This window comes from Furipterus horrens, unplaced genomic scaffold (genome assembly GCF_987537825.1).
Source record: "Furipterus horrens unplaced genomic scaffold, mFurHor1.1.pri manual_scaffold_5, whole genome shotgun sequence".
Taxonomy (NCBI): Eukaryota; Metazoa; Chordata; class Mammalia; order Chiroptera; family Furipteridae; genus Furipterus; species Furipterus horrens.
In genome coordinates this window covers 11975679-12264036 of record NW_028327175.1, presented here as the reverse complement: position 1 = coordinate 12264036, position 288358 = coordinate 11975679, and the positions used below count along the sequence as shown (strand labels likewise).

At 44.0% G+C, this 288358-nt stretch overlaps 5 protein-coding genes and 1 long non-coding RNA gene across 12 annotated transcripts; 4 read left to right on the top strand and 2 right to left on the bottom strand.

The window, feature by feature from the left end:
* Window positions 1-45169: 45169 nt before the first annotated feature.
* Window positions 45170-47275, bottom strand: LOC150008211 (uncharacterized). Its single transcript, XR_016511283.1, has 3 exons — window positions 47155-47275; window positions 46774-46820; window positions 45170-45428 (listed from the first exon to the last, which is right to left on the bottom strand). It is a non-coding gene; the product is annotated as an uncharacterized LOC150008211 (long non-coding RNA).
* Window positions 47276-56156: 8881 nt separating this feature from the next.
* RAI14 (retinoic acid induced 14) lies at window positions 56157-187291 on the top strand. Of its 6 annotated transcripts, none has more exons than XM_090276183.1 (18): window positions 56157-56402; window positions 75397-75480; window positions 131992-132122; window positions 157142-157230; window positions 165078-165142; window positions 169114-169171; window positions 169870-169940; window positions 171721-171827; window positions 172466-172644; window positions 172873-172901; window positions 173903-173989; window positions 174918-175004; window positions 177232-177289; window positions 179621-179739; window positions 180448-181986; window positions 183294-183443; window positions 184728-184793; window positions 185395-187291. In XM_090276183.1, the coding sequence occupies exons 2-18, from the start codon at window positions 75445-75447 to the stop codon at window positions 185470-185472; spliced, it is 2949 nt and encodes a 982-aa protein (XP_090132309.1). In that variant the 5' UTR covers window positions 56157-56402; window positions 75397-75444; the 3' UTR covers window positions 185473-187291. The 6 variants fall into 6 exon arrangements, with proteins under 6 accessions (XP_090132309.1, XP_090132310.1, XP_090132308.1 ...); XM_090276184.1 differs by lacking the exon at window positions 56157-56402 and adding an exon at window positions 56529-56546; XM_090276182.1 differs by lacking the exons at window positions 56157-56402; window positions 75397-75480 and adding an exon at window positions 131785-131857 and having other exon boundaries at window positions 177235-177289.
* A 3682-nt stretch (window positions 187292-190973) lies between these two features.
* On the top strand, window positions 190974-214375 carry TTC23L (tetratricopeptide repeat domain 23 like). Its single transcript, XM_090279305.1, is given in 10 exon segments — window positions 190974-191789; window positions 192472-192503; window positions 192616-192716; window positions 194107-194255; window positions 205017-205167; window positions 206448-206511; window positions 206513-206572; window positions 209311-209426; window positions 209428-209491; window positions 214259-214375. Coding segments are annotated over 10 exon segments (948 nt in total). The 5' UTR covers window positions 190974-191695.
* A 22343-nt stretch (window positions 214376-236718) lies between these two features.
* RAD1 (RAD1 checkpoint DNA exonuclease) lies at window positions 236719-242162 on the bottom strand. The gene is made up of 5 exons (XM_090278884.1): window positions 241928-242162; window positions 240977-241085; window positions 239342-239600; window positions 237465-237563; window positions 236719-237132 (listed from the first exon to the last, which is right to left on the bottom strand). The coding sequence occupies exons 1-5, from the start codon at window positions 242120-242122 to the stop codon at window positions 236949-236951; spliced, it is 846 nt and encodes a 281-aa protein (XP_090135010.1). The 5' UTR covers window positions 242123-242162; the 3' UTR covers window positions 236719-236948.
* An 85-nt stretch (window positions 242163-242247) lies between these two features.
* BRIX1 (biogenesis of ribosomes BRX1) lies at window positions 242248-251750 on the top strand. The gene is made up of 10 exons (XM_090276180.1): window positions 242248-242969; window positions 246008-246119; window positions 247217-247260; window positions 248988-249058; window positions 249324-249373; window positions 249472-249545; window positions 249695-249745; window positions 249881-249982; window positions 250974-251102; window positions 251349-251750. Exons 1-10 carry the CDS (start codon window positions 242811-242813, stop codon window positions 251616-251618), a joined length of 1062 nt encoding a protein of 353 aa, XP_090132306.1. The 5' UTR covers window positions 242248-242810; the 3' UTR covers window positions 251619-251750.
* Window positions 251751-255023: 3273 nt separating this feature from the next.
* Window positions 255024-284301, top strand: DNAJC21 (DnaJ heat shock protein family (Hsp40) member C21). Of its 2 annotated transcripts, XR_016511103.1 has the most exons (13): window positions 255024-255263; window positions 262002-262095; window positions 263608-263731; window positions 264017-264139; window positions 264509-264813; window positions 265908-266059; window positions 268045-268132; window positions 270649-270807; window positions 271789-271831; window positions 274842-275014; window positions 278222-278297; window positions 278967-279353; window positions 284226-284301. XR_016511103.1 is itself a non-coding variant. In XM_090276179.1 (12 exons), the coding sequence occupies exons 1-12, from the start codon at window positions 255167-255169 to the stop codon at window positions 279129-279131; spliced, it is 1599 nt and encodes a 532-aa protein (XP_090132305.1). In that variant the 5' UTR covers window positions 255024-255166; the 3' UTR covers window positions 279132-279479. The 2 variants fall into 2 exon arrangements, 1 of the variants encoding a protein (XP_090132305.1); XM_090276179.1 differs by lacking the exon at window positions 284226-284301 and having other exon boundaries at window positions 278967-279479.
* Window positions 284302-288358: the final 4057 nt, after the last annotated feature.

Genomic DNA, 288358 nt, shown 5'->3' with positions numbered 1-288358 from the left:
GGTGTTCCAAGAAAAATGAGCTTATTTCAGCTCCTAACTCAAATCATTGCACAAGTGCCTTTTCTCATGATAACCTGTGTGCCCAGTGTGCAGAAAAAAACACTTCACTTGCATTTCCCAGCTCATAGCACAGAATACTAACAAGATGTTTTTATGTGAAATGGACTCTTTGAAAAAACAAAAAATTGTTTGGGGATAAAAAACAGTTTTAATACTAAGCTGTACTATGTCATAAAGCCAATGCTTTCATTCATGTTGTGATACCAGCAATTAATCCACCAGTTGCTTTTGCACCATTCGGTAAAAAATGCAAATTACATCATAGTATGATTATGAAGGGAGTTTGCCCTTGCAAATCCCCTGAAAGGGTCCCAGAGCCCCTCCAGCCTTTGCTGCACTAGAGAAGTATTGAAGGGAGCCACTCTGGGCAAAGGGATGCTTAGAACTTTGACGCCTCTCTGGGATGAGCTGGAGCTGTGTGGGCCCTCGGATTCTGATCTCTCTACCCTAAGGCTTTGCTAAAAGAGAAGTGAGGGTTCTTGGCCACCTTCTCAGTCCCGCCTTTCTCTCTACCCTCCAGGTTATAATGCCAATCTAGTGGTAAAAAGAAGCACCTTAAAAATCCCCCAGAGACCTTTCCTTTCAGGTCTGCTGCAGGGTCCCCCAGACCACTTCCCTCTTCCCCCTCAGCTGTATTTGGGTCTTGCTAGGCCTTCCCAGGACAGGAAGCCCTCCCAAGAGGGGACAGCCTCCATCTGGCCTTATCTCCACCTACCTAAGGCCAGAAATATGAGCATGAGTTTTTAACTCTTTGTTCCCTCTTATCAAAAATCTTTTCCCTAAGAGCTTTGCCCATACTGTGCCCTAATCATCAGAATGTAGAAATGGGCAAGAGGACGCTGAAAGCTCTCCCCTTCAAGTCTTTGATGAGTGTCTGTCCCTCCTACCAGCAGTTTCCAGTTGTTGGATACTTGAGCGGCTTCTCATTATTCACCATTAGAAATAATACAACAAACGATTTCAAATGTTGTTGTTTTTCATCCTTGGAATTCGTCCTTAAAGTTAACCATTCTGCCTGTTGGTGTTGTGGCCATAGATCTGTCCAATTTCCACAAGAGATGTTAGTAATACAAGTGGAGTTACACAGTGAACCAATCAGTTACTAAGACAAGGAGAACCAAGGTCAAGTTGAGGGGCAGGGCCCAGACAACAGGAAAGTGTCACAAGGAGTAGAAGGTTCTGAGGTTCTATGCAAATTACACTCTGTATTTGATGAGGTAAGTGAGCGAAGATTTGAAGGTTAGGACAAGAAATGATCCTCTAGACACAGGGTCTAGTATAGCGATGAACAAATACGGGCTCAGAGTCACAAGTGTCCAGATTCAATTTCTAACCCTACAAAGTGGGAAAGTCACCTAAAGTGCCTGAAGCTTAGTTTCTTGTCATTAGAATGGAAACTGTAAATGTCACTGTATCAACAGGGCTTCTGGGTTTGGCCAACGGGAGTCCCGGCTACTGAGCAGAAAGTTGGAGGTTTCTTCCCTCCGTGCGAGGCTGTGGTGGCATCCCTGGATCAAACATCCCCGTTCTCTCCGCAGCCGGCTCCACAATGCTCCCTTTCCTTCCAAGGCCCAGACACCTCTCCACCCTTTTGTCACTTTGGTTCTAAGGATGGTCGGAGCTCTGCTGCTCCTAGCCCACGGGACCCTTGGCGCTCTCCTCTGTGGGTCCCCTCTTTCACCCACATACTTCTGTAATGAAGCCCTGGGTAAACAGCCTCTCCTCAAGTTATCCTACTTTCCCTGTGCCACGTGGTTCCGGTTGGGACCCTGCTTTTCTCTGTAACACAGGGAACTTCATTCCCCAGAGCCTCTGGATTCAGCCAGTGAGGACATTGGGGAACATTGGAAAGCGGGAGTCAGGGACTTGCCTGTGTACACCCTTCTCTACTCTCAGGGGCGGTCCCGGTGGCTCCAGCTTCTACCAGTGACCCGCCTCTGGGCCTCAGTCACACAAGCCCTTCCCTTTTGCTTCCCACTGTGCTGGTCTCTCAGGTGCCTCACCATTGCTCTCCCGGTTCTCATCCCTTCGTCACCTGCAGAACCAATTCTCTGCGTCAATTTCCTCTGTTTCAAGTACTTAGAGGGATTCTGTTGTCCTCTTTCAACCCTTACTGATACACTCCACCGAACCTCAATTTCCTCATCTGTAAAACCAAGGTAATCAACAATTCCTACCTCTGGAGGATATTGTGACAACATTGATGTATAAAAAAAATACAGTATATGAAGTAACTGCTCAGTAATAGATATTAGTCATTGCTTGTCTCCTCGAAGTTTCTGGCAGCCCTTAGAAGGTTCCTCCTCTATAATGTGACTTCCTTTCTAGCCTCATCTCTTCCTCTGTCTGTCTCATACAGATACTACAGCCTTAAAGAACTGTCAGTTTTTCAAAGTCTTTGATTAGCCCCTGTACTACTCCTGGCATAACAGCTATTTTATTTCATCATAATTATTTTCTTTGTCCATCTACTCTAAAGCTGTGGGCTCCCCAGCACTTGTTCACATCTAGGACATACTAAATGTTAAATAAGTACATACATGGAAAAAAAGAAAGGAAAAACGAATGAAGGGAAGGAGGGAGGAAAGGAGAAGAGGGGCAGGTAGGCAACTACTCATAGGAAGCCCACTGTCTCAGAGGTCCTGCCAGAATGGGAGGTCATGAATCCAAGCTGGTCATAAAAGCTACCAGCTGTTAGGGAGCAATGGGTCTGAAATCTGAATGGCAACAGGGCAAGGCCCAACAAATGAAGAAACCATAGGGTGAGCAGGAAGCTGAGATGAGTTTCCAGTCCCGTTAGAAGCTCTTTATTCACTTCCTGCTGGAAGAGGAAGCGGCTTCACCACCCATGAAGCCAAGTAAGAAAGGCAAATGTGACGTCTAGTTGAAAACACGTGAAGGGGCGTCTCAGGTGGCTAATGTGGACAGAGGGGTCATAGAGCACGGGGTACACTCCCTGAGTCCGAAATGATTCCGGTGGAATCCAAAAGCCCTATTACCTGAGGAAAATCCATGGGCCTCTCGTTTACTTCTCCTTCACTGTGGAGCTGGGTCTCCTGACCAGGCTCCCTACTCCATGAAGCCAACCAGACACCTAAGCTCCTTCTCATCCTGGTGCCAGACCCTGTCTCAGCCCAGATGAACGTAACAGGATAACATACAGCTGGAGGCCAACATGCCCCTCTGCTGGGTGGGAATGTCTCATGCTCCACTGTGAAATGCAACATACAAACAGGGTGTGATTCATGTCTGTAGACACAAAGCGTTACGGACAGCTAATCAGGAAATGACTTTTAATGTCTGGTCTTGGAAGCCTCTTCACAAGGATGATAGAGGCTAGATGGGAGCAATCATTTTAAAGTGAGCTCGTGTTATCTCTTCAAGGGCTGACACCACACATCTGCCACCATCGAGTTCCGAGAAGACCTTACATCACCCCTCCTATTCCTCTGCTCCACTCTGGCTCTCCCACCCCTTCTTCCAAAATACACACACACACAAACACACACACGTACACATACATACACACAAACAAAAGTTCTTTGGAAGAAAGGTTGCACAACATGATGCACGCTTTAAACCTAAAGTATGCTCTTTGTTTTCAAGGCAGAATAATAGTCTCCCTTAATTAATATGCATAGATACAAATATCTAAAAGACTCATAAGAACAAATAAGTTCAGCTCTTATCTGGTGCTCAATAAATGGGAAAGAGGAGAACAAACAGGGAGAAGAGTCATCTATAAATCATGTGCGTTTAACCATTTGAAATGTGGCCCCAAAAGGAGAAGAAAGCTGACCCATTGATTAGAGAATCAAAGTTTAATTTGTTTTAATAAGTTAATTAATTTTTCAAGGAGGCACCTACAAAATGGGCTAGTGGTGTGGCTCACTTGGTTGGGTATCATCCTGCAAACTGAAAAGTCACGGGTTCAATTCCCAGTCAGGGTGCATGTCTGGGATTTGGGTTCGGTCCCAGGTCAGTCATGTACAAGAGGTAACTGACTGATGTTTCTCTCTCACATTGATGTTCCTCTCCCTTTCTTTCTCCTTCCCTTCCCTTCTCTCTAGAATCAATAAAATTAAAAATTAAAAAATTAAAAATAAAATGGACTAGATGTCAAGGAAATACAAAATCTTCATGGAAAGATTATAGAGTTCACAAGTTACTGGTGGGAACAGTTTATTGAAAATAATTCCCTGGACATGATCACGGAAATGAAAGTGTGTATTTTAATGAAGGCAGACCAAGGAAAGCTATGAGTATAAAATCTTTACAAGGTCAAAGAAGATTAGGACTTTTGTTCAATGAGTAAATAATACTTGACTGGTTGATTAACTAGGATGTATTTTGAATTCCTTGAGATTTAACAAGCTAACAAATTGGACTTGTTTAGATTTCTCTTTTGGATCATTGAGAACACTCTGAGACACTTCCCCGCCCTGGAAGAAGGGGGACCCTCCATCTGCCCATTCTTAAACTCCTGAACCCTCTACCAAAAAGTTACACCCAGCCCAGGACAGAGGGGACCTCTAAGTGGAAAGGCATTTATTTATTCAAAGCTTTCTCAAAACTATCAGAAGGGAGGATTTTTGTAAAACTAGATACCCTCTATTCTCAACCCCCAAAAAAGAACCCTCTCCAAAAAAACCCGGTTAATTTTGTTTCTCTGATCAGAGGGGCAGTTTTTGTTTCCTTTTGGAAGAGCCTCCAATTAAGTTGTTTAAATGAACTGGACTTACTCCCTTCCTTAGCTGTTCCCCATCCCCTTTATGGAATACAATGGGAAAAAATGGAGTCATCCTTTGTCTCAGCTGATCTACTTAGTCATCAAGTGTGACCAGTTCTTCTTCCAAAGAATGGCTCCAACTGTCTCCCATCTCTTTCCTCTTGGTCCCTTCCTTTACTCCTGAAGTCTTAAGCTTCCTGACACTGCTTTCATTTGCCACTGCCCCTACACATCTATCACGGGTTCCTCTGCTTCCTTGTTGAGTCTTCTTCTTCCAAAGAATGGCTCCAACCGTCTCCCATCTCTTTCCCCTTGGTCCCTTCCTTTACTCCTGAAGTCTTAAGCTTCCTGACACTGCTTTCATTTGCCACTGCCCCTACACATCTATCACGGGTTCCCCTGCTTCCTTGTTGAGTCTACGTTCCTCTTCCGAGCCGACAAGGATTTTCTTATTCTTCCTTCTTATGCGCTACTCTCTGCTCCTCCTCTTCAGTTAGGTCAGTTTTTTCTTCCACTGGCTGGGCTTGTTTCTGTCTTCCTTTGTTTTCTCTATTGATTTGCCCTCCGGCAACCATGTCTTCCCTCTCCCCGCAGACCACGCCTGGTCATCGCAGCCTGGCTTCTCCATTACTTCCCACAGTCTGCCTTTTCTTCAGGCTCCCCCACCATGCAGAGTTTGTGGGTGCTCAGTTTAGCACCTGATTCGACAACATTATGAGTCCTTTTCAAACAGCTTCATGTCTGTAAATCTTGTCTTCCACCAAAATCATAAGCTTTTCAAGGACAGGAAGTACCTTTCCTCCACTTACATGTATTCTGTGACTGTAGAAGAGTTTAAATGAGAATGTGCTATTTGAGTTGAATCCATGGGCATCATTATATAATGAAAAAGCCTTTGGAGTCAGCAAACTAATCTTGACACTGACACCTCTTCACTGTTTAGGTGAAACTCCTGAATCTCAGTTTCCTCACTTGTCAAACAGGGACACTAAAATTTGGCAGAGTCACTGTAAGTATTAAATATAAAGTATGTAAAGCTTCTTACGTACTATTTGGTCCGCAGTTAAATATCCAATCAACGGTAGCAATTTCTGTTCTTGCTGAACCCTGGAAGAAGTAGGTGGCAGGATTCAATTCTGGAAGTGAGTGGGACTCAGCATACGAGACCCTTGACCATCGGTCCCTAACTGAGAGGGAGAAAGGAAGCAAGTACAGGTTTACTCTCTGCTCGGCCCAGATGGAGTGGACTTGTGTGAACTGTCTGGAGGATGTTGACTTTACAAGGTGCGAAGGAGAGGCCGTCCAGACGAGACCACATACCAGAGGCTCATTCCCTGAGCCCAATTCAAAAGCTCTTTGCCTCAGAGATAATGCAGGGCCAGCTGCAGAGGTCAACATTGCCGTGGAAGAGCAAATCCCAGGGATGAGAGGCAGACATTTGGCTTTGGCAGAGAGATTCTCCAGGTGGCAGGAACTAGGCTGGACACGTAAGGAAAGCTCCTTCAGTCCTGCAGGGACCTGGATGCTGAATGTCACAGAGAAATATGAGGGACATAAGGACCATGCTGGATTATACAGCGTTCACCACGTGCCTGTGTTGCTCTAAGAAATTCCCAAATAGCAGCTTATTTAATCCCCACAACAACTCTCTAATATTGAGCTGGATAGTCTCTGCTACCCTTCTGGGCACATTCTCTGCCGTTCTGTGCTCTGCTCTGTACCCGGGAGGCTGGCTTTGGGGGCTGGCCTCAGCCTGGCTCCCTTGTCATCTGGATTCCAGTTAGGTCCAGCCACTGGGGCTCCAGCAGGAGGCACCAATATCCAGGAATGGGAATAATAACATCAGGGCTGAGTGATGGCAGGGCAGTGTCCTCCACCGAAAGCCACAGCTCTCTCCCACAGAGTCCCCTGCCCCACCCCCTAAGCAAATCCTAATCTACTCACCTTGGTCACTCTCCATGACCTAGGGACAGCGCTGGCTCCCTGATATTGCCAGCTCAGGAGCACTTCCCTGCCGCTTGTTGGTTTCCCCCGATCTTGCCCACTTTGGTAAGTATTCTCTTTATTAAAATCCTCTCAATTTGAGCACACATCTGTTTCCTGCTGGACCCGAACTGATAAAATTAGTGTCCTTTTCGTATAGACAATGGTACTAAATCCCAGAGAAGTTAGGTAATACTAACTAAGTAGTACAGCCGGGACTCAAACCAGGCACCCAGGCCACCTGGTCCCAGAGTTGGGCTCCACGTTTTATTGCCAACGTGGTGTATGGAGTTAACCAACATGTGACCCAGAGAAAGACCCACGATCGTAGCTTTGTATTTTCACACCCTGCCAGGCTACCTCCACAAGTCAGTCTGGCCAGTTCTTGTTACTCCAGGCCCGTAGGCTCAGATCCTGGGGGTAGTAACTCCCTGCCAATCGCCTCCCTCTCTAAGAAAGATGCAAACCCTTTCCCAGGCCATTGTCTATTCAGAGTGGTTTTTGGTTCCTCCAATTCCAACTCCAAATTAGACGGCAAGGCTTTGGAAGGAGGTGGACAGGGGACAGAGGGTGGGCAGAGCGGGAGAATGCTGCAGCCTTCCCAGGCCTATTGTAGGGATAGGCATGTGACCCTGTCCTGCTCCTTCGTAATCTATTTTCCTCCCTCTGGGGATGAGGAGAATTCCCAAATATCCTAATGAAGCTTGGCACGTGGAGGAACAAGACTTTTGTTCTGAGATGGGCAGCAACATTTCACTTGGTAGGTAGAAACAACTAAAACCTATACACAATTTTGTTTCCTGTGCCTGTCATATTTATTGTTTTGAGAAACAGAGGTCTCGTCTGAGCACCATGCAATTGCATTTTTCTCAGATATGAAAAAAAAAATGAACAAAATGTTAAATGGATAGATTTGCATCTTACTGGGAAAGAAGAGAAAAGAGATGTGGAGACTAACTCCCCCACAGAGACCGATACCCAATGAAGTACAACTGTAAAAAATTAACACTTGGCTGTAAGTGTTTGTGAAGTTGGAATAATTTGTTTTTGAGACTTCCTTTGAAGATATTTGGATCCTTTCCCACCTCATTGGCATCCTTTGTATTAATGGGATAATTCTTTAATTCACATGTAGTGGTTAAAGGCACGGGCTCTGGAGCCAAACTAGCTGGACTTGTAGTCTGATCTGAGTGTGGGTTTGCCTAGTAGCTGACCTGAGATAAGGATTTGGGTGCACGTGGCTTAATTACGAGTCAATGCCAAGAAGCATCAGTAAGTGAGTGGGGAAGTGATGCAGGAGAGGAAGAAAGACATCACAGTGTGCACTAAGGAGCAGGCCAGTAAATATCTGGGGTTCTATTCTGCAGGCATTCTTTGGGAATCTGTAGAGAATATGCTTCAGAGACATTCTACGCAGTGGGCCAGGAAGCTAGTAATTATCTACCAATCCCCATCCTTCTTTAGTTGAGGGCTACCCACTACATCCTGGCGTTTTGGGCCTGTCCGCATGGAAGCCAAGCTTGCGCCTATGGCCAGAAAATCCCATGGGCAAGCGTGGGGACCTGCTTGCCTGACTGGGACCAGGGAGAGCCAAAAAGATGGGAGTAGAGGACCAACAGCATCTGCTTCCCCCACCCCAACCCGCTCCTGCATCCGTCCTGTCACTGAGTTTTCGAGGTGGCTGGTCATCATTTCCAATGGAGAAAGAAAGGACTGACAGCAGGCATATTAATAAGACAAACTAAAGTCCCTTCTGTTACAGTCAGTCCTAAGGCTCTCATTCTGGTCTTCATCATCTGGCTTCTCTAGCCCAATTCCATATTCTCCTGATCCTCAGCCAGACCTTCTGCGTGTGTTGGCTGTGTGCCGGGTGTGTAAGCTGGACCTTCAACTCCAAATAGGTCTGAACTCCAGGTTTGCATGTCCTTGTCAGGCTGTGGTGGCTACAATTGCCCACTCAGAGTAGAGAAGCATCAAGAGGGACCCAGGATGTCCCTTGAGTTCCAGATATGCTTCTTCCTTTACTCACTAGGTAGAAGGAAACCCAGCTCCTAAGGATGATCAGGGTCAATTATTCTTGCCAGCATAGAACTTGTTTTCTTTTGTTTGCTGGACTACTAGTCCAAGGAGTTTAAAATTTCTGAGTAAGAGAAATAACTTTAGTTATAGTGAAATCCTATATTCTTTTGTATAGACATTCCTTCTACCCTACCCCTCACTCACTTCAGGAGCCAGGATAGTCTAGTGGAAGCACAAACTGCAGAAACAAGAAGCACAGGTTTCCCAAATAGGTTTCTAGGAACGAGGGTTGAGAAGGCCACTTCCTACTTTTGCTTCCTGGATCTTCTATTCTACCTACCAGGGACACAAACACCAGATAATGACTTAATGCATAGCCTGAATCTTGAAAACCAGCATCCAACCCCATGCTGTAGCATACCCAGCTGGCATCTTAGCTAAGCCTCCATGAGGCCCTTCCAAACTTCTACCAAGCCAGCAGCTTCCGGATGATGTAGTGTGTGTTAAGGTCAGTAGCTATTGCAGTGGCACAACCGTTGTCTCAATTCACAGCGAAGTGGCTCCGTTGGCCTCAGGTGACAATATATGGATTCCCATGTTGGTAAACCAGACACTCTGTGAGTCCTTAGATAAAGGTGCTGGCAGAGGCACTAGGGACAGGGAAGGTAAACCCATGGTTAGTAACCATCAGCCTCTGTCTCCATCTGCGTGGAAGGGGTCCAACATAATCAACTCTTTGCCAAGTGGTGGGTTGACTCTGAGGGACGGTACAAAACCAAGAGCTCAGCATCAGCCTATTGTTAATAGGTCAGGCATTTTGATGCAGCAGTGGCTACATCAGTCTTGAGAAGAGGGATCCCGTGCTGTTGGCTCCTCCCCTGTCATTCTTACAATCAACACATAGGCCTGGTTTCCAATGGTCTGCCCACCAGCTGCAGAAGATGTGTCTCTTTATGTGCTAGCCTTGAGGACACTTTACCTTCTCATTGTTCACAGGCATGAACCTGTAATTTTCTTTCTTCAGAGTTATTACTACATTTAACAACAGACAGCCAACCAGTTTCTCAATCATTGTAGTTACCATGGCCCCACATCTCTCAAGTGCTAGAGCCATTGCACAAGCCAGGGCAACCCTTTTTATCTGGACTCCATCCCGATTCCCTGGTAAGAGTCTTAGTTACTATAATGTGGCTGCACCAGGTGTTTGCACCTCCTCACTTACCTCCAGCAAAGGATCCTTGTTACCTCTGACCACTAAACTACAGAGACCCAAAGCCCACTTGTGGATCTGTTTCTAGGACCTCTTCTAGTTCTTCCAACTCTCTTTGGTTTGAGCCTCAAGGAACAGACCCTGAGACAAGGATTTGGGTGAAAATATTTTATTGGGGAAATAACAACAGGAAACCTCAGTTAGAGAGTGATAGATGGAATGGAAGACAGCAAATATAATGTGTGTTAAGAAGCATTTTAACCTTGTGGGAAACTGAGGTTCAGTCTCAACTAGGACCCCTGGGAGGCTGTATAGAGCATGTTACAGAAATGTCCTCATCAAGAGGAAAGGTTGCTCAGGTATTCACCAGTTTCATTGGCTGAGGTCTGTCCCCAGGGACATCAGTTCCCTGGAATTTCCAACCTTCCCCGTGCTTTGACGAAGCATGCTCCTTTGGCCAGAGAAAGTCCTCTGGTGGAGAGTCCCAGGAGCTTCCAGTAGGAAGCTACTGTTAGATATGTGGACTATGAGTCTAAGGGTGGGGCAGTAATGACCTGTCTGACTCTGGTCAAGTTACCTCTGATCCAAGTTACCTCTGATTCAGTTCCCTTATCCAAGAATAATAATAGCGATGACTACATAAGGTCATACTGAAGACTAAATGGGAGGTTCTAAAGTGTGTCAGGTAGCACCCGCCATGATGAGCGATCAGCAAATGATAGCTGTCATTGTTGCTGATGTTGGTGACTACTGTCCTGTAGGATCGACATTCAGACCATAAAAACTAGTATGAGACTTCACATAATGAAGCCAGGTGAAGGCAACTCTCAGCAGTTTTCAAGTTCAACTAGGTTGAATGCTTCAAGTTAAGGACCAAAGCCATGAGGTTGTCTTCCTTTGTAATGAAGGTAGCTGCCTCCCAGGAAAGAAGAGATGCAGATGGGATTAAGAGGATCTTCAAAGAATATGAATGCATTTGGCATGAACAAGAACAGGCTGCAAGGAGCAGGGCAGAGGACAGTCACCAGAACAGGGTGGCATCTTGGCAGACACACCTCAAAAAGTAGTCCCTTCATTAAAATCTCTTCAGTTAACACTTCAGGCTATGCTTTCTGCGTCCTGCCGCATCTGACCAAAGCAGCTTAAATGCACTACTAGGCATTAAATGAGTGAATACATATAATCAACTAGAACATTGCCTGACCTGTTGCAAGTTCTCAGTCCACATTAATCATTATTGCCTACATGACTACGTGAGCAAAATGATACAAGGCTGCCTATATGAAAATACATCGCTCAGAACTGACATACATTCTCTCTATTGGAATGTATACAGTTGTTGGTGTATGATATTGAGCAAATTAAGAAATCTCCCAGGGAGACCCATATGGTTGCTGTGAGAATGATAGAAGACAATATATCTGACAAAGCCAGGCACAGCACCTGTGAAATTGTCGCCACTCACATGTTAATCAAATGGGGGGTCAGGGCTGGCTCCACAGGTGTACAATCTGTACTTTGAAGGGAAGGGACCCCACACATTTTAATGCTCTGCAGTCACTATTTTTAAATTTTTAATAATTTTTGAAGCAGCAGTTCTACATTTTTATTTTGTATTGGGCTTCATGTGTTATGTGGCCAGTCTGGAAGAAAGGGTTCACGTTATTTTTCAAATCTTTGATGTTACTGCATAATTGATCATTTCTTTTTGTACCAAACATGGATTTATCAACGTTAAGCTAAAGGAAATGAGACACTTAACAGATAGCATCTGGTGGTAAGACTGCATAAATCAATTAACAAATATCTGCCCAAAAGCGGGTATGTGTTAGGCATTGTGCCAACACCTCTTGGAACTTAAAATTTCCTGCTCTGCAATTCCAGGCCCATTTGATCACCATGTGACGTGGTTGGAACTGACCTTACTGTGAACCTTTCAGGCAAATCTGTGGTGTCTGCGTCTTGGAAAAAAATTAGTTTCTTATTTCATCACAGAATTGTGACTTGAATTTGGACAGTGACTCATATAAATTCAATTAGATGAACTGGCAGCTAAAATCCTTTAATTAAAGGATTTTAAAGTCCAAGAACATCCTACCAAATTTGGTATGGCTTGAGGAATGATGCTTAACTTTTCTAGGCTCCCAAGTCTATGAAATTGAAAAGACAAAGAAGCACCCAGCACTATTGTCTCCTCAAGTTAAGAGTTTGCACCCAGTAAGTGTGCTGTGGCCTTGATAGAGGATGGAGTAAAAACAGAACATAGATTCTTTGAAGGAACAAAATGACTCTGTCAAGCATCAGAAAAGACAGGACTGCTTCCAACACATACTGACGGCGGCCTACTAAGATGTGCCACCCTGGGAAATGCTCCTTGCTCCTTCTACAAGTAGAGGTACATTTTGAACAAAAGATAACCTCCCAAACAACAGCCATCAGTCAGCCCATGCTAATTTCTCAGGTGAGCAAAGAAAGGCTAAGAAGTGGGTCTTCTATGTTTGACTAGAATCTAAAAGAATTAAATGCGGCAGAATCTAGCAGCATAGTTCCATGGGAAGGGACGGGCTTTACTTTCTCAAAAGTGAGCCATTAAATTAGAGCACTTCTCTCTTGCTTACATATTCACACACACACACACACACACACACAGCACCAATATGCCCACCTTTACAATACTAGTTAATACCATCTCTAAAATACAATGAAGAGAATTAGGGCAAATATGGGGGGTGGGGACGGAAAAGAGGGAGCTGATAAAGAAGATAGCTCTTTATCCTGTAGTTCCAAAGATAAAGAGGTTAGTATTTGATTATACAATTTATAAGTTCTCCAGGTTGTTTTCCCACTAAGCTGTGGGTTACTCAAGGTCAATGCTTGGTACAGAGCTGGTCTCCATATGGGACGATACTGGATGAAGGAACAAATGAAATGTAGTGATCTCTTCAACACCCCGTGAATGGGGCTGAAACCAGCACATAACATCTTCTCCCCTCACATTGCCTTTGATATTTTGATAGAACTGAACAAAAATTTTGAAAGAGAGGAAATAGACACAAAGCGTGATATGTTCTGGGCCTCAAACTCTCTCAAGTACTGTCTCTAGATGTCAGCCAGGGGACATGCCTAAGCAGGCTCATGTTATTAGTTATTTTAACTTTTGGGAGCAGGTATAAGAGAAGAAAGAACCCAAGCCCAGCCTGCAGCATCGGCCTTGGAAAACCCCAGAGGCAGACAGGGGTGGGGAAGTTCTCTCAGACGAACAAAAGGTGAACAGTGAGTCAATGAGACAGCCTCATCAACAAGTGACGTTTATTTGTAGAATTATCAGAGGTTGGTTGTCAGTTTCTTTAGTATAAAATGAACGGGGGGTGTGACTACTTCCTATATTAATGAATCATCTGATAACAGAATATGTAAAAAATATTTTGTTGAGTGAATGTTGTACCGTAGAATGAGCAGGGCTATAAGGATTCACATGTTCATTATTCAAAAGACTAATTTTTTACTACAGGTTAATTCTTGTCATTAAGATGGGAATATCCCCACTGTGGGTTAGAGGCTAGGGATTCTAATTTACCTTGCCTGGGAGAAGTTTTTTTCTTTTCCTGGTCATCCTACTGTTTTGTTTTGTTTTTTAAATTTATTTACTTCCTCCTCAACACTCTTCTTCCTATCCCTTTTCCTCCCTGAAAGAGGAGATGGTGTCAGAGTCAAGGCTAAAGTTGATTTTACCTGAAAAAGAGGAGAAGGAAGAAGGACCCACCACTGCTTCTTCATCTCTTTTTCATCCTCTCTGTCCTTCAACTCCTATTCCTACAATCTGCATCTTCTCCAACAGGGCATATCCATCTTCTCTTTTGCACCCTCTTCTTTTTCCATCTCTCTCACCTCTCCCCTCATTGTGTTATCATACTCAACATGGGTGTTATTGATTGCACTACACAATAAAAGTCATGTGAATATGCACATTTCATGTTTTCCAACAGATTGGATATTATTTTTACTAATAGTAATACTTAAATATATTTTTGCAACCACCCTCTTATTCTCACATCCTAAAAAGCTTTCCTTGGTCTCATATTATTTACAAATTCTTAGGATTAGAGTTTCTGTCATGAAGGTGTTTCTCTGAAACCAGCCTATTTTTCTTCACTAGCGTAAGCTATTATTACATTAAAACAATGGTTAACAGAAACCACAAGCACTATAGAAGTTTAAGAGCAGGAGAAATTGTTATGGGCTGGGAAGCTTGTAGAAGACTTTACATAGAAGATCAAACTTCAGTGACCTCTAAAAATGTGCAGAGTTCAAGTCAGCCAAGAAGAGGAAGAAAAGTATTTTAATTAAAGGAAATGATATGAAACAAGGAATGAGTCAGAAGTGTATATTGTGTGAGAGGAGGAAAGAAAATGGATGGATATGAATGAAGCTCCATGTAGGATAGCAGAGGAGAAGAAACATGAAAACAGTATATAGTGGCTAAACTGGGTGTGGTGTTGAATATCAAGGCAAGGGTCTGAACTTCACCTTTGCCTTGGCCCAGGTGGTTTTGAATACAAATAACAGAAAACCACTCAAGGTAATATAAGCCAAAGAGAGTGAGAAGACTTAAAAACAAAGGGATCTGGGGGACTTCAGCCAAGATGGAGGCGTAGACAGACACACTGCATCTCCCTCCACAACTAAGAAGGAATACAGCTACCTCAGAACTAGAGACAACCAGAAGTTCCAGAAAATCCAGCTGCATGGAAGTCCCACAAACAAAGATATAAAGAAGAAATACTCATCCAGACAGGTAGAAGGGGCATAGCCAGGGCGGAGAGGATGCGGTGTAGTGGTGGCAGCAGCAGGCTAGTGGAAAGCACAGTCACATGTTTTAAAAAGTCAGGAGGGACACCTGGGGAGTGCTCCCAGCACCAGACCAGACCACACATCTCACAGCCCCAGTGCCAGGAAAAATCAAGCCTCATTGCTTCTGACTGTGCAGGCCAGTGGGGGTTGGGGTGGAGGCAGAAACTGCCAGTCTCTAAGCAGAGTCTGCTTGTTTAAAGGGCCCCCATGGTCCTAGAACATTCACAGACCCACGCACTCTGGGAACGATGGCCAGGAAAACAGCTAGAGAGGTGCCGGTCCCATATGGAAGTGGGAGAAGTGCCTGGAAAAGGGGTGAGTGCTGGGCAAGCAGCATTGTTTCCTATCAGACCCCTCCCCCACATACAGTGCCACAACATGGTGAAATGGGTCACCCTGTACTGATGAATCCCTAAGGCTCTGCCCCTTACAATGTTAACAGGAGTGACAGCTCTACGTAAAACACAGAGGCAAACAAACACAGGAGCCTGTCAAGATGAGGAGACAGAGAAGTATGGCCCAAAAGAGGGGACAAATTAAGGTTCAAATGGGAGATCTAAGTGATGAGGAGATAGCCAGCCTAACAGATGAGGAGAAGGTGAACCTAACAGACACAGAGTTCAAACACTGGTGATAAAGATACTCACAGGCTTGACAGATATGCTTGAGTATGGCAAACACATAAAGGAAGAAGTGAAGCCTATGCTAAATGAAACGAAGGAAAATCCACACTAAACAATGGTGAAGGGAAGGAAACCGGGGTTCAAATCAATGATTTAAAACATAAGGAAGAAAATAACAGTCAACCAGTACAGAATGAGAAAATAAGAATTGAAAAAATGAGGAGAGGCTTAGGAACCTCTGGCACAACTTTAAACATACCAACATCTGAATCATAGGGGTGCCAGAAGGAGAAGAGGAAGAGCAAGAAATTGCAAACTTATGTGAAAAAATAATGGAGGAAAACTTCCCAAATTTGGCAAAGGAAATAGACATACAAGTCCAGGAAGCTCAGAGAGTCTCAAACAAGCTAGTCCCAAACAAGCTAGACCCAAGGAAGACCACACCAAGACATATCATAATTAAAATGCCCAAGTTTCAAGATAAAGAGAGAATCTTAAAAGCAGCAAGAGAAAAAGTAGAGCGTTACCTACAAAGGGGTGCCTATAAGAGTATCAGCTGATTTCTAAAAAAAACTGTACAGGCAAGAAGAGACTGGCAAGAAGTATTCAATGTGATGGAAAGCAAGGACCTACAACCAAGATTACTGTATCTAGTGAAGCTTTCATTAAGAATGGAAGGGCAGATGAAGTGCTTCCCAGACAAGGTAAAGCTAAAGGAGCTCATCATCACAAGCCATTATTATATAAAATGTCAAAGGGACTTACTTAAGAAAAAGAAGATAAAATTTATTAACAGTAAAATGACATTGAACTCACAACTATCAACAACTGAATCTAAAAAATAAAAACAAAATCCAACTAAGCAAACCAGAATAGGAACAGAATTATAAGTATGAGGATCATTTGGAGGGTTATCAGCTGGAAGGGGGAAGGGGGAGAAATGGGGAAATGCTGCAGGGACTAAGAAGCATAATCGGTTGGTACAAAATAGACAGGGGGAAGTTAAAAATAATATAGGAAAGAGTGAAGCCAAAAGAACTTATATGCACAACCCATGGACATGAACAAAGGGGGTGGGATTGCTAGAGAGAAGGGAGGTACTGGGTGGAGGGGAGCAAAGGAAAAAAATTGGGACTACTGTAACAATGTAATCAATAAAATATACTTTAAAACAAGGGGGGATTTGGAAGAACTCAAGGACAGAATGGGCAGCTGAGTCTCCCCAAGGCCTGGAACTAGGAATGAAAAGCCATCAGGAGCTAGTGCTGCAAGTTTCCTGGTCTTGACCCCTCAACTCCACCCTAGTCATGTACTTTCACACCTCAGCTTCTCTGAGTATCTTCCTCAACCTTTCCTCTCTGCACAGTAGAGTTTTCTGTTCCCCATAAATGTGATATAAAACAATCAACTCCACAACTCACACATTTACCTTTCAGTTTGAATGACCAAAAGAGCCTACCAGCATCTTTACTTCCAATACCAAATTTCTGCAAAAGAGAATCTGAGTGTCTATTCCAATGACAATAATAGAAGTGATGTCATGTTGAATAAGCATGGTTTCTGGGGCCACCTTCCAAGACAATGCACCTCTTAGAGCAGGAAGACAGGACTGCAGCCTGCACAGATGAGATAAAGGGTGTCTCCGATAGTTTTAGAACCAAATAAATGTTTTGGAGGTGGGGGGAGAAATAATGAAAGATAGCTTAGAAAGTTTCCCCAGAGAGCAGAATGAGTTAGAAGAAACGATTCTGGAGGAAGGAAAACCAAAGAGGAACTCTTTGAATCTAAGCATTAAAAGCTTGAAATAATGTGACTGTGGTCAACATGACCACTACACCCTTGAAAATATACTTGCTTCAGCAAATATAACTTTGTAGGTAGTCATGAGAAGAACATTTCTTATTTCATAGCTCAGAGCCAAACCTGAGCTTTTGGATAATATATATGTTAATTACACATTGGCAATTGATCTCTCTTTATCTAGAATTTTATCTAGTGGTTGCCAACTTCTTGCTTTGAAGTTATAACTTGGGTTAACCTAAATCAGTAGGGGGAACCCATGAAATGAGGTAGGTTTTTACTCTAACTACTATATAGGACATTATAAATTCTCATTCTTTAAAGCTGGTCAAAATTTGTTTTTCATCTGTTGCTAGTTGATGGGCTAGCTGAGGTCATAGTTGTTGGTCTAAGTCTGGACATGGGACAGTAAGCTTCACTCTGTCCCTAGGCCACAAACCATATCCTCATGAGGCTCCATCCTCAGGTCCAAGGTTAGCAGAGCAGAGACCAAAGCCCTACCCTGGCATATGGGAAAAAATTAAAATGCAACCACTCCTCCAACATCTTCAGCTTCCTCTGGGTCATGAGATGGGCTGCTCCTCTTTGTGTTTATAACAGTGTAACTCAGGATAATCCTCTAAGGTGTCTGGCCTCCAGTGATACATGTTCTCTTTACATCTCCTATCCTCAGACTTGTTGCCACATGTAATAGAATCATATTGCTACAATATATTTTTTTGTGTTTTTAACAACTCAGAACAGAAAACACCACTCAGGTGACTTAAACAAGGAAACAAACAAAAAACTGTATGGCTTTATGTATCAAGAAGGCCAAACATAGAGTCAACATACAAAATACCATGAACTGAGGGGCTTAAACAACCAAAATTTATTTTCACACAGGCCTGGAGGCTGAAAGTCTAGGATCAATCTGTGGGGGCTCAGCATCTACTGAGGCCTCTCTCCTTGGCTTGCGGATGGCCGCCTTCTATTTGCACCTGCATCCTTGGTGTCTCTCTCTGTATGTCCCGATCTTCACATCTTATCTAGACACTGTTCAGATTGGAAAACAGATGTTTTAGGGCCCACCCTATGAATTCATTTAACCTTACTTATTTCTTTAAAGGCCCTATTTTAAGGTACTGGGAGTTAAGACTTCAACATGAATTTTGGAGAGAGAATTCAGTCCATAACAGGCAGCTCTGTGGTTGGTTAATTATGTGTTTCAGGTATAGCATCAGCCTCTAGGACTGCCATCCTTGGCTGAGTCATCTTCAATATCTGGGCCTTATTCTCAAGCTAGCTCCCCTCATGTTGTAAAACAATGGCATCACATCCAGATGTGTTTTGCTTAGTAGAATAATAAACTCTCTCTTCCGTTTCAAAAGAACCCAGCATAGACCTCTCTTTTCTCACGGGCCAGATTTTCATGAGCACCTGCTTAAACTAATCACCGGCAAGAGAGACTGCCATGATTCGCTTGGGCTAATAGCAGTTTATCTCCTGAGGCCGAGGCCAGCCTCCCTGGGAGCACAGTGTGGCTTTAAAGGGAAAGGGAGATATTACTAGTCTAGGAGCCACCGGTAAAACCAATCTTTGCACCTTCAATAAAGAGTTCTATTATGAAACTTCAGCTCCCCTGGGCTGATTTACCTGGAATGAGCTGTCTCCTCCAGCTTGTGTCTTCCCTTGCCCCGAACCCACCCCAAGTTTAGCTGCATCTTTTGACACAACCAGCATCTTCTACTCAACTAGCCATCCAGGTCTCACTTGCTCTACAGAGAATGTAACAACCCTTTCCCTAGGTAGCCACTTGGCAAACATTTATCATTGAGAACAAAATGATCTGGATAGTAGAATAGGGATCACTTGGTGCAGATGCATCAGCAATAAAAACTATGTCATACAGATAGCAGATTACTAGTTTGGAAATCTTTTCATGGGTTGGTTAACACTAGGCATGTATCATTATCATGTCAAAATTATTCTTTTACTGCCAATAGCTTAATTACAATTAGAAGGGCTTTCTGCTTTCTTGTTGAATTTATTCTTATGTCCCTGTATCAAGAAAGAAAAATCAGATTTTTCTGCTCTGTTTTCCCCAAGACCATCCAAAAATAACTTAAAAATCTAACACGTGCAATGAGTAAAACCATGGTCTATTTTTAATCTTCCACCAGTCTCTTATTCTCTTAAAATTCAATGTATTCAAGTTAGCAATGACTTTTCTTCCAAGAAATAAAGGTTATTTTATTTTGCTTTTTGATGAGCAAACAGCAATGTGTAAATAAATAATATGGAAAAGAAGCTTGCTTTCTTCTATAATTTCTATTTAATATTATCAAAGTCTTTCTAAATATGAGTTTGCTGTGTCCCTAATCACTTATTTAAAGTCAATTTCCCTACGCCAGCTCTCCTTTGATAAATGAATATGCTACCCTGGGTTTAATTTTTTTTGTGTTTCCCTATATATTTTTCACCCCATTGAACAATCACAACTTTACCTTCTGCCTTGGGCATTTGCCTTTGATAAGATCAGAGGAATGAAAGGCGCCTTTCTTTGGAATGAATAGAGACAGAAGGTGTCAAAGAGAGCAGACCACAAGAAGCACTGGTCACTGCCCTGGTGGCTGGTGAGTTGCGTGGCTAGTCGGAGGACAGGGACCAGAATGGTCAGGGATTTGTAATCCAAGTGATGGGTTTAAGCAATTAGGGAAACTAGCCTTGAGAACAGATGGAAAACTTGATAACAACCTTGAAGTGTTTTTCGTGAAAAAAAAAAATAAAGACAATAATAATAGCTAAAATCTTGCTGAGAGCTTATTCAGATGAAGGCTCCCAAGAAGTAAATTATGCCTACTCATGAAAAGCAAACAGCTATCTGATATTAGAACTGCTCCCTACTAAACTACTGTCTCTGGAGTATTCAAATGCAAGCCATCTGCTCCTCTGTCAATAATGCCCTAGGGGAGGGATCTTGGGCTAGATGATTTCTAATTTTCCTCCATGCTGATTTGATGATCCCTTAAAAGCCAAGAAAGCTATTTGACTCATGGCATTGTCTGAGAAAACATTTATTCCAAGCTGTCCCACAGCATAGAGACACACTCTGTGGCATCTGTGGATGCTCTGCCTCCTAGATTCACGATGCCCAACATGAGTCTCTTCTCACATTCATTCATTCCCTCTACATAGATGTAATGGGGTCCTACTGTGTGCTAGGTTCTGTGCTAGGCACAGCAGCCCCCAACATGAATAAAGACACCAGTTTATCCTCAGAGGTCTCATAATCCATTACAAGAAGCAGACAAATAAGTCAAATAAATAATTAAATTTTATCACTTTGGGTAAGGAAAACAATAGAAGCATACACTTGGTAAAGAGAGTTATGGACTCCATGTCTGAAGTCAGGGGAAGTTTCCTGAGGGGGAAAAAAAAGCTAAATTGAATTTTATAAAACAAATTTAAATATTCCAGGTATACAAGGATTTAGGGTATTCCAGAGAGAGGGAATAGAATGGTCAGGGAGTTAGGAATAAAACAAACACTGAGATTGAGTGGAACCTTAGGGCCCGGCTAAGAGATTTGGAGATCACCTTGTAGAGGATGGCAAGCCACAGTCAAACCCACCTTCCTAGAACCAATGCCCCCTTGAAGTTACTGCACTCTCTACTCTGTTCAACCCACCTAACCAGGTGCCCTTTCTCATCTGCTTCTAGTCTTCCAACGCACGCCGTTGAGAGCTCGGAGAGAGATGAGGCCCAGTGGGCAGTCCTCTCCCCCAGACACACAGACCAATCTCCTCTACCCCAAGCGCCACACCTGGACAAATTCCATCCTGTGGCAAACACTGCCACTCCACTGCCTGGACATCAACAAGATTAGACTTCAAGAACGACCTCCTTAACTGACCTATAGGTTTTCCTGGGTTTTATGGACTGGCTTCCAATCTGCTATTTCTTTGAAACATAAATGCTTCTTCATCTCAGGAGAGGCTTCTTAGTGATATTTTCTGTAGTTTTGCAGCTAGTTAGAATAGAAATTTGCCAAGTAAATAACCAGAGCTGTTGCATGTCTGATGATTATAAAACTAAATTGACAGAGTAATAAAAAAGACTTTTACTCTGGCCCAGAATGTGTTGGGATGACTTCATGGGTTATTTTACTTCTAATTTCTAGATTGCACTATAATTTCAATCAAGATGATTCTGGGCAATTACTGAGTCAGCGGCACATTGAGTTACTGCCTTTATGACTTTTGCAATGGAGTGGAAAGGTGAGTCACATTTTATTACAGAGCACTTGTGTCTGATAGAGCTTTAATCCATCACACCACAAAGTCAAGCACAAAGAAAAAAACATCCCGGGAAGCCACAGTAGAGGGGAAATGTTAGAATATCACCTTTATCTCCAAGCAAATATACATCTCCCAATGGTTATTTTTAACCTATAAGGTTTTTCTGAACCTGCCTATGAATGTTTCAGAAGGCACGATGAGTTCAAAGTGTAAAACATATTTTCAGCCTAATTTAATGGAATATAATAAGGTGTTTTTTCTCTTTTTTAAAACTGGCATCTTGTGTTGCTTAAATCTTATGTTAGATCTCTCAGTCGTGAGCAAATGAATAAAAATAGCTTTTCATTCTGCAGTTGGGTCTAAGCCAATTAATAAAAATAAGGAAATGACTCAGTGGAGAGTCTGAGATATTCTACATTTAAAAATTCATATTATTCCCTCCCAACACACACACTCATTTAGGAATGACTTGAGCAAGAACTCAAGAAATTGGGGACTTCCGGCCAAGATGGAGGCTTAGACGGACACGCTAGGTCTCCCTCTACAACTATAGAGGAATACAACTACTTCAAAACAAAGGATAACTAGAAATTCCAGAAAATAAAACTACACGGAAGCCCAACATATGAAGTTATAAACCAGCGGTGCCATTTGGGCAGGTAAGAGTTAAAGAGGGCAGTGCTGTTTGCGGTCGCACCCAGAGCGGCTGGCGGCGAGGAACCCCGGCTGCGCAAGCCCCTGGCGGTGCGCGACCCCGGCGAGGAGTCCCGGCTACGCAAGCCCCTGGCGGTGCGCGACCCCGGCGCTGGGGAGAGCGGCCTCCGCATCGCCTTGAACAGTGAGGCCCAGGGGGGCGGGAGGACAGATCCCGGTCTCCTAGCGGAATAACTGTGTGAATCCATCTTGGACCCCCGCCCCCACAGAAAGCACCACAGGGCTGCGAAATAGGTCACGGACAGGCAGGTGCCGGTCGCTAATTTGTGACGCGTACACAGGCACTGCCCCCGACAGCCGGCCCAAGAAAACAAAACGCATCTGTCAAAATGAGGCAGGCAACTATAGAGATCCCGGTGGCACAACTCACCAGACAGCAGATAGAGAACCTGACAGATGAACAGATAAGAAACCTGTCAGAGGCTCAGTTCTGGGCCATTGTTATCAGGTGGCTTACAGAATTCACAAAAGAGCAGGAAAAAGATATGAAAGAAGCGAAAAACTTTCATAACGAAAGGAACAAAACCGTATACGAGACAGAAGGAAAGGAAATAAAATCCAGAGTTCATTTCAACAAACTGGAATATGGAGAAGGAACAAGCAGTCAACCAATGCAGCGAGAGGAAATGGGAAGCAACAATGAAAGGATCAGAAACCTCTGGGACAGCTATAAAAGGCCCAACATAAGAATCATTGGTTTGCCAGAGAATGAGGAAGATGAACTAGAACTTGAAAAATTGAGTGAAAATATAATAAAGGAGAACTTCCCAGACTTGGGGAAGGGAATAGACCTGCAGGTCCAGGAAGCAAGGAGAGTTCCCAAGAGACTGGACCCAGGGAGAACCACTCCAAGACACATTATAATCAAAATGTCAAAAATTAAAGATAAAGAGAGAATCTTAAAAGCAGCAAGAGAGAAGAAAAGAATTATGTACAAAGGGGTCCCAATTAGACTATCAGCTGACTTCTCAAGGGAAACCCTACAGGCAAGAAGAGACTGGCAAGAAATATTCAAAGTAATGAAAATCCAAAACCTACAACCACGAATACTCTATCCAGCGAAATTGTCATTCAGAATAGAAGGACAGAGAAAGTGTTTCCAGGACAAAATAAAACTGAAAGAGTTCATTAGATCCAAACCACTGTTATATGAGATGTTAAAGGGACTGGTTTAAAAAAAAACAGAAGCTAGGGAGATGAAACAAAGGCAAACTAAATAGGCAACGAGAGTGGAAGAGGAACTGTGGGTACGGGAAGCATATTGGGGGGAGGTCAACAGGGAGGGGGAATGGGGAAAGGGAGGGAGATGATATAGGAATTGGGGATCAAGGTAGGAGGGAATGGAATAGACGGAGAGAGGTTGGGAGGAACTGTATGCACAACTAATGGACATAATCTAAAAGGGGGGGACAACTGGAGGGAGGGGGGCCACCGGGTGGAGGGGAGCAGAGGGAAGGGAAATTGGCACAAATGTAATAATTTAATCAATGAAACACATTAAATCTGAAAAAAAAAAAATAAAGAACTCAAGAAATTGTTTGCTGTTCCCCTCGTCTGGATATGTATGTTCCAGAGAGTCTCCATAAGAGAGAAATATATCTAGTGATAAAGACTCACAGGCAGAGTGAATTGTTCCTTATGCAAAACAAATCTCATAACTACTGTTCCAGAACTTTCAATGTTCTTTCAGGTTCTTCTCATGCCACAAATGAGAGCGCCTGTTAGGGTGATAACGTGAGTCTAACACCTCTCTTAAAACATCTCTCGGGTTCTGATTAGTGAGCTTAAGGGTACCCATTTTTCCTCTGACAAGAAGGATGGATTCCAGTTCAGAGCACCCATAAATAGCAGAAGCACGGAGAGAGAGAAGGGGGTGAGGCTCTCATAAGGCTGGTCTGTAATGTTTAAGGAAGCACCACTGGAAAATTCAGAACAACAGATCTTGACCCTCCATGTTCCTGGTGGATCCCATACAGAGCACAAAGCTGTTATTCTTTGAGTTTATGAAAGAAGGAGCTGGGGATCCTATTCAAGAGGGGCAGTAACCTCGGAGAAGCTGAAGCTATATAAGGGCCGTTTTCTTTTGGAGCGTGAAAAGAAAAGACTTTCTTCATCTTAATCCTGCAGCAAACCTCACTTAAAAGTGACAGGCATGGAGACAAAATTAGACCACTGGGAGAAAAGTGGAAATACATGAGGTTTGATGGGGAAAAACGAGGGAGAAAAGCTAAGCAGAAGTCACAGTTATAATAGGAAATGTGTTGTTTTTATACAAGAAACTAAGAAGAGACATGTGCGTACATTCTAAAAGCAAAGAAAATTGATGTCGTCAAGGAGCTGGAAACAGAAAACCAGAACATGTGGAAGAGAAAGAAAGAAGAGATGGAGCAAGAAAAGAATGTATACTATAATTAGCGGGAAATGGCTAATTCACATTTAATGCATTTTTAAAAGAATGGGCCCTTGTGCCACGGGAATTCTAAGACTGCCCATTGCAGAGGTTATATAATCCACTGCATTTTTGTGCAGGAAAATAAACAAACCACAGACCCAAACAGATTGCGCTGAAAGTGATTACCAGCATGTTGGCGGGCAACGGTTCTTCCGAACATTAGCATGCATTTCTGGAGCACTACCCATAACCCACAGGGGAGATTTACCTTCCGAGGGTGTTGTACATCACAACCCAGTTACTGCAGGCTCTGTGTGACCTATAATAATTTTAAGAATTCTGATTTTATCCTATGTCTGCCACCATGATAGTATAAAATACAATTTTTGTTTATTTAAAATAATAATAACTGGGAAGCCTCCCTCGCTTGAGCCTCCAAATCACAGTGCACTTCCAGTAGAGTTACTCATGTTTCCCTCTCACTGATTTTCCCCAGAAGCCCAGAGGCAGGTCTGCTTTGTGGAGCAGGATTATGTATGGATTCCCCGAAGAGAAATCTGATACGAAAAGGGACTTGGGGATTATGAAGTTCAATATTTACAGACATGAAAGATGTGAGCTGAAATTTTCATTCACAAAGGAAGCTGAAGATTTAAGGGATTCACTTTTGAATGGTCAGGCATAGTGTATGACCTCTGCTTCTTCAGGTGATCAAAAATAAATAAAATAAAATAGCAACAACAACACTGAGCTAAAAGAGGAGAGAGGCAGGGAATCCACACAACCCCCAAAATTTCTAATGATTGAAGAAGGAGCAAAAGAAAAAAAGAAAGAAGTCTCACTTTATTATATTTTTTTCAAATTACACAACACTAGTTTAGTGTAATTTTTGTAAATCCTTGATTCAGCACCATGTGATTACATATAATAGAAGGTAAATTATAGGTAAATAGAATGTTTGGGAAACCTCTTGGCAGTGACGTCTTTATGATAATTTTCGCCCCACACTCGTTGCCTAGACTATAAATCACAAAAACTACCACCACTTACAACCCTGTCCTGTTGACCCTTGGTAGTTCTAGAAATCCCATGAGCGTCTGGAAGGAGTCTCTCCTAGGTGTGAGTCACAAACTCCCACCCGTGGAACTATAAGGACACGTCACAAACTCAAATACACTGCTGATAGGTTTGGACACTGGTACAGACAGCAGTCCTGCAGCGCAATTGGATGTCTATCTCTCAGAAAACTCAGTTCTAGAAAATTGTGCTCAAGCAGTAGTCACAGAGGACTGTGGAAATTTTGCTACGTGTCTGTTCATCACAGCACTGTTTAAAATAGTAAGAAAGAGACTCAATCTAGATATCAAAGCATAGAGGTTAGTTCAATAAACTATAAAGGTGATCAAAATCATGGTGGGTTAAAGGTGATGAAGTAGCAGAATATATAATGACATGGGACCATGGTCTCAAAATATTAAATGCAAAAAAAGCAATTATGATTCCATATACAGTATAATCCCATTATGGTTTTTAAAATCTTTGTATGTACACATGTGCATTAAAGCATTAATGATGGTCATCACGAGGGAGTGGGACTGTGGGTGATGTTTTTCTGCTCACTGTTAATGAAATGTTGTGTTTGTTAATGAATATTAATTTGTAATAAGTAAAAAGTTTAAAAATTTTTTTAAGTTAAGTAGGTATGTGGGAAAAGGTCCCTAAACAAAAGACAAGTATTATTTTGGGGGACACTCCATACCTTCTTGGCATTTGGGGTGAGGCACCAGGCTTCCGCCTCACTGGCTTTAGTGGAACCTTCCGTGAACTGAGTCCTCTGTCTTGCTGAGCACTGGGGGCTCTGTGGCCCCCATGAAGTCCTGACCCCACCCTCTTCGAAATCCATCAGTGTGTTGGCCTATCCCCAAGCTTTCTTGGGACACCTAAAATCTTGGCAACACTCTGACCTGTCTGGATGACTGTTTCTGAGACTGATATCCTGCAACACCTAGCAGGAATAGCTGCATAATTTGTGGGACTCAATGCAAAATAAAAATGCAGAGGCCCCTGGTCAAAACTTATTACAGATCTGAAGATGGCAAGAACAGAGCAGTACCCAAGAGCAGGTCCTGCAGTGCGCAGGGACCCTGTGCAACTGCACAGGTCACATGTTCATGGAGTCACCCTGGCAGCAGCCTCCTTATTTCTGAATCAAGTTTCTTCAGCTGTAGAGTGTGGGCAAGTTAGTTTGTTCCTGGCCCTGAAAATGTGACCCCAGAAAGAGAGGCAGTTTAAACAGGGCCACAGCTAACATGATTTATCCTCTAACACCCGAGGACCTAATTCTGTATCATCTTGTTGTAACAAAGGCCATGTGGTCTCAAAGCCTGTCTGTGCCCAAATGGAAGGAGGGTAGGACCAAGGAGAACCTGGAAACTATCAAACCACTTCCTTTTCTCCCCTAGAATGGACAAGCATGTACATCACACAACCTTGACGTGACATAAAAGCAACTAACTTCCAATGATTTAAAAACTTATTATTGAATAGGAGGATTATCTGGACCAATTCATTAACAAGTGAAATTAGAAATCAGTTCCCAGGAATTTTGTGGGGCTCAAAAGTGATATTATATGATTAGCACTTTCTCTTTCTTCAACTGGAATGTTTAGGAAAACTCTACCCAAAGGATCCCACAAAGGGATCCTTTTCTACATCCATAGGTTGTTTGTAGTTCTGACGTACATGAGCAGTTACACAAAGAGGGCCCGACCCCACGGGGACAGCCCCAGCTGCTGCCAGTGCAAGGCAGTGGTGGGAAGCGCGGGGTGTGGGCTCTGAAAGTCCGTGTGGTTCTTCTGCTCCTGATGCGCTGGGTGGTCTGGGACAAGCCACTCAACTGCCCTGCTTCTTGGTCTCCCTGATTGTAAGCAAAGATAATACAGCGTTGTTGGGAAAATAAAATAGTACAAAGAATGTCTTAAACTGCTTTTTTTCTTTTTGAAAGCCTATGCTATATCATAATTATGAGTAACTCATTACCCTAAGTAATAGTCACTGGAATATACAACAAAGGAAAAATGATCAGGTGCTAAATATATATCCTGTTTTCTTTTAGAAGGAAGTGGTTTGCTGTCCTGTATCTAGCTTCATAGTGTATAGCTGGACAAAATGTTTCTTTAAAAAGGAAGTGATTATCCCTTGTGCCTTTCAGTCAAAATTATGGGACCATCTTTTGTTCTAGAAATTGGACAAGCCTCATGACACCTCCACTTAAAATATCATTAGAATTAATGTGGAGTACAAAAAAGATTGCCTACCCAGAGTTGCCGCTCATTTATTTCAAGTGTTTTATACTTCAAACTGCATTGCAGCAGGAGGCTTTGGACAGGCCTTCACATATGACTTAACTTACAGTCAACCTGATTTTCACAGATACCTTTCCCAGGTAGAGACTTAGACATCACACACTCAGACCCTACACACAGTGACCTCTGGGTCATTGAGGCTCCTCAGAGGTGATGTTAAGGGAGGAGGGGACCCTGTGCTATTGTAAGCATTTAAAAACCCATGGGGGAAACAACTAAATTGGCCCAGGATGAGGCTACACAGGTGAAGTGAAACATGAAGATCCATTACGTTTGAATGGGCTCCGCATAAAAATGCTAGCTATCTAAGGAGGAGCAAAAACAGGACTCCACAATGGGGAAAAAAAAATGAAAGGGACTCTGTGAGGAAAACCTCAGAAACCACTGTTCTAGATGCAAAGACGTTGGTGCTTCAGCAGTTTGTGAACTGTCCTCATACACATGTAACTCAATTTAATCAGCCCTCTTGATGATCACGTTTGAAAGGGCTACTCGGTTTCACCATGGAAACCACACTTTGGCAGTGATGGAGCTTCAGCCCCAAAGACCTGAGGCTGGTCAGGTGGGACACAGTTTGGGACCCCCCCAACCTTTCTGAGCTGGTTTCTCCCTCAGCAACATGGGGGTCATTTCTTCTTTGACACAACGCCACAGGTTGTGACAATTATATGAGGTCAGTAATTCAAATGCGTTTTTTAAACTGTAAGTATAAGTCTGTAGAGCAGATAAGGAAGGAAATGAGTCTCCTCTCTGATGACAGAGAAACGTCACGGGAGTAAAAGCAATTTAAATTCCTCTGAAGGTAAACTGTAGTTCTGGAACTTAGTGTTTCTAGTAATAAATATTCTAGTAATAAATATTTTGGAATGCGAAGTTTATGTAATATCCTGTCTTGAGAACCAGAAGAGAAGCCAGAGGAAGAGCCGTGAATTTGAGCCACACTTGGCGTCAGTTACCTAAAAGAGCAAACCAACAAAAACGATGAAGAGAGATCCAAAGCGTGTCTTGCCGCTGGTGACTTGGCTGAACAGTACACGTGGATCAGCCACTGGCCTGGCCGAAAGGCAGCCTTCCACCACAGAGAGATTGCCACTGTTTCCCGCTCATCATCGGACACGTGCGGGTTCTCGTAAGGGACACATCAGGCCCCGTTTGGAACACGCTCCTCTCAAGGAAGCTGGTACGAGTGTACACAATGGGGCTGGGCGACGGAGGCCTTCTGGCGGGCATGGAGGTAGCGTCAGGCCCTGAAGGAGAGGGAATGAGCTTTCTTAAGTCCTGAATGACAAAGGGCCATTTAACTTATGGAACTCAGTCACCCAGCAAATATTTAGTGACTTCCCACTCTGTGCCAGTACCAGGCCAAGGACACTGCACCGGTTAAAATCAAAGCCCCGTCTTTATGACCTTACATTCTGTTAGGGAAGATGAAGCAATAAACCAGGAAAAACAAACAAACAAAGAAGCGAGTCAATAAGTAAATGGGAGGCTTGGGAATATGATGGAGGGGGATGAGGGCGGTGGCCTGGGAGGGGCTACCTGAGGACAGCGCAGACCTGAAGGATAGACACAGTGAAGACCTAGGGAATCCTAGCCCAGGCAGAGCTAGCAGCACGGGCAGAGCGCTGCACGCTCATGGAGGAGAGAGAAGGTAACTCTGGCTGGGGCTCTGTGAACGAGGCAGGCACTGGTGAGCTGGGGTGGAGGGGCGGTAAATGCACACAGCCAGCTGCGCCTTGTAGGCCGAAGGAGGGTGTTGGTTTGATTGTGAGCGTGATGAGAAGCCATCGAAGTGTTGGAAGCAGGAAATAGTTGATGGTGTTGGAAGATAGTTTATGGTGGTTTGGCAGGGGAGGTGAGCGCAGGGAAGAGGGGAAGCTAAGAGACTGGTGGGAAGCGAGGACCGTGGCGGAAGTGAGAATGGAAATGGAGGGGAGAATTCCTCAGGAGCTGGCCACAGGCTGCTGCCCTCTGCCCTGCCCTGAAGCCACTGGCCTGTCTGAGTCTACGGTGCGCTCTCTAAGGACTACCCTGTCTGGAAGAGCCAAGTCTTTCCTGACAAGTTCCTGGAGATGGTGTCATGTTGGCAATGTGTTTCTGGAAGAGGATGGCTAGCAATTGCTGAGAGAAGCCATTCATGGGGATAATGGGTAAGCGACTATGTTTTGAGCACCTCTCCAGGCTGGAAAGTTCTAGAAGCCTAAGGGGTCAAGGAGTGAAGCGTGTAGGTTAGAGTCACCCTGAGGGGTCACTGCACGGTGTTCTGAGCTGGGGAGTTTGTGGTAGTCAGGGGTGGACAAGGGCAAGATCTACAGAGATAGGTTATTGAACCAACCAATTCCTTCTAGTGGTTTGCAGACTCTCCAGAGACGACAGTAAGATTTGCCTGATAAAATTCTAAAATTCTCATTCCTTTCTGTATTTCGAATACACCTTTCTAAAGCCTCATTCCAACTCCGACTGACCAGTTTCCCTGGCAGGATGGCATAAAGGAAAGCATGGAGTCGGAGAAGCATTTGTTCAAAACCTGGCTCAGCCAGGGCCTAGCGCTACTGCCTTGGTCAAGTTATTGGAATTCCCTTAGTCTCAGTTTCCACATCTGTGTAACGGGGGTTGTACGGATTATGAATAGTAAGAGTTGTAAAGTGTCTGGCCCCAGCTAAACATGTGATAAATATCAGTATTTTAATGACTAGGCCAAGAACACAGATTTCTTATATAAGCAAGATAGCTTATTTGAAAAAGAAGACATAAACCTCTTTTCTATATCCGACGGTTGTTTCTAGTTGTGACACACACAGGCAGTTACACAAAGAGGGTCTCGGGTGAGAGTGGGCGTGGGCACAGTTCCTTCCTTGTGTCCTTGTCATTAGCATGACTCCACGCTGACAAGGCTCGGCAACCACACCCTCATCCCACCCACTGGTAAGTTCTTACCTCCCTTTCTGAGGTTTTGGATGGAAACTATTAGAGTGGGGGAAATGACTGAAATAGTTTTCCCCAGTCATGGAATTCTGTCTGTACAAAAGCTCCAAGAACACTCAGTGGCCTTGAAGCTCAGCAGGGTGGTGAGCCTGAACCTATTTGCTTTTAAAACATACACGAGGATAGTGCTTGAAATTGAACTTCTCGCTGCGCTGAGAAATGAAAAATTCCAGCTTGTCACTGGTCACTTGTGAAATTGGAAGAAGCTGCCCCCTTTTGCAGGAGGGATTCACACCACACAGCCCAACTTGGCCCTCCTTCCTTTGTTTGTGCCACGTTTGGTTATAATTAAGTGCTTCATTCTTGAGGTTTCTTATCCTCAGAGCCTTTCCATAGAAGAAGAGTTTACCAAAGACTCATTTCTTCCTTTGCAAAGCAGGGGAGAGGTCCCCCCACCCACCACTGCTTGAAAATTAAATCACAGGCACTAGAAGTTAGACTGGGCCTCTCTTTCCAATCCTCTGATATTCCTTCCAATGTCTCAGTGTGTGAGACTCCAAAACCAGGAAAACTGTATTGTCATTTTCTGAAATGCTGCAGTTTATTTCATTGATGCCTATAGCTAATATTTCCTTCTTCAACTTTTCTAGTGTAGAGGTCCAGAATGAGCCACCCCCAGATGTGCCTTTGGTATGCAGATTGTTTTGAGCTAAAAGCAACTGTAGCCACAGGCTCAAGAGAAATTTCTGCCCCCCACTTGAAACTACCTTGAAGAATTTGAATTAGAGACCTTGCCCATAAAAGATGGTCAGAGATAACTTCTTTCGACTTATCTATAGGGCAGGGCAAAGTTTTATTTACTAAAAGTTTGCTCTTCTTATCATTCTGCAATGAATATTTGAAGGCACCTTACCCGTCCTTAGCTCAGGACCACTTTCTATCTCCGGCCCTCTCCTGCATGTGGGGTCTGACTCTCTCATGTATATGGGGTTCCCATACATATGTGTGTATTAAATTTAATTATTTTTCTTGATAATCTGTCTCATGTCGATTTGATTATTAAACCAGCCAGAAGAACCTCGAGGGTAGAAGAAATGTGTTCCTCCCGAACACTAGTTTAAGTTAGACCTTGAAAGGTAAAGCAATAGGTGGAGAGCATAGTATCATTTAAACATACTAGAAATTACTTTTATTTTGGGCAGTTTTGAAAATAATTAGAGGAGGGAAATGAGGGACTCATGAAGGACAGCAAGAATTAAGATCTGGAGAGACTAAGTATTTTCCTCACTTAAGGAATCAGAGCATCATAATGACTGGAGTTGGGTCTTAGGACTCTTGCCTGTAAGATCATAAAACAAAGCTGAGTTGGTTCAGAGCAGGTGGGTCATGGTGCTCAGAGGAGAACACTTGGCTTCCTCTCCTGGCTTCCCTTTCAGGTTGGGGTAGATCACCCATGCTTGCTGGAGTGCTGGTACCTTGCCCAGTCCAATCCCATCAAAATGAAAGAAAGAGTCCCAAAGGGGGAGATTAGAATCCAAAGATAATATAAGCTTTTCTCACAAATTAAACTGGTTTACCATGGCCCCAAATTAGTGTCCAAAGCGAGCTCAGGCAACTACTTAAGTGGTACGATTTTAGGGACTTTTAAAAGCAGCTTGGCTCAAAAATGTCCTCACATCAGCCTTCAGTTCTTATCAGGACTCTCGTGGGTGAGTTAGCTAATTTCAACTTCCTGACAAAAAGTCAGGAGGTATCTGGGATGAGTAAACTGGATGTCATCATCACCCAACAGAATACAGCTATTTTTCATTGGACAAGTGAACACCGTTCTATATTTTCTCACAAAATAACAAGTGTTTTACTAGACTCAAGAAAACAAGATACCCACAAGTGGGTGAAGCCACATGACATGTTGTTACTAAGATACCAGCTAAAGGCAGGATACATTACTAAACGCAGAGGAATAGACACAAGGAAGTCTCAAAGGAGCAGAGGCTGGTGGAACTGATTCATGCACGTCACCAGACTGTGCTTCAAGCATCCAATGTACTTTCAAAAGCAGTCTCTTTTTTTCTTTACTGATGATAAATAAACTAGCCAGTCAATGGTATCTTAATTTGATATAATACGGTATTTGGTTTCAAAGAATAGAAATCCACTCACCCTAGTTTAAGTCCAAATCATTAGTGAGCTAGAGTCAATTCACACAAACTCATGAAAGGTAAATACACATGCATGCCTCCCCCAACTCTGCATTCAGTGACATTGTGATAGCTTGAAATAGGCCATGGCAGGAGTGTTTACACCTTAGAAAGTGGCAAATGCTATGACTCAGGGCTTTGTGTTTGTTTTTTTAAGAGCTGGTTGGGTAGAACACCATAGTCAGAGGGGGAATTTGTGGATTAGGCAGGAATATCTCATGGAAGCCTCACTGCAGTTTGAAACCAGGTTGTGTAGAGTTATAAAGAACAAAGCTAATAACTTCTTTAATGTTTTCCTCGGCCTCTCCAGGACCATGTGGCCTATTTCTCCTTCGGTCTATACATCCTAGCATTCTTTCTAGATTTCAGGATCACCTCTAATACAGTCAGGTTCAGGTAAAGTCATGCCGTGTGTAGACCCAACTTTTCTAGACCTATGACTAGGATAGCTTCCCAAGAAGGGGATATAGAGACAGGATCAAAATGATGAGCATCTCAGGATTAAAGGAAATTGGTTAAGGTAAAAAAAGTGAGATGGAAGGACGTTCCAAGCAGATGTAACTGTGTTCAGAGTTGCTAGCACAAAAAGCAGGAAGTGGGCATGTAGGAGAGGAGATCGAAGAGATCGGCAAAGACCAGACTGGAGGGCCTCACAGATAAAGTTGAGGAGCTTGATTTTGTTCTGCACATGGCAAGGTTTTTCAGTCTGAAAGTATCAAGCCTGAGAGAACTGAAGCCTAGATGGTTTCCGTGGGTATGCCATATGCTGGGAGGCACCCAGCTGCAGTGGAAAGGACAATGACAAGGCAGTCGGAAGCTTGACTTTAGATGCGGCCATTGACTGAATTCTTCCATAGCTTGGGGACATCACTTATCCTCCGCAAGTCTCAGCTTCTTTATCTTCAAAGTGAAGATGAATAATAACCTACCCTCTAACTGCGTCAAAGCGTTGTTGGGAAGGCGAATGAATGATACAATCTATTTGAAAACCCTTTTAGGACTATAAAGCATGGTTCAAGCATAAGGCATTTACTCATCTGTAAAATGAGAGGGTTGGCCTAGATGAGATCTAATGTTTTTGTTCTAAAGTTCTACAACTCTATTATTATCCTTATTATCTGATGATCAGGCTGAAATTATGGGTTTTATGGACCTGAAACACCCTCTTCTCATTTTGCCAAGAAAATATAATATGAAGCTCTTAGCCTGGGAAACACACTTCCTAGGTGGTTGTTAACACAGAAACACCAATAACCCTCAAGTTATGCAGGGATGTGAACTATTGAATAGGAAGAGGAAATTGATTTATAAACCAGGAATAGAACCAAACCCCTAAAAACGGAATAGAGTTTCTTTCTGTACATTACAAGTAAATATGTAACTGAATCCTACATTTGGTAACCTCTCGGCTTTTTTAAAATATTGCATATTATGCTACAGCCAAAATGCCAACGGATTTCAAAGCAGTTTTAGAAAACTGTGGCTAAAACTTAGAGGTTTAGAATGATGAGGTCTAGAGATTTTTTTCATTCCTAAATTGCCCTTCAGCCACAGTGTTTAGTGTTCAACAACTCTCTTGTGTTTTAGAAAAGGAAGAGGAAGCATAATCATTTTCCTAGAAATAGATTTGTCACGAGGTGTGTGATGTCCAGTAATAGATTAGAACCACCTCTGATGCTCACAAAGGGCTTGCTGTGTGTCAGGCACTGGGCTGGGTGCTCTACTTGCTTCTTCTCATTTTATCCTCACGACATCCCCAGTGAGGCAGACACTCGTCGTGGTCCCACTGCACAGATGAGAGGCTGAGGCCCAGGGAGGCTAACTGACCTGCTCAGGGTCTCATGCCCAGCAAGTGGTGGCACTGGGACCCAAAGCCACAGAGCCTGGCTCCACACTTCATCCTTGTTACCTGTGCTAGCTTGCCTCCAGCTACTTACCATGACTTTTTAAAAACGGCTTTTTCAAGACAAAGGATAATCTCATGACATGTATTGAGGGGTGGTTGGGAAAGGATCTCATGAGAAATAGGGGCTCTGTGATGCTCCATTTGCAACAGTTAAGAATGAGCAGCAGGTTCAATATCCTTCTCCACACGTAACAACGGTCCATGTTTTCAAAAATGGCCAACATAAAACATCAGAGTTCTCATGTCTCAGGAAAGGCTCAGGCTTTCAAAATGCCTCTTGTCCCACAAATAAATGGTAGGCCTCCTCATCCCAGCCAGCAAGGATTTGGAGAGAAGACAGGAATTCTATCCAAAACTTGGTCTCTCCTTAGCGGTTGACCGAAGCATCAATTGCAGCTCTTCCTTCCTGTAGTTCGGAGTGGTAAAACTTGTGGAAAGTGAATGAGTCCTTGTGGGAAAGATTCTCTCCCTATTTTCCAAGCAAAACCCTTCAATCAAATATCTCTTTCACATGCATTTAAACAGACTTAAAAAATACATTTAGAGAAAAACAAAAATTATATTAGGTTCTCCTTTTCTTTTTCTTTTTTTTTTTTTTTTGGTTAACCATAAATGTTTGTGAGGCACAAAAGCCCATGGTAGGGAAGGAAATAACCATGCAGCTCAGTAATAGACTTCTATTTCTGGAACATAATTACCAAGGAGAGCAATTACTGGCATGGATTTATTGAGCATTTACTAAGTGCCTAGCTACACAGATAGACAATAAGGGTAGTAAGATCTTAATTAATATATTCCTAGGAACTAAACATTGTAAAAAACATAGAATGGAACAAAAATTCTACATAAACTATGTTAGCAAATCTGCCCGAGGGTAGTAAATAACATTAAGGGGATAGAGAATGGTCCTTTTCTCCCCAGGGCCCAAATATCCTCTCTCAAACTCTCTTCACTTTCTATTTCACTCAACAGACTGTGATGGCTCCCGCATGCCTGGCGAGGAGCAGGGAATGCAAAGGGAAACTGGATCGCATCGATGGCTATGACCTAGCCAGGATTGACCTAAGTCCTATCACCCTCTAGTTCCCACCCCTCATCAAAATAGAATGTGATAAGAGTCATTCACACTGAGGGGTGGATGGACCAATGACAGTTCAAACAACACTTATTCACACTAAAACATGACCTCCGCAATGCTTTTGCATTTTAAGTCTGTTTCTTCTGATTGTGGCTAAGGAGTTTCAGATACCACTAAGCAGGTTTTACGCAGATGGGGAGCCTAGAATCACACCAGTCCTGCTTTTCTAGCTGGCCCTGAAAGTCTCAGCTCAAATGTCACCTCTTCGGAGGGTCCTTCTATAACAGGAGATTTAATGTTTGTCCCTTATTACATCATGCTTTTTTCTTTTATTCATAGCACGTATTATCATAAATTATCTTGTTTGTTTCTTTATTGTGTGTTTCCCTGCTTTTTTCTCTAAGCACTGTGAGAGCAGAAATCTTGTCAGATTTGTTTTCTACTCTGTGCCCAGGGCCTAAGACACTGGCTAGAACATAGAAGGTTTACCATCGTGTCATGGTGGCATGAATGAATGAGTGAATGTATATATTTGACCCCCTGATTTAGCTCCTTATGTGAGTTTGATAGGACAGGTACAGTCAACTAATTAATATTTGACAAGGGAGCCAAGAATACTCCATGGGGAAAGGATAGTCTCTTTCATTAAATGGATCCAGGGAAAACTGGATAACTGCATGCAGAATAATAAAGTTGGGCCCCTATCTTACACCACTCACAAAAATGAACTCAAAATGGACTCAAGCCTTGAATGTAAGACCCAGAACTGAAAAACACCCAGGAGAAAACAGGGAAAAGCTTCCTTGACATTGGTCTTGGCAACAATTTTTTTGATATGACACCAAAAGCATAAGCAAAAGTCGAAAGCAAAAATCAATAGGTTGGACTACAATGAAGTAAAAAGCTTCTGCACAGCAAAAGAAACAATAAAATTAAAAGACAATCTGCCAGATGGGAGAAGATATTTACGAACCACATACCTGATAAGGAATAATATCCAAAATATATAAAGAACTCATAAATGCAAGAGAAAAAAATCCTATTAAAAATGGACAGGGGAACTGAATAGACATGGTCCAAAGAAGATGTACAGTATACAAATATTGAATCATTATATTGTACACTTGAAGTTAGCATAAATGTCATACATCAATTACACCACAATAAAAGAGAAAACATACAAATAGAAAAGAGCTATATAAAAAAAGTAACATCACTAATTATCAGGGAAATGCAAATCAAAACCATACTGGTATATCACCTCGCACCTGTTAGAATGGCATGGATCAAAAAGACAAGCGATAAGAAGAGATAAGGGTTAGCAAAGATGTAGAGAATATAGAGAACTCTTGTGCTCTGTTGGTGGGAATGTAAAGTTGTGCAGCCACTATGGAAAAACGTATGGAGGCCCTTCAAAAAATTAAAAATAGAACTACCATATGATCCAGCAATTCCACTTTTGGGTGTATATCCAAAGGAAATATAAACAGAATCTTGAAAAGACATATGCACCCTCATGTTCATTGCAGCATAATTCACAATAGCCAAGATATGGAAACAACCTAAGTGTCCATCAACAGATGAATGTGAATGCCCTGTCTGGGTGACTCAGTTGGCTGGAGCATCATTCTATACAAAAAAAAGGCTGTGGGTTCGATCTCCAGTCAGGATGCATAAGGGAGGCAACCAATTGATATTTCTCTCTCATATCAATGCCCCACCACCACCACCCTCTCTCTCTAAAATCAATAAAACATATCCCTTGGGCGAGGTTAAAAAAAAAAGACTAATGCATGGATAAAAAGGTGAGGTGTATATATACATAGAATGAAATATTATTCAGCCATAACAAAGAAGGAAGTCCTGCTATTTGTGACAATATGGCTGAATATTGAGGGTGAAATGTGTCAAAGACAAATACTGTATGATATCACTTACTTGTGGAATCCAAAAACGTCAAACTCCTAGACCCAGAGAACGGAATGGTGGTTAGCACAGGCTGAAGTATGAAGGAAATGGGGAGATGTTGATCAAAGGGTATAAGTTATTAGATAAATAAGTTCTGGGGATCTAATGTATAACATGGTGATTATAGTTAATAACACTATATTACATACCTGAAAGTTGCTGTGTGTAGATCTTAAGTGGTCTTACCACAAAAGAAATAGTAATTATATGTGTGTGATAGAGACGTTAGCGAATGCTGTGGTAATCATTTTGCCATGTGTAAGTGTATCCAGTCAACATGTTGTATACCTTAAACTGAACGGAATGTTATATCTCAGTTATATCTCAGTACAGTTGGGGTGGGAGAGAGGGTGAAAAGGAGTGACTGGCAGGGGTTTGGAGATTCAGAAAGGTCACATATTTGTCTCTTTGCCTAGACCAAGGGTAGGTAAACTATGGGCTAGAAGCATGTTTCAATAAAGCTTTACTGAAACACAGCCACACCCAGTACTTCACTCACTGTGGTGAGTGCACTCTAGTGCAGACTTGAGTAGCAGCAACGGAGACCTTAGAGTCTGCAATCTAAAAATATTTACAATCTGGCTTTTGAAGAAAGAGTTTTCTGACCCCACCTGAACTTGCTCATGGGAATTGAACTGAGACTGTTAGATGCCGGATTTGTGAACTGTTGGGGATAAAAGAGTTAGTGTCTCTTCCTTATTAGTAAATGTTTGTCCCCCTTTGCTACTATGCACTATCTTTCAGAGTACAAGTTTAAATAAAAAACTCTTTTTACTTAATTTTTTTTAAAGTTTAATGACCTAGAGATGATCTACTTATTGTATTAGTCATGATAGGTTAGGATAGGCTAGGTTGTGCTGCACTTAACAAACAATCTGGAAATCTTAAGAGTTTAAAACAGGTTCATCTCTCACTCCCATTGTATTTCCCATGTGGGTTGGCAAGGGCTCCTCACACTGTAGTCACTCAAGACCCCAAGGGTGATGGAGGCCCATCTCCACCCTACTTCCACAATTTCCAAAAACTAGGAGCAGAATACCATAGTGAATCACACACGGGATATTCAAGTTTCTACCTGGAAGTGACACATGCTACTTCCATTCACATTTTACTGCCAAAGCAAGACTTGTAGCCACGTCTATATTTATCAGGGTGAAAACATATAATCCTCCCACTGGAGTGGGCACTGAATATTTGTGGGAACTTTATAATGATCTCTAAGAATTGAGTTAGGAGGACAAGTAGTGGATTAGGACCAAGACCATGAACTCTAATCCCAGGTAGAATTGGACCCATGGGCATTAAAGCAAAAAATGAGGGCCCCTTTCCTAGGTGGCACTCCCTGAAGTGTCTTGAGAAACCACAGGCTTCAAGTGCCATTGTTTAAACACACACACACACACACACACACACGCACACACGAATGCACACACGTGCACACATACAAACAAAACACTGGAATTAGAGATAGGCTGCTATATACCATTAGATATGTTGTTAACTTGAACATTTAAGCCTCTGTTGAGACCAAAATAGCCTAGCAAATAATATCAAACAATACTCAGTAACTCAAAATTTTTAAAATTGCTCTGAATATATGTATACCTCTCAAGGCAACGAAAGCTCCCCACACATCTGGCTGCAGTGGGGGTGCTCTGCATTCCTTCACACAGCGCAGCATGCCTCTGGTGCACAGCCTAAGAAATGTTTGCCTTCCAAAGTCTCCATATCTGGGGTGGGGAACTGTCTGGCCTGGGTTTTCAATGTCTTATTCCTCTCATTCCTAGAAATCAATGGAAGCCCTAGAGCCAAAAACCATGGGCATCTGGGGTATGGATTCTGCAAGGAGCAGAGGTCACGGCCTAGCTGGGGAAAATCCATCTTCTGCTCCTGGTGAGAAAAGGAGCACAAGGAGGAATTTTATGGGAAGAACCATGGAAAATCTTTAATCATCTCACTCAGGCCCAGGACTGAACTTGGTTATGGTCAGGCAGCCAACGCGATTGGCCAGCTGCTGGTGCAAAGCCCCATATAGTCATGTAGAGGTCAGAAGAATGTACATTAGTCTGTTGAGGCCATTTTATCCACTTATCCAGAAGATTAATTTTGACCTGGAAAAATGAAAGCTTCATATCCAATAACAAAATGCAGACTCTTTGGATGAGTATTGCCAGTGGAAGGGAGGTGTCTCCTGAAAGGAGAAAAATGAGCTCTCTTGGTTTAGTAGGGCTGCCATGATTGAGTGGCTTGAACAATAGAGATTTATCTTACAATTCTGGAGGCCGGAAGTCCAAGATCAAGATGGTGGCAGGACTGGCTTCCTGATGCCCTCTCTCCTTAGCACACAGACAGTCACTGACTTCCTGTGTCTTCATACGGTCGTCCCAGTATGTGCGCACTCCTGGTCATCTCCTGTATGCGCGAACTCCTGGTGTCTCTCTTGCATCCTAATCTTTTCTTCTTATAAGAACACCAGTCTGATTGAACGAGAGCTCACCCTGATGGGCTCATTTTAACTTAATTACCTCTTTAAAGTCCCTCTCTTAAAAAGCAGTCATGTTTGAGGTCCTGGGGATTAAGGCTTCAACATATGAATTCAGGGGAGACACAATTCAGCCCACAACATGGACTTTTAACACATATTTAAAACACTTGAGACTCTTCAGCCTGCCCAAATCAACAAAGGATATCAAGTGTGACTGCCCTGAACTTCCTGCCCTTCACAAAATCTCCTGGGACTCCAATTAGCTATATTTTGAACAACTATTTTTTCCTTCATGTCTCTTAGCCTCAATTTCATGGATGCCACGTCCTTATCTCCCTGAGCAACACTATAAGGTGATTCTTAATCCTTTTCTTCCAGTTCACTAAATCTCTCTTTAACTCCAATTTATATGTCATTTGAAATCTGTTACTATGTTTTACATTTCTAGAAATCCTATGTGGTTCTTTTCAAAACTTCCTACTTATTCTTGATGGTCTTTTGTTTATTTCTTATATTTACGGTTCCCTCTGTTTTCGTCACAAATATTTCAAGCACACTTATCTTTTACATTCTGTATTAGATGATACTATGACCAAAGTTTTGGGGGTCTAATTTTGTCCTCCATTTTTTCTGCTGAGCCCAATATGTGATGGCTTATTTCTCTCTCTCTCTCTCTCTCTCTCTCTCTCTCTCTCTCTCTCTCTCTCTCTCTCTCTCTTTTCTGGATTCATTTAAGGCTCATTTTAAATGCAGAAATTCTTAAGAGTCTGGGTTGAAGGTACATCCTTCCATATACCTGGTGGCTTGTAGTATTAAGAACTAGAATATTTTAAAAATACTTTTTTTCCCTGAAGTTTCCTGGACCTTTCAAGTAAACGCTAAACTGCATGAGGACAGGGATGGGATTATAAATTCTCAGGATTATTCTTTTATATTTTTGTTTTTCACCTGTTTGACCAAGACCTGAGACCAGCAAACACCTTTCCCTGTTGGATTCCTTCTGCCAGAGGATGGGATTGTTTTTTTTCTAACCCAACTTTTTACTTGTGAGTATATAATTTTGGGGGGAGTGTAGATGTTTGAGAACCTTAGCTTTTTTTTTCCAAGAACTCAATTCACATCCCCATAGGCCTTTACTCAACTTTCCCAGCTCTCAGTGTTACTGTAGGTAGTTAGCTAATTATCAGTAAGAAAGGGGAACAAAGAAACTTAGACATTGGGCTCAATAAATTGGGGAGCATAGGCCTGTTCGCTTTACCAGAAAGCTACAGCTTCACACTTCAGGGAATCACAGCATTGTTTCAGCAAGGGGATCAATAGTCCTTCCTTCCCCCTCCAATACCAGATTGTTGAGGAGTTCAGAGGGAGGTGCTTGACCAAAGAGATGTGTCAGTCTAATGAGAAGATGCACTCATCAAAAAGCCAGCGAAAGCTGGGGAAGTTCATTGGTTACTTCGAAAAAGCACCTAGTCCCTCCCAAACCCACATAGAAACTCTCTCTCTCTCACTCTCTCTCTGCAACCCATACTTGCCCCATTTGTTCACGCGCTCCCTCACCTGGGAGCATATGACCACGAGGGTCTAGCAGCTACTGGGACTGCAGAGGACTTTGCGGGCTCCAACAGATTAAGCTATAATATTGTAAGAAACAAGGACATAGTGACTCCCAAACCAGTAGAAAATCATTAGTAACAAAGGGCAAATGTAATTAGAGGGTCTTAAGGGACATCCCGAAGGGGGAAAGATAGTCATCACCAGACAAAGGGAAAATGGGAGAAGGGAGTTGACAATAGTAACATATTGTCACAAATCACAAAAGGGGCATTTAGATAATCGCATTAGATTGTAACTCTGAAGTAACCAGTAATGGAGAAACGGGGGAGAAGGAGAGGGGAGGGGGAGCTAATCGCATTACTATAAAACTAGTTTTCTTTGTCTATTTGGGGCACACATTCTCCTGACTGAGGGTGCGCCCGGCTCTGCAGACTCGTGACTAAACGCCTCACTTTGCTGCTGAAGTCCTGTGTCCCGGTTTTTATTGTGAGCGTTTCTCACAATATGAAGCAGAAACTCTGGACGCTGGCTTTTGTTTGGCCTTGCTGAAGACACGGTTGGACTTTTTCTATGGCAGGACAGATGCAGAGGGAATGAAGGGGCTGCCTTCCTCCCTAATAAGCCATCTTGCCATACCACAGTACATGGGTCCTTGAAATGCTTTCTTCACGATCCCATGGAAGAGCCTGGTTTCCACCAACACCACCAGGACCAGCAGATTCCCCAAAGCAGCCCTAGGCTTCAGAGTTTGCTGACCACTCTGGTTTCAACATTTTTTTTTCTTGCCCCCGTGAATCTGTTTCTTATAAATTTAGCTGTGCTTTTAACCAAATGTTTGGTGTATATTATGCCATGTTTCATGTATGTGTAAGGGAAATTTTTCAGAATTTCGCATCAGCTATGTTGCTAGAGACAGAAGTCTATTCCCAGGCTCTGTAGGCTGGTGCTTCTGCATCCACCCCGACTTTCTTCAGTTATGTCTGAAACAACCATGCTCTTGCTTCAGTTTCAGGACACAGTGCGCATCCTTTTCTTCGTGTGTCTGTGTGTGAGATCCTAATACTCCGTGGGAATATTGTATTGTAGCAAACAGATCTGGGGTTATAGTTTAGACTCTGCCCCTTAGACAAATCTTTAAAACTCTGCATAACTTAGTTTTTTAATCTGTGAAATAGGATAGTGATGCCTGACTTATGTTTTTATAATTGGGAGGGTTAAAATGTGACAAGTGGGTGTACAAGTCTTTTGTTAGCACTAAGCTGATCTGTAACTGAATGATAGTATCAAGCTCACCTTCTCAAGGAAGATACACTACACTCTGATGAATCTGCTCCTGGGGTGGCTTCTGCCTAATCAAGGTATTCAGATTCGTTTGCAAGGATTAAAAATAATTTTTTTAGCGAACTAGCACACAATGTATACTCCTTGTATCTTCCTTCCACATATAAACAGCACAATAATACCATAGTAAAAAGGAAAACAAACTCTTCAATACAAGTTGTATATTCCTGCACCTCAGGAGTTTGACCTATCTAAATATTTGTGTTCACTCAGTTCTATTTATTTTGCTCTCTCTCACTCTTTTTTTCTTCAAGCTCTTTTCGTATTGTTAAAAAACAAAATCCAAGCGAGTAAAGTCAAAGATCTAATTAGCTTTATTAAGCAATTCATGAATCAGCAGCATCGCACCCAGCAACTAGAAGGGCCCTCGGAGAAATTGTACAAAATGGACGGCTTTTATAGGGAGAAGGCAAGGGCAAGAGAGAGATTAACAAAAGAAAAGAAAGACTTATTCTTGGGCCTGGCCATCTTTTCTTTGGGAGAAGAGAATTGGAAGGGTTTTTATTACAGATGGCCTCTTCTTTCTAGAGGGTGGTGTGTGGGGGCGGGGGTGGTGAAGAGAGCCTATGCCAGAGATTATCTTACTGGTGCTTGACCAGAAAATTCCAGACTAGTTGACTAAGATTATGTTTCTGGGAGAGGCTGAAACTGAGATTAGATCAGGTATTAAATCTAGATTTGGTATCATGGGTTTTGGCATAAGAGATGCTATTTGGGGCCTGTCATTTTCTGTTTAACAGCAGCATCTGAGCTCCTCAGGCCAGATGCCTTAGAAAAAACACCTTCATCACTGCCCATCTACAGCACCTTGGCCAGGGGAGCCCACTCTTTGTCATTCAGCAGTAGCCTGCCCTTGGGAAAGGGCGGGGACCTTCTGTCTTCTTGGTGGATGGTGGCAGGCCACCCACTTTTTTATGTCTGCCTCTGGTTTTTAAAACCTAAAGGGTTGGTTTTATTCCTCCAGCATTTTATTTTATTTTATTTAAATATTTATTTACTTTTTAACAAGGTTATTCTTATTTTATTTATCTGTTTTTAGAGAGCGGGGAATGGAGAGAGGGAGAGAAACAGCAATGTGCAGTTGAGTCCCTCTCACACGCCCCCAACTGGGGGTCTGATGTGCAACCTAGTCATGTGCCCTGACTGGGAATTGAACCGACACTTGGTTCGCAGGCCAATGCTCAATCCACTGAGCCACAGCAGCCAGGGCTCCTCCAGCATTTTAAAGCTTGGTTACTCAGTGTGACTCCTCAGAGCAGCCATGTTACTGGGGACCTGTTAGAAAAGCAGACTTTCTAGCCTTTTTCAGACCCACTAATTCAGAATCTGCTCTTGAAAGAGATCTCTGGGGATTGGTAGGCAACTACAGTTTGAAAAGCACTGTTTTCGAAATCATCACACTAAAAGAACATCTTTAAACCAATAACTTGCAAATGTATTGTATATAAGAGTCACTTAGACACGCAGATTTTATGACCCACCCACCGGAGGGCCCCGTCAGGATTTCAGCAGACTGACTAATCCATAGACCACACTTCGAGAAACACACTTCTAAGGAGTACAGGGCCTTCACTGGGCTTCTTCGTGTAAGCTGAAGGTGTTTTCAGCAAGTTAGGGAGATTCACTTTTGACACACTTCTCTGGGTTTAAGTTCAGTAAGCTTTACTATTTTTTTTTCCCCCTTTCAAATACTCCCTCAAAGGATTCCTTAAACAAGGCTTCTAGGGGTTCACACTTAATCTTCAGGTTTTCCCATAGGCAAATAGAGCCATCCTAACTTTAACGGCCTAATGTGTGTCTTAACCTCTGGGTGTGCACACTTAATGACGAGGGTCATGGACTGAATTAGCACACCCGGTAAGGAAGCAAGCGAGCGCCCTCTCCACCCCGAACTTCAGCCTTGACCCTGATGGGCACAGACATCACACCTTTCTCTCTGTACCTGCTGAACAAGGGGAGGGAAGAAAATTGTATTAAAAACATGACGAAATTTAAAAAATGGCTATTTTATTAGATCTCTATCATTTAATTATCTCCCATCTCCCTGAAAGCAGAATGTGCTCACAAACCCCTGTCCAAGCTGAGTATTCAGTTTGGGTTCAAGTTCTAACCCTGGTGTTATCTTCCTATGTGACCTTGGGCAAGCTTTCTAGTCTTTCCTAATCTATTTCCTCAACTCCAACTAGAAATAATAAGAATATTGAGGGGAAGCAGAGTTTGTCAGATGAAAATACAGCCTAAAATATGATTATTTTAAGCTGGTTATTTTCAAGAAAAAAAAGACTCAGGAAAAAGCTTTGACCTTCCCCCAAAATGCCTGTAAGAATTTAAATAGACCTTCCCACTCCAGGAAGGGAGATAACATCACAGATAACTGTAGTGTAATATCGGCAGCCGTCCGTCTCGAGAGACGATGGTGTAGCTTCTTAAGAGTCTATCTGCACCGCCGAGAATGGCTGTGCAGTCCGACTCGGGAGTGACACGGTATCTGTCTCCTCCCATGTTGAATCGACATCTTGCGATGACGCTGGAGTGTCCTCTCCAGTGAAGCTGAAGCTACAGAGCCTGGGCAGGGTGATATGGAGGGTCTGCTGTTGCCCATGCAGCAGACCCCCCCTCTCTTCGCAGCTGAAGGATCCAAGGGAAAGACGGAGTCAATACAGCTTGGCTTCAGGTGCGCCGCAGGAGTTGCCGGTGTTGACTACAACGTCAAACCGCCTTAGGGACTCCGGCTCCGGATTTTCTGTCGGGGTTCACTCCCTTAGCCTTTCCCCTGAAGAGGTATGCCGCAAGGCAGCGGAGGTTTTTTGGAATCAGAGTTTTCCTTCTCTGATGTGCCCTGACTGGAAGATCGAACCAGCAACACTTAGCTCGCAGGCCGACGCTCAATCCACTGAGCCAAACCAGCCAGGGTTTGTAGTGTAATATAAACTAGTGTGATTGACAGAGGTTTGACCAAAGTCCTCTCCATTGTTAAAGACCATCCAGCAAGCATCTATTTACCAAACACTTGCTTTCTCTTCTCCATGTGAAGTGCCTTCCTGCCCTTTGATGTCCCAAACCACAACCCCCCCTTCACCCCCGACCCTTCTCCTTCGCTCAGGATGGTATATAAGTTCAACTGCCTGACCTGTGCTGGGGTCTCAGAGTCTTATGGAACCCCTGTATGAACATATATAATAAATTTAGCCATTTTCTCCTGTTAGTCTGTCTTACAGTTAGATTATTACTCCAGCCAGAAGAATTTAGAAAAGAGGAAAATTTGATTTTCCCTCCCCCACAATATCTACCTCATAATGTTGTTGTATCTGGGAGGTAATGCTTGCCAAGTATTCAGCTGAAAAACAAGAATTGATACATTTTAACCTGTTATCAAAAAAAGCTTTGGCAGAGGTGGCTAGATGGCTACGTACAGTGGACTGGGACTTTGGTGGTCCCCAATGGACAGTGCTTCCCTGCACGCTTGCCTCTGTGCAATCCCTTCCCACTTTGACTCTGGACTTGGCCATGTGCTTAGCTTTGGCCAGCGGGACCATGACATACATGATGTAAGTGGGGGCTCGATAAGCATGTGCACATTGGGGCTCATTTTCTTGGAATTCTTCTTGGAACCCAGCCACCAGGAAGCCCAAGAAACCATGTGAAGGAGAACTGAGATCTCAGCCAACAACCTCTAGCTGAGCTCCAGGCAGGGATCAACACCACTCCTGCTGGCTCTAGGAGTGAGGCCGTTTCAGATCATCTGGCCGTTCAGTACCCCAGCATGTACAATATGAAGCATCATCATCTGGTCAACCTACAGAATCATGAAAAATAACAAATGATATTACACTGCTGTTTCAAGCCTTTAGGTTTTGCATCTCTTTGTTTTACAACAACAGATGAACCCAATATTCTTCCCTTTTTCCCATTAGCAGAACCCCTATTTTATTCAGTGTGCAATGTACCCAACTAAAAATCTATACTTCCTTCTCTTCCTTTCAGATGGGAGTGACCATGTGACATGGTCTGGGCCAATAACATTAATATATGAAGTGGAGCTTTCAGAAAATCTCCCTTAAGAGGGGCAGACTGCACTGGTCTATCCACCGTCCCCCTTCTTCCCATCTGGAACACAGGTGTGATGCTGGAGGTCGAGGAGCTGTTTTCTAACAATGAGGGAAAATTCTGGAGAATCACAAACGCCTCAGACCGACATTCTGAAGACACCAATTCAAAGCAAGTAACCTTTCAAAATATAAAGAAAACAAGCCTCTTTTTGTGAAAGCCATTGTAACAGGCATTGTTATCACTGTAACAGGCAGTGGATCCCAACACCCACGTTTCAATTGCAACATTATGTACCAGCACGGAAGCTGCATAGTGTCATCGTTCTTAACACAGGCTGCACATCACATTAGGAATCTCTATCGGTGGGGATAAATTCACTTATAGTTTGGTTTCCACAGCACATGGCTTCATAAGATTTTAGCAGCATTGTATGCCTCCCATTTTCAAGAGCAAACTTGCCAGGCAACGTGGCTTTGTGAAGCCGCAGAATAGTGCTGAAGAACTAGAAAGCAACGTGAAGTCATCTGCTATCTCCTTTTGGTGATTCTTTGTCCGTGCATGTCTATAGGCCATCCCTCAGAACAGTTTGGAAACTTTTTCAAGGTCAAGAACATTTCATATTTATTAGCTCTCTGTGTGTTCAGTGCTGTACCTTGTATATTAGTTGATGAAGTTTCCATATAAGACTTAGCAAATAGTACCCTAGAAATGTTTAAACTACACGCCATGACATTTTAAATAACAATTGAATTGGTTTTGCTATATACCACAATTTTATTTCACCCCTGATTCTATGTATCTCTTATGCTTCTCCATATTAGTAATACTTATCATTATTATTTCTTTACCTATTACTCTGTGCCAGGCACTATTGTACATGTTTCATATGTATTAATTATTTAATCTCCAAAATAACCCAAGAGTCAGGTACTAATATTAGTCCCACTTTGCAGATGAAGAAACCGAGGCCAAGAAAGATTAAGTGGTCTGCCCAAAGCTGTACAATGAGTAAGTGGATAAGTCAGGGTTCAAACATACTACCTGAGAGTTTTGTTTCCTTCCTCCCTCCCTCTTCCCTTCCCTCCCTCCCTCCTGTCCTTCCTTCCTTCCTTTCTTTCCTAAAATTCTTTCATTTCCCATCTTTTTTCCATGTTTAAAAACAAAGAGAAAATAAAAGAGAGTTAATCATAATTGCTGCCCAGTAGCCAACAACTGCTTCGGACTGGAGAAGCTGCTCTTTAGGCCATGCTGGGAGAACTGCTCCCCAGATAATCGCTTCTCTGTTTGCTGATCCTCTGCAGAACTGGCCTCATACACACTATTCTAGACTTTCTCCAAAATACCCATCATTTTCCATCCCTCTGAATGGAACATGTGAATAAGAATGCCCAGACTTGGAACAGAAGGCAGTATGGTCAGGGAGCAAGAATCAGGATGAGAAAGAACACACTTAATGTTCTCATAATTTGTATTTCTTAATATGAGTGTGTGGTGTTGGATGTGAATGGAGAGTCCTCTTAAGGCACACAGTTTAAATTAAAATGTTTTTAAAATACTTCCCAGATGTCCACAAAACAAATATGAGGCCACTCAGCTCTCCACCTCCCTTCCATTGTCCCTGGCCCCTGGGTCTTTTGGTGGCAAATGTCCCAGACCAACTCAGTGCCAAGTTAGTCTTCCTGTTCCCTCAAAGGGCTTCCAAAATTCCCTTGTCTGATACATAATTTGACAGGACAAGTGCCCCTTTGGCTGGCCAATAGTGACCTTGTATACTTAACACCAGAACCCTGGCCCCTTCCTCTTATCTGTCTATTATTGTGAAACCAATTTGCCTTCTTGGCACTTGGGTTTCAAGGGTTCTAGGAATCCATGAGAGGAAGCCACCACGGTCTCCTTTTGTGCTTCTGCAGGCCTTCCTCATCCACAGAATATTTCCACAGTTATCTTTCTGGCTTCCCCAACTTATTCCTCCTCTCTTCTGCATGTCACAGGACAGTCAGAAACACATTCACTCTCTGAATCTCCTTCTTCTGAAACTCTAACAGGAAGTCTAGAACAATAAATTACAGGACTGTCTTTGAAAGAAAAGGCAATAGAAGAATCATAACTTTACCTTAGAAGAACCTTCGTGGGAAACCTGCTTAAGGCACATATTTGGATACTTGAGGAATTTGTATTAAGGCAAAACAAACAGAGGACTTGTGGAATTTCGTTAAATATCTTCACAGTGCAGTCATATATCTTAAGCATTAACAGTCTGCTGTGGAAAATGTCTCTTAAAAATGTGTTCACTCACACAGCCAGAAGACCAGTTTTGAAAACAACAAGCAATCTACTTCATGCGGTCTACCAATGACTTTAAAAAGAGCGACAAAAATGGAAAAGTGGAAATGAATAACAGAAGCTAAATGGCTACAAAACCTTTGAAAAACATAAACAAGAAGTCGTAACAGCTGCTAAATAACCCATCAGCAAAAATACTACATTCACAAGTTTATTATGGGTGCACTATTTGGATAGGGGAAAAACACAAATTAAAATATCTCACAGGCAGAAGCGACCTCAGTGAAGAAGACAAAAAAACTCAGAACTCAGGTTTAACGCTATAACCAAAAACAAGGGGACCAGGCCAACAAAAACAGCAGCTTCGTTTAGAATCGCTCTGTCAGGAAATCATTCTGGAGCAATCACTTTTGCGAGGGCCTTTGCAAGAACCACCCCACCCTATTTGCCCAGCCTCACTTCGCTAAATCAAGAACCAGATGTTCCAGGCATGGCAGGGAGAGAGCACAAAATGTTGATGCTTGGGCCCCACACCAGACCACTTTAATCAGTATTTAAGGGATGGAGCCCAGACAATTGGTGACGTTTAAAGGCAGGTGACTTTCATGCATGGCCAAGGTCATAACCCACTGCAGAGGATGAAAGAAAGGCTGTGCCTGCCACACTCGTGGTTCTGCATGCCAGGCTATTGCTTCTGACTGTGGAGCTTTGTGAAAACCTCTTCTCTCAGCCCGTTGGTGACATCTAACCACCTTCTGGGCCTTTATGTGCTGCTCACAGCGCCCTCCTCCTCCACCTCAATGGGAGAATATTTCCTGGAATTTCTGACATGGATAGCGGAACCACCAACTTGGCAGCACAATGGCTATTTGGATTATCTTAAAAATGTTTCTTTTGCAAAAGGGAAGGCCACCTAGATCTACCTTTCAGTGTTCGTTGTCTGTCCCACGGTGACGACACCCGGGTTCTACTCCTCTCCTGCCCAGTTTTTCACTAGAAGTGGGAGGGTAAGGGAATCTCTATGAGCGTGCTGTATAAACACAGGTGGGCTCCCGGCAACACAGGGAGCTGGGGAGAGAGACCACTCTGGAGCGGGCATCCCACGCTTTGATTCTTGGCCCCACTCTTTCTGTCTCTGTGATTTGGGCCGTTGCTAGATCTGTTCAAAACACAGTTTCGGCATCTATAAAAACAGGCTAATACTCCATCCAAGTTGCTGTGAGGAATAAGACAAACGACACCTTCTAAACCCTCGATCCATACTAGCTCTTACAGAGACAGGACTGCAGGTGAGCATGAAGGCTCTAATGCCGCACTGCCCTCCTTAGAACCCCAACGCTTCCAACACTTCCTCGCTGTGTCTTTGGGCAAGTTACTTAACCTCGCTGGGCCCAGTTCCTTCACGTACACAAAGGGTAACGGTACTTACAGGGTTCATATAAGGGTTAAGTGACCTAACATTAGTGTGGCCTGACATCTCAGTTTGCTCAGGACAGGTCTAGTTTATGCCAGTTTAGAATCTGCCTGCCCCAATTTACTCTCAAAAGTGTAACAGGTGCACAACAGTGTCCCAGACTGGATAATTAAGTATAGGGCCACTGTAGTTTATGTACGTATCACTTAGAAACATGTCTGGTATGGAGCAGATGCTAAATGTGTGTTAGATGCTATATCAGCTTCTAGAGCAGTGCCATCCAATAGAAATATAATGCAAGCCAGATACTATTTTTTAAGTTTTTAATTAACCACCTTTTAAAAAGGAAAAAGGATAACTGAAATCAGTGTCAATAATGTATTTAATCTAATATATTCAAAATATTATAGCATCTCAATATGTAATCTGTATAAAAATCAGTGAGACATTTTTCTTTTTTAAAAATGGATAAAAGAGTTAAACATAAACCATGACACCATAAAAGTCCTAGAGGAAAACATAGGCAGAAATTTTCAGATATCCCACGTAGCAGTATTTTTGCCAATACATTCTCTAGGGCAAGGAAAATAAAAGAAAGAATAAATAAATGGGACTACATCAAATTAAAAAGCTTCTACATGGCTAAAGAAAATATCACCAAAATGAAAAGGGAATCAATCATATGGGAAAACACATTTGCCAATGATATTTTAGAAAAGGGTTTGATCTCCAAAATGTATAAAGAACTCATATGACTGAACACCAGAAAGAGAAACAATCCAATTAAAAAATGGGCAAAGGACCTGAATAGACACTTCTCCAAGGAGGACATACAGATGCCCCATAGACATATGAAAGGATGCTCAACATCACTAGCCATCAGAGAGATGCAAATTAAAACCACAGTGAGATACCACTTTACACCAGTCAGAAAGGTCATCATTAACAAATCAACAAATAAGTGCTGGTGAGGATGTGCAGAAAAGGGAATCCTAGTGCACTGTTGATGGGAATGCAGACTGGTGCAGCCACTGTGGAAAGCGGTATGGGATTTCCTCAAAAAACTAAAAATGCAACTGCCCTTTGATCCAGCAATTCCATTGCTGGGATTATATTCTAAGAATCCTGAAACATCAATTCAATAGAACCTATGCACCCCTATTTTCATATTAGCGCTATTTACAAATAGACAAGTGCCAGAAACAGCCTAAGTGCCTATCAGTAAATGAGTAGATTAAAAAAACTGGTACACTTACACAATGGAATACTATGTAGCAGAAAGAAAGAACTCCTACCTTTTGCAACGGCATGAATGGAACTGGAGAGTATTATGCTAAGTGAAATAAACCAGGCAGTGGAAGACAAATACCATATGATCTTACCTGTAAGTGAAATTTAATGAACAAAACAAACAAATGAGCAAAACAGAACCAGAGGCATGGAAACAAGGAACAGACTGACAGTGATAAAAGGGGAGTGGGGAGGGGGAGAAGGTGGGAAAGAAGGGGAAAAGTCTATCCAAGGAACATGTATAAATGACCCATGGACATGGACAACAGGGTGGGGACTGACTGCGGGAATGGGGGTTGGGCAGGGCAGGGAAGAGCAATGGAGAAAATTGGGACACCTGTAAAAGAACAATAAAAAAGTTAAAAAAGAATCTGGTGTATATTTTGCACTTACTGCACATCTCAATTTGGACTGGTGACATTTCAAGTGTTCAGTAGCCTAGTGGACTAGTGAGTGACATTTCAGGTGCTGACATGTGGCTAGTGGCTACCATACTGGATAGCACAGTTCTGCAGACTTGATCTCCTCAAGTCTGTAATGTCAGGGCTGAGATGTGTAGCTTCTCTGCCATACTCATCCAAGCAGGGCTCTGATGCAGAGCTTTGGGGTGTATTGCTGCCAAGCATCTTAGCCTTACATCCTGGACAGATGTCCAAGGTCACTAAGAAGGAAAGTAGAGTAACCTGCCCTTGGAAAAAATCTCTTCTGGCTTCCTGGCAAATGGAAAGCCATGGGCCAATCAGTGTTTGCAGGCTACTTTATTACTATGATCTTATTAAATTATGAAAAGCAAGGCTGAAGTTACTTTATTAATCTCTCCCATGTCACAGTTTCCTCCTATGTGAAAACATTCCCAAGAAAAAAAAATTTTTTAAGTGGTTTTTCTGTAACTATTTGGGCTTTTCCCTGCAGATTACCTGTCTCCCCCTTCTGATTACAATTCTCTGGATTGGCGCAACGTGGCCCCGTTCCTCTAAGTCATGCTGCCTCGAAGCAGACCCGGAAGCGCAGTCAGACCCTGATCAAACACCAAATAGAGTGGTGGGTTACTTTTGGGTTTTTGTGTGATACCTATCTGTATTTCCTCCTTTAGGGACAGTTTCTTGTCACCCCAACAAGTCTTAGCTTTGGTTACCCGGAAGTTGAGATTCTAGGAAGATTGATGAGAGATAGCGCAAGAAAGAAGGAATGTAATATTATTTCATTTCAAAAGGGAAAACTTGGCCCTAACAACCAAGGAATTTCATGTATAGATCCTGTTAAGTCTTGAAGGGCAGCGCTCTTTGGAGTTTCTGATCTTACTGGTAGGGCGAGACTGACCAGCTAGAACCATCAGAGAACAACGCATTGTAAGATGGATGGAAGGATGACATTGCTTGTGAAGGCTCTTGAAGCTAACAGACTGGGCTTAGGATGTTAGAGCTGGAAAAAAAAAAAACTCTCAGAAGCCATGCAATTCAATGTTCTCTTTAACCGATTAGGCAAGTGGATTCAGGAAAGGTTCAAACACGTAGTGAAGTTCAAATGGCGAGTTAATAAAAGAGAGGGGTCGGGAAACCTGGTCCCCTGGCTCGTGCTACTCATAGTACTAGACATCACACCACAGTTACCTTGATTTGGGGGTAATTCCTCTCTTAACAGACAACATGCTTTTCCTCCCAAAAAAGTTTTTACCAACTTTACGCAAGTTAGTTTATCTTTGTTTCCTTCTCTCACATACTTTTACTTGGGCCTGGTCTCCATCCAAGGGTGTTGTTCAATGTATTCTGAATCCAATTAGCATTTCTAAAAGGTCTTGGGGGGGGTGGTACACACAAACAAACAAACAAACAAACAAAAGAAACCAAAAACTATGAGAAGAGCGGCAATCCCTACTTGACTACCAGTCCCCCTGCAGGTGGCTGAACTTCAGCTGTGGTCTGAGTTTCAGGGGAGGCAGGATCTGGAAAAGGGTCTTGGCCCATCACGCTAACTATAAGAGTCCTTTCTTCCTTAACAATCCTTCACCCAAAGTTGGGCTTGCTGATGTTAGATGGTGGGATTATAAATTAAGGAGAATAAATACACAAGCCACCTAGGGAGCCCAGGGCTGACATAGGCAGGTAGGCTTATACAGGCAGATGGCTGGGACAGGCTGCCGCAACGTGAAAGAGAAAAAGAGAGAGACAGCTCTTCTATGACTAAAAGGATGACGACCTTGCCTTACACAACAATTGTTGAATGTCTCATGTTTTAACTCCTTCAACTACACAATATACACATGTTAATTTTCCAAGGCCGCATGGCATATAGCCTCTACCATGCTTCATATCCCACCGTCTCAGTTGCCCCTGTTTGAATGAAGAGATTGACAAGCTAAAAGCAGAACGGAAAACTCCCAAATGGTATTGTCCACCCACCCCGCCCCAGTACCCTACAGTGCACCAATAATATGAACCACAATGAAAAACCATGCTATAGAAATTGCCAGCATTAAACCAGAATAAAAGCCTGCCAGTTCACATTTCCTTTAGGGGGTGACTTCACTTGAAAAAGATAAAGGACAGGAAGAGGAGTACACATTGTGTTTTAAACTAGCTGTTCATCACTTCCCTCAAGAACCTCTGATGTGTAGGAATTAGGAAGTGAAGACCATGCAGCTAGTTACACAGCTTTTGCTCCCTATTCGATAATTTGATATGTCACCAGTTAAAGCTGAGGCAGATTGTTTCCTTGGCTGCTGGGGGGTTCTGGGGTGGGGGTATCGGGGATAGATGAAAGTCCGACCTGCAGATAAGATTTGGCCAAGACATATCAATAAGTTGACCTATGTTAAGGCGAACTTTCCTTTTGTTGTAATTTTTTTTTAAAGTTCAATTGAGTTAGAGGGGTTCCCTCCAAAAAAGGCTCATATACCCTATTTATTCCAGAAAGATTCCTGCCCTACACAAAGAATACAGAACTAACCTGAAGAAAGGCGGGACTTTGGTGAATAAAGACTTTTTATGCCAAAAGCTAGTTAGCATGACTAGATTGAACCGAGAAGCCGTCCCAAATTAAAGAAGCAGGTGGAGAGCTTTGCAATCCTTGGAATGAAAGGAGTCCACCGCGCTCAAACACTGGCCTCAGTCCACTGGGGGAGGGAGAGAGGCTGTAGGGGTCCTGGAAGGAAGGCCGTACCCCCTTGGCTTCCCTATGCTTTGAGGGCTCCCCATTTGGGCCTCAGCTCAGACAACCCTGAACGCCACTGTTCTCTACAGTCACCTGATGAGTGTAGGTAACAGTCACTCCAATCGATTAGTTCAGTCCGGAGACTGTGAGCACATTAATCAGTAACACCCCCACGACTAGAAACGACTTGGGAAATGGATACTACTCGGAAACTCATCCGTCCCAAGTCTTGGGGCCGCGGTACCGGTCCTTTCCACTAACTTCAGGTGATGATGATGATGATGAAACACATCTGCGGGGAAGGGTCCCACGATCCACGCAAAACTAAGCGCGGACCGCCGCCGCCCAGGGCTCGCTGCCGGGTCCGGGAACCTCCCGCAGGTCGGGACCGGAGAGCCGGGCCAGGTCACCTGACTCGCGGAATTTAGGGCCGCGCGGGGTGGAAGGGGAGGGGAATGGTTAGCACCTCCCTTCCCGCTCCCGCGGGATCCGGGTCGGCAGGGCCGGCGCCGGGCGGCCACGTGGTGGTGCTGCCGCTGCCCCCGCCCCGCCAGCCCAGCCCCGGAGCCGCGGCGCCCACTGACCCCCGCAGCGGAGGAGGAGGAGGAGGAGGGACCCAGGCGCAGGAAGACGGGCAGGAAGCGAGCCCGGCGGCCGCGTTTTCCTGGGGAAGCGGCGGGCGGGGTGGCGCAGGCAGCGGGGCCCGGGAGCCGCCGCGATCGCCTGGATGGGGTGAGTGCGCAGCGCCGAGAGTTGGGAGGCTCCCCGGAGCGCAGTCCCCGGCTCCCGTCCCCTGTCCCCGCCTTTGTGTCTGGGGCTCCGGCGGCGACGGGAGCCTGGGACTGCGCGCCGGGCGGAGCGGCTTAACCGGTGGACGTGAGCGTCCCGCTACCACTCCCTTGTTCCTCGCCGGGGGAAGAGCAGGAAGGCTGGGGTCCGAGTAGAGAGGGAGGACCGGGCCAAGTTAGGAGAGGGGTTTTCTTCGCGAAGGCGGGCCGGGGCAGGGCGCGGGGCCGCGGAGGAGCGAGCGCGGGTGGCAATGAATGGCCGGCCCCCGGGGGGGCGTGCTGGGTGCGCCCTCCAGCTGCACCCTGTCCCACCTGCCTGGCCCGCCCGGCGCCCGGCTCCTCCTGGATCTCCGCGACCCCAGCTCGACCCGCCTGCGCGCTAAACTTGGAGGAGCTGAGGAGGAAGGCGGGAGCGGGCGGCTCTGATGGCTCCGGCGAGCGAGGGTCCGCTATTGTTCCATTTCTGACTCCAGGAGCCCTTCGGCTGGCCCCCGGGTGCAGGCGGGGCCCCCCCGGGTCTGCGACCGCCTCCCGCTGCCCGCTCCCGGCCCTCCTTGTCCTTTTCCCGCCGCAGCTCCGAGGACGGCCGGGAAGGAGGGATCCTGGAGTTCGGGCAGACTCGGAGCCGCTGGGACTTCGGGAGGAGGGAGGGTGTGAAGGCGCAAGCGGGGCGCGGGCCGCCATCTACCCCATCTTCTGCCCGGGAGGCTGGGTACCCTCCCTGAACCCACCTTCCCGTCGCTGCCGGCTCTGCAGGTTTGGGTCCGCGGGTTAATTTCTGCACTTTGCAGGGCTCATCAGCCAACAACCCCTGGCTCACGCTCTCCTTTGCATTTGGACCTCGCACCCCCCCCCCCCTTTTGTGGAGTGGCGGGGAGTAGGGGGCTCAGAACACGGGCAGGCAGCTGACGGGCAGACGGGTGAAGTGGAGGAGTTACTGGAGACCTCCGACGGGCCGGGGCTGTGTATCCCGGCTCCCGCTCCTTTAAGGAGCCCAGCTCAGCGCAACTTGATTTCCAAAGGTGTTTGGGTTAGACCTGCGCATTCCAGGCCGCTCACCTGGACCAGCGGCTTCCCTTGGCCTCAAGCTCACACGTCATTTGGATGGATCTGCGTTTTCCTTAGGGGAGAGGAGAATTCCAGGCTCCCTGGGATAAGGAAACATTGTCCAGTTGGCTGGAGAATGGGATCTCCAGACTCGAAGGGTCTGGCAGAGAGGGAGGAGCTGTTTTTTCGGCTCAGGACTCAGCAGAAGCTCCTCTTACCGAGGAGAGCCTCACCTGCTTGAGGTTCGAACAAAGTCGCGGAAGACGTGTGCATCCCTGGGAGGCTGGATTTTGATTGCTCTGCCCCCAGTCCGCAGGTCCCTGTTTACAGGTGTGGCTGGGCGTTTTATTATCAGTGTGTGTAATCTGATCATCGTTTCTTAATGATGCCTAACCAGTGGCATATTTTTTTTTTCCTTGGGCTTGTAAGATAGATTTCATGTGAGGAAATTTATCCAGTTCTTATCATTTTTAAACAGTGCTTGCATAACATGGGTTGGGAAGGGCGGCCCCATGCTGGGCCGTCGTTGGAGGGTCTTTCAAATTTCCATTCATTGAGATGTTTCATTAATGAATTTATTGTATCATTTACACTCCTTAGATTTGTTTTATGACTTTGGGGGGAGGTAGGTGATTACAGCCCCATTGAAAAATCTTATTACTGTGAAATTGAATAAAAAGAATGGGTGCCAGGCCCTGGATACTCAGTGGGGGCATGAGAGTGTCCCTGCTCCTTAGGAGTGTACCTGACAAGGAAGTTCTGTCTCTGAATTGCTACTTCTCAAAGCATCTTTGAGACAGGTACACTTAGTATCACTCATGTTATAAAGGTGAAGAAACTGAGGTTTGCAGGTTAAAGAAACGACCTTGGAATTAATAGAATGTGATGGATTTTTGTCTCTTTCTCACCCTTCCTTCCAAAATAAAAGTGATTATGAAATATTGCCAGTATACATCAAAAGAGAATATATAGTAAGGCTTCCATTTCCCCCTACTACCTACCTCTGTTTAAGAATCGCTGATCTTCCCGTATTTGCTTTATTTCCCCTCATAAAAATAAACTGCAATCGAAATATTTTATCCACCCCCCTCCTCTGCCTTCCTTCTCAGGTACCTCACTTGTGTGTAGCTCACATATAAAGTTTCCAAACATGTTTCGGTACCTCTGGATATTACCTATTCACAAACTATCTGTGAACTTGTGTGTTTAACATTTTACATACATGGTATAATTCTCTACATACACCACAGGCATTTTTTAACTTGTCACTGTGTTTTTGAGGTACATGTAGATCTTACTTTAGTTTCTACAGCGAATTCCATTGTATGAATTGGAGTCAAGTCAGTCCCTTGCCAAGAGAAAATGAGCATATTCCCAGCTTTTCAGTTATACCTTTTCTGTTGAGGACAGTTGGTCTGTTTCCACTTTTTTACTATAATAAATTGTGCTACAATAAACATTTGAGACATATTTCCCTGGACACAAGTTTCTTTGTTACACACTTAGGCAATTAATAGCTAGGTAGCGGAGTCTAGGTAATGCTACATTTATTATTTCTTAAACTTCTCAACAAATATTTGGGGTGTATATAGGGCAGGCTGGGTTATTTGTTGAATGAAAAAGTAAAATTAATCCATTTTTAGCTCTAAGAAGATTATGTTAGTTGACTGGATTCTTTCGCTGTTTTGTTTAAAAAAGATTTTTTTTTTTTTTTTTTAAATAAGAAAAGTACCTCAATTGTGACATTGGAGCAGGGAACCAAACTGTGGTGCTGATGCTGGGATTCTCGCGCCGAAGCTTTCCTCAGCCAGTTGCTGGTGCTGTCACCTTGGATGACTCACTCAGCCTTCTGCTCGTCCCTTCCTTGGAGAGACAAGCATTTACAGAGGGCACATTCCTGCGCCAAGAGTTTACTAAAATGTGGCCGTGTGAATGACATTTTTGCCCCTAATTGTAATCCCTCAATCTGGAAGCAGTTTAAGGCATTTAAATAACATTGGCTCCTTCGTTATTCCTTCAAATTGCCAGGCACAGTCCTGCCTCAGAGCCACTGCTTTTGCTGTTCCCTCCATCTGGAACGCTCCTCCCCTGGGTAGCTACCTGTCTGTGCCCCTTGACCCCTCGGCTCTTTACTCAGACATCCTCTTTCCTGCAGACCTTCCCTGGCCAGCCCCTTCCGGCGCACCTTGTCCTCTTTTCTGCTTTATTTTTGTCCATGATACTTAACCACCTTCCAACTTGCCATATATTTTAATGAATATTAGCAGGCTGTCTTTTCATATTAGATAAGAAACTCCATGAAAACAGGACTTTTGTCTCTTTTGTTCCTGCCATATCCCTACCACCTGGAACAGTGTGGCCGTGTGGTAGGTACTTGAATGTTTGTTGAATGAATATAATGCTTTCTGTTGTGGTTTTCTACTTAGAATTTCTCTTTTGGATATCCCCTGTGGCTGTCATTGAGTGTCCCAAGAGTCATATTTACAGGTTCCATCTGGATAAAAATTACAGTATCTTACAAAGAAAGCACTCTCCTTAATTCGTGTGCCTTATCCTTTAAAACACTTGTGTTCAGATTCTTCTCTGCCACCACTTGCCTAAACTCGAATTCAGAGGAAAGCATAAGTAACACGATGCTCAGGAGTACACCCATCTTTCCTTTTCTCTGTAACAGCTTTCCAACATTTTAAATGTGGACGGTTCGGAAAGGGATCCTGATTCTGCTGTCCACGCAGCTTCAGTATAGACAGGCCAGCAACGACCTCAAGCAATGCCAATCACATGGAATTCCTAGGACTAGAATGTGTATTTCTCTGAATTGCTGCAGGGGGAATACTCATCATTGTTGTCCTGACTTTATGCATTCATCTGGGAGGGATTTTTAGAGGGTGGTGATGGAAATGAAGACCTTGTTCTAAAGACCCAGGAGCAACCAATATGTGGTAAGATACCTAGAAATACTCTTAAGAACGGTCCTTAACTCATGGTACTGATAACATTCACCGTTGAAGCCAACTGAATTTTCTCTATCTTGTATGATGAATATAGGAGTTGACAAACAAAGCTAAATATACCGATGGCCTCCTGGGTATATTTTAAATGGCTGATGGGGAAAAGAATCTAGTGAGGAGTCCCAGGTGGGGCAAATGGCGTTGAGCAGCAACATGAAGGTCAGAGAAGGATCTGGAATCCAGGCCCTTGACATCTGCTGAGGGAGAACCGCATAAACAAATCTGTTTGTCGAGCTTTGTCCATGAGTTAACAAATTTTGGACCGAGACTCTTAGCTTGATGGGAAGGCTTATGTAATTGGACCGTGTCCTATGAAAGTTGACATACTAGTGATTGATCATTCTTCAAAGATTTAAGGGAGCCCGTAACTTGAGGTGGACAGTTATGACCCAGTCACACTGTAGCCGCGAGCAGCGACCCACGCACAGTGGCTTCTTCCCACCACCCAGAAGTTGTGGGAACTTGGACGGTGGGTTATTTTTTCTTTCTGCCTTGGGAAAGGCAGAGGAAAACACAGGCCACACCTGTGCTGGTGCCCCGGGTCCTGCCCTGAGCCGAGGCGGGAGGTCTTCACACAGGGCAGGGTGGGGTGAGGAGCCTGCCGTTCTCTCTGAGCGGACCTGATTGCAGGCCCGTTCCGCGTTCATCGTGAGTGAGAGTTGATTCAGATGCTCTCAGTATCTTCTTGGAGCTTTGTTGTTGTTTTTTTAATTATCAGATTTTTGAGGGGGCACTAAATCACTGTTCTATTTTGAGAAAAGAATGTTTCACATTTCTGTAAGTTTTAAAATTGGAAAAAAAAACTAGTCAAAATAATAAGCATAGAAACTATAACCCAATATCTGTAAGTCATCCAGGGTTTCCTAGTTGTTGTTTTTTTTTAAGGAAAACCTCATTTCTGCTACTAACGGTATGTGTATGTCCAGCCAGCAGTCTTGATCAACTTCTCATTAGTCTTTCTGTGCTACTCATTTTTATACTACGTTGGGTGTGCTCTTTGTTTACTTTTTTCTATTGCTTTCCTTCTAGTCTCTAAAAGCCAGACAGAGATTTCCTCAAAATGACTCCCATCCCAGCCTGCCTCTCGGCCAATCTGTTCACGCCCGTCTTACTGTTGGTGCCTTGTTTAACAACAAGCGTGCTTTCTTCCTCTCCTTTGAAACAACCCCAGATTATTTGAAGTGCATACCCCTTGGAACAAAGCGTATTTGATTCTCATTACATCGCAGGTGGGTGTTTATATCCATGGTGGCAAAAGAAACAGAGAACTGCACACCCTATCCTGGAGATATCTGCCTCAGGCGTGGGAGGCCACCTCCCGGGCCAGGACTGCTTCTGTGTGTGGCTTCCAGAACAAAATACAAAATCACCTGTACTCCCTGCCCCATTCCTGTCTGGCTGGGGCCTGTGTCTTAGGATTTCACTTTTATTATAATATCATTGCTTTTAATTGTCCTGAAGAATTGTAGGATTTCATTTTTTATAGCTCGGGGAGAGAGTTGTTATACAGGCTATTAGAATAATTACTTAAGGAACAGAGATGTCCTAATGAGAGGGAGGCATCTGAGTGTTTAAAGTTCTGCTTTTCCAAATCCTTGCTCAAAGCATGGAAACCTCCACACCAGTCTGTAATTTCATCAGCTCAGCTGAGTATAAACGTAGCCACCTCACTTGTCTGTAATTATATTTACATGTTTTCTGTTGTAACTTGGTTATCTTTAGCAAAGCTATATGGAAAAGGTTTAATAACTTTATTCATTAAGCTTATGCTGCACATATGAAAAGGACAAGGAAATGAAAACGCGCCCCTCCCTTGGAAGGAGGCAGGGGTGTGAGTGAGGGCCAAGGCCAGAAGGAATGCCCCTTTCAGATTGCTCCTTTCAGACTTCCCAGCGGGAGCTCGGGAGGTGCCAGCAGCAGACCAAGGACTGTCCATCATTAAAGGCAACTTCACTTTTTTAAGTAGGAAAAATGTTGGTCTGTTGGCCAGACTTTTAGAAATGGTTAGTGTTGTCTAATACACAGCCCATGGTTGTGTTTTGGGCTCAGCAGCTGAACCTGAGTTTAAACCCAGCGTCCTCCATTGATACACTGAGCCACTTGGGCCAAATACACTTTCTAGACCCGGGGAATAACAGCAGGAGCATCTAATTCCAAGATCATATGTTATGATACCTGTTTATAATAGAATAGTGGAAAAAAACTGAAATTTTGCAAAATAAGACAAAATTTAAGTAAATGATAGTTCTGGTCATTGCTGTTACATTGCTAATGTTACCATCTTCTTTATCAACCTACCTTGAAGGAACTGCTGGTTTATTAGTTAATCTGATGATTTATACCCACTATTATAATAAATAGCAATGATGAGGGGTTGCCCATTTGTCATTGCAACACATCTGTGTAGTTTGCAACTATTTTCCCTATGTTGTCACTCCTCCATTTAGTCCTTCTGTTGTCACACCACTAGGTAATACGGACGACATGGAGACATATTTCCTTTGGTCGTGACCAGTCTCATTCGAAACTGCATTAACGAGTTCCTCAGTTTCACCAGACAACTTGTTTTGATTACAATCTGGGCACAGAGCAGTACTGTCGTGGTTAAAATGAAGATGGTGGCACTTACAATGAGTGAGAGGGAAGTTGCATTTCCTACTGGGTCCTCTGGAAGAATGTCCATTAGTTGGTAGACAAAAGTATACACGTTTTCTGAACTGTATATAACAGAATAGTGCTTGAGTTTGCCCAGAAGTTTGTGAGTCTTGAGTGAAATAACATTGCCGGTTAATCATTCTTCTGGGTGTGGCAGAGTCAGTCTTTTAAACTACAACTTTTGTTATCATTAACTCTCAGTGAATTCAGATCTTCAACTAGTTTTGTGATTTTTATGATAGTAAATGAATATTAAACACGGTGAAATACATTTTGTGCTTAATTTTGTGCCCATCTTGTTAGTAATAATGGTAAGATGCTGTTATTGCCAAATGGATACTATCATCACAGTCTTCGAAGAAAAAAATCTAAGTCATCACTCACAGAACTAGAAGCAAACCAGAAATACAACACAGCGGTCATTTAAAATTTTCTAGTAGCCACACAAAAATAGAAACAAGTGAAATTAATTGTAATGACATATTTTATTTTACTGAGTAGATCTGAAGTATTATCAACATGTACTAAATATAGAACTTATTAGTGGTAGAGTTGACATTGTTTTTCCATAATACATCTTTGAAACCACTGTGTATTTTCTACTTGCCAATTTGCACTGGTCACATTTCACACGTGCCTGCTGGACAGCATCAGTTTAAGTAATGTGTCATCTTGTTGGTCTTGGCACCCCAGTGCCATCTGAAACCTAGAATACCCTCATTAGAGGCATATTTGGTTGTTTCCCTGTGTCTTTAGCCAGTTATCAGGGATTTTGCTCATGGCTTTAAGCATTTCTTTAGAGAAATACAATAGCTTCATCACAAACTGATTACATGGCATAATGGGCATTTGTGGTTCTGGTTTACAGATCTATACCTCTGCTTTTGTGCATGTAATCTATGTGGGCTTTTATATATATGACAATAGTGAGACTCATTTTTGTAGGCAGGGGTTGTGTGTGGTTCACATTTCTACATAGCCCCTAGTTGGTATTCAGAGCATAGGAGCAATTAAAACACTATAGTTTTCTTATTTGTCCTCTTAAATTGCAATTTCTTGAGTGGCCATGCTGTTTTTACTCTGTAAACCCTCGTAGCATCAGGTGGCGGGTATGCGTGGATATGTGTGGGGAATGAGGAGAACACATTAAATCTTTATTACTGTTAATGAAATATCCCCCGTCCTTCACGTTAATGCTGTTGCTTCGGACTGCTAAACACAGAGAGTGGTCCAGGCATCCAATTCCGTTAACAGGGGCTGTCTTCACTGGGCAGAGGCTCTAACAGCCCCCCATTCACCCCCTGGCCCCACACCCACGGAGCACAGGCGCAGAGCATCCTGGGACTCCTAATGGGAAAAGATCTGAAAGGCTTTTCCGTTTGCTCTGCCAGAGCCACAGTGTGACAGATGCAGGCTGACATAGCCCCTGGGGAGTGATGCCTTGTTGTTTGAGCCACGGTGTTAGGCCTCTCTTCCAGGGGTCTTACTTAGAATAAATTAGGATGAGTGACAGTGTGTTTGCGTATCATATCTTCAGGGCTATTCAAGGGTAAACTGTCCAGAGGATTATCCTTGGGCCGTGAGGACTCCTGGCGCAGCTGAGCCCAGCGCTCCACCCGCCTCACGCTCTTTGTTCCTCCTCTCCTGAGGGTTTCCCTTCTTCATCCTTCGCCTCCGCTCCGTGGAGCCGATCCGCTGGGGAGCAGATAAGGGGAGGTCCACCCTGAGTCCCTCCTGGCCCCAGCTGTTACAGTAGCTACTTATTTTGTGAGAGCGTCGCAGCAGCCTTCATGGCCAGAGCTGCAGTTGTGTTCATTGTTGGCTGGTTTCTGTAGCAGAGGCAAGGAGAACAGCGTGTCCTTTCAGAATGGAAACAGCCGGAAAGACCCACAGCGGCCGGCCAGCCAGGTCCTCTGCAGTGACTGGAACGATGGAGGTGAATCATGAATGCAGCGCTTTGGAGGCGATGCTGATGGTTCGGGGGACAGGGGCCTGAGGCCCGGGGCAGAACAGATCAAGGAGCAGCTATCAGCCACACAAATGAATGATAAAGATGCTCTCCCTCACCTGCAGGTTCAGAGGGGCACTGTAGGTCATCCTGTTCTGTTCCTGGCAGTTAGACTCCAGAGAGGGTGCATTTCACTTTGGCAGGTTCAGGAAGTGGATTTAGCTCCTGACTTGAGAGATGTGCTCAGAAGAAAAACGCAGGCTGCAAGCAGCGCTGTGGCGTTCTGGGCTCCTCTCTTACTGGGGTAGCTGAGAGGGCAGCCTGAGCCTGTCGGAGTCGGTGAGAAGGTGTCAAAGGGCTTGTCAGGACTCTTAGGTGGCAAGTGACAGAAATCCAACTTGACCTAGCTTAGGCCAGAAGGGCAGTGCCTTGGTTTATGTGACCTCAAGTTCTGTGCTAAAAGGGTGTGACTCAAGCAGAGGCCGGGATCTCCGGAGTCCGGGGCCTCCCCGGTTCCCCTCTCAAACCAGCTGTCTGCACAGCGTGTGGGCATCTGCCAGGCCCACAGTTCCCAGTTTCTCCACCAGAGAAGGTCTTTCCTTCCTCTTCCCCCTTCCCCCTTCCCCTTCTTTCTTCCAACTCCTAAAATCCCTGGGAAAGTCTCTGAATATCCTTGCGGAAGACACATTCCCATCACTCAGGGAATAGCTACAGTCAGAACATGACCTGGCTGAAGTGGGACGGGGGCAGGAACAGTTTTCTAAAAGGAGAGAAATGTAGCCCTGGCTGCTATGGCTCAGTGGACTGAGCATCGGCCTGCGAGCCAAGTGTCGCTGGTTCGATTCCCTGTCAGGGCACATGACTAGGTTGCACGTCAGGTCCCCAGTTGGGGGCGTGAGTGAGAGGCACCCACACAGTGATGTTTCTCTCCCTCTCTCCCCTCTCTTTCTCCTTTCCCCTCTCTCTAAAAATAAAATAAATAAACAAATAAATTATTAAAAAATAAAAATAAAAAAAATAAATAAAAGGAGAGAAATGCACTTATCAGAAGAAGGTCAGGCACCGAGGATCAGACCAAACACCGTAGGTCTAGTACAGCATCCGGGGTAAGAGCACGGTGAGCCCTGCTCGGAGTGAGCCGGCATCCCCTCTATTGGCCTGGAGGTGAGGCACTTGCTTTTCTGAGGACACGGTATTTGAGTGACATCTAAACATGGTAGGTAGTTGGTGCAGCAGAAAGAATGTGTGTCCTCCGCCCACTCCCTTGCTTCTTTTCTGAGGGCATCGGGGTTCACAGAATCTGTTTTAGGAGCTCGCTTATCCCGTATTCTGACACATATTTGAGACTCTGGATCATTGGGTAAAGAGAGTGAGCAGGCCAGACAGAACCATTGTGAATGTTGTAAATGACATTTCCAGCATTTCAGAATGTGGACAGTCCAAGTACTCCCCGTTTGAAACCAAGTCGAAGAGCTGATGAAGTACGCAGTGAGCAAATGTTTGGCAGTTCCGTCTTCTCGAGTAAAAACAGTAGTTAAATACGATCATAAATGGAGTATGTTCTCTCACCCTAAAGATATTTTTCACTCCCTGACAATTTTGCATATGACCTCTTTTTCTCTTTTTTGTATTTGGTCTTTTAAAAAACAGTTTCCTTGAGGTATGATTTACATTCCATACAATTAACTCACCAATTTTAGTATACAGTTTAATGAGTTTTAGAAACTCTACAGGGTTGTATAATTATCATCACAATCTAATTTTAAAATATTTCCCTCACCCCCAAAAGATCCCTCATGCCCATTTGCAATTACTCTTACCATTCCCAGCCCTAGACAACCACTAACCCACTTCCTATCTCTAGATGTGTCATACAAATGGAATCTTACAATCTGGTCTTTGTTGTCTGACCTTCACTTAGCACAGTGTGTTTGAGTTCATGCATGTTGCATGATGCACTAGCATTCCCTTCCTTGTAAGTGCTGGATAGCATCCACTGTGTGGAAATGCCACATTTGGTGTACCTAGTTCATGGATATTTCAGTAGTTGCAACTTTTTGTGCAGTTATGAAGACTGATGCTATAAACATTCATGTTCTCATTTTTGTATGGACATATGTTTTCATTTCTGTTAGCAAGATAACATAGGTGTGAAATTGCTGGCTTATGGTGAATTTATATTTACCGTATTTTTTGCACTATAAGATGCACCTGATCATATAAGACGCACCTAGGTTTAGAGAACAAGAAAAAAATATATTCTTAACCAAATGGTGTACTATAATATTTAATACAATATAACAATAATATTTCAACCATGGTAAGTGAACAGCAGTCAGCAGTGGTATTAAGAACCGTTATCACTGTCATTAACAAATGAGGAGAGACTTTAAGGTTCAAGTACTCTTCTAGTTTGCTGGGAACCCCAAGAACTCATCATTGCTAGTGTCAGAATTTATGAAGTTCAGTTGCTAACAATTACTGATATCACTTTCTTCACTGCCCTCATACTAACCAGATGCCCTGAGATTCAGAAGTAAAGTGGGACATTAAAGCATCCCCAGAGGTTTTGCATGGGCCCACTGTTTCCTCTTCTAACAGCTGTTGTCACCACTGACAGGTCAGGTAATACACATCACGGTCTGTGACACAATATTTGCTCCATAAGATGTGGACATTTCCCCCCAACTTTTTTGGGCGAAAAAAGTGCATCTTAGGGAGCGAAAAATACGGTAACTTCCTAGGCAACTGCTAATATGCTTTCCACAGTGACTTTTTGCTTTCCACATTTTACATTTTCACCAGTAATGTTTGAAGAGTGGACCTGCGTTTTTAAAATTGATTGGGTCTCTTGGGTTTCAAGATAGGTAAAAGCCAAGAAGGAATGGACTTGGAAGGGAGAAGCTAAGGCACGCAGCCCACACACCGTGCAGTTTGGGGCTGATGAGTAGGTATCTATCTGCAGGGCAGCTTTTGTTTCTTCAGGGATGAACGTGGTGATTAAATGGTGCTATTGACATTAACATCAAGTGATGTGGAAACAGAAAGAACCTTTTAGAGATCGTCTTTAAGATAACCTCAAAGTGAGGGATCATCATACCTGGTTCCTTAGTCCTAGAATGGTTTTTGTACTCCAGAGGCAGCTTGTTGTGATTAAGCCCGTGCTTTGTTACATTGGATGGATTTAGGGCAGGAGGTAACCTTGGGGCTCTGCACTGGTAGGCTATTGGAGCGTGTGAGGAGCACACCTGACAGATTGGGAAATAATGTTGCCAGAGCCTGGGCTGGTTTTTTAATAGTGCTGGTGGCTCTGACTGCTTCATGGACCAGGATCTGTCCTGGTTGATGGCTGGTCTTATTTTTTAAAGAAGAATGATTATTTGTTTCTCAAGAGAAATGTCGTCATCCCCTGGATAAAGGCAAGTTGTGAATACAGAGAGGAAGACGGATGTTCTCAAGAGAGTTTTACTACATGATTTGTAAGATGCAATATCTGAAAGACAGTTGCAGTTTAAAAAGAATGTGGTCGTTTCATTGAAAAAAAAAAATTATAGAGTGTTTTAGAAATGATTCACTGCCAAAATGAAGCTAGGGCTTATACCTTTTTTATTTTTCTTAACTTTTCCCTTCTTTATCAGCTGGGCAATCTTGAACACACCTACTCCTTAGTTAATTCATAAGAAAGATGACATATATGAAAGCGCCCAGCCCATAGTGAATGCTCAGCAGAGTTTGCTTGTTTGTTTGCTCCCTTATCCATGTGTTTCTGATATGCCGAGTCAGTAAGCCTCCTGCGATGGGATTGTAGAGCAGCTTTGCTTTGTGTCATGCTGGCTCTTTAAAATTTATTGAGTGGATCCTTTACCTCTGGATAAGAGCTATGACTTTTCTGATTAGTGTTTAGTATAAAAAAATACTATACACAATGTCAGTTGCTAAATACTTTTTAAAAATTGAGGTATAATTTAAACAACATTATATTAGTTTCAGGGGTACAGCCTAATGATTCAATATTTGTATATATTGCAGAGGAACCACTGCAAGTCTAGGTAACATCCATCACCTCACATAGGGGCAGAATATTTTTCATGGGATGAGAACTTTTAAGATCTACTCTCTTAGCAACTTTCAAATATGCAATACAGTATCATTACTGTTGTTGACTATGGTCGCCATGCTGTACATGACGTCCCCTCACTTGTTTTATAATGAGGTTTGTACCTTTTGACTCCTGGGGTGTCTATTTGATGGTCCTTGCTCTCTGTTGACTCTCACATTCCATTATTCAAAAAGGTCCGCTCCCTTGGCTCAGCTCAGCATGTGGCTGGGGAGGCGAGGAGGAGTGAGAAGCTTAGCAATGAGAGGGGGCAGAGGGCAGGCAGGAGGGGAAAGGAGGGGCAAACTGAGAAGACTTCATAGGCCAAATGAGTTGGGCTTTTATTTACTGAGTTTTAACTTGTTTTAGTGCTTTCAGATGTACATGGTAAAACCTAATCACTGTGTGGCGTTTAATCAGATCCCAGTGCTGCTAACCCCAGTGCACTTGGGACCAAAGAGAGCCTCGCTGAGGTCAAGGTGAAGTTTGAAGGCTATCAAGGGTCCTAACCCAATCTCAGTCTTACACATTTATGCATGGAACATTGGTTGATTGTGTGCCGATGGCCAGTGCCCTGGTATAAGCAAAATGAAAATCCGACCCTGAAAATCCGTCATTCCAAAGTAAGCAAGCAGTGGGAGATGCATATTTTCAAATTTTCTGAAAACTGGTAGCAGAACTCCTGAACCCCTCACTCCCATGCAGGGTCTAAAAGGGCCCAAGTGTGGGCGGATGGGGGTGGGGGGGAGCATCTTTCTTCCAAGAGCACTGCACAGTGATTCCCACCACCTCTACTCAACCTCATGACTGAAACTTCTGGGACGGCTTAAAGAGACTAGACAGTCTAAGCCGGCGTGCCCCCTGCGGTGGGAGTAGCCTGACCAGGTGCCCCTTTTCTTCTCAGTTTGCCCAAATCCTGCGTTTCCTTTCAGGCTTGCTAGACCCCTACCCCCATTGGGAAGACTTCTCTGATTTTCTCAGCCCTCAAAGATTTCTCAATGACTAGATAGTGTTGTATCATTTTCTCCTCTTATCCTTGGTAGTACTTGCCCAGAGTTCCCGTAACCTAGATGTCTGCATGTGTTTAAAATTTTCCCTGCCATCACAAGAACAGATCTGCTGTTGATAAACTGAGAGCGTTGGGGGGAGAGGCAGGACTCCGGCCTCTCCTTCCCACCCTATGTCCTTGATCCCAGAAGTAGCAATATCACCATTAGGCACAGCCCGGGAGGATGCCGGCTCCGGGGCTGTGTGCTCAGGGACCTCTTGACTGGGAAGGCTGGTCTGGAGATAACCTTTCACAGAACGTATTTGCTTTTCCAGCAAACTGAGTGTGCAGTTTGGTTAAAATGTGGTCTCTGTTGCAGAGAGATTATTATCTGGGGAAACAATCAAGTATTTAAGGGAGAAGAAAGAGGTAGGTGCTGGCCAGGAGAAAAGTGCTTTAATTTTAGTTCTTCGTGTTTGTTCAATGCCTTCATCAGGGCTTTAGGTTTTAAGCCTGATGTTCTTTTAACTTGGAAGAAAGAACCTGCAGCCCCTCTGGCGCACGTCAGTGCTCTGGTGGTGCTGAGGGTTTCGGAGACGTGGTCCCACATTCCATGATGGTGGGGGGAGTTAGTGAGAGGACAGGGTTACTTCCTCTACTCCTCCAGGGCTGCGCAGCTCACAGGGAATCCTCTGCCCTTGAATCCTGTGATATGGTGTCTTCGGTGCTAAGGGATTCTTGTGATTCAGGAAAATGCGTAGCTACCTTTTGCCTTTACCACCTAATACTCTTCCCTAGTGGTCATGGGTAACCAGCTACTTGCTCTCCTAGAATTTAGAGTGTGGAGGGTTCCCCTCCCATCCTCCCAACTCCCCGTCCCCCAATATGATGGAAGATTCAAGTATAGTCAATGCTCAAAGATGTTTGTCTATCACTGTCTCTAGATTTTTTAAAAATTTTTTATTATTTATTGATTTGAGAGAGAGAGAGGAAGAGGCAGGAGAGAGACAGACATCAATTTGTTTGTTCCACTTATTTTATGTATGCACTCATTGGTTGATTCTTCTATGTGCCCTGACCAGGGATCAAACCCACAACCTTGGCATATGGGGACGATGCTCTAACCAACTGAGCTACTCCAGTCAGGGCTCTAGATTATTTTTTAATGTAAGTGTCAACTACAGGTATGTATTATTGTGTCCAGAACAGTGTTTCCCACAATCTAGCTGAGCATGCAAATCACCCGAGGAGTTAAAACAAAAATTCCAGATTTCTGAGTCTCACCTCTGATTACAGAATCAGAATACCTGGCTGCAGGTCCAAGAGAACTCTCATGGTGGACGTCATTGGCAGCCTTGCCTTACAAAATAGTCCTTGGGTCATATGTGGGGGTGTGGGCGGCTGGGGGAAGCAGTCTGACGGTACAAGAGAGGACTTCTTCTCCTAACCACTTCAGTCAGGGTGTGGTGTGGTATAGAAATAGGTAAGTAAAGAAATACTAGAAGCAACCACAGTTTAGTGTGAAAGACCTTACTTTGTTAATCTCCGTTCCTGTGAAGTTCTTTTTCGATCAGTCCAGAGGTTCCTAACCTGGAGTTTTTCTAACTTGAGGATTGGAGAAGGTAATGGAGACTTTTAAGCTATTTAAAAGAAAAAACAAAAAAACCCAGCTTGGTTAAGATACAACTCACATCCCATTCAATTCACCTACTTGAAGTGTAGCGTTGAATGGTTTTGGGATGGTCAGAGGTTGTAGTCTCTGTAGCCGTCATGACAATAAATCTAGAACATTTTCATCACCCCAAAAGGAAAGCCTATACCCATTATGTTATTTTTAATACTCAAAGACATGTAACTTATTAGTTCATAATAAAGCTCTTTAGACTAATATCAAGGTTTTTGATTCAGTCTAGAATTATATCAGGTAAGGATACCCCCTGTTAAGCTTTGATTGAAAATTACATTATTTTTAAAGGAAATATGGATTAATAAATAAACCCTGTTTGTTGGACCTGGTCTTTTGAGAAGGGAACAAGACTGTACCTCCCTGCACTGTTATATCCTCACTAACTGATTCAATGTCACGTGTTGACTGGCGACCCATGATGGGAGCTGTGTTTCAGTGACTTATTGTGGCCTGAGCAGGAAGCAAACTACCTGATAATTCCTGTTCAGTGGGAAGACGTGCTTTATTCTGCTTGACATGGAAGAACTTACATGTAACATTTCATCCTCTTTTTGTACTGCCCAAATAAGGCTGCTGTGCAGTTCATTCATTCCCAAGGACTGCTATTAGTGGAGCCTTGCTAAATTAACGGATGTCACTATACTCAAGATAGACTGTAACCCAGTTTGGGCTTTGGAAGTTTGGATTTGGGAATTGGAGCTGCGAGATGCATGCCGACCCGAGGAAGATGAGCAAGTCCCCGATTTACCCGTGGGTCCTCTTGGGGAAGCGGCGATGCAGAGGCAGAGGGAGCCCAGCATCATTTCAGGGGCAGGTTCCGTTCCACCGGTCATGGCTTCCATGTGTTAGATTCTTTTACAAATACCAGGGGAGCAGTGATCTATCACTAACTTCAGTCACCCTCAGCCACCATTCCTATCTTGAAATTACTCTTCTGTAGGTTTCCAGAACTTCTTTACCCTTGACCTTCTATCTCAGTCATCCTGAAGTTCTACCTAGAGACCACCCAGCTATCACACACCCAGAACCGAGATTCCAGGAAGATAATTGCTTCCATAGCTAATCCCTTGCCCTGGGGGTTTTTGGAATTAGTTGCTTTATTTATTTTAATCTTCAAATAAGAGTTTGCATACTTCTTACTGGCATGCTAAAAAAGAAAAAAAATGCCATAGATAAACACACACACAAAACCAGCACACCACCTGTGAAAACCGACCATGACCTCAAGCAGAAGTCTTTCCCACCGTGACTGAAGGAACGCTTTGGGTGGATTCCGCCTCCGTGGGCTACACCAGCGGTCCCCAACCTTTTTGGCACCAGGGGACCAGTTTCGTGGAAGACGATTTTTCCACAGACCTGGGTGGGGGGCAAGGGAAGGGTGGAGACAGGAGGCGGGGCTCAGGTGGTAATGTGAAGGCGTCTATGGATGGGGAGGGGGGAGGTTGGGGACCCCTGGGCTACATGGTTTGTGAATTATTCAAGCCTTGGTCTCTCTTCTGTCCTTTCCCTGTTGCATGGATTTGGCTTCTTTCCTTGGCTATTAGCATTTCACCCAGAAGGTGGAAGGAATTAAACTCCAAGGGTGATTTCCATTTTCCAGCTACACCTGGTGGAGGACCATGAGCCAATGGCACCTTGGGAATATCCGATTATTATTACTGCCACTTGGAGTCATCGGAAGGTGCTTTGTTTGGTGATGAAAGAAAGGCTTTTTATAAATCGGTGCCACTCGGACAAGTGTATTCCCTGTTTATCTACCTCAGTTCTAGGTTCTCAAACATCAGTGTGCAAAAGATCAGACCAAATAGATTCCTGGGCCCTGCTCTCAGAGATTCAATTTCAATGGGGGTGTGGACTAGGGTTTTGCATTCAGCAACCTGTCCCCAGGTCCTTCAGATTCAGATTAGCTAGTGGCCAACTTTGAGAAACACCGTTCTGGAATTTACACTTTGCTGTTCAGGTACCAGCCCAACCTTCTCTGTGGTTAAATGCCTGGCAGTTACCAAGGTGTAATTACAGTACCTATGTTTCCAAGGCAACATGCATTTTGTCACTTGGACCTGCTGAGTTGGGTAGATTGAAGGGGACCACAGGGAGGCTGCTGCAGATTAATGTCATGAAAGGGCCTTATGATGACTGGGCTTTCATACCATTCAGCCAAGACTCTTGCGTAACAGCAGCAGCAATAACAAAAATAAACACGTGAGAAGCCAGCGAGTTGCTGGACGTGTGGTGGTCGCGAGGAGGACACGAGGACAGATGAGTACAGCCTTGTAGTGGCTCGCATTCCCCCGTCTCTTCAGATCAGTTTAGTCCCGAATGGTAAGATGGTAAAGCTGTTTCCTGGAACGGCTTTGGGAAAGGAAATGTCAGCTGTGGGTAACATTTGGCCGCTGTTTCTTGGTCCTCAGATGACTAGTACGGGTGAAGGTGACCTGTCCTCACTTTCTGTCAGTGGAGCCTTGAAGCTACATTTACAGAGCACTTACGATCACCTTGCCCATAAGGTTCCTTGCCTTTTTGACCTAAAGGCCAAGTTCTGCCCTTTGTGCGTTTTCCATGTTTACGGATGAAGAAGACAAAGCCCATCCATGTTTTAGCCCAGGACCCTGCTTTTCGGTTTTAGTTTTAGGCTGGAGGGCAGCAGGGAACACAGGCAGCTGTCCGACCGGGGGCGCCTGGTCCTGAATTCCAGCTTACACAGGCTTTGTGGCTGCAGACAGGTTTCCTGACTTCTCGGAGGCTCTGCTTCTGGAAAACGAGGGTCTCAGACTCCATCAGTCGTGTTAATGTTGGAAGAATGACAACGCCCTTGCAGAGTCAGATGAAAACTAGAAACTTTCATCCCTGAAAAAAGTACACAGCTACGTGAGGTGGTTTCTTAAGACTCTTTCAGCTCCAAGTGGTAACGAACAGCTGGGTCCCACGAGGACCTGGGAAGTCTTTCATTGTTTAAGTGGCCTCCCGAGGAATGAGGTATTTGCTGAGGGAGGTTTTGTTGCTCCTGGCATTTTTCACTAACTGCCCTGTGCGCTTCGAGGGGGGAAAACCACCCAGAGAAAAATAAACAGGGAATGCTCGGCATCTGGGGTATGAACTGCCGTCCTTATCATCCTTCACTGTGGTGACCGCTCACGAAGAAGGTGGTGGGTGGCATGACTGTCACATGAAAGATGTGGCGAGGAATTAGCTCAGCATACAGATACTGTATTGTGTATAACAACGGGTAAGTAGTTACACTTGTTGTCTTTTTAATGTTGGGGATGTTGAGGTAAAATGTAAAGGCCCGGTTCACTTGGACAGGTCAGCAGGTTCCAAGAAGTAGCATCTATCCTGAGTGGGAATAACATGTTCTCGACCACATCTTCGCTCTTAAATCAGGCCACCTGCCTGACTCAACCCCAGTCCTGCCCCTGGCCAGAGCGGGAATCCCATCGGGAGGGAATGTCTGTGGTATTGATTTGGGAACCTTGACACTTGATTTCTTTATGTCCTTCTCTGCTTAGGTGTTGAGCAGTCACCTCTAGAGCTTTGGAAGGCTGAATGGACTGAACATGAAGAGCTTGAAAGCAAAGTTCAGGAAGAGCGACGTAAGTTCCTCGTTCTTCTGGGCCCTGGCTCGGTGGCTTTTGTGAGTGGCCGGCTCTAGGCTCCTTGTTTTTTGTATGTACAGCTTTCAAAAATGACATTTTAGAATTCCTGGGGTCTGTGCTGTGTAGAGAAAAGAACGAATTACACGTCTTCAAGAAAGGAATCAGTAAAAACCTCAGCTTTCCTAACGTCCCCCAAATCTGATTTTTAGGAGATGCTGGTCTCCTGGGCGTGGTTAAAGAGTTACATCTTAGCAGGGTTCATGGTTAGCCTTAGGAAACTGTTCTTAACTTTCTATGAAGACTTTTATGGTAGAACAGTATCTATCCTGTACCTTTTCTCCCCCTGAATTCCTGGGGTTCTTACTCATTTGTTATTCATCATAAAAGGCTGGATTGGAGGAACCAGCTGTGATGTCAGCATTGTGAAACAAAGCTTCCCAGAGGAGAAAACGGAGAAGAATAGCATAGCAGCGGGGTCATACACAACGCTGTTTTAACAAGAGGTCACCTCGTAAACCCCACTGAGATTCCAGTCTCATACGAGTTGCATTCCAGATGGTTCGAGCAGAACCGTTGAATGGGAGAAATTCACGGACGGGCATTTGTTGGAATTCCAGCTACATCATCCTCATAATGGGCTTGCTTGGCTATTGTTTAACATTAGGTAATTAACGGTAACCCTGGATTTTATTGCTGTGCTGTGAACGACATGACAGCGCGGCAGAGCCACATTTTTGCAATAAATCGAGGCTGCGTCTTTTATGGCCCATGACACACACACCTCCTTTTGGCTGAAGCTTATCTCCTGAGCTTGCATCATGACATTAACTTACTGCCCTGATAAGACCCAGACCAGAGAGGATGCTTGCGGGATGATGGCGGAGTCTTGTCTGGCCGGAAGGAAGTTAGAGCTAGAAAGGTTTTTCAGGAAAAGTTGGTCTTGTCTTCTCCTTCTTCAGGTAAGCTGGCTGACGCTCGGAATGTGAACTGGCTTGGCCAGTCATCCCGCTGGCCTTTGGCTGGTGAGAGCCTCAGTCTTCTGACTTCTTCACCGCTTGCCCCTGCCACTCCCCCGAGAAACTCCCTAAAAACCTCCTCAGCTGCCGGCCATGCGGTACTAGAGCCTGTAGGTCTCATTCGGCTTTCTGCTAAGAAGAAAAAGGCAGTTAAATGGGAAGTGTTGCCCAGTTGGGCAAATATGGGTTTGAAAAATGTGTGACCAGGTTAACCAATGTCTTTTCCATTCCCAGGGAATTTGGGGAGCTTCCATTTATACAAGTTGAGATTATTTTAGCAACATTTTATCAGTCTAGAATTCCATGATACATGAACAGGGGCAGGGGGAAATGCAAGGCACATAAACTTCTGGTTTAAAAAATCACCAACTGTGGCAATAGGGCGGGTGTGGCTGGATTCTAGTTTTTAAATAAAAACTGCAGTATTTCCGTGATACATTAACACCACAGTAATAACACTATTAAAAGCTTCTAGGGTTTGGCAGCAGGAAGGTTGAGCAGTTGGCAATCTGTGCTAAGAGTAGAACTGATAGTGGAGCAAGCTTCGGGGAGGGAGCAAAGGAAAGTGGTATAATGGGGCCAGAAAATATCAGATGGCTCCCCCAATTCGTCCCACAGTGCTTCCCAGAGCCACGCCATCGAACAGCTAAGTGGAAGGGATGAAAACAAAAAAGAAAACCATTTCAAACCCCAGTTGGTTCACGAGCCACGTGATACGAGTTACCATATGTCTGGTGCTTTGCCAAGCTCTTTGGTAAAATCATTTCATCTTGCCACAACCTTAGATGGCAGGTGTTCTTGTTGGGCTCATTTTACAGATGGAGACACTGAGACCAAGGAAGGCACAGTAACTTGTGTGGCTTCTTAGAGTTCTGAGTTGTATAGCCAACCAGTTTTTGTACCAAAGTAGCCTGTTTCTGGAGCCCAGGGTTCCTGAAAGAGAAAATTTGGCTGGGGATTTGGATTTATGAGACAGGACAATATTAGCAGCAGTTTGGGAAAGTGACTTTGGACCGAGGTGTGCGGCCTTGGGAAATCTCTTACCTTTCCTGAACCTCAGGTGTGTCCCCTGAAAAGTGGAGAAAAATAGCAGCTTTACAAAGTTGTCGTGAAGGTTAAGTGTGCTCATATATACAAAACACACATCTTAGGACCTAGCAGTCAGGAGATGCTTGGTAAATATTTATTCTTTTCTTTTAATCAGAAACCTATGATAAAAAGTGGGATCTGGCCTTGGCTGGGTAGCTCAGTTAGAGTGTCATCCCGATAGGCCGACATTGTGGGTTCGATCCCGTGTCAGGGTACATACAAGAGTCAACCAATGAATGCATACATAAGTGGGACAACAAATCGATGTTTTTTCTTTCCTCCCACCCTCTCTCTTCTTTCCTTTTAAAATAAATTTTTTAAAAGTGGGATTGGAAAAGTATATACATGGTCTAGAGGGCAGAGCAATCTGGCAATAGCTGCTGCCTCTGAGGAGGGAAATGGAGAGCTGGGAGTGGAGAGAGGAAGGAGGCTTGCTTTTCAGTGTGTGCCTTTCAATTTGCATATTTACGTTACAAGAAAAATAAAATTTCAACTTTTTATAATCAGTTAAATGAGCCAAATGATATTCTTTTTTTAACCCAAAGTGAGTAGTCTCTCTCAAAGAATGAGCCTAAACCCCCAGCCATCACATTTTCCTGCTTGTCTCTGTGTGGGGCTGAATGGAGACGCTGGAAGAAAGGGCGCTTTGTGTTTCTGGGGGGTAGGAAGAAGGGACAGCAGATCATGTTCGTGCTCTCATAAAGAGGAGGCAGGTGACCCACTGGTGTGATCGCGTTTCAGCCCGCTTGTGTCTGGGAGGTCTGTCTGCAGCCTGACAGGCCTCTGGCCATTGAGAGCAAAACCCAGGAGTGAAAAAGGACACAGTTGGCCCAGAGGAGGCCCCCTGTGGATGGGCTTAAGGCCGCTCTGCTACTCCAGGACCATCATGCAGGTAGAGGTCTATCCCAGCGTCCCTTCTAGGACAGTTGGCTCAGACGGCCACCCCATCAAGGTCAGGTTTATGTGCATGCAATAGGGGACTGAACCTGACTCTGTGGACTGTGGTTAGATAATGTCATTGTCTCGTTGCTCGAATCCCTGAAATTACTTGGGATCCTGCAGATAACCCACAGAGGCTAAAGAGAGCTGTGGAGCTGAACACTTGTCCTTCTCCTGTGGATGACATTTTTCAGTTCCCTTTAATCGCTTTATTTTGGGCATCCTTAAACTTGGGTTAGATATGGGAGAGAACGCAGGGGAAATGTGAAGTATGGCTCTTGTCTTGAAGAAGCTCATAAACTGAAGTGGGAGGAAAGAAATAGCATGCAAAGAAATAACTAAGGTGAAATACAAATTGTATAGAATGATCATTATTAAAGGGAACCTTCAAGGTGATATAAGCCAGTTGTTACGTTGTGGGCTCAGCATGGCCAGTGCTGTAGATTTTCAGAGAAGGGCGAATCCCTGGAAATGGGGAAACCTAGGAGAGCTTCACACACAGAGCCTCTTCTATGTAGAGGGTGGGTAGCATCTGAAAGGGTGACTGGGAGAGGAGGGGAGGGTGATGCTGGGTGACTGTCTTAAAATACGGCCCTTGACATTATATTGTTGATACTTCCAGAGCCCAGTAGAGTGCCCATGCATGGCTCTGAGTCTTTTAATTACAACTCTATAAATATTTCTTTCTCGTTTTAAAAATGGACATACTTGACTTTTATGCTTATAAGATAAGCATGGAGTTTTAAATCATCATTATTTATATCTTTTATGACTACAGTTTGAAAGTGCCTTCTTTAACTCTTTAAATATTTGCAGCAACTAATGCGTGGTTCCCCATGGAAAAATGAGCTGTCGTCGTGAGAAATGAGGCCAGGAAGGCTGGGATTTCCCTTAGCTGATAAAATGCTCAGGCTCCTGGAATTTCTTTGTAAATGCCAATTTTTGGTGCCCTGAGTGACAGGGGTGGAGGTGGAGGGATGGGAAACGGGGTTGAAAGATCTCTGACAAATCTTGAGATATGCCTCTCAAACATGATCGAGGCCTCAGAGTCGACTTTGTGGCTGTGTGTTTAATTTTATGAAAGATTTATTTCCAATTACGTTTTCCATTGTAATAGGGAAGCGCTGGACATTCCATAAAAAAAGACTCAAAAGCAGACAGTTCAAAATGGCTGGCACCATGAGAGATTAAATTGATAGGGTTCTTTACATAGCAGTTATTACCGATGGCAGCCTTCAGCCAAAGAAATGCACACACCCCGTGAATCTTGAGGAACCAGATGCGACCTGCTCAGACAGGAGCTTGAATTTCTTGCCTGTTGAAAGAACAGCTGTCACGAAAGTCGATAATCGACATCTGCCAAGGTATTTTTTTTTCAAGGAGTTTTTAGTCATTTCTAGTAAGTTTTTTACACCTGCCCAAGCCCCTCTCCCCTATCACACACATGCAAAAGCAAAAAACCGGGAGGATGGAAAACCCGAGTCTCCCTGTTGACCAAGGAGCCTTCTTGCATGCGCTTGTAATGCTCGGCCTCTTGTTCATAGGCATGATTTAAAAATACATCAGAGGTGACCTTTTGGGGTGGAGGTATGAGACTCGTAAACTTCCGGAGAGGAATTCGGTCAGGTCTGTGTCATGCGGCATATTTTCCAGGTCTTGTCAGCCTTCCTTAAATGGGGAATCTGTTTGCTGCCTGGTTTCGCCTTGTCCCCGTTTCTTAGGGCTGCCGTAAACACCAGCGGCCGAAACAACAGGCAGGCATTGTCTCTGTTCTGGAAGCTAGCAGCCCGGCATCCAGGTGTTGGCAGGGCTGGCCTTGGGAAAGGCCGTGAAGGGGAATCTGTTGTCTGCCCCCCCTTTGCTGGCACTCTCTGGCTCATAGACGCACCAGGCGGCTCTCTGCTGTCACCTTCACGTGGTGTTCTCCGTGTGTGCCTGTCTTCAAATTTCTCTTCTTCAGAGGGACTCCACTCTTACTGGATTAGGGCCCATTTTAACTTGATTACTGTTGTAAAGATCTCATCTCCGTATCAGGTCCTATTCTGAGGTATGTAAGATTTCAACCTAGTAGTTTTTTTTTCTGGGGCAGGGGCACAATTCAACCCAAAACATAGCCCCATGCCTTCCATACTAGAACAGTTTCTCTGAAGCTCTGCCCCTCCCACCCACGGCATGCTCGCTGATTGGCTTCAGCTCCACAGCACTGTGTCTTTTGGATGTAACAGAGTGAGGCCAGAGTCTCCCAGTCGTTTAATGGGCGACACTGTCTAATACGTAGTATTAATGACAAGCATAAACATGTATTGATCCCTGACCTGCTACCCCAGAAATAAGAAGCATTCTTACAGAGGAAGATATTAAGCTCCAGGGAAGTTAAGTCATTTGGCCAAAGTGACACATGTGATCAATGGCAGAGAGATCTGAAGCCCAGATTTTCCCTGACACCAGAGCTTGCACTCGTTAACCGCTGCACAAACTTGCTGACACAGGGCATTCACCTTCCTAAATCCAAAGCATAAAACGAATTCTCCCGTGTTGTCCCGAGTGTAAAGACCCATTCAGTGATTGTACGTCATTGTGAGCGCTGTCCACCAACGCGGGTGTCCTCCCCCATGGCAGGGGAGGATCCGGGAGACTGTGGGGTGGTTTGTTCCCTGAGAGGCGAAGGCACTTCAGACTTCTTTTTTGAAGTGAGAGAGAACAACCGAGCTACTAGGATGCAGTGTGAAGATGAAGGCAGAGAGCTGGGGGATGCACCTGTAGGCCAGGGAACTCCGACGATGGCCAGCAAGGCGCGCAACAGCTGCTTCCTCGCAGGCCTCAGAAGGAACCAGCCCTTCTGACGTGCTGACCTTGGACTTCTAGACTCCGGAGGCGTGAGACAATACTTCTGTTGTTGAACCCGCCCAGTTTGTGGCCCTTTATTGTGACAGTCTAGGAAACGAATACACTCGGCCACAGGTCATTTCCACAAGGTGTCTCATCTGAGAGTTAGGTGATAAAGGGTGCCAAATGTTCGTTTTGATTACGTTTGTCCCAGAAGTGAGTGCTGGTTGCTATTTGCCCAATTCCCCAGAGTCCTATTGGCGGATGCCGATTGCAGCATGCTGTTCCAGGTGATGTTCAGTGCCTTTGCCATGTTAGAAATGGAAACTGCTCCTGAGTTACCAGCTGGGGACATCAGGTTATCACTGAGCCTTTTCCTCTTCATCCAGTAATACGTGAGGTGCGCAGTTTGGTGGGATCAACACCATTCACAGTCATCACTTTGGGATTGCTTACATGCATAGGGACCGTCATGACGTAGTCCCACACCTTCATAGGAAGGTTTGGGAATGATATATATCATATCTCCTTGATTATTGGCATCCTTGCACATGGACAGTGCTTCAGTCCTCATTCTTTGGAGTCTCATTATAGTTGGCCCATTATAGCATGTCACAGCCCTGCTTTCTTTCTTGTCCCAGTTCTGTCTCTTCTTAACTATGTATTTGATATTGGGCAAGTTACATAATCTCTCTTATCTTTGGTTTTTTCATCTCTAAACCAGGGTGGTGCCAGCCCTCTCTCACAGCATTGCCATAAAGATTAGGATAAAATCTGGCCCACAGTAACTTCTCAATAAATGGTAACTAAGGATATCTGTTGCCCAGTTGGCTTGCATGGTGCCTGGCATTAGTAGGTCTTCGTTAGTGTGTAATGATGAATGTGTAGTGGAGACACTATGATGGACAGGCATGAAACTGTTAAAGCAGTACAAGGCTTTTGTCATTCAAAACAAAGTCAGGAGTCCAGGTGAAAAAGAGGGCTTCAGAGAAAACTTGAGTTTGGGGCTGGACCTTCTTGATTGGGTAGATTAGGATTCCCAGAGGAATTCACAGTGCTGGTGAGGGAATAACAAGAGTTGGAGGTCGGGGTGAGGAGACTCATTGAAAAGGGACATGATCTTGAAGAAGTAATAGAAAGCAAAGTTAGACGGGAAGGATGGACTTCCGCACAGCATTGAAAGCTGGGGGTGGACAGGGCAGGTAAACCTGGAGAAGGGGCTCTCAAGGTGATTGGCTCTGTGGCAGTAGGTGGATTCGGGGGGTTGGGGGCGAGAAGGGCTAGGACTAGGGCCAAGGCTAGGGTGGTGGCTGCTCTGGGAGGGAAAGGACGTGCTGCTTCAAGTGGGTATGGGGTGAAGAGCAGGGAGGAAATCTAGATTCCTGTTGATACAGAGGCCACACCTGCTCTGGGCCTGCCAGGCAGTGGAAGTGCCCTTCATCTCCTGAGAAATCTGGTGTGGGCTTATGATTGCTCTTGTTTTTCACTAAGAAAATCGGTGGGAAGAGGCATTTAGGAAACCTGAGAGGGAAAAAAAAAGGGGGGGGGGAGAATCTATTTGTTTAAGAAAGAATGTTCAGAGAATTTTTTTTTTTTTAAATATTCACATGCACTCCGTGCCAGGCATTATTCTAATCAATTTAACAAATCGTGATTTCTTTATTCCTGTTAGAGAAGTGCCATTCTTATCCCCATTTTACAGAGGAGGAAACTGTGATCTCGTCCTGGCTGTGTCAGCTTGCCATCCCAGTGGTAACAAGCCATTCATAGTGTCAATGGACTGGCTTAACCAATAGAAACTTACTGTTTAACTGTACGGGAGGATGGGAGTCCCAGATCCGTTTGTCAGTGGGTCCGAGGGCTGTTGGGGACAACATGTTCCCCGCCCCTCTCCTCGCTCTGGTGCATTGCTGGAAATCTTGGGAGTTCCTTGGCTTCTAGATGCATCGCCTGATCTCTGCCCTCATCTTCACACGGTGTTCCCCTGTGTGGGTCTCTGTCCAAATTTCCCTTGTACAAGAACACCAGTCCTGTTGGATTAGGGGCCCACCTCTCTCCAGAATAACTTAATCTTAACTAATTTTATCTACGATGACCCCATTTCTGAATCAAGTCACATTCTGAAGTACCAGAGGTGAGGACTTCCCATGTGAATCGTGGAACACTTGTGCAAGTCATGAAGGTGATGTAGGAACCGGGACTTGTGCTGGGGACACTGGCTCTAGAAGTCAAACCTTCACCACAGTGACGGTGATTTCTGATACGCACAGGTGTGTGCGGGGGGGAGATGCAGAATAGGATTCCAGCCAGCCACAGAAAGGCCTGGAATTGGATTTTAAATTCTCCTTTCCAAAATTTCCAGTGGCAACTGACAGATGCTATCACTGTTCAACTTTGACCAAAACATGCTGCCGCAGAGCCTAGTAGCCAGATTCACCAAGATCAGTTTGAAGGCCTTTGGTGCCGGCGATAAGAACAGGGCGGAGAAGAGGGAAAGCAAAGCAGTTATACCTGTTTGGGGGAGAGGAGGACCTGGAATGCAAATTGGGGCCTGACACTTAAGGAATGTTTGTATTATTTTCTGTTTTTGAAATAACAAAGAGCATGACTTAGACTAGGTTGGCTGTGCTTCTGAAGGTTTGGGACACAGCTGTCCCCTGAGTGGTGGTTCTGGCGCTGTGACAGGCCTTAGGACATTGGCTGTGCCCTGTGAATAGCTGGAAGGTGGATTGTTTTGTGGACTTCGGTGAGTGTTCACCAAGCAAGTCCCACAGGCCTGGGAGTCTGGTACTGCAGATTCCTGCCCTTTCCAGTGTATTTGGGAAATGACACCTGCCCTTCCTCCACAGTGAGCCCATGGATGTAGGTGCAGGTGGCAGTCTGGGTCATGGTAGGCGGTATAAGATCATTGTCCCTGCTCTGTCTGCAGCATTCAGAAACAGGCACTGTGTTGAACGAATGACCAAGAGCAACACTAAATACTGACAGTTCACGGTCATTCCCTCATTCCTCTGCCCCCTGCTCAGTATTGACTACCGTGCTCACGTCGCAGACAGAGATAAGAGGGCAGAGCGACTTTCGAGGTGGGTTTCCTTTAGGATGGTCCCCGTGGCCACTTTTGATTGTGTTGTGTCACATTGATGAGTATTGTTGGGGGGCCTGGCTTATCATGGACAGCCCACATGTGCCCTTGTTTTACCCAGACTGTGACATTATTTTGTATCTGTAGCTCGTTAGCTCCCGTGGTTGGAGAACCATGCTAACAACCAGGCCAGTCATGAACTTAGACCTGCAGTAGGCTAATTAACTAGCCCGCGTTCCACAGGCAAAAATGACCCAAATTTAGACCCCATTTACTGATGGACACGTGTGTCTCCCTTTGTCATAAAAGAGCATGAAGAAGAAAAGGAAAAAGAAAAATGAGAGCACATGGCCAGGGTTTGGAAGGGACCCGTGCAAGGGAAGGGGCACTGAGGTTTAAGCGTCAGTGGCTTGGGGTCAAGCGGCCTCTGTCATGTGGGTCTGCATTTTTGCATATTCTAACCTGGAAGCAGGAGATAGCTACCACCTGTGGCATCTGGTGCATCCTAGATCCAGCAGGTTACCTGCTGGGCCCTCGGCTGATGGAGTTGCAGGCCCTGAAATTTGCCCGAATGGGCAAGGTTCTCAGGAGAACCTGTAGCGGTTCTTTTCTTGACCTCATTTAGGTCCCTTTCTGTTTCTTCTAGTTCAGCCAGCCTCCCAATGCGATGCCCGGGCCATCGGCATCCTAGGATCTTGTTAGAAATGCACATTCGTGGGCTCCTCCAGATTCCCCTAACCAGACCTTTTGGGAGTGGGGCTCAGTCCAGGAGATGCTAGTGCAAACTGAAGTTTGAGGTTTAATTTGTTCTGTAGTTACCAACGCTCACCATACGCCACAATGGCCTGGCTAAGCTTTTCCAACTGCTGCTAAGACCCACCCCCAGAGATTTTCTGTCCTCTTGTTACCAAACTCCAGGGCTTCTCCTCTTGGGGTGTTTTATTCAAGAATGAGACACAGTTGTCTCAAGGTAGTTTTATTTCCTTGCAGCAATTAAGGAGACAGGGAATTCATATTGAAAACTCTTTGTCTTCAAAAGGGAGGCTCAGCCATCACTTATATCCGCTACTTGGTCAATTGCATGTTGATTTCTTTGCAGTTAGCTACACTAACCAGATTGGGTTCCTGTCAGGCTTATCCTGTTTACAGCTGGTCTGCAAAATACTGTGCTACATTTTAACGTGTAGCAAGAATAGCATTTAGTAAGTGTGGCCCAGACCTTAAGGCCCTTGTCCTATCTAACACGGTGAGAGAATGTGTATCACCACTTCAAGTGAAGCATTTGTAGATACGGTGCTGCCATTAACAATGGGGAGCTGGACCCATGAACACACCCATCAGTGTGCTCTGTCTTACTGCCTTTTCTAAACTCCACAAGGGAATCGGCATCCATAATTACTTCCTTGGCTGGGCAGTGTTTTGTGCACAGATTCCAGGAACTATCCGTAAAGAGTTAAGTTCATGCATCAGTGAAGCTCAGATTCTGTGTACTCCACTTACTGTCTCTAACCTCTCTGAACCTCTATTTCTTATTCAGTAAAATGGGATTTTTAGGAAAGTCCCCCCTCCCTAGGATATTGTGAGGATGAAATATGATAAAAATGCTCTATATTCACTTCCCTTTCCCAAATACTTTCCAATTGCATTCCCAGTTCCAGACCTCCTCTATCAAGTCAGGGTTTGTTTGCTTTTTTTTAACTATTTCTTTTATTTTTGTATTTCATAAGCTGAACTTTATAAATGTTTCGGATAAGGAAGAAATGATTTTTAGCTCCCTGTGGACCGACTTCAAGGTTTCTTGCCCAATTTCTATTCCACGTGAGGTCAGGAGGAGAAACGCCTTCTGTGAGGGCAGGACAAGGAGGTGTCAGGCTCACGCTTGCTCAGTGCCACCTGCACACGCGTCTGTGGAGTACTTGAAACGTGGCTACAGCGACTGTGGCACTGAAGTTTAGATTTTATTTATTTTAATAAATTTAAATTTAAACATGGACACTCCATTCAAATATTGGATAAGTTTACATTTGAAACAACGTGAAGATGTGGATTTATTTTTCCAAATGTCAAATTTTATGCCGTCTAACTACGTATATCCTCAGAATTGAGATGTGACGGAAGTATATAGGATTTTGAACACTTGGTATGCAAGAAGAATGTAAAATATCCTGTTAGTAGCTTTCCTAGCTTTCCTGTCAACATGTAGCACAGTATTTTGCAGACCAGCTGTGAACAGGATAAGCCTGACAGGCACCCAACCTGGTTAGTGTTGCTAACTGCAAAGAAATCAACATGCAATTGACCAAGTCGCGGGTGTAAGTAATGGCTGAGCCTCCCTTTTGGAGACAAGAGCTTTCAATATGAATCCCCTATCTCCTTTATATGCTGAAATGATAAGATTTTTTTGTTGTATTGAGTTATATAAAATATTATAAGTAATTTCATCTACTTCTGTTTACCTTTTTTAAATGTGGCTGTCAGAAAAAATAAAACGTGGCTTGCAGTGTATTTCTCTTGGGTAGTGATGTCAGGCCCTACATGAAGACAGAAAAATTGTAAGAACAAAAGGGAAGGGTCACCTCAGTTGTATCTTTACATTGGCCACCAGCTCACTTAAATTCACCTGTGGCACCAATTTATAGCCACGCCCCCCTCCTCCTTTTTTAATGTATGCAAACAAGCTCAATTTGAGTAAGTGATACCTTACTGTATTTGAATACGTTTTTTGCTCTCTGAACTTAAGGGAAATGTGCTCTGTAGCTGCTGGTTTAACAACACCGATTCCAATATGGAGCATCTCAGTGAAACACCTTTTTTTAAAATGCTGTGATTTTGGCTTTTGTGAGTTTTTACTGTGTGTTCTCGTAGCATAGGAATGTAATTGTTCTGTTCCACTGTTTTTCTCTGTCCATACAAGGGAGTTACCATTCCTGGAACTCAGATTTATAACCACTTCCTTATTTGTGTAATGCACTTTATAAAAAGGGACTTGACCTCTACATAATTCATACTTTTCCTTGAAATGTTAAATCACTCACTTCAGTAGCCTTGGCTTTATATGACCCATGGAATGTGGAAAGTTACCCATTAAACTGAGAACAATGAACATTTCTTATAAGGTAAACATAAATATGTCACCTAAGGATCATTTTCTGCCTCTATATGGTTCTTCTTGTATTTGGTGGTCCCTTACTCAGAACATTTCAGGCTGAGTAATGGAACGGAGGCTGATAGTTAGACACTTAATGTGGACATTTTAAAAATGGCACTTGAGCTGTGGAGTTCTGGACTTGTGGAAGAAATTTTTCATTTCAGAAGAACCTTGCATGGGTCTCGGGCCTGTTGTACAATGATGCTCTGTCAGCAGGTACTGCAAGCCTTTTCTCCCTAATCTGTGTAGTTCGCTCTTTGTACCTGGCTCCTATTACAACTGGAGTGTTTTTCTCAGCTTGAAAGGCCAGGTTATCTGTGCCATCTTATGGGCACAGAAGTAACGCTTGTGCCCCCTCTGCACACGTGGTTCTTTGACCTTAAACTTTGTCGTGTGATTGCATTTCATGAGAAATACCCTCTTTCCACTCCAGAAAAGCTTCTCGTCTTCTTAACAGGAGGCAGTAACTCAATCACGACCTCCAGCTCTCGCTGACACCCTGTCCCCGTCAATTATAACATATTAAGAGATGATAAATATGTAAAACAGGAGGCCAGAGAGGCAAAGAGGCTGGCTCAACGTTTTATTGTTTCTTCTGGGCGGCGTCAAGACTTGGCAGGCGGTTTTGTGGACAGAACAGTGGGTGCATTCACTTAGCTCAGCTCTGCTGCTTGCGCACGTGAGACTCCTGCAAGTCAGTGCACCTCCCTGGATTTCCGCGTGGGTAAAGTAAGACCCTCTTGAAACGTTCATGAAGCTTTAAAGGGGATGTTCAGGCCTCTTTCCAACCCCTTGTGCCCCCACCCCTCTCTGCGTCCACTGGTAATTGCTTCTGTAAGAAGTTCTGAAAGCAGTACATTTATTTCACTGGGAATAGAATACACATTTTAATAGAAATGTGTTCAAGTCTCCCTCAGTACCTAGTCAGAATGTGTCCTCTTTTTCCTCTTACCCAGGAAGGTTTCTTGTAATCTGTACTGATTAAGAACAAATAGAGAGGAAAGAATGTGATCCTATTGTCTATAGTGATTATAATGACCTTCCCTTGAAATATGCAAGTCTTTTTTTCGTATTTCCTTAAGCACAAAGCAGAGCTGCAGACAGGAAATATTTAAGTCTCTGGCCTCTCCAAGGGGAAAATCAGTGCTTTGAACAAATGGTGAAAGGTGAAAGAAAATGAGATGGGGCAGGAAGAAGAAAAAAGGCCTTTTCTGCTGTATATGGCCACTATATTTATGAATTTGTATTTGTTTCTGAAGTGGCTTAAGAAAAGGTTATCTTGTCAAGAAATGAGGTAGTATAAAAGCTGAGCTTCTGCTGAGTTTGATCTACATATAATTCAAGATATAATTTAATACACATGCCTGGGTTGCAGGCCAGGTTCCCTGTTGGGGGTGTGTGAGAGGCAACCAATCAATGTTTCTCTCTCACATTGATGCTTCTCTCCCTCTTCCCTAAAAATAAAAAAAAAAAAATCAAATCTTTAAAAATATATGTACTCTTTAGAGCCATAGTTAAGCAATAAAACAGCTGAAGTAGAAAGGGGGATAAGTAAGGGAAGGGTCTAGTCAAGGAACGTGTATGAATGACTCATGGACATGAACAACAGGGAGGGATATGATTGTGGGAGAAGGGTGGGCTGGGTTGGGGGGAGCAATGGGGGGAATTTGGGACAACTGTAATTGAAAAACCAAAAAATAAAATAAAAAGAATAAAAAAATAAAAAAAAGAAACAAGTGTGTTTAAGAAGTGTGCAGAATTCTGACTATACACGTGGTCAGCTGTTAAGTACTTACCTTGCCAATTGTCAAAACAAAACTTTCCTTAAGTTTATTAAGTATTTCACAGGTGATGGATATCTGTGGATTTCGATATTTGGATATTTTGCCAAGTTGCTATGGTGGAAATACCAGTAGTTTTTGTTTTGTTTTTTAACTGATGAAATTTTACTTTCTAGTAGAACTGTGGAGGCTAGGACTGAATATAGAAGACTCTTATGCCACAGATAAAGTTAGAAGCCCTAGAGTGCCTGAGCTGTTGGCAGAGTTGAGAAGGCACCGGGTGTTAGATCTGTGGAGCCAGACAAGACCTCAGTTCAGCAATCTCGGTACTTAATTTCTGGCTAGGAAAGAATTCAGAGCCAAGACTCAAACAATAAGAGAACATTTAGTTAGAACGTCTCAGAGGCAGAAGCGAGCCTTAGAAGAAATGGGCTCAGGAAACAAGCTACAGAGGCCCGAGAAGGGCCCCTGGGGCTTAGCAGTAAGGGAGAGAGATAAACGGAATGTACCTGAGTGGAGAGAAGAGGTGGGGGAGGCAGGCCGGCTCCCGGAAGGAAGGGCAAGGGCGAGCAGGCTGGGTCCTCTGTCCCAAGGGCTTTCAACGGTGGGGATTTTACAGAAGGATCTCAGTAGAATATATATCAGCTTTCCAGGTATGTCCTTTCAGGGTCGTGGTCTCCACTGATTGGTCAGCACCAGGGATGGGGTCATTAGTGCAGCTGGTCCTGGTGTCAGCTGTGGCGTTGCTTGTCTGGTTTTGCTGCTTTTCTAGGCCTGGCCTAGATGTTATCCCTCGGGGTCAGTGCTTCAGGGCGTGGTTGTACCAGGGCCCACGTGTGAGTTGCATGAGGCAACTCCTCGGCCCCTTGTTCCTCCCCTAAGGGGGTCTACAGCACGACAATGACATGCCAGGGGAGGAAAGGTTACCCTGGGGGCGAGGGCCGGTTTTCCCAGTTTTGTCCATTGCTGGGCACCCGGGGCTTTCCACCCTGGTGACCTTCTGTTCCTGGCCGAGGGTTCCCACTCTGCGCCTAACTGCCTACCACAGAGCCACAGAGGCAAAACTTTGATTGTTAATCAAACAACGATGGAACAATTATTCACACAAATTTAATTTTTAAAAGTCAACTTTCAAAGTCAATGGTTTCTTAGTGTCAATTTCACACAGGATGGATTTTCCTAATATTTCTGAGTTTTGGAGGGTTCTTTTCCTCCTCCGTGGATTTAAAACAGAAACAGAACTTTACCCCCGTCGTGTTGGGCAGTTATTTTTAACTCCCACTGTACATTAAAATTACCTGGAATACTTCAAAAAACAAACCCGATACTGTTCCTCGATCCAGCTGCCCCCAAATCACCTGAATCAGAATTTCTGGCGAGGAGCCTGGCTGAGCATTTTTAAGGCTATCCATGGGAGACTGCCCTGAGCAAGAAGTGTTTAGAGCCATCGATCCAAGATCACAAGGGCATCATGTAGCAGGAGGCAGTTTTGTAGATAAGCCTGATCAGAGGGGCATCAGAATGAACCCCCTCCATCTTCCTTACTCCTCCACCCTCCAGATAACCAGTGGAAAAACCTGGTTTTCAAACAGTCCAGGAGAAAGCAAGTGCAGTTTGAAGCCTACGTTTAAATAATTGAAATTATTTTCAAGTGGTCATGTGCAGTTCTTAAGCCGTGCAGGCAGGCAGCTCCTGTCTTAGACTGAGGGCATTGAATTTAACATTGGTGAAGAAGGAGATCTTTACAAATCAGTTGTATTCACTGCTCGAGTTGCCATAACAAAGTACAATAAGTCCTCACTTAACATTGATAGTTTCTGCTCCTTTAAGTGAAACAAAGTGTAATGAAACCACTTCATTTTTTTTTTTTTTACCATAGGCTAATTGATATAAATAAGAGTTATGTTCTGAAGACATCAACATTCTAATGAAGGTACAAAACTGTGATGAACTAAACGTTATCCCGGTTATCCCGGGACCTTCTGTACCATAAACAGGATGGCTTTAGAACAACAGAAATTTACTGTCTCCCCGTTCTGGAGGCGAGCAGTGTGAAATCCTGTCCCTCTGAAACCTGTCTTCCTTGCTTTGGCCTTGACCCTGACAGTATGCGGCCAATCTTTAGCAGTCTTTGGTTTATAGGTGTATCACTCAGTCCTCTGTCTTCACAGCGCTGTCTTCCCTCTGTGTGTTCCGTTAGGGCAGTGGTTCTCAACCTTCCTAACTCCGCGACCCTTTAATACAGTTCCTCAAGTTGTGGTGACCCCCAACCATAAAGTTATTTTCGTTGCTACTTCCTAACTATGATTTTGCTGCTGTTATGAATCGTAATGGAAATATCTGATATGCACGATGTATTTTCGTTGTTACAAATTGAACATAACTAAAGCATAGTGATGAATCACAGAAACAATATGTCATTATATATGTGTTTTCCAATGGTCTTAGGCGACCCCTGTGAAAGGGTCGTTCTACCCCCAAAGGGGTCGCGACCCACAGGGTGTCGGTGAGGCAGGCTGTGAAAGAATTCACAAAGAGAAGAGAGTGTAGAGAGTCAAGTGAAGTTTGTATTCACTCTCCAAGAAAGGGGAGGGGTGGGGTGTGGAGAGAGATGCCAGCATTGAGGGGTGGGGGCTTTGAACTTTCATTGGATCATAATTGGATCTAAAAGGGGGGCGTGCTGTGGTGTGGCTTCTGGGCTGTTGGGGTGTTGTAACACTTGTAACTTGAGGCCGTCTGTTCCAGTGTTATCTCCTGCCTGTGGCTGTAGGGAGTGGTTAGTTCTGTTCTTGCTTTCCAATAATTTCCAGTCCTGGGGACACAGCTCAGAAGAGTGGAGTGACAGTCATGTTTAACAAGGTCACAGGCCTGCTAGGCAAATGGCACAGACTTGATCCCTTCATCTCTGTTGGTACCCAGAATTCCTCTTCTAATAAGGACAGCAGTCATAGAGATTAGGGCCTACCCTGTTGACCTCTTTACCTTGTAAAGACCCTATTTTCGAATAAGGTCACATTCTGTGGTACTGGAAATTAGGCCTTCAGTGTATCTTTTCTTTTTTTTCTTTTTTGAGAACTTAATTTAAACCACAGCACCAGTACCAGTACCAGCATCAGAAATAATGTTTATTTCATTCATTTATTCACTGTACTCAGAAGGTTTAATTCTTCAATCATAAAGAAACATCAGATTAAATAGGAGTCAGAACCATTGTGCCCCGAGGAGAGGTCATGCCAAGTATAAGCAGTTTTGAGTTTAAGTAAACCCCTCTGTTTCAGGGGGAAGTTAGGCTCTCCTGCTGGATCACGAGGAAAGCTTTTCTAGGACCCATGCCTGGGAGATTGTGGTGGGTCGTGGTAAAGAGAAGCTGCCACCTGGATTTCCAAGGTCCCATCTCCTTCCATCCGGCAGTGGAAAACGTCCAGCCTTACTCTCAGCAAGGCCAACGCAGAAGCCAGTGTCCAGAGTTTCTGCTCCATCTTACAGTCCAGTCCAGCATCCGGCTAGCTTAGTGCGTGTTCCCAGCTGCTGTCCACGGCTGTGCCATGGTATTCAGGCCTGGCGATGCACATGGCCATGGCCCATGTGGCTGCTTGGGCCACGTAACCACGGAGAGAACAGGTGTGTGCACCATGCAGGTGTGGATCATCAGGAGAGAAGAGAGAGAGAGAGAGAGAGAGCTTCTTTGTTCATCTGGGATTATATTAGTTTGGGCTGGGCACAGACCAGGCCCTTTTCCAAATGACCAGTCAACTTCCCAAGCTTTCACGGGCTGTGGATGGGTTTACAGCTCCAGTTAAGACTGACAGGCCTCTCTGGTTCAGCACCTCCCCCCGGCCCCCCAACAATCCAGTACTGGAGGGCAAAAGGGAGGAGTGTTCATCCCCTTGGTGGAGAAATGATGTGATTCTCTGGAGTGTGAAAAGCTGTAGCTGTCTGGTGGGGCAAACAGGCTCTTGCTCCCCAGTTTATTAAGCTCAATGTCTAATTCCAGTTTGCTCCCCTTTCCCATCAATGTCTAGTTAAATACCCACATCCACCTGCCACCTCACCAGATTTTCTTGGTGTTAGCCTGGGCAGACGAGCAAATGAAATCATAATCCTTCATCAGTCCTAGAGTTCATTCACTCACAAGTTTGTCCTTAGGTCGCCCTTGGTTCTAGAACTGTTCAGATGGTAGAATACAAGTAACTAACGTGGTCCGTCCCTCAATACATTTGTTTGGAGGAGAGAAATGTTGCCATGAACAGGGAAACAGGAGTAGAAAATAGTTGACTTCTAAATGTTACCAAGTACAGTACACCTTTCTTTCTGTAGCTTTGCTTTAATCCTCAAAGCAAAACCGATCCCATAGGCTGAAGGCCTTCACCCAGCTTCAGGTAACACTTGTCAAACTGATGTCCTAGTTGGTAAAGTGAGACTGAAAAAATTAGGGAACAGTCATTCTGAAGCTTTCTGTGAGGATGTGGGCTGATTTTTATCTGCTCATAGTTGTCCATGTGTTGGAAGAAGTTGGTTAAAACACCTGGTTGTTTGACTCATAATTACTTCGGCAGTTCCTTTATGTTGAGGGTCCCCTTGGTTCTTTCCAGGGGGTAGGCTCTCCCACAGAAGCCGGCCTCAGTATGAGAAAGAACTTCCACGTCTCTTGCTGCTTTAAGGGTGGACCGACTGCCTCTAAGTCCCCAGGCTCAGGAATTTGCTGAGACAGCCGAGTTGGGCAGGAGATTAGATTTTCGTGTTTCCCAAACTTGATTATTGATAAGAATCACCTAGGGGGCTTGTTAAAAACAGGGATCCCCAGATCCACTCCCTGGAGGTTCTGGGCAGGGGGTCTGGGTGGAGCCTAGGAATCTGTATTTCCATGAGGCGCTCCCCCTGCCTTGATTCCGCCACCCGTCCCATGCCCGTGATTCTTAGTCATGGACGAGCCTGAGAAACACCGCACTCAGAGACTTCTCACCAGCATTCCCATCTTCTTTCTTAGTAATAGAAATCCTTATTTAAGGGATGCAATGTAGTCAGCTGAAAGACCACATTTCCCAGCCTTCTTTGCACTGCTTTGCCTGCGTGTCCAGGTCCTGGTACATGAGAAGTGACGGGGGACTGGGAAAAAAGGCTCCATAAGGGACTTTGTCACTCTGTTGAAAGCGACACATTTTGTACCTATTCCATCTTTTTTTTTTTTTTTTTTTTTTTTTTTATGGTTAGCAATCCAGCTGCCACTGGGGGCCCTGAGTTGATCTTCAAGATGGAAGCCTTGTATTAGGTTGGTGGGACAGACACAGGGAGCCCCAGCCTCAGCTGTCCTCGGGGCTGTCCTGTCCGCTCTGGACTGACTGACTCCTCTCAGACTCTGTTTATATATAGACACATATCTTGTGTAAGCAAGCCACTGTTATCGTGGGTTTTCTTTTGTAAACACTTGAACCCATTTCTCCTGGATATACTTCTATAAATTTGGAATGGTATGGGTTTCTATTAAGCTAAAATCATTTTCCTGGTATCTCTGTGTCTTCAAGGTAGAATTTCTGGACCTATAACCAATGTTTCTTCTAAGGAAAAGGAACAATTTGGAGTTTATATTCTAAGGACCCTGTCAGTTCCAAGAGGCTGGAACATGTCCCTTGATGGAGACCTGAGTTGAGTCGCCTTGTGTCTCAAGGTGACTGAAGGGAAGGGGTTTTCAGTTGATGCCTAAAGGAAGGAATGTTGAGTGAGAAGTGGAAGGATTGGAAGAAAGCAAGACAGGTTTTCTCTTTATTATTTCCTACTTGCGAAGTTGCCTATTGAGGAAGTTCAGTTGTGATAATGTGTTGAAAGTGCTCGTAGACTGTAAAATGTCTTGTGTTGTTTGCTGAGCACTTAGTTATATATAGGATGTTGTTTCAGAGACTTTGGAAGAGTTTCCCCACTGATGGATGGCAGTAAGTGTTATAAGCAAGAAATGTTTTCTTATGTCAACTCTGTTTGGAAAAATGTCCTGTTGAGCAAAATAAATAGGTTTCTTTATTACAGGACTGCTCAGTGCCCTTAATGTGTTAATGTACATTGTAAGTAAGACAGGGAAGGTTGGATGGGGGTTAGGGGGTGCATGCCCTGTGCTAATAATTTTTTACTACCCAGCATCCTGAGGAACATAACCTTGGGGAAATGTAGCTTTATACGTATAAGTACTTAGTACTATTAGATGCGGTATTCTGGTCCATACATAAAACGGGACACATGGTCTTGTCTTTATGGAGCCTGCTGTCTTCATTGGGCATATGGGACATCCGTCTGTGGTAGAGTTAATATTCAGGATGGAAGGTAAGTGCCACATGAGTGAAATAAAGTACACGCTTTAAAGGTTTGGAGGAAAGTACAATCCCTGCAAGGTAGTTTTAAGATCAACGGAATAAGCATTTTCTGAGCGTCTTCGGGGAGTGCCTCAGAAGATGGTAGGGGGAGCAGGGCCCTGACCTTGTCTTCTGAGAGTCTACAGGGTGATGATAGTAGTGGGTCAGGACAGGGAAATGATGGCACTGCGTGAAAGTGGAGATCAAAGACATCTGTCAGGAGGCTGGAAGGAGAAAATCTTTTCACACCCAAATGAGGGGTTTAAACAGGGGAAAGAAAGCCCTGCTAAAGGAAGGCTCCTGCAAGATGGGCAAAATTCCAAGAGAAATGGGATTGAGATCTTTCTTTTTTCTTTCTTTCTTTCTTCTTCTTTTTTTTAATCCTTACCTGGGGACATTTTTTTCATTGCTTTTAGAGAGAGAGGAAGGAAGAGAAAAACTTTGACGCTAGAGAGAAATATCGATCAGTTGATTCCCATATACATCCAGACCAGGGATCACACGCTGCCAGGCCAGGGGATTGTACACACCGAGATGGGGGATCGAACCCACAGCTAGGCATGTGCCCTGACTGGGAATGGAACCTACAACCTTTTCATTATGGGATGATGCTCCAACTGAGCCACACCAGCCGGGGTGGATTGAGGTCCTTCTTGATCAAGTCAACTTTAGCCTTCTCAAAGGTGTGGAGGTGGAAAGCACAGGGTGTGCCCATGTGGTCCACTCTGTCTGTAGTTAGGTAGCCGTTTGGGAAAAGAGGGGAGAAAAGTGACTTGGTAATGTCCAGGTTCATGACTCCTGGGATAAAGTGATGGTGCTTAATCTCATAAGCACTGGGGAGTCATTAAAGGCTTTTCAGTAAGTGCCTGCCTGGGTGCTTGACTTTAGGAAATTGAATGTGGAGTGACTTTGACACTGTTAAGTCTGGCAGTGTGTAGAATGGGTTAGCAGGTAATTGTTTAGGTGAGAAGGAATAAAGGGCCCAAGGAAAAGAGGTCAAATATGGATAGAAAGGCGGGGGTAGATTCAAAAGGCATGTTGAAAGTAGACTTGGACACTCGGATGCCCACATGAGAGAGAAAGAGATAAAAGATTCCAGGAGATGGGGGCAGATGGGAAGAGGAAGAGAAAAAGTTGAGTAGGAGATGGTTTATGCCTTAAGGAGGGGACAGGGAAGCATCGCAGTTGGGACTCATGGTTAGCTGCCAGCTCTAGTAAACTTGGCTGTAAGAGCTTATGAACTCTGACAACTCCTGCTGCTACTATTTCTATTAATAGTAGTAAGAGGCTTCGCTGAATGCATTGTATTTTGCAAATAATAGGAATATGCAGATACTGCAAAGAAGTACTTTCTAATACTAGCATTAAAAAACCAAAACGTTTAAAAAGGAAGGCCTTCAGACTGACTCCTTTTGTCATTGGGAAATGGAAAATTTTAGATGTTTTCGTCTTCTGTAGGTGGAATTTCCTAAGCTAATCCTGCTATTCTGATCCATACGGCTCTGTTTGATTTTTAATTTTCTTCTTGAGTACTGCGTTATACTTCTGTTAAAACTGTTTAAATTCTTCAAACAGATTTCTGAGTTTCAACTATAAGGGCTCCGTTATAAGTTTTCTAACCGTTTTTAAGCATCCAAAATAAGTCATTTTAGATTTCTACGCAAAGGCTTCTATTCTTCAACCAGCTGTTCTTTGGAATAGCTTTTTAAAGTCACATTAAACACAAATGAGATTTACAAAATCATTTTAAGTTTTAGAGTGGCAACCATGCAGATGGGGCATTGAGTTTTTTGGGGTGGGGAAGTAGAGGGAACCACAATTAAGTATATACGACATGTATATCTTCTTTTGGGCAATCCAGCTAAGAAGACAGAGAGATTTTCTATTTAATTTTTAGGGCTCCGTGGTTTCAATCCTTGCTGGATCTAAGGTCATCCGATGATTGTGAGCATACGTTGCCGTGAGAAGTATTGGCCTAACTATAATTATTGGACAGGAAAGGAAGCAAGAATACCCAGTTTAGAATCCAGTAATGTATAATAATAATTCACTCTCTTTTATTGAGTATAAGAGCAGGAGTTTCTAATATACAATTAACAATCCTATATCCACATACCTTCCTGGCATCGCCAGACATTCTCAGCCCCAGAATTCTGTTTTTCATTGACTGTGTCTGTCCTCCTCTCTGATAAGGGGCACAGACGGTATTTGCTGATTCTGCTCAGATTAGAACTGCTACAACCCAACCTGGAAAACAACTGCCGTGCTAAAGAAATAAATGTGTAACGACAGTCAACTCCAGCCAGCAAAGAAAGGGTGGGCCAGTGAAGGGGAATTCAGCTCCATGGAAGTTCTGTTCTCCCGACAACTCTCTATGAGAATTTTTTTTTTTGGGGGGGGGGGGTCAGGCCTATTTGGGTTAACCAAAGATAAAAGAGGATTTAAAAAGAAATGTAAAAGTACTTTTCAAATAATAGACCCACGTATCATAGTAGGTGCTTATATATCGTATTTCTACCTTTGCAGTGAAGGTGGAATTATCCCCATTTTACAGAAAAGACTGAGACTCAGAGAAATTAAAACTTTTTCCCAAGGTCACATGGCTAGTAGGTGGCAGAGTTGGAGTTTGACGTCAATCCTGTCTGATTCAAATGCCCTAATTTCTGTGTCACATCAGCAAAGTATAATAGTTTTATCTGCAAAACAGGCCCACGAACTGTCTCTCATTGTGCTGACTGATGCTTCCGGGTGCAGGCAACAAGCACGTCATGCCGGCATTGGCCTTCCTGCTTCTACCTGGTGCTCCCTCCCAGCACCTAGAGGGATCCCTTTTTGTCACTCTGGTGCTCAGCATCCTCTAGTGGCTTCCCATCCCAGGCAACAGAAGCCAAGTCCTTACCAGGTGGCCTCCAGGCCTCTCACTCATAGTCCTCTTATCTGCTCTGCTCCAGGCTTGGGCTCACTGGTGCTTCCCTGAGCCCGGCCAGCCCACCCATCCTCAGGCCTCCATCTGCCGCTCCCGCTCTGGGACACTCTTCCCCAGGCCTCCGCAGGGCTCCCCTCTTTCGGGTCTCTGCTCAGATGTCGCCTAGAAAGGTCTTCCGTGATGCACCTGCCTCTGTAAAATCACACGCTCCTGTCACTCCCTAGTTCTGCCCTCACTTCCACTTTTAAAATATTCCTCTTCCTTGACACCATACCTTTTTATTTAGGATGTATTTATATTTATAGGACCTGTTTATTCTGCCTAGAGCAGCAGCTGTGTGAGGACAGAGGCTTTGGCTAGTTCCCTGCTGATGCCCAGCCTGGCACGTTAACAGGTGCTCAACAGGTCATTGAGTGACTGGACGAATGGATGAAAGAATTGCAGTTCCTTCAGTTACAAATTAGGGACATGTTACCGTCATTCTTCCCAGAATTCTTACCAGGCCAGACACTTAAAAGGACATGAGACGTTACAAAAAAATGATTTCCTGGCTGAAATTTATGTATTTGTATGCTGTTGTACTTGGGGAGCTACAGTCCAGTTGAAGAAAAACAACCAAGTTTCCTGTACTCTAGGAATCCGAAATTGCTAAAGAACTCTGACCTTGGAAAACACCAGATAATACACATCTGGAGTTGTTTGTGCTAAAAGATGTAGCAGTAGGCAAATATCCTGTGTTATAGGAAAGCCACTGATTTTAAGGATAAGTATGGGTGGGTTCACAGGCCCCCTCTTTTAAGATAAAAGGGAATGCGGATCTCATCCTCCAGATGGGTCAGAAGTTCTGCCTCCACTCGGAAAATACACCGCAGGCAGTCCAGAGGGCCCGCATCTCTTGTCGTGTGGCTGGCTGGATATGAATTTTGGGTGAATTTCTTCAGATATCTCCTTCCATTTCTTTTACCCCTCCACTTCATCCTCCTGCTTTCCAGGTCCTTTTTCTTCCACAGCTTTTAGAGACCAAAATTCAGCTGATTAAATTTGAAGAGCTGATCATCTTTATTAAAGTGTTCATGAATCAAGGCAGCACCCCGCCTTGCAACCAGAGGGCTCTGAGGGCTTGTGCAGGATGGAAGGTTTTATAGGGAGAGAGTTGAGGCAAGGGAGCAATTAACAAAAGAAAAGAACAGATTATTTTTGACCAGGACATCTTTTTTGGGGGGGGAAGGTAATGGCAAGGGTTTTAATCATAAAGATTGTCTCTTTCTACTTGGGGGGGCGGGGGGAGCGCTCATGTGACATTACCTCATTGGTGTCAACCAGAAAATTCCAGACTGGTTGGTGAAGATTATTTATTTTTCTGACAAAGGTTAAAACAGCAGTTAGGTCAGATAGTAAATCCAGGTTTGGTATCATGGGCTTTAGCACAAGTGAGGCCACTTTAGGCCTGTGGTTTTCTCTGTAACAAAAGTAAACAGAAAGCCTGGTTAGACCAGATAACTATCCATGAGCGTTGTCCTCCTCTAATGCCTTCCACCATGAGTGGGGGATTGGTGAGGTCCAAAGGGAGAATGGGGGACCTTTCAGGCTAAAGCTTTGTCCTCCCGCCTCGTGTGGTCAACCATATACTTTCTGTAGCAAATGCAACGCTTCCTCTCCATGGTGAGTAGAAATGTTCTCTAACTACAGGCAGCCGATATGCGAATCTTAAAGTTGTACATTGTGTGTGTGTTTGTGTGTGTAATGGATTTTTCTTGTGCACTTAATAAGATGAAAGACATACACTTTTCATTCATGAATTAAACAGTGGTTAATTAGTGGTTCATTTTAAGATCATGTTTATTTTAGAGTATCTTTAAATGCCTAAAGTGAATGATTTTTATAAGCACACTTATTATTTTTCTTCTTTCCTCATCTAACCACAGCTGAATAACTCACAAGTAGAAATCGTGGCTATATAGACATGTGAAGTTAAAAGAGCACCTACATGCAATTTTAATAAATTATGGTTTTACGCATTGAAATTTTGTAGTTGTTGTGACACAAACCAACTTTATTAGGTGTTGTGATCTCCCTCTTTATCTCCCCCACTTTGCGGGGAGGGGAATCCTTGTGGAATGCAGTGATTTCAGACCTTCCTGGAAGCAGGGGAGGAGCCTGGCATGGTCACATGATAGGACTTGTCTCCCGGGGCCAGGCTTTCTTAGGGCTGTGAACTCTGATAATTGCCTCTGGAGCACAGCCCTGGGAGAGAGCGTGCATCCCAGCCGCACCACCGCGTGCCCATTTGTCAGGGCTGGGGTGGTCCTGTGCATTTCACTCAGCATCCCCTGTGAGTGTGAGAGCCAGGAATCCTGGTGAAGTTGTCAGTCTTGCTGAAAGAAGGCTTTTCTAAGGGGTCTTAAGTCTCTTGAGCACAGACCTGAATGCAGCCGGCTCCCACTTCTCAGGAAGGCAGGGAACTTGGTCTGTGTTCCAGATGGGTAATGAAGTTAGTCCCGAAACTGTCTCCACCTCCAGCGAGGGAAGCGGAGTGTTTGCCCAGTTGGATCTCCTGAAGAATGGAGGTGAGGCGGGGAGAGGACAGGAAAGGCTCATTCTTACCTACCTGCTATCACTGTCACTTTTGCTGCCACGTGTGGGACGTGGAAAGGCACACAGGTCACCTTCAGCTAAACACAGAGGCGGGCCGCGCTCAGTGTGAAGAACAATTAGCAAATTAATGAATTGAATTTGCAGCCGAGGGACCGCTCCTGTCAAAGTGCACTGTTTAGGAATGATCCTGTGGTGCCACCTTTATTAAATAAACGAAACTCCTGCATTTTCTGCGGTAACACAGTTATCCGACTTAACCAAGCATGGACGCTAATAGCATTACAAGGAGGCAGATTGGTGGTGGTTCCCAATGCTTTTAAGCATGACAATCCTGTTCTCATATATGGACCTTTAACTATTCTATTATCATCTGTTGCAGTCAATACCAAGGTCATAATCAAAACCAAGATCAATAACATGTGACATGAATTTGAATTGTAATTTTTATGCAGTTTAGTACATTTGAAAACTCTGTGTATGTGTATAATTAAAACAATGACTGGTGCTTGTGATTTAATGGAATTTTCTCATTCCCCACCTGATTTAGGCCCCCTGCTCTACTCCAACATCCCAATCCAGAGCCAAAGCCCCCTGGTTAGGCTCTGTTGGGAGAATTAAAAAATTGTGATTTTGGAGTCAGGCAGATACAAGGATCAAATTTCAACTCTACCACTTCTTATATTTTCTTGCGTAAGTTACCACACTTCATCTTTAAAATGGAGATCCCATTTAAACCTCATAGGGGCTCTGGAGGAATGGGGGTTTTGATATTTTCTCATAGCTCACATGGTGCCTGGCCCAGGGTGTTTGTGTTTCCTCTTCCTGCCGCTTTTCTCACAGCTCCAAGCCAGAGCCAAGGCCAGAAGTGCACACAATCAGAATTATAGGTGCTCTTGACTTACCACAGGGTTGCATCCTGATAAACGCATCACCAGCTGAAAATGCGTTGAATAGACCTAACCTACTGAACATCATTGCTTAGCCTAGCTTGCCTTAAAAGTGCTCGGAACACTTCCATTAGCCTACAGTGGGCAAAATCACCTAACACAGTGAATACCCTGTACGTAGAGTGTAGGTTGTATACTGTCATGATTGCGTGGCCGACGGAGCCAGCTGCAGCTTGTGGTCACTGCTCAGCACCATGAGAGAGTATCGTACTGCAAGTTACTAGCCCAGGAAAAGATCAGAATTCAAAATCTGAACTCTAGTATCTACTGAATGTTTGTCACTTGTGTATCATGGTAAGGTCATATACTCAGCTAATTCTTTCTGCCCTTGGTGTAAACTTCAGCTGCAAAGGATGTTATAATTACTAGAGCTCTTTAACAAACAACTACTACATTTAGTGGCATAAAAACATTTATTACACTCACAAGTTCTCTGGATGGAGTACCACGGGGACAACTTGTTTCCGATCACTGATGTGGGATCTCTGCTGGGGACACACAAAGGCTGAGGCTTGAAATCATCCGGTGGCTCATTCACTCACTGCCTGGCACTTGAAGCTTGCTCTCACCTGAGACCTTAGCTGAAGCTTTTGGCAAAAATGCTAATGTCCCCTCTGTTGACCTGGGCTTTCTCGTGTGGGTAGCCGAGTTCCAAGCATAGCCTTCTGCTAGAGAGCCACATGGAATCTGCATTACCCTTTATGACCAAGCCCTGGAAGTTACATGTTGTCACTTTTGCCACATTCCAACAGACGATCACCAAGTCCTGCCCAGATCCAAGGGCAGGAGAAATAGATGCTATCTTCTAATGCCGGTGGCAAGGTCCTGGAAGAACCAGAAGTCTTGTGGTGCCATTTTTGGAAAATATAATCTGCCACAGTATAAGAGCAGTTTATAAGTTTATAGGCAGAGGAGCTCCCAGAATAGTCTAGTACTGGTGTTTCTGGGGTTACGGAAGAGCATGCCAGAACTTACCAGCACTTCCCAAAGGCCAAGACCTTAACATAAGGGCCTGGAGTGCAGGACTTTGAACTCTGGCCCAGGACCTGTATCACCTTCCAGCTTTGAACTAGAGCCTGGGTTTTCATCTGAAAGCCACTGAAATGGCCGGTTGTCAGTGGCGTGTTGGTAACTGAGCTCAGAGGCATAAGACACACATGGCGAGCCAGGGGCTGACTCTTTCCTTCTCCTGGTGCCATAGCCTTATTTTATTTCATGGCGGGCCAGGTTACCTGTGCCCCAGCTTGACCTCATTAATAAAAGTTCATCAGTTACCATTTTTCCTAGATTTATCTTTAACTCAGGTTGTTCTAGAAAAGCTGTAGTGTTTGGAAGGTCACCTGTGGAGGAGAAGAATCAACTTCTATTGTGGGATAAGAGTTCTTCCTTCTAGTACAATCACTCTTCTTCTTCCCAGGAAATAATCATTTTTCTATCACTTTTCTCTCAAGCTTGTTTGCAGGTGAGATAGCTTTAAAGTTGAACAAGCTAAACTCTTAGGAGTATTAAGCTAAAAAGAAATTTTGTAGACAAATCATGAACACAGAATTTTAGAAACAGAGATATAGATCACGTAGCTTGATTATGTACAAACCAGAAAGTTTGAGGGAGGAGTGATGAAGTGAAAGATAATTGTAGTTTATCATTTGTACAGAGTAGAGTTACCCTGTAAAGTGTTCGGTTGCTGCCAGACTCTGCCTCACTTTGATGATGACTTTGTCTCTGAGCTTTTTAAAATCTCTCAAAGAGAAACAATAGTCCTTCCAGGAGGACTCACTGGGCTATTAAGGGTGCACCAGGGAGGACAGCAGTGACAAGCCTTGGAAAAGTACACGTGCTCTGCACCTGTCAAGTTCTGGCACTGTTTCATCAGGCAGAGGTGGGACTCCAACCTGGTGCAATGTCACTGAGAGAGGGGGGACAGAGACCTGCCTTCCCAGGCTCTTCCTTCCCTATTTCCTCCTGTCTTTTTCCTCTTTCTTTCTTTCATCTCCTCTCTTACCACTTTTCGTTTTCTCCATCTTCCTCCTATCCTTTTTGCGTCCTCTGTCTTCTCAAAGGCCATCAGTCTTCTACTGACACCTATGGACCACGCCCTGAGCAGCTTGTGGGCAAAACTATGTCTCTAATATGTTTTTACCACCCCAGCCCCAGGTTTAAGAGGGGACTGACTTTATGAATACCATCAAGCCTGTGGCGGATGGGTGGAGCAGGAGAGGATCATTAGCCAGGCTCAAATAAGTAAGTCCTTGTTGCTTTCTACGCCTGAGCAAGACACCAAATACTGTCCATGTGACAAGTCAGTATCTGCCTTTATGCCTTGGATTTGGGGCTCATTTAAAATCCATCTCTTATTTTCTCTGCCAACCAATGTCTACGCGTATTTGCGTGTTTTTCTTGCTTGGATGTCTGACTGCTCTAGAGGAAAGCTGTCCCTTGAGTGCTTCCCTGAAAAGTGAGTGTGAGCTATGCCATGTAGCACACATATTAAGTTGGATTTTCCTAAATAGATCCTGTGTTATGGGCTGCATTGTGCATCCCCCTCATTCATATGTTGAAGTCCCAACCCCCTCTACCTCAGAAGACACTAGGGGTGCACCCGCACACGGGAGACCCCGTGTGAGGATATGGCAAGAAGGCGGCCGTCTGCTGGCCGAGGAGCGAGGCCTCAGAAGCCACCAAACCTGCTGGACCTCTGATCTCTGACTTCTCAGCCTCCGGAACTGTGAGAAAATAAATTCTGTTGTTTAGGCCACCCAGTCTATGGTATTTTGTTAGGACAGCCTTAGCAAACTCATGTGCCTTCTAATTTTAGTGAAAATCTGTCAAGTCGTGTTTGTGTAATGTGGAAACAACCAGATAAATACAAACTAATTTCGCTTTTATGGATCAGCTGTAGTGTAGGGAAGAGTTGATACTGCAGTTCCAAGTATGAAGGTAGTCTGAAGGCAGAATTCCTTTTTGTGGCATCTCAGTCTTGTCTTTTATGGCCTTCAGCTGATGGATGAGACCCATCCCCCATCATGGGAGTGATCTGCTTTATTCAAATCCTGCTGATTTAAATGTTGATAATATTTGAAAAATAAGCTTCAAAGCAGCATCTAGACTGGGGTTTGACCAAACAGTTGGATGACACATAAAATTAACCATCATGTGATGATAATGCAAAAGTGGTAGTCTGGGCTCCCTTTATAGGAGAAATGGGATTTCAGAAGCTGATTTAATAAAAGCTAACTTTCAAATGGTATTATTAATGATGATGTGCTTTTATATGTATAACTTCACTTGATCTTTTCAATTGACCTTTTAATACAGGAGTTGACCACACATTAAATCATAATGAATTCATTACCCTTAAATCTCTGTTGATGAAGTAAACATGAAGTGTGATATAGACTGTGGACTGGTATTTACACAATGCTTCATCATTTTGACACTTCTTGCTACACTTGTTTCATGGATCGCTTGATCTCCACTTTTTTGCCTTGGTGTCTTAATCAGAATATATATAGAGAAAACTAATGAGCTCTGTAGCTTAGTTTTCCTTGGAATTTTGCATTATGATCCTACTTTGCTACCGTGGGAATTCTGCTAAAAAAAAAAGGTCTAGGACTGTTGTTGAGGTAATAGTTGAGCTTTATTTTTCTTCTGTTAACTCCTACTGCTCATTCAACTGAGGCTGAGAAAACTAGCCATCTAGTCAGCTGAAACTGCCTTTCTAAGAACGTGGGCTCTGGGAGAATGGAGAGGTGGGGTCTCCAAGGTAACGGAACTTGTGCAGCATCAATGTCCTCCTTTTAAAAGGGCCTGGGTCTATATAAAATGTGTTGGTAACTGTTAAAGAAGAAACCATTAAACCCCTCCACTACCACCTTCATTGTGATGTAAATTAATCCCTACTTTTCATTCTTACATAGGACTAATTAACACCCTAATTATTTAGAGTGCTTTAAAACCAAGTGACAGGGCTCCACTTTCTCTAGAAGAGATTGGAATTTGGGGGGGGGGGCGGTGGAACAAGAAGAAATGTATTTATGGGTAGTCTGCAAAAGGATTTAAACCATTTAGAATTACACCACTATTCTGGAGCACTCTTTTCTTTCAGTATCTGTGAGTTAGGGGTCAGGGAAATAAATTCTGGGGTTTATTGAACCCAAACAGCTTTCTAAGTATGTGGGACCTCAATATCATTAAGAACATAGATTACTTAGAGAAGCTAGGGGAGCTTCAGTTGAATATTCATCATGTCTTTGAAGGAAGGAAGGCATTCTGAGCCGAGAAGCAATAGAAGGAATCTCGAAGTGCACTGAAATTAGCAAGCCCAAATTCTCTGGCTGGTAGATAGGCGGAGGGCAGCCTGCCCCACCCCACCTCCCATTTGTGGGCAAATAGTGGACTGAGGAGATCTTTGTAGCAAAAGTGGCCATCAGTCTTTATTATTGTCAGCCCACCAACTCAATGAAAAAAAGAAAACCAAACAAATGAGGGCACCAGAATATAATTCACAACCAGCATGTTCTTACCAATAATCACATCAACTACCAGAAATATCTTATAATGCAACTAAGAAAATGTGAGTACCAATCAGCTATTTGAAGATACTAAGGAATTATTCTAAAAGTTTTAGGTGTTATAATGTTTTCTTTAAAAATCGCTATCTTTTAGAGCTATACCCTGAAATATGGATGAGATTATATGGTGTCTGGGACTTGGTTCAAAGTCGTCTAGGTTGGGAAGAGAGGGCGAGTGAGTTGATATTTGTTGAGGCTGGGTGATGGGTACATGTAGATTCATTATATTCTTTTCTCTCCTTTGTTTGCATTTTAAATAATACAACATTTGAATTTTTGTAATAGAATATTAAGAATATTAAACCCAAAGGCCTTATAACTTAAAAGAGAGGGAGGCAGCCAGACATGGTAGAAGTACACAGCACCTCCAATGAAGTAGTTATATTTGTCAAAAAAAAAAAAAAAAAAAAATTAACTTGAATCTGATCAAGCCTTCAGAGCCTCTTAGAATTTAGATGTTATAAGGAGGTAGAGGGACGTGTTGAATGTCATCATGAGAAGCAGTCAGTACAAACTCTGCAGGACAATTGGCCTCATTTTGTCAACAGGTAAATTAAAAAGAGGATGGGAAGGGGGAAGCCTATAGATTAAGAAACTGAAGGGATGGAACTGCCTTTTACAATGGAAGGACCTTATTTGTGTCCTGATTCCAACAAACCAAGAAAAACTGATGGGCCAACTGGGAAGATTTGGGTACTGACTGGATATTTGCTGTATTAAGGCCTTCGTTGTAATATTTTAGTTGTGATGTGGTGTATTATGCTTGTTTTTAAAGAAATGCTCTTACCATTCAGAGACACAGACTGAAATATTTATTGAAGCTGTGCTATGTGGTCTGGGATTTACTTCAGATACCTGGTGAGGGACATCTTTAAAATGGGAATGCCACTGAAATGAGACGGGCACCAGTTTTTAATAGTCATTGAAGATGATGATAAGTTATTCTCTCTACTCTTGGGTATGTTTAAATATCTCCATAATTTAAAAAATACTAGTTTTTCCGCATTGTTAAATCATTGCAAACATTTTCTGCAGAGGTGATATATCCCGTATCCTCACACTTTGCGTCCTTCATGGAAAGCGATGTTATCCAAGATATTTTTAAAAACGTGCACAGGCAGGTTTCTGGCTGTGTTCTTTACGTCACTTTCCTGAAAAACAAACTAAATGCTGAACAATCAAGAAATGTTAATTAAATTTTGAAAAACAAATTATGGAATTATATGTATCCTATAAAATAACAACTTATTTTGCCCAATAAGTTTTCTTATATGAGTGTGAAAGAGAGCAAGACAAAAATCAGTTATGCTACAAAGGAGAAACTTAGGAAAATGGACTAAAAAAAAAATAAAAACAACTAAATATTTAACTTTGTTTTTAGCAGAGTATCAGATTATGAGTGTGGATGTTCCTCTTGTCCCTCATTTTATACTTTCTGTTACGTGGTTATATCTTGTTTTTAAAGCATTAAGGTAAACAAATAAAAATGTGTAATGTTGTAAACTGACAAAATATGTTCCCATAAATATATTTAAATTACATTGCCTATCTCCACTGAAAACAAAGATATTTTCATTTAACAAAGTAACATCTTGGGGGGATTTATTGTATCTTTTAAGCAAGTGACAATTGTTTTGGTAGTTATATGCCCTACAGAAGCTCTTCTGTAAGACATTGGTTTATTTATTTGTATAATGATCCATTTAACTTTTTTGTTTTTTAAGAAGCAAGACAAGATGGCCTTGGATTGTGGGCTTGTGGGAGGGAGGTTTTGCATTTTCTGACCTGGCGACCGAGGCTGTTGGCACAGTTGTCTTTCATGTCGCTTTTCCACTGTCCAGCCTCTTGGCGCTCAACTGCCTAAGCGCGTCCATTTTTTTAGGATCAAAAAGAGAAAAGAAAGAAAGACATAGCAAGCACCATTTTATGAATAGCTTGGTGAAAAGTTACTCAAGGAAATGATTAGTTAAATTAGTTAAGCTATTGCTGCTCTGGTAAACTTTTTTGGTTAACTTTGTCATCTTGGCTGACGTGTTGACAGAAGTCAATTAAAAGCTCGGGGATTGCCCCGACTGGGTGAAGTTCACATGCACGCAGGGTACACCAGTTGAGGGTAAACCTGAATGACGAATGGCCTGACCTTCTAGAAGTCCAGACACAGCCAGGGTAGCACGTTGTACTAAGGGACCAAAGGTGGGCAGATCGTGAAGCAAGCGCAACCCGCTCCTGCTGTCTGTTCTCCATCTCCTAAAGCTGCAGCAAACAGAGAATCGCAGTGGCGCCTGGAGGTGACTTAGACAGAAAAAGCAGAGCCACAGGTCCATTGCAGGGACAGCCAGCCTGCCAGGGATTGCCCAGGAGGCCCGAGGTCTGAGAGTTCAGTTCCCTGGGGCTGCCCCCTGCCAGGCAAGGTGGCCTTTGGGGCACGTGGGGGGTTCTTTTTCTACTCTGCAGGGAACCTGTGCTGCAGCCCGTGGACCCGTGCCCAGAAGGGGTCTTACTTTCTATAAGTAACCAACAAACATTGGCCCATGGATTTGATTGTTTATGTAGATATAGCAATAGTACTGGGAGTATTGAATTATCATTGCTGCTTTCACCAAGACAGTTCTTTGAAGTCTCTCTACCTGATAGAAGTGCTAGATTTTACAAAGTATTTACCCTGCTACATATTTAAAGTCATTCATACATAATTTTTTGTTGCTTGAAGGATTTTTCTGCCTTATCTCTAGACGCAACATAATGAGACTGATTGACATACCAGGCAAGTTTTTTGGGTTTCCCTCCCTCCGCCACTTGCCCTCAGCCTATTTGGAGAGCCTCGGGTGACTTCCCTGCATTTAGAAGCCTCCATGCAGCCTGGGCTTGCGTTTCTAAAACACAAGCTGTTCATATCAGTAGTTGTATGAAATATGTGTTGCTAAAATTAAAAAAAAAAAATACAGATTGATTATACTAAATTTCCAGGAACCTTAGAAATTAATTTGAGAAATAGGAGGATAGATTCTTTGAGGATTCTGAGGCCCAAGAAGTTAGGGACGTTCCCCAGAACCACACAGGCATCTGGAATGTGACTTCCGACAGCACAGGGCCTTTGTCGGGCTCCTTCAGAGCTCTGTCCCGTGCACAGGAGATGCCCACTCAATACCTGCTGAGTGAATGAATGAGTGAATGAATGAGCTAAGCCAGGATCTGAGCCCAGGTCTAGGTCAGTACTGTAATGCCCCCATTGAACATTGTATTCTAGATGTAGTTGATCCATTGAACTGTCTCAAGTGCCTGAGTGTCAATTTGAAAGAGTTTCTATTTCTCTACAGTCATTGCCTTCAGCCATGCCAAATTGAAGCGCCCTTCCCTGTCCCTTCTCAATATGCAACTTTCATAAATCTCCAGAGACAAATCCAGTTCCAAGAGCCAATCTCCAGCTTGATTTAAGTCTTCTCTTTCTCCAGTGCAGCTTGGCCCTGTCTCAAAGCACCTGCAGGGAGGGGAGGGACGGGGTATTCTGCCCTTTAACTCCTTCTGTCCCTTTCTTATTTGGGGTCTAGCTGCCTGGAGGTTAGGGGCAGAGAGTTACCGTGGCAGGACAGGGAAGGTGAACATCTCTATACTTAGTTGGGTGCTAGCGTTGCCCTTTTCTTGTGGGCCCACATTGTTTCTCTGGCCAACAGCTGGCTCAGAGCTTGTCCCAGGTCTCAAACCCTGACTCAGAGGCTCCTTCTGGGCCTTTTCTAGCCCCTCTTACTACCCTCGTGGTTGGGGTACCTGTGAGATGGCTCAAGTGGGCTTTGTAATAGGGTGTCCATTTGAGTCCTAGGAAACTCAACTCAGTCTTGTCTCTCCAAACCAAATGTGGAAGCTTCCCTGGTGCAGCCTCCTTCCTGTTTGTACTCTGCACCACCCCCCCACACACACACCCCCTCCTTTCTCTCTAGTTCTTTCCCCTGCTCAGGACACAGTCAGCCAATCCAATGCCTAAGTAGACGGGCTGCCGTCAAAGGGATGTTGGTCTTTCTTTCCTGTAGGCACCCCCAATCTCTCTGTGACTGTTGGTGGGGGAGAAGTGAGCGGGAGGCTGGGGGCCTGGAAGAATGGGGGGCTCATACTGCCCGCTCTGAGGACTCCTGCTCCCCCACCTCCCCTGTGTTCTAACAGACTGGGAAGCTGATCGTAACAGGACGGACTCTGTTATCTTTTAGTAGCTTCTGGAGGAAGTATAGGACCCTACTTTTTTTTTTTTTAACAAGTTGGGGCACTGAGTGGTTGTCTATTCTCAGCAGTGGGCTTTTGTCTCTAGTGCTGAGGCAATAGGAGCAATCCTACCAAGACTAAATTGGACACTTAGGTGCCAAAGATTTGAAAGCAGGAAAAGCACTTGTGTTGATTTATGTCATCAGTGATTTGAAAGGTTAAAGAAAATTGTCAACTTATGAATTAGGCCATTAACTGGCAGGTTGGGAAGAGTCCAGCAGCATTTGTGCCTTATCTCATGTATTCTTGAAATTACACTATATTCTACAGACACGAATGTTCCAAGAGACTCAGGGCAGAGCTGTTCATAATCATGAGAGCCTGACAGCAGCCTAGATGCTCATTACCATTTTAGCTATAAAACTTCTGATGGAGCTTTTTGTTGATATGGGAAAATGTTCACTACATAACACTTGGTGAAACAAGCAACTTACAGGGTAAAATATTTACTATATGCACAAAAAAATGAGGGCTAATACAAAAAATTAATAGGGTTATTCGTGAATGATAGGATTGAAAGTGTTTCTATTAATTTTATCTTTAATTCTCTACTTTTCTAACTCCTACAATGAATCTTGTTTACATATATAAAAATTTATTTTTTCATTTTACTAAATGAAAATCTAGACATATATTTACGTCAGCTCTTTTGTCTTCTGGGTGTCCCACATCTTCAATTGCTGAAGATTTTTTACATTTCTCATAATATCTGAACATGAAGGCTTTTAGTCCATTTTCTCTTACTTGGCTTAATAACTATTATTTCAATACACCATCTGGCTTATATTTCAACAACTGAATGTCCTAAACATTATTTGGCATTTATAAATGCATGTGGTAATTTGGAAAAATGCCTTTATTACAACATAAATATTCCAAGTAACTTTAAAACTTACATTGTGGGCTTCATTTTGAAGGCTGGAACATGGGAACACTCTTAACTTATAGGAGGAGCCTCCAGACGCTATTTGTCCTCTTTTGTTATTTATTGGAGTCACTGAAGTGTGTCAGGAAAATTAATTCTACGGGGCTTATTTAAATGCCTAGAGCTTAACAAAATAAGAACGGAGTTTCAGCATGCGGGAAATGATACTAGACTCTTCCAATGTATAAGTCGAGTATCAGCCTGTGGGTTAGGAACCTGGTGTGGGGCCTGATTTCCCGTGGCACCTGAGGCCTAGCACAGTGCAAGGCACACGACACAGGTGGTCATGATCACAGCAGACAATTACTCAGCACGTAATATGTGCAAGGCGTATCGCTCTGTGGTTTTCATGCATTATCTTCTTTAACCCTCGCAGCAGCTCTCTAAGGTAGGTGCTTTTTAACTATTCTAAAGGGGGGGGTGGAACAATACAGACTGGAATAATGTGTGAGGCACGCAAGTATTTTTTTTATGCCAAGCTGGCCTAAAATTCTACAGTCATGGATACACCTTGAAGGTCTTTTGATTAGGTAGACTGAAATTCAGGTCCAATTAGAGCATTTCATAAAAGCGCAGGTACACTGTGGGTTTGAGAACATTGAGGTAACAGTGAAAAAGGCCCCAAAGTTCCTTAGTGTTTTGTGGAAAACTTTTTCTGAAGAATGATCTTTTCAATGTTTGCCACATTGGACTTTATTGCCTGAAACCTATAGAATCCCTGTTAGGTTTGGAGTGCGGTATGTAGTCCTGAGGCTAAATGGAACAATTTAGAGGTAAGATAAGCTCACAGATAATCCTCATACGGGTCTGATGGACTGTTGACAAGTTAAGGAAAGTGGTACTAGCCTCAAACTTCGGAGGCAGGTTTTGAGAATGGTTTGGTTTTAAAAACTACTATGGGGAATCCTGGGGTTCTCTGAAAGAATGCCTGTCATTCATTCCATGAAGATGACCATCCTCCCACACAGTGTTCTTTTAGTAAGGAAGGCGTATTGGAGGACAACACAGTATGTTAAGGGGTGAAACTTCAGGTCTGAACGCTTAACATAGAGTGGTGGCAATCAGTATTGCGCCCCTGTTTTCAGGTTTCAAGTTTATTTGACACCGTCATTGTTTTAGGCTTGTGTTATCAACTTTCCTTCTTTTGCTACCCAACATTTGTATCAATTAGGACTAGATTTGGGGGTTCTTATTTTGATTCATTTCTCGGTCCGTTGCAAAGCTCTAAAGGAGCATGGGGTAAGAGCGTGCTCAGTCTTGTGTGTCTGAGAATGTGTTTCTGTTTCCTGCCCATCTTACCAACTGTTGGATAGCATCGCTGCACGATCCTCTCAAAACGCCATTGCCGACGGTCACTGTCTTCTGGTGTTCAGCGTTTTGGAGAAATCTGAACCAGTCTGATTTGGGACGCCTTTGAAAGTAACCTGTTTTCTATCTTGGATACCAATAGATTGTTTTCTTTATTCTTCAGACTTAAACTGTCTCTACGAAACATATCTCAAGATGCTGGTCTCTTCCCCCAGCCCACCCCCGCATTAATTCTGCTACTTGAATAGTCATTGCTTTTTTAGACAATTTTTTCTTAGTTCATGATAGTTTGCTTTTATTTCTTAATTTTGCTTAAATTTCTACATCCTAGATTATTACCTGGGTTCTTTTTTTCTTCACCTTTCACTGCCTTTCTTTTCCTTTTAGATAAGTTTGCCTTTTACTTTTAACTCCAAATTTTCTAGATTCCTCAGTTTGGTGTTCACTGTTTCCAGCACATTTAAAGTTTGGCATCTCCATATAGTTTTCTTTGATTCCAGATTCTTCTGTAGAGCAGTTTGATAGACATGTTTTTCTCCTGAATCTAGTTCAGAGCACATGTTAGAAACCCTCTCTGGTTTCTTACAGAGTAATTCTGTTTACAGGAACCAGCATGCTCTGATTTCCTAAGGAATTCCTTCTTTTGGCCCTGACTGGTGTGGCTCAGTGGATTGAGTGCCGGCCTGTGAATCAAAGTGTTGCTAGTTCGATTCCCAGTCAGGGCACGTGCCTGGCTTGCAGGCCAGGTCTCCAGTTGGGGACGTGTGAGAGGCAACCACACATTGATATTTCACTCCCTCTCTTTCTCCCTCCCTTCCCCGGTCTCTAAAAATAAATAAATTTAAAAATTAATTAATTAATTTTTAAAAGCCCCCCTCTGGGCTCCCTAGTTTTTTTTAAAAAAGGGAATCCCTTCTTTTGGACTGCTAGTGCCTTTCCTAGGACCGGCACTGTTTCTAGAGTGGAGGCTGTGCTCATGGGAATTGAAGAATGAATGGGTTCTTTCAGATGTTAGGAAATTCCTATTCTAATATTCTAGTCCAAAAAAAAAAAAAAAAAAAAGCAGTGGGACATCTAGATGTCCTTCCATACGTTACCATCTCAGGAGTCCAGCAGCCTGAAGTGAGTGCAGCAAGTGGCCCTTCCGTGCCAGGGTTCGGTGTCGCATGGGGTGGCATTCCCTGCACCGTGCCTCCTTCTTGGCTGGGCATAGCTGTCTTCCTTGGGTGCTGGCCAGCACTGTTGGCCTCCCATGTTTTTTCAGTGTCCCATTGGCATGTGGCGTACTTCATGGTGACCTACCCTCACTGTCACCCTTCATCCCTCTGAATTAGGCGTGAGGAATGGCGTTTGGGGATCTTGTCCAGGCATTTTCCTGGCAGGCAAGAGGGCTGCTTGTCATCATCACTGGTCCAATTGGCCTTTCTTAAGACTTGTCCCATCGGACCTAGAACTACAAGAAGTCCCCTTAAGTTTCTGGCTTTCCATAGTGTCATGTGCAGATCCAAGTCTTCTTTTAATTTTATATTCCGCAGTTCATTTGAAAGTGACAGTGAAAAATCGTTCGAGATATTTAAGGCACTGACAGATTTTTCCGAGGTCCAAATCACTTGAGTAACTTTCTTAGAGGATGATTGCAGCTGGAGTGTCTGCATTTGCACACGGTCTGCAGAGGATTTCATCTGTGCTGAAGCCAGTTGGTGAATCCGGGTTTGACCGTGGGAGTCCATTGTGAATGTGAACATCAGCCAGTCCTAGAAAGAAGGAACTGCATTCAAAATAACAGAGTGGGCTTTCCGTTAGGAATATGAATAGTAACCATATTAGCTAACCCCTCCCGAACGCTTACGAGGTTCAGGCACTGACCTAAATGTTTTGTAAATATCAGATTCATGTAATTCTTACTACAGCTCCATGATAGAAGTTACTTTTAATATCTTTCATCTTATAATTGAGGCACCCAGGACTCAAGAAACTTGCCCGAGGTCACAGTGAGGAAGCTGGGTTGTGAACCGAGGCAGCCTGGCTTCTGGACTCATGCTTAAAAAGCAATATATTATCCTTTGTTTCAATAAGTGGAATGAGATTGGAGATCTGATGCTGTAAAAGAGTTGAATTTGTTAGAATAGACAGAATGGATCCAGCTGATGCCCAGTAGTGGGGGAGGGGAGGCAAGCTATAAATGTCAAGATAATGACATTCAAATAGTTACATTGCAGAAGAGGAGACTTATCTTGGGGGAAATCCTGACAGTTGGCTACTTCCTCAGTAGCTTTAGTAACAACATTATGTTTAAAGAAGCCCAGTGCTTTGCTGGCATTTTTTACTCAAGGAAACAGTCATTCACTCAACAAACATTTACTCCTCACTGGCCATGTGTCAGTTCCTGTGCTAGGTGGCTGGGATACAAGTGTTGAAGTCTTAGCCCTGCCCTAGAACTCACAGTTGTGGGACACCACTAGATGAACACTGAGTGACTTAAAATAGAAATTGTCTCTAAGTCATAGGAAGTTGTGTGTAGCATGCCCTAGAAAATGGAGTGTCGGAATTATTCGCATTAAATAAATTCATTTTCAGTGTGTGTTCAAACTGCAGATTCCTGACATTTTTATTAATTGAGGTCAGAATCCATAGCCCAAGATCACACATTGCAGTTCTACTATTGCTTGACTAGAACTTTTGCCCTTCTGGGTGACTTTTGTGTGTGTGTACTTGGCACTCGGCATCTCGCTGAATCATAAACTTTTCTGAGACAAGACATATTTAGGGAATCTCTTGTGGGTTTGCATCTGGGAACCTGGATGAGTTTTCCAGTTCTTGATATCTACTAGTGTCCTTGGTTTTGGCTCTTCTGTTGCTCTTAAGAAACTTGCAGTTTCGGAGTCAGGCCTCCTGGGCTTTCCTCAGGGATCCGGGGAGGGACAGTGCAGAAGGTCCCTCGGTGCTCATGCTCGCGTGACACCTCAGAGAGACCAGACCGATGATAAACATCCCGGTCCCTCGTCTTGTGCTCTTAAAGAACACAACCCTTTGTCTCTAGACATCAGGAGGAAATGATTTCTTGGAACCACATTTTTTCCCCCGTGGGTGCATATTGGAGTTTATTTTGGATTTGCTATTATTGGAGTGTAGAAAGGCTTTCACAGATAGGCCCCTTTTTGAGAACTACAAGAGTTTGAGTATAAATAAATCAGTGGCGTCTCTTATCTCAAATATATTAAAATATCCAGACTGTGTAAAATTAACCTCTGATAACATGAGACAGTATGCTTTTATTTGTGTAGTGTTTTGATTATTTAAGTGACTTTCTGTTTTTTGAGGCTTCTAAGCCCAGTAGCACAGATAGAAATTTAAAATGGTAATTGTGAGTTGGAGCACTAGAGTATTTTCTCCAATCTGGAGAAAGTTATTTTAATGCATTGATTCATTAAAAAGCATCTAGATATCTACCAGGAAGGGCCATTATAGAAGAATGTGAAAGTTTCTGCCATCAAGTACAATCTTTCTGGGATGTCAAATGTTTTTAAATGTGCCTTTATCTTCTGTGTTACAAACGAGAAAACTGAGACATATGAAGTTAAATGACTCCTCTGGGGTCACACAACTAACAATTGGTAGAACTGGGATGTGGACCCAGGAGCCCAGAATCCAAATTCCTTAGCCCTACACGCTACCGCCTTTCTGTAAGAAGACGTGAAACGGGAGAATGATACATGAGATCTGTCCAGAAAGTATCCAGCATGCGCTATGAAAAACTAGGACATTTATTAAAGAAGATACAAGCTACAAGAAACATTGTACACAGGACAGTGATGCCTGGGTCCCCTTCAAAGTAGGCACCTTGGGACCTCACATAGTTCTCCCAGTCACCCTCAGGTGCCCCATAGTACTTTCCTAAATCTCATCAGTTGTCTGAAATCTCTTCCCTTTCACAGGTGACTTTAGTTTTGGGAAAAGCCAGAAGTCACAGGGCACCAAATCTGGGCCTCAGAGGGGTTGAGTCACCTGGATGAGTCGATGTTTCACCAGAAAACTGTAGGAGATGTGATGCCTGATCAGGCGTGTTGTCGTGATGAAGCTGCCAATCACCAGCTGCCCATAGCTGCAGTCTTCTGAATCATCCTAATAATTTCCTTGGAGAGATGTTCAAGCTTAATGCAAAATTGGGTGCCAATTCATTGTTCTACTTGCTTAGTCATTTTGAATGTGACGGCCACACAGCACACATGCTCACTCAATAGCGTCTGCCACCCCACTGACTAGTACAGTGAAGTCATCATTGTTCACACATGCGCATTCCAGTCCACTCTCCTGGGTTGCCAGGCTACATCAATGTTGCGCAAACCGTTCTCGTTATATTAACAACAGCTGGGCTTTTTTCTGACAGACCTTGTACTTTGAATGCCAATGTAAAACTTTCTTAAAATGGAAGGCAGGGGGCAACTTTATACCTTGTTGGCAGAGAGATGGCAACATAAAAATGGGAGAGGAAAAATTACTTAAGTAGTTTCAAAGTGGAAGAGGAGAGAATAACTTGGATTCTGGAACCAAGAGCTTGGCTAGAGCTCCAAGCTCCAGTGTGGGGGTGGGCGTGGGCCAGGGGGAGAGTTGGGCAGAGTGGAGTTTAAGGTTTGAAACTGGGTTAAGAAAAGCCTTCCGCCCTGACTGGTGTGGCTCAGTGGGTTGGGTGTCATCCCACAAAACAAAGGGTCACCAGTTCAATGCACAGGCCTAGGTTGCAGGTTAGGTCCCTGGCGGGGTGTATGGGAAGGAGCTGATCAACGTTTTTCTCTCATGTCAATATTTCTCTCCTCTTTCTTCTCTTTCTCCCTACCTTCTCCACTCTGTCTTCTCTCTCTGAAGAGAGAGAGAGAAGGAAAGAAAAAAATACAGAAAAAGAAAAGCTTTCAACTGTGTGTGTGGGAGAGGTGCTGAAGAGTAGGGTCCTGTTGTGTGGTTGGCCACAAATAGTCACGGATGATTTTATATTGGAAAGTGAGCCAGAACAGTAGGCAAGAATATTTAACTACCAAGGCGGTTGGCACAGAAGTAGAAAGGCCAGTGAAGAAGCTATTGAAATGTCCCAGATAAACAATGGTCAGTGTCAGAACCTCCCTGAGTCTCTTCAGTATCTATCCCTGGCAGGGAGGCCCAGGAGCTTGGCAAAGAGGACAGCCCCATCTAAAGTGTCTAGCAGGATCACTGGCAAAAGTAAGAAGCTAAAAAGGTACTTGTCGAACTGAACAGAATTAAATAAAGGCATTGGCCGTACGAATGGAAACCAGGTCAATGCAAGGGAAACCAGAGGCAGCTCCGACAGTATCGACAATCCTGGGTGAGGGGGAGAAGAGCCAGGGTCTCTGGCTTGGGTGACTGCACCACTAACTAAGGCGGGAGCTCACCTGAAGGGGGACACAGGGAGCTTGGTTCAGACTCTTTGCTCTCTGGGGGTTCATCTTGATTACCTGTTGGCGCTTATTAAGCTTCACATGTTGAAAGAGGTGAAGACTGAGTTCCGCCTCTCGTCTAGTTCAGTGCGTTAACGCATACAAATGTGGTTCACATCAGACATACTTGGCATCTTCATTGTTTTCAAAGAAAGACTAATTCAGGCTGACAATAGAAGCCTGTGGAGCATCTTTAGAGGTTAGCATCTGTATTTTTTCAGAGATTCAAGGGGCTTCTGCCGTGCATCCACAGAGCTGTGCTGTTTGAGAAACATTGGTGTTCAGCAGCTACTTTCTTAGCATAATTTTTTTTCCCTTGAATAAATCGGAAAAGTGTAGAGAAGTAAAATTTTAAAAGTGGGGCAGTCCTACCAACCCTTACATATAAATTATCCACAGCCATCTTCCCACGGGTCACCCTTTCGGTGTCTGTACCCCGATACCACTTGGTGACTCCCTGTGAACAAACAGGAAGTAAAGCAGGGTCGTCTGTGGCTCCTGCGGAAGGCTGCTGCCCACCAGCCGTCGGTGGGGGTGCAGCCATTGGCCACCCTGTGCTGGTTGAGTGGCCCTCTTTACACGCGTTGCTGTAGTCGTTTTCTGGGGCTGCTATAATCAGTTGCCTTGGGCTGGCTGGCTTAAAACAACACAATTTATTCTCTTACAACTCAGGAGGCCTGAGGTCTAAGGTCAAGGCGCAGGGAGGGTTGGTTCTTCCTGGAGGCTCTGTAGGAGAAACTGACCCGCACTCCCTCCTAACATCTGGTGGTTACCGGCACACCTTGGTATTCCTTGGCTTGTGGGCCCATCACTCTAATCTCTGCCTCAACCTTCACATCGTCTCCTTTCCCATGTCTCTGCCTTACTTCTTATAAGGATACCAGTTATTGGATGAAAGGCCCATTGGATGAAAATCCAGGGCAATTTCATCTCCAGATACTATTTTCGGTGAAGGTCACTTTCTGAGGCTCTAGGTGGACGTTGAGTGGCTGGGAGACACTTCTCACCCTCTAGTCACTAGTGACTTATACTTCGCTAGGGTTAGGAGACACCAAATATGGAGAACGGCCTTGGTCTCCTACTCTAATCCTGAGGTCTTCAAATGTTTTCTTAGTCCCAAAACAAGAAAGCGAGTCATAGGCCATTACGATACGCTCCTTCAATGAAGTCGACCACTACCCCATTGAAATTGAAGACCCCAGCTCTCATCTGTTGAACTAATGGGTTCTAGAAGGGACTGTGTGCATGTGCATGTGTGGGTGTGGGTTTGGGGGGCATGGAGGGGTGGGTGGGGCTGCAGAAAATCCAGAGCAAGCAGATCTCACACACAATTTGTAACTTCAAGGACTGTTTCCAGGGCTTGTAAATTTCTTCAGCTCTCATTTTGTCCCTTGGCAATCATTTAATGTCTATAAAGGGTGTGATGCCTAGGTATGATCAAGACAGACCGCCCTGATCCTCCACTCTGACCATTTAGACACTCAAAATGCACTTGAGCATTTGACTTAGGACTTCGTGGATGAAATCACTTCGTCTGGTTATTTCATGTGAAATCTATATTGTGCCACTTGGGTAAAGAGCAAAGCTCTAGGGTCATGGCTGTTTATTATGCTGAAATATATACATGCCAAACATACTTTTGGTGTGTGCTTGGATTATAGCCAGACATGTCTCCCAGCATCCCATCTGTGTGCAAGGACATCCTCGCTCAGACTTTGAGATATTCATTACTGCCATGTACCTCCCTTTGAGCAATGAATATTTCTTCGAGTATTTATAGAACTTACTCTTCAAGTTCTTACTATTCAAAGAGGCCTTGCTGTGAACGTGCTTGTAAAGTAAATGGTCATGCTTTAAATGTCTTTGCATGAGCACAAATTTCATCTATAATGAATTTGCTTTGGGTGTGGATCCTGCATTTCCAAGGGCCTTGGAGCTCAGAGTTTCAGTCTCAGGAGCAGCAGAGTGAGGTCTCTTTCTCTGCCCTATGTGGCTTATCGTGCTGTGCTGTGCTCTGCCTGGCCTTCCTCAGTGTGCTGGGCATACGTGGGGTTGCGCCTGTGCAGCTGGAAGGATGCCACAGTTCTGGGGTTTGAATCCCGACTCTCCCACTTTTTGGCCTTGTAACTGTGTGGGCAAGGTACTTACATTTTCTGAGCCTCCATTTCCTCATCCGTGAAATGAGGATAATAATACCTACTTTATAGGGTGACGTATTCATTTCCTAGGACTGTTGTAACCAATTACCATAAACTGGCTTTAAACAACTGTGAGATATGTATTTTCACAGAAATCTAGAGGCTAGAGGTCCAAAATCAAGGTGTCGGCAGGGCCATCTTCCCTCCGACGGGTTTAATGGTTCCTTGCCTCGTCTAGCTTCTGCTGGTTGCCAGCAGTCCTTGGCAATCTTGTGTTCATGGCAGCAAGACTCCAGTCCCCGCCTCCTTCACTGCATCCTCTTCTTCCCTGTCTCTCCTCTGTGCTTTCATCTCTCTCCTCTTGCAAGGACACCAGCCTTGGGACTTGGGGCTAACCTCGTCTTAACTTGATTACATGTGCCAAGACCCTGTTTGGAAATAAGGTTACATTCTGAATTTCAGGAAGGATATGAACTTTGCGGGAAACTGTCCATCCTAGTATGTGGCTACAGTGGCTTAGATGAAATCAATTCTTTACATCACCCATAAGGAACGAGCACAGTAGGAACTCAGGAAATCCCTAGGAGTGACGTCTTCAGGAGGATTGACCCGCTTGCTCTATGACTTCAGCCCTCCTTTCTTTGGTGATGCCGGGCCACCCCCAACCTTTTTGGGGACCTCTAGGTTGCCCCCTGATATTTCTCCAGGATTTTGACTCCCAGCTCCCATTTTCTTTTCTACCACCATCCTGGGAATGCTAACATTCATGTAAGTGACCCATCCAACAACCTGCCTTCGATAATAGGACTGTGCCCTAGACCTTATCCTTATCCATCCCGAATTCTGCGGTCAATTCAGATACCTGCTCCCTGGCACCGCCCATCCTCTTGATCCTGGAATCTCTGCTCTACCTGACTTTCCAGTCTCCAGTCAAGCAAGCCACCCCTTGCTCGCGTCCTACCCATGAAAAATCACAGGATACTGCCTAATGGTTTTTTTATGGCGTCATAATTCCTGCTCTCAGCTGGACCTTCAGGGCTCCTTGAAAACCCCTTTACTCACTTCTAGTGGGTTTCCTTTCTCGTTTACCCCAGGAACTATTAGAAACAGTAGCTCTTCAAAACACTCTTCCAGCTTCCTAGCCCACCCGTGACCCTGAGTACTTTGCCTCCTGCTTCCCGAAGGAAACAGAAGCCATAAAATGCAAACTGATTTCCCCTGTACCGCCATGTTGCCGCTCACCCTCCTCTTCCTCTTTACTCTCTCAGAGGCAGACCATGACTCTCACTTACAAAGGTCAGCCTTCCACCGCGTGGAACCCTCAATTCAGACCCCTGCCGCTTATATTTTTCATTCTGTTTCTCTCCACTGACTCCTTTGCTTGCCTCAATCTATAAGCACACTTCAATCTTACTCATCTTTAAAAAGTTCCTTCATTTTCCTTTAAACGTAAACTGCTTTAGCTTTCCCCTCGTGAGAGAGCCAACAGTACTGTATATTGAGTAACTTTACACACATTTGTTAACCTTTCTGTGCCTTCGTTTCGTCATTTATAAAATGACTAATAATAATAGCTACCTCATAGGGTTATAGTTAAGACTGAATTGTAATGTAGTGTGGTTCCTGGAACTGGACGTTTTTAGTGATATTTTAGTAGTAATAGTATCCTCTCTGGGCTTTGACAGGACCAAGTTCACAGCACTGGCCTAGCACTGGCAAATATTACTGGAAATAGGTATGGAGTGTGCTTCTGTCCTCGGAAGTCGGTGGGCTCCTTAAGGGCCAAGGAGTTTCCATTTCCATCTTTGTAACCCTGGGATTTTGCACAGCCCCTGACATACATAGATAGATGGGTAGACAGAACGTACATGCATACTAAACAAATGAGGATGCTTTGATTACATTGATTGAATGGAGCCATTTTTTTTCTCCCTGGAGGGTCAAGTTTGGCTTGACCTCTTCCCAGTCTTATCTCTGTCTCTCCCCCCCCCCCCCGCCAAGACTGCATCTACCTCACGTGATACGGTTTTTAAATAAGGAGTAATATTTTATTTTATTTTTTATTTATTTATTTATTTTTTTATTTTTTTATTTTTCTAGGAGTAATATTTTAATATTGGTCAACAGCATCAAAGAAGGGAATTGGGTAGATCCCGGAGACTCTAGAAGCCCGTTTGTAGATGGAGACAAAGGCATCAGTGGAGAAGGGGTTAATCAGTAGTGGCTCCCAAGTGGAAAGGAGGAAAACAAAGCTGTTCAATGAATAGCTCTGAACAGAGGCCCTGCCACCTGGCAGGCAGTGGGCGAGGGGCCAAGAGCTTCATGGTGAACGAGACAGATGCTGGCCTTTGGCCATGCTGAAACTCCGAGTCCAGTGGGAGGTCGACAGGCCTTTACAGATATTTTAGAAATACTGTTTAATTGTACTTGTGCCAAGTGCTGTGGAAGAGGAGCATGGGAGGGCCTGCTGACCTAGTCCTGGGGGTCAGAGGGTTGGGGGCAAAGAGGGCAATGAATAGGTAGCTAGGTGACATGGGCAGGGCAGAGGACCAGCCTGCTTCTGGAAGGCGGTGTTTATAATTATGTTATGTCTGTGACACCGCATTCAGCATTTATGGAAAAAAGGCTTCAGGGATCACTGATGGAGTCCATTCACGGGAGGGTGATGGCTTTCAGGAGAGCAGAGACGCTGTAACCTGCCCGTGTGAATAATCTGAAACAAACATGTAGGGAGAAGGGAACCTCATTTTAGATGAAGCTATCACGTATTGGTCTGAAATAGTGAACACGACTCGGAAAGCTCTTGCTGAAACTGCTGGGCTTGGTAAAACTGGGAGAATGGTCAGATGTTTATGTCATGATTTATTGGTCCTTTTCTGGGATCTCACAGACACCAAGGAGGGTAGTCTTGTAGCGCCACCTTGGATCCACTCACCATCTACTAAATGCATCTTGCATTTTTTCAATCATTGTATCTCGTCTGCTCTCCATTAACCTAAATATTACTCCTTGCAACCCCTGGCTGGTTTGGCTCAGTGGATTGAGCGTCGGCCTGCGAGCTAAGTGTCGCTGGTTCGATCTTCCAGTCAGGGCACATCAGAGAAGGAAAACTCTGACTCCAAAAAACCTCCACTGCCTTGCGGCATACCTCTTCAGGGGAAAGGCTAAGGGAGTAAACCCCGACAGAAAATCCGGAGCCGGAGTCCCTAAGGCGGTTTGACGTTGTAGTCAACACCGGCAACTCCTGCGGCGCACCTGAAGCCAAGCTGTATTGACTCCGTGTTTCCCTTGGACCCTTCAGCTGCGAAGAGAGGGGGGGGTCTGCTGCATGGGCAACAGCAGACCCTCCATATCACCCTGCCCAGGCTCTGTAGCTTCAGCTTCACTGGAGAGGACACTCCAGCATCATCACAAGATGTCGATTCAACACGGGAGGAGACAGATACCGTGTCACTCCCGAGTTGGACTGCACAACCATTCTTGGCGGTGCAGATAGACTCTTAAGAAGCTACACCATCGTCTCTCGAGATGGACGGCTGCCGCCGCCGCCGCCGCCGACTCCTTGCAAGGTCTTATTCGTTATCCAAACCAAAAAAAAACCGTCCCAGCCTGCCTAGCTCTCTTTTCTACTGTGCCAGTTCACCATTTTGCTTAGTTTACCACTTTCTAATGTTCTGTTCTGTCTTGTTGGCCTATTTCTCATATTGCTGTATTTTATCTCCACAACTCTGCGGAAAATTCACTAAAGACTATGCCATTGATTGGTATAAAAAGCACTGGGTAAGTATTTGTTGAATGAATGAGTAAACCAATGAATGTAACAGCTATAGAATTTTCTCTACTGCTTTGTGCCTCGTAGATACATATCTCATAAGTACTGGCTGGTACAGTTAATGGCGGAAAATATCCACAAGGTCTGAAGCTCGCCTGCTTCTTGTCCCCTGTCTTAAAGTATGAGGTCAGTGTGTATGTGTGCGTGTGTGTATGTGTGTGTGTGTGTGTGTGTGTTTCTGGATGGTATGAATCTGTAAGCTTCTCAGTGGAAACACTGTCTACTTTGTCTAACCTTCGCCTTAGCCTTACTGATTATATTGGCAAAACCATCTCCCCTCCGTAAACTAGAGGGAGAAATGCAGCCTTTCCAAAGATAATCTCTCGCAAACACACTCCTCCGGCTGGCTGCTCAGGCAGGTCCGAACTACCAGACCTGTGCTCATTTTAGGGTTTTAGCGTCTTCCCTAAAGAAAGTCGAAGACAGTCTGTCCTGCATTGCCCACTAACCACATGTCTGTGACCATTGAGTTTCCACTGGGTTTTCAGTTCCCAGTGATTAAACCAAAATAAAGAAGGTGATGCCGTGTCTGGCCAAGGGCAGACGTTGCCAGTTGCCAAAGCCCCAGCGTTCATCACACGCTTGACATGGTGTCTGCTGCCCTCAAAGGAGGCAGGCAACGCTTTCAAAGGCCGAGATTGACGGGAAAACTCTTAAGCAAGTGGGTGTCATTTGGAAATGATTTGATGAATAGGAGGCTCACGGGCCAGCCATTGAAAATCTCGTTTGTGATATATTAGCAGGAATGTTTGGAGCCCACATTGAAGGTAAGGTCTGCCTTTCCCACATGCTGCCCTTCATAGCTGACACATTACACATGTCTCCGGAGCATAACATATGGCTTCCTGAACTTGCAAATGTAGCCTAATGTGCTCTGTTGAAATAGCGTCTGTTTAAACAGTCTCCTGGAAAAGGAGCCATATTCAATAAAATAGTTAATTTCATGTCTGTGAATGTTTTCTCTAGAGCCCTTTAAAATGTGATTTTTTTTTTTAAAGGAACATAGTAGAAAATTTTGCAAAATTAAATGTGCCCTAAGGCATTATCTACTTCTGAAAGGGTAGTGGACCGCCAGTCCTAAATTGTAAATGTTTAAGAGATTTATAGAGCATGAATCACGAAGGAAGAGTGCAGATCTTCTAATTTAGTAATAATAATAATCACCATTTTTTTGCATACCAAGCACTTCATGTACATTACATTTAATTCTCATGATAACTTGCAAGAAAGTAGGGTGCGCCCCCACCCCCACCCACGCTTCATTTTACAGATAAGGATGTGGAGACTCTGGCGATGCCTTCAATGGGAGGTGATGGAGCTGCGCTGTGCACTCAAAAGCACCAAACTCTGAAGCTTGTTTCTTTTTCTAGACCAAGAGTTTTTAACTTGGACCTGAAGAGATGAGATGGGAGTAGGGGTTTAAGCCAGAGAACCCTCTGAAATTGTAGGCAAGCTTTTGTGTATATGTCCATTATTCTGAGGAGAGATCATAACTTTATCAGAACCTCAAAGGGTTTTGGAGGTATGCTAAGACCCAGACGGTGGGACCAGCCTGCCTTCATTTTAGAGATGAGGAAACACCAAGCGAGGATGCGAACCATGGAAAGGCACTTGGGGTGGTATTGACTTGACCAGAAAGTGAACCACAGATTTCTTTCTAAACTGTGTGTGTGTGTGTGTGTGTGTGTGTGTGTGTGAGAGAGAGAGAGAGGGAGAGAGAGAGAGAGAGAGAGAGAGAGAGAGAGAGAGAGAGATCACATATAATAAGTTTACCAAACGTAACGTGTAACAAGCGAACATCCATGGAACCACTAACCAGATTATGAAATAGAGCTCAGGACCCTAGAATGTTCCCAGGTGTCCCTTCGTGATCAAATGTCACACCCTCACCCCTAATCAGCATCCTGACTATTATGGTAACCTTAATAATATTATGGTCTTGCTTTTCTGTAGTTTATCTCTAAACAATGTGGATTCATCCTTCCTGCTCTCATCTTTATATACATGCAGCCAGACTGTTATTTCGTGTCTTGCTTCTTTCAGCAACATTGTTTTTAATATCCATCCATGTTGCATGTAAGTTGCAATTTGTTCATTTTCATTACTGCGCAGTATTCCATTGCTTGATTATATTTAATTTATTCATCTATCTTCTTTTATTGGCAATTTGATTACTTGTAAATTTTGCCTACTACAAGCAAAACTTTTAATATTCTTATGCATAGGGTTGCACATGCAACTGCTAGGGAAAACCTAATATTTATTAAGCTTTGGTGGGAGACAAAATACCTAGTTCTACAAGAAAAAAAAAGTAAAGCATTTTTCTCATGCCCCACCTTCTTCCTTAATAATACCTTGTGAAGGAAGAAAATCCTTTCAAGAAATTCTGTGGTTAGCCTTTGCATAGGTTCCAGTTGTCCCCAACTTGTCATGAGAGTCAGAGAGAAAGAGAGTGTCCTTGTTGAACCTCAAGGAGTCCAGGCCCCTCCCTGGATCCCTGGGGATCAACCCCCCCCGCCCCCCGGGATGGGGCCTGCGACTCTGCTTCCTCAGGGAGCGCCCAGGTGAGCCTGGTGACTAGGAGACCCTGGCTGCACCCGGATGCGTTGCCAGGGCTTTGGCTCCTTCGTCATGAAAAGATTCAGAGACAGTCTTGGAAAACTGGCCTTAGAAAAGTGAAGGGAGTTGGATTTATTTAGCCTATTTTTAAAAAAAAAAGAAATTTGAAACATGATGAAATAGTTGTTTGCAAAAAGAGAGAGTTTAATAAATGGAAAAAAAAACCATAAAATTTTGCTAAGTCAGGAGAGATTTAGGTAACCAAGAGGAAGAAACTCCTGCTATAATCAGCAACAGACACATTTGCTAAGCACGGGGGTGGGGTGGGGGGACAGTGGTGAGAAGTGAAGGAACATTGTCTCTGCCTTTGGGGAGCTGAAGACAGGCAAACAGAGCAGGCACACATGGAGCTCAGGAGGTGAAGCCGGGCTGCAGTATTTCATCAAGTCTAGACTGTGGGCTTCAATCAGATGAGTAGGTGGCCCTGGGGACCCGAGGGAGGAGAGAAGCAGAAGGAGGTCACCAGGAAAGGCTCGAACCCTGTAGGGCTTGAACTTGAACTAGGCTTTAGGAGAAAGACTTTCATGGGCAGATAGAATGACAGCATTCTAAAACAGAGGCGTCCAATGTTTTTTATTGTGGTTCCCCAGTAAAAAATATATATTTTGTATTACCACTCAGTGCACACATACAAAAACATTTAATCTTATTAAATATGATGCATCTGATGTTTTCTATCTTTTCTCTTAAAAAAAATGTTGGATTAACCCACTAATAGACTGAAAACAATTGTTCTGAAGGGACCAGGAGCCCAGTGTGGAGGCAGAGCTAAGGCTGCACTGTGGAGGGAGGGCCAGTTTGAGGGGGATTCCCATGGGAAGTGGGCAGAAGGGGTATTGTTGGTATGATGGTGGTCCCCGGAAGTATAGGTAACTTTGGGACGTTTTGGCAACATTTTGGACTTCACCTATCGCATGATCTGCCTCTCACTTTTACACAGAGCATCTTGTGATTAGCTATGGAATTTCGGGTATAAAATGTAGCACTGGATGGAATCGTTTTATAGGAGAAAATATAGGGAATGTCTCCATGGCCAGGTTTAGGAGAGGAAGGTGATAGCACCTTAAAACATGCTATGGTCAGGTGTGCGTGGCCCAGGACTAGAGAACTCTGTTACCGTAGCATCTGCTCCCTGCTGTTACCAGGCTAAAGGGGGTCTGTCCAGATGGCTGCATCAAAGCTCAGTCAAACCCGAACAGGAATGTGCAGCAAAAAGAGTTTCATTTGTTGAGGAAATGGCACCAAGCCCGGAGTCAAGCCCGGAGTCCCGTGTAAGCTAATGCGCAGAGAGCTGGCTCTCTGATGGCTTCCAGGGATTGTGCTATGTAGGGGAAAACTCATTAATCCTGGTGGCTTAAGGAGTTGGGGTCATGACCTCCACTGACTGGTTGGGGCCCAGGTGGGCAGTAGTTGATCAGTGTATGAGGTCCTGATGTCAGCATGGTACTGTTCTGTTTCATGAAGGTATGGACTGTAGGTTCTTCAGCTTTCCTGGGCCTGGGGCTGAAACGCAACTGATGTCAAGATGTTATCTTCAGCTTGACTGAAACTCTGTTTCTGTGTTTTTAACACACCTGAGGCTTTGTTCTTAAGACAGTTTGATACTGACCAGAATCTGATGTCCAAAGGACTTAATGTTGAAAGAAAGGTGTGGACAGACAGACACGGGAGAGGTTCTGTTAAAGAAATGGAGTTTCTAGTTGATTACACGGCTATAGTGTCATTTCACCTCGAAAGTCTTGCAGTTCAGAATCGAGATTCCTGGGATAGAGGTTTAATTGGGCCCCTTTTTGGCCTCTGCGTTTAGAGTACTTGTGAGAGCGTTAAGAATAAAACTCATGCCTTCTCTCCTTATTTCCCAACTGATGGCCTACTTTTCCCCCAGGATCTATTTCAGGTTTGCCCCTTTCTTCCCAATTTGTTCTGAACTCAGACTCCAAGGCCAACACCCGTCCTTTCCCGTCTTGCTGCTTCCTGTGCACCCACCTGCAGCACATACAGCTTGAATGGTGTTGAGAAGTGTTTATTAAATCTTTGTGTGGGGGGTAGGCTTGTTCTCTTTGTCTTGAGGGAACAGAAGCGATGAGAGGAAAGACAAGAATTTTAGATCTCAAGGGATGTGCCATTGACCTTGTCCTCCAAAGAGTAGGGCAGGGGGCATCTTTCTTGCTTTGTCCTATAGAAACTGAACTCCCTAAATATCCACATGTAACTAATTTTAGGGAACCCCTGCAGTCGGACTTTTCTCTACCCAAGAGTTGAGTGCATGGCACTGAAAAGGAAAACTCTTTCATGTGGCCTTTCTTTGCTTGAGTCCTTTCAGTCATGTCCTCTGAGATTTACCATCCTTTTGATCTTCCCAATCCAGTTTTAATTTGGTCCAGGAAGGTTTTAAAAGACAGCACTAATAATGTAGCATTGGGATAATGTAGGTAGGAACCCTGTGTTCTACATGTACTTTAAGAATCCTTGTTGGTTTTGTTTGGGCTTGTAAAAACGCAATCTGGGGAAAGTGAGCTGCAGCCTGCTTCTTGGCGTTGGCTACATTTTGTTAAGTAAAGCTTCCTATTCTACTAACAAATGCTTGTGCCTGGGGCAGTCTGTTTATTGTGTTCCCCTTCAAGAGGAATCCTGATTTATAATTGATGATAAAACCTAATGTCTTCTTTGCAAGGAAATTGATTGTTGCAGAGAGTGTGGGTGGCATTGGCCCAGACACCTTCTTACTTGTAAATATAGTATTTGGAAAGCCGCCATGTGCAGCTGCACCACAGTCAGACATCCAAGTTAAAAATTAAATTCCCCAGTTGCGCCAGCCCATTTCCAGTGATTACATGTGGCTGATGCGATCTTGATATTTGGGTCCAGATGATTGTTGGTTGGGTGGAGGGGGATGTCCTGTGCATTTGAAGGATGTTTAGCATCATCCCAGCCTCCACCTATGAGAGACAATCAGAAATGTCTGAGGAGACTGCCAGATGTCCCCAGAGGGGAAATCACCCTGGTTGAGAATCACTGCCTAGTGGCCACAGTTTTGGACAGTGCGCATACAGAATGTTTCTATTTTCACACACTACTGTTCTACAAAAATCCATAGCTGTGTTTGGTTTGGGGCATTTCGTACGTTACGTTTTTCGAGCTTTTGGAGAATCAGAGTGGTCATCTCTTCTGAGGCCTTAGGAAACTGAGACACAGAGAGGTTTTGAGTGACTTAAGGTTCATAGCATATAAGTGTCAGTGTAACCTCCGGAATTGAAATCCATGCAGCCTAGAGGACAGACTGCTCATTTTCATTCAAACCTACCTCATTTTTCCTGTGTTCTGACACACAGTAGTGGCCACAGGGGAAGAGTGAGTCCTTAGAAGTGGGAGTGGTCCAGTTCCGACACTCTCAGAGAACTCCTACCTTGAACCCTGTGTACACCTATTTTACTCCTCCATGGCCTGTGGCTTCCCCTAATGCCCTGCTTCTTGGCTGGGGTTGGAGTTGTGCTGGGACATCTGGTAGACCCACCCTTGCTCAGTGAGAGGGCAGAGTCCTGTTAGGTTTGCCAGTTCCACCAGTGCAGAGAGATTGGGAACATTCTGGGGCCATGGAAGGCTCTAGTCCTGTGAAATTCCCTCTCGTTAGCTTTTAAGTCTCCAGTATCTCTTCTCTCTGCCTCCCTAATAAACTGGTCCATGGCAAAGCCTTTTCTATGAAATGCCTGGAGGTTCTTTGGAGGCCACAAGGAAGCAGAGTGAGGAGGAATCTCTCCCAAGGTGGTTGCTTCACTAGGGGACATCTGGAAGTGTCCCAGGGCCTGCAGAGTGACCCAGGGGCTTTGATGTGTCTGTCCCAGGATCTTTTCTCCCTCATTGTCCTATACGCCTCCAGATGACTTCTTCAGTCACTGATTTCATTCTCTCATTCCCCTGCTCCAAAACCTTCAGTGGCTCACTGCTGCCCTTTCACTTCGGCAACTTCTTAGTTTTGTAGTCAAAGGCCCATTTTATACAGAGATCCTCTCTTTCCTTTGTGAGAATAAAAACTAGTTTTTGTGCCCACGAAAGCTTTGCTGTCACTGCGGTTTGTATACTTGCTCTGTTTGGGTTCGGCAGTGGAGGTTTTGCTCAGAGCGCCTTGATATTATGTAGCTTGTTCAGGAAGAGGTTTGTTTCTGGTGATAACTGGCTGACTCTTGGTTGACTCGGTAGCCTGGACAACTACTTAAAATCAGTATATTCCTCAAAAATCAGGGCTCAGTGAGTAGGCTAGAAATAGTGGCAATAAAAGCTGATAAAGAATTAGTGTATTACAAACCCTCAGATAACCGTGCGCTGTTGGCCAGTTTGGTTCTGGGACACCGTGGGCCCGATGTGCTGTGGACCAGGTCAAAGGCCAGTGTTCTGAGAGGCCAGCTGTGAGTTTAGCTAGAAATAAGCTAATGTGTAATCTGGCCTTGAGGTCTCTGTAAGTTGCCTCATCTTCCCAACTTTGGTTAAAACAAGTTAATTTTATTTCAGAGTTTGGTGACCAGCTGCTCTGTAACTGAACTGTTGATGTTTTCTTTTGGGAAGCCGACTTTCTTGAGTGCGGCCATGGTGAAGGGGAAGGTATTTTTAAAGTGCGCATTTGGGGGAGATTTTGATTTGAGCGACAGCAGGGAAGGGTGGAGACTCTGCCTGTCAGCACGGCTGTCGCCACTGTCGTCTGCTCACTGACGCTCCGTCTCCCCTTTGCTCCACAGACCAACGAGTGGAACAAGAATGATGACCGGCTGCTTCAGGCCGTGGAGAATGGAGATGCCGAGAAGGTGGCCTCGCTGCTGGGCAAGAAGGGGGCCAGTGCCACCAAACAGGACAGCGAGGGCAAGACCGCGTAAGCTATAAAGATCGCTTTCTACCTCTGTGCCAATTCTGGGTTTGCAAAGTGTTCTCCAGACTAGGGGACCTTTACCAAGTGCCTTTAAGGGACTTTGAGAAATGCTTCCCCTCTACCCCATGTTAACATGTGTACGAGGGTATTTTAATCTAGTTCCTTTTTCTTCAGGTTCCAAATTACACATTGGGCTTTACCTTGAATGGCTATATTTCTTCCCAGGTATAACCAAAGGTTTCATCAAGGAGAAGGTAGCACCAGGATTACAACCAACTGATAGGTGGGAAATGAATATCCTAGATTAGAAACAGCATAAAAGAAAGAGTACTTTTTTTTCATAACCCTCAAACCTTACTACTTGTGTTATTTCTCCTTAAACCCCTTCCTTAACATGAGTAGTATGAATTTTGCTTTATGGTTTCCTATACGTGGTAGTCTTGCTCACCATAATTAAAACTGTTTGATTAAGTGTTTATGGATATGTGTGTGTGTTTATTTGTACGCACCCTTACTCTGGTCATGTAGTAGAGAGGTCATCGACCTTGGAGACAAATAGACTTCTTATCTGGACTCTGTCACTTAGGAGTTTTGCAGTCCTTGAGTTTCAATTTGTTCACTGTAAAATAGAGATGGTAGTATTCAACCACATAGTATTTATGAGTACAAAATAAGATACTGACGATGGTTGGGCGCCCCCAGAAGCAAACTCTTAGACAAGACGCTATGAGTATAAGTAGTTTCTCTGGCCGGCGGCCCACGAAGTGCACAGTAAGGGAATGAAGCCTGTGGGGCGTGTTGTTGGCAGGACACTGCTGTGGTCAACTTGAACTCATTTTCCCTGAGCACTTCTGGGAATCTGTTTAGACTTAGAGCAGGGGTTGACCAACCATGTCCCGCTGTCTGTCTTTCTAAATAAAGTTTTATTGGAATATGGCCAGATCCATTATTGATCATTGCTTATGGCTACTTCTGCACTGCAAAGGCACGTTTGAGTAGTCAGGACAAATTCTGTGTGGCCCGCAAAGCCTAACATATTAACTCTGACTTCTGACAGAAATAGCTTGCTTACCCCAGGTTTAAAGCATACCTCAGAGTTCCCTAGCGCAGGGGGTAAAAGAAGTGGGGCATCTGTTCCTCATCTCTTGTCCCTCCAAGGTTGAGTGCTACTCTGAGGGGCAATCTGCTAGTGGCCAGAACAAGCCCAGGAAGATAATCGAGGGGCACCTATAGCTATAGATATTGTATGTGAGGAGCTGACCCAGCACCCAACCCATAGTAGGCAATTGATAACCCCCCTCCCCTTCCTTTCTTACCCTAGATGAGTGGTTCTCAAACCTGCCAGCTTTAGAATCACCAGAGGTGCTTTTGAAAAATTCTGACGTCATGCCCACCCCAGAGGTCCCGTGTCATTTGGTCTGTGGAGAAGCCCAGGAATCAATATTCTTCAGTGTCCCGGGCAGGTTCAAAGAGAGGACCATCATCTCGCAACGAGATTGTCTCGAGATTGAGGGATGGGTAGTGAGAATAAAAGGCACATTTTTCAGAAGATTGGACATCACAGTGTAGCAACTTGACCCATTAAACCCTCTTTCTGACAACCCCTGGGTCCCATAGCGTAGACACCAACCCTGCTGTTGCGGGAGCCACAAGGTAGCTTAAGGGGCTGAGCTCTGTCTAGGGCCCAGTCCGTTGTTTCACGAAGGGCAGAGAGAAGCGTGCTCTCTGGGATCAGAGTCTGGCTCTCTAGGAGCTGGGCTTGTTCCTTGCCAAAGCTCTCCCCCACCCCCACTTGGTTGGACGTCACCTGTGCAGAGGCCTGCCTCTCGGGTGTGGGGCACGGGGCTCAAACTAGTGAACTCTGACTCGGACGGCAGGACTCCTGATAGTAGGCAGGCTTTGGGTGTAGACTAATATTCCGTTGAGCCTTCTTAACCTTCTGTCATTGTTAGTGCTTATTCTTATTGCACTCTCGATTAAAACTTCCTTGATAGAAGGGACTGTAACTTTGCCATAACTCCATCCTCTAGCCCACACCTTGGCTCGTGGTAGGTACTCAGAAGGTATTTGTTGAATGAGTCGGTTAATCTTTTCCCACAAGGCCATGTGTGGAGTCACAATGGCAGAGGCCACACTCTGTCTTGAGATTTTTGGTGGTAGACGTGGTGCTTTCGGACAGCTTTCTTGGCTCTACTCCCCGCAGTCCAGCTTCGTGGGTGTCTCACAAAACCACCTTTTAGAGCTGTGCCAGAGAAAGGGGAGATAATGGTTTATGATAGTTTTCTCCAGATCAGTACCCACCGAAATGAAAATAGAAAATTTAGATGAACAGCTTAGCCATGGTTGTGATCAGTTGAATAGATTGATACCTTTTGTTAGATATTTATTACATAAAGAGTACACAGCCAGAATGTTATTTTCTGTTCTCTCTCTTTTCTTTTTATTGTGGTAAAAATATATATAACATAAAATTCACCATGGTAACCACAGTAGAGTATACATCTAACTGACATAAGTGCATTGATGGTGTTGTACAACCATGGTCATTTTCTACTTCCAGAAATTTTTCATCCTCCCAGATGAAACCCTGTACCCATGAAGCAGTGACCCTCCCTAGCCTCCCCTCCCCCTCCCTGTGGCAACCACTAATCTACATACTTTCTGCCTCTGTGAATGTGTCTATTCTGAGTGTTTCATATAAATGGAACCACAGAATATGGGACCCTTTGACTCTTTTCACTGAGCACTATGGTTTCAAGGTTCATCCTTGCAGCATGAATCACTTCTTCATGTTACTCTCTTTTAACAGTGGAAGTGCACACAGCGTTCTACAAAAGCCACCACTTCATTTACAGATGATAAAATGAAGGCCCCGTGGTACAGCTGAACTCTAGACCCAGGTAGCAGGCCTCCCTTTGCACGTGCTAGTCCACCATTATTCCCTTCGATGACACTTCTGTGGAAAGGTAGAATTATATGAATGAAGGAGAAAGAAGATAATTATTTTTTCAGTGCCAGAGTTTCCATAACTAATCATCTGTTAAGTTTTTCTGCTTGGAATATTCCTTTTGATAATTAGAGTTATTAACTAATAATGACAAGAAATTAATTTTCAAAGGTACCACAGAATTAAGTCAATCTGGCTTCATATTTTCTTTCAAATCTAAGGGTCTTAGCATGCAGAATGAGAGGGGCTGTCACTGACATTGTGTAATAACCCAAGGCCAGGGGTCCTTCCAACAGTGAGCCCCAAGCAGCGTGGGCGCCGTGGCTGGGCCTTCTGGCCTTAGCAGGTCTGCACGTCTGTGTCTGACTTAGTCTAATCCGTGCGTTCTTGCCTGACTGTATACATATCTCCCTCACACTTGACGCTTTTTTCAGGCTGTGCAGCCTCAGCTCTGTTCTTGTTCCTGTTCATCCCACCTGCGCTGGTTTGGTAGCACATGAACTGGTGACTTCCTAGGAGTGGTTCTGAATCCGTGACAGGCCAGCCGGGCATGTCCCCTCTGCAGGAGCTCTTGGCCCCTCTGCCCCCATGGGGCTGGCATGCCCAGCATTTGGGATGCATATGCGATGTTTCCATTTGTCTCCAAAGGGCAAGGCCAGGTGACACACCGGAAAGTTAGGTCCTTGGCAGTACTTGGCCTCATTCTCTGCCTGCTTGATTTGTCCACTCCCATATGAAAATCAGGCTGGAGGCCTATTTTCCAGAGTTTTTGTGATAACCCATTTTGTAGTTTGCTCAGCAGCACACAGTGTTTTCCTGTCACCTGACAACCTGGAGTCCTGATTTTGGCTTTCAAGGGTCCCTCGCTGACCCTGCCCTTACTTAGCTCAATGATCCCTCCCACTTGCCCTATGTGGGAGGCGGGGCTGCCTGCTCCCTGCCCTCCCCTCTGTAAGAACGTCCAGATGTTTGCCCAGCTTCCACGGCCAGTCCAGAATGCCTTCCTCTCTGATGTTCCCAGACCTCTTGTGACGTTTCTTCTCTTTGAACTCTTACAATCTTCATTTACTGTTTTTAAAGATTGTTTTTTATTTATTTTTAGAGATAAGGGAAGGGAGGGAGAAAGAGTGGGAGAGAAACACTGATGTGTGAGAGAAACATCAGTGGGCTGCCTTTCGCATGCCCCCAACTGGGGACCTGGTCTGCAAGCCAGGCATGTGCCCTGACCGGGAATCGAACCAGGAACCCTAACAACCTTTCTGTTTGCAGGCCGGCGCTCAGACCACTGAGTCACACCAGGCAGGGCTATAATCTTAATTAGAATTCATGTATTTTCTTAAATTGACAGGAGCAACAACAGAAAAGACTCAACAGCTTAAGAAAAACCTTTGTTTTCTGAAAAACTTGAGTTGCTTACAACACAGTAAGCTCGCTGAGGCCAAGGCTCGCGTGATTTTTGTACTTGGGCTGCCTTTTTCCACTCATCCAAGCACAGAAGAGGCATTTGGTCGGAATGTGTGGGAGAGACTTTTCAGGGTGGTTCTCATGGAGGCAGGGCTCTCTTTGCTGGCAAAAATATTATGGAAATATTCATTGAGGTGAATTAACTTGGGGTTCAAGAGGAAAAGAGCTATCCTGGTGAATGTCACAGGCAGACACTCTGCTCTCCCAGCTTCCAGTGGAATTTAAATAGAAAAATACTCCGCCTTTACTACCTCAATACCAGACGACCCAAAAGTCCCAAGAAGGAAGCGGCAGAGGCAGCCATGTCGGCAGACACTGTCCAGAAGCCTCCCAACCCAAGGTCGATAACCACATGGGTGGTTTGGTAATCCTTCATCTATTTCAGTTTCTTCCTGTACTATTTCCTTTCGGGATAGATAAGAAACCTTGTCTGACATTTCTCTCCCTCTAAAACGGATCAAAGAGGGTTTACAAAAGAAGAGTGGAAGCGATCGAATGACTGGAATTCCTTTAGGAAAGAGTAAAAGAAGGGTGGTGTTTGGGTCCTCCGAGAACAGAATCGAGCCGGGTGGAAAGTTAACGCTGCGGTCTCTGTTTATGGAGCCAGGCTTGGCTTCTCTCCGCCCGTCTGTTCTCTCTCCCCGGTGGGGATGAGGGAGTGGGAGGATGCCCTAGCCCCAGCCCGCCTGCCATGAACAGTCTAATTGTTTCAAGATGGTTTCCCCTGCATTTGGTGTGCATTTAATTAAAGTTATGTGTGTTTGTCTTAGGAACAACCAGACTAAATAAAATCACGGCCGGGACTACAGTATTTGAAGAAATCCCACCCAGGCATGTATGTATAGACAGATAGATAGATGTAGTCTGCGTACATAGCCCATGTTTCAGAAACCTGATCTTTTTGGCTTTGAAAGCAAGAACCTGGGAAAGTATTTTTAGGTGACTCTGTGGATCTTAAATATAAAATAGGAGAGGAAATCCTTGAATTCTGCAAGTCACACGATAAGGAGCTTTTCTGGCTAGGGGCTCACCGCACTTTGTCTCTTGCTATTTTCTCAGACTAGGGATATATTAGATATTTTATAGCTGCAGTTTAGTCTTGGAAATCAAATCGGTTTTGCTGCCAAATTAATTTACCCAGAACTACTACAGCCTTGATGTGTAGTTGCAACCTCCTTCCAGGCAAAACCAGCCTCTCTTTCCTAAAACCTGCTGATATTTGACAGAAGGATAAAGTGAATGATATAATTGCTGAGTTGGCATGGCCACCCTGGTTTTGTCCACAGAGATTTTTGAACGAGATAGAACCTCTGCTCCTACCTTGCCAGTGGACCCAAATGTTTGGTTAATTAATCGACTAGTTGGGAGGTATACTTCCTGCATCTGGAATGTTCCAAACTGTATTGCAAGCTCATACAAAAGAAGGAGAAAATAATGTCCCTATCTCTGAGATACATAGCATCCAGCCAAGAAGACAAAGCCGGAGGAGGCCCTGGAGAATATTTAAGTGCTAAACGATTAAATACTTAACTGTCAGGAGTTCAAGATGGGGAGGATGGTGATACACCCTCCTGCCTGCAATGCACTGTGAGGTGGCCTTGAAAGGTCAGGAGGATTTGGGTGGTCACAGGGGAAACGGAGGACAGTGTTAGTGTTGGTAACAGCGTGAGGCCATCCCCAACAGTGTTAGTGCTGGTGACACCATGGTCATTGTTTCCTTTTCTTCTTCAAGAGCTTCTCATTGCAGTTCAAGTTCAGGGCCCCACCAGATACTAACTAGGTCAGTGGTTCTCAACTCGACTCCCATTAGAGTCACCTGGATGGTTTGGAAGAATGCTGGGCATCACCCTCAGAGACACCTGTGTAACTGACCACACTGAGAACCAGTGCTCTAGACACTCCATAGTGAGACCCCAGGTTTCCCAGCCCAAAGCTTCCCAACAGGTTCTACCCCACGATGGCTACAGGTGGGCTGAGGAAGGCCAGGGGCACCTGCGTGTGTGTGTGTGTGTGTGTGTGTGTGTCTGATGCTTGTATACAAAATAAAATTAAGATGAAAGGTAAATTTGAGCTTAAAGCAAATGATGTTAAAGTAATATGATTCATGAGCTTTTTTTTATGAGCTTTTTGAAGGGGAAGTGTATGTTAAAGCTGAACAGGTCTCATTACAACATTATGCTTCAGAGGGAGGACTTGGAACCACAGAGATGGTGCAAATTGATGAGAATTGGTTGGAACTTAAGAACTACGCTGATAGCATATTGGCAGGATCACGGGATTTTTCATTTTGATACTGTTTCCAAAGCTGGATGGAGTGTATTCGGAATGAAAGGTTTTTGGACACTCGGATGGGTCACTGTTGTTTACATTCAAAGCAATCTGGCTTTCCTCCTCCCTCCGGTCGTCGGGCCATGACCTCCCCTGGCTGGACTTGCTCCCTCATGCAGAGGTCAGGAGAGCCTGGGAAATGCAGTAGTTCGCTGTGATGGTGGGCAGAGTGGGGGTGGATGGGCTTGGACCGCAGCCCATGCAGGCGGTGACCTCCCCTCAGTCCAGCCCCACGAGAGCGGGCACCTGGGGCAGGAGGTTCTCACGCTGACAGCAACCAGGCAGTTCAGGGGTTGAGCCACTTCAGGTTACTCAGCACGTGCCTGTCCTTAAGGAACACTTTCTCCTCCCCAGGGTCCCCGAGGCCCACGCCGTGACCGCCAACCATCCCCCTGCGGATCATTCAGGTCCCAGCTGCCATCTCTTTCATGAAGCCCTTTCTAATTTCCAGAGTGACTGAGCTCATTCTTGCCACTGCTTCTCCAACCACCTGGGATTTGATGGGGCCTGGTACCTATGTCCTTACCTCGTCCCTGCTGTTAGTTTCCTGGGGTTAGAGCTCAGTCTTACCCAATTAATTAGGAAAGGAATTACGGTGATGAATCATGTTAATACTGAGTGCCCCACACTGGGCTAGGAGCTTTCCTCTGTGTCGTTCAATAAATACCCTAGCTCTTGCTTTCCCCCGTTTTAAAGGCCTGCCAGTTTCCCTTTGGTATTTCTCGTCTGACGCTCTCAGTCACCGTGAGAAACTCCTGAACAAGAATGTGGATTCACAAGGTTCAGGAATTAGTACAAATTACCTGTTCTCGGCTCTAGGTACTCAAATCTGGAGGTCAACCATGACTACAAGAGACAAACCCTTTGCCCTGACGGAGATTTCCTCATACCCAAGTGCTATTTCCAGATTGCATTTATGGAACCAAACAATCCTGGAGCGCTAATGCTCGGCTTAACTGTCTTGGGTTTCTTAGATCTGAGGATGTGAACTTTCATCTCTGTCTCCTCCCTGCTGGCCCCAGGAGATCTCTGTCCCCAGAAAACGGCCCTGCTGATTTTCGGAGCCCATCGTGAGCACTTCAAGGACAGTGATCCCATTTTTGCAGCCTATACTTTCTCTTATGCCGGCCACCTTTGATGTCTGTCTGGAACATTGAGCAGGAAAAGGCCACCGATGTTCTCATTTCTCAAACGTTCTGCCACACCAGTGCCTCACAAAAGCAGTGATGGGAGTCTCTGTTGCCCCTACTTTTGAAATCGCTGAAAACCCAGCAGCCACAATGCTCCTGCGCCCGAGCTGGTAGTGTTGGTCCCCGCTGGCAGAGCAGCATTTAGCGCTCAAGGCTTTTATGACTGGAAGGTATTAGACAGTAAGGACTGCCTTCCTTACCCTCAGACTATAACCTGAGGTAGGAATCCAGATCCTTCAGGATTAAGGGTTGTCCCGCTGAATATTTGGTATGGGCTGAGCCTCATTTCAGCTCAGCTCAGTGACCTCATTCGTCGTCGTCGGCAGCCGTCCGTCTCGAGAGACGATGGTGTAGCTTCTTAAGAGTCTATCTGCACCGCCGAGAATGGTTGTGCAGTCCGACTCGGGAGTGACACGGTATCTGTCTCCTCCCGTGTTGAGTCGACATCTTGCGATGACGCTGGAGTGTCCTCTCCAGTGAAGCTGAAGCTACAGAGCCTGGGCAGGGTGATATGGAGGGTCTGCTGTTGCCCATGCAGCAGACCCCCCCTCTCTTCGCAGCTGAAGGGTCCAAGGGAAAGACGGAGTCAATACAGCTTGGCTTCAGGTGCGCCGCAGGAGTTGCCGGTGTTGACTACAACATCAAACCGCCTTAGGGACTCCGGCTCCGGATTTTCTGTCGGGGTTTACTCCCTTAGCCTTTCCCCTGAAGAGGTATGCCGCAAGGCAGCAGAGGTTTTTTTGGAGTCAGAGTTTTCCTTCTCTGATGTGCCCTGACTGGAAGATCGAACCAGTGACACTTAGCTCGCAGGCCGACGCTCAATCCACTGAGCCAAACCAGCCAGGGCTAGTGACCTCATTAGAATTTAGATATTGTACCAAATAAGTGCCATAAAACCATCAGTAGGCTGGGTTGGAAGCAGAGACTTGGAGAATTGACAAAGGCTTCAGTGATCACATGGATGGATGAGTAAACTGAGGCCCCTGAATTTGAGTGACTTTGTGCTCACATACTTGGGGGTGGCAGAGCTGAGGCCCAAACCAAAGAATTTTAGTTCACACTTTTTCCTGCTGTGTGGTCCTGGAAATTGAACTTGTATCAGAGTCACATGGGGGCTCATTGGACTGGATTGCTGGGCTCTACCCCTCATCTGGGCTGGAGCCTGAGAATTTGCATTCCTAACTGATGCTGATGCTGATGCTGCAGGTCCGGGGACCATACTTTGAGAACTACTATATGATGTTTGGAAGCAGTATCAGGCTTATAATAACATAGAGGACACAGCTTCTCTCTTAAGAACTTCTATCAAAACTTGACAAAAACATGGCTATGCCAGTTTCTGGGTGTGCTGGGATTTAAAGGAAACACAACATTTAAACTTCAGATTAAAAAAGCAAATTGAAAACGGAAGATTTGCTTTATAAAAAATATCTGCTAGGAAAATTGCACTAGGCAAGACAAATTCTCTGTCCTCATGGGACAAACAATCAGTCTAACGGCGCACACGGACAGTAAACACAGGCCCTTCTATGTAACATCAGGTACGCTGAAGACAGTGAAGGCCAGGGCCACGCTGAATGAACTTGGGAAAGGAAGGCCTCTTGAGCAGACTCCCGCACGTGAGCAGATTCCTGAGTGGAACGAGGGGCCAAGCCGTGCACTTTTCTGGTGACAGGAAGAGCAAGGAAAGGGCGCAGAGGTGGGAGAGTATTTGATGTGAACGGGGAGAGCAGGAAGGTGAGGCCAGATGGCGGCCTGCAGGCCATGGCGACTGTGGATTAAATCCTAATGCCTAGTACCTAATTTCCCTGATTGGTTTTAATATGGTTTAATATCATGCCCCCCCCGCCCCCAGAAAGCTGTCTTAACAAAAGGAATGCAATTCAAGTGTAGGCGGGTTTAGGGGGTTGGGAAATGCTGAAGCTCTTAAGGGATTATGGAAAGCTGGTTATTGGCATGAAGTATTTCAGTCTCACTGACCCTAGTGACCCCCTCTCTTGGCAAAAAAGGGCTTTTATAAAGAAGGGAAACATAGGTACATTCAGGAAAAACTGCTCTTCAGATTGGAGCAATGAATTCAAGTCCTGATCTTTCACACATATGCTGGCCTCTCTGAACCCCATCGTCTTCATCTGTGAAATGAGGATATTAGACTAGTTTATCCTTCTGGAACTTTCTGTGACTCTGGGAATCTGGGCATGGTTGGTCCTGGTGGGGTTTGGTGTATGGTTGTTTCTTGGTGTGGGTGTGGTGGCTTGCTTGATTTGGGACGTGAATCCAGTGCAGAGGCCACAGCAGGAATTGGACATGCAGTTGGGGATACCAGCCTGTTGTATGCCTGACCTCACCGCCAGGTCTTGTTGTATCAGGAGCTGGAGTACAATGAAGGAGGCAAGAAGGAGTTTGGTTTGAGTGAAATTTCTGTGAATGAATATGCCAAAAAAAAAAAAAAAAAAAAATCAAAGTCTTTTCAAAGTGGCCTTGTGAGTTTGTACTTCCTCCAGCTCTGTGTTTCAGCGGGCAATCTGAAACCAGAGAACTGTTTGTTATTTCTCTGAAAGCTAGAAGGAGCTTTCCAGGCCGTCACTCGTGGGCTTTTGAAGAGCAATAGTTCAAGTCCCCTTCGGGTTAAGAGCCTTGAGAAATATCCCAGCCTTGTCCCAGAGTATTTATTTCGGGAAGGTTTGCACAACTCGCTGAGTGGTTTGGTAGGAAATGAAACCTCTGTTGCAGGCTGTGTTTGCTTCGGCGCTTGGATTACATTCCTGTCCATTTAAGAGCCCTGGCAACCCTCATCCGCCCCGGTGAGAAGCCAGTGTTTGCTTTTTGGCCAAAGACGTTCATTTTTTTTTTTTTTTCAGTTTAAACTTTGTTTTTTAAAGAGCAGCCCAGCCAGTAAGTTGTATTATATAGCGCTTCACAGTCTGCAGAGTGATTTAACAAGCATTGCGTTTGCTCGGCATTGGGGAAAGGGCCAACTCTGCAGGCAGGGTGCCCAGGTTAGGATCCAGGCTCCCCTACTTGTTCTGGGACTTCAGACCGTTTTTAAACATCTCTGTGCCTCAGTTTCCTCCTCTCTAGAATGCGGTTGTTAACAGTGACCCCTCCCATAGGTTTGTTGGGGTTGTAGTGAGTTCAGACATAGCTAGTGCATTGTGTTCTAATAGATACGCTGCTCTTATTATTGATGGTGTTGTTATTTAATTTCCTGAACATGGTTTAGTGGGGAGGGAACCTGAGCTGCGATGGCATAACAACAAGGGAACAAGCTCAGCCCTGGTACCCGGGCCTCTGCCAGTTCCTCCACCGCCCCTCGAACGGCCACCCAGCTGCTTACTGGGAACGTCAGTGAGCTGACCTTCTCCTGGGAGTGGGAGCAGGGTGGGGAAATTGGGAGCCACACAACTCTTAAGCACAGAAAACTTGGGAACTTTCCAAGTGACAAAGGCAGAGATATTCCCGATATCAATAAGCAGCAAGGGGATCAGAGGAGCATTATGTGGATCTGCGGGCTGCTCTCCCTGTGCCTTTTAGGTCATCTCTGTTGAAGGGCCCAGCTGAGCTTTCTAAGCAGAGCTAAACATTCCCTATTCTAATGCAACTTAAAACAGCATGGATTCCTTTTTTGTGGAACAGAGCCACAAGATTGTTTTTGAGGCGAAGGGGATTATGTTTTCAAAAGAACTTTGAAACAATGGGAGGCTTGGTGAGAATGGAGGTTCTTAACTTGTCATCCGCTTGTCATCTGCGAAGAGCGGTGCTTCCGGAGCGACCCGTCCAGTGAATCAGCTGGGAAGCGTGTCAGATGCAGCTTTTGCTTATTCAGTAAATGTGGGGCGGGGACCGAGAGCCTCCATTTCTGATAAGCTCCTGGCCTGCAGACCACTCTCTGAGTAGGCAAGACTTAAGCTATGGGAGTGCTGGCACTTGAACTCTAGGAGAATCTGGAGAGCCACCCTACCCTGCTCTGTCTCTGGACAGTCACCAGTGTCCCTGTCTCTGGGCCTCCTCCACTGAATTATTGACCTGTCTGAATGCCCACAGAATCTCTCGTGAGATGTATTGCTGTTTCGGCTCTTGAATGACATTTCTTGTCTTTAAAAGGAAAGGCCACACTTTTACATTCGGAGTAAAAGTCCACATGGAAACAAACCCAGAGGTGTTCTAAATTTGTTTTCCGTTCACTCCTTTACGTTTTTCTAAGGGAACATTTCAGTTGATAACTCACCAAAATAACCTCAAAGAATTCATTAAGAAAAAGACTTGAACATTTCACCTCTGGAAAATTTAGGTTGTAATTAAAATTCTCATCCCTTCAATTAAAATCTGCCAGACAATAACGAGTCTTGGCTGCAGTGTGGAGAAATTGAAGCGCTCCTACCTTGCTGCTGGGTGTTTACTCACCAGAACTGAAAACACGCAAACGCTTGTACATCAATGTTCTAGCAGCATTATTCATAATAACCGAAAAGTACAAACAATCCAAATGGCCGTAACCAAGGAATGGATAAACAAAAGGTGGTGTATCTATACAATGGAATATTTTTAAGGAAACAGTGAAGTATGATCCATGCTGGAACATGGATGAACCTTGAAAACATGCCAAAAGAAAGAAGCTAGACACAAAAGACCATGCGTTATATGATGCCGTCTTAATGGAACGTCCAGGATAGGCAAATCCACAGACACGGAAAGTATATTAGTAATTGCCAGGGGCCGGGGTGTCATGGGAAATAGGAAGGGACTGTGGATGGGTACAGGCTTTGTATTTTACGGTGATGAAAATGTTCGGAGCTAGACGATGCGGGTAGGACAACTTTGTGAATATACTACCAATAACTGAATTGTACATTTTAAAATGGTGAATTCTATGGTACATGAATTTTGTCAATAAAGTGATAAAAATTTTCGTGTTTCTTCAGTCTTTTGTTTAATTTGTTCTAATAGAATTATATTTCAGCTTTATACATTTGTTTTTAATGGATGATCAGAGTGTCTCAACCTGGCACTATTGACGTTTTGGGCTTGATGGATAAATGTTAGTTGAAGGGAGCTGTCCTGTACATGCTCGGATGTTTGGTAGTATCTCTGGCCTTCGAACATTAAATGTTAGTAGAATGCCCCACCTCCACCCCTTGAATAATCAACAGTATCTCTCGACATTGCCAAATATGCTGGAGGGGGGCAGCAAAATCACTCCAGTTGCAAACCACGAGTTTCTCTTCCATCTTCCTACTAAAAGCCGAAGTCCACGAGGGCAGAGGGTTTGTTTTATCCATCACATGCCTCTCAGTGCTTTAGAACAGTGTCTGGCACATCAGTATCCTAGCCTCAGAGTAAATATACAAGTGAATGGGTATATTAAGCTATAGCAGTACTTACAAAAATATACAACTGTAGAAATAGCAAAACTATCCCATGCTGTGGTTCGTTTCAATACCCTAGAAATAACATTGTCAAAAATATTATCTTTGTTTTAGGGCGGGGGGCATTCATCAACCTACTGCTCTGCCTCCCCCATCTCACCCCAGTCTGCAGACTCTTATTATATAAAGGTGTGTCCTTTCCCTGGCTATCCATGACAGGCCATTTGAGGCCACCAACCATGCTCTTTATTAGTTGTTGCTGAGCTGGGACACCATCCGCCCCCTCAGCCTGAGGTAACCCCACAGGTGCCTGTCTGCCATCCAGACGGGAGTGGCCCCAACCCATCAGTCACCTGGACTGCCACCCCCAAGGGTGCTTACATTTATCAGTCACTGCTTAAGAAAGGAAACCTACTCACTGTCATCTGCATATGCAGGTTCTGTCACTGATTAACCATGTTTTTTCCACCCAACAAAACCCAACTTTCCACTTGAGTATCTTATTAAAATTTGGCTCTGCTTCCTGTTCACTTTCAGAGGCTAAATGTTAATGACTCGCAACTGCCAAGACCTGCTTTGGGGATTATCATTTGCGTGAGAGGTGCCAAAATGTTAGCACCTCAAGTGTGGACTGGAGACAAGACTTGGATGGTTTTTTGTTGTCTGCCACTGTCTACAACCTTGTTCCTGAGTTTCCCTTCAATAGCCAAGCACATGGCTTTTTTCCTTCCTCCTTCCCTTCCTTCTACCCTCTTTCCTTCCTTTCTTAAGCAGCAGTGGTTCTGATTCAGCTTCTGCTAGCCTGACTTCTGAGCACCAAGACAAAGTCCAACATGTCCCAGATTCTTGTCTTGCCTTGTGTTGGTGAGGCTGTAATAATTGGTGGCAGTTTTTTGTGTGCGTTTCTACATGCTTGACATATTTTGTTCAGAGCTTTGACATATATCTCATTCATTCCTCACAGCCCATTTTACAGACAAGAAAGATGAGAGACAGAGAGCTTTTGCCCCAGCTCACACACTGATAAGTGGCAAAGTGCAGATTCAAACCCAGATAGGCTGAACTTAAAGATTCTGTATATTGCCTCCCTGATATCACCCTTCTTGTGCTATTTTCTCAGCTAGCGTGTCTGGCCTGCCTTTAAGTTCTAATAAGCCTATAATGCTGGAAGTTTTAATTTTTTTTAAATCCTGGGTATTAGGAATATAGACCAGATTTTCTGAATATATTAAAGTGTAATATAATTTTTTAAGTTAAAACATTAAAATGGCTAGATATCCAAATTAAACATAAACAGGAAACCAACTATGTAATTTTCCCACCTTGTGCTTCTATACAGTGGCATTTCCTACACTCCTGATCAGGAGCTGCTTCTGGGCACAGGGGTGGGACAGTGAGAGACAAGGGGATGGCATGCCATCTTGCAGCAGCATTCTCTCCGAGGACGGTTAACAAAGTGACAGCTTTTTTTGTGGTGGTAGCATGCTGTTCATGTGTAAGACAACGAGACTGAATGTAGGTACGCTACTCTAATGCAAGGAGGCAGGCCATTGGGAAGGTGCAGACAGTCTGTGTGTTGTCTCCTCTGTGCCTTATTGCTTCTGCATTTTCAAACCTTTCCTTGAAAAACAAGACAAAGCTAAGAAAACAGGCAGTAAAATCTGACATTTTTTGTAGCACTTTTTTTTCTTTTTCTGATATGTCTCCCACTGCCGGGGAAACAAAAGAAAAAATACTAAACAAATGGGACTGCATCAGACTAAAAAGTTTGCACAACAAAGGAGACCACCAACAAAAAAGGAGAACATATTCACCAAGGATACATCTGATAAGGGGTTAATATCCAGAACTTATAAAAAACTTATGCAACTCAATACCAAAAAGCAAACAAGCACTCAAATTAAAAAATGGGCAAAGGACCTGAACAGACACTTCTCCAAAGAGGACATACAGATGGCTAATGAACATATGAAAAGATGCTCCACATCACTAATCATCAGAGAAATGTAAATTAAAACCACAATGAGATATCACCTCACACCTACCAGAGTTGCTATCATCAATAAAGCAACAACCAACACGTGCTGGCGAGGATGCAGAGAAAAGGGAACCCTACTGCACTGTTGGTGGGATTGCAGACTGGTGCAGCCACTGTGAAAAACAACATGGCGTTTCATCAAAAAATTAGAAACGGAACTGCCTTAGGACCCAGTGATTCCATTTCTGGGAATATATCTGAAGGCACTTGAAACACTGACTTGCAGAATATACGCACTTCATTGTAGCATTATTTACAATCGCCAAGTTATGGAAGCTGCCCACGTGCCCATCAGTGGATGAGTGGATAAAAAAGCTGTGGTACGTGTACACAATGGAATACTACGTGGCCATAAAAAAGAAGATAATCTTACCTTTTGCAACGGCATGGATAGACCCTAAGAGTACTATCCTCAGTGAAATAAGCTGGTCAGAGAAAGACAAATACCGTATGATTTCACTCGTATGAGTACTTTAATGAACAAAATAAACTAAGAAAACAAACACCCATAGATATCGAGAACAGACGGACAGCTGTCAGGGGGAGGGGAATTGGAGGGCTGGGTGAAAAGGATGAAGGGGTTAAGAAAAAAACAAACAAGCAACAAGCTCCAAGACACAGGCACAATAGTTGGTGATTACCAGAGGGAAAGGGGGGAGGGGAAAGTAGAGGCCAGTTAAGGCGGGGGGCGGTAAATGGTGATGGGAGGAGACGTGACTTGGGGTGGTGATCACACAATACAATATACAGAGGATATAGAATTGCACACCTGGAACCTGTATCATTTTATTAACTAATAAACTCAATAAAAATGTTAAAAAGAAAGAAAAATCAGCCTTAAAAGGAAAGCAAGACAAAGCTAAATCAGTATACTGACCATTTAGATTCTGTTTTAAGTGGCAATTTACTTAGCAAACTCACGCTGTAAATCCTATGTCCCAAGTTAAGTAGTAAAATGATTTTTTGACTAAAATTTTATGGCAATGATGTATTATTAGGTAAATGATAGGATGTTTTAAGGAGTTAATCAGAGTGATTCGTCGTCGTCGTTGTCGTCATCGTCGTCGGCAGCCGTCCGTCTCGAGAGACGATGGCGTAGCTTCTTGAGAGTCTATCTGCACCGCCGAGAATGGCTGTGCAGTCCGATTCGGGAGTGGCAATCCCTGCTGCACTTGGTACAGGTGAAGGCAGATGGCTGTTGTTGCTGCTGCTGACGCTGCTTCCGCCTCGATCTTTTCTGGACCGCCTCCTCGTTGCGCGCAGCCTCCGTGCGTGATGTACCTTGCCTGACCGCGAGCCTCCAGGCTAGGCGGTCGTCTGCTTGAACTTCCCATGTGTTGAGATTGATGGAGCATTGTGTCATGTCCTTTTTGCAGATGTCTTTGAACCGCAGTTTTGGGCGCCCTGTCATCCTCTTGCCTTCTGCTAGCTCGCCGTAGAGGAGGTCTTTGGGGATACGGCCTGCATCCATTCTTTTGACATGGCCGAGCCACCTGAGGCGTCTCTCGCTAAGAACTGCATGCAAACTGCTCATATTGGCTCGCTTCAGCACCTCGGTGTTGGGGACCTTATCCTGCCAGGCGACATGCAGGACGCGTCGCAGGCACCTCATGTGGAAGCTGTTGAGTTTCCTTTCGTGCCTTGCGTAGGTGGTCCACGTCTCGCTGCCATAGAGGAGAGTGCTGAGTACGCAGGCTTGGTAGATGCGCAGTCTGGTTTTCTCAGTGAGGCTGGAATTGTTCCACGCTCGCCGGTTCAGTCTGGCCATAACTGTGGCTGCCCTGGCGATTCTCCGGTTGACCTCCAAGTCGACTGACAGAGAGCTCGAGATGGTGGACCCGAGGTAAGTGAAGTCGTTGACAACCTCCAGGGTGTATCCGTCGATGGTGATGCATGGGGGAGTCCCCGTGCCTTGAGCCATAACATTCGTCTTCGTCAGGCTGATGGCTAGTCCGAACTCCTTGCATGCGTGGGAAAGGCAAGTGACTAGCTGCTGGAGTCCCTCTTCGGAGTGTGATGTCAAAGCTGCGTCGTCGGCGAAGAGCATCTCACGAATGAGCACCTCTTTGACTTTGGTCTTGGCTGGTAGACGGGCCAGGATGTAGAGCTTGCCATCGGATCTGGTGTGAATGAAGACACCCTCGCTGCAGTCCTTAAAGGCGTATTGGAGGAGCATGGAGAAGAAGATTCCGAACAGCGTAGGCGCGAGGACGCAGCCCTGCTTTACTCCGCTGCTGACTGGGAAGGCCTCAGAGGTTGCGCCGTTGTAGGACACCGTGCTGTGCATGTTGTCGTGAAAGGACATGACCACAGCAAGCAGATGGGGTGGACAGCCAATCTTCCATAGCAAGCTGAAGAGTCCGCTTCGACTGACCAGATCAAACGCCTTCGTGAGGTCAATAAAGGCGAGATAGAGTGGTTTATGCTGCTCGTGACACTTCTCCTGCAGCTGGCGTAGGGAGAAGATCATGTCCACTGTTGAGCGGCCAGCTCTGAAGCCACACTGGGACTCTGGGTAGACGCGGGAAGCAAGGGTCTGCAGGCGGGCAAGAGCGACCCGGGCGAATACTTTGCCGACGACGCTGAGGAGAGAGATGCCCCGGTAGTTGTTGCAGTCGCTGCGGTCTCCTTTGTTCTTGTACATGGTGATAATGTTGGCGTCTCTCATATCCTGGGGGATGTAACCCTCCTTCCAGCAGAGACAGAGTAGATGGTGGAGCGGCTGTAGCAGGACTGGTTTCCCGCACTTTAGGATTTCTGGAGGGATTCCGTCGCTTCCTGGTGCTTTCCCGCAAGCGAGGCGGTCGATGGCTTTGCCGAGCTCTGCCGCAGTAGGTGGGGTGTCTAGCTCCTCCATGACTGGTAGGTCTGGGATGGCGTTAAGAGCAGCGTCTGTTACGGTGTTCTTCGTTGCATACAGCTCGAGGTAGTGCTTGGTCCACCGCCGCATTTGCTGTTCCTGGTCAGTGATGACCTCACCTGTCTTGGACTTAAGGGGGGCGATCTTGGAGGGGATTGGGCCTGTTGCCTTCTTGATACCCTCATACATTCCTCGTGCGTTGCCTATATCGGCGGCTTCCTGAATGCTTCTGCACAGGTTTAGCCAACAGGTGTTGGCACAGTGGCGGGCGGTCTTCTGGACTTTGTTCCTGGCAGCCCGTAGAGCTTGAAGTGTACTGGGAGTGGGCGTGGCCTTGTAAGTCAGTAGGGCCTTCCTCTTAGCCTCGATCACGGGTTCCATTTCTTCCCAGTGAGCCTCGTACCAGTCAGCGTTCTTCCGCTCTTTCTTCCCGTAAGCAATAATGGCGGAGTTGTATATGGCGTCGCGGAGACGTGGCCAATTGGATTCGATAATGTCATCTGCCGCCACTCCCTCGCCGAGTGCATCTTCCATCTTGTTGATGAATTGCTGGGTCTTAACTGGGTTGCTGGCACAACTGGTGTTGATGCGTGGGCGACCCTTCATCTTGGAGTGGTGCAACCTCTTCGGCGTTATGCGCACCTTGCTTACCACGAGGGCATGGTCCGTGTCGCAGTCTGCACTGTGGTAGCTGCGGGTGAGGAGGGTGCTGCCAATATCCGTTCTTCTGGTGATGACGAGGTCAAGCTGGTGCCAATGACGGGAGCGGGGGTGCCTCCATGACACCTGGTGGATCTCTTTGCACTTGAAGAATGTGTTTGTCACGCACAGGCCGTGGTGACACGAAAGCTCAAGCAGTCGCTGACCATTCTCATTGATCTTTCCTCTCCCAAAGTTTCCAAGGCAGGTGGGCCAGGCCATGTGGTCGGCTCCTACTCTTGCGTTGAAGTCTCCAAGGAGATAGAGAGCGTTACTTCTGGGAATCTTGGATAACGCTTCGTCCAGTGCATGGTAGAACTGTTCTTTCTCTTCGGTGGTGGCGCAGAGGGTTGGGGCATACGCGCTAAGAATGCTGACTGGGCCGAAAGTTGTTGACAATCGGAGGGTAAGTAATCTCTCTGTGCCTCCTGTGGGTGGCTCTATGGAGTTAACAAGCGTGTTCTTCACAGCGAACCCAACACCGTGCTGTCTTGGTTGGTCCGGAGACTTCCCTTGCCAGTAGAAGGTGTAGTTGGTTTCTCTGATAGTTCCGTTGTCGGCCAACCGGGTCTCCTGTAGAGCCACAATGTCGATGTTTAGTCGTGCCAGTTCCCTATCGATGACAGCGGTTTTCCTGGCACCCTTGATCCACGGAAGGTCTGCAGTAAGTCCGGGGCACATGGTCCTGATGTTCCAGCTAGCGAGGCGAAGAGCTGGAGGCTTCTTTCTTGTTGTTTGCTTGGAATTAACTGGTGCGGGTGTTTTGTGGCCCACTTTTCGAGAGGCGCCTCTCTGATCCCCACGCACCCAGTGGGGCAGGCGAGCCATGGCGAGACGGTAGCTGTCCAGTGAGGTGCGATGACCTCTCCCACCGTCAGAGGAGACCCCTGGCGCTCGTTTCCTTCGCCAATTGGATGAGCTTATAACCGGTATCTGTCTCCTCCCGTGTTGAGTCGACATCTTGCGATGACGCTGGAGTGTCCTCTCAAGTGAAACTGAAGCTACAGAGCCTGGGCAGGGTGATATGGAGGGTCTGCTGTTGCCCATACAGCAGACACCCCCTCTCTTCGCAGCTGAAGGGTCCAAGGGAGAGACAAAGTCAATACAGCTTGGCTTCAGGTGTGCCGCAGGAGTTGCCGGTGTTGACTACAATGTCAAACCGCCTTAGGGACTCCGGCTCCGGATTTTCTGTCGGGGTTTACTCCCTTAGCCTTTCCCCTGAAGAGGTATGCCGCAAGGCAGCGGAGGTTTTTTGGGGTCAGAGTTTTCCTTCTCTGATTTTAGAGATGTCCTTCCTCTTTCCTCCTTTACAGTCTTGAGGGCAGCATTTACAGGCTAAAATAGAAAACTGGCAGTGTAACCTTCTAAGCAGATACTACCAATACCCTGCTTGGGTATACTCACCCGACAATAAACATCTCTTAAATGTCCTCCAAGTGCCATGCCTCGAATTAGTAAATGGCAGTGCAATGGCAGCCAAACATTTGGATCAGTTTCACTAAGTAAACCACCAACACAAGTAGGTTTTTAAAACAATAGAATAGTGTCTCATTTTATTAAAAATAATAACTATTTTTAAGCAACTTACCAGCAACACTGAATAAAAACCTGGCTGTGTTTCCCACTGTTTCAACTGCTCCTCAGCTGGCTTTAACACAGCAGTATCCTGACTGGTGGCCTGAGTTAAGACTTGAAGAACAACAGTGATTAGTAGATTCCAAAATAACTATGTGTCTTGATAGTTATTGATTCTTATTTTATATTTTCTCTTTCTAAACCTAGCCTGTAGGTTTTCTTATAGTGGAATATGGTGTAAAGTATTATACGTAGTATGTACTTCAGAGAGTTGTGTGTGTGTATACATTTATAGATAGAGTACAGAATGTAGTACATGGTATAAAAGATTTTACTTAAGCTTCTATTCTAAGTCGTTACTGAAGAACCCTTGTTATCCCGTGGGAAGTGCTTATAGAGCTTACAAAGAGCGTCCCAATTTAAGAACACAGTTGCAGCATATACAGTTGTGTGTACTCATCTCTGTTGTGGATGGGGTTTTGGTTATTCTTTCAAGCCCAAATTCATAGTTTAAAATCTGAATTTTAGCAGTTCTTGATCACATAGTGGGACATTCCAAACTGAGTACTATCATTTAAGTCAGTTTCTTTTTTCCTCTTATTCTTAAAGAGATGTATTCTTGAACCTTTTAAATTGGTTCCTGTTTTCTCCTAAGACTATATCAGAAAACTTTTGAAATCACTCATCATAAACCATATACTGTATGTAAAGTGATATGGTACATTCTCCCATCAAAGCATTTTAGCCAAAATGCCCAAACAGCTTAAATAATCAACTCTATTATATGTGGAGTTGACACGTTTTTTTAAAACCTAACTTTGCCTTTGTAAATATTTAATCAAATACTTTTATCTACAGGAACCCACCAGTGGGGTTGAACCAGCAAGGCTGAGCAGGCCGCCCTGGGAAAGCCCCAGCGGGAATCCCTTCCCACCTGAAGGCGCAGGGAGAGAGAGCAGTTCTGCACAAGCCCAGGGAGAGCTGGCATACACAATGTGGGCGTCACAGAGGACGCAGCCACGGCCAGCGTGGAGGGAGAGACGGGAGGGGGTCATGCCCAGAACTCTTAGCCCATCCCCCTGTCTCTTGTAAGTGTCTCCCCTTGGTGGAGCCCAACCAGAGGCCAAAGGACAAGGCAGTTCATTGGGTGCGGTGCATTAGAGAGAGGTCTGCCTCCTGGGCCACAGACCCAGGGAATGAAGGTGGAGGGCAAGATCCGGAGGGGCGGACAGCATTGGTGAAGACTCCCCAGGAGCAAACTTCAGAACCGTGTTTCTGGGCTGTGGTCCCCTTTCCTGGAAATGCACACTCAGTGGGAAAGAGTGATGATACAGAGTGGAGTTCCTCATCTGTCTGGAAAAATGAATCAGAAACTCTGGCTAAAATGACCAACTCTTCCCCTTCCTGCATTTTAGGCTTCTCCTCATGCTCGTGCGTTTTAGAAGGTAGAGCCGTGGGTTTTATATGACATAGGAATGCAACAAACACCTGGAAGTTAGAATCTGATTTGAAAAACTCCTTGAAATAATCACACCAACTAAAAGTGTTAGATTAAGGAGTGTAAAATTATAAACACGGTTATCTGTCCTTATATAATCAGCTATTTCTAATTATATTTGTTGGTATTTTGTTCATTTTATCTGTAAGAGCAGTGACTGCTGAAGTTTTGGGTAATATACGGGAGAAAATTATGAAATTGGAAGACTGTCGTTATTTTATTTTCTCAGCAGGACACAATATTCTGCAGGCGAATAGCTGGAGAGTTCCCAGAATAGAGGATAAAGTCACTTCTTGAACCAAATTCTAATGAGAGAGGCAGGACAAAACAAAATCTCTCTCTCTCTCTCTCTCTCTCTCTCTCTCTCTCTCTCTCTCTCTCTTCCCCCATCCCCCCACCTCACACACACACACTCGCGTGTGCACACATCTTTTATTAAAGCATATACAGTGAAACCTTAAGTAATAGATCCCTCTATAAAATGTGTTACAGCCATCAAAGACAGGTTGATTTATGTTGATAACAAGACTTTCAGTTCAAAAAGCAATGTCTAAGAAAGTTTGTATTGTAGGATTGGATATTGAGTCCAGCTTCCTAACACTTCACTTCTCTTGCCTCGTAATCATCATTGACCTTCCACATACTGATCCTGAAACCCTACAACTCCCAGATCACCCACAAAATACCACACCAGGCTACATTTATCAACATACAGAAACGGCCTACAATAATGCTTCATCGCCACATGTGTCCGCAGTTTTAAACCCCTATATCTAGTCTGCAATCCAGAGGTAATCTAAGAGGTCTCGGATTAGGAAAAATATAACACTTGCTTGAGGGGGTTGGTAACTAGCAGGGCACATGGAGGGGTCCTGGGTGCTAGCAGCGGATACGAGGAGGGCATTTGCATTTCCAGCCACATCTGTTTCTTGATTAGTATGAAGGTAAAGTGGGCATGCTCCATTTCAATAAAAGAAAAATAAAATTATTTAGCAGTCTATACAGTTACGATGTTTTCTTTGCACATTTTACGCTTCAATCAAAAGTTATACAAGGTAGAGCAAAAATAGGTTTACAATTGTTTGTGTGAAAAAACAAAATAATAATAATGCAAGAATAAACTGTGTTTTGAGTACTGACCACTGTAAACCTGCTTTTGCCACACCCTGTATTTCTACGTGTGTGTGTGTGTGTGTGTGTGTGTGTGTGTATTTGTGTTTGTGGGCATGCTAATCACTAATCCTGGTACTCTTGCTTATAATGTAGGATTTGACTAGATAGTTTTGAACAAGTTAGAAGCGAACATATAAACATTAAAAGAAGAAGGTAAATATTAATGAATAGTAGGGTTTAATAATCTGGAGCATTTAGATGAATAGTTTTGGTGACTTCATGTCCTCAAGAGCAATTAGATTATGTAACGTATACTGTTACTAAGGCTGGGAAATTTTAGAAACCTTTCCCCAAGATCAGTTAAACAATTTGCTGCTTAAAGGAGAACTTATTGTAAAATTGTGTTACACCAGCAATGATGAAAAACAGGTGTAATCGTACTGCCCTTTAGGGAGGTTCTTTGGGTTAGGCAGTATTTAATCAGGATTCCATTTAAATAAGTCACCACATTCCCAAGTCTTTTCATAGGATCAAAGTTCCTCTGTAACGTGAAATCATCTACAAAGTGGACTGTGACTTTAAAGGAACATTACGCATTTGTGGCTGCACAAATGCACAGGTGTGATCAGAGCCAGGCAGGCTAAAATATAGACTGTTAGAGCATCAGGGAGCATAGATATCATCTGACTCAATCCCCCACTTGACAGTGCAGGGAATTTAGCCTCAGAGAGGTTAAACTGACTTTTAGAGGTACTTTGCTAACTTATATAGTATCTCCATTTGCTGCTCTGTGTGTGTTCACTCAGCCTAGATCTCTAGAGCAGAGATGTGGGATCAAGCTAACATGGGTTTGCCGGTTTTCCTCTTGGCTTTGCTATTTGGGTGTGACCCTGGGCCCCAGTGACAGTATCCTGTGAAAAAATATTGCCTGGGTCATAATTCAGAGGTACAAACAGTAAGGTGCTGGATGGCAAGTATCCCAAGAAGGCAACTCGCTAAAACAGAGCTGAGTCAGGTAGGTAACAGGAAGGTTCATTGACCTTTCCGTGGTAGAGACCTTTCCATGGGCTTTGGTCTTCCCAGCCCCTGGGCCTGAATACTCAGTGGAATTGTGCTCTCCTGCCTGTAGGAGTGCCCTTTGCGCTTGGGACCTACAGGGATGATTGGTTTCGCATTTGGATGTTATTTCTTCTTCTAATGGCAAGTCTAAACACATCAAGCATGGTCTGTACTCCCAAATGTCATTGAGTTCTGGATCCCAATTGTGGGCTTTATTTAATGCTATTTGCATCTGCCATGTATGGGCATCGTAATAGGACTCACCTCTAAAGGCTGTTATATGAATGAAAAGAGATAATGTATTGTATAAAAGTGGGTAATGAGATGCTTAGCACACATTACAAAAGTTGTGTGCAACTGTTGTTATTTAGATACAACACAACAATGGATTTGACATTGATGTTGTCCAGGAGCCTTGACCATTGTTTGGGTTAGACAAGTTGTTGGTGGTTTTTTTTTTTTTTTTTTTAATAGAGTATATTACTTTAATGGCTTTAGTGAAAGCACTAGGCAACAGAAAAAAGCGGGTCAAGTACTTATTATTTAGGAGTTGAATCTAATTGGGACTCTTTGAGTATTGTTTTGTGAAGAGACACATATGTAGTTGAATCTTTCTTTTTTCCAAGCCTGGTCTTTGGGTTGGAAGACCTAAGACCTAGCTTCTGCTACATCACTTAAGAAAAAGTGTCAATGAGCAAATCATCAGACTGTTTGGAGCCTCAGTTTCCTCATCGTTAAAATGAGGTTGATAATAATACCTACTCACGGGGTGGTTATGGAGCTCAAGGGAGAGAAAGTAAATGTACATGAATTGGCAAACAAATGTTGTCAGAGGTGAAGTCTAAAGAGTGGAAATCTTAAGGAGATTGTTGGCCTCTTTTCCAGTTTTCATCTTGCTGCTACAAGAGGACACGTGGAATGCCTCAGGGTCATGGTGACACATGGCGTGGATGTGACAGCGCAAGATCCTGCTGGTATGTGCTCTTTATCTCTTAAGTCAACAGACAGCATGAGAGCAGGTATCACAAAGTGATTCGTTGTGGAAAAGGAGCACCTAGGTCACCTCCAGTGACTATGCTCTGACATGATTTCATCATCTGCGCCTTTACAGGTATTTGCATCGTATATGTGGTTCGTCAAGTCGACACTGTATGCGTCTTTTCTCCCATTTAGAAGACATTATTTTATAAAATTATATGTAGGGACCAAGCAGTTTCCCCTACTTTTGGTTTTTATGAGGCATGGTATGAGGTGATAAATGGAATGAGTTTTTGGGAAGCTCATTGTGTCAACTGAGATAAGCTGAGTCCAGAAGCCACAATCCTCATCTGGACTGGCTGCCCATGGTTCTCACCCTGACAGTTTTAGTGCATCCAAACCACTGGGGGACTTGGAAGGAAGGTAGAGGGGGGGAAGGAGGGGAAAGAAGGACTAAGCAGTACATGCACCCCACATATGTACCCTGCTCAAGCTGTGCCCTCTGAGACTCAAGATTCCATTGTCCTGAGGCTGCCAGCCAAGTGATATTGTCGTTAAAGCTTCCTGGGTGATTCTAATGTGGAGCCAGTGTGGACAGATGAGGAACAAAGCATATGGGGAGAAAAGGTAGTGGAGCCTTACCTTTTATGAACATTGTTCTCCTGGAAAGAGCCCCTGAGGTCTCCTGCCTGGGATTCTGCCCCTACAGACGATCAAAGCAACTACCATTGGCTTTTGTTCTCTATTATACTTGAAAATCTCTGCCTTCTAATAAGGCTTTTGTTAGTTTTTACTAGAATATAAAATCAGTCTAACTCTATAGTCTTTATTGATCCACAATGGATCCCTTTTCCTCTCCCCCTCACCACCCCCGCCCCCCCAAAAATAAATAAAAACCTTGGCCTGCTCAGAATAGTTATCTGAGGGGTGAGAGTCAGTCAGGTATTATAAGAATTATTATTCAAAATATGGTTAGAAAAGTTGAGTTTCAGAATGTTTTCAAAAAGTCTATGGCACTTCTTAAAAATGTAGATATTCTCTGTGGTTGGGCATCTTTATTCTTTCTGAGTACATTTGATTTCCTGGGACAGGCCAAGAGCTACTTGAAGTCAAGTCAGGTAAATGAGGTGCCACCAGGAAAACCATTTTTGGCCAAAATTAGGGAGTGACTGAAGTGGCAGAGTGATTTTCCTGGGCAGTGCCACAAAATACTCCCAAAATATTTTGAGAATTGGCAGTTGCCGTAGAGGAACGAATGGCGGCCTTAAGTGACTGCCTGGTGTATGTCATAGTCAAGTCATCTTTAATCCCAAGCCCAGTTACTTTGTCTTTAAAGTTCATTGTTTCCCTACAGCTAGAGCAGGGTAACTGGCTAAAGTACCTTTAATGGGATGTCTGTCCTCTTAAGTAAATAGGATTTCCCTGCAAGAAACCAGAACCTAAAAGAATTAGCTCCAAGTGAATAAAGCCGTGCTAAGTACAGTTTTGTTTCACTGCGTTTGATGTTAAGAAATAGATTGTAGACAGGAGTCTAGTTATTTCCATCATAACCAAGCATCTTCTCTGCCCCATCTTTTTATTATAAGGGAAAATATGTTTCTCTAATATGTGCTTATTGTAGAAAATTTGGGGCATGCAGAAAACTATGAAGAAGATAACCAGTGCTTCTGCTGTCAAGAAGAAACAGATCTTACTGTTTTGCTATAGTTCCTTCCAGATTTTTCCTGGCACACTTTTACAGAGCTGAAATCACATTATATAATAAACTACATCCTGCCACCCCTTTAAAAATATTTTACCAGTGTTATTTCTTGCATTTAAAGCTCTTAAGAAGCATAGTGTTTTTGTTTTTGTTTTTGTTTTTGATGGTTATGTCACACCATGTGGGTAGACTCTGTGTTTACCACCAGGGCCCTGACTCAGTTCTTAAGAGCCTGGTGAGGTGTTGGGCAGTGAGACCTGGACACCCCAGCACAGTGCGTGCCTCCTGCCCACTGAGGGGGCACTGTCCTCCAAGAAGCAGCATGGGGGAGTGGGGGCAGCCCTGCACCCCCCTCCTGCTGGATGCTTCTCTGGGCCGGTCTCTGGAACTGCCACAGTCCATGATTGTCTGCTCTGATAGAAAACGGTGGAACCACAGCCCTTGTGGTCCCAGAGCATTGTCCAGACGTTCCAGAGCAGCCGGTCACTTCCCTCTCGCCCGGCATTGTCAGCAGTGAGGGCAGCACTCTGGTCCTTGGCTTGTTGTTTTACTGAGGTCTCATTGAGGCACTGACTTCTCATGGTTTCTGGAGAGCTTGCTAAGAGAACCCGGGAACAAAAGAAGGAAGACGCTGTGCGCAAACAGTGTGTGTGCTGTGTTATCTAGATCAACACTCCTCTGTCACGGCAAAAAAGATCAGCGCGATGGCTTTTACTGCCCCTGCCTGTGTCCTTCCTGTTGGCTCTGTCACCTACCCCGATTGCTCCCTCTCAACAAAGCATATCAGAGTCCAAGGGAAGGGCAAGGACATTAGTCGCTGTGCCTTAGTGCTCATCATGGACCTGAAACATGTTTTAATTCTGGTTAAGGTGTGAATTAAATGGCTCAGCTCTCACAGGAGCAGTCTTTTCAGCAGACCTGCTGTCAGTATTGCAGTATTATTACTGAGATACAGTCATTCTGTCCCCACGCCCGTGGAAACTGCTACGAAAACGAAAATCCGTTACCATACACCATAATGCTCTGCAGAGTTTCTGCAAAAGCCTGCTTTCAAACTATTACCCTGACCCTTTTTATTCTTTTTATTCACAAAGGCGATAGGATGGTCTCAAAGGTTCCTTTCCCTACTTTTTAATCTGGTGACTGCACTGATGTTGTAGCAGCCAAGGGTCTTTAGCATCTATTTTTTAGCAACTATCCTTCCATGTGAAATGCTGGAAGTCTGGCAAGAGAATTTTCGTGGATGTCTTACAAACAATCTTCAGAGCAAAGCACAGTCAGAAAATAAGGCCTTGGGTATGGTCACGCTGCACCATCAATGATCTGATCATTTTCGATGGCCTTTGCAGCTCAGGAGAGGTGACCTGTGTGGGCACCTCAGGGTGCCCAGCACACAGCCAGCGGCACTGCTTCGGCCTCCCGCATACCCATGATCTGCCACTTCACCCAGGTCCCCTTTGTTCTCTTTTATACACGGGCTCTTGGAAAAATTTCACATCTTTACAAAAGAGAAAAAAGTATTTGACACCCGCCAAGCCAAATGCTCTCATTGTACAGATCAGAAAAAGAGAGCCCCGAGAGTTCAGAAGCACGGGACTTAGGTTTTTGGTTTGGTCTTTTTTTTCCCCTCCATTCCTTAATGACCTGTTCTCCAAAGAGCATCACAGGCATATAGCGTCGGCTGGGCAAGTCAGCTCCGAGCTCACCGCACCCTCTCTGAACTGGGCCTGCGGTCCTTGTCCAGCATCTTTCATTGCTTTGTTTGCTCCTGTTCTTCACGGATGTAAGAATTGGCATTTCGTCTGTTTTGTTAGAAAACATTTCTCCCAGACAAGAGTGGGCTTTTGGGGCGGGGGGTGCACCATGCCTGCATTTAGCACTCTGGAGTGTGAGATAAGAGGAAACAGAAGTATTACCAGAAGATTAAAGAAGACCAAAGCATCCTCTGTTCTCACCAGTGCTTCTCTGAAGCATCGGCTTGCAGACCCCCTTTATCAGCAAGAACATATACGTTTGACACAGCGTGACAGGGTAAACAAGATAGAATTTTCTCTCGTTGAAAGACCCAAGTGGTATGACAGCTCTGCCCCACGCTCCTGTTCCTACACCTGCAGGTTGTTACCGTGGTCCCAGTGGCCCAGGATGGCTCCCCTTGAGTCTGCACCCCGGCGATAAACATTAAGGAGAAAGGCAAACACAGGCACCGGGGGGCTACACTGAGAGATCTCATTGGACTGAAGTGTGATTGCGACCACGCCCGGCTTTCTGGGAAGCTGGGAAGCTCTGAGCAGCGATCGGTCCAGTGAAAATACTTTGCTGTAGAAGGAGTTAGAAGCAGAGACTGAAGGAGGACCTGGAGTTTCTGCCATTCTCCTCTATCTTAAGTTTTCTCTGATGCCTTTGCACACTTGACAGTCATAATGGGACTTCTTTCCTCACAGAGGAAGAGAGACTTAGGAGAGTGAGAGATACCATATTGCAGCCGGTCGTCAGAACCGGCAGAACTCGGGAACACTTACTCTTCCCTCGGGTCTCCACAGGCGGGCTTAGCTTTTGTTTTGATCTCTGGGTGGCCTTTTATTCCGTTACACCCCTAACCCTACGCAAATCTGATACCACGTGAATAAGAAAGGTAATATTTATCTTGAAATCTGGGCACTTTGAAGGATGGGCCATTTAAAATGAAACCGCAAATTATAGCCAAAGCATATTTCATGTTTCACTTTAGATAAAGGAAAACCAAAACCAATTACTGGTGTGTGACTTACGGTGCTTCGCTTGCTATTAATTCACATGTAGGAGGTCAGAAGGGCCAGAGAGATACAGGGATCAGCATAGCCCGGCCATGAAAATATTTCAGACAGTACATACACATGCAAAAAAAAAAAAATCTTTTGATTCTATATAAAAAAATAGATTCTATGCAAATCTGCACAGGGGAGATGAAGATAATTTTATAACCCTAATAATAAGAATAGTTATTAAAAATAAGTCTTTTATACTTTGATCTTATCTCTCTTGAGAATATAACAAGGTGGATGAACTTATGGTTCAGTAATAAACATTTGAAGTAAAGATGAAGATTTCAAAGATACTGTTATCTGAATATTTTTAAAATTGTAAATAAGAACCAAATAAATACGTACATTTATTGTTTATATTCAGCATTCTGAAACTCCAATTTTTAAGAAAATATTTTAAACTTTCTTATCCAGTTAAGTATTATTTAGTTCTTTTTATTTTTCTAAATGTTCTGTGTATTATGATCCGAAACAATCATTTCTCAAACTTTGGCTTTTTGTTACGTGTTAGTCATATCTTTGCATGCTGTGATTTCATTGGTCTTAAAATTTTTCACAAGCACTTAAAGAGGGTGTTCTCGGTCCCATCATTAATTCCTCTGTTATATTAGTTAATTCTTCTGTTTTCTCCGGTGATCTTAAAGAATGGAATAAACAGTTACTGTCTGAGGTAGTTTGGAGGAAGGTGTTCCCTGGCTAGAATGACTAAGCCATTCTTCATATAGAGTCTCTTTCAATTGTAAGATTCTTGAACCACCTGGAATAGCCCACAACTCTAGCCTTAGAAGTAACACTGGCCTTTTTCCGTACAGGCCAAGTTCTGCTGGAATGCACTTGAAGTAGGATTGCCCTGTTATTTGCCTGTGGGGAAATTGCTTCCTGATATTCCAGACAGATCCACAGCTGAATGGGGCCAGACATATGCACTGTCTCCTTACAGTGAGATTCTGTCAGTAATATAAAATACTCTTTCCAGAAAAGTTTGCATTTGGAAAGGGAATTTTGTTTTAACATGAGCAGTGAGAGGCATCTCGGTTCAGATATTGTCCAGGGAATGATGCATCCTTTGAATTTTGAGAGCATTTTAAGTGAAAAATGCTCGCATGCTCCTGGTTGGGAAAGCATATCACAGGACCCAAGAAGGAAAGAGCCTTGTTTCTCTAGCAACACAGCCATACTTCCAGGTATGACTAGAACACCTGGGGTTAAGTGAAAGCCTGTAGTTTGTATTATGACAAGCTGTTTAAATCTCCCTACCATCCTGTCTTTGGGGAGCTGTGCCTTTTTTCAGTGGGTGCAGTTCATGTGAAACGGCCTTTGTCCACGGCATGGACAGAAGCTAACACACGCATGCATGACGTAAACAGTCTTGGGCTTACCATCAGGATGGCTTCCCAAAGCTCACCTGTAAGGCACGTGTGTAAAATGCAGAACGTGCTTGTCCTTAGAAAGGAGGACTGGGAGCCAGGCTAGCAAAGCCTATTTAACACAATGTAGTTGAACTCAGCATGACGGGTGTACAGCCTGGAGGAGGCGGCCCCCTGCAGGAAGAGGAGGAGGGGGAAGGGAACATCTTTGTCTTCCTACCTCCAAGGGTCTCATTTCCCTCGTTTCCTAATCTTCTTCATTGTTACCCTTTTGGGAGGGAATGGAAGGAGTCTTGCCTCTCAGTGTCCCACCCCCTCTGCATACCCTTAGAATCTCTTAGTCCAGCTCAGGTCAGAAAAAATGGAATCTGACCTTTTGACCTTACACATGCTTTTGTGCAGCTCACTGTGGTCCTAAAGCCTTTAAGTATGGTCTTTCCTAGACCCAGGAGTCTAATAATTAGTGAGTTTCCAGTCAGAAAGGAGAAATGGAATTTGGAGACTGGACCATCATATAAAAGAAATTGTTCCTCTAAGCTGGTGATTCTCCACCTGGGGCGGTTCTGCCCTACCCTCACCCCCACAAATTGGAATATTTAGCAGTGTCTGGAGACATGTCTGATCATCCCAACTGGATAGCTAGTGGGTAGAAGCAGCGATGTTGCTTAACATCCTACAATGTGCAGGCCAACCCCCTACAGCTTAAAGAGGCAATAGTGCTGCTGAGGCTGAGGTTTTACATTGGGGGTGTCTTGGTCAAATAGTTTGGGACATGCAGGATTTAAGAGTTTATGAGGTGTATTGGGTCGGCTGGCAGTGGTGACTTTGGTCCCCTCCCCAGACATTTGTGATGAACAAAAGCAATATTTCAAATGAGCAAGTGTGTATTGAGAGCCTACTATGTGCCAGCAGTGTCATAGGCACTGGGGATACAGCAGGGAGTAACGCACATCAGCTCCTGTCATCGCAGAGTTGATGTTCTAGCAGGGAACGGAGGACAATTCACTGCGTAAGGACATATGTCTCTGTGGAGAGAAAAGGAGCAGAGGGAAGGAATGTTGGGGAGTGTTCAGTGCCACCAAGAACAGACGTGAAGCTGGGAGGCAGGATCAGCAGGGCTGCGGAGGAATTGGAATTTTAATTGGCAGGGCAGGAAAGTCCCGTTCAGAAGGCAGTGGTTCAGTGGCATCGGAGGGAGGTGAGAGAGCCGGGTGGGTGCCCTAGAGGAAGAGGATTCAGGAGAAGCAGAGAGCAGTCTCTTAAGTGCCCTGGGGAGGGGGTCTGCTAGTCTGGGACATACTGAGGCCCCTCGTCCACAGAAATTCTTCTGTAGGCCCACTGGGCCATGGGGGCACATGGGTGTATTGTTAGGACTTCCTAAAGTTCTCTGTCCACAGAAACTTCGGAGAGCCTCATATTAGGGCTGTGTCCTTGAAGGAAATGTAAAGAAATGCTGCTTTAGTGGTGTGTAGTTTTGTAACTCTTTTCCTTCCTCTACATAAGGACTTTGAACCTCTGAGAACTCCAGGTTATTTCCATTCAGGGGCTGGAGGACATTTGGAAGGGATTGAAGTGCGTGGGTGTTGGATGTGTTCTCTGCGGGCCTGCAGGCTGCCTTGATCGGTCCGCAGGCCTGTGGGATTCACAGCCTTTGACTGTGGGCGCAACTTCTAGGCTGACCTGTGTGAGCCCACTGCCAACTCTGGCCCAGAGCTTAACGGCACCCCAAGAGGACGGTGGCTGAAGCGGACCCTGAATGTTGTCCCCTGGTCGGGGTGCTCTGTGCTCTCCCAGTTCTGTCACGCTGAACCTCTAGATAAGGAATCGAGGCCTGACTCCGAAGAAGAATAACAATCCCGTCTTTGTTGGAGAACAATTTAGTTCCTCATAGTTGACTTCATTACAGAGATAAGAGAATTAAAATGTGTGGCCTTTTTTTATTTTTTCATTTTTGTTTTCTTAAATCTATTTAGGACACAGTGCTTTGCACCTCGCAGCCAAGAACAGCCACCATGAGTACATCAAGAAGCTCCTTCAGGTAAAAAAAAAAAAAAAAAAAAAAAGGGCAATAACTTAAAACTATACACGTGTCGCTTTTCATGCTTAAAATAACCTTATCTGTGGAAGAACAGATTCTCCCCCCCCGCCCCTTTATCTCTATCTTTCCCTCCTTCTCTCGCCTTTAAATGCTATCCCAGAACCTGGTTTCTTCAGAAGCTTCATTATTGAAATGCCAGCCCAGGAGAAGACCGTTTCTATAGCAGTCACCACGGGTAGGGAATTTGGAGTGTCTTCCTGGGCTCCAGTCTTTTTCTTTCCTTTCTTCAGCTTCTCTTTTTGTTTTCTGAAGGACTTAGGCCCTTTAAACAGTCCGTTAAAAAAGACACTCGGCCATAAAAGAGAAGACAGTTTTACCCGTTGCAACAGTATGGATGGACCCGGAGAACATTATGCTCAGTGACGTAAGCCAGACAGAGAAAGACACATACCATACGATTTCCTTCATGTGTGGAATCTAATGAACAAGCTGAACTGTAAGGGAAATGGGAACAGACTCAGATAGAGAGCAGGATGACAGTAGCGGGGGGTGTGTAGAGAGACTGAGCAGAAAGGAAAAAGTCCTCAGGGGCGTGGGCAACAGTGTGGCGATTGCTGGGGGGAGGGTGTAGAAGCAGAATAAACGGTTATGGAAAAAACACAATCAAGATTAAATTTTAAAAATTAAAAGTTTTTTAAAACGTTTTTTCCATGCTGTTGGAGATCCTTACAAATAGCCTCTCCTCTATCCTAGTCCGCTCTCTTCCCATCATTAGTAGAGTACAGCTCTTCTTGCAAAGCAAAATTCCAGCCATTATTTCCTTGTATGTAAGTTGTTGAGCTTTTGGCTCTCAGGTTGTACATTCTTGATTTTATTCTTCTTTATAATTTTAAGCTAACTCCCTGGTTTGATAACCTCACCAGGAACCTTATAATGACCGATTAGGGTGCCGACTTCTGTAAATCTTTATAAAGATCAATATGGAATGGAATCGCTGTAGCAGCCCTTACCATCCCATCCAGCCGTCGCCAGTCAGAATGCAAGCTGGCTGTTCTCAGGAACAGCGCAGAACAATAAAATGCGTGTCTGGAGTATTGTCTGGTCCATGGACCTGTTGTCTCTGCCTTCGGAGCACTGTTTGCAACCCAGCATCTTGCTTTCATTTGACTTTGCAGTTCTCAGGCAGAAACGTGGCCACGTCCTTCAGCTTGTCCTGCTCTGCTGTCCTCAGAGCTCTTGTCTTGCATTACATGCTGCAAGCTACCACCAGTGCCAGGATGCTCAGCCTTCACAGGTCTTTGTCACGAAATTCAAGAAAAATCAATCAACATCTGTCATGCCTATTATTTGTATGATGAGGCTTCTCCCCGAAAACAGTTCAAACAGAACTCTTACCTGCCTTCTCTGGGACGGGGTGGGCACTCTGGATGAATGAGAATTGTTGACTTGCCCAAGTAAGTGCCCTGTCTCCACACCCTCGTTAAAACTTGTATGTGTTCTCAATCTCCATTCCCCTCCTGGCTGGGCTCTCCAGACTTTGCATCTGGCTCTGATTTTAAGGAAGAATGAACTTGACAAGCTGGAAATCCTCATGGGCAAGGACCAGATATTCTAGCCTCTCGTGTAACCTTATATCTGGTTATGCAAATGGGTTGGTTTTTCTCTGGAATCTTTGAAGCCTTTAAACAGTTCCTTGTGCTATTCTAAAATTAGGCCAAAGCATGGTAAGTTGTAACTTGATCTCCATTCTTCTCACCACTGAAGGGCAGACATTTCCCTCTAAGGTTGCTTGTCTTGCCTCCTGGAACCCACAAGTTGTCTGAATGCTATTTCTGGATAGTAGTGAAAGCGCGAGGCTTTGATGCCCTCCTCACAGGTTGCTTCCCTTGGGTCCTGCGCCTCTCCAGTTTTTCACCTCCTGCCTTGGCAACCCATGCCCTCTGTGATGTGACCCCTGTTCCCCCTGCACCGTCTGTATTTCTTCCTCTTTCTCCGTTCTCTAGACCGTGGCTCTTACTACCTTTCTGCTAGGGACACTTGCCCTCTCCAGTGGCTATTATTTTAAAGGTCTTCCTCCTCAAGGCAGTGAGTACAAATAGAGCCTTGTGAAATCCTTCAAATTCCAATGAACTCTCCTTCTCCCCTGATTGCCCACTCTTCCCCTTCCCCTCTTTCTTCTAATAAGTGTTCCCTGTTGGGCACTTGTATCAAGTATCAAGCATTGAGTATATTATGTCATGAACATAGCAACCCCTGTCCTCATAGAGCTTACAATCTGCTAAACAAGTACGCAAAGACACGTTACAAATGGCAAAGCACTAAAAAGAAACTAACAGGATACTTGAGAGAGGAGTGAAGGGTAGTATTCAGGGAAGGCTTCGTGGAGGAGGCGATAATCAAGCTGATAATTCAGCAATACGAAGAGCCAAGGGGAAAGCACTCCCCCAGCAGACACAACAGCAAGTTCAAAAGGCCTAAGGTAGGAAAGGCACTAGTCAAAGAGGAAAGAAAGCCATTACGTGCACCTGAGGCAAAGCATGGGAGGAAGAGAAATAAAGGTGCAGGGTATGGGCCTTGCATGTTATGATGGGCAGACCAATTCATCTAAGTACAGTGTACGACTGGAAGAGCTTTTAGGTAAAGAGTGACCGTTTTAAAAGATCACTCTAATTGGATAGAAAGTTGGTTAAAGGGGGAAAACTCAGAACTGTTGCGACCTGCTAGGAGGGAGGCTGTCATAGCTGTCCTGGTGAGAAGGTGCTGGTTCATGGAGAGACAAGAGAGTAGACCTGGGGTATGTTCTTGGAGCAGATCTGACAGGACATGGTGGAAGGAGGAGGGGGAGAAGAAACGGAGATGATTCGGTAGTTTCTGGCTCATTGACGAGATTGATGTAATAGTGTTGACGGGTGAGGAAGCATTGGAGGATCAGGCCGGGGGAGGGGAAGCAACCAGAAGAGTCGGCTGCGCCAGGCCAGAGGTGTCCGTGAGGCAGCAGGATGGAAGTGGGGACCAGGCAGAAGGTTATCAAGCCTGGTGCTCAGAGAGGCCTGTCTTGTGAACAGAGAAGAACACAGGCTCCAGCTCACCCTGTCTAGGTTCAAATCCTGGCTCTGCTGCTTGCTGTGACCTGAACAAATTATTAACGTCTTTGTAACTTATAGCTCAGTGTCCTCATCTGAAAATGGGGCTAAGTGATAGTGTCCAACGAGGACTGTGAGGAGCCTGAGAACAATGCCTGGCCCGTCACAGCTAATATTTACATGATATTATTGTTGTTCTCGTTAGATTTCAGATGTGGATGAGAATACCGAGGAAGAGAGTTTCCAGGAACCCAAGGTTTTATGTTTGGTTACAGGAGGAGGCGTGGCCCCAGCAGGGGGAGGAACACCAGGACTGGGTGGGCCAGGCAGAGCTCTAGGAGCTGAGAGATGGAGTTCTAGAGAAGGGGGTGTGGACTGCAGGTGAGAGGTCAGACTGGGGAAGACAAAAAGGTTCCCTGTCACCGGACTCTTGAGGGAAAACACGTGACTGCGGGCTCAGGAATGAATGGCTAGTGAGGAAGCGTGGACTGTGTGTGGACAGTTCTTAAGAAAAGGTGAGTTTTGGAAAAGGGACAGAGAATTAGGGTTAGAAATCGGTGGGGGGAGGGGGATGATCATATCAAGATGAAAAATTGGAGAGCATGTTTGCTCGCTGGTGGGGATGACCCAGTGGGTGGGAATATGGTGACAAGGTAAGGGGCAGGAGGAGATGGCTGAAGCAACAGCAGGGTGACAGTTTGCCTGTGTCATGATTACTTGGAGATGAGTCTTCCTCCTCGTAGGAAACTCCAGGCCCCTGGAGCGTGGCAGTTGGGGCCCATTCATGTTTACACTCTTGCCAATAAGTCCCATCATACTTTGCAGGAAAAAGAGGAGCTGACTTGAACTGAACTTGATTACATGGATTTGTTTGTTTTTGTCTTACAGTCTAAGTGCCCAGCTGAAAGTACGGACAGCTCTGGGAAAACTGCTTTGCACTATGCAGGTAACGCTCCTCCTCTATGTCTTCTGCCATAAGACCCGCTAACTTCTCATTTTCCTAACTCAAGCCAATAACTGTACATATGGTATTATTCCTGGTGCTGTTTCCTGTCATTATTCTTAGACAATTCCTTTTATTTTGGTTCGTAAAGCATGTAGAGTTACCAAGGAATAAATCTAGAATTCATCAGTTTCCCACCAAACGATCTGAAAAATTGTCTTGGTTATATTTTAATGAACTTAAGGTTCTTGTGCAAACTAAGAGATATTCATAAAACATTTGTAGATTTCAAGTAAAGGGCAATACAGTTTTTTTCTGATTTGGGGCTCATTAAGAACATCCATCAATTTATCAACATTTTGTTTTACTGTCACACAGCCTCAAATGACAAAATGTTGACACTGAACCTGGGGATGATTAGATTTACAAATTTATTTTAGGGCTAGTTGTGCAAAAGCTAAATCAAATGTTTGCCTACAGGCAAGGGCAGTGGCTGGCTTCGGGGCTGGCTGACACTGAAATTAAACGGTAACTGAGAACACCTCTCACTTCACCTTCCTGGTACCATTTTGCTTCTGTGCAACCAGAGTGAACGGATGCACACTGGGCAGGGCTTCAGCTTCTTCCCGGGAGCGTGTGATGCCCAGGTTGTAAAAGGAGCTTTGCGGTCCAATGTGGTGTTTTTGTTTTCCTCTCCTCAGCGGCACAAGGCTGCCTTCCAGCCGTGCAGGTTCTTTGCGAGCACAAGAGCCCGATAAACCTCAAGGATCTGGTAAGTACCAGGTGGCCACGCCAGGTGGAGGGGCACACTAATTTTTACAGCACTGATAGTCACTAAGAAGTTAGAGACCTAAGTATCTGGCAAATTCAATGGTTTTTCAATTTAACTCCTCTTCTGCAAAATGGATGAAGTATTATTATCCCACATTGGTCCCTAAATCATAAATAAGACATTTTGCAGCGTGCACTTCCCATAGAGGTATACTTATACATAAGGATCTATATGTGGTCTCCCATCAACTTAAATATGAAGACGTAGTTTCTTCATTTTTAAAAATTAAAAAATAAGTCTTAAGTAGAAGTTTTATTTTCTTTGAGGACCTCTTGTATCACCTGGGTCACTGCTGGCTAAGGTTTCCCAACTGTGAAGAACACTTCTAACCTATTTTAACCTCCCCGGGCTATTCGGAGAATAAATTTACATGCCTATTGAGCCTGCTTACAGAGTTCAATTTCCTACTGTGGCATGAGAATTGATATGCACACACTTATTCCTCATGGAGATATTGTAAAGTGAGCATATGGAATCTGTAAATAACCTCACACTCCCTGAATTTCAGTGCCTTATAACTAGGAAGTATTATCACTTCTGAGAGATAATTTTTAGAAATGTGTCTGAAATTCTGCTTTGAAAGGAGACTTAAACCTCAAGCAGCAATTGTATTATAACGAATTTCCATGTTAAAATAATTGGAGATATTGTAACTTGCCTTTTTCCTTTGCCTATTTGAATGACTTCTCCCTTAAAAATTACTGTCGACCCCATTTGGAGGGTATGTTCAAAGAAAGGACAGAATCAAAGCTTCTCTTATGGTTCGTGCAATTTGAATCGGACTTCCTTCACCCTAGGATTGTGGAAATAGTTACCTATCTATTCTTCTAGGATTTTTTCATTAGTTCTATGTTGTCATGTTTAAATTCTTAATGTATGTATATGAGTCGGAGATCTAATTTTCTTTTTCTCCAAAGGAATTGCCAATTGTCATATTGTAATGTAATAAATCATTCCTTCCCTTCATCTCTACTTAGTCATGTGTCAGTAATACACAAACTCTTAATTGTTTTTTTATAATCCTCAACTGAGAGTATGTTTATTGATTTTAGAGAGAGGAAGGGGTAGGGGGAAGAGACAGAGGTAGAGACAGAGAGAAAGAAAAACACAGATATGAGAGAGAAACATTGATCGGTTGCCTCCTGTACACGCCCCGACCAGGGATCGAACCAGCAACCTAGGTATGTGCCCTGACCGGTTTTGGAGCACAGGTTAACACTCCAGCCAACTGAGCCACCTGGCCATGGCTGTGTTATGTTTTGATATGTAGTAAGAATATGAAAGAGTATGCCTTCCAAGAAGACAGGAATCGTCTTAGAATATGCTGCTCAGAGGGCAGTGGGGCCCTCCTCACGCCTTGTGAAATGAGTCCTTCACTTCTCTAGAACCATCTCCCGGTAAACTTGGTGCATAATAATCCTGCCTGGAGCCTTTATGTACTTTGTGATCCGTGCTCTTTCATATCATAGCCAGACTGATGGCCCAGGGGACACAAGCAACTCAAGGGACAGAGGCTCCTAAGGAAAAGCTGACAGTGAAAAGTCTTGTCAGAGAAGTTGTGCTCAGATGTAGTGGTGACCCAGTTGGAGCACAGACTGTCACGAGGGGTCAAGTGTCAGACCAACGGGACAATGCAGGAATAAATATAGAAAGAACAGGGACCTTTGCAATTCTGGCATTGGTATCTGCGTTAAAATCTTAATGTGGATTTGTCTCCTAGGACGGGAATATACCACTGCTCCTTGCAGCACAAAACGGCCACAGTGAGGTCTGTCGCGTCCTTCTGGATCACGGAGCAGATGTGAATTCCAGGGACAAAAATGGAAGGTACCACAGGATTAGAAACCTTGTGATTTCAGTGATACCCACATTCTGAGAATCTTTCAAAATATCATAACTGTAGTTTGGATCATTGGTTATTAAGTGGTTTCAACTTTGCTTTTTTATTTTCTGCCTTTTTTAATAATCAAGAATCTGTTTTGACTTAAAAAACAATTTTTTTTTCCCCAGACCTCTGGGAACATCATTGTGTCCGTGATGAGATTATTAAATACTAAACTGAATAGCCCATTTCCTGACACTTCTCATGTAAAATTAATTAAAAGTAAACATGTTGATTTCTTTTTTAAAAATCATCCTAGTAATGTATAGGTCATTTGAAATACTTAAGATGAAAAACAGCAAGATTTGTGCCAGTCATATTAAATTCAGTCCTATTTAGAAGATTATGCTTACAAGATTGTATCTATGTTATTTGAACTCTTATGGCTTAATGTTTTGAATTAATCTGAGGTTTAAAAAACAACTACCTAATTTCATCTTAATAGCATTCCATTTTGAATTCCCCAGAAGATGAAGTGTAGTCCGGTTTTAACAGCGCTTGCTCTTCTTTTCCCCGGTTTTAAGACAGGGAAGGAGTTCTCACATTTTGTTAGAACTCATTTGGTGTCTTCTTTTTCCTTCAGAACTGCTCTGATGGTGGCCTGTGAGATCGGCAGCTCTAACCTCGTGGAAGCCTTAATTAAAAAGGGCGCAGACCTAACCCTTGTGGATTCTCTTGGACACAATGCCTTACATTATTCCAAACTCTCAGAAAATGCAGGAATTCAAAGCCTGCTATTATCAAAAATCTCTCAGGATGCTGGTATGTGAGAGAAAAGAGCCCGTGTTGTTTTTTTATCCACTCCATTTTCCCCAGAGGATAAAGGAATTTGTGCAACATGATATATTTTATTCTTCTAAACATATTCTTGAAGAAAAATGAGGTGTTAAGTATTGTGTAGATTGTGTGTGTGTGTCCCCCTACCCAAAGTGAATAAGAGTTATTATGGTTCTTATAGTTCTTTTTTCCCCTCCTTTTTTTCCTCTATAGATTTAAAGACACCAACAAAACCAAAGCAGGTATTTATCTTTGGGGGAGGGAATTTGTTTTTTCATCTTTGCTTGTAAGAATTGGAAAATGTTCCAATTAAAACGTTCTGTGGTCCTAGAAAAATGGTAAACCTATCTTTAGAATAAATGATTCATCGTTACAAGGTGGTAGATGTTCTCTAAATTCAAAGCTTATAACTTTAAACCTGCTACTTATATATTTATCTTTTTCTGAAATGTACTAATATTTCTTATTGTTTTGAAAGTGTTTAATGCAGTTTAAACTCTGAGAATGAATAACTATTTTAAATATTTGTAATATCACATGGATTATAGACCTATATCCATGGCAATGGTAGATAGTTACATAGTTCCTTTTAATTGGGGCTTTTTAAAAATGTCATTAGTGTTACACAGAAACTGAGGAGTTTGCCCTGTTATTTTGGAGTTTTTTCTAAAAACATACTCACTGTTGCTTCCTTTATTATTAACAAGATGTTATGTTTGGCTGTTTATCTATACATCAGAGATTTTTAAAAAGTGAAAAGCACAAAACTCAGTACAGAATTTATTATGTACTAACTGTGTTATTTATCCATAACCTTTAGAGATGAGTTTCTTCCTTTCCCCTCTATTTACATTCTTTAAGGAAAGGAACGGAAGTAATGCAAAATGGGGAAAATACCACTTACTGCTTTATATTAAGATGAAAGCTAGACTAGGAGTGTATTCTGGGTTCTAAATTGTGGCAGACGACAGCTCATCCTCTACTTCGGCCATTTTCCACACCAACTTGATCTGATTTTGTCTCATGTTTTTTATTTTCTTGCTGTTAAAAGCATGGGCTGCTGGAAGAAATCTTTGAGCATGCACATTACTTATTTTTTATGTTGGTAGCCGATTTCAGACCTTGATAAAGTAAGAAATGCATGAACTGTTGAGTTTTTTCTCATTGTTTGATGAAGCTGTTTGCTCAGACTTTACTAACCTAACTAACCCACCTCCGTTCTTTGGACTGTGACAACTTTCAGCATGATCAAGTGTCTAAAATAAGCTCAGAAAGAAGTGGAACTCCAAAAAAACGCAAAGCTCCACCACCTCCTATCAGTCCTACCCAGGTAAAAACAAAAGCAGACCCGCAATGAACCAGACGTACAGCGGCAAAGTCATAATTTTGTCATTTTGTGTGTGGGCCAAAAAGAAATGTTGTAGAATTGAGCCTTAAATGCACACGTAGATAGTTCTTCAGTGGTTTTAAATGACAAATTGTGGTTTGTAGGCTTTTGATTATTAGTGTGGAAATAAGGTTGATTCTTACGTATTTCAAAAGTGAGGATATGAACAATATCTTTTTTAAATGCCTCAAGGAAATTTTCTCAGAGTCTTTATGACAGACTTTTTCCTGAGGATTACAAGTTCAGTTCCTTTGACCCTCATATTAACAATTCTAGTAAAGGACTGGAGAATGGATAGCTGGTGAGGCAGTTAGTTGAAAATGAATTTAGTTGGTTTCTTAAAACACTCTTTAAATATATTTGCCTTTATAATCACATTTAAGGTTGACTTAAAAGCAACTTTCATCACAGGTTACAATGCTGCTGTGTAGAGGAGGAAGCTCAGATGGCAAATAAAAACAAGCTGGGGTTTGCTATTAAAAGAATCATAGGCCATAAAAAGAGTAATCCATATTCAAATAGTTGAGAGGAATATCTCACCGGTTGAGTAATGTTAACTCTGTGTTAGCATGTTTGTTGATAGTCTCGAACCTGCAGTAGAAGTTTTATAGATTTTAAAAATTGATTCTAGTAAATATAGGAGCAAAGTTACTTAGTTACAATCTGCAAACTTTCAGAAAGTATTCAAGGTATCTGAGTTACATTGAAAATATGTTATCCCCCGCCCAAATAATTGAAGTGAAGGATAATTATTGTTTGATTTATTTGCGTTAATTAAATACTTAGGCACTGGAAAAGAAAAGACTTTGAAGACACGTTCTTTATCAATGGTTTTCTTTTCTTTTATTTATTTTTATCTTTAATTTTTTAGTTGAGTGATTTGTCTTCCCCAAGATCAATAACTTCAACACCAATTTCGGGAAAGGAATCAGCTTTTTTTGCTGAACCACCGTTCAAGGTATTTTCTTTCTGTATTCACTTTTGCTACTGAATTGTGTGATACTTAATAGACTTAGTTTCTAAGTTATACGACATTGGGCAAAACAGAATATACTTCTCAGTGACTGGTTTACAAACTTTTTATCAAGAAGCACCTTTCCTGGCATAAGCTCCGCACAAAAAGAATAGGATGAATAAATCATATTCACTCGCTTCTTCATTTAATAAAAAGGGACAAGATGAAACTTACCTGATAACCCGTCTTCTTACCAAATTGAGTTGATAAAATGCCAGTCAAATGAAAAGTTTTGTTGTTCTCTGATGTCTTACTGAGAAGTAATTGTATATTTTTAATTAAACTTTGTCCTGACTATAATAGTACAGTAATGTGTATTTATTTTAGAAAATCCATTAGATTTTATTTCACTTGATTCTGTAGATTTGTGGTTGGAAAGTAATATAAGGAATGAGGATATTTCAATCCAATATCTGTTGACCTTATAATCACTAGAAAATTGGACTTGGGAAGAAAGTAAAATTTATTATTGTTAAAATGCAGTTTTAGTGGTATTATTATACATTTATTCCCTCATCCAAAAGTTACTAAAGATCCTTTTATTTTTTTTAACTTGAATGTTCACTGATCTGAAAAAGATTCTATCAGCACATCATTTCCCTCACTTTAAATAGATTTTACTAATAAATTCTTAAGATGAATGCCTATACAAGATAAGGCAAGATAAGTAAGTTATACTCTTATAATTAGTACCCTAATTATCTTCTCGTATGCTTATGGCTCAAAGGAGGCAATGCATTTCAAAGAATAATAACACAAATTATTATTTTCAGAAATAGAGTATATAAATATCTTTAAAAAACAGAAAAAGACTAAAAAGTGCTACGAGTTAGAATGGCTAAAATTTAAAGAGTTTAAAAATACCAGTTGGTGGTGATGATGAAGGAGAATTAGGGCTCTTGGTGTAAATGCCAAATGGTACAACTACTTTGCAAAACTTCGACACAGTTTTTTAAAAAAGTTCAACATATGATCTAGCCACAAATGTGTATGGCAACTTTATTTAAACATCCCCAAACTAGAAACACTCCAAATGTCCTTCAGGAAGTGACTGTAAAGATAATGGGATTTATCCATGTAATGGAATATTACACGGCCATATAAAAGAATGAAGTGCTAGCCAGACACGAAGAAATCCATACCCTGTGGCATTCCATTTATGAGAATAGTAGAAAAATGCAAAAAAGGAGGGCAGTGGATTCCTGAGAATGGGATGGGCAGGGGTTGGCTGTGATGAGACATGAGGAAGCTGTGGAGGGAGTGGAAATACTCTATCTTGTTGATGATAGTGGTGGTTCTGTGGGTGTGTATTTGTCAAAACTCCTCAAATGGTAAACTTTAGATAAATGCACTTTATTGTACATGAATATAGTTGAAACATAAAAATAAGCATACATTTTCTCAAAGTGAAAAGACAGCTTTCTGTAAAGATAAGTACTTGCCAAAAGTAAGCCATTTTATTTTTAGCATTTGGGCTTTTGCAAAAGTTCCATTCCTGAAAAATTCTCTCTGTTATCATGGCTGTGGCTTTATCTGCATGAAACCTGGTCATTTCTGGCCAGTCGCTGTACGTTGTTTTAAAATGAGACTCTGACTTTGAAATGACAAGAATTTTTGCAATATATTAACAGATATTTGGGGACAAAGGTTTAAAGGAAATCTTTAGGGGATTAATTGTCAGTCCAAGAGCAGAAGAGTTTTTATTTCCTTTATCTTCTGCGACAGGTCTTCTTTACTATCATTTCTCTTAGAAATAATAATAATAATATAGTAATAGCAGTTAATTTATAAAATGATCAAGCTAAGAAGTACTTCTCATGTATTTTTTAATCAGTGTATTAACCAGATAGGTAAAACTTCCTATTTGACTTCATTATGAAAGTAGTATTTGCCATTATAAGTATTAGGATCTTGAAGTTATTATCATCTTAAAAGGTATTTGTATTATACTTATTAAATGAAATTTCTGAAAAATGTTTTAAGAACATACCCTCTGGGACTTCTCATGCTTTAGAAATTATACTTGAGTAGTACTTGTCACACAGCCACTTATGTTTTAAAATATCTTCTTTCCTTGAGCTTTTCTGTTTTTCTGGTAGAAAAATTTGCTTGATTCTTTCGTGGAATGTTACATTCAGGAATATTCTTGTAAGTCATTTCTGTGTTCCAGCAGGCTGAGATCAGCTCCATCCAGGAACACAAAGACAGACTGAGTGACAGTACTGCAGGTAATCTGGAAGCATCTGTTTTGTCCTCTAGATCGGTCTCTGTTCCATGTCCCCGTAACGAGAGCAAAGGTGAAGTGGGGCCCCTCTGTGTAGGAAGGCCGGAGAACCCTGGCATGCCACCCCGGAGCTACTGATGCCACGCCTGGATTTTAAGGAGTCTCAGAGCCTGGATGGAAAATAATGTATCCCTGTTTTCATTTGTTTCAAACTAAATTTTAACACTTCTTTCGATGATGAATATAGTCAATATCCCAAGTGGTATAAGCGGACCAGTGATTTTAACAGCAAGAGAATTTGCAGATAAAATGTCCCATCACCTTAGTGTTATTACAGATAGCTTGAAATAGCATTTACAATATCTCTATTAGAGATTATGGCAGTTTTTAGACCTGCTGCCAAATCTTGTTACTTATTCTGTTACAAAATAAGTTCTTAAATTACTGTAGCCTGTCTATTCTATTGCATGCATTTAAAACCAGTGTTTTCAGACGAGGTCCGCAGGCTGCAAGCTGGCAGACAGCAGCGCTCCCTGAAGGTGAGCAGCAGGTTGTTTTCCTGAAGGGAGAGCCAACCAAACACCTGCGTGGGGTTTTAAATGGACACGCGGAAAGAGAGTCTGTTAATGAAATCACACAATCACATTGTCTTCATCAAGACAGGGCTTAATTCATTGTATTAAGAGTCCATCCTGTGGCTTTGCCCTCTAAGGATGCAGTATAGTGCCTTTAGAATCCATTTAAAATACATACACTAGATTGTTTCAGAAGTCCTTTTTGCTCTAGTATTTTTTCTTAGTCTTAGGATTTCATGTGCTTGGAGCCTTTGAGTTACATAATTTAGAAATATTAAACTTTCTCATTCCCTGTAGAAATCAGTGTTAACATAACCAAACAGTTGTTACACTGGACACTTGAAAATGTACCATAGAGGTAATTTCTGTGGCTTAGAATTCCGGTCACATTCCCAGTCCCCTGGTTCACTCCCTGCTTATGTGACTTCCTGTCATAAAACTGTGGCTTAGGCACTAGACCTCAGAAGTAAGCATATCTATGAGGAAGTGTCATTTTGCATACTTTCAAATTAAGATTAAAGCTTTCGTCTTTGCATTATATGGCTATGAAAAAATTTAAAATAACAAGAAAAAATTTAGCTCAGTGCAATTCAGAATGTAGTCTGTAAACTCTTGCCGGTCCACAATGAATATAAGGAGCTTGCACCAGAAAGTCATCCAGCTATCTCACTAAGCATACAATTTTGTCCAGCTGACTTTTTTTTTTTTTTTTTTTTTTCTTTTTCATAAGAAGACTTTCTGGATGAAGGATGCATGCAGTACATTGAATTGTATTCTGGAGCAAGTTTTCTGTCTACATCAGTGAGCCCTTTGAGTGGCGTTGCTTTAGGTGCTATTTCAGCACCTAATGAGTAGGATGCCTAAAAGTTGTGGTTTCCCAACAGTGTTTACTGTGGGATTTAGAGGAGACTGTATCATGCTGTGGGGGCCAGCAGATGCATTGTGAAGGAGGCAGAGTTCGGTGTGAGGCTTGAAGGATGGCTAAGTGTTACCTAACCAGAGACGTTGCGAGGGCAGTCTTTTGGATGAAGCATTAAAGCAGCAGTCTTGTGTGGAGAAAACAGAGAGTATGATGGACACCTGGAATCTGAGGACTATGGGGTACTAGGGAAATCATGAGTCCTAAACCTGAAACAGATTGGGGCCAGGTCCTAGAGGCCTTAATCTAGATAAGAGAATTTGGAGATTATTTTTGGAGGGAGAGGCATTAAAGCGCTTGAACCACAGGAATGATCCCTATCAAAACATGTTTTGGAGAGATTAGTTTGACAGTGGTGTGCAGGCTTCATTTTTACTAGGGCGGGGGGCTGGGGGGAGCGGCAAGAGAGATTGAGTAATTTGTTGGAAGCTATTGGCAGAGTTTCAGAGTAAGTGATAAAGTTTGAATTTGTGTAATGGTGATAGGGTTAAGAAGTGAACCAGCTTCCAGACATTTTTCTAAAAGGATTCACAGAAATGAGAGGAAGAAAAAAAAAAAAACAACCAAACTGTACTTAGTCAAGTGAAGAGAAAAATGTATGACCAAGTCAATTTTCAGATGTGCTTCTCTGCATCCAGGCATCTAGTATTGCGGTGAGCAAACCCCAGGAGGGAAACCCCAGTGCTGAGAACTGCTGTTCCTCCATCCAGCTGATGGGGGCTTTCAGTCATAGTCAGGACTAAGAAGAACAGGATTGGGCAGAAAGGAAGTTTGTTAGAGGTCAGAGAAATCACAGTTTAATTTTTAAATATTAGTCTAAATTGCCTTTCTCTTTTTCAAGGTGCTGATAGCTTACTGGATATAAGTTCTGAAGCTGACCAACCAGATATTCTTGTCCTATTACAAGCAAAAGTTGCATCTCTTACTTTACACAATAAAGAATTACAAGATAAATTACAGGTAGGCAAATAGATTACTACCACAGACTGTTCTGCAGGGTTTTTCAGGATTAGTCAGGTATTTTATTTTAAACACCTGCATTAGTTTCTTCTTTTTTAATGTAATTAGCCTTGGGCATTTTATAGTTGCATGTTATTTCCTTCTGGAGAGTTATTCATTAGCCCTATTTCTTTAAGTTTCTAAAATGGTAAATTATATATAATTACATACCAGTATGATATATAACATGACAAATTATATGTGTCTGTATAGATATATGATTAGCCATTCATTTAGTAAAATTGATCATTTAGCACATTTAAGAAATTGTTAAGAAATAGCTGTACTAAGCCCATTTATTGCCCCTCTTGGCAAGTAGAAGACTGAGAAAGAAATGAAAAATTTGAGTCACAGGCTTTACAGCCAAAACAAATCTACTGTTTTTAAAGCGGCATGAACGATCTGTTCAAATAGAGCACAAAATGGGCTTAGTGTCGTTAATCTGACTCTCAGGTCCCAGACCGTATTTTTTCATGAGGCAAGAGTATACATGCAGAAATGATCAGGCAAATAGTAATAATAACTATTATTATTATTATCACTTATTTTTTAAAAAAGGATCACACCGCTCTCCCACGAGGAGGTTTTGGATTTGCTCTGTGGTCCCAGCTGCTTGTCCACCTAACCATACCTTCGGTGCCAGTTCATTCTTCTTGCCTTTCTTTTCAGGCCAAAACACCCAAGGAGGCAGAAGCCGACCTGAGCTTTGACTCTTATCATCCCGCTCACACTGACTTGGCCCCATCTCTGGGGAAACCTAGTGAAACCTGTCCCCCAGACCCCACATCCTCTCCAGCTGTCTTAACACAGTATGTGAGCAAATCCACTCTCGACAGTGATGTCAGAATCCAGCAACTCCAAGAGCTTTTGCAGGACTTGCAGAAGAGCCTGGAGAGCTCCGAAGCGGAGCGGAAGCAGCTCCAGGCCGCGCTGCAGTCCAGAAGGACGGAATCCGTGTGCTTAAACAACGCCGACATCTCCGAGAACGGCTCCGACCTCAGCCAGAAACTCAAAGACACTCAGAGCAAGTACGAGGAGGCGATGAAGGAGGTCCTGAGTGTGCAGAAGCAGATGAAGCTGGGCCTTGTCTCGCCCGAGAGTGTGGACAGTTACACGCATCTCCGGGAGCTGAGGGTCACCGAGGAGGAAATACGTGGGCTGAAGCAGGATCTCCAGAACGCGTTAGAAGAAAGTGAAAGAAATAAAGAGAAAGTGAGAGCGTTAGAGGAGAAACTTGTAGAGAGGGAGAAAGGTGCCGTAGGTCAGCCACCTGCGGAAGAGTACGAGGAAATGAAAAATTCCTATTGCTCTGTCATCGAGAGTATGAATAAGGAGAAAGCATTTTTGTTCGAGAAATACCAAGAGGCCCAAGAAGAGATCATGAAGTTAAAAGATACACTAAAAGGTCAGGTGACACAGGAGGCCGGGGATGACGCTGGGGACATGAAAGAGGCCATGAACAGGATGATAGATGAACTGAACAAGCAGGTGAGTGAGCTGTCCCAGCTGTACAAAGAAGCCCAGGCTGAGCTAGAGGATTATAGGAAGAGGAAGTCTCTAGAAGAAGATGTAACAGCTGACTATATCCATAAAGCCGAGCATGAAAAACTGATGCAGGCGACCAGCATATCCAGGGCCAAAGCAGAGGAGGCCCTGTCCGAGATGAAGTCTCAGTATTCGAAAGTGTTGACCGAGCTGACTCAGCTCAAACAGCTGGTGGACGCCCAGAAGGAGAACTCGGTCTCCATCACGGAACATTTGCAGGTAATTACCACGCTGCGGACGACCGCCAAAGAGATGGAGGGGGAGATCAGCACCCTGAAGGAGCACCTTGCCACCAAGGCCGTGGAAGTGGCCAAACTGGAGAAGCAGCTTGTAGAAGAGAAGGCGGCAATGACTGAGGCCATGGTGCCCAGGTCAGCCTATGAGAAGCTCCAGTCGTCGTTAGAGAGTGAAGTGAGCATGTTGGCGTCCAAATTGAAGGATTCCATAAAGGAGAAAGAGAGAGCCCATTCAGAGGTCGCCCAGATGAGAAGTGAGGTCTCTCAACTGAAAAGGGAAAAGGAAACGCTTCAGACTCTCTTGAAATCCAAAGAGCAAGAAGTAAGTGAACTTCTGCAGAAATTCCAGCATGCTCAGGAAGACCTTGCAGAAATGAAGAGATGCTCCGAGAGCTCTTCAAAACTAGAGGAGGATAAAGACAAGAAGGTCAGTGAGGTTCTGTTACTGTTAAGATGCTAGTCAGTAAGCCCTGGGACCTTTCTGCCTTCACTGTAGTTAACGTTTTTAGCATTTGTTCACAATAACCTGTTGTGAATGCTCAGAGGCTCAGCACATGAATCCCTCTGTCCCCTAAGCCTTGTTAGGATAGTAGATTAGACATTTATTTTTTTGATTGATCTTAGAAGAAAGGAAGGTGGGGTATGGGGAGAAACACTGATTTGTTTTTCCACCTATTTATGCATTCATTGGTTGGTTCTTGTATGTGCCCTGATCAGGGATCGAACTCACAACCCTGTTGTATCAGAACAGTGCTTCAACCCACTCAGCTACCCAGCCAGGGCCAGTTAATATGTTTATTTTAAAAAAACTTCCCTTATCCTAAAGCACTTTCACATATGTGGTGCATATTTTTTCTTTCAAAATTATTTTACAGAAGCTCTGCCAAGTGTCAGGGATCAGAAGTAAAGCCACAAACTGAAAAGTGTTTGTGACCGATCTTGAACTTGAGCTCTTTTGGAATCCAGACAGATTCCTCTGTCATATGGGAACCCAAATACTTCCAGACTTAATCCTGCTTCCCTAAGCTCCATGGGCTTTCCTGAGTCAATATAAAAACTGCCTTTCCTGGCCTTCATTTTCAAAGGCGTATAAGGAGGGGAGAGGCAGAATGTGGGGTGCAAGTGATTAGAGCTGGGGCTGGGGGTGGCGTGAGGAAGGGGGAATGAGGATGGTTCCATGCCCGAATCTGCTGTGCATCCCAGTCCCCTGAGGCAGATGCTCTGAATGGCATTGGTTAGAGCACTACTGATCATTTATTCCTGTGTTATAATGAATGCTTCGAAAGAGCTTCCAAAGCCAAGGGGGCAAGGGGTTGGAAAGGGGAGGGGAGAAGAACAAGATGTCCAGAGATATCCCGATGTCTAGAACTTACTCCTGATCACCCATGTCAGCTATAGTGAACAAGACATAGCTGTCCCCAAATAAAGAATGCCTAAAATCTCATTTTTGTTATGAAAAATAAAAAAGGAAATCCATGTCATAGCTTTTTCGTTACCTTTACACATCAAAATGCGGTATTTAATCTGGGGCCCTTATTTGAATATAATGGCCTTAGAAGGCTTTGTTTGGCTTGTCTGATTTTATGTGTTTGTTTTAGGGGTTTCCTTTAAAATGTAAAAGAAGAATCGTTCCAACTTCTCAAGTCTAAGAGGCTAACAGAGGCTATGGTCAAGGCTTAGGGATACCTGGAATTTTGCTTTTGTCAATCGGTAACGGTGTCCCTTTCTCACTAGATAAATGAGATGTCAAAGGAAGTCACCAAGTTGAAGGAGGCACTGAACAGCCTGTCGCAGCTCTCCTACTCGGCAAGCGCCTCCAAGAGGCAGAGTCAGCAGCTGGATGGGCTGCAGCAGCAGGTCAAGCAGCTCCAGACGCAGTTGGCTGTGAGTGGGTTTGCTCCCCGGCCCAGTGCGGGGTGGAGGATCTGTCCGACTACATGCCTCCTCTGTGGGGGGGGGGGGGGGGGGGGGGCAGGCAGCTGGGCTTGGACAGACTGTCCCAACCTAAACAAGTGTGTACTTCAGTGAGCAGCGGACTGGGGCTTCGTTGGTGAGGGCAAAAGAAGGAGCTAGACCCTGGATGCTGTGGCTCAGTGGGCTGAGTGCCTGCCTGTGAACCGAAAGGTCACTGGTTTGATTCCCGGTCAGGACTTATGACTGGGTTGTGGGCCAGGTCCCCGGTTGGGGGCTCACGAGAGGCAACCACACACTGATGTTTCTCTCTTCTCTCTCCCTCCCTTCCCTTCCCTCTAAAAATAAACAAGTTATATTTTAAAAGGGTGCGTATAAGGGGACTAAATGGTAATGGAAAAAAATACAGTAAAGATTAAAAAAAGAAGAAGGAGGAGGAGCTAGTCAAATTGCCAGTCATTATCTGGCATGAGCTATGGAAGAGAGATCTCTGAAGAGGAAGAATGCACAGGACAGTGAGCTGGCTCCTTGTTCCCCTTCTTCATTTTTCTTCAACAGTCGGACTGTCTCTGACAGTGGCAAGAACTTTTTCTTGCTGGGGGCCAGGATCTCTGGTAGCTGCGTATCTACAGATCTGAAGCTGTTTCTTGGCTCCTCCCCCTTTTCACCCATCAAGTCTTCTAATAATCTGTATTAGTTTCCTATGACTCTTGCAACAGAGCAACAGAAATTTAGTTTAAAACAATGCGAATGTATTATCTTGAAGTTGTGGAGATCATCAGTCTTGCTAGACTAAAGTCAAGATGTCAGCAAGGCTGGGTCTCTAGAAGCTCTAGGGGAAAATCCATTTTGCTGCCTTTTCTACCTTTTTGAGGTCACGTGAATTCCTTGGCTTATTGCGCTTGCTCCCACCTTCAAAAGCACATCACTCCAACCTATGGTTCTGTCCTCCCATCTCCTCTTTCCACCTTCAACCTTGACCTCTCTTTTAAGGACTCTTATGATTACATTTAATTATGGGTTTTCTTTTAGAGTTGACATACCAAGATAGGAAATAGGTAGATTTTTTTCCCCCCTAAGAATATTGACCAGTCTTCAGAAATATACAAGCCAGGGACCTCACAACAGTTCTAAAAGCTTCATATGTGAGCATTTGATGGAGAAAATCACCTCAGGAACATGTGACCACAACTTTCTCCTAGTTCTTAGCTTTTGTTTTCTTAAGCTCTGTATCCAAGTCAAATTGTATCGTTTCAGGAATGCAAGAAACAACACCAGGAGGTCATATCGGTTTACAGGATGCATCTTCTGTATGCTGTGCAGGTATGGGAACACCTGGTGAGGTAGCTGGGTACCCTAAAGAAATAATGCATTGATGTTGCCCAAAGTCCCATTATCAAACTAGTAGAACTAATGAGAATTAGAGGAGAGCCCTCTACATTGGACAGCTCTAAAATGCCTTTTGCTTTGCTTTGGCTTTTGTGTTGGGAGCCCTGCCCTATTTACTGAGAGTAGCCTCATCATTTCTTGAGAAATGAAGGAGAATGGGCTACTGTCCCTCCTCAACCCCTTGCCCTATCAGAATCGGGAGCTCCAACTTTATTTTCTAGGTAGGCCAATATTCTCAGAGCCATCAGCATCCCCTGTGATTGTTGGTGGTTTGGCTAGCTGGCCTCATATTTGCAACTGAGATACCAGAAACCCTTTGCCGAGGCTCTGGTAGACCTGGCCTCATCGTCCTCCAGGGGGAAAAGAGCAGGGCCTTCTTTGACTCAGTTCCTTATAGTTTCTAGGGCTACCATTCGTTCCTTTGGAAGATCAGGGGCCAAGGGCTTCCTCCCAGCCAGCCATCTCACTCACTCAGGGAGACAGTGCCAGGACCTGACTGAGGTTCTGTTGAATGTCTTTTGTTTGAACTTCGTAGGGCCAGATGGATGAAGATGTCCAGAAAGTACTGAAGCAGATCCTCACCATGTGTAAAAACCAGTCCCAGAAGAAGTAGAATGGACTCCTTGGCAGGACACTGCCCCTTGTTGTCTGCCTCCGTGTCAGATCCGGAGTTGCTGGCGACCACTGCCATTGTTCTCGTTTGTGGTCTGCACCGTGACCTAGCCTGGCTTCTTCCCTTTCCAAAGGCTTCTTTCGGAGGACTGGTCCCGGGAGAAGACTGTCCTCTCAGAACTGCTGAGAGACTTGAAAGCAGCAGAGGTGAGAGGTGCTGTCGTCCCTGCCGATTCCAGAGCTGGGACACGCCGTGCCCAGGAGTCCGGCCCTGGTGCCAGTGAGTGGGCGCCCTCCTCGGTACCTGGCCAGCGGCCTGGCTGGGTCATCACTGAGTGCTATGTTGATGCCTCTGCCTAGTAAATGCTGCTTTGGTTCCTACACTCTGGCTGTGCTACTTAGCACAGCGGGGCCCTTTTTGCCTTTGGTTTCCAATCCCCAAAACATGATTTGACCTCTTAACCAAATTAGTACAGCGCTAGTTATGCGGTGCGTGCTTACGACCTTTGATCGTGATACCTGTGGATTTGAAAACCCCAATTCCGTCTTTTCCCCCCGTCTGCCTTATATAGCTCATCACCAGCTTGTCAATTTGAGCTCGATGAGCACCATTAACTAAAATATGAAGAGTTAAAAACAAAAGCAAATTGCCCTTAAAAGTTTTTAAGTAAATTGTCAAAGTATTGCAAATTTTCTATGCAAACTTGCCTTCTGCCGTTATCCGTGAAGCTCAGGAAATCCACACATTTTGTGTTTCAACAAGGGACAGTAAACTGCGTGTTTACAGCCAAAACAAATGCCTCATCGTTCTTAACCTCAATTTTTTAAGTGTTTTTTTTTTTTTCTCTACAATATTTTTATTGGCTCTTAAAGATGTTTTCATATCTAAACCCCTAACTAAGTGAAATTCACATTAGACTATATTAACAAAATACTTTTTAGGTAACCATGCTTACAACTTTTTAAAAATATAACTTTTTCCTCAAAGTTTTCAGCTATAGCAAAAGGTAGTTACGTATTCTAAAGTCAGTATGAGCTGCCAGTCCCCCTCGCGTCTCTGCCATGGTGTCCTCAGAACCGGAGCACATTTCTTAACATAGTAAACACTCTTTTTACCCACTGAATAGTTAGGAATGCCCCAGCCCTACCAGCACTCTGAAATTATCTCTGGAAGAACTGTTTTAGTAACAGTTTTTCACCTTCGAAGCTAAATATCCTGATATGGTCAGCCTTATGGTGCATAGCAAAGGTCTTGAGGGGGAATGTAGTTCTGTTCACTTTCAGGTTAAAAATGTCTCTAACTTGCTTGCAAATCCCCTCACAACACTGACCGTCTTGAGGGATGTAAACAGAATACAGACATCTGCAAAGGATATAATGAAAGGGGCAGGCCTGCTCTGCTAGGGCCTGCGTCCCGCAGGGCTTCCTGGGCTCAGAGGGTGCTTGGCTGTATTGGATGATGACCAGTGACAGCAAAGCAAAAATGGCTTTCAAGCTTGGTGTTCCTTTTCTTAAGTTGTGTGTAGTTCAGCAGTTTCGAAAATGCTCCAAAGAAATGTGAAAGGACTTTCTGTTACGGCACTTAAGAAAACACAGAACAGCCCCCTCCTGCTCCCGCACAGAAATGCTGCAGAGTATAAAACTTGAGAACTTTCGTAGGACGCTTGACAAAAGCGTAGCCTTTTATCTTGTTTCAGGATGCATATTTATTACAAGTACTCTGGTTAAATATTGAGAAGTTATATGCTGTAGTTTAGCCTTTTGCCTTTGTAATTTACAGAAGGTATTGCAAAAAAAATAAACTTGCCTTTCATTTTGCATCTCTGTTGTTGCTTCTTGTTGCTCTTCCCCACCCTGAGTTCAACTCTACAAAACAACAGCTATTTTCTTGGGTGACCCGAGACATTCTATGTCTAAATGTACAGGTAGGTGAGGATTTTACCTTTTCCTCCGCGTATAGAAGCATACTTTCTACACTCTCCTGGACCATACATTTTCTGCTTAAAATATCTTGGAGACTATTCTCTATCAGCACACACGTCTCATTCTTTCCAACCATTGCATAGGATTTCATAGTATGATTGTGTGTATTTTATTTAGTTCCTCATCAATGGGCACTTAATCTGCTTCCAGGTTTTTACAGCCCACGTCATGATGCAACAACTACCCTGTGTATAAATGTCTATGCATAGGTGTGAGGATTGTCTGAATCATTTTCACACTCGCTGACATGTCATACAGGAATGCAGAGAAAAAGAGTGAGCGGGAAGAAATGGCCTTTTTCTTCACATTGGTTAAGGGTCATCAATTTGTTTCCTTATATAAACCTAAGACAGGCTCCAGAGCTTTTCAAGATTAAACCCACCCATCTTAAGACAAACACATGATACACCCGGTGGGGAAAACGCTCTGTGAGCATGTTGAAGCGCAGCGTTTTGCAATATGACTCAACTGTGGCGTGTCGGGTGCTGACAACAGCAGAAACCCTATCCGGCAAAGACGGGGTGACGCTTTGTGAGCAAAGTTAACAGGCAGATGGCAGGGCACAGCGCGAGCTGGGAAAAGCAACAGACCCTGGCATTCAGAATAGCGGTTTCTGTCCACCGCGCAGAGCAGAAAACTGTCAAGCGTCATGGGAGCGTCTGGCGTTATTTGTGAAAGGGCAAGAGCTCAACTGTGATGGTCGCCATAAGTGAGCCATAGGAGCTGCTTGCTCTAGCAATCCACATGGGTTCCAGCAGATGGAAAGGCTCCCCCGAGGGAGGAGTAAGTCCCCGACAGGTAGAGGTGAGGGAAAGGAAGAAAGGAGACACTGCACCTCAGGAAGATGTGACCACTAGTGTGACCTGAGAGTTGCATAGGCAATCAGTGCTCCCCCCCCCCCCGCCCCCAAGCCCCACCCCTATGCTTTGGAATGTGTGCCTGTTTGCTTTTGCTGCTCCCAGAAGCTGCTCCAAGGACACAACCTTGGGATGGAAATGTGGTGGTAAGACTATCTGAACTTGGTATGCAACTAAACCTTGTTAAGGCCTCCAGTGTATATAACTGAACCAGATAAGGCCTCTATATCAACTCTTAAGATTTGGTGGGTGGATGCAGAAATCTGGTCTTGCAGCTGCCCAAGACAAGCCTCGATAAGGAAGTTCCCTTGCTTATTGAAGGCACCACCTGCCCATCTGGAGTGATCTGCCTTTTTTCAAAACCTTGGTCTCTCCCTACCTTCCTTGTGTGGGGGCTGGTTTCAGATTACACCCAGAAACCTCTCAAAGAGGTTGTGACCCAACACTAATCCTGTCTTGAGAGGCCAGAGAATGTGTTTTAAGAAATGACACCATCCAAGAGAAAGTTTATTTGGATTTCCTTGTTCTTAAGTTTCACAGTTCCTGGCGTTGGATTAATTTGGAAATAATCACATTTGATTTGGGGTTGGAAGAGTCTAGAAGTACCCTCCACACTTGCTTCCTCGCTGTGACACTTGCAATGGCAATGCCTCCCCTCTTCTACCTCAGGATCAAGGGAGGGAATGGGAGTGACCACACTAGAACACAATGTCCCCTCCATTGCTAGCATTGCATTCCAGAGTGAGGGAAGTAACCTGAAGCACATTTACTAATATCACTAAGGTTTACATTTGGGGACAGGGTTAAGATGGCCAGGAAAAAAAAAAAAAAATACCACAGGGATTTGGAACTCTTAGGAGTCTTTCAACTTCTTTTAATTTGAATTCTAATTAATTTTACAGATGAGGGCAACAGACTTCTGGTCAGAGCTAATTAAATCAGCTTTAGGAATGGGAATTTAGTGTCTGTCGTGGTACTGCACTTCCCTTCACAGTGATGGACACCAGCCAGGGTTCAGGAAAGAGAAGCTGCATTTTAGTACACTTAGAAAGAGCCCATAGCCATTTCCTAGATTGACAGAACATTAAAACTCTTCCATTAGATGAAGTTCAGCTTTTTTATTGCCATACGCATTCGATAATTTTCCATCACTAAAACCTGCAGTTCATCCTAACAGAATCCTGCACCTGGGAAGGGTTTCAGAAAGCAAGTGCTACAAATGTTCTCACTGTATGGGCAAGAAAATTGGGAGCCCTGTGCTAGGACTTGCCCCAGGCCACACTGTGAAAACCACACTGGTGACATCTGGAAGCCAAGTTTATTCTCATTATTCCATGCTGAGCATTCTCTTTGGAAACAGAGAATAAAGGGTGTGGGATCTCTAGAAAATTTTGGCTCAGGAACTTGAGGGTACAGATTTCAACCTTAAGCTACCAAGTCTTCTGGGTTTTACTTAAGATATATTTAAGCAACTCATTGAAAGAGCTCCTCCAACCTGACTCCAGAAGGGCTAGATATCTTGGTTGCCTTGGATCAATAGCAATTAAACTTCAACCTTAGAGCTCGAAAGAATCAACACCAAATGTAAACATCATCTGGCCCTGACTGGGTGGCTCAGTTGTTTGGGCGTGTCCCACAAAGCCAAAAGTGGTGGTTGGATTCCTGGTCAGGCCACATGCCTGGGCTGCTGTTTGGCCATCCCTGTGAGTGCGGCAGGCAGCCGATGGATGTTTCTCTCTCACATGGTTGTTCCTCTTTCTCTCTCCCTCCCTTCCCCTCTCTCTCAAAGTAAAATCTTTTTTAAACTTTTCAGAGTTGGTAAACACCAACTTTGAAGCTCATAGTAAATACTTTCCTTCCCTACCGAGCCTTTCTTTTTTTAATAAGGACAATAGCAGCTCCAACTTGCCTTGTCATAGGCCCTTAATTCATTGTAGGGTTTACGACAACACCATTAAACGCTAGGCTCCCGGAGCGAATGATGTTCGCTTGGGTATTGGCCACAACTGCCCCTGCAGATCGACTTACTGTTAGCGCTGGGTGTTTATTTTAGGGCCTTTGAAGAGCGGTGGTATAAGGCCGCACACTCGTCGTCGTCGTCGTCGGCAGCCGTCCGTCTCGAGAGACGATGGTGTAGCTTCTTAAGAGTCTATCTGCACCGCTGAGAATGGCTGTGCAGTCCGACTCGGGAGTGACACGGTATCTGTCTCCTCCCGTGTTGAATCGACATCTTGCGATGACGCTGGAGTGTCCTCTCCAGTGAAGCTGAAGCTACAGAGCCTGGGCAGGGTGATATGGAGGGTCTGCTGTTGCCCATGCAGCAGACCCCCCCTCTCTTCGCAGCTGAAGGGTCCAAGGGAAAGACGGAGTCAATACAGCTTGGCTTCAGGTGCGCCGCAGGAGTTGCCGGTGTTGACTACAGCGTCAAACCGCCTTAGGGACTCCGGCTCCGGATTTTCTGTCGGGGTTTACTCCCTTAGCCTTTCCCCTGAAGAGGTATGCCGCAAGGCAGCGGAGGTTTTTTGGAATCAGAGTTTTCCTTCTCTGATGTGCCCTGACTGGAAGATCGAACCAGCGACACTTAGCTCGCAGGCCGACGCTCAATCCACTGAGCCAAAGGCCGCACAACTTAGGGCTGTATGGCATGTGCGAAATGTGACTTCTGCCCTCCAAAATACTCGATGAACTGCTAACCATTAGCAGAAGTATTCGTCCATTTCTTAAGCTGCTCAGTCCTTACACTTCGCTTTAGAGGCAACAGACGCACAGAGTGCCAGCACCAGCCCCGTCAAGCTGTGTTTGAGCCTTTGCCCTCGGGTCCAGAAAGCCAGAATGACCGGGGAGCTCCTGGGGTGCAGGACGCGCAGGGGCGCATGGCATGTGCAGGGTGGCGCCTAATACAGTTTGACAGCGACGCCGAGGGTGCGAGTGTCACGACCGCTGGGACCAGAAAGCCGAAGGCGCGGGAGGAGCTGCGGTCGGCCGGCCGGAGAGGTACTTCCACGAAGCCGGAAGTGTCCCGCGTCGCCAGGGCTACTGGCGCAGAAGCTCCCAGCCTGGTCCTTGGCGTTCCGTTCCCATGGCAACCCGAGCCGGAAGCCAGGCGGCCGAGCTAACGGCAGACCTCGGAGAGGGTCTGGCTTCTGCTGGGGGTTCCTGCAGCGCTTTCAACAGGGTCTGCCCAGCCTCAGGGCGCTGACGCAGCTCGAGAAAGGCAAGCTGCCGCCCGAGGGATCCGGGAAGGCTAGTTCCGGGGCGCAGCTCCCTCTGCCCCCCGTCTGCTACGCCCCGCGACGCTTCCCTTGAAGTCCCCTCGCCGGCTTTCCCGGCCCCGGACGCTGCGGCCCGAGCACAGCCCGCAAGAAGGAAACCTGAGAAGCCGGGATGTTGCTCGGGATGTGGACTCCCGGTTTCCGAAGTTACGGCGGAACACCTGCGGAAAAGAAAGAAGCGATTTGCACGGAGAGAGGAGGCCAAGGTGTGGTGTTCTAATTCAGGGCGTGTTGAAACGCCGAGAACAATTTAGGAGTTTGAGCAGTCGAATCCCTTCGCCCTGGCCATAGGTTTGAAGTAGAGGTTACCGAGAGAAATTAGTGAAACGTCACTCTGGTTTTTGGATTGTAAACGTTCTGGAAGCTGAATCAGGTGAAAATAAGTGACATTTTGCCCCATGAAATGGGGAGCGACTTGGTGGGTGTTAATGGTCAGTAAATAACTGTTTGATTTGCATTTGATTTGAGCTGTGAGAGTTGAATTTCAAAAATAATTATAAATCGAATTTTTTGTCATGAGTTTCAGCCATTTACCCCGTCAGCTAACCATGGCAACCCAAATAGACACGTGTTTTAGTTCCTTAACTAGGACCGCCTATTAAATGGGGATGGCCCTGCCAACGAGGAACACTAACCAATACACTGGCCATACTTTATTTAGTACCTGAGAGCTGGTTCCATTGCTTGGATCCATCTGCTCTCCTAGCTGCAAAAATAGAATCGAACTTGAGTAGGAGACCATGGTTTTGATCATTCGGGAACTGTAAATGGGCTGGTTTTTAGGGGATTTAAAAAAAAAAGGGATTTTGGAGATAATGTGGAGTAAGAATTAGGGGGAAATATCTCAGAGATTTAATTTGACAAATGTCTTTAATTTCTGTCTTCCAGGTTCTCCATGCACAAATCTGCATAGTCTATTTGTGGGTATAGTATGGGTTATATATGTACTTGGGCTGTTTCGGTTTCATGTTAATAGCATTAGCATCCAACACAGGAAAAACAGAACAGATTTCTGAGCCTTTTCTTCCAAAGCCAACCTCACATGTGATTCTTGGTGGAAAGAAGATGTGAGCCAGTCCCATCCGAATCCCAGCTGTCAGCAATAATACTGACCAGGACTTCTGCTTCCATCTGTAAGCACTGCAGAACCTTGACAACACACTCACCCACTGACCTGAAACACTGGGACCTGCCACTGAAGGCAAACCTGGTTTTCCAGAACACCTGTGGGTAGGTTAGAACAGGACTGTGGGTGGCTATTAATATCATTTTTCAAACCTGGCGCAAAAGATTACACTTGACGTTTATTTTCCTTTATGAATTTTCCTTTCTTCTTTTTTTACAGTGAACATTTATTACTTATCTAATCAGTGGAAAAGGAGGATAAATTTCATTTTTAAAACTATGCAATGGTTGAAGTTTTCAAAGCTATTGTGAGCACAAAGGTGATTTCTTTGGGGGACTTAATTATAATTAATTAAAACTTTTGTTATTGCTCTAAGATCTCAGAATTCTATTTCCTCTGAATCACTTTATTGATTCTTCTAGTAACGTTAAGATATGGTTATCTCTTTTATTATATAAGATTAACTCTTTTGGCATTTATCACTACCATTTCAATTACATTCATAATTATGTTTTGGATTGAAGTCAGAGATCTGTGTGTGTGTGTGTGTGTGTGAGAGAGAGAGAGAGAGAGAGAGAGGTCAGAGATCTACATTTGTGTGTGTATGCATGTGTGTGTGTGAGACAGAAAAGTGCAAGAGGAGAGGGGAAGATTTGCAACCCACTCAGCCCTTTCCCAACGCGCTTGTTTCTAACACAACTGGGTAGACCATTTCTCTTCTGACTCTGCATTTGACCCATTGTGGGTTCCCTCCCCTGTCCTTAGTGGGACAACATTCTCTTTAGTTCGTTAGGCCCTACATGTTGAAGCTTTTAAGAAATAGGAAAGAAGACATGTAAAGTCTAACTTCAAAATGTTAGTTCCCTTTCCCTTATTTCATTATACCTATTTTTTTTTTTTCCTGGTTTGGGTCAGAATTTCAGAACGTGAAGCATCTTCAGGATCTTCTAATTCAACACCCTCAAGTCATGGAGCTAGTAAAAGGAATAGCTAATGTTAAAAGAGCAGTACTAAATAGCAGATACTATGCTAAATGATTTATGAGTATTATCTGATGAACAATCCCATAACCTCATCAGGTAAGTATTCATATTGACCCCATTTATAGAGAAGGAAATTAAGTAATGAATTGCTTAGGGTCATGTGGTTAAGTAAGCAGTGGAGCTGTGGTTCTGATGTAGGTGGGTGGTCTGCCAAATCTATTTAATATGAACCACCACATTGCTGTCCTCATGCTAGGCTCTGAGGCTGACGTGAGTTTACAACCTAGCTTTATTCCTTCACGTTTATATTACGTATCCTTAGCCTAGTTGGGAGAGCTGTGTCCTTCAATTTTACCTTGTTTGATATATATGCAGAGGTCAAATATGATTTCATGTCTTTCTCTGGACACACAGGTCAAAGCAAAACAAGGCCCCAGCACACCAGCAAACAGATGCATTGTGTCCTGCTAGTGGGGTTGAAGGGAGTGATGAAGATGTTAAAGTCAAGGAGAGGACCGTAGACTGCTTGCCTCTTCCCAGAGAGAACTTAGCCCAGTCGCAGAGAAAATAGATCAGCTGAGGAAGGCAAAAAATGGTAAAACAATACACTTACTATATTTTAGTTTCCATTGAAGGGAATGTCTGTGATTTGAGAAGATCTGCAGATTGAAGCACACAAAGGTGCTATATGCTTTTATAAGCAGGAGGAAATAAAGCAGAGCATAGTTGGGTAGCCACCCACCTTCGGGTGTCACACGTGGGTCACTGTGTTTCTCCTTGGAGTATATGTGCTCCTAGCTTTAAATTGATTATTAATGGTAGGTTTGATACAGAGCGGGGTCCCCAAGGAGATGGGAGGGTCTTTGACAATAGAATGGTGATGAAAAGCTTACAGGGCCTGCGTAAAATTCTACAAGTGGCCACAATTAGTCACAGTGCCCACTGTGTCACAGACTGCCATCAAAGATTTAAAAATAAGGCGGCAGGTGTTTTGGGAGGAGAACCATGCGGCTGTGGAAGGGAAGGGAGAACACAGGCAAAACCTCCCCCATCAGGCTCGAATGATTGGGAGCTGCCGGTAAAGCTGAACTGTGTCTGGGAAGTAGGGAAACGGTATCTCTGACTTTTCTAAAACTAGCCTGGTTTGGCAGGGGGAGGAAGACTATGTGTTTGTGGGTGTTTTCAAGAGAATAAGACTTCAACAATAGAAATTCGCCATTAATCTAAACCTGTGTAACCTTTAACTAAACAATTCCTTTGCTCTTCACCGAACTCTGGTATTAAGAGTTATGCTTCTGGCAGCGGGCAATGGAGCCCCTCATAACTGAACAGTCTGTGGGTTCCGTTTCAATCGGGGCAGCCCATGGGTTCTGTTACAGGTTCTTCCTGTTCCTGCTTCATTACCTTTAATTAAAAACAAAAAAACAAACAAACATTTTTTGATTTATTTTGAAAGGCTTTAGGATGATATCTTTTGGGTAACAAGAAGCCCAGGGTAGTGAGGCAGGAGTCTGAGAACAAGGATGGCCAGGCTGTCTAGGCTCAGGCCCGGCCAGGATGTCGGGGAGACACCTGTGGTTACCATGGAATCATAAGCAAACCGAAGCAGCAGAAATGGGAGGTAGCAGCAGAGATCAGTGAGTCCAGGTGTGCATTTCTAATGAGTGAAGCAAGGACTTGGGAATGAGGACCTCAGAGCAAATGTTTAGCAGGAATGTTCAAAATCCAAGCGCCTGAGTCAGCGTGACAATGACCTTCATTATTAGAACACAGTCACTGGCCTGCTCCCACTGCATGATTTGTCAACAGAGGACTTTCTGACCATTCATGGCCAAGGGGGAAAAAAAAGATTTTGAAGTACCTGTGTGAAAAAAATGGTCTGCCGATGGCTTCGGAAAGGATGAGAGGCACTTCAGAGGCAGATGATAGAATCTGATACCCCCCTAGACAAATGTATCTGTAAGTTTCCCTCTGTACATTATCCAGAGAACTTGCAAAGCACCACCATCCTGGCCTGGACCCATTAGTATTTCATAAATCCAGTCTAGAAGGATCACAGCTAGAAAGACACTTAATTTAGCATTTGCCATGGAGGGTTTTAAGGCTGGATAACTCCTTGGCCAGTTTGGATAATGACAGATTTCTGCCTAGGAGGTGAATCTAGCCCAGCCCAGGGCTCGCAGCCCTGAGGGTAGGAGGGTTGCCAGCAACTGCAGCCGCCTGAAGTGACCTCCAGAGCCTGCGCTGGCCGCCGCCCCCTCGGACCTGTGTCCTGGGATGGGGCCGAACTCACAGTACAAGTTCAGTGATTGGAGGAATGAAGCGATTTGAAGGCTACAGGGAGAGAGAAGGCATTACAGCTGGGCCACAGTGAGCCTAGATATCAGAAATCAGAGCTTTTGAAGTGTTAAAATTGAATTTCCTCTCAGTTCTTAAGCCCGGAAGACGTGTTCCGTGTAGGGCTCCTTGAGCCCTTTAGAATTTGTTTTAAAGGTAACTCTAGCTTCATTGGCTGATGTGGCAAGACCATGAGTGGTTCATTTAGTATTTGATTTGGGAACAGCGAGGCTGTTAGTCACAGTGGGGCCCTTTTTGGCCTTGGGAATCTGTCTGTTGAGTTCTGAGAGAAGGCTGGCATGGCTAAGGAGAGAAGGGAGCCATCTGTCTGAGATTTAAGGGACACCAGGAAGGCGCTCAGCAAAAACAAAATCTTCTCCTTAATGGAGCAATATCATGCCTCACTTGGAGTCTGTATCAGTCAGGCTGATCTCCTCCCAAACTGGCTGCCTTCATGATCAGCGGTCACACTGAGCAACGCACCTCTTCCGTACTTACAGAGTTGTTGTTACAAGTTTGATGGCACTGTGCTAGACATTGGGGATACTTAATACTAGTGGTCCCTGCCCTCTGGGACCATACAGGGCCTTATGATAGATACCATGTTAGAGGCAAGAACAAAATTCTGGAGGACACAGATGAGGCAGATCAGCGGTTCTGCCTTCGGGGGAGAAAGTCCGGGAAGCCTGCATAGAGGAGGTAACCTGTATCCTGTCTTTGAATGATGAGTACAGATTTCCATAGATTTTGAGAGGAGTGGTGGAAAGTACAAAGCTGGTGCTCCATATGCTGATCTGAGGGGAAGGTGAGAAGCTCCTTACATAGAAGGCTGAAGGTGTTCTCTGGATGCAAGAGGTGAGGGAGAGCAGAAGACTCCTTAGACAGACAGGTCATGCCTAGTAATGGGACTGGAAAGTTAACTTGGACCCACGTATCAAGGAGTTTGGGGAGTTATTAAAAGGTGATAAGTGAAGGGGGTGACGTGGTCAAGCGTATGCTGGGGAATAAAAACACTAGAGGATGGGCTGGACTGGTAGGAAAAGTAGCGGTGAAAGCCATTTGGGCCATTTTCCCACGCAGATTTCAGTGATGAAGGCACTTGTCCTGGCCGTTGGAATGCAGAAGAAACGACATGTAGAACTGGTGGCATTTGTGAAAGAGCTGAACTTGAACAGGGTGTGACCTAGACAAGGAGCTGCATGGAGCACCTAGGAGGAAGGGCAAGCTGCCGGCCAGGCGGAGGAAGCTGCCGAGTGTGGTTTCGGACACGCAGGCCAGCCCGCGTGAGGCGCCCATGCAGCCCCCATGGAGCAGGAGACAACGGAAAAGTGGTCCTAGACCTCAGGAAATGCATCAGTGTGGGGGGGATTAGCACATAGGAACTGGAGGCCGTAGGAGTGGCTGAGCCTGATCAGAAAAAGTGTGTAGAAAGGGAGGGAAAGAGACAGGAGACTGGGGAATAAGGGCATTAGGAGTGGTAGCGGAAGTAACGCAAACGAAGGAAATAGAGGAATCCGGAAGGGCCATGTCGTGGAAGCCAAGGCAGGAGAAGGGGTTTCAGTAGTTTCAGATAACAGAGGTCCAATGAGGTGGAGGCTGGTTTGGCAATTGGCAAGTTATTGACACTTGGTTTGGCACCAGCAAGTACCCTCCTTGGGCCCTGGGAGAGCCCAGATTGAGGGCCACTATCTATGAGACTTCTGCTGAATTTCATCCTTGAGGGGATGGCAACTTGACTGGAGAGGAAGGGACCAGAGCATTTGAGGGGAATGTTGTCTGAGGCTGGGGCAGGCCAGATGCTGCCTCCCTTTGTTTGAAGAGATGACAGCAGTAGGTGTGTGGGACAAGGTTGGCCCTCATCTTCTGAAATCAGCCTTTGCCACGCAGAGCCACAAACTGACTTTGAATTTTACTTTTCCAGTTAGATTCCAAACTGCGTCAAGATGTCAACAGGTCGCATCCCACATTCACAGTTCCCTAATTCCCAGTTCTTCCTGAATGTTGAACCACATTTGGGTCGTAGGCTGGAGGGGAAAAAGCTTTTTTGTGTGTTTTTATTTCTAAGTGGGAAAAAGACCTTCCTGATTAGATGAAGTGCCCACGTAACAGAACAGTGCCCAACTTTCTGAAGCCTGGCCTCGAGTTTTTCTAGAACAGATGATGATCATGACCTTTACTCGAGAATAGCCCAGTGCCTCTTGCTTTAGTTATAGTCCTCCCCGAGCCTCTCCACTTTTTTTAAAGTCTGTGGCCCATGGACTAAAACAACTACAGCTTTGAAAAATTGCAAACCTTCAAGAGGGATGAAGTGCTTGCTGAGCTCCACTTAGTTTTGTTGTCATTAATCCTGCGACTGCTTTGAAATGGACAGAATTTATGAGCCAGCTCTCTGTGTAGGCGGGATGTGAGCCTCCCTGTGTTCATGCCTCGCTGCCCGATGCATGTTTTATAGCCACCAGATCTGCTCGCCTCATTTCCCCAGGGGACTTTTCCAGCCCTGGGGGGTGGGGGTGGGGACAGGGGTCAAGCTAGAAGGCTGATTTCTCTCAATAAACAGCCTTCCAGTGAGTATTTAGTGAGAGATTTACATAGACAAAATTCTGGGAAGAGCACTTTGGGAAATACAGTGTAAGGTCCGGACGGCACAGTCTTTGCCTTTAAAGAACTCACACCCTCGTGTGAAGGTGGGCTCCGTCCGTACAGACAATGATGGCAGTAGGCACCGCGAGGCAAGTAAATGCCATGCGATTGATTGAAGTAGAGAGCTTTAGGGAAGTTGCGTGAAATCATTTCTGGCCAAGGGAAAAGTGATAGATTCAGGAGGAAGTGCCATTGAAGAGGGCCCTTAAAAACTGAGTAGGTTTGGGTAGGCCGAAGGGGCGAGCATTTCTATGAAGAACAAGGCCTAGGCAAAGGCGTGGAGGTAAGAAAGTGCGTTTAGAAGGCAGTGGGCAGCCTTGTCCAGCTTTTAGGATGGGAGACATGAGCCTGGAAAGAGAGTATGTTGGGCAGACCGAGATGGGATTTAAATACAGGCTTAGGGTTTTGTCATGTACTTGGTAGGCAAGGAGGGCTGTGGGACGTTTTCCAGAAGGGGGATGGATAAATCGGTGTGCTTTTAGAGAGGTTGATCTAGCAACGGCAGCTAGAAGGGAGCTGTCTCAGCCATCTAGGTATGAAACGAGGCTAGTGATAGGGGAATGAGTGAGGAGTAAGAATTTGGGTCTATTATGGGCAGATACAGTTATCTTTTAAAACAGAGATCCCACTTCTTGGATTCTTTCCTAAATACATACTTATAAAATAACACATGGGTGAGATTGTTCTTTGCAGCATTGTTTCTGATAGTAGAGGAGTGGAAACGGCTGAGTGTGCCCATTACAAGAGGACTAATACATGCAACGGGCTATGAGCACCTTTCAAAAAAGCACAAGGATGCTCCATATACTACTAGGGAAAGGTCTGCTGGATACATTTTTAGGCAAAAGAGAATTTTCCCAGTGCAGTCTGGTGTCTATAATATGCCTGTTTTTATGTAAGAAAAGGGGGAGAGAAATGAGAATGTGCTTTTTTCACGGGAAGAAACACTGAAGGGTACACAAGAAAGAAATGAAAAGTTACCGGTGGTGAAGATGGAATGGGGTTGGACGTGAGACCGCTTCACACTGACCTTGCTGTGTACTTCTGACTTTTGAACCATGGGAATGGATCACCTATTTTCAAATGGTCACGAACAAAAGGGACTGTGAAGGAGGATTTGGGGTTGAGGAAAGGAGGGCCCAGAGACTAGCATGAAGCTCCAGAAGCCCCGGAAGGCGCCGTGTTCAGAGGTAAGCAGGTCAGGAAAGGAAGTGGGCAGGGAAAAGGAATCATGTGTCCAGGGCTTGATATGTTGGTTTGAACTGCATGAGAGAAACCCAGCGGTACGTTTTTACTTGGTGCTGGAGACTTGAGACCGGAACTGGGAGGAGAGGAGGAGAGTCATAGCGTAGAGGAACACTGGAGACCAGAAGTAGCCAGGGGCCACGAATACAGTAAGTGTGGAGGCCATGTTTGGAGTTGCAGGAGCTGTGAAAACTTCTGAGGGGGTAAGAGAGAAAAAGAAAAGAAAAGAACTGAAAGACCAAGATGGGATTTAAGTACAGGCTTAGGATATTGTCATGTATTTGGTAAGCAAGGACAGTTGGACGTTTTCCAGAAGGGGGATGGATAAACCAGTGTGCTTTTTGGAAAGGTTGATCTAGCAATGACAGCCAGAAGGGAAGCTGTCCCAGTCATCTAGGTATAATACTAGGCTAGGGACAGGGGAGAATGAACACATCAATAGGAAGGAACAGAGGGCCCTGTAGGGAGTCAGAAGGAATCCATCAGAGAAGGCTTATAAAGAAAGATGGAGTTGGTGCAGCACCTTGAGGGCCAAGAGGAGAAGCCTGGCTGGTGAGGACATCAGGTGCTGCTGCGCGCAGTAGGGACGAGAACCTGTGACTGGGTCGATGGAGCCGGAGGCCTTTGGGGCCCTCAGGAGAACAGCTTCTGCAGAATGGTTGGCGCAGAGGGGTCCGGAACCTGGGGACAAGGGGGGCAGACTGGACTCCGTATGTTGCACAGCACATAGTGAAAGGGTGAGGGAAAATAGGAGGGCAGCTAGTGGAGGCAGAAAAGTCACATGAGGAAAATTTTATAAGAGAAGGAGACCCAGGGAGATTGTAGGCAGTGAGGAATGAGCCAGTTAGAGAATTTAAAGGTTTTTTTTTTTTTAAATGGTCAATTGATAGAATGGGTTTCAGGAGTCAGTAACAGGAGGGAATGGAAGGTCTTTGCAAAGCGGAGAGAAGGCTTCTTGTTGGTAAGGGACAGTAGAAGTGGAACTGTTGCCAGCTGATCAGGTGATAATCCTAATGATCCTAGTGCTTTACCAGCTGAGAAAAGGGCAGGCAGAGAGTAGCAGGGTGGCTTGTCACCTAGTGGTTAACTGTTTTGAGTGTTCAGGAAGGAGAATACAGTAACACGGACAGGCAGTTTCCTGATATTTTGCTTATTATTGATGAAGCAGTACATCAGTCAGCCTGCTGTTACTGGGAACCTTCCAGGGATTCAGGGCTCTACTACAAGTGTTGCAAAACAGAGAAAAAGAAGCTTAAGTCAGGAACCCTGCCTTCTCTGTCTAGCTGGGGGGGAAAATGGTTCAGAAGCAATAGGGGATGCCAAAAACCAGCTGGTCCAACCTGCGGGAGGTGTAACACCTACCTGAAGTGAGTTGCATTTGAGAATGCAGCCTTTCATAGAGATGTTGTGAGCAACTCTATGAAAAACATCCAAAGTAAGCATGAATATAATAAACTGCTTGAGAGGAATAGACCCTGGTAATAATAATAATAATAATAATAATAGTAGTAGTAGTAGTAGTAGTAGTAGTAGTAGTAGTAGTATTTTTTCAAACTCATTTCATTGCTGTGTGCCAGGCACTATTTAACCCTTTTTCATGAAGTAATTAAATTAACCCTTGCAACAGCCCTGCATGGTAAAAGGTATTATCATTACCATTTTACAGGTGAATAAGCTGAGGCACAGACAGATCAAGTGACTGGCCAAGGGCACACGGGTAGTGGTAAGTGGCTAAGCCAGGATCTGCACCTGGGAAGTCTGGCTCCTCACCCTGTTCCTGTCATCACTGTGCATGCCGACTTCTCAAATACAGACGAGGATCAAAGATGACAGTAACAGCCTGCAAGGACTGGGTAGCCTTGAGCAGATTCTGACTGGCCCGAGTCAGCATAGCAGACATCAGTGATGGAATCACATCTTGAACTAAAGCAAAATGATTGGCAGACCGTCTTTGGACTCCCTTTTCAATTCATTAACATGTTCTTGTAATTCCTGACGCTCAGGCTGCAGAAGCGGGTGTTCCCGCCCCCTGATTTTTACCTCGGGAATGACTGCACTGTTGGTGGAGGCAGAAGAAAGAAAGTGGTGTCCCTGGCTGGGGACGGCAGGTGGAGGGAAATGACTCGGCTCAGCCCAGGCAGTGGAAGTGGGAGGTGGTTAGGGAACCAGATCACCAATCTGTGAGCATCCTCCCTAGAGAGGGAAAGGAGCCTCATACATATACATAGATGCAATGTTACTCCTACATAAAAGAGGGTGTTCTTGAAATTAATACAAAGCAAATTCATTTCACAGTATTACTGATACTGATTCATGGTACTTTCATCGTCACGAATTTTCTCATGCAGGAAATGCCATAAAAATAGTATCACAAAGGGAGATACTTTGCAGGCATAAAAAGGGCTCTTTCATACATGAACGGGTTGGAAAACATTTGTCCATGGCAGTGGCCTCCAAACTCTTGAGAATTAGCTTCCTGATCACTAAAAATAATCTGAGGACTTCTATATGTGTGTTATTATAAGTTATAATGATACTAATATATTATGTAATATAAATATTCATAAAAAATAGAAAACAAAAATGTTAAGATAAAGCAACAGGAAAGTTTTGATTTTACCCCCACACCCTTAAGGCATTTTGCACACCTGAAGAAGTACATGCACCTCACTTTGGAGACCAGGGTGGATTCTGGGAAGGTGGACAGAGTGGTTTTTCCCTTTACAGCTGACTTTAAAATTTAATGAGCTGTTTAAAATCAAGATTCTAATTCAGTTTGCTTAAGCTCATTGGTCACCAACTCTGAAGAACCAAAAAGTGGGGTACGGTCTAGTGGAGACAAGGAACTAGATAATTACTTAGCTGCTGAGCTTAGAGGAAAAGTATTCCTCCTGGGGATTTCCCAACCAGCACCGGGCACTTGAGGGTGAGGGCCAGGGAGGGGCAGGAGTGCCAAGCCTCAGAGCAGCCTACTCCTTGTTTTTCATTCGTGAGCCCAGTTTTCCTCTTCTCCTTCGACAGACCCAGAGAAGCATCGAAGTTTGGTTCCTGTGCTCCTTACTGACACACTTCGAAGGGTCCACCTGGTTGTAGAAAACAACCTATTTGATAAAAAAGACTCCATTTCCTACCTTACTGTCTTGGCCTGATGTCTGAGCAGTTTTCTGTTGCTGCTACTTTCTTCGAGACTTATAAAAGCTCCTTATTACCTAACAGATCAAATCCAGCCTCCTCATCTTGGCCTCCAAGACTCCATTTTGCCTGTCCAATCCCTATCTTCTATGTCTTTAAATTCAAACCTCCCCTCAGTTGGACCAGTCACCTTACTGCCTTCCCTGACACTCTGGCATGCCGCCCACCCCACCCCACCAGTGTGTGTGCACAGAGACACAGACACACACACACACACACACACACACACACACACACACTTGCTTACACTGGCTTATTCTGTCTTTATGGTCTCAGGCTGTGTTCTCCAACTGGAATGCCCTCCTCATTCTCCCTCAGTCAGAACTCTACTGACTCTTCAAATATGAGATGGGTCTCACCTTGTGTATAAAGATGTTACTAACTCAGCATTCCTCCCAAGTGCGGTTCTCCGCGGCCTGCATCATTATCACCTAGGGTGCTTACTATAAATGCGAATCCTTGATTCGCACCTTAGAACTCGTGAACCAGAGCTACTGGAAGCGGGGCCCAGGAATCTGCATTTTAGGGGGTGCCTGTGAGGCGTGGGGCAGTTTGAAGACCACTGTTCTCTGGGCATAGCCTTCTCTGTCGCCACAGAGTCCATTTTTCTCTTCAGCTCAGACCTATAGGACAGGCATCCTCTGAGCGCTCTACAGAGAAGTCTTGGCTTTTGGGTCACCTTCAGGGCTCTTCCCGAGCAGCTTTGTTCTCACTGTTGCAGCCCATAAGGAGGTCCTGCACATGGGGAAAACAGGTGGGCTGCAGGCATCAAATGTCAGCCCTTCAAGTTGTCCCCTCTGCCATTGACTATGCCCAGACTGTGGAACCAGGCTCCCCACGCCACAGGGAGAGCAGACGGCAGGCTGCGGGTGAGAGAACTGGGGGCCCGGGCCCTACCTGGCAAGGGTGACGATGTTCACCAGCCCTGGGAGCTGCAGAGAGAGGGCCGAGAGTGAGCAGCGCCTGCCGTGACTGTCCTCAGTGGGGTGGAGGGGAGCTCCCGGACAGAATGTTCTCAGCTGGCCTGTCTCTTCCCTCCAGGCCTTCCCCTTTCCCATCCGGGGTCACTAGGCATGAGCCAGGCTATAAGGTGAGGGAATATCCTGTAACCTGAACATTCCTAAGTCTACCTTTGTTAACTGGACAAACAGCAGTTCAAGAAAGTGCCCTGAACACCAGCCTTTAGTTAGAAAACAAGGGGAACAGGCCCCAAGTTCTGTCCAGCCGGGGTCAGGTGTTCCCTTTGTCATCTTAGAGAGGGGCCCCACTGCATTTAGAAATTAGATTGTGTGTGTGTGTGTGTGTGTGTGCAGCCGATTAGTATCACCAGCTCCTTTTGGACTGCAAATATCTCCAGATGGAAGTAATTATATTAATAAGCCCTTGCATGTACAGAATGCTGTTCTCAGAAATCTCAAAACATAGCACTTTGTGGCATAACCTAGTTTGTTCCTGGATGATCTCCATGTGTTTTGTAAAAAGGCACCTCCTGTAATTATTGCTGTCATTTTACAGTTGGATGATGGAGAAACTTTGTGCATTGAAAAGGTCACATGGCATTAGTGGCAGAATTGGGAATGGGATCTACAGTTTCCCCTCCTGTCTCTATCAGTGATTTTCAGAGGGCTCAATCTAATGCTGGCATGGTTGCATAAGAAGCACTTGCGAAGATAATTTAAAACATAGACTCCTGGATCCCATTCCTCCGGAGATTCCAACTCAGTAGGTCTGGGATGGGGCCCAAGAATCTATATTTTTTTACAAGCATTCCAGATCATGCTGATGCACCACTATTGGGGGGAACCAATACTATAGACCATATGACCACCTGTCCTCTCACAGAAATGTCTTTGACTGAAACATGCTTCTTTAATGGTTTTCTTCTTGCCAACCATTCTCAAATTCGCCAGGTCTCCTAGCACGGGTCAGGAAATGTGCTGAATCTGCCAAGAACACACTGCTCACCTGGACAGGAAAGGGGGTGTCAGGGAAAAAGGGACATCCTGGAAGCTCTGGTCATGCTCTCCTGCACTCTGGGGTGGCCTGGCTTCGGCAGAACCAATACACTTCCCTTCGCCGTTAGGGCTGGTGATCAGGGCCCAGGGAGGTAGAAACGGGGTCTTGTAGCTCTTTTCCAACATCCAGGCCCTCGGAAGCCTATTGTCTCCACCTAGAAAGGTCTGACTGTCCCTCCCGAATCTGTCCCTGTGAGCTCTGAGTTGAGTCATGGGCGGGATCTTGCTGGGGACACCTCCCATAGCCAGTTGAAAGGTTTCTGAGTCTGTCCTACTCTTGGTTGTGTACCCAAGAAAATCAATGTCAGCGATGAGGACTTGGATGCAGTGGTGTTAGTATAGGAAGAAGGAGAATGGGTGGTAATTTAAAGACTTCCTTGCCAAACTAGCCTGCATATGGTAATCCCCCAGAGGGCTGCAAGAATGAATGGTATTTGGATCCCACCCCAGAGATTTCAGTTTACTAGCTCTGGGATGCATCTGTTCATGGCAATCCTTAAGACCGCACCCCTCCCACCCCCAGCTGATTGTAACATGCAGCCCAAAACCTCTGATTTAATGAACTTTCGATCATTTTAGTTTTTCTGAAATGTTGTGGAGAGTACAGCCCATGAAGCTGGAGGCCAAGCAAAATAGACAAAAGAAATAGTTCTCCACGTCCCCAGAGGGGAGCTGTTATATATTCCTTTGCTCGAGAAGCTTGGGGCTGGCAGCGTTTGGGTAGCATCTCCACTTGAAGACTGTTGAGGGTGTTTCATGTTCATGAATAATCCTGGGCCCGATGTGAGCCCCTGCGGCCCAGTCTCTGTCCTCTCAACACAGCCCCCTCTCTACTTTTTTGGCTGGACGCTCGGCTTGCAAAATCTGATATGTGGCTTTCCTCTGTTATGCCCTTTGCAGGGGGCTGTTGAAAATGTGGGAAATGGAAGCATATTCGGGAATTAAGGGGATTTTCTTTCCTGCTCTCTGCCTCTCGCCAAATACCTGTTCTGCTTGAACTTGCTAACTTACCCAGAAAGTCCCTTTCAGCTCCTCTCTTTCCCGTTCCTAGGAACCAACTTGGGAAAAATGGAAACTGCTGTGAAGCAGGAGCCACCTCTCAGGAAACCCCCGTGTAATGGACAGCTTCCATTCACTCCTCACGCAGCCACCACAGCAAAGCCAAGGCCCTGTGCCTTCTCTAAAGAATGTGCCCTTCCTGACGATGTATACATAAGGCAAACTGAGAGCACGGTGAAGTGCCATTTTCAAATACTGCTTTGTTTTCTCAAGGGGCCTTTTTAGTGGGGGAGTTTGTGGGCCTGGCACTTTCCTGGACTGTGTCACTGGCAGAGAAGCTTATTTTAACCCGCAGAAGGCAGAGAGAAACACGGAGGATCTGAAAGAATAAATTGTGTAAGGGAGCTCTTTGTGGATTACAAGTGTCAGAATAAGACCCAGCAATTGCTTTGGGCAGATAGATCTGGGCTTAGGGAAGCCTAGACTTTTATGAATGAGACCTGGAACCAAAGGAGTGTTCTGTGCTCTCTGTATAGGGCGAAAAGTGTTCAGAGGACAAAAGGAAAACCAGACTCATGATAATAAAAAGGCTTGTATTTACCAGCTGCTAACACGGTGGTCTAAGCTTGATGTGCACGCACCATCCAGTCCGATGCTCAGGGCCATCGCTGAGGCCGTCGGTACAATTGTTATTTCACCCGAGGGAGGGCAAGGACTCCAAAGCTGACGTTAGACACAGTGAGGTGACAAGCTCTTGTGTTGGATCCATGATCTGCGCTCACAGACTCTCAGTGCCTCCTTATCCTGCCTCTCACACATATTCTAAAATTATGGTTTTTTTATGACATGCCACCTACTATTGTCATTAAGTATGACACCTTCAAAGATGGGGAGGAACACTTAACGAAGGCAGTTGGTTTGGAAGCCCGTGAAAGTCATGCACAACATGCACATCTTAAAGGCATGTTCTGTTCCTATGGACACAAAGTTCATGGAATTGGTTCACGCTCGAACAGGAACAAGACTTAACTGTTTTGCAGTTGAGTTAGGGATCCTCCGAGAATCAGAATATTTAGATATGTGAGTGGGCCCATCAGATAATCAGTTGAAAAAAAAAGAATAATGAAAGGTTTATTGTTCCCTAGATTTTTCAGACATCTTCACATCCTTGAAAGTGCTGTTTCTAAAACTGCGAGCCCTCAGCAGCATCTGTAGGATAGATAAGTGAATGGTGAGTAAGTGAAACAGATGAGTCATGTCTTCCTCCTCTAAACAACCATGAACCTGCAGCTCAAATGGAAAATGACGGGAGATGTTTAAATGTCCAGAGTTACATCAAACTGTTGACTGCAGTCCGCAGGCCGTAAATTAGAGTCTAGGGAACGTCTGCTACTTAGGCACTGTCATGTGGGGACACTGCCTGAGGTTTTTGTGTCTCAAGTGAAAGATAGCTTTGTTCCTTTTTCAGATTAAATTCTAGTGTACTTTTCATTCATTTATTCCACAATAGATATTATCTGTTTTGTGCATGCGCTGTTAAGTGTTTGAATGTTACCTAAGTATAACTCTATCCTAGACACTGTTCTAAGTGCTTTACATAATATATTTTATTCAGTCTTCACCATCGCGTCTAGGAGGAGGTAATTTTATTATTTTCATTTTACAGGTGAGAAAATTAGGACACCGAAAGATTAAGAAACTCAAGGTAATAGAGAGAAGAGCCAGGATTGGGTCACATGAATCCATAGCTCATCTTATGTACCACACAGTTGTGTTTGGTATTGACCCAGTACCTGGTCAGGGCACATCTCTTGTCCCATTTTAAAGGTGTGGAAAACAGGCAATATTGTTCAAGCCAGACAACTTGGATAATATCTTCCTAATATCTTTTCATAAGAGGCATCAGCATTCCGTAACGTCTGCTCCTGTGGGTAAGGGAGCCAGTGGTCTGACTGAGAAAGATTTGTTTTATAAATTATCAGATAACATGCCAGTGTTCTTTTGATTGTTAATCCTAATCTTCAGAAAAAGATACATTTTTCATCTTAAAATACATTGTAACTATTGCAGAAGCCTTATATAAAATAATTGTATATATATATATATATATATATATATATATATATATATATATATATATAGTTTAATTCAAATTGGGAATATGAAGATGGGGGCAAGGAGGGGGGGGAAGTAATATTGATTGTGTATCTACTATATGTTAGGCGACTTTACATGTAATTTTTAATCTAATCTTCACAACAACCTTCGCAACAGTTTAAGTATTCTTAACCTTGTTTTATTTGGAAGGAAATACAGACTCCTGGAGCTTGACCATAAAGCTAATAACTGTGAGAATCAGCTCAGAACCACCCATGTTCTTATTATATCTTGTTGTCCCTAGGGAGGTAAACTGTAATGAAATACTATCTTATTCTCATTTAAAAAATTATAATCCCTATTTTGTTTTGGAAAACCTGAAAAACAGCCAGATGTGAAAAAGAAAAGTCAGTTGTAATAACACCCATTAATAACTGCTATGAACATTATATACGTATGGGTGTATAAAATGTTCATAACAATTATATGTGTGTCAATATCATATTTAAGTACAGTTTTGTAACTTTTTTAAACTTAGCACATTTTCAACTTATCCGCTTATTAGTTAGTCTAAAAAGAAAATGTGATTTTTAATGTCTGAAGTCTATCACTGGGTGATATGCCATAATGTATTTAACCTCCCCCTTTTAGGGGGGATATTTACAATGTTTTCCCTATCCTCTCTCATTTTTAACTAAGGGGGAATAAACTAAATCAAACAAAACAAAGCAAAAATTTTCTTAGGCCTGAAAGAGAGGGAGCCAGAAGTAATAAAATTTTATCTTGATTTTAGAAAATTTATGTTTATGGGTAAATGATCCCATCTTGTGAATTGCTGGAAGTCATTTCTTCCATTTGCATGTTATAAAATTAGACTGTAGCACGACATATTAATGGGTTTGATGAATGGTGGTCACTGGAATCCAGTGGGTAAAATGCGGGTTAATTGGTGTTTGTTTACAGCAAGGATGGATTTTAAGCCAACCACCAAGATGACTGGCCTATGAAGGCCAACTTGTTTAGTTCTTAGAATCGGTTCTGTGTCTGCAAAATAAGTGGCCTCTCTGTGGCTTCCCATCTTCGTTTCTTTTCTGGTAGAGCTTCCTTAGCCACTCACAGGTCGAACCTGGCTCTGGCTTACTTTGAAATGGCACCTGGCAACGTTTTTGCTGCAAAGGGTGACAGAACATCGGATCTGGTCACTCTTTGGGGAAATTGCTCAGGTCCAGCAGCTAAGGAAAAACCATGAATAGGCCATCCAGTATTTGCAGCAGGTTGGTGGGTTGGCTGGAGCCCCAGCCAGGTGGCCTTGTTTGGCCCCAGGCCCAGTTCCCAGGGCCAGGGACGCTGGGGCTTCTCAGAAGAACAAGGGGAGGGACTGATTTCCATTTTAACCCCGACTCTCCTCCAGATTCACACAAGAGCCCTTCCTCAACCTTAACTAACCCGTGCAGAGAATGCTGACTCAGGGTGGGTGAGTCTGCTGCATGAGCTGCTGTGAGTCAGCGTTTCCCTCCCAGGCTTCCCCTCCTGCCTGTCTGTGCTAGGAGGAAGTAGCCCACCGCCTCTGCTCCAGGATAAAAGCCACGGTGGCAACTGAACTGAAGTCTTTCACAAGTATACAGGGATTTTAGAATGAAAAAATCATGATATTTTGATACTGTCATTTGTCCGCCAAGGTAGTCTAGCTGATTGTATTTCTAAGTCTAAGGTTAAACTTACAAAAGGGTGTTTTGCTTGGAGGTAACTAATTTGACAAATGCCCAGGGGAACACAAAATAAAACATAAGGAATGTTGAGTCCATCATAATTAAAAGTTTAGGGCACTTTTGCTTATTATGTACTTGAAACATCTTTTGAAACTACTAGTGAAATTAACCTTCTCTCTCCTCAAATGAGGCCTCTGCTGGTGGCTTCAGGTCGTTCCCATCACCAGAAATGAATAAAAATATTGGATTTCGTATCTCAGCGATTTTCAACCGGTATGCCACAGGCACCAGCTTGACCTCGTCATCACCAGAAGAACGGATATTGGCAGCACCCTCCTCACCCGCAGCTACCACAGTGCAGACTGCGACACGGACCATGCCCTCATGGTAAGCAAGGTGCGCATAATGCCGAAGAGGTTGCACCACTCCAAGATGAAGGGTCGCCCACGCATCAACACCAGTTGTGCCAGCAACCCAGTTAAGACCCAGCAATTCATCAACAGGATGGAAGATGCACTCGGCGAGGGAATGGCGGCAGATGACATTATCGAATCCAATTGGCCACGTCTCCGCGACGCCATATACAACTCCGCCATTATTGCTTACGGGAAGAAAGAGCGGAAGAACGCTGACTGGTACGAGGCTCACTGGGAAGAAATGGAACCCGTGATCGAGGCTAAGAGGAAGGCCCTACTGGCTTACAAGGTCACGCCCACTCCCAGTACACTTCAAGCTCTACGGGCTGCCAGGAACAAAGTCCAGAAGACCGCCCGCCACTGTGCCAACACCTATTGGCTAAACCTGTGCAGAAGCATTCAGGAAGCCGCCGATATAGGCAACGCACGAGGAATGTATGAGGGTATCAAGAAGGCAACAGGCCCAATCCCCTCCAAGATCGCCCCCCTTAAGTCCAAGACAGGTGAGGTCATCACTGACCAGGAACAGCAAATGCGGCGGTGGACCGAGCACTACCTCGAGCTGTACGCAACGAAGAACACCGTAACAGACACTGCTCTTAAAGCCATCCCAGACCTACCAGTCATGGAGGAGCTAGACACCCCACCTACTGCGGCAGAGCTCGGCAAAGCCATCGACCGCCTCGCTTGCGGGAAAGCACCAGGAAGCGACGGAATCCCTCCAGAAATCCTAAAGAGCGGGAAACCAGTCCTGCTACAGCCGCTCCACCATCTACTCTGTCTCTGCTGGAAGGAGGGTTACATCCCCCAGGATATGAGAGACGCCAACATTATCACCATGTACAAGAACAAAGGAGACCGCAGCGACTGCAACAACTACCGGGGCATCTCTCTCCTCAGCGTCGTCGGCAAAGTATTCGCCCGGGTCACTCTTGCCCGCCTGCAGACCCTTGCTTCCCGCGTCTACCCAGAGTCCCAGTGTGGCTTCAGAGCTGGCCGATCAACAGTGGACATGATCTTCTCCCTACGCCAGCTGCAGGAGAAGTGTCACGAGCAGCATAAACCACTCTACCTCGCCTTTATCGACCTTATGAAGGCGTTTGATCTGGTCAGTCGAAGCGGTCTCTTCAGCTTGCTACGGAAGATTGGCTGTCCACCACATCTGCTTGCTGTGGTCATGTCCTTTCACGACAACATGCACAGCACGGTGTCCTACAACGGCGCAACCTCTGAGGCCTTCCCAGTCAGCAGCGGAGTAAAGCAGGGCTGCGTCCTCGCGCCTACGCTGTTCGGAATCTTCTTCTCCATGCTCCTCCAATACTCCTTTAAGGACTGCAGCGAGGGTGTCTTCATTCACACCAGATCCGATGGCAAGCTCTACAACCTGGCCCGTCTACGAGCCAAGACCAAAGTCAAAGAGGTGCTCATCCATGAGATGCTCTTCGCCGATGACGCAGCCTTGACATCACACTCCGAAGAGGGACTCCAGCAGCTAGTCACTTGCCTTTCCCACGCATGCAAGGAGTTCGGACTAGCCATCAGCCTGGCGAAGATGAACGTTATGGCTCAAGGCACGGGGACTCCCCCATGCATCACCATCGACGGATACACCCTGGAGGTTGTCAACGATTTCACTTACCTCGGGTCCACCATCTCGAGCTCTCTGTCAGTCGACTTGGAGGTCAACCGGAGAATCGCCAGGGCAGCCACAGTTATGGCCAAACTGAACCGGCGAGTGTGGAACAATTCCAGCCTCACTGAGAAAACCAGACTGCGCATCTACCAAGCCTGCGTACTCTGCACTCTCCTCTATGGCAGCGAGACGTGGACCACCTACGCAAGGCACGAAAGGAAACTCAACAGCTTCCACATGAGGTGCCTGCGACGCGTCCTGCATGTCACCTGGCAGGATAAGGTCCCCAACACCGAGGTGCTGAAGCGAGCCAACATGAGCAGTTTGCATGCAGTTCTTAGTGAGAGATGCCTCAGGTGGCTCAGCCATGTCAAAAGAATGGATGCAGGCCATATTCCCAAAGACCTCCTCTACGGCGAGCTAGCAGAAGGCCAGAGGATGACAGGGCGCCCAAAACTGCGGTTCAAAGACATCTGCAAAAAGGACATGACACAATGCTCCATCAATCTCAACACATGGGAAGTTCAAGCAGACGACCGCCTAGCCTGGAGGCTCGCGGTCAGGCAAGGCACGTCACACGCAGAGGCTGCGCACGAGTAGGCGGTCCAGAAAAGATCGAGGCGGAAGCAGCGTCAGCAGCAGCAACAACAGCCATCTGCCTTCACCTGTAACAAGTGCGGCAGGGATTGTCACTCCCGAGTCGGACTACACAGCCACTCTAGGCGGTGCAGATAGACTCTCAAGAAGCTACGCCATCGTCTCTCGAGACGGACGGCTGCCGACGACGATGCCACAGAATTTTTAAAACATGCAGTACCCGACTGTTTAGTCAAGGACACACTGCCCTCTTTTTCCTTAGATTATCAAAAAAAAAAAAAAAAAAAAAAACCAATAACCAACACAGCAATAGTCATTCAGTGTGAATGAATCAAAATTATACTAATTTTTTTCTCAGATCAGCAAAAATATATTTTTTGGTGGGCTGAAGAATTTTAGTAATTAGTTTATGTGTGCCATGAAGTGGAAGAGGTTGAAAATTGCTGTCCTATATCATAGAAATAGTGCATGGCGAACCAACAGCCTGATACTGACAAAAAGGCAATGCCGACGATTCAAAAACCCAAGGTCATTAGCACCACACATTGGAGATGTGTCGGTGAAAGCTGCTCTGGAGGCCGGGAGTTCACCAGTCTGCTTTTCTGTCCAAGACATTTTTTCAAAGCAGTGGTCACATCACGATCAGTAAATCAGTAAATAATTGGTGTTTTCTCAATAGCAACAACAACGAAAAATACTTCAAATGTATGGAGTGCTTTTCCTGTGTGCACTTGAGGATATATTCATTTAATCCACGTGAATAGCGCTGTGGAGTAGGCACCGTTATTTTAGCTGATTTTAAGGGTGTGGAAACTGAAGCACAGAGACTTATGCTAATTCCGCTGAAGTTGTGTAGCTAACACGTGGTAGAACAGGGATTTGGAACTCGGAACATTCGACCCCAGAGCCTGTACAGCTCTGCACTCTGTCTTAGCTCCAAAATGTCCTATTGCCTGGCGCTCCTTGAAGTGCCTCAAGGTGTTGTGGTGTTTGGTCTGTGAAATGGGAGGCACAGCTGATTCTTGTCTTGCTGGCGGGTGTTTTCTCTCTTCTTTCTCCTTCCAAACTGACACTTCCATTTTAGTGCAAAAATAATAATAATAATAATAATATCTACACTTCTCTAGTATGTATTACATTCCAGGTGGTATTCTAAACACTTTACATATCTTCATTGCATCTTTACAACTGTTTGTGACAAATACTGTTTTTGTCACCCCTGTTTTATATTTGAAGAAGTTAGTGACTTGCCTTGTGTCACAGGAGATGGCCCAATGGGGATGGGAACCCAAGCAGTGTGGCACTGAGATACTTTGATACTGAACCTTAGAGAGGCTGAGCTAAAGTTAGGATTTTATTTTTGCTATGAAACCTACTAAAAACGAATAATGGCCTACACTTGAGAACTTACTATGTAATGGTTGCTGTGTCCAGTGTTTTGCAGGCACCGTCTCATTTAATCTTTCCCGAACCCTCATCAGTGGAAACTATATATTCCTTCTGCAGAAGGAGGTAAAATTACTCATCCAAGACTCAGAACTGGGTCTCAAACTCCTGTCTCATGTAATTCCATGATTAGATATATTGCCTCTCAGTCAACTAGCAATTCTATGAGAACTACTAGAAAATCCACAGTGAATCACTGTCACTTGGGTACTTAACTTGTCATGATTATCTCTGACCCAGGCACATTCTGTCTGTGTTTCTTTATTCACTGTAGGCAGCCCCCAAACTGCAGAGGTGAGAGTGTCACCAGCCACGACCTGCGCCACGTCCGGAGAGGCCCAGCGCTTGGGTAGGTGAAGGAGGCGTCCCAGCAGTTATCCAAATTTCCCTGTCATGGAGGGAAGCAGGTTGGCTAGCAGTTTGTCTATCAATATGGACAGATTGTAATTAGCTATCCATGCCTGTGATGGAAATCTAAGAAGGGACACCATTTCATATAAAATCATTTACACATGAGTTGAAGCACAGTACTTTCTCCCCAAAGTAGTTGGAATATCAAAACCAATAAGATCATGATCCCCATTTCTTTTATTCCCTTAGAATCTCAGCAAAATTCACCTGCAAAATGAGGAGAGTTCAAACACGCTGTGAATGGGACCTGTGATGTGTCTGCTGATAAGGAAATCCAGTGACAGATGAGAAAAGCAGCGGCTCCTGCCTCCCTCCCTCCTCCACTCTCAACCTCCCCAACTCTTCTCTAACTTACAAGAGAATGTTTGTAGCAGCTAGAATTTTGTTGACCTGAGTTCAGAAGTGAGGTACTGGGGGTTCTAGAGGAAAGCCAAGTGGTGAATTCATTCTTCAGCAGTAGTCCTTTCTCAGGCGAAGGTCATCCTTTTGAAAGCGGGTAGCTTTGGGAAGAGACCCAGAGGAACTGGAGAGGCAGGGCAGTTGTCCCGTGCTCAGCTGGCTTGATGAGATTAATGCACACTACTAGGAGGAATTTGGGATTTGTGAAGAATGTAATTTAAACATTTAAAAACTGTTGGTTCGTCTCTGCTTATAAAAGTAATCCATTTTGGTGTACATTATTTTCTAGTCATGTATGAAAAAGAGAGAGAAAGTGAGAAAGAATTATAGGAAAAGTTTTTTATCCTATTTTTTTCACTCTTGTATTTTCCCGTGTCATTAAATAAACTTTTTTGTTTTTTGGTTTTCAGAAGTTATTTTGATGTTTGATTATTGTTTACTTTATCATAAATGTTTACCAAAGACTTTCTGATTCTGTTTTCTAGCTAATCATCCTGCTTTGTAAAAAAAATTCCCATGTGTATACTCATGATATTTTTATTCAATCTACATATTTGAGTTTTTAAAAATAGTTCTTCATGGTTATGGCAAACTTAAATATTTGTGAATATGTAAAATTGTTTTAAGAAGAAATTTATGCTTGTAGAGTTGGGAGATTCTAAGGCCACTGTATTCTTTCCTTGCATACTAAACTTGAACTTTATAGGAGAGCTGAATCTTCACCTCGTGTCATTCACTAAATTCCAGATGGATTAACATTTTTAACATCAAAACTGAAAAATATAAATTTTCCAGAAGAAAATACAATACTTGAATAAAAAAAACTAAAATTAAAAATTGGAAGAAAGAACTCTCTGAGCACACAAAGGTATAGCAGAAAAAACGAGACTGATAGATTTAATTATAAAAAGACCTAAAATTTGTGCCTGTCACAAAAGACCATTAATAAAAAACAAACAACTCATTCAAGAGGAACAGATAACATGAATAAGCCCTTAATGATTAAAAGAAAGAAAGGAAGAAAGAAAGAAAAAAGAAATGGAAAGCGAAAGAATTTGCAGTTAACCTTCTGTGAAAGAAATCTCCACGCCCGTATGATTTCACTGGATAATTCTACCAGACAGTTAGAGAAGGATTAACACCCATCCTATATAATCTTTTCCAGAAAACTAAAGAAAAGGGGACACTACCCAATTCATTTCATGAGGCCAGCATTACCTGATACCAAGACTGGGCAAAGACATGACAAGAAAAAAAACAAAGAAGAAACAACTACAGGCCAATATCCTTCATGCACATTGATACAAAAAGTCCTCAACAAAATATATAGCAATATATTATATAAAAAAGAATATTACGCTAGGATCAATGAGGTTTTTTTCCTTCTGATGTCAGGCTGGTTCAGTATTCAAACTTGAATCAATGTACTCTATCATATTAACAATCCAAAGAGGAAAAGCACACAATCTTGTCAACTGATGCAGAAAACAAAAAAGCGTGCAACCATTCATGAATGAAGGGAACTTCCTCAGTCTAATAAAAGGCATGTGCAAAAAACCTACAGCTAACATCATGCTTAAGGGTGAAAGATGATTTTCCTCTTCAGATCAGAAATAAGGCCAGGATGTTTATTCTCACTACTCTCATTGAACATAGCACTGGAACTCCTAGCTAGTGCACTAGGTAAGAAGAAGACGTAGAGCTTAGAAGAAATAAAATGGTCCCTATTGGCAGACATATGACTGTCAGAAATTCCAAGGAATCTACAAGGCCTCTAGAACTGGTAAGCAAGTTTAAGTTTGGCAAGACCACAGGGTACAAGGTCAACACACAAAAATCGGTCATAACTGGAAACAGAAATTTTTTTTAAATACCACTTAAAATAATAGTTCTTTCCTCCCAAATGAAACACTTAGATGTAAATCTAACAAAATATATACAGGATCTGTCTGCTTAAAACTACAAAACCCTCATCAAAGACATTAGAGAGGACCCAAAGAAATGGAGACACACTGTGTGCATGAATTAGAAGACTCAATATAGTAAAGTTGTCAATTCTTCCAGAATTGATCTATGGATTTAAAACATTTACAAAGTTCCAGAAGAAATGTTTGTAAATATAGACAAGCTACTCTAAAATTTATATAGAAAAGCAAAGAAACTATAACGGCTAAAGCAATTTTGAAAAATAATACAGTTGGAGGAATCATGCTACTTGATTTTAAGATATACCAAAAAGCAACAGTAATCAAGAGTGTTTGGTATTGATATAGGTTAGACAGCAATCAGAGTCCATGGAATACAATAGAAAGTCTAGAAATAGACCTATGTAAATATGGGTAGTTAGTTTTTGACAAAAGTACAGTAACTGTTCAATGCAGGCAAAAATGATATTGGAACGATTGGAATCCACATAAAACACATTCTCGTACCATATACAAACATTAACTCCAAATGATAACCCTGGCTGGTTTGGCTCAGTGGATTGAGCGTCGGCCTGCGAGCTAAGTGTCGCTGGTTCGATCTTCCAGTCAGGGCACATCAGAGAAGGAAAACTCTGACTCCAAAAAACCTCCGCTGCCTTGCGGCATACCTCTTCAGGGGAAAGGCTAAGGGAGTAAACCCCGACAGAAAATCCGGAGCCGGAGTCCCTAAGGCGGTTTGACGTTGTAGTCAACACCGGCAACTCCTGCGGCGCACCTGAAGCCAAGCTGTATTGACTCCGTCTTTCCCTTGGACCCTTCAGCTGCGAAGAGAGGGGGGGTCTGCTGCATGGGCAACAGCAGACCCTCCATATCACCCTGCCCAGGCTCTGTAGCTTCAGCTTCACTGGAGAGGACACTCCAGCGTCATCACAAGATGTCGATTCAACACGGGAGGAGACAGATACCATGTCACTCCCGAGTTGGACTGCACAGCCATTCTCGGCGGTGCAGATAGACTCTTAAGAAGCTACACCATCGTCTCTCGAGACGGACGGCTGCCGACGACGACGACTCCAAATGAATCATTGTTCTAAATATAAGAAGCTAAAATTTACATTTACTTTACAATAGAAAAATGGAAAACAAAAAACCAAAAATAAACAAGCCTTGCATAAAGGACACAAATGGCCAATAAGCATATGGGAAAAAAATTTCAATCATATCAAGAAATATAAAAGAAATATACCAATTTTCTTCTACCCAATTGTCAAAATTTCAGTAAAGAATAACATTTAAGATTGATGAGACCAATTTGAAAGAAACTCTGAACGGCAATTTGGCAGGATGTCACACATCTTAAAACCATATATATCTTTAAAAGTACTAATGAGATCAAGTTTTCACCCATCCTAAGTGAAAATTTTAAAAATCTGAAAATACCTAGCACTTGCCCGAGGGTGGGTAGACAGGTCTGCTCATTCATAGCTGGTGGGAGTAATCGTGTCCATTACTGTGAAATTCAGAGTAAAATCGAAAAGGAGGCACATAGAAGGCCGTTCACTGTGGCACTGTTTGTAATTGTGAAAAGTGGAAGACAGCCTAAATGTTCATTAATAAGAAAAGGAAAATTCGGTATATTAACTAGATGGCATTCTAGTCTTTAAAAGGAATAGATTTTATATTATAAGTTAAAAAGTTAATTTGAAAGAAAACAGTATTAAGGAAAAATAACTTGTACTTTTAGGACACAGAAGTCTCTTGTTTGTACTTACATCCATGTAAACATGAAAACTGAATGGCAAAGTAAGACTGCGTCCCCACGTACATCAAAATGTAAACTGAGGTAGACTCCTGACCATGGCCCTTGTGCTTGCGTTACCCACAGCCGCCAATGGCAGCGGTGGGTGCTGTTCGTACAGCATGAGGGACTTGGAGCCCTCAGTTAGACTCCTTGTCGTCCTTGGTAGGGAGCCAGGAGGAAATGCAGTGCAGGCCTTTGAAACGTAAATTTGTCACATCTCGCGTCCCCCGGTGAGCTCCTGAGTTGTGTTTATCATTAAGGTGCTTGCTGTCTCCTCCACATATTAACCTTTCTCTACTTGCCTCCAGTGTCTGGTGATCCAAATCCTCTGACAGGGAAGAGAGTGCAGTAACAGCAGAGACACAAGGAATGCTCTTACCCCAGTGCAGAGGCGAGTTCTGACCCAGGCCATCAATGAGGTCATCTGCGTGGGTGTGTGGGTAACATGGCCTCTCCCAGATTCATCCAGTTGTGCTGATTTGCCTCTGTTATTCTTGCTAGTAAGGCACAGTGCAACCTGTACTATGGATCTGGCCAAATCCTACACTGGAGGTAACTGGTAGGTTCTAGGAGCCTCTCAGAGCTCAGTGTGAGAGAAGTCTGCTGTAATAATACTTAGTATTTATAATATATCCTTCAATGCTGTGCATGAGAACCAATTCCTAGGAGCGGTGTCACAGCTGAGAGTCTGTGAGAGATACAGTATGGATCTATACAAAGTAAGTGAAGGCATTAAACTTTTTTTTTGTTTGTTTGTTTACATAAAATCTAAGTCTCGACACAGGCACTGCCCCCTATAGCTGGACAAGAAAATAAAACGCATCTGTCAAAATGAGGTAGACAACTGTAGAAATCCCGGTGGTGCATCTCACCAGGCAACAGATGAAGAATCTGACAGATGAACAAATAAGAAACCTGTCAGAGGCTCAGTTCAGGGCCATTGTTATCAGGTGGCTTACAGAATTAACAAAAGATCTGGAAAAAGATGAGAAAGAATTGAAAAACACTCATACTGAAAGGAACAAAACCTCATACGAGACAGATGGTGAGGAAATAAAATCCAGAGTTCAAATCAACAAACCAGAACACAGAGAAGGAACAAACAGTCAACCAGTGCAGAGAAAAAACGGGAAGCAAGGATGAGAGGATCAGGAACCTCTGGGACAGCTATAAGAGATCGAATAGACGGATTATCGGATTGCCAGAGGGCGAAGAAGAAGAACTAGAAATTGAAAAATTAAGTGAAAATATAATAAAGCAGAATTTCCCAAACTTGGGGAAGGAAATAGACTTACAGGTCCAGGAAGCACAGAGAGTTCTAAAACAACTGGACCCAGGGAGAACCACTCCAAGACACATTATAATCAAAATGTGAAAAGTTAAAGATAAAGAATCTTAAAAGCAGCAAGAGAGAAGAAGAGAATCATGTACAAAGGGGTCCCAATTAGACTATCAGCTGACTTCTCAAGGGAGACCCTGCAGGCAAGAAGGGACTGGCAAGAAATATTCAAAGCAATGAAAATCCAAAACCTACAACCACGAATACTTTATCCAGCGAAGCTGTCATTCAGAATAGAAGGGCAGAGAAAGTGTTTCCAGGACAAAACAAAACTGAAAGAGTTCATTAGATCCAAACCACTGTTATATGAGATGTTAAAAGGACTGGTTTAGAAAAAGGAGGATCAAAACTATGAAATCTAAAATGAAAACTGCATCACAAGAAACAACAACAGAAGCTGGGGAATTGAAACAAAGGCAAACTAAACAGGCAACGAGAGTGGAAAAAGAACTATAGGTATGGGGAGCATATTGGGGGGAAGTCAGCAGGGAAGGGGAAGGGGGAGAGGGAGGGAGATGGTATAGGAATTAAGAAACATCGTAGGAGGGAATGGAATTGACAGAGAGAGGTTGAGAAGAACTATATGCACAACCAATGGACATGGACTAAAAGGGGGGGGACAAGGGGAGGGAGGGGGGCCACCGGGTGGAGGGGAGCAGAGGGAAAGGAAATTGGAACAAATGTAACACTGTAATCAATAAAACACATTTTTAAAAAAATCTAAGTCTCTTAAACCTAAGGCAAGTTGTTGGTGGGGTGATATAGTTGTCTCCAAAATTAGTAATAAAAGAGCTTCTTCAGATTCCATTTGTATATCTGTTTAGAAATTAAGGCAAAGAGAATGTTTTGTGCATGGTTGCCCCCTTCTTTATGTTTGGCATATCACTGCTGTTTGTTCATCTCAGAATGATGTTGACTCTGAACTAGTCTCTTTTGAGAAAGAAAGGAATTAAAATTTGTTGAGTGTAAACTAGATCCTTACAATGGAGCTAGGTTCTATTCATGGAGTATTTAATCCTCACTAGTAACCGATGCAATGGCTCTCATTTGACAGAAGGGAGGCTGATGTTCTGTAAGGAAACTTGCCTAAATTCACTTAGTCTTGGAGGTCTGAACCCAAGTCAGTGTGACTCCGAAGGCCATGCACCTTTCCCCTAGAGCCCTCCAGCAAAGAGGGGCATCATTGCGGGGTGAGAGGACCCTGACTGCGGTCACTAGAGGTGGCTCACAGTTGGGACCTTTCTTACCAGGCTGACAGATGGGGACAAGACGGACACAGACACATGCGGCCCATCCTATCTGCACCCACCTGGAGCAGACCCAGCTGAATACCGTCTCCTGTTTTGTCATGACCCGGAATAGGAGGTTCTCCAGCCTCTCTCCGCAATGCTCATCGTAAGAGAGCATATGGGTCCCTTTTCGCCCTGCCAGCTAGTGAATATAAACGGGTATTTTCTTAATTGATAACCATAAAAAGAGTAATAATAACTATAATGTAGAACTCCTTCCAATTCCCTGGCATTGTATTATATATTTATATATACCACTGGGTTGGCCAGAAAGTTTATTTAATTTTTCCCATACGATGGCTCTAGTAATGCTTAGTTGTCTTTAACTTCATTTGAAACAATTTTGTTAGATTGTGTTGTGACAGCTGTTATATCAGTGTGCATTTTAAAAAAAACATAGAAACTGGTGAATTTTTGTGCAGCCATTTTAATATTGAAGATGGAAGAAAATACACAATATTTTTGGTGTATTATGCTTTGTTGTTTCAAGGAAGGTAAAAACACAAGTGAAACACACACACACACACACACAAAAAAAAAAAAAAAAAAGATTTGTCCAATGTATGGAAAAGGTGCTGTGACTGATCAAACATGTCAAAAGTGGATTGCAAAGTCTCTTGGTACTATTGACATTTTGGCCAAACAATTCGTTGCTGTGGGCTCTCTTATGCATTGGAAGATGTTTAGCAGCACCCCTGGCCTCTACCCACTAGAAGCCAATAGCAGGGGATAGGCAACATAGAGTATTCCATCACTTATCGCGGGTATTACATTTCAGACCCCCCCGCGAAGTAGGAACCTTACATTTATTCTACACTCTTAAACCTACGTAAGTTTAACAACATACGCATGCAGTACCGCAAAATCCTGTGATATAGCGAAAAATCCGCAATAAATAATTAATGTACTCAAAACATCCAAATCAATAAAGTTATTGGTGAACATGAAAAATGTGTCTTTTATTTTATGGGAAAAATTAAACAGACTTTTTGGGCAACCCAATATATTTGATCCATAAATAACCCTTTTTGGTGGGTATATTTATCTCCCACATAGAGTTGCCATAAGTTTTAAATAAAAATAACCTGCATAGGGCAGTGCCTGGCAGAGTGTATGCTCAATAAATATTAGCAGGACATCCTTCTATCCCCTCCCTCTGCAGTACACTGCCTTTTGTTTTCAGGGAAACAGGTCTGAACACCTGAACCAGGGATCACAGCTGGGCAGTCCTACCACGTATTATAGGTTTGAGTAGATTCAGAATTTGAGTCTCCGTATAGATCGGAGGTCCATTTTGTGCTTAGAAGGTAATAATAATGAAATGAAAAGAACAAGACACATAATTTCAGGGAAGAAATGAAAGATGTTTCCTCAAAACTGGAACAAAGTTCTACTGACTTTATATTTAAAAGGAGAGAGTATAAACAAACAAACAAACATTCAGAATAGCGGCAATGGATCTATGTCCTCCATAGCTGGAAGTTGCTTCTCCTTCCAGTCATTCACTCTTCCTTGTTCCGTCCACGATTTGAAAAGAACCATAGGAAGAGAAATTAGGAGGCATTGGAATAATCCTTTCAGGCCCCAGGTGGTATGAGGTTCTTTTGGTGCTCTGAGACTAATTCTTCTCTCTGTAAATGACAAGGAGACCTAGATATACCACAAAAGTCCATACAGAGGAAGAGTCTTTTGAAGGACTCCGCTGTAGCAGAACTTGACTCAGTAAAGGTTTTTCTTCCTCTGAAACAAGCCCATATCTCATTCCTCAAAAAGTGCTGAGCAAAGGCCTTGGAGTAGCTGCCAAAGCCCAGATGTGGAGGGAGAGGGGGTGGGGGAGAAAGAGAGAGAGAGAGAGAGAGAGAGAGAGAGAGAGAGAGAGAGAGAGAGAGAGAGAGAGAGAGAAGCAGTACAAGAATTGTTCTGTTTGCTTCAGCATCTCCCTGGGATAATCTGTCCCAGATGTCCTGGAACTCGGCTGGTCTACTAATGGGGCTCGTGCTTCCTACCCCACCTCCTCCGGAAATAGTGACAACACTCACCGACTGGAGTTCTTGGCTTTTGAAGCCTTTGCAAAGAAATGAAAGCAGAACTGGCCTCTTTAAATAGGAGTTAATTCGAAGGTTAAATGATAGTTACAAGGGCCTCAAATAAGATTTTATTGTATAGAAATAGTGCAGAAAATCTCAGAATTGGAAGTAAACTTTGAGATTACTGAGTCTCACTTTTACCTAAATCACAAATGTACTTCGGTTTTAATCATTTACATCAAGCTCCTTCTAAGCACTAGGATACTATGTTGAAGATACGGTCCTTTCAGGAAAACAGACACACATGACCAGAATACAGGTTAGTCTGTAGTAAAGCTTTAATCGGAATGTAAACAAAGAGGACAAGCACTAAATTGTGAGCCTGGAAACGTGGGTGGGAACTATGTGCATGCTGGGTGCTGGGTCGTCCAAGAAAAGAAGAATATCAGCAGGTAGAAAAGAAGCCAGAAGGAGAGGGCATTTCAAGGAGGCACAAACAAAAGCATAGTGACTTGGAGATGCTTAATATTTCTGAAGAAAAGCAAGTGGCCTTGAGGGGTTGCAGTTTACACACATGTGTAGGAACGTGTTGCAGATGAGTTTGGAAAGAAACTGGGACGACATTGTGGAATACTTTATGTGCCATGCCAAGGAATTAAGAGTTTATTCATTTAGCAGACAAAAGGCAACTACCAAAGAGTTCTGAGCAGGATGTGACATGATCAATTATTGGCTTTAGAACAACTCTGACAGCAATGGGACAGATCGAAGAGACCCAGGGAGGTGTTAGAAATAGGGAGACTAGTTAGGAGGCAGGGACCATGGTTCAAGGGAGAGATGCTGAGAGTCTTCATTATCTAAAGCCATAGTAGACGGAACGTGGGGAGGATGGTCTGTCGTGGCAAGACCATGGAACCAGTTAGATTTATGGAGGCAGGAATCAAAGGTGGTTCGAAATTTCTGGCTTGGGCAGCTGGGCGAATGGCAGTGCTATGGAGTGAAATAATATTGACAAGCGAAGATCATCTTGGAGAATTTCTCGGGGGTCTGAGGAAGACAATGATTTCTGTTTTGGATGTGTTAAGTAGCCACAATACATCCACTTGATAACATCTGATAGGTTGTATGGACCAGGAGCTCAAGAAGGTGGATTCTGAACTTAAGGCAATGGCTAAGAAACCCATGGAATATGTATACGTGAGACGAGAAGGCTTTGGAAGGAACTCTGGAGAATACATACTTATCATGGAGAGAATGTATATGATGACTTGGAGTCAAAACGGATCTCACATTTGAGCTTTCCCACTTACACTCAGACATCCTATGTCTTCCTTTCTTCATCTAAAGATAACACTCTAAGTGCTTTCCTTAATGCATGGCACATAGTACGCTTGTGTAAAATATTAGTTATTACAAGTATTGTTTTTGTATTATTTAGGGGTCGCGAAGAAGGAGAAACTGGGGGAAAGACTCAGAAAGAGTCTTTAGAAAATTAGGTGATCCAGGAAAGATAGAAAGGCACTCACAGGAGGAGAAAGTTTCTGAGGAGGCATGGTCAATATCACTGTCACCAAAGACACGAAGTGGCAGTTCCAAGAAGAGGAAACACACGTGGTCAGTAAACACAAAACAAGGTATTCAATCCCAATTGGAATTTTAAAATTCAAAGCACGAACTACCCCTTTTAACCTATCATATTTGTGGTCATAGAAAACACAGGTAATAGGAACCCAGTTCTCTCAAGGTCTGGGGAGAGTGGCCCTCTCAGGCCTCTGCGAAGGGCATGCTTGTTGCTATGTTTTGGGTGGGTTCTGGCAAAAGGTAATAGAATATTGAAATGCGTGTTTCCTACAATTCTGAAATAGTACTTCTAGGAACCTGTATTTTGAAATACTTGCACAAATGTACACACACACATCTTCCATGAAGATTTGTTTATAATAGCAATACAGTAGGAAACCTCAAATGTCCACCAGTAGGAATGCTGGTACATGTTTAGTCCATATAAGTAAGGTCCATCTTTATGTTCATATGATATGGTCATTCAAAAGTGTAAAGTGGTGCTTTGAAGAATCAAGGAAAAATATTGCAGATATATTGTTCAGGGTAAAAACAAGAAAAAATTCATATTAGTGAGCATTATATATAGTATAACCCACAAATGTATGTAAATGTATAGTTGGTGAAGGTAACCGTAATTATCTCTGGGACGTGGGACTATGAAGGACTTTCTATTTCTATTACACATTTCTATTATAGGACATTTTTAAAATGACAAATAAGTATTGAATCTGTAATAAAGATAATTTTTAAAAGTATGTATCAAATATTAAGAGATAGTAGAATGTAGTGTTAAGAAAATGGTTTAGAGTCAGATGCTTAGGTTTTAATTCCAGCTCTGTTTTTAGTTGTGTGACCTTGGACAAGTCACTTTACCTTGCCGTTTCCTCATCTATAAAATGGGGATAATAATAATACCTACTCCAGCGGGTTGTAGTGAGTACATAAATTAATGTAAGTAAAACTGCTCAGAAAGATGCCTGACACATAGTATGTGCTAATTAGAAATAATAATAATGATGTGAAGAGAGTGATGAGAATGATGACGAATAAGAAGGCAATTGGCAAATAGAAAATCATCACGACCATTAGAGCGAGCTGTATTGGCAGAGCAGATTTTTGCGATTACTCTGTGTCCAGTTCCTGATTAAACTCCTCCCCAAACCAGGAACTCACTCATTACCTGTCAAAGTGGCCCCTTCCATTACCGGGCAATTCTACTTGTTAAAGAATATAGTCAAGGTCATGAACTTGAGGGTCAGACAGATCTTGTTTGAATCCAGACAGCACCCCTTTCTGTGTGCCTCTAGGCAATTGAGCCTAAGCCTCACTTTTCTCTAATGCAGATTCAAATGGTACCTATACACTGGAAACATGCTGAAGAGTAATGAGCTTATTCATAGAAAACACTTAGCACCGTATTGAGTATACAGTAAGTTCAATAAATAGCAGCTCTTTTTAAAACTCTAGCTAGTCACACATACTTATTAGAAGTAGGAAAGCCTGGAGCATCAACTTCGTCTTTGTCCTTGTCGGCCACTTGGAGGACGGCTGCATGCCCAAAGGTTATTTCGGTATAACTTTCTATGGGTTTTGAGCGGTAGAAGCCAACAGGGACAAGGAAAGCCATCCCTTCTCTCTACAGGAGGGGCAAGAGGGAAGATAGGTGCCCCAGGGCCATCAGCTACTGGTGATTTACCGTGCTCTTGGTCGTGTGAACAAATGGAACAGCCTATTCTGAGACAAGGGGCCGGGGAGAGAGAGCCAAAGAAAAATGGGGTGAAAGTGGAGGCTTTGGGGTGATGATCTCCAGGGGTAACTGCAGCAGGTAGAAGAATAGGTGAAATGCTCCTAAGTTTTTTGTCTGCCGGACCACTCCTGGGCAAGACCCTACTGATGAAATATGTTCGCGCCCTAAGCTAGGTTGTTTCCAGGGTGCTGTGTTTGTGTTCTTTTCCCGCGATTTATTAGTAACTATTTCCACCGTGCCTCTACAAAATTAAAGGGACAGTAGGGGGGCAAACCTCGGCGTATGGATGGGTGGGGCCACAATCTGCTCTAGCATCCAGGTGCCAAGGGGCAGCAGCTTTTCCAAATCAGGATTCAAGGAATAATGAGAGGAATTGGGGCAGATAGGAAAAAATTCAGGAGCCTTTAGCTCCCCCACCTCAGGGTCTCCCTGAAGGGGAACAGAGCCTGCTCAGCTGCCAAGAGCCTGCTCAGGGTACCTTGTCTTTAGCACAGCAGTGGGCGACTCTGCATGGCTGTGCGGCCAGGCCCACGGAAAGGGTTGATAGGAGGGTGTAGTGGAATAGGGCAAGGAGGGCAAATATATGCCATCTCTGGGGCCCACACTGGTGGTGGTTTCCTGGAATGCTGCTTGAGGTTGCAGAGCAAAAGGCTGGGCTTGGTGGTGCTTGATTTATTAGCATCGTCTTCCCTAGGGCCTGGGTGGGCAGGAAGCAGCACTTCTGCCATAGAGTAGCTGTTCAGAGGTAGCGAAAGAACGAGGTCCTCTGAGCCAACGCCCCTCCGGTGTGAGTCCCACCTCTGCTACGAAACAGCTACGTGATCTTAAGTCTCAAACATTCTGAGCCTGTTTCCTCATCTTCATTCCTTCCCTTAACAAACATCTGGTGAGCCCCTACTAAGTGCCAGGTGCAGTTAGAGCGGCAGGTGCTCATAAAGGGAAAATAACATGATCATTACTCTTACGGAAACAATCGAGTGTGGGAGACAAACAATGAAGAAATAAGGACAATGGGAAGCATTCCTTCTGTAGAAGTCTCGTGCAATGCGAGTAGAATGGTTTGTGGAAGCTGAACAAGACTTCATCGAGAGGGTTACATTTGAGCTGCTCCAGGCAGGAAGATAACAGTTCATCCAGAGGGAGAAGGGACTCCAATGGAAGTCACAGAGGCATTGCAGAGGACGGCGTATTGAACAAAAGGTAAGTTCTTTATGGCCATCATAGCAGGCAGCAGTTCCTAAAGGGCCATGCGGGGAATGCCGGTGCCAAGGGACGGAGGAGGGAGACAGGGCTGTGGCAGGAATCAGGTTAGCGAGAACCAAACTCGGGTGCACCCGCGGCACAGGTGTGTTTGCTGGAGGACATCCCAGAATTTTATAACATACTGAACGCCCCTACTGGCATGTTGGAAACAATTTTTAAAAAGTACATATCTGAAATGGTAAGTGATTTAAATTTTGGCAAATAAGATCTTACACTGTCTTCAGAACCAAAGCAGAGAAACTAGCTAAGGTTTGGTTTTATTATTTAAAGGGGTGTAGCACATGCTTGCGCTGAAGGTACGAGAATACTTTTGTAGTTTAGTAAGGAATTTGGGCCTTGCTTTAGGACATAATAAAGTCTTTATGAACGATGATTATCTCACCAACAAACTATTTTATCTGATTGTAGAAACATGACTTCAACCTATCCCTATGACCTAATTTTTCTTTATGATTCATGGTAGTTAAGAGCTTTAGTTCCGGAGACAGAGAAGCCTGGGTTCAAACCCCAGCAGCACCACTTTCTAGCTATGTGTCATCCTGGTTTCCTCATCTATAGCATGGGGAAGCGAGTAGCATTGCTGTGACTCCATAGTAATCATGTAATACGTAAGAGCTAACGGATATCTTTATCTTATTTATTTTTTAGAGACAGGGTAAGGGAGGGAGAACGAAAGGAAGAGAAACATCAATGTGTGAGAGATACATCGATCAGTTGCCTCTGCGCACCTCCAACTAGAGACCTGGCCCGCAACCCAGGCATGCACCTTGACTGGAAATCGAACTGTGACCTTTCAGTTCGCACACTGGCACTCATTCCACTGAACCACACCAGCCAGGGAGATATTTTTATTTTTACGGAAACCGTGGCTTTGACTTTATTATCTTCTATAATGGTTACACACCTGGTGTGTGAAGCCAAAGGAGAGAGGGGCTAGGAAATGAGAAACTACCACCAGGCTGGTGTGAAAACATCTCAAAAGTCAGCTAGAGCTTATCAGCCTCTAGAAAAGTACATAATAGCATAGACAAGGCAGTCTCTCACAATTAACTTAAATCCGAAGACGATAATATAGACACTGGAAATCAGTGTCCTTTCAGTGACCTGAAAATTTCAGGCAAGGAGAATCCTGCCGCCTTGTGGTGGATGAGGAGGAGGCCGGACGCCCATCTCCAGCCACTGCCCCTGCAGCAGGGGCCACCCAGATCTTTGCCCACCTCTGATTTTATGAGACCCCTGGGCAATTGATTTCATCTGTGCCCATTCTCCAAATTGGGAATCACATCATCCCTTGGTTTACTGAGAAGGAAGTTCAAGTGCATGGTAGCATTCTGTATCCTAGTAGTAGAGAGAGAATGGATCAGTCTTTGGTGGGATTTGCATATAAGAAAACCTCAAGTTGTTCATAAATTTTGGCATCTCATCTTTCTGTGGAACAGATTTTTTTTTTTTTTTTTAGTCAAATAGGAGGTATGAAAACAATACTTTTTGCAGGCTTGAGGTCTAAATAGGAGGTTACTGAAGAACACTTAATAGAAACCGTATTTCTGGACCAGATTACTTCTAACTCCAGGCCAACTCCTCCAGTATTAGGAAATCAGAGTGCAGAAATCTTTATGGCTGGAGACGGGGAAGACATATCCTCTTTTCAGTGCTTGTAAGGCCTCTGGGCTCTAAATCTCTGGGCTCTAAATCTCTGTGCTCATGAGAAGAAATTACCTGGAAATCAGGAACTTTATAAAAGGCCCAATTTAAGATGTCTTCTTGTTTGCTTGTTTCAGCTGTGATTAAAAGTAATCCAGGTATCTTAGATGGCCTTGGCTTGCTATCTGAATCACGGAAGAGCTCCCTGCTCATTGGGGAGAAAGCCAAAGACTAGTACCATTTTTGGAGGCCTTTAGAAGAGTAAATATTTTAGGGGAATGGTCACATGCTGAAATAACTGCCTCAGACTGAGTTCAACCCTCTAGCTCTATAAGGCAGTGGGGTTTGCTGCTTGAAGGAGGAAGAGAAGGCAAGAACCAAGAAAAGTGTGTTACTGGTAGACAGTATGTCTGGAGCACCAGGGAGTCTCTCCCATTAGCCAAGACGGCAGCAGGAGGAGGTTCTTATACTCACTGAGTGGAAAGCTAGAAATATCAATGGATAAGGGCCCAGAGTGAAAAGCTAGCAAGATAATTGGATAGAGAAAAAAGCCCTTCCCTCCTTTCTGGTACCAGACTGAGGTGAGACCAGGGGAAGACAGGCACATGCGCTACAGAAGTCAATATGGTGCAGCGGGAGGTGCTGGACTAAAGAGGCCTGTCAGTCTAGTCTGGGGAAAGAAGGGATTGGTTGGGAGGTGGACCCACCGGAAGTGTGAGAAAGTTTGGGAAGTTGATTAGTCATTGGAGAAAGCACCTCGTTGGGCCCAAGCCCAAGCTAATACAATCCCAGGGGAACAAAGAGGCTCTCCTGCTCATGACCTACACTTCCATGATGCGCTGGTCTGTTCTCTCCAGGGGCCACGTGGCACATGGTCTCCAGGAGGGAGCCTCTGTCTCCTTCTCTCTCTTGCCCACCTGGTGATGCACTCGCTGATGTGTTCACATGCTCTCCCGGAGTATGTGACCTTGGCCCTAGCAGCCGCATGGCCTATGGCAGTGCAGGCCCCACACACAGGCTCCAGGAGGGAACCTGAAATGCACAGCAGCCAGGAACAAGCTAAGCTGCCCGGATGGAGGACTACGACCACTTCATTGCCACCTGCAGGCTTCAAAGGACTGTACTTGAAACTGGAGCAGGAACTGTGGACACTGGCTTTTGTCTTGGCCTTGCTGAGGATGGTTGGACTTTTTCCATGGCAGAGAGAGGAGATGGGCTTGGAGACGGGGCCGCCATTCTCCCAGATTGCGCAGCACCTGAATAAAAGCTCTCCTTTTGCACAAGCATCTGCCTTACGAGTTTGGCTTTTGTGGTGGCAGGCAGGCGAACTTCCGTTTTTTTGTTCGGTTATAAGAAGTGCCTTAATGGTTTTCTCCTTTCCTCCAGGTTTTCTATTATCAGTAAAGAGAAAACCTCTGTACAAGGTAGCCGACAATAAAGCCAACCTACTGATAACAAAAATTGGGAACGATAGCCATATATTCTATCAACACTGAAGGCAGTGGCAGATCAAAAGCAGAACTTAGGACTCCAGTGGAAAAAGGTCCACTTAGCCGCAGGACGGCAGGTAAAATAACCAAGAGCCATAAATCAGGATCCTGATCTATAATTTGAGGGAAAGCAACCTTTCTTTTTTAGACACATGCTTTGTTTAGGGTTCTTATGTCACGGCAACTTCATTTCCTTTCATTTCCCTTTTTCTAAATCCAACTTCATTCCGTTCAGTTCTCTCTTTTTTAAGACATTCTACAATATCTAAGTAGTTTATTGGTGAATATTTGAATATTCTATTTGGAAGTATTTTTAGTCAAGACCTGTTTGAGGTCAGTACAACAGCTTTGTTTGATCTTAAACGACTGCCCTGATCTGATTTACTGAGGTTATGCAGTGTTAGAAAGGATTTTTTGATTCTTAAAAATGGAGAAACTGGTGACAGGGGAGACTGACTTGTTCAAGGTCAGCCTGCTGATTAAAAAGCAGACTTCTTGAATCACACATGATGACTGTTTCCATTCCACCGTGCTGCCCCCCGCAAATTGGACTAAAGGGGCTTGTTTTGCCCTAGCCAGTGTGGCTCCGTTGGTTGGAGTGCTGTCCCGTAACCCTAAAGGTCATAAGGGCACATACCTGGGTTGTGGGTTTCTTCCCAGGACCGGTGCCGGCTGAGGCAGCCAGTCAATTATTTCTGTTACATTGATGTTCCTCTCTCTCTCTTTCCTTCCCCTCTCCCCTCTCTAAAATCAATAAGCATGTTCTTGGGTGAGGATTAAAAATAAAAAATAAAATAAAAAGACTTGTTTTAGAAAAGGAACACTCACTGAGGCTGTTAAAAACAAAAAACAAAACCCTTAGTCACTGAACAAGTGTATATCTAGAAAAAGACATCCGCAATCTCGAATTGTGTTCCTCACTTTTTGTGTGTGTATTCAGGGACAAAGGAGAAATCAAGATTCATTTGCGTTTACCCTATAAAAACTTATTTTCCCCTTTTCATCCTTTCTTAGTTACCTCAGCTGATTTAATAGAGCTCAAAGACCCTGTGTCTCTGGGGATCCAAGTGTCAATTTCTGTCACTCAGTGCTTATCATACCACACTCTGGTACTTTACTCAAGAAATTATTTCATTTTAGTTGTTTATTCAGTCTGTAAAACCTAATAGTACCCAAGGTATAGTACTGAATAGTGTTCTGCTATGGCAGAAGTACAATATGCTAATTAACCCAATGGCTTTCTCCTGGCACCTGCCACTCTGCCTTACCTAATACCCAGAATGCTTTGGGCTTGGCACTGAGGACCCAGGTCTCAGGTTGCAGCCCTGGCTGAAAGGAGCTGTCTTCCACTGACCTTCTCTGCAGTGCTTACTAACCTGTAACTCACCATGTCACTGCTAATTTTAGCCCTGAGTCAACTAAAATAGCCTTTGAAGAACTGTTTCATTTTCACATATCCAGCTGAAAATGAATTGTCAGCAATGACTGTGATAAAAACAAAGTGCCAGAAAGAAGTAGCCATTGAGACTCCATTATGGGTGGCACTAAAAATTTTAAATTTTTACTATTTTGTGAGACCCCAAAGTCTTAAGATCTCCAAACCAACAATCTTGTATCAATACAATAGCACAAAGTATAACATTTAAAATACAACTTGAAGATGTGACCTCCGTGCTTGCATTTGAACTCTGTTTTTAGTATTTCTAGTTTTTCTTTATTGTCAGCTAGTTGCTAACTACTCATTTTCTGATGTTTAAATGTTTTGTGAAATGGTGGTGATAATAAATGGTATAGTTTTAATATTCTGCTATGTGACAAGATAATAAGGGGGCACTTATGTTGGTCCAAAACGTTCTAAAATTTTACTATTTTGTGAAATCCCCCAGTTTTAAGAAACTACATTTAGCTTGCTCAGCACAATACAACCCAACATACGGTTGCATTCTCACTTGGAAAACCATAGATGAAAGCCAAGTTATTTTCCAAATCCGTCCCACGGGAACAAGCAATCTGGATAATCTAATCCAATCAATATCTGAGCCAACAAAGGTCCTACACAACTCTTAGGTTCTTCTAAATTAGCTAACGGGCATTGAACATTTCAAGGTGGATGAAAGTTAGCTATTTTCCTACAATCTCTGTGACATATTAGGGGAAAAAAACAACAAAAACCCCAAGCCCAGATCAAACTGTTCTGCACACATTTTAATAGACATTAGCAAGCACTCAGAAAAATTTATGCTACCTGTTCCATGTGCTTAGTGAGGTTCTACTTCTGTTTTGTAGGTCACTCACTACTTTCCAGGAGAGGTCTCCTTCGGGTGAACTTGATTAATATTCCAGAGGTGGGACTGTCCTACCCAGTCAACAAGAAGGAACCATAAATCCTTGGACAAAATGGCAGGAAACAAGACCATTTAGGGCACCAGGCCTACTGGTACAGGCTACAGGCCTCACTAGATTCTTACCTCCTTTACATACAAGGATGGGAACTACTCCGAAATAATTTAGTAAGTTCATATACCCTGAATACCTCTAGTTTTGCTACTAATATCTACTATATTGATCAACAAACTACTGATTTCAAAGAGAAAACCTACTTCAAACATTTGCTCTGCTAATTATCAGAATCTTTGGTGGTGACTAAGAAGATATGGATACCAGAAGCACTTGGGAGTTGCCTGTGGCATTTTTGATTACAGCAGTGATTTTCAACCTGTCGCCTCATGTCAAATCACTAAAATTCCATGGCACACCCAAAAATATTTTTTGCTGATCTGACAAAAAATAGGTCTCATTATGACTCACACGTTGTCATTTATTTGACAATCTGAGGGAAAAGAGGTAGGTGCCCCCGATAGTCAGGTACTGCGTGTTTTACCAGTTCCTGTAGCAGGGCTGCAAATTGCTGGATCCGTCCACTCCTGGAGCAGGAAACCCATGTTAGAGCTGCCCCTGCTGCTGGGAGCGCATGTAACCTGCCTGACACATATATAAAAACACTGACTGTTACCCGGGAAAAGAAAAAATACTGTGCAATTTCCCCAATTTCTCAGGACCCCAAGGATTTTGGTTCAGTTGGGGACAAAGAAAAGGCAGTGTGAAGACAGGGGAGATCAGGGAGTCCCGTTTTGAGAAACTCCCCACCTCCGATTGCTGGCCAGCTGGCCACGCCACGTGCTGCCCTCTCAGCAACTGCTGCCGACTCGTACTGGGACTGCTTGGAAACGCCACAGAAACACCCCCGCTCCTCATGGAATGATTGTGTTACAAGACTTACTTGTATTATAAAAAGTAGAATTTAACAAATTATTTTATTTTTATTCTCAATCATTTTAATCAATTCTATGTAGACAGGGAACAAATTAAAAATGGAAGAATATTACCGACCCATTCACGGTAAGCACGATTTTCTTGAAAAGGAAAGAAAATAAACTTCAAAAAGGCAGAACTAAAGGTCTTAAAAATGTTATTCTACGTCAGATGCGAACTTGCAGTCACCAGAGCGTCCTGCTCTGCCGAGGGAAGAACGCCCCCTCGTGGTCTTCACAGGAACCAGAACAAAGTTCCACTGGTCAATTCTTAGGTCAAATAGAACACGTGTGAATATGAAATTCTTTATTAAATTAATACCTCGATGTTTGGCTGATTTGGAAGGAATTAAATTCATTAGATTCTGAATTCTAAATAGCTAAAGATAGATGCAGCTAAAATAAGAGTCTTAAATGTGCAAAAATGTCAGTTTATATTTTAAATTCTTCATAGGTTTAGCTTTTAAAAATACATCAGACCAAAATAAATTCAGGGCTAAATTGAAGTTAAACAGTGACTAATGAGATGCTAAACAATAATCTGAAAGTGGAGGTTCTTCCCCCTGGCGTTTACTGATCATCTATTATACGTTACACACTGCTCTAGGTACCGGACATACCGGGAACACAAACCAAAAATAACTGCGCTACTTCAACGCTAAAGGTAAGTTGTAGTCCCTGAAATGTTGACTGATTAAATATTTTCATTGCATTTTAATTTGTTCTATTCTTAGTGTTTAAACAAAAAATATTTGGACAATATTTAATTTATTCATTTCCTTCTTGAACATGTACTTTAGAACACTCAAAACTTCTGTACCCATCAGGCATTTGAGGTTGCCTGGGAGATGCATTAGGTGTCAGGTGCTCACCCTGGGCTGGATCCACATGTCTGGGAGCAGTGCCTACGGCTGTCCTGGGGGAACCCTTCTCTGAGATGCTTTGCTCCAGAACTCCCGAACCCATCTCCTGGAATGAATGCTACTTTACAGTACGGCATTCCACATATAACCTCAGGTTGTGGTGAATATCATTTAAAGGTTCTCTATCAATAGTAGGGTGCCACTTTTGTTTGGAGAAGGGGTGGTCACAGTGACTGGCCTTAGTAGGTAAGGACCAGGGGGAAGGATGAATCCTGCAATGGAATAAGGTTTTCCAGTTAAGAACTGTCCCACCCAAAGGCTAATGGAGCCTTTCCACATACAGACTGTGAGCTGTTGTCAACTGGTACAGAAACTTCATGAAAACATTAAAAAAAAAAGTTTATTGATTTTACAGAAAAGGGGGGAGGAGGGGAGGGGAGGGGGGTGGGGAGAGAGAGAGACAGAGAGACAGAAAGACAGACAGATATCAATGGGAGAAACATCGATTGACTGCCTCCCATATGCACCCCAACCAGGGATGGAACCCACAACCTAGGCATGGTCCCTGACCGGGAATCAATACCTCCAACCCCTTGGTATATGGGCTGATGCTCCAACTGGGCCACATTGGCCAGGGCCAGAAACTTTACTTTAGGTATGTATTTTTTTCCTACTAGAAAATAGGCCAGACAGTTTTTGTATTATAGTATTAAATTGTCTACAGGCCACAAAATTATTTCATTGTAAATTATCCAAGAAATGTAAAATCACTTTGTAACTGGTTTTCTACACTTTTTAGGTTGAGAAACTTATAGGGAAACAAAGTATCTACAAGAAAATCTGTAACTCTGAAGACTGTTTAATATCTTGTTCATATATTTATTGAAAACAAATACTTTAAAAATAAATCATATAATTACTCAAAATTGTTTGGTGACTCTTAAACTTCAGAAGGTTTGAGAAGAAATCACATAGAAAAGCAATCACTATTTTTAAAAAAGTATCCTTAAACAGTGGTTCTCAAACTTTAGCGTACATCAGAATTTCCAGGGGTGAGGTGGGGCTTTTTACAGATTGTTGGTCCGCCTGCAGTCTCTGACAAGTTTCTAGGCGATGCTGATGGTGCTGGTCTGGGCACAATTCTTTAAAAATCACTGCTCTAAGATATATTCTCTGTTGAACCATGGTGTATGCCTGCAACTAATGTAATGCTATCTATCAATAAAAAAATGCCTCTTATTTAAAAAAAAAAATGTGTATTTCCTTTAAAAAAAATAAAACAAAAGGCCCTGACCCGTGTGGCTATTGGTTGGCCATCGTCCTTCAAAGCAAAAGGTCAACAGTTTGATTCCCAGTCAGGGCGCATGCAATAGGCAAATGATTGATGTTTCTCTCCTCCTCTTTCTCCCTCCTCTCCCCTCTCTTTAATAACACATAAATACAATCTTTTTAAAATAAAAGATATATTCTCCAGAATTCAAACTAATAAGGCCCATATGCCTTTGATTTTTCTAATAATAAATACATAAAAGAACATTTCATATATACTCCACCAAATTTTAAATTTTCAAACTTTTGAAACGTCCTACTTAAATAGAATACATATATAATTTATTCACCTCGGCTCACAATAAGTTTTTGAGTTCAAAGACAGAACCACAGGATAGTCCAGAACTGGATAATTTGTGATGCTATGAAAACACCCTTTTACAAAATACACAGTAACTTGAGGGTACAGGGATCCTGCTCCTCTCTCTTCTATGCTTTCTTCCCTTTGGAAATCCAATATGAAATCATGAAGAACGAGAACATGACCTATCATGAATATACTAATAAATGTCACAGTGTATCGCCACATTTAAGATTCAGATTCAGAAATTTCTTCATCAGGGCAGCAGTAATACTCCACAAAACATATCTGTCCATCTTCATTTCTAATCATATACTGTAACGAGAGGAATCCTCGGTTATCTGTCCGAACAGACACCTTACAAGACAGGACTAATGCTTTTGTGGAGGGTTTGAGTAAAGAAATCTTGTATCTGCAGAAGAGGAAATAAACAGCTGTTATTTGGACACACTTAAAGCAATGCTCATAGCTCCAAGAAAAGAACAAAAATTAGCCAAGATACCAAGTAGCGAATATAAGAATAAAATCCAATACTTGTCCAACTTCCTAATATTTTTCTCTTCATTAAAAAATTTAGCCACTATAATCCCAAATCCTCAAGTAAACCCAGCACCCCACTATTCATTTTTTAAAAATGTTACACTTTTATCAACAGACTTAAAATTTAAAAAAATTTATTTAATAGAAATGTGGTATTTAACCTCACCTTCATCACCCATGGTAACCTCTATATTAAGAACTGACCTGTTGATCTGGGTCTGATTACACTGAAATGATTCCATCAAATCAGAGTCTTTGGGATAGTCAAGATGGGAGCTTCCTGCATTCCCAAAAGTAGATAACCTAGAGTAGAAAAAGAGGAAGTCACTTATTCATGGGTCCAACAATAAGCCACATTAGGGTCCAAATAAAGAAAACATTTCGGTAAGAAACTCAATTCTAGCGAGTGAAAGATATGTAAACAAATGTTGACAATACATTGTAACAATCACCGTAATACAGATTCCCAATCATCCTTAATAAAGGATGCTGTGGGTGGGAGTACAGGGGAACCAGCAGCCAGTACAGTTTTGTGAATACCGGTCTCAGCATCCAGGTGTTGGCCTCAATTTCATTACCTTGACCCTACTCTGATAGTGACCTTGCCTCATCCTTCAGTCAGAACTACGTGACAGAGCAGAGCGAGTGGAGGGACAGAAGGCCCTCACCCTGGGGTCCTGCTTCCCACCTGTATTGCCTCACCAAGCAATTATGGCTTTTCTCTATCTCAGGCTGTTTTATGGTTTTCCTTGCTTGGTAGTATCAGCAGTGTGTGTGTAGATCATTTATAAATGTTTGTATGTTTACTTAATCTGCAAGAACATACCGATCGTTTGCACGGGTTGGCACACTGGTTAATTACTGTACGAGCAGCAACAGGGCACTCAGTGCTGCTTTTCCCCAGGATCCATCTTTTCTCTAGTCTAATGTAATCATTTCCTCTGAGCCACCCCCGAATTTAAGTTTCCAGTCTCGACCAGTGTTCTGAGCTCTATACCTGTATTTCCAACTACCTTCTAGTGTCACAGGCACCTCAAATTTAACATATCAAAAAAATTTTTCAACTCCCAATTCCCCACCACCGAATCATTTCCCTTAGTGGAGATGAAAGATAACCAATCACGTTACCCATGCCGAAAGATCATTTAGATGCGGGTCCTGTAAAATACTGTTTAAGTGCCTGGAATTTTAATTTATATCACTGTTTAAGTAAGGTTCCACTGATTTCCATTTTGGTTACCATTTTAACAGATCTTGAGCCAAATTTTTAACTGCCTAATGCCATGAGATGGGCTTTCAGCTCCTCTAACGTAGATACTAAAAACTTACTCATTAATATACCGAAGTATTTCAAAAGAGAATACTTAAATCCTCTAAATTGACTCTAGCCCCTACAAGAATCCTGCCATTTCATAATTTTTGGGGTCAAAATATTGGGCACAGCCTGACAGTAGTTGTTATTGTACTCCTGCTGAAAACGGCCCTCCCTTGGGAAGCTTACCTCCACCAATCCTTGTGTAGTAGTCATGTATTGGTTCCCTAAGTATCTATGTATATTATTTTGGTACTTAATGCCATGCAACTTTTTTCTTATGCTGTTTCATATACTTCCTCTTCACATGACTTTAAGCTGTGCCTTCTCAAGGGCTAAATAAAGTCAATATGGACGCAGTCAACAACAGATACTCAGTGAATGAACCGTGAGTGGAAAACACCTACTTCCTTTTGCATCCTGTACTACCCTGAAAGAGATATCACATAATACAAACACCTTTTCTAAGAGTTTAAGCCCAGTTTCTCTCATGATCTAACCGGATGTAACGGTTTAAGTAGTGCAACAAACTATGAAGCTATTAACTAGTGAGTTAATCTTCCTGGGTCTTAAGTGCCCTGATCAATCAAAGTGTGAGGTAAGAGAGAAAACTAAAAAAAAAAAAAAAAAAAAAAAAAGACTAAAAGCTCTCCAAAGTTTTGAAAATTCTAGGAACCTGGACAATATTCAAGTCCTGCATCCTTAGCAAAAGTGTGACTGTGGGGATGGAGTTAACCATGTCAGCTACAAGTGCACCGCCTTCAAGTACCTGAAATAAGGCTTATCGGGAGACATGGTGATCTGCAGGACCTCACTGGTCATATCCAATTCGGAAAATGCTTCACGAAGCCCCTCTGACTGCAGAATAATCTTATTAATAACGTTGGTGCTGCAGAAATCAAAATCCAGAGTTTCCTCAGGCTCCTGAGTATTGATTTTACAGACTGTTACCACTCCTCCTTCTTCCAGGAATAGCATCAAAGGGTGACCATAACCTTGGTAACGCATTTCAAGTGCAGTTGAAGTCCCTGCAATGGAAATAAGTCATACTTTGGACTTAGTTGTATGGCTCTGGGTTGGGCTTCTCCTTGAATGATACATAAGACTCAAGAATACTATTCGGCCCAATTTCTGGCCCATAGATATGCTTCTCTCTCTGTAAGAAAGGATCACATCTTTCCTGATGATAGCTGTATGCAGACAACTCCAAAAGTAACTACAAGAAAATTGGGAACAAAATGTAATGCAACCCTGAAATCATTTTCTGGCTTGCCAACACACCTCAAAATAAAACCCCTTATTGATTATATGTAGACACAACTTCAGGACGGAGAGTCTACATTGTCTGACACTGCACATCAGTGTTACTGCAGCACAGGCTGTGCTGCTTCTCGAAGGTCCAATCTGTGCAACAGTGGACTGCTCCGACGTTGCCTGTACTATGATGTCAGTGTATCCGCTCTAAGGATCCTTCCAATCTTCTCTATTGGGAGCCATTCTTTACACTTCCCCAAATTTTAAGATCAAGTTGGGAGAAAAAGGGAGAATGGTTAATGGTGGCTGGGGTTTTAACTCTGCCAACCACTAGACGGGCAGAGGCAGGGGGATGGGACAGTCCGGCTCCTCTCCCTTCCTGAAGGATGGAGAACCAGGCAGGAAGCGAGAAGGCAGGTGCTTTTATGAAACACCTGTTGCATTAGAAAATGTATAAGTAGTAGTACTAATGGAATTGCCTGTGTAACACTAAAATACATTTTCTAAGAGAATCATAACTGAATTTTCCCTAGCTAATCTCCTATTCCTTTCCTAGGAAATAAAACCATTATTCTCGAGATTCCTTGTAGTTTTATATCCACAGCAACCAAATTCCCTAATACCCCCAAAAATCTCTAAACAAATAAAATATATAAATATTTTAAAGGAAAGCATTTAGGAGAATAGACAATTTATAAACAGGAGTTAATGGGAAAAAAAAAGAGGGGGAACTTTTTGAATGCAGCAAACTGGGAGTCAGAAGACCTGGCTTCCATCTTTCTCCACCACTAACTGTAATTCTGGACAAGTAAGGCAAAAGAGGCAATTAAAACACACTTCACAATGTTGAAGATATTTAAGACACGTTCCAAGTCTTCTTTTGGTCAGTTCAAATTTAAAAGCCTTGTAAGTTGAAAAAAGATGAACGTAAATACCTTTTCCAAAAATGAAAAGGACCATAAGCACCTTTCTATTAATACTGTAAAAAGTCAGAATCCATGATTATAACCACTGAAAAATGAACTGGCAATTCAGTTTCTAAACAAATGTTTATATACTTATATTCTAATAAGTTTTTCTTTCGTTTCTGTCGTTTTCTGACCATTCTGTATAATGCTTTCATGTCATTTATAATAATAAACTGGTTCACCTGGGGCAGGATTTGATCCAAAAATAGATAAGCAGTCTAAGAGGATAGTTAAATTAATTCGAAAAGTAACAGGTTCTTCCTGAACTTTAAACTCTTGAAATATTCCAGCCTGCGGAAAAAGGAAACATGAAAAAAATAAGTACATTGAAGAATGAGACCTCAGACACAAGATTCTAGATTTCATTTTATATGTTAAAAAATAAACAACATCAGCTAACGCCACGAAGATCATTTCTGATGGTCACTCAGCACATCTGGAGCTTCCCCAACTGTCATCCACGAGAATAACGTGAAGAGTTAACGGGGTAACGGGCCTTGGGTCCCATGCGGTTTTATGCGGGGCCCTTCAGCTAGCTTCTTGGGTCGACACTACCCCCCACGTCTCTCTCGTCTGCTTTCTGGGGCCACCAGGACGGCTCAGGCCATCCAGAGAACAGCGACACAATGTGACAACGCGAGAGTCTCCAAGTTCTCCTGAGGGCAGGACCCACGTCTTCTTTGTCCCCGAGGTCACACTATGCACGAAGCTGTTCAACACCACGCCGAGTTAAATCTGAGATTGGACCACACAGGCGTGACGCTGTAAGAACGAACAGTCTCTACGACAACCAATAAGGGGAAAAACAGTATCTTTATAACGAGGCCGGTGGGAAAGAGCAAACACTGGCAGCCCGCGCTCCGCGCTCTCCCGGCCTGCGGGCCCATCAGACCGCGCCTCGGTCTCCCCGCGAGTAAAACGGGGGTAATGACAGCGCCGCCCTCACAGCACTGAACGTGTAACGCACTCCCGGGAGCGCCTAGACTCTCACGAACCTCAGACGTTATTACCTTTAACCGTTACTTCTCCCAAACAAACGGGAAAAGGTGTTACCGGGCCAGAAAAAAGGGACCCACAGTTGTCGGCGCTGAAGGACGCCCCCGAAGGCCATTCGCCCGCCCGGGCGTCCGTACCTGAATGAAAGCGTTGGCTTGCACGCACTTGGCGTTCTCCACCGTCACCTTGATTCCATTTTTCGTGGCGAAGCACGCGGCGTGCTCCCGGAAGTGGATGGCCCTGAGCACCGTGGACAGGTTCCTGACGTTGTCCAGGCTGGCCAGCAGGCTGCAGCCGCGCTCCTCGGGGGCCTGCTGGCGCTGCAGCGGCATGGCGCCCGCCCCTGCCCCCGCGCTGATGCTCACCCCTGGGCCTCCCCGCCGAGGCGGGCGCCGGGGCGCCGACCAGGGACGGGACCGCACCCCTGGAACTCGGGGGCAAGGAGTGACCGTCTCCTCGTCCTTAGGAAGACGACGGGAATACACGGAAAGTTGTGAATTACGAACACAGATAACCCACAGGGTAGTCCTCCTCGGGGCGAGCTAGTTTCGCCCGGCGGAGCTGTCCGGCGCCCCCACCTTGCCTCTCAGCGGCACAGCGGGCCGGGGGCCGACTTCTCAGAAAGCCACCTTGAGTCCCGGACAGTCCGGTTCCCCAGCCCGCCCCGCGGCGGCATCTGCTTCCTGGTCCCGGGAGCCCAGGGCGCGGAGACCCTGCCTCTGCGGTGGGATCTGGACGCCTGGGAGCCCCACCCCACCCCCCGCTAAGTCACTGGGGAAGCGGACGGCAGTTCCCGAAGAAAACGGGAGCAAGGGGAACACTTCCCGCCACTCTTTTCAGATGGACGGCCCACCTCGGCCGCCGTCACCACAGAGCTAGACGCGGCCTAGAGAGGCAGGCGTGCAGCACCACCGAGACCGGAAGGAGGCCCCAAACCGCCGGAGGAGGACCGCAGAGATCGGGAAGAGGGGCGGGCGCCGGTGCCGGAAGGAAGGCCGGCAGCGGACGCGCCCAGGCAACATGGCGGCCACCAAGAGGAAGCAGCGTGGAGGTCTGGCGGTTCCAGCGAAAAGGCCGAAAAGGAACGAAAAAGGTGCCAGGCCGCCAGCGAAGCAACCCGACGAGGCAGGGGAGGCAGAGGAAGAAAACAGAGACCGCATCCCGGGCCCCGTCTGCAAGGTAGAGGCGCCTACCCCCGGGCTTCGCCGCGGCCGCTGCTCCGTGCGCGCTCCCTGGGGTCATCTGTCTAGTGACAGCTCTGCGGATTCCCGAGTTGCTCGGGTGGGGCGGGAGGCCGGGTTTCTGCTTTCTCGGCAGGACGGGCCACAGCGTTTATGTCTAACTCGTGCACGTGGCTGCCCCCAGCAGGCGGCCGGCCGAGCGACGGCGCGGGCTTCAGGGCTCGTACCTGGCTCACCGGAAACCGCCTTACGGAGTGCTGAGTTCCAGCGCCTGGTTTTCTAGTTACCCCACCTCTACCGCCCCCCCCGTAAGGTTATTTCTAGCTGTTGAATACGTATACCCCTTAACGGTGGTTAGTACTCCCCCGTTCTGCCGTCGTCAGCTACAGCCAGGAACCCCGAAGCTTGTTATGCGGCCCATGAAAAAGTTACTACTGCCTTTGGAACTAGGACTTTGCCTTGTTTTGTTTTTCACTCTCAAGGGATAGCGGACGCTGGGGTAGATGGTATGCATTTTACTTGTGGTCACCAAACTTTTAACGTGCCCGGCACTGTACGAAGTGAGGTTTCCCCTGCGTGGGGGTTGCAAAGCTGGACTGTGATCTCCTCCTCCTGAAACGTTGGCGTTTAGAAGGAAAGTAAGAATTTCTATAAGTTGATGGTCTGTAGTCAAAAGAAGGTCAGCACACGAGTTCGTGGACCTGACTTTCGTTCTTCCGAGAGCTTCCTACCGGATGGGACACTGCGGAGACAGGAGTGCCTCTGACTGACTGACTTCTGTGTCCCCGCAGTTTGACGTGGCATCTCTAGTGAGTGGTCAACAAGCGCCCCTGGGTGCTGTGGTGGCGAGCGCTGGGGGGGGATTCGCTCTGAGCAGTGAAAGAGTACAAATTTTAGAATTCTGAATTCTAATTAACAGCAAGATTTTGAGCTCTTTCCCCATCTGCATAGAAAGAGGAAGGAAATGGGACAAACTTTTGGCGAAGAATCTTAGATTTCCGGTAAATGTTCGTGCTCTCTTCCCTTAAGGACCTAGAAAAATATGATAATATCAGTGATCTGAGTATGATATGAAAATTTCTAAAGTACGGAAGATAAGAGATTACTTGGACCCTGAAAATAGGGGAAGGGATCATGAAGGAATTATTTATTTAGCCTTTGGTCTGGATGTCAGAGTAAGGGCAGAATTTCGATATTTAAAAGTGAGAAGGGTGTTTGCAACCCCGGCTGTTCTCGAAGGCCAGTGGCGCCTCTGGCTTTTGAGCTCCAGGGGAAGGAGAAGGGGGTGAGTAAAGAGGTCTTTGTACCGGGGCCCTACACAGCCGACTGCCTGCAAATCGACCGCTGGTAAAGCCCCACGGAAGCCACCGGCCACCGAAGCTGCCCGCATCCCTACGGGCCTGGCCCCACGGCTCTCTGAGAAAGTAAACTTCGTCAGAGGTCCGCAGAACTTCTCATGCGCAGTGGTCACGTCAGCGTCACGTGTGACAAACTGCTCGGGACTTCCGAACAGGTCTGCAGCTGCGGGTGCTTTGCAGGAGGCAAGTGAGGCCTGTCTGGTTGGCCTTGATGAAGACGCCAACCTGTGTGCTATCCATGCTGACGTGTGTGGTAACCGTTACGCCAGAAGACGTCCAGCCAGCACGCCACGTGTGTCAAGAACATGCTTAAGAATCCACTATGATGAGAAACATTTCATTCTTTTTAAAAAAAAATTCTTTCCTTCTTCCTGTTATTGGTAGATCTGAACATTAGATATTCTTTCTCCATGGGGTCAAAAGATACCTGAGTATATGATTGCAAGTGGAAAATAGGGGACAGAAATCAGGTATTGGCAGTTTTTCCATTTTCATCTGAGTGTGAATTTTCTTAATATAGATGCAAGGATATAAAGCATTAATGCAAGTCAGAATGTTTCAATGAACAACACTCAGCTGCTGTTCAACTTTATAACAATATGAATAAACCTGTTCAATTTTTCTGGACAATGCCAGCATTTGGAATTTTTTTAAAAACAAGTAGGTTTCTTACTGATGGCATTTGTAGCATTTTTATCATACAATAGATTCCGTGCACTCATTATACTTTTCTGAGTTGTCCTTCATGCAAGTACATGTTTTTCATGTTGTCTGTCTTCTGTTTAAGCTTGCTATCAAAATGCACTAAACTATAAAGGCAAAATGAGAGGGAACCATACAAGGGAGAGGGAAAAACTGATGAGACGTGTTGCAGTGTGGGAAATTATGAAAATTTCAAAAATAGGGCCAGATTAGCTAAAGTGTTGGGTTGACTTGGGGCAATATGAGGTGAAAATATAAATGGATTTTAGCGTCCAGTGTTAAAGCTATGTCATTTTGGACTTTGTTTTTCTGTTTAGAAAAGCCTGGGAGCTGGGATGTGATTGGAGCTGCACTTTAGGTTTAAGCTGGTGCTATTCAGCCCTATCTCCTGGAGGAGCCCCTGCTGGAAGGCAGGCCATTTGGGAGATTGGCAGTGGATGAAAGTTACAAGGCTCTGAAGGAGGGCAGCGGGGACAGGAAAGGAGTGATTAAAAGTTGTTGTAAAGAGAAATTGAAAACATAAGTAGGGCAAATGGAAGATTCAAAGCCTGGGGGACTCCAATGATGATGACATCATTAGAACAATTAATAACAAGGAAATTTTCCAGGTTTAAGGTTTAGTATTCTAGAATCGAATTTGAGATTAGTGGGACTGGAGAGAGTTCTTTACCTTTTTGTAGTGTTGACAGTTGGGGCTATGGGAATGATTATGAGAGCTCTGCTGGAGAGAAGACAAAGGAGCCTAAGGAAGAACCTTAGGGTCCGGAGGGGGTTGGAGAGATTGAAGGGGAAAGAAACCAAAAGGGAAAGAAGCCCGAGAGAGCATTTCTGGGTGTCAGTCGGGGTCAGTGAATGCCCTGAGAGATTGAATTAAAGGTTTAGGTCGGGGTGGTTTGGCTTGCTACACGGAGGCTTTAATCTTCAAACAAAGTAGGTTCACTCTGCAATTTAAATATAACATTTTATTTTTCTTTAGGGCAGGTGGAAGAATAAGGAACGGATTCTCATCTTTTCTTCCAGAGGAATAAATTTCCGAACAAGACATTTAATGCAAGACTTAAGAATGTTGATGCCTCATTCCAAAGCAGGTGCTTTTATGTCATACTGTAAAATTTATGTTTATAAACCTGCCTATTTATATGTTTACACTTAAGTCACACTTCAGTTTTTTAACCTTGTAAGGTAAAGAACCACTACTCTTCCTCAGAAGTACTTTTTTCAGTGCCAGGATTTTTCCAGTTAACATTTTTGTGTCAGAAATACTTTGCAAAATTTATTAAGCATTCATCCTCTTTACTCTTAAACAGGTATGTTGATTACTGAGACATTCTTGAAGGTCCAGAAATGCTTACATGGGGAGGCTCTCAGAGGTCATGGCTGGGCTTTTAAATGATTTGGAACTGCCGTGTATTGCTTTCTGCATTAAAAACAAAACACAAACTGGTCTTATCTAAAAATCAGTGGCCCTAGAGTAAGATTTCAGGCATGTGTAAGTTGGGGCTCAGCCTCCTAAATGCCAGGCTGATCTCAGCAGTGGGGATCCAGCGGCACATGAAGACCGTCTGGTGTTCAGTTGGCAGCCGCGGGCAGTGCCACCGTGGAGCTGTCTTTGCGCCTGTGTTAGGAGGTGCGTGTGGTTTTAACTCCGGGTAACAGTGTAGTTCTTCAGATCAGTGTTTCTCAAACTGGAGTCTGCTGTATATCTTCAGATCTCTGAAACTAGTAACACAAGTTTTAATTTGTATTAAAATTGTATTGGTTTTCTTTTTTTCTGTGATAATCTAAAACAAATTTTTAAAATTAGTTTCCTTTGGCAACTGTGATCATAATTAAATCTTCACACTTCAAAGTTTAGTTTAAGTGAATGTTTCTTAAACTGGAGTCCTAGAACATAGTGTTCAGTTGTGAAAATTTTTCCACTTTTGAAAGGGATTCACAGAATTCATAAATTTGAAGAAACACTACTTAGATGATTATTTATAGTTCTTCAGGACTTTTTAATTACTCATTTTTATACTTAAAAAGATTTTTAAAGAGGTTATGTGTTTCCATATTTAATCATTTGGATATTAATTAAATCTCCTTTAAACTGACGCTTTTAACAATTTTCCAGAAAGCATGTGTGATTTGATTGAAGGTGCTTTGAAATCTTTTATTCACTTGCTTTTTCTTTTTTCTTTTTTAGATACTAAAATGGATCGTAAAGATAAGTTGTTTGTGATTAATGAGGTAATTTTAGAAAGTAATTAAAGTAAAATATTCTGGGAACACTATTTAAGAACAAAATATTTTGGGACACTAAAGAGACTTCATTTTAAAGTGTCAGTTATTCAGGGGCTTACTTTTTTATGAAAGATAGATTTTGTTAAATCTTCAGTAATCTCCCTTTTCAGTAGTACTGTCTACATCTTAGTTTGGTGCTTCAGTATGTATTATTTCTTGATTGTTCTTATATTTATCTTGTTTTGACAAGCATATTGATACTTCCTGAGGGCAAGAGCTCTATCTCAGTCTTTTTTTCTCATTATGTGTAACATGACTGTGTAGTGTGAAATGCATACTTGGGTACATATAAAAAATTATCAGTCAATGTGTATAAAATAAAAAACTCATTAAAAAATACATATATATTTAATTCTCACCCAAGTCATGCTTCTTGATTTTAAAGAGAGGGAGAGAAACATAAATTGGTTGCCCCTTGCATGTGCCCCGACCAGGGACCAAATCTGCAACCCAGGCATGTGCCCTGACTGGAATAGAACTGGCGACCTTTCGGTTTATGGTCATTATTTTAAAAAAGCCATATGGTAGAAAACATTTTGCCAATATTAACTGATGTGTGTGGTGCTTGCTTTTAAGGTGTTACAAAGTAGCAATGAGGTTAAGTTTTCAAAGTATCGTTGAAGAGACTCATCTTACATTTTAAAGCAGATTTTTAAAAACTTAGAAGAATTTTTGAAAGATACGTGGTTTTTTTTTTTTTTTTTTTTAACTGTTAGACTTGTATTCACTTAGCACACGTTGTGAACCTCGGCTCTGTCGTGGCGTCACCGCGTGCTGCAGCGGCCGTGGTGCAGCACAGCACCCCCGTGGTGGAGCGCACGGTCTCACGGAGGCCGGCCACGGGCAGGCTGTACAGTTGCAGGGGAGCACGGGGGCAATAAGGCAGGGTATGGGCTTCCGACAGCGCAGCGGGACTGGAAAGCAGGTAGTGTTGCCGTGTTTATTTTAAGACCAGCAAGAAAAAAAACATTGGGCCTAGAATTTTTTAAGTTGTTAGGTTTAAAGTTTAGAGTTTCTGAATACCGTATCAGTTACGAATGCTACAATAGTACAGACTATTCCTGTATTGCTTTTGTATGTTTCTCAAGTGTGACTTTGTAAATGTTTAAGATGTTGAAGTTTAACTCACTTTTGTGTATTTCTGCTTTTCACTAACCCCTTAATGATTTCACAGAACAAAAACCACAAAAATGAGAGTATAAGTGAGGAATAAAACCTTAATTTTCTTGATCTTAAAATTAAAAAAACAAAATAGTTAAAAATCAGAATAACCATTGTAAAGGATGTGTTTGATTCTGTAAGGACTGTCTTTTCCTAAGATTAGTGAGGTTCATTACAGTGTGCTTTACCCCTAGACATCTGTTTTCTGTCTTTGTAGTTTGTACCAGGGACTGGACAGAAGAGGTTCCAGTAATCAGAAGTGATGCCAGTTTACTTAAAACGCTGGGCCCAAGAGTAGGCAGGGAATCTAGTTCTTGGGCAGAGTACCTAAGAGGAGCTTGAAAGGTTTCTTTCTGTGACTAAATACACTTACCTAGATTTAAACCTTTGTTGTAGCTCATTAATCTGCTTAAATGCTTTTTGGAAGAATATAGGTATTACTTGCACTGAGTTGCTTGCTTTAGATCTCATTTTTTTATGTACTTGATTTGTCTGTACTTTGCTCCATTTAGGTTTGTGAAATGAAAAACTGCAATAAATGTATCTATTTTGAAGCCAAGAAGAAACAAGATCTCTATATGTGGTAAGAGAATATATTAAGTGAGATTTGGGTGGGACTTGTTCTTGTAAATAGGTTTATTCTTTTACCTTTTTCTGAGTTCTTTCAGTCTTGGTAAAAAGATAGGGTCAGGTGCTTCAGAAAACACATTTCACAGAAGTTGAAACCTTTAAAGAAAAATATGACTATTTTGAGCACATTATAATATACTTTTAACTAAAGAGAAAGTAAGCATTTACTATATTCTAAATTCTAATTTATAGAGAAAAGCTTCCTTTATATTTTTTAGGCTTTCAAACTCACCTCATGGACCATCTGCTAAATTTCTAGTTCAAAATAGTAAGTTGATTCATCTTAAAATTTTATGAGAAAATTGAAGAACTTTTGGGATAATCGTGCTAAAATTGTAACTTTTGTTGTTGTTATAATTTTTCTAGTTCACACCCTCGCTGAACTAAAGATGACTGGAAACTGTTTGAAAGGTTCTCGGCCCCTTTTGTCTTTTGACCCTGTAAGTTTTTCATTTAGTATATGAAATTAAATTTCTCACTCTGTGTGGTTGTTGTTTGTGGACATAGTTTTATGAATCAATTTAGTTAAAAAAGTTTTGAACAAAGCACTTTGCTGTTGTCAAATAATATGTTCACTTTATTTTTATAGGCTTTTGATGAATTACCACATTATGCTTTGTTAAAAGAACTCTTAATTCAGGTAAGTATCTTTTCTAGGAAGTATTTCTGGTACTATAAATAGGTGTCTTCATTTTCTTTAATCTCTAAAGCTAAAACATGTTGGATTCTAGAATAAGGAGCTAACATATTATTGTTATTACTATTTTTTTGCTAGATCTTTAGCACACCACGGTATCACCCCAGAAGCCAGCCATTTGTGGACCACGTGTTTACTTTCACTGTTTTGGACAATAGGATATGGTTTCGGAACTTTCAGGTTAGCTTTGATTTTTAATTATACTTCGAAATAAATGCGGACAAACAGTGCCACCATCTATTTAGTTTTGTGTGTTTTTTTTTAAAGAAATAGTCTGAACATCCATGAAGTAATTAAGTTCCAAGTGTGTGCTAGATGCTGTAAATATATAGTAAAATGTAAGTTTCTCGCATGAGGGTAGACTCTACCTGGGCAGGGAGTGGGGGGTTAAGACTTAGAAAAACATAGTCTCTGTAGAAGGCATTTAATGAGAACTATTAGATGAGTCACACAGTGACTCAGGCAGAGGAGAGGTGATTATGGAAACCTTGAAGGAGTGATTTGGCAAGATAATAATACATCTGCAGAGAGGTCAGAGGTGGAAGAGAACAGCAAGGCAAACTTTCAGACAGCGTATGAAGCAAACTGGGTTCTCCGTGTGTTGTTACATTGGATAACTCCCAAGTGAGGTAAACATTCCCATCCTAACCTCTGAGGGCGGCGATAATCTGAACGAATACACAGTATTAATGTTTGTAGTTCAGAAGTTACCTCAATGGGTAGCCATTCAAAAGGAAATTTGACAATGTACTGTGCTTATATATACCTTTAATTTCATTTGAATTGGGTTTATAAAAACAGTTCAGGGATTGATGTAAATTTCTAAAGGGTTCCCTGTGGTTGTGCTTCCATGTTTTGTTATAGTAGTTGCACTTTTAAAAATTTATTTTAACTGCAGGTTTTCAAGAATCCATACATTATGAGAAGGTACAAATTATAACAAATTCAAACTACTCAGTTTTAAAAGGACACACAGAAAAACCTTGGTATTTCCCATGACAACTTTCTGTAACTAATACAATTCAGGATATACTGATAGCTTGGCACTTTTCACCTCCACCTTAATTTTATTTTCATTTTTTAAGGCACATTTGAAATGAGATTATAGCCTCTATACCTTTTAGGAATAGTATATCCAAACCAAAATGAAATGTTTCTTTTTTTATGAAAGATCATAGAAGAAGATGCTGCTCTTGTAGAAATAGGACCTCGTTTTGTCTTAAATCTCATAAAGATTTTCCAGGGAAGTTTTGGAGGACCAACTTTATATGAAAATCCTCACTACCAGTCACCAAACATGGTAAGCTGTTTTTGTTGGTTAGTGGTCTACCAGGTCCCAGAACTCTGGTGGAAATAATTCTGTCAAGTAATTAGTATCCTGTTAACTGTGAAAGTGAATTTGGGTTTTGCAGCAAACAGCCTTGCAAATGACTTTTTTTCCTAATGCTTTGGGATTAAGAGAAGTAGGGTTCATAAGCTAATGTACCTGCCTCATATAAAATGTCTTTGTATTTCAAAAGCACCTAAGTTTTTTGCTTGTTTCTAGCATCGGCGTATTGTAAGATCCATCACAGCTGCAAAATACAAAGAGAAGCAGCAAGTTAGAGAGGCGCAGAAACTGAAGAAGAAAGAGCCCAAGACGATTCTTCCACATGACCCCACGGCGGATGTCTTTGTTATACCAGCCGAGGAAAAGCCGATAGAAATACAGTGGGTAAAACCAGAGCCAAAAGTTGACCTGAACGCAAGAAAGAAAAGGATTTATAAAAGGCAGAGGAAAATGAATCAGAAGATGAACAGTAGAAACGCAAAATGAATCACTGACAACTAACTTTTCAGTTATTTTATATTTATTTTGTATGCAATGTGTAAATACTTCTGTTATTCAGGACTGTCTTACATTTAATTTACGTGGCATTTAAAAGAGAAAAAAATAAAAGTTTTGTGGCTTCAGGGCTGTTTTTCTAAATAAAATATTGCCAACACTCATCAATTTCTGTCTTTTCAAAGTTTATTTGGTATTACTAAAAGTTTAGAACACTTAAGGTTTAGTCCTGCCCTCTCGGATGAAAATTTTTGGTTTAGCAAAGCAGAACTTTAACCAGATTTAGTGGGTCAGTATTTGTAAACAAAGCATTAGGTGCTTTGAGAACCATAGTTCCGGATTGTAAATTGGGGGTTGACTTATAGGAAGGAAAGCATCTGAAGTTTGAGTCCCTGAGTCACCAATTAATGAGGCCCTTGAAAAGCCAACCTCTGATCTGTTTCCCTCACCTCGAAAAACTACAATAAAACTTAAGTTTTGAGAATCAAGTGAGTTAATACATGCATTGAAAGCATTTCATCAGTTACAAACTTACTTTACAAGCAGTGGGTATAAATTACTTGTTAAATTGATAGTAAAAGAAAAATGGGGTATTTGATATAAGGTATTAGAACATGAATTTCTCCCCTTATAAAAATTATTTGAAGCAAAGAGAGCACTGGGTTTACCATCTGAGAGGTAGGTTAGTAACAAAGATTCTGGTGCCAGTGGCCATGAACAGGGAAGTGGCTACTGAAGAGATGGACAAATTATATGCATATATGTATAATACATATATCTATGCATGACTAACTTGGTTATGTGTGGTCTATCAACCACTTATTTTTATACAATCATTTTCCCATGTATATGTCCTATAATATAGTAATTGCACAGTATTCTACTCCATACTATATATAATAAGTGTTTTGTTGGATATTAAGTAGTTCAGTTGTATCTTTTTCTTGCAGCAGACATTTCTATACATAAACTATTTTGTCCAACTCTTGGGATTTCCAGGTGGAACTGGTCAAAGGTTGTGAATACTAAAACATTTTGGTTGCTCCCCTAAATATTGTACCTCAGTAGAGGTTAGAGCCTTCATTTCTTTGTACCCTTGTGAATGGTGAAACTGTCAACTGGATACATAAAAAAAAGATTAACACTTTTTTTTTGTTAGGGGTTGGTTTTATTTTTTAACTAATCTTGTTTTGGGGCGGTTTTTTTACTAGTTTGTAAGAGCACTTTTATTTAGTAAGATTATTCTAGACATCTAGTTCACTTGCATTTTAATTTTTCCTTTTAAATGTAGGCAGGATGATCAATTTTTCATTATGTTTAATTTTCTTTTACTTTTTTGCTAAGAAAGTGTATAGTTGGGCTTCTTTGTCTTGAAATAGTCTTAACGAGGCTACTTGAAATCTAAATGATACAGTTAATTCAGGTCAGGTTCTGATATACTTCTATGTGGCTAATGGAGGCCAAATCTGTTAAGTGAGAAAAAGCCATTATTTTAGGCAATTAAATCTGGCCTTGGATGAAAATAAGAAATGTATTTAGGATTTTTTTAAAAACACATCTCAAGTTAATTATAGGTTATAAGCAACCTGGATCAACAAGTTGTGAGTTTGAAGGCAATACTTTTTACTTAATACATTATGATAGTGTTGTAGTTTTCATGGAATTTCCAAGTTAACTATATCAGTTCCCACATATATTTTCCTGTTCCAAATTACTTGTTTCAGTCATTTATATGAATTATCTCATTTGAATGAGGATTCCTCATTCCAAGTTCATGTTCATTTAGAAGCTAGCTGTTAAAGATGTTCCTTTAGACTGAAATTTATATCCAGTGTGACTGTTAAATTTCCTATGCAGTGTTACAGGCAAAAGTAGATCCCTTTTTCCTCAGGAGGAAAAAGATAAGTGACTCGGAGGTTATAAGCAAAACAAGATGTAGTTAAAGGAAGAAAAATGTCCTTTGCCTCTTTTTTGCCCCCTAACCCCGATTCCATTCTCAGATGAGGGAATATTCCCATTTTTACCCTGTATTCAAACTTCTCAATTCGTGTGCTTTGTCCCTTCAAAACCAGGCTATATTATCTTCCTTTTTTGGAAAATGGTCAAGTGTGTGAATTTTGAATAGAGATTTGGTCGGACAGTGGTGTGTGACGAAATTGGAGATTTAGAGCTGGTTGTTTTGATTGTGCATGGAGCAGGGTATCAGGGAAAAATGGACAATCTCCCTAAACTTTGGGTACCCCAACACGACAAAATTGATGTGGCAGAGCCAGCCATTCTCTAATAGTACATGACTGTCAACTATAACCACCTAATAGCTGATGTATGTAAACATACATACTACAGTGAAGCACATTGGTGAGTTGGTGCACTTGACAATTAGGATGCTATTCTGACACCTTATCGCGTTATTTGGAACAGTTGTACAGATCTTCCATCCTGTAATACAGTGTATCTGTTAGATCGAGGAAATCCTAGTTAAATACTAGACCTTAACTGAGTTCTTAACCTAAACAAATCTTGGAAATGTTGGATTAGAGGCCTTTCCCTTCCCCCCCTTTTCCCCCGAGGCGCCTTACCTTTGCTTTGCCTTTCTCCTAAACTCCAGGGGCCCTTCTGCCTCTGTGACTCGTTTCCCGAGCCCACCCAGCCCAGCTGACTCACTTCAACTACTTCCGTAACTTTCTAAATAAACTTTCTCTTATCATTTGAAAAAAGAAAAAAAACGTGATGGATGGGCGGGTCGGCACAATTTCATCCATATTGGTGGTAAAACATTTACTGTTATATTAAAAAGTGTTGATGTTTCCCTCTTAAGTTTTTTCAGTTTAAGCCAACTTACTTGCTGTTATTCCTCATGCATATTGGTCAAAACGGAAAACACTGGCGATCTCATTAAGTGGCAGCTGAAGAGAATTGGAGAGTTAAAAAACTGTGGTTTTTTTCATTGTTCAGTCCAACCGAATCCTGTCGTTGATCAGTTGTGAAGGCTCGAGCAAACCACCTGCTTACTTTGGGCATGATCTGCCTCAAATGTAACATAACGGCGCTCAGAACCACAAAAAAATGTTTTCCAGTGTCTTCTCCCACCCGTCTCAGCCCTCGGGACGGCTGACCAGTCGGCGGCACTCACACTGACCGTCCTCTGTGCCCCTCACAATGACCTCCACCGGGGCTCCGCCTCCCACCTGCAGCGGTCACGCCCCCTCCGCCGAGGCCCCGCCTCCCTCCCGCTGAAGCCACGCCTCCAGCTGGGCTTTTTCCGGCACAGACCCCTCCCTCCGCCCAAGCGGAGCCGCGGTCGCCGGCGCCGCCCCCTCCGCGCACCCGCGTGCCGCAGCCCGCGCCGCCTGACTCCACCGCGCGCTGCCGCCGCCCCGCGCCGCCGCCGCCGCCGCCGCCGCCGCGCTCGCTGGCTGGCCCAGTACGCGCGCCCAGCTCCCGCCGCTGGAGAGGACCGTCAGCGCCGCCACCAGCACTTCGGCCCGGGCCCGGGTCCCAGCGCCGCCCCGGGCCCCGGCCCCACGCCCGGCCGGGCGATGAAGTGTCACTACGAGGCGCTGGGGGTGCGGCGCGACGCCAGCGAGGAGGAGCTCAAGAAGGCCTATCGGAAGCTGGCCCTGAAATGGCACCCGGGTAACTACTTCTCCGCCGGCGCGGTCCCTCGCAGTTCCCGGCCTCGCGATCTTTTTCACCCCTCTGCCCGGAGTAACTACGGGGACCGGGCTGTGCCTCGACCTACCCGCCGTGGAGCTCCCCTCGCCCAAGAAACCGTGCCCGAGACCCCGTCCGGCCCCCGGTCCCCGGTCCCCGGCCAGATCGTCCCTGCGCCGTCCTCCCAAAGCGCATCTTCTCCCCATCTCTCGGTGGGCGCAGCCCTCCACCCCCAGGCTTCACTCGAGCTCCCGGCACCCCGTCGCTTCCCAGAGGCCCCCCACCTCTCCCTACGGTCCCCGACTCCCGCATTGCCGCTGCATGCGGAGAGACAACCTTCCGGAGGGCTCGCTTGCTCCTCCCACCCCTCCGCGGACCCCGGGAGGCAGGAGTCAGGAGTTCAAACCCAGACCTGCCTCCGGCTTGTCCCGGGCTTGAGTCCCCTGCCGCTCCGGTTCCCCGGCTTTTCCTGGGCCGCCCTTGGTGATCGCGGAATCCCTGCGACTTAAGTGTGACTTACGGCTCCTGTCCTGTTGAAATGAAGGCAGAAGAACTAGGATCACTCTTCCCTAGTGGAGTTTGTCTGTTTACTTAGAAGTGTGCCTCATTTGAATGTTTCGTGTGGCTGTAGCCCAGGCCCAGGCGACTTCCGTGTAGTAGTTTGCCCTTCCAGACTGGGGACCTAAGACAGGAGTTGGATCTCAGCTTTTTGAGGTTTATAAGAAGAGCCTTTCCTATCAGCGCTGATCAGTAAGCACGTTTTTAGTCTCCAGTATGTGCAAGTCACTGCACGGTCGATTCTGAAATGCTAAGGCAGATCTCTGTCTTGCTGGGGAAACATGCCTTACACACACGAAAAGTTAAATACAAGCGCAAACAAAATAGCCCAGCGGATATAATTGGTGATCGGAGTGGAAGAATTACTAGTGATGCCCCAGGAATTCAGGAGCAGGGGGAGTTTTCACTGTGTGCTGGGAGGTGGGGAGGCTTTCCCTTGGCAGAGGAGCCTGGGTTTTAGCTGGGTCCTAGAGGAGTGGAATTGGGAAGCCTGCACTTGTCACATGGGGAGGAGCAGGTGGTGGCGAAAAGTGGTCCAGGGGCCAGTTCCACCCAGGGCGGTGTTTATTAGAAGTCTGAAAGTTTGGGTTGGGAGGAGAGCTGTCGGAAAGGCTCTGGACCTAAAGACCCGAAGTCAGAAGGTAATGAGTAGAGCTGATGGAGCAAGAAGTCAAGGTAGGGGTTTGTCACTTAAAGTTATAATGCTGACCAACAGGAACTAAAACGATATGTTCCATGTTGGAAGGGAAGAGGTACATGAGCTAAATGTTCATCGCAACAGGGAGTCAGTAGCCATAACCACAATTAAATCCACACGTAGTGTAGGAGCGTTAGAAATCGAGGTAGGCCTTAGAAGAAAGTTAGGAATTCGTGACTGAGGTTGGAAGGGTGTGAGGAAGCGGATGAATGCTTGTGACCAAAAGCACATTGTAATTTTGATGACAATATTAAAACCTTGTTGAGTAGTAGTTTTGAGATTAAATTGCAAAGGACCTTGAATGCTAGGCTAAGGACTGTGGGATTGGTTTTTCCAATAATGGAGAGCTGAGGCTGTTTTTATTTAGATGTCCTTGGAAGGAACTGTGGAGGCAACTGAGAGGACTGAAGAGGGAGGGAGACAGAAGCCAGGCAAGTCCACCCCGGGAAGGTGAGGGCCCAAGTCAGGCTTGGGGTTATGGGAGGGCTTGAAGAGATGTTGTAAAGGGAAAATTGCCAGATTTGGTGCTTAATCGGAAATCGGTGCAAGGAAGAAATATGCAAATATTGCTAGAATATCAATTAACTACTTAGAAACCAAACCTGTTAGTATTTAAATGTGAATATCTTCTCTGAATGCCATAATTCATAGTATCCTAAATATCTTTTGGTTTGAAGATCCTTATACATTGAAGGGGTAAGTACTCTCCCAGGAGATGCCTGATTTTGATATGCTTTGCTGGTTCATTAACTTACTGGTCTGTCATTCAACAAATGTTTGACTTCATGTGCAAGATACTGTGTTAGAGATTTCTGAGGTTAACATATAGGCTTTGCTCGCAAGAATAATGTGTACCTCAAGCAGGAAGGCTGTCCATTTTTCATTGTAAAAAAAAGAAAAGAAAATACCTTTATTTCTTTTATTGAGCTGAGAATAATCCCCAGTAGGGTCAACAGTACTGCCAGCTTTCAGTGATGCATCTGGTGACTGTTCCCCTGGCACTTACACCGTGAAGGAGCCGGGCGTGGCTCAGGTAGTCTTCAGGGTAACACTGAGAGGAGACAGGCGACTTCAGGCTGGCGTGCTTATGAGCACATGTACCGACCTGGACTGGGCTTCTGTGAGTGGGGTAGGTGTGCATCCCTAGAAGTCGGGACCTAAAGCAGGGCAGCAGAGCATACAGGTGGAGGGAGGCAGGAGGAAGCATGGCAGAGTCCAGGAACGACAAAGAGGTGAGCGTGGCCAGGGAGGGGGAGCCAGGCCGTGGAGGGTATGGTGAACTGGATTACGTAGGTTAGATTTTACCCGAAGGGCGTTGGGAAGCCAGTGAAGAGTTGGAAGCCGGGGAGATGGTGGTAGTGGGGAGAGCAGATTGGAGCAGGCAAGACTGGAGGTAGGGAGCCCGGGAGGTCCGGGTACATTGAAATCACTCAGGATGACGAACAGGACCTGGGGATGGGAACTCTGAGCCAAGTGCCAGAATTCTCCGTGAAGAAGAGGCAGTGGTTGGGAGGCAGGAGGCAGTGAGGAGGGAAGAAAGTGGATGGCCAATGAGTCTTCAAGGAATGCTAGCTTGTGTTCTGGGGTAAGCGAAGGGTCAGTGGCCGGCAGGGTGCCAGCCCCTGACCTGCCACACGAAGGCTGTGGCTGAAAGAGTCTGAGGAGGAAGCAGTGTGCTCAGGGAGCCTGGCCTCAGTCAAGGCAGGGCTTCAAAGGCACAGTCCCTGGAATTTTCCAGAAGATACCGTAAAAAGGTTTGGGAGGGAATGGACGAGAGCATAGTGGATAAAGAGAAAAGCACAAAGCATAGTGTGAGAATGCCTTTTAAACTTGGATGACTGGATTTGCAATACCTGTGGCTTTTGCATTTGGTGAATAATAAATTGTGTGGGCTTTCCATTTTTTAAATTAGTACTTATCAACTTCTTGCTCTCATGCTCTTAGATCTCACTTCAGTCTTATAGTCAACCAGGTCAGGTATATTTAAGTGAAATCAAAAGCCATGTGACAGATTGAAAAAATTATTTAAGAAAGAAGCTTCAGTAAGAGGGTAGATCTTATTTTCAGATGGTGCATGAATGGCTTTTATGTGTTTAAAACCTTTAGCTTTCTTCACACTTCTTTGTGGAGGAAGGACGGGAGTGGGCAGAAACAGGACAGCCAAGTGCAGTGCTGATTAAAGGGGAAGGAGGACCACCCACCTGCCACCCCAGACAGCCCCCCCTTTCCTTTCCCTGGCCTTTGCTGCCTTTCTCCTTTCATTTGAATGGTGCTTTTTTATGTATCTGACCAGACTTTTATTAAGGATTTGATGAAGACATAGAAATCATGACTTTTTGGCTGGACTCTCACCCTGAAGGCATATCGGGATTCTGTTAATCTGCCTGTGACAGGAAGCTGGCGGCAGTGGCTGGACCAAAGTCATTTTATTTATCTCGCCTAACCTGGAACCCAGAGGTGGCCCCTTGTGGCAGCTGCAGCTGCTTGGTGGAACCTTCAAAGGCCTGCTCCATCATCCTTGTCCCTGCACCAAGAGGAAGCATTTTAGCCGCAAGAGTAGATGTTTATTATTTATTTCTTGCGCTTTTATCTGTTATTTACCTGCCTGTTTAAAGGGAGATGCTTCCTGCTCTCCGGTGTGGAGGTGCAGAGAGAGGCAGCCGAGCCCCGGTGCCACAGGCCTCCTCCACGAGGCCCTTCCGCTCTGCGCAGCAGCTCTGAATGGCGCGCTCTCGTCGTCTAGGTGGCAGCTGGGGGTCCCAGGCCACCTGGGATGAAAGGGAGGAAGCGAGACAGATTATGTGCCACTTGCCTCTTAAGGACGATTCTTAGAAAGCTGTCATAGAATACTTTTATGGCTAGTCAATAATCACGCCTAAGCGTCACAGAAGACTGGGAAGTGGAGTCTGCCCTGGCACCTGGAAAAGGGAGATGAACTAGCCCTCTCTGCCTCAAGCCTCATCATCCACCTGCAGGCATTGAACACCCCGGTTTGGGGCTGGACACGGGATGGGTTAAGGGCCTAAGATCAGTGCCACCAAAGCCTGTCCCTTTCGTCTGGAAGACAAAGCCTTTCCTGGGAAGCTTCACTATTGGATGTGTGTTTTATATCTGTTGGCTAAAATGGGTCACCTGATAACCCAACTTTAAGAAAGTCTGGGGAGGTGAATTTTTAACTGGGTACTCTGCCACTGTGAACAAAGTCAGGGTTTTGTGAGGAAGAAGAGAACAGATACCAGGTAGGCAACTAGTAGCGTCTGTCGCAGAGTGGTGATCAAAATCTAAAATAATTAGGGTAGGGCACTGAGTGTCCTCTACTACCTAGAACCCAGTTGCCACAGGACCACAAAAGGTGGAGTTTGGTAATGTTGGTTTGAAATAACAGAAAACGTAACCACAGTGGCTTAAATGAAGAGTGTTGTTTTTTTCCCTTACCATCAGCAGGCTTGGAGGTAGGTGCCTGCTGGCCTTGTTTCAGTAACATCACTGTGAACATCATGGCTTTTCCTTCACGGGCTCAAGATGGCTTCTGAAGCTCCAGCAGTTATATCCACTTACAAGACAAGAAGACAGAAGAAGGAGAGAAAATACACTACTAGACATCATCTCATTGGTCAGAACTATGTCACATGGCTATTCCTAGCGGCAAGGAAAGCTGAATAAAGTAAAATTCTTGCTTATCCAGCCTCCCTAGTAAAGGCTGTAAGAGAAAGGGGGGAGGGTATTGGATGCTGTAATCGTTAGTGTCTGCCATAGAATGGAATAACTCCATCGTGTAGTCATTGATTGGCTTGTCAGTAATATGAAAAACTCCCCAAACTTGGTCAGCTGTACTTTCAGAATGCCATTATGTAATGTTGCTAAAGGCTGATGGAATTAGCTATAGTGATTGAAAATAGGTAAGAAAACAAAGTAACGAATGACTCTTGGACCGTAGGTGTCTGCCTTTTACTGTTGACTGCATTCGAAGTGGAGGATTCTGTGCTGTAGGAGATGGGAGTGTTCAGTCCAGAGAAGGCGGGGGCCAGGAGGTGACCTGTTGTCTGTCTTCAGATGGGCTGCACTGTGGCCGTGGATTTAGACTTGCGTTGTATTGCTTCTCACAAACAACTAGGCTACAGGGGTGGAGACTGTTATCCTTCTGTCTGCTCTAAGGGACCATGATTCTGAAATAATACTGAAGCTGTTTGTGTTAACGCATCTTAGCAAAGGTGCTTTGGCAAATTACTGCACTTGAGAAAGTGTTGTCACTGTTAGATGTTGTGTAGAAGACCACCCAGAGGACTGGGGATCCGTGGGATGGTCCCCGAGAGCAGAGGCAGATGCCCTCAAGGGCCTGCTTCTCAGGCTGCCAGGCTGTTCGCAGGGAGTACATATCTGTCATATTTTCTTCAAGCCTCTTAGAGGACAACCGTTGAGTTGTAGCTTAAAGAACTCTGGTGCATTCCATAGCAGGTTCAGAATATTTTACTTTCTCAGTATGTTAGTTATCTGTTACTATGTAACAGATTACCAGAAACTTAGGGCTTAAAATAACAAGCTGCAAGCATTCATTGTGTGGACTCACACAGTTTCTGAGGATCGGAGTCTGGGAACCCTTGTGGTTTTGGCCCAGGGTTTCTTACGAGGTTGTATCTCAGTGTCTGGGAAAGCCCACTTTCCATGCTCACTCACATGGTGTGGGCAGGCCTCTGTCGCTTGCGGGCTGGGGGCTGGGGACCCCCATTCTTCCACATGGCTTCTCCATAGGCCACATGGCAGCTGGCTACTCCCAGAGTGATCCAAGGGAGAGAGAGCCCAAGGTTGAAATTATCAACCATCTTTTCCCTTCTGCTGCTGCTGCTGGCCACACAGAGCACCCCTGGTGAGGGACCACACGGGGTGTAGATGCCAGGAGGTGGGGATGCTTGGGGGCCACCCTGAGGCAGAGATGCTTTCCGAAGTCCATGGTTAAGGAAGCACAGCTAGGGGAAGAATAATTAGTATATCCTTTAAACTTTATGGGATTTATTTTGGTATCTGTTGATAAGGAAGAACAACTTAAGGACTTTGTGAACAATAAATCTAATCTAACTCTAATTACGGTTTTTCCTAACTGATTCTCTGTGTGTGTGTGTGTGTACATACACACACAAACACACACACACACACATGGAGAGAGGGAGAGAAAGAGAGAGCGTTCCCCCTGACAGGAAGCTGTGCCCTGCTCAGGCTTTTCCATGCGTGGATATCCCAGTGAGTGCTCAGTGAGGCGCCCAGGCCTAGAGAACAGCACAAAATTTCTACTCGACTGGGTGCTTACATCCTGATTATAAACTGTCATCCCATATCTCTTTGCTTTCCTTAGTTATTTTTCTTTGTTTTGTACACTTCTCATCTATTTATGGCATTTGTGATGGGCATGGCTCCTTTTGGATTTTGTCCTGTACATTTTTGATTAAATTTCTGTGACTTTGTTTTAACAGATAAAAATCTGGATAATGCCGTGGAAGCAGCTGAACAATTTAAATTAATCCAAGCAGCATATGATGTATTGAGTGACCCCCAGGAAAGAGCATGGTGAGTGTCATGCTGTCCCTCCCATCCCAGTGTACTTTGTCGGGAAGAATTGTCAATAGAGGGTTCAAAAAAATGAATACGTGAATGGTTCTGAGGCTCCTGTCACCTGCTCTTGATATAAAATGCCATGTTTGGGTGGGACGGAACCGTGGAGATGGTGACTCCAATGATCTGATTTTGATGCTAATGAAACAGACAGCGTGGCAAGATTAGGCAGTGACTTCTCATTCCGTGGGTCTCTTTGGTGTGTGACAAATTTCCCGATGTCAGACAAGAAGAATATTGACTTATCCTTAAAAAACCGATAGTAGTGTTTTAATATAAGAATGCTAATATTTTCCCTACAACTGCTTTATGTGAAGAAATTCAGTGAAGCTTCTACAGCTATGACAGATGCTTGTTAATGATGAGCTGGTGAGTTAATATCATTTCAAAACAGTTTCTACCTTGGGAGTTCTGAGTTTTCAGAATCTTGATGAACTTTTTGCTACAAAGAAGTAGGTTTTAAGCCCTGACATAACTGCAGGATCCTGCTGTTCCCAGAGCAGGTGGGCGCTCACGCCCCTCTGCGTGTCGCCTCTGCGTCAGGGTGCAGCATAGCTGGATGCCAAGAGAGAAAGGCTGTAAAGATAATTCTTAAAAAATTGTCTTTTATATGGAAATCGGGAGAGAATCCTAAACGTTTCTCCCCCCAAGGACCTTGGAGATCTGGCCTTAGAAATGCTTTTGTCTTCCTTCGGGACTTCTGTGATTCTCTCCCGGTTTCCTTGTGGTCTAGCTTCTTCTCTGGATGGTGGGCTGTTTTCCCGTCCCGAGGAGTCTCTTGTTTCTCCTGGGAAGCTCCTGCCTGCCAGCTCCACTGTTGTCTGCAGGCAGAAGTGGGCGCTGCCTGGGAGGGAGCCCGGCCCTTTCAGTGCAGGGAGGCCTGGCTTCCAGTTCCGGCTTTGCTGCTTACTGGCTTGATGATTGTGGACAGGTTGTTTAATGCCACCAAGCTTCATCCTCCTGTTAAATATCGAACAGGGACAACTATACAGAGTTATCATGTAGGGTAATTGCATGTGTATGAAGCTACTGGATTGTTACATAAACATAGCTAGAGCCTTATTTTGGAACATGTTGGTAAATTCTCAGATCCCAAATGTATGATTAGTCTGTGGATATGATCATGTCCACTGCTGTCCTATTCAGTAGCGTTTCTTTCCTGTGAAAATGCAGCTCCCTTCCTGGGAGAGTCATGGACATTCCCTGGCTAATTAATTTCCCTCATTTACACGGGCTAGTGCTGTACTACGTTTATAGCATATTAGAAGTTGTAGTCATAGTTTTAATTGGCAACTTTGTGAGAGACTGTCTTCATGTTTTTTTTTTTTTCCTTAAAATTTTTTGGTTGTTGGTTGGACACATTGAAATGTACAACAGCATCTTTGTGGCTTTTTGAGAATAAGAAGTCCTTTTGATATCTTACGCACTTAGCCTTCACTGATAATGCTAATTTTTTTGTCTGTTTAGGTACGATAATCACAGAGAGGCTTTGCTCAAAGGTGGGCCTGAAGGAGAATATCAAGATGACAGCTTAGATTTGCTTCACTATTTCACTGTTACCTGTTACTCTGGTCACGGAGATGATGAAAAGGTAAGAAATGAACTCCCTTATCACGCCTTACCAAGTGCCTAAGTAAGACTCTCAAATACAGAGAATTCTGTGATAGGAAGTGAAACAATGTTCATTTTGAAAACTTAAAAAAATTGGCCTTCATCCTTAAACTGTCAGCATATTAAAAAACTTCTAATGTACTGACAGTGACAGAGCTTGAGGCTGTAATTCTCTAACAGAAAGTTTTTCATGTTACATTTTAAAACCTTATGTGATTAGACTATAACGTATTATGAATTTGTGTTTCTGATACCTGTCTTTTAGGGCTTTTATACGGTGTATCGTAATGTTTTTGAAATGATTGCGAAGGAAGAACTAGAATCAGTGATGGAAGAGGATGCTGAGGATTTCCCCACTTTTGGAGACTCCCAGAGTGACTATGATACGGTGAAGGAAAAATGCATGGCCGGTGTATGCTTAGCGCTGATCCGTGTGTCTTTTTCCCATTTGCTTATTTAAAATAAAATAAAAAAGAATTTTAGTTCTCAGTCCTATCCTATGACTTTCTTCCTCCCTCTTGCTTCCTGGCAGCCTCCCCTCTTTTACTTCTCCCTTCTTATTGACCGTGACCCCGCCTCAGTAAGCTCATACCAAAGAGTGATTTATTTTGTTAAAACCTTGTCTTCTCCTTTGATTCATAGTAATGTTTTATATACGAAGGACGGAAGATGTTTTGCATCACGAATATTTGCTGCCTTACTAAGAAAAGAAGTCTAAATAAATCACTAGCATTTTACATATTTTCTTTGTCTCCAGGTAGTCCACCCTTTCTACGCGTATTGGCAGAGTTTCTGCACTCAAAAGAACTTTGCTTGGAAAGAGGAATACGATACCCGCCAGGCTTCCAACCGCTGGGAGAAACGCGCCATGGAGAAAGAAAACAAAAAGACGCGGGACAAAGCAAGGAAAGAGAAGAATGAGCTTGTGCGGCAGCTGGTCGCTTTCATCCGTAAAAGAGATAAAAGGGTGCAGGCTCATCGGAAGCTGGTGGAGGAGCAGAACGCAGAGAAGGCGAGGAAAGCCGAGGAGATGAGGCGGCAGCAGAAGCTGAAGCAGGCCAAGTACATGCATCGTGCGGGGCTGGCCCTTCCTAACCCGGGCGTGGGCTCCGAGGCGGGCATCAGCAGCTCTGGACGTGGCGCTTTGGTGTCGGCTTAAATCCTCATCTTGGCTGCCTCTTTTTTTTTTTTAAATTTATTGATTTTAGTGGAAGGGAGAGGGAGGGAGAGAAGGAGCAGGGCAGAGAGAGAGAGAGAGAGAGATTTGTTGTTCCTCTTATTTATGCATTCATTGGTTGATTCTTTTATGTACCCTGAGCTGGGCTTGAACCCACAACCTTGGCATATGGAGGCAATGCTCTAACCAACTGAGCTACCCAGCCAGGGTTTTTTTGTTGTTTTTTTTTAATCCTGACATTGTACAATTGTTTTTCACATCCTGTGGAAAAAAATAGTTTTTAAATAGGGTGTTTTCCTACTTGAGATCCGTTACAGACTCTTACAAAATGTAATAGGTGGCTGAGTTCTTACTCCATACAGGGCCGGCTCTCAGTGCTTTTCTCACAACAGTTCTAGACGTAAGCTCCGGTTTTCATCCTCCGTCTCTTGAGGAAACGAGGCAGACAGGCCTGAGGTCACATGGCTAGGAATCGCGGAGGCGGGACTGGGACCCAGGACGTCAGTCAGTGCCCCTGCTTTCTGCCGCCACGCAGTACTGTCCCTGTCAGTGTGTACGCTGTCATTTAGGTCATTTTGGTGCCTTTAAAGTTTTCTTTCTGTTTTTCCCGTTACCGTAAGAGCATTGTGTCCAGAGCATTATAGATAGCATTCTTTAAAAAACTGCTTCTCAAAAATTCTACCTGCCCCACCCCTCATCTTTGGAAGATTAGCACTTTACTTGACACTTGTGACTTAAAGTCACTTGAAGACTTTTAATAGGTGACTAACAGTTACCTGTTTCAAAACCTATTATCCAGTTAAGCAGTTAAAACCGACCCCAGCGGCTGCCAGGTTGAAAGTGACTTTGCCCATTTTAACTGAGCACAGGTTTCAAGGTCGCGAGCTTTGGCAGCGTGGGAGGAGGAGGCTCGCAAGGGGACGGGTTCCCAGCCTAAAGGGCAGGGCACCAACGCGGGGCCTGTGCTGTGTGTGTCTAGGCTGGCGGAGCAGTACAGGGAGCAGAGCTGGACGACCGTGGCCGACCTGGAGAAGGAGCTGCGCGAGATGGAGGCGCGGTACGGCAGGGAGTTCGGGGACGGCTCTGACGAGGAGGAAGAGGAGCAGTGTGAGCTCAGAGACGCCCGGGATGGTAACTTCCCCCGTTCGTTGAGAAACCGGAGAGAATGTTTGTGAGCGCAGGGTGCACCGAAGGTGCTCCCAGGGGCCGGCGAAGGGCCAGCCCGGCGGGCGGGAGGTGGAGGAGAACCCAGGGGGCACCGATCCCAGCCAGCCAGCGTTGCCAGAGTTTTCGTGCTTATTTGGTTTTTAAGGGAAGCTGGGAATCTGGATTTTTTTTATTTTTTATTTTTTATCCTCATCAGAGGACATTTTTTCATTGCTTTTTAGAGAGAGAGGTAGGGAGAGAGAGAAGGAGAAACTTCCATGTGAGAGAGAAAGATCGATCGGTTGCCTTCTCATGTGCTCCCCGAGTAGGGGTCAAACCTGCAACCCGGGTCTGCGCCCTGACCGGGAACTGAACCCGCGACCCTTTGGTCCGCAGGACAGCGCTCCAACCAACCGAGTCATGCCAGCCAGGGCTGGAAATCTGGATTTTTATGTGACATTTCCCGGTTTTGAAATTTGGCAGATAATGAAAACGAAAAACAATATCTTATGGGCCAAGGAAAGGTAGTCTGCTGAAGCAGTCTAATTCTGCTAATTGGATTAACAGACATTTTTCTGACCATGTTGTAAACAGCTTGTACTTCTGGCTATATGAATATACTGACAATATATTAACATGTTGACGGGTGTGGCTGACTGGTTATTTTTAAAAGTGCAGTTAAGCTGTAGGTCAAGTTTTAATAGTAGCTCTTTCCAGAAAAACTGATATTATATAGGGGCCTATGTGATGTACATAAACTCTTCCTCGTGTTTCTGACTTTGAAGGGCTCTTGGTGTGCTGAAATATTTATAAATGTGCTTTCTCAGACTAATAGACCAAACGATAAAATGGCAGACTTCTATTTATTCAAAATGAGTAAAAAATGAAATTTATTAATGAATAAGAAAGTATGTGTGAAAAAGTGCTTTGAAAACTATAAAGCGATTGTGAGGTGGTGTACTTATGTAGAGCTTTACAGTTTATAAAATGCTTTTACATACTAGGTCTTGCTTGATCTTTGGCTAAATATAATAGCCCTTAAATGTAGGTTTTCCCCATAGAATTAGCTGCATTTTACTGATGCAGGAGCTAAGACTCTGAGAAGCTGTGTCCTGCCTGCAAGTGTGGGACTGTTCTTAGAGTCAGATTTGGGCTTCACATCCAGTATTCTTTACTAACTATTTGATTAATCAATATTTATTTCATGTATATGACATACTGAAAGTGTACACATAATTGGAAAATAATGCCATATACTAAGCATTGAATGTATTTCGATCATTTATAATTTTAATGAGAATGTCCTTCAGAATCATATTAACATCACTTATTATAAACAACCGTTCTGTAGAATATAAAAGAGATGCCTTGAGGTCTTTATTGATCCCAAGACTTTATTGTGCTTTTTAGTTGCTTAAACTTTTGGACTATATTGATAGTGATTATTCCATTGTAATAAATCTTCAGGCTTATAAAAAAAAAGACAGTGTTAAACTTTACATGTAATATGCTATTTTATGACCTATTAGTGATAGAATGTTGTAAGCTAAGTTTATTTAAGCATTTAAGAGTAGATTGCAGTTATAAATCTGTTTGTACCAAATCTTGCTCTAGAGGTAAACTAAAAAAAAAACTTTGTTGAAAAACTGCTTTGTGGTAGAAGTATGATAGTGACGTTTGATTTTCCAAACTTAGCTCATGCCCAGGGTTTTGAGAATTGTCTCCTGAGTAGACTTATGAAAAGAACTTGAAAGGTAAAGTGATTTATTTTCCTCTTATAATATAGTGCTGCTATTAAAGGGTCATCTCCAATCCTGATAACATTCTTTTTTTTCGGTAAGGAAATAAACATTTTATTTCTAATTTGTGTGCAACGTTTAGATCCTTGCTAAACAGACATGGTTTGTTAGCATATTTTAGATCTGTGCTCTAATTAAACAGGCTCCTTACTGTGGGCTTCCTTCTCATAGGTAAAGACAGCGATGAGGCAGAGGATACAGAGTTGTATGAAGAACTGTACTGCCCAGCGTGTGACAAATCTTTCAAGACGGAAAAGGCGTAAGTTTAATATCTTTGAACTCACCTTTTCTTTTGAGGTGAAGTGTAACACTTTGAACATCCTGAAAAGAATCTTGGGGGATTTCTGTCCAGCAGGGGAAGGGGAATAATCTGCTCTAGCAATTAAGCCTATTGCACTGATTCTCAGTCATGCCAGTATCCCTATGCAGTAGCTGCTTTGTAAACATGCATATGACCTTTAGAAAGAAATGTTGGTTTTCTCTTTTCTTTTTCTTTTTTTTGGCAAAGAAGGCGTAGTCATACAGGCAAGGAGGCCAGACCAAAGCGGCAGACTCACTTCCCGCCATCAAACTCCCATACAGGCCATCAGGAACTCTAAATGTGCCCTGCTATTAGGACCTTTGCTGAAGTGGAGGGACTTTATCTTATGGGAACAATGGCAAAGAGAAGTATAAATGCATACTGTCATAAAGAGTGTAAAGAATATGGGGAAAATGTAGGATCAGCAAGTGAAAAAGAAGCAAAACACGTGCAATAAATAAAAAAGGAGACCAAAGGAGAAAATGAGGACGTGGGGTTGAGAAATGGTCTTACTGGTGACCCGCAGGGGAGAAGTCATAGAGCAGTGGGGAGAGGCGGGGACGTTAGAAGCAAGCAAGAAGACAAAAGCGACAGTGGAGGAGATCCTTAAATTATTGTCTGTTTGAAAAAAATGTCAAAGGTACAGGCAAGTTGCAAGAACAGAGCAGAGAGTACCCGAGTTCCCTGCAGCTCACGCTCTCCCCGTTTGCGCGTGCTAGCTCTCTGTCGCTACACACACAGCTTTCCTGAGTTATTTGAGAGGGACACATTAATGCTCCCTTACTTCTAAGTGCAGTACTTCAATATACTTTCAAGAATAAGGACATAGCCTTACAGTACTGTCAGCCTGGGGAATTTTATGACATTGACTTGATGCTTTTATCTCATTTACTGCCCTATTCCACCCATGTCGGGTGTTTATTATGTGCTGTGTGGCGTCTCTCTCACTTCCATGCAGGATCCATCTGGGGTCATGTACTGCATATATTGTCTCGTTAAATATGGACAGTTCCTTGTCTGTGCCGTAGACATTCCAGAATACTGGCCATTGAAAATATTTTTTTTAGTAGTGTTTTTCTCATTTTGGGTTTGTTGTTTTCCTTAATTGGATTCAAGTTTGCACGCCCAGCTGAGATACTACATAAACGCGTTGCTCCCGGCTTTCATGTGTGGAGGCACGAGCGTCTGTCTGCCCCTCTCTGGGGGTGATTGCTTCGATGACCCAGTCAAGGTGCTGTCCCGTTTGTCCACTGTAAAGTTGGCGTGTTTTCTTGGCAGCAGTTTTTTCTTCCAGCGTATCTAACCTGTGGGGAGACACTTTAAAACTATGCGAACATCTGAATTCCCATCAGAGGTTCCTTCCTAGACTGAGCGCCCACTGAGGGTGGCAGCTCACACTGCCTGCGCTGTGAAGGCCCCGTGCTCCTCCCACGTCATTGGTCATGACTTGGCTTCCTGCTCTGGGCCCGGGCCCTCCGTCTGCCCCACTTAACAGGCTGTGGTCAGTCTGAATGTATGGGTTTTTTTCAGTGTTTTATAATTCATTATTACCCTTTTCATGCTCAAATTTTTCCAGCAGTGAGTAGAGTTCCTTCCACCTGGCTCCTCTGTCCTTTTGACATGTCCCAATCACATTTTGAGCACTTACTTCTTGGCACCAGATGTTCCAATTTCTTCAAGGAACCTTGATCTGGAGGAGCATGTGAGTGGCAAAGGAAGTAGCACCCCAAACTAGAAAATGAAAACATGAACAGATGAGGTAGAGTGGGCAGTGGCAAGTTTCCTACTGTCCTGTTGGTCTAACTCTTGCATCTGAAGTGTAGTCAACTCTGTTTTGTGAAGTGTTCCTTGGTGGTCTGTGGAACACAGAGTTTTACAGGGGCAGCCATGTGTCTGAACTCACTGTTAGCGTGGTGGGAGCAAGAAGGGAGGCCCCCCCTGAGAAGGTGAAAGGCACCTGTTGAAAAAGTAAAAAGAGGTGAACTACTTTTGTACACAATGTCAAGGCCCCCCATCACTGTCTCTCAAACCCAGGGTGTCTTCCTTTTCAAGTGAGATTGTTGTTTTGTGATTTCCCAGTGATCCTGCAAGGCCCATAACGGCCTGGAGCAGATGAACACTTAGCAAATAACTAGCGATGAAGAGAAAAGAGTGCAGAAGGCTTGAATTTTAAGAATTGGAAAATAAAATTAATAGAGAATTTGAGGGGAAAAAAAATAGCAAGAACATATGCAGGCCAAAGGAGAGAAGGTGGGGAGGACTCCGGAATACGGGGAGAGCACGGAGTGGTGGGGTTCCAGTGTCCTGAGGCCTAACAGCCCCGGCCAGGGTTCCGTTTCTCTCTGTAGTGTCACTGACATTGTGCTCAGTTAACCACAAGAGAGTGAAATGAACTTGGTCGCCCTTGTCTAGCAGCACCTCTGGGCACGTGACATAATCCTGCTACACGTACTCATGTCAGGTTGTTCTTTCAGCATGAGGAATCACGAGAAGTCCAAGAAGCATCGAGAAATGGTCGCCTTGTTAAAACAACAGTTGGAGAAGGAAGAAGAAAATTTTTCAGGGCCTCAGACCGATGAAAACCTGTTGAATGCCAATTCCGAGGAAGACACGGAGGAAGCTCCGAAACAAAAGTACTTCTCAAAATGTCACAGACATGCGAGGGGTAACCCCAAAAAACCGGAATTGTTTATAAATAATTATGTATTCTCACATGTTTGAACTTCAGTCACCTTCCAAGTGGTCTTCATTTGATGCAGTACACCTGTCGAGACTTTTTCTACTACTGAATAACAGTTCTTGAACTTGTCACTTTTGATGCCTTTTAGTGCCCCTGCCGTTTCTGTTTCCCCTCTTCACATCGGCAGAACGTTTCCCTTTGAGGACTTTACCCATCCTAGGAAACTGAAACCATTGCTCAGGGAGAGATTGGGTGAATAGGGAGGGTGGAGCATGAGGATCAGGCTGTTTTTGGTCAAAAACTCGTGAATAGTCAGCACAGTGTAGGCAGGTGTGTTTGTAAATAACCCATCATGAAATGGGCAAACGCATTGAAAGTGTCTTCAGAAAAATTTTACTGAAGCTGAATGCAGCCTCTCACAACAATGCCAGCTGGCACAGGGACACAGATGGACTCCTAGAACACTCACCCAGCGGGGGAAGCCTGTACTACAAGGGACCCACCCTCCAGAAGATAATTCCAGTTTTTTTGGGGTCCCCCCTCATACCACACTGAGAGATTGCATTTAAATGCTGTTTCATCACAGAGGAATTATTCTGTTACGCTAATATTTTGTGCATTTCTTCCAGTTAAGGGAACGTGATATTATTAAGATGGGTAAAGACATAATGTCAAATATTATTTTTATAAGACTATATTATGAATACATTTAAAAACAGTTTTTTACCTAGGTAATTGATATGTTAATTATCAATTGAACCACTAATAATTTTGTAAAACAATAATGTGGACATTTTCTTTTAATGCTTTATTATTTTAATAATTTTAATATTTTACTTTTCTGTGTATCACTAGTGTTGTAGTATTTTTCTTTTTACTTAATAAGTCTTCACAAAGTCAAATATTTGAGATTTTGATTTGTGTTTATTCTTAGGCTTTCTAAAAAACAGAAGAAAAAGAAACAGAAACCAGCACAGGTATGTTACTAACATTAAATATCAAATACAGCGTTGTAGTGCTCTTGTTTGTTGAGTGTAACCTCTGTTAAGGGGAGGGTCTTTTGCTCTAATTTCATGATGATTGTAAAACGGTTAAAAGGAGTTGAAAATATTTTCATTTTTTAGCCTCACTTATATGTATGTAGCCAATTTATTTATTTATAAAGATTTTATTTATTTATTTTTAGAGAGAGGGGAAGGGAGGGAGAAGGAAAGGGAGAAAAACATTGATCAGTTAGTTGCCTCTCGTTTGCCTACAGCTGGGCACCAGGCCCCCAACCCAGACATATGCCCTGACCAGAAATCGAACCAGAGACCTTTTGGTTTGTGGGATGACACCCAACCTACTGAGCCACACCAGTCAGGGCTGTACCTAATTTATTTAATTACTGTTGCCAGTGTATTTAAAACTTTTGTATGGAATTCCCCTAATACAAATTAGCTGAGTCACCATATTAAATATCTGGACATGTGACATCTGGGGCTTGTTCTGCCAACAGCATAATTGAAATTTTACAAAAGGAACATTTGTTAAAAATTTGCAATGACTGATTATTGAAAGAATGCTTGTTGATATTACTCAGAAATTTAAGTAGTTTAAATATTTCATACCTGGGGTCTAAATTCAAGAATTACAGTCCTCCCTTGCTATCTGCAGGGGATTAGTGCCAGGACCCCACCCATTCCCAACCTCCACCCTCTGCAGATACCAAAATCCACAGATGCTCAAGTCCTTGAAATAGAATGACGTAGAACAGAGCATGTAGTCTGCCCTGCACATCTTGAGGTTCCCAACCTGATGGTTGAATGCAAGGATGCAGAACCCACGGACACAGAAGGCCAACTGTATTTTTAAATAAAAAGTGTTAGGTTGATATGTGTGTGTAACACAAGCTTGTGGATGTTTTTGAACCTATAAGAACAGAATGAACTTGTCTATTTTACTAAGGATAATTTGGTGGTTCTAAAGGGAATGAAGTTGATTTCTGTGCCATTTTTATATAATCTATGTTAGCTTATATTATTAAATGTTATAGTTTTTTTTAATAACTGAAAATGTTTTTAAGAAAATCTAGGTAATACACTAATAATTTTTCATAAAATTTCAGACTTGGTTTATCCAAGTGGTTATAATACATTTGATAATTTTTATCTTTCATATTCCAAAAATGACTATGACTCGAGTTAATCACTGTTAGAATTGTGACTTGGAACTCTTTGCTTCAGTTATGAAACCACATAGCAGTTGTATGTTCCTTTTATCAAATGACTCGTCATCTTCCACCCAGAGACCCTGTAGTCATTAGCTTAGAACCCATTCTGTCCTCTTCGTGTGTGCTGGAGCCGCTGGAATAAAGACAGAGTGAAATGCAGAGGGATTTACACCTGACCAAGCCCGCCTCATCTCGGGTCAGGAAGGACCGACTAACAATAAAGATTGGATAGTAGACACATATATTTGTATTCTTGCCAATGAAGGTGCTTCAGCTTACCACTCATTTTTTTCCTCCAAAGCCTTATTCCTTGATAATACTTCTTGTTTATTGATTCCTGGTTGTATTAGGGAGGAGGCCCCAGTGCTGAGCTAGTTTTATGTATGTAGCACTGTTCCTAAAATTTCTGAAGTTCTTTTTGAAGGGGAGGGTAGTATGAGACATGGACAGGTGGATTAAAGAGGAGGAAGCAAAAAATACTGAGACTTGTGAAATATTAGTTTAGGGGAGTTTTCTGTATGGTCAAAAATAAGCCAGCAAGGATTATAAACGAGATCCCCCCCAAACTGAAATTGAATGTAAACAAACAAACGACCCTGGCTGAAAGAAAGGAAGAATCAGTCCAAGAAACTTTTGAACATGGGTACTTGACAGTAGAAATGTCTGGCAAGTACCATGTTAACTAAGTGAGCAGGCTTAATCACTGAAAAATGGGACAGACTGACATTCTGCCCTTTGTTGTCCCGGACCGAGGAGTACACAGCCTTACCTTCACGGTGTCCTTGCTAGAAATGGCTGGCCTGAATCTGACTGGTGGGAAACAGGCAAAGCCAAGCCACGGGCTATTCTACAAACTAGTCATCAAATAGTATCACGAAAGACAAAAGAATGAAGGGGCGCTGTGCTGGAATAAAGGAGATTTGAGAGGTATGATAGCTAAACGCCACGTGCTTCTTGATTATATCTACTGTAGGTAGTTAAAAAAAGACATTAGAATATGAATGTGGGTTGTGTGGAAGATGATGTCAGTGTTAAATTTTTGAGTGTGAGGAGGTATTGTGAATATGGAGGAGGAAGTTTTTGTTCTTAGGAGGTGCACGGTGAAGTGTCATGGTATCTACCTACAACCTGCTTTCATAGTTCAGGGGGAAAGTGTGTGTGCAGAGAGAAAGAATAAGGCGGGAAGAGAGGGAGAAAGCAAATGTGGTAACATGTTACCCCCAACAAAAACAAAGCAGTTGTACTTAGTGATGGTAGCTTTGCCAGGCATCTTCTTCTATAATGTTGTTTGTTGTTGTTTCTTCTTCTTTTGTTTTTGTACTCTATAAAGTAATAGTTGCTCATTATTATTTTTAAAATATAGAAAATTATAGATACTCTAATTCCACCTAGATAGTACTTGATGTTGAATTAAATTGGAATCAGATGTTACATATAATCTTCTCTCTTTGATGTTGCTAATGTGTTATATTGTCTACATAATTGAATCAATATCTTTGGAAACATGATTTCTAAGAACTTCATAATTTTCCTCCATGTGTTCAGTCATTCACTTATTGAATATTTGGGTTGTTTATAATTTTTCACTGATTTCAGTATTTCTGTAATGAGCATTCATGTTTTAAAATGATCTGCTTCTTTTTATGACCTGAAGATGTACTCCATCAGCGGGCACAAGATGTTCTCATTGTTTATTATAACTATTTGGCAACATAACATAGGAAGCCAGTATTATTATAGTATTAATTTTTAATGTATACATGTTTATTACCTAGAATTATGATGATAATTTCAATGAAAATGGAACTGGAGAAGAACTAAAACTTGATCCAGAAGACACCAACTTAAATCAAGAAAGTGCCAAAGAATCAGAAGATGGCCCCATAGAAAATGTCAGTGTCACAGAGACTGTTGAACTGTGCACCGACCCCAAAAGTGAAGCTAAGAGGTGAGTCAAAGGGGCATGTGGTTTTCTGCTTACTTATCATCGTAGCAAGGTTATCTTTTCATATCTCAACTAGAATCTTCTTTCCCATGATGCATGGGGTAAATTAGATGTACCTGTCAGTTATGTATATACCCAGACCTGAGTGTACAGGTGAAGCATGTTGGAAAGAGAATGCTGGAGGAATAAATGTCCTCAAAGACATGTCAGCAACATGGCCCAGATCAGAAAGAAGTCACTTTGACCCAGCTTTTGTTTCCCTTGTCTTGCTGAGGTTCTTATTTTGTCCTGGGTCAGTAATCCCTGGCACTCACAGGAGAACAAGGCCGCCGATGCGTCTGTGCCCCACTCACCTAGAGCATCGCCAGCCAGATCCGCAGGCTGTGACAGTTGTCGCCCCACAGTGAGGTCGTCGGGGTATAAACCCACAGCCAGGCTTTCCTGCCTGCAGGAGCCCTGCCTTTGTGGGGTGCCGCACAGGCCATGGTCGTGGGCCAGGGGGCGGGCTTGCTGAGGGAGACAGCACTCTTTTCCTGGGACGTTTTGGTCCCCATCCTCCTCAGTCTCTGGAGCAGACTCATTTCTTATTCCTCGTGGAAGGGTCTGAAGCACAAGGAGCCTCAGGCCACTGCCATAGGACTGTGTAAGAGTTCAAATGACCGGGGAAAGCGGGAGCCCGCCTGCGAGTGCTGCACACTGGAGCCGCTGCGCAGGGGTGGCAGCGGTGTCCCAGGGCTATGAGGGCTGAGGTGGTGTGAGGGAAGGAGACCGGGCGAGGCCTGGAGCAGGGCCGCAGGTGTGCGAGAGAAGACAGGGAACCCCACAGGCAGGGAATGCGGGAGCTTAGGGGAGTTGAAACCTGGGGGGGGAGTTGGACTCCACCCTGGTGCCAGATGTTTGTTCCCATTTTACAGATGAGCAAACTGAGTGTCAGGTCAGTGAACAGCCCGAGAACAAACACTGGTAGGTGGAAAAGCTCACAGTTAACCCCTGTCTGCCTGACTCCTTGAAGGCACCCGGACAGCTGGCTCCATGGGGCCTAAGTGACTTGTAAAAGTCCCTTCAGGTCTGCTTGGTGGGCGTGAGGGGTGGGCCAAAAGGTGGGGCTCCAGACCCCTGATCATCTCCTTCTTCTAGAGCTAAAATTTTCTCATTTGTTTTCCATATTACCTCTATAGAGGAATTTATTTGAGGAGAAAAAGGGGTTCTCATTGCTAAAAGTAAGACTTTGAATTCAAGGGACTTCTTCATTGCTGAGGCCTGTCACAGCGGGGGTACACACACACACACGCGCGCACACACACACACACACTACTCACACACCCAACATCGTCGGCAGCCGTCCGTCTCGAGAGATGATGGTGTAGCTTTTAAGAGTCTATCTGCACCGCCGAGAATGGTTGTGTAGTCCGACTCGGGAGTGACACGGTATCTGTCTCCTCCCGTGTTGAATCGACATCTTGCGATGATGCTGGAGTGTCCTCTCCAGTGAAGCCGAAGCTACAGAGCCTGGGCAGGGTGATATGGAGGGTCTGCTGTTGCCCATGCAGCAGACCCCCCCTCTCTTCGCAGCTGAAGGGTCCAAGGGAAAGACGGAGTCAATACAGCTTGGCTTCAGGTGCGCCGCAGGAGTTGCCGGTGTTGACTACAACGTCAAACCGCCTTAGGGACTCCGGCTCTGGATTTTCTGTCGGGGTTTACTCCCTTAGCCTTTCCCCTGAAGAGGTATGCCGCAAGGCAGCGGAGGTTTTTTGGAGTCAGAGTTTTCCTTCTCTGATGTGCCCTGACTGGAAGATCGAACCAGCGACACTTAGCTCGCAGGCCGACGCTCAATCCACTGAGCCAAACCAGCCAGGGCACACACCCAACATACTCAACACATAAACACACACATAAGACACAGGTATCCGGTGCCTTTCCGTGGGGCCCTTCTGCTGCCCCCCTGCAGTGCACTGACGCTGGCCACCTAGTGAGGAGGTTCTTCATGGAACACTGCGTGTGTGTCTAGAACACCTTTATAGGAATAAAGCTCTTAGATATTAGCTTAGGGATGTAGCTGCTGTCTCCCATTGTATGATAAGTTGTTCTCCAGGAACATTATCCTAAGTTTTCTTGGATGCATTTGTGGCATATCTGATGATCTCTTGTAAATTAATAACTGTTAACCTGTAGTCTTTTAGGCCATTATGTCCTGTCCTTGGTGCTTTCAAAGTGGGCTACATACCACCTGATGTTGTGTTGCACCCCCATCAGGCAGGCCGCAGGGACGTTGTGGGTGTGGCCCCGGACCACCCAGTGAAATGAGTCATAATCTTTTTGCTGGTGGAGGGTCTTGCCTTCAATTTGTGAGAAACACAGCATCTGTGAAGTGCAGTAAGAGATCTGCTTGTATGAGCCATTTAACGTACTACTGACTCTAGGTTTCTGCTTGAAAAATAGGGTGGCGGCATTATCCTAACTTACGCCTTAGATCCCATCCTGTCTGTTCCATAAATGTAGTTGCACTCAGATTTTACCCTAAGAATTTGGGTTAGCAAACGAGGGAAAGCATGAAATGACTAAGTGAAGTCCAACTCATGCAGCAGGTTGAGAAGAGGAAAGCTCAGGAGTTAAAGCGGACCAGGGGGAAACCCACTACACCGGCTGGCAGTTTCTGGATCAAAGGGTTTAGGGGCAAAAACCACCAGATTGCAGAAAGGACATAATCTTTTAATAAAGGAAAATTCTGTACGTTGAACGAATTTAGTTTTATGAGAAGTGCATTGCAGTGTCTTTGTTTCTCTCATTTCACTCCATTTCGAAACTGTTGGAATGTTTGTCATAGACTAGATCAGGTTCAAGAAGATGTGTCTGGGGACTCACACTTGATGTGAGACCGTTTGTGAGTAGGACTGGCTGGCTGTGAAGCTGGTTTGCTTCAGTAAATGCAGCAGTAAGTGCTTTGCTTTTTAACAGAAACACATAGTGTAGAAATTCAGAGGGGTATCGCTTTAGCTTATGTTTCAACTGTTTATTTGATGAATAATGTGATCTCTAAAGTTGCTCTTTAAAGCTGTTTATTTGAGATGTGAAAATTAACGTGGCCATTAAAATTAATGAATTGGCCTTTAAAGTCCATGTCATTCTTTTGAATCTTCCTGGGATCAAAATGGCAATTAGAATGGATGCATTATTATTGGATCATGCTGAATTCTTTCATGTATTTTCTAGTGTTCCTAAGCCCAGAGGAAAGAAAGCCAAAGATACCAAAAAGTCTGTCAAAGTACTTGCCGAACCGCAGACAACGGTAGGTCAAAATCGTGTTGACATATCTTCGGTGGGCCTTGTTACGTAAGCAACGTGATCTAAGTTCTTCATTCCAGTTCTAAAGTTGTAAGCTATTTGGTGAGCCCCTTCTGCACCTGCTGCTTAGGTGTGGGTCTAGCAACACTTTTCCTTGACAAATGTAGAGTTTATACATGTGCTACTGTCATTTTTTTCCCTTTAAACTGCAAAGAAACACATTGGAAATATCAATTTGTATGGACAGTTACTATTCTGTTTTCCATTACTTTGAAATCTAAAGCTGTGGTCTATGGATACGGACAACAGAATGAGGATTTAATGTGGGGGCGTGGCAGGGTTGGGGGGGCAGTGGGGGAAAATGGGGCAATTGTAATAGGAAAACTAAATTAAATAAATAAATATATTAAAAATAATTTAAATAAGTAAATAAAGCCATGATCTGGTCCACGTGGGGCATCCCGTTGAATGTCTCAGAACTTTTAAGGTTGATGGTATTGGTTAATGGGTCTTAACTTCCGAGAATGGCTGCCTCTGTTGAGCTTGTCTGGTAGCTGTCCATTTTGTTAAAAGATCTTTATTTCGCAATTGTTTAACTTTAATCTCAACATGAAAACGTCAACACTGCTCTATGATAACACTTGTTTTAATTTATGCTTTTTCTCTCTCTTAGAATGATGTTCTTATGAGCTGTACAACCTGCCATAGTGAATTTCCTTCCCGGAATAAACTTTTTGAGCACCTAAAGGCCACAGGTCACGCAAGAGCACCGTCATCATCTTCTTTAAATGGTGTCGCAAGTAGTCGAAGCAAGAAAGAGAAACGTAAAAACAGATAGACATGCTGCCAATCCTTTTTCTTTTTGTTTGTCTAGATTTTGAAACCAAAAACTGAACTGAAATCATCTAAAGAGTTAAAATTTCAGTGATCTGCAATTTATTGCATTGTAGAAGATTATTTTTATCTTGTAAAAACATTTTTCTGTTTAATATATATTTTTAAACACTTCATTAGTGAGTCTACTTTTGCCATCTGAACTGACTTGAATGTCTCTAAACAGGTAAATATTGTAAAGTGCGAATTCTTGGTTTCTGTGGTTTTCATGTGGACAGAAATGTATAGGGAGAATTAAATTATTTTGACATATACAAATGCCCCTTTATTTTTTATTTTGTGGGTTTCCTGTTAAGTATTTTTATATGTTTCAGTGCTTTTATTGATGACTTTAGATCCTTTTAAAATTGTCATAGGTTTTTTTCCACCTGATACCATGACTCCAGTTCTAATTTTAAAATTATTTCTAAATAACCTATTGTTGATTACTGTATTTTTTCCCTCAAGGACAAAGAAAAGTAGAAACTAATTGAACATATATGGTTGTGTTTCTAGATTAATGTCTCTCCAAGATATAATTATGTTGACTTATTTTTAGATTTTACTGGTAATTATCAATAAGACACATCTTGGATTTTCATTTTGATTTGAATTGGGGAGGTGGAAGCAAACTTGTTTTTATGGTACTTCCTCCTCGGGCACGATGACGGCTATATAGTGTGGTGGACCCAGGTGGCAGATGGTTTAGAATTAGTACTGACAGTTTAACAAGGGATAATCTGCCTTGGGCTTTTTTCTTCACTACTTTCAGAAATTTGTATTTTGTTTTTTACATCATTCAGTGGAGAAAAACTTTCTTAATGAAGGACTTTTGAATAGGGCTGATATTCATGCATCTGTTCTGTAGCAAAGATGAACATTAAATTAAGTGAGTGTGGTCAGGTTCAGTGATGAGTCAATTTTTAGGGTGGATTAAATAGGCGATTCTTTTAATTGGTCTTGAAAGTAACTTTGAACTCACTAGCTTGAAATGCATACTTTCTGTTGAGTGAAGTTGTTTCTCTCCTTATATCCTTGAATCTTCAAAGGAAGGAGTCTTTAGTCATGTATGAACTTGGAAACAAGAGTCCCTGATGTCAAGTCATTTCAGAAAGCCTCATGGGTAGTACTCATGTGGATCCTTCTGTGATTGGCTTGAAAATGTGCTTTTATACCTTAATTTTTAAATGTTTTCTATGTCATTTAGAGATACATATATTTCCTTTACCTTCTTCCCATCCTGTGTCTGTCTTAACTTTCATCACTAATTCCTCTTCCTAATTGTCTTTTCCCCTCTTTCTTGGTTCCTTCAAGGAAAATACTAGTCAGTTTTCTGTCTTTGGTCTCTTCGTCCCAAGCTCCATCTTCCACTAATCAGAACTAGATGAATTGCCCATAATTATGAAATAGGAACATTAATGAATAGGCAAGCATATTAGTCACATGCTATTATGATGTAAAAAGTATGAAGTCATCTGGAAAGGCAGAGAATGTCCTGCAAATGCCCTTTAGATTGCTCTTGCTTTCCTTTGTGCCAACCATGCAGGTATTTAATTTGTTTCTGCTTCATGTGAGGTTTGATTGGGGTTGCTGGTCACTTGTATTCTGATTGACAAAAATCAACCATAATTTTTAAGGGATCTTGCTCAGCTGTGATTGGAAGTTAAATTTCTAACCCTGTGTGAGGGATACTGCAAAGTCATTTAACTTCACTGAATGAACTTCATTTTCCTTATCTCCAACACAGTTCTTAGTACAATATTATTGTCAATATTTATCACATGGGATTATTCTGAAGGTAAAATGAAACATAGTGTATGTGAAAGTGCTTTTTAAATACAAAAGCTTTATACAAAATGTTGAATTTTATTGAGTTAAATCTTTTTCGGTGAGAATATTTGTAGACTGAAGTATATATGTTGAATTAAATGTGCATTAAGTTTTACAGGAATATCCTTCCTAATCTCCTTCTGAAAAGGAAAACAAACATATTATGTCAAAGGTAAAAGTATTATTTTTGGTGAATCACAGACATTTTATTTCATTTGTCTGAGGCAAAACAGAATATTCTAAATTCCCTAGGCACATATTTCACATTGATCTCATTAAAGGGGAAACCCCATTTTCTCTCCATAATTCATTCAGGGTGCCACAGCGAGGTTCTCCATAAGCCCAGTGAGACCTCCCCTGTTTCAGAGCAGGGGCGATCTCCTTAGTGAAGGTGCGACAGACAGTAAGCAGGGCTCAGTCAACATGGAAACTTCGGTAGAACAATAGCCACTGTACGTACAAGACAAGCTCCAGCCTAGGAGAAATGTTTGCAGTACATGTGACTGACAAAGGACGAGGACCCAGAATACTTTTCTTTTAAAGAACCACCTACAAATCAGTGACCAAATGACAGCCGTGCATTAATACAGTAGTTCACAAGTCTTTTGGTGTGAAGACCCCTTTACAGTCTGAAAAATTGTGGGTAGGTTATAGCTATTCGTATTTATTCATTAGAAATTAAAATACTAAATTTAAAGAATTTATTTAAGAAATAATACATGTTAAATAACAACTTTGGAGAACAACTATTTTTCAAAACAGTTTTAATGAGAGGCTTTGTTTTACATTTATTTTTGGAAATCTCTTTAATGTTTAGCTGAATCAGAGACAGCAGGATTCTCATATCTACGTCTGTAGTCAGTCTGTCCCTCTGTGTTTTGGTTAAAGTATATGAAGAAAATTGAAGTTCGCACGATAGGCAACTGGAAAAGAAAGGACCTTGGCACCCCCGCCCCCAGGACCCCCAGGGTCCTCAGACCACACTTAGAGCTACTGCATTTGAAAAATGGGTGAAATACATGAACAGACGAAGCTTAAATGGTCAGACAATATGAAAAGGTGGTCATTGTCTCAGATAATCAGGGGAATACGATTTATTCATCATCTCGTGCTTTCAGATTGGCAAAAGTCAAAAAGTCTCATAAGACTCAGTGTTGGCAAGGATGGAGAAAGGACAACACTGATTTCTTTGGGAGTACAATTGATTCAGTTTGATGATTTACGAAAGCTGAAGATCAGTGCACACTAGGACCCAGCAGCTCTAGGTAGGTCCCTATAGTCTGACTTCTCAACATGATTTCTTAGGAGGCTCACGTGCTCCTTAAAGCTTGAGAAGCCGTACGGTCGAGAACCCATGCACCTGCGTACAAGACTTACAGGGGTGTTCACAGCTGAATTGTTTGTTGCTAGGAAAAAATTGGAAATGCCCTAAATGTCTGTGAACAAGAAAATGGGTAATTGTGGCCTGTTTCTAAAATGACAAAGAGCCAAGCAGTTGATTGAGTGAACTTGATCTGTAATAGCAGTGACCAGCCCTCGGAAAAAATACTGAAAGAGCCGTCAGAAGATGAAATTTATGCCATTTATGCAGTTACAAAAAACACATTATTTATAAAGAGAAGGGATAGAAATGTCAATGGGAAACATGCCACTCAGAAAAGTAATTCTCGCTGGGAAGGGAGAGAGGGATGTGGTGGGTGTCAGCCGAAGGAGCTCCATCTGAGTCCATTTTCTTAAAGCTCTGAAGGAAAATTTTTGCATTTGTTAATTCTAGATCGTGGGCAACGAGCGTTTACTACCGTGGTTATAATGAAATACCTTAAACATCCAGAAAAGTACAAATTAATGTTCCACTTCTTGCTTGAAAGGGGAGGTAAAGGGTTGAAGATGGTATTTTATACCTGGCACATTCCCTAAGCACATGGCGGCGAAGGCTGCTGCTCGCGTTCTCAGTGCTCATTCTCCCCGTTTCTCCAAATTCGGATTTTTAGTTGGGCACAAAGCCGCCTGGAACGTTACTGTCCCAGGTGATGGAAACTGTCCTGAAGGTCAGTGACCCTAATTATGTTAAAAGGCTCAGCCAGTGCATTTGTATAGATAATTTCCAGGGCCCCAACATCATCAGTGTCCTTTCAGATACAAAGTGCCTTCTGAAAACAGAAAAGGCTCAAATTATCCTTTGCCCTACAAATTATTTGAATGTCACTTAGCGTTTCTAGCAGTTTCTAAAAATGACAAGATCATAGTATCTCAGCATTTAGATAAAATGGTATTTAGTTTATATCTCTCTCTGGGTACTTATTTTCAAGTTTACTAAGAACTCATACTTTTCTGAGTCCAAAGGTATCAGTAGTCTCAGCTTATTGTGCAGCAGAATTTCCAACCGTTGCATCCCGCGGTGGAATCGGTCTCTTAGGATGTGGGGAGTGCCCTGTTCCTGCGCCTGTACCATCTGTCAGAAGTGCCACTGAAGGCTGCCTGGACCAGGAAGCCTGGGCCGGCAACAGCCGACAGCTTGGTGACGAGGCCTCCTGGCAGGCAAGCCCACGCCCCTCCTTCCCTGTCCACCTGCCGCAGCCACTGGGACGCACGTGAAGCTCTATTTTCGTTGGCAGCCTTGTTTTTAGGACGCCTCTGCTTGCACTGATCGCATTGCTCTTAACTCTTACAAAGCTCCTTTTGTTCTAATCTGCCAGACTGACAGGTAGGGAAGTACTTTTTGAGGTTCTTAGAAGTCAGGTTCTTGTGCTGCGGGCAAGTTCGCCAGAGACAGCGTGTCCTTTTTCTGCGTTGGAGTTGGATCTTCATTGTTCAGAAAGGAGCGACAGTTTTTCAAAACCTGACTTCACTTTAGTTTGAAAATTGTGTGTTTTAATAATGGAATTAGAAAATTCTCTGTGGGAAGCATTCGGAACAATGTTTAGAAGACAAACGTCACCCGGAATCCCACACATGCCACGTTGTTACGTGCGCTCAAGACTGTCTAGGCAGAGGTCCTTGTAAAAACACAACTTGTCATCTGGATACTGTTTGATAACTTGCTTTTCCACTTAATATCTGCATGTTGTATGTCAGATAATCAGTATCATTTCAAAAGTTGCGTGATATGTGATTATGTAAGGTTGGTGTAGTAGATGGTCATTTAATTTTTTCAGTTTTTCTGTATGACATTTTAATGGATGTCCTTATACTTTCCTGGATGCTGCTTACATTTTATTTCCCCCCTTAGGATGAATTCCTAGAAGGGGAAGTGTTGAGTCAAAGGGATTACCTTTCAAGTGCTGATCTGCGTGGCCCGACTCCCAGCCGCCTGGACACTACCTGCTCCGTTCTAATCCCAGTGTAACTTACGTCCCTGTGGCAAGGCCGCACCATGAGTTGTCTACGGCACATCTTAAACGTACACTTAACCTTGTGTAAGCTGGAAAGAATTGAAAGCAGTTTTGAGTGATGCTGTTTTCTTCTTAAACACAAATAGGCTTGTCCTTGTTATCTGCACCAACATCAGGACACCCTCTTGACAACAGCTGCTGTTGGCCTTGGTCGGGGACAGGCTGGGTGACATGTCCTGTCCAGCAGTCTGGGACAGGCAGCATGAGAGCTTCACACTTCTTCACACTGTCCAAGACCAACCAGATATTTAGGCGTTTTACGTAATTCAAGGTTATTAACAGATGAGGAAAATAGCTTAGTCACGTCAAGCTTTGATCTGTCCATTTTTTGTCCCCTTCTGTACCTTCACTGAAAAAAAGCAACAAGTTAGCATCAGCTAACATTGGAAACCCCTTTCAAGGGCTGGGTCTCGGTTTGCTTTTCGCAGTCAGTGTCGAGTGGAGCCATTTCGGTTCTTAAGAGCGTCGCTGCCAGGGACGTGGGAGGTGCCCACTGCGTGGAGAGGATGGGGTAATCAGAGACAGGGTTCTCTCTCGATGCAAGTTTTTATAAACAACAGTTACTGCATCCAATCTTAAGTTGTGTGTGTGATTTTTAAAGACTGTATTTTTAGCAACGTGGTAAGGGAGGGAGAAAAGGGAGAGAAACATCGATCAGTTGCCTCTGTGGGACGATGCCCACGCCACGGAGCCACACCAGTCAGGGACTGAGCTGTGTTTTGAAAGAGTAGCACTGATGCACATGGTGAGTCACTGCGAAGAGTTTTGAGGAGAAATTCCTCCACCTGAAGTGGCAGGCCTGCCTGTCTGCAGCCACTGTTAGCTGAGTTGTGTGTGTTTTGCGAGCTGGGTCATGCTGGAGGATGGTTGTGCAGCTTGGTGCTCTCCTCTGCCCTTGGGAGATGACTACCTCAGGGTCCCCTGTCTTCCACTGTCCAGCACCATTGGGTGGCTGGAAGTGGGCCCAGATAGAGGGCCTAGGACCCAGTCTCCACACCTAACTCCAGTGGCTCCCTTCTGGGCCCCTCCTCCTCCTGCTGCCCACAGACTCTAAACCCTGCACTTCTAAGGAACAGTAAGTCCTCAGAAGGGAGGTGGAGGGGGCTGGCATGATACAAACGAGTAAGATGGAGCCTCCTTCCTGCTGGGGACTTGGCAGAGCTTTTGCTTTGGAAATGTCATCAACTCCCCAGAGTCACCAGCCAAGAATAGACATTTAAAAGCCAAGAAATGTATATGTTACTTCAACACTTGCTGTTAGGCAACCTAAGTGGTCCTGTAACTCACTGAACTATTGAGTGGAGGGCTAGGTACTTAAGAGAAAAGAACTTCGCAAGTGAACGGGCTGGGTCTGAACCCCAGCTCTGACGCGCACATGCTACGTGACCACAGCAAAGTGCTTAACCTCCCTGAGAAAGTGAAGGGAGTGGTATTGGGTTAGTTTCCTACAGCTTCTGTAAGAGGTGACACAAAGTCAGTGACTTGAAAGAACACATTTATTCTCTGGAAAGTTCTGGAGAAGTCCGAGGCAGATCTCACTGAGTTATATATAGTCAAAGTGTTCGCAGGGCTGGTTCCTTCTGGAGGTACTCGGTGAGGATCTGTCCCCTTGCCCATTCCAGCTTCTAGAGGCATCTGTGTTCCTCGCCTTGTGGCCACCCCCACAATTTTCAGGGCCAGCATTGGGTACATCAGGAGTCACATCTCTGGCTCTGACCTCCTTCCATTTAGAAAGACTGATTATACTGGGCCCCCCTGGACGATCCAGGATAATCTTTCCATTGCAAGGTCCTTCCCTTCATCGCCTCAGCAATGTTCTTTTTGCTGTGTGAGGACACATGCCCAGATTCCAGGGATTCAAATGAACCTGTCTTTGGGGTGGGGGTGTGTCACACAGCCTACCACATGCGCCCAGCTCAGGTGTGGCGCAGGGACCGATGTGATGTCCACGGAGCACGAAGCACTCGACCTGGTGCACAGCTGCCCCGCTGATGAGTCTTGGGCTTCCTCTAGATTGTAAACTTGAGGGCAGATAGGAGTCCTGTCCTTTCCTGTCTTCTACCATGCCAGCCGAGTGCTACAACCACGGGCGTGCCTAAGAAGTCCCGAACTACCCTGAATTCTGAACCGCATTCAGAGGACACGCAGAGGAAGCAGGCGGGTCACAGCGCTCTGGCCACTCACCGTGGTATGTTCTGTGGAGGGAAGTGGGCACCGGCAAACCACGTGCCAGATGCTGTAGGTGCTGAATCCTAGTGTGGTTCCACATGTAGCTGTGTTGGTGGACGATGCCAACAGGCCCTCATTCAGGAGAGCCAAGTCCTGGCTGTTTCCACAGCATGAAACTGTCTAATGAGAGCGCCCTCTCCATCAACAGAGGACAGGGCCTCACTTGCTCTGCACGCTGAGCAGTGGAACCACGAAACCTCTTGAAAATCCAAACCATGAATCTGTCAGGCTCTGGACTGAACACGGGTTGCTCCATCCGTATTGCCATGGCCCTTCTAAAGTGAAATCATGCAGCTTTGGGGGTTAGGGAAGCATCCGAGTCGGTTTTCTGAAAGAAGAAGGTTTGCCAGCGTTCCAGTATTTTTCTCCAAACTTCCTGTGTCTTATAGGAGACAGACTTAAAGCAGCATTATCCTGGTACAAATTGTGGGTGTGATTCACTCATCCCCCAGCCCTGCGGAGCGGGAATGTCCCGCCGCGCCCTGCCCTGTGCTCAGCTTGCCCGAGAGGACAATGTTGGGCTATTGGACTGCGGGGTTTGGGAAAGGAACTGGCGAGCGTGGCTTGGGCCCCTGCTTCTGTCCTTGGGGAGTGGGGGGTGGTGGTCAGTGCTCTGGTCTGACCCAGGCCCGCAGGGAGGGTCGCAGAGAGTCCAGGCCAAGCCCTGCAGGGCGGGTGGGTGAGGCGGGAGGCCTTGGATGTGATTGGCTGTCTCATCTAACCCTGGGGTTTAGCAATAGGAAGCGGCCTTTGCCCCTTCCACAGTTGTATACTGAAGCTGATACTTAAATGTGCGCCCGCTTTAATCCTTTTCTCTCAATTGACTTAGAAATCAGGTAGGAAAAAGAGGACTCTATCGTGCGAACCCCGCCCCCTCCCGGATCGGCATTCCGAGGGTACCTTTCGTAATAGGGAAGTGGTTTTGCCACAGGTGATAAAAACTAACGTTGGTTACTTAGAAGCAATAACACAACAGACTGCGAGACCAGCACAGCAGGTCTACAGGCCATGGACCTAGAAATACGTAATGCTTACTTAAAAAGGTGCTCGGGCTCATGGGAAAAGGGAAGTCAGAATACAGTGGCAACAAGGTACCATTTTTTCACTTATTAGACTGCAAGGTTTGTGAAGTTTTTAAAAACATCCTCTGTTGAGAGGGTGTAGAAAAACAGACAAGCTGTCAAAAATTACAAATGTATATAATCTTTGACTCAAAAATGGTAATTCCAGAAATGTGTCCTGGGAGTATATTCACACCTGTACAAAAGGGTTTTAATTGCAGCGTTTTTTTGTTTTTGGTATAAGCAAAATAGTCTAAATAACCTCTCCGTTAAGAGTTAATAAAGTACGGTACAAACTACAAATGATCTGCAAGATATAATGTTAAGTAAAAAAAGAAAATAAAAAAGGAAGATGAGCCAGGGGAGTAGGGCTGTTTTGTCGGGAAGCTGCAGGGGTTCTTTCTTTATTCTGGCTGGTTAGTCCTCACCAGGAGCGGTGAGACCGGAAGCTTCCTTTTCACTGTGCATACCTTTCTGTACTTCTGGAATCTCATAACCAGCTGCACTTATTGTTTATTTGCAGAACATTGTCTGTTCTGACCCCATGATCCATTTTCAAGTGGAAACTTCAGCTTACTACACCCAGGTCTTATTTCCTTTAAAATTTAATCAACGTCAACTTTAATTCTTCATCATCCGCTCAGTATTACTGCAGCCACACCTTGGGAGAGAATGCAGTA

Bases quoted from the DNA above. Each gene is read 5' to 3' on its own strand.
- RAI14 (XM_090276181.1), top strand. From the start codon at position 131,804: ATGTTTTCTTTTGGGAAGCCGACTTTCTTGAGTGCGGCCATGGTGAAG. The intron at 132,123-157,141 runs GTAAGCTATAAA...CCTCTTTTCCAG, and splicing joins GACAGCGAGGGCAAGACCGC to TTTTCATCTTGCTGCTACAA. The intron at 171,828-172,465 runs GTACCACAGGAT...TTTTTCCTTCAG, and splicing joins TCCAGGGACAAAAATGGAAG to AACTGCTCTGATGGTGGCCT.
- RAD1 (XM_090278884.1), bottom strand. From the start codon at position 242,122: ATGCCGCTGCAGCGCCAGCAGGCCCCCGAGGAGCGCGGCTGCAGCCTG. The intron at 241,086-241,927 runs GTACGGACGCCC...CTTTTTCCGCAG, and splicing joins AAGCCAACGCTTTCATTCAG to GCTGGAATATTTCAAGAGTT. The intron at 237,133-237,464 runs GTCAGTTCTTAA...CCTCTTCTGCAG, and splicing joins AATCAGACCCAGATCAACAG to ATACAAGATTTCTTTACTCA.
- BRIX1 (XM_090276180.1), top strand. From the start codon at position 242,811: ATGGCGGCCACCAAGAGGAAGCAGCGTGGAGGTCTGGCGGTTCCAGCG. The intron at 247,261-248,987 runs GTAATTTTAGAA...TGCTCCATTTAG, and splicing joins AGTTGTTTGTGATTAATGAG to GTTTGTGAAATGAAAAACTG. The intron at 249,374-249,471 runs GTAAGTTGATTC...TAATTTTTCTAG, and splicing joins TAAATTTCTAGTTCAAAATA to TTCACACCCTCGCTGAACTA.
- DNAJC21 (XM_090276179.1), top strand. From the start codon at position 255,167: ATGAAGTGTCACTACGAGGCGCTGGGGGTGCGGCGCGACGCCAGCGAG. The intron at 255,264-262,001 runs GTAACTACTTCT...TTGTTTTAACAG, and splicing joins GGCCCTGAAATGGCACCCGG to ATAAAAATCTGGATAATGCC. The intron at 262,096-263,607 runs GTGAGTGTCATG...TTGTCTGTTTAG, and splicing joins GACCCCCAGGAAAGAGCATG to GTACGATAATCACAGAGAGG.